Raw genomic sequence first — 281783 nt, forward strand, 5'->3', positions numbered from 1 at the left:
GTAATAGAGTAATTTATAGATATATGATATCTGGACAAAAAATAGGTTATAAAACACCTTGCCTTTTTATCTATGTTGCTAGTACTGTAGCTCCTGTTGCAAAAAAGGGGGTCAAGTAACAATTTTTTTCTAATTACTCCCTGAAACATCTTTTGAAAAAGTGAGTTAAAAACATGAATGTATTTTTCTGCCTCTGTTTTATTATTATTCTTTCTTTCTTAATCAAATGGTTTTATTATAATAAAATTGTTACTTATGAATTCATTAAATACATTCGTTTTGAATTAAGGCTGCAGGGTTCATCCCATAACATGTCTGAATTTGCCAAAAAAAAGTTTGATTATCAAATTAAATGTACAGGTTTTTTACAAATGCACTCGGACAGAGATCACCAATGGATTGCAAACAACCTGCCTGAATTCAATTGACTGAACACAAAGACTATTATTTTTTTATCTATTTAACTTTTTTTAAATTAATTTTCCAATTTTCTCCCAATTTTGGAATGTCCGATTATTATTCAACCTGGCTCACTGCTGAAACCCCCAAACTAACTCGGGAGAGACCAAGTCGAGCACCCGCGTCCTCCGAAAAGAGTGCCATCAGCCGTCTACTTTTTTCAGTCTGCAAGCCCGCTGTGCAGCCATATCCAGAACTTACAGCATTGGAGGACCACACAGTTCTGAATTGTGTACAGGCCAGCCTGCAGGCACCTGGACAGCCATAGGGGTCACTGGTGTGCGGTGAGCCAAAGACTCCTCTGCCTTTCCCAGGAAACTCCCATCCAAGGTCAGCAGTTGCATAGCTTGGATTCCAATCGGCGATCTCCAAGCTATAGGTCGCATCCTGTAATAGTAATAATCATAAAACATTGAACATCTGGACTTTAATGCATTTTAATTGGGCAATTATACTCAGGTTTCAAGCACTTGTTGTAATTCAAACTTTTAAAGGCAAAGTGAAATTATGGAGTGGTTGTTTTAAAGTTTGAAAACAACTTTGGTAATAGCCTGGAGTTTCAAGGTGAAACTTAATATAGATAAAGTGAGTCATATATAAGACTGACACTTTTCAAAACATCTTGCTCTCTAATATGTACACCTCCCACATAACACCTACATCCAATAGAGAATAATTTTGGGATTTGTATCCCTTCTCATGAACTCAGTAATGATCAGAACCACACTGTTAGTGTTCAGGCCATGCATAAAACACATTCGTGCTCAGTTGATGATCACAGACGTGATACACTGACCTCTTGGGGACCCTTCAGACACATCTTTCACAAGTCAGCATGTTTTCCTGGACATCAATTTAAAATAACGGAAAGCTCAGGAGAAATCGGAAAGGTGCAGTACAGATATGACCATTATATTTCTTCCTCACTTCTGCTGGAGTTGAAAACCAACAACACTGAATCTGCTATTCAAGTGAATTCAGTTACATTTCGTATTTATTACAAATTTTAAGGGTTGTTCCTAACCTTTGAGATCACAAATACTGTATAATCTCAAAAACATCATGTCCATGTTTCAAAGTGCTCATTTACAGAAAATGCATGGGATTATTACACCTTCCTTATCTTCATTTTGGAAATCTATTTAAACATCTAACAGTCTGTGCAGTATTCTTGGATATCCAATTAATAATTTTCCATTAAAACTTGCAACACCTGTTCATCTCTATAGCTTCACACAAAGTCTGGAACTGGTATGTGACTGTTTTCTTTTCATCATAGATATCTACAGTAATCTTGGCAAAGAACATCTTAAAGACCAACAGTAGGATTTGCATTTGGCAGTTCTGAATGGTGCCGTTTCATTGGAAAGAACAGCCTCTTGCTTTAATCGTACATTATCTTTATTGCATATTATTTTTATTCAGAGATATATTCAAGATATATATTTTTTCTTCTCCTTCTAGATTTACAGCTAACAGTAAAGTTGTCAAACCAGAAAAGCAATCCAAAGTGTGCTTTAATGTCTTGTCAAAAACATATTTCTAAACATTGAAATGGGATTTATTTTCTGGCCCAATGAATGAAGCGTGTCTACTCCAGACAGATGACATAAATCATTAAACCATATATGGATCATTAATATACACTACATACACTCTTCTGTCAATCATAGTCTATGTGTGATTTGAATGACTTCTTAGCCTTAGTTTTTAATTCTTAATTGGTTCTCTAAATTTGTTGTATTACACAATAACATTTATTGTAATGGGAATTCGTGATCCTTATACATTGTTGGTCAAGGAGTTCCTCATGGATAGATTATGTTATGTGTTACCTGCAAGAACCATCATGCTTTCAATTAATCACACTTGAAATTGTAATGCAGAAGAGCTGTTATATATTTTGTTCAGGTCACCGAAGTAGGGTAGTGTTATGAGGTGGTTGAAATAATTAAATAGATAAGTGTATAATCTGAACATTTTCATTTATCCCCTGTGATGGGCAGAAAAGGGTCTTGCCTGTAATTCTCCCGCCATACGCAAGGGACTGCTGAAACCAGACGAGACCTTTCCTTTACTAGGATTGGGGAGCAGTGAAAAAAAAAAAAAACTCAAACATTTTTGGCACAAAATCAAATTCCACTAACAATGCATGCTTCTTATATTGCAGCAGGTCGCCAACATTTCAGGAGCAAAGCAGGTTTTATTTTGGTTACAAATATTTATGGCTTTACAGTAATCTAAATAAACAAGAGTACATCTCTGTTTAAAAATGCTGCACTTTTCTCTCACATTCAAGGTAAACACTCCTAGTTTTCTGACCCAGGCATGACTTATTTTAGTATCTACAGCCTGCTTACAGTATTCATATGTAGCCTGTGGCTATATTTTAGCAGCCACGTATATTGCTGCAGCTGATTTTCCCCGCAGCACTAGTGATATAGTACAATTACTCCCTGTCTGAGCCAGATTTCTACAATAGTCAAATTACTTCACTGTATATAAAACTGAAATGCACTTTGCTTACTTTCTGTGTCACTAAACTACTGCAAATGTTCTATACAGTGCTTTCCCATGCAATTGTTTATAACTCCACAAAATAGAGCTCAGCTTTAGTATTGTTTTACAGCTTATTAAATGACATTTAAAAGATTTGCAAAAGACTATTATTGATCCAGTGACTCATTATATGTTTTCATGCGTTTCAGAAAGACAAATGCTAACCAACACCCAGATTATAGTGTGAGGTGCAAATCAACTGTGAACAAGTGAAAGCAACATCAGTCAATGTTGTTAGGGCACCATTGTTTACAAAGATATCATTAAACTGCGAGAATTAAACAGCGAGCAAATCGATTTCAGTATTCCTACAGCCTGTGTAGGAAAGCCCTGCTCCATTAACTGAGTGAGTTCCTTATCATTTTCTGTGAAAGCTGTGTGAGTTTTAATATATTGTTTCTTTTCTGATAAATTGCAATCACAAAGTATGAAATACCAGCAGGGAGCTACTTGTTGTGCAATCGCCTTGGTATATCCTAGGTAAGCAGGTCTTTTGAAGTATTCATGGAGTACTTTTCTCAGTCTTCAAACCATTGCTGAGCTGTTGGTATGATTTAATTGATTTCTTTCTAGTCTAACAGACACAGAAAATGAAATGAGGAAATATGGTTGGAATATCATCAGGCCTTTTTCATTCAATCACAAATTTGGGGGACAAAAACATCACGTCCGATACCATCAGAAGAACACTGGTGTCATCAAATTCTGAATATATATATATATATATATTTAGCTGAATGAACATAATGCAAATAGTAGTTCAGTATACCACGAAAAAGCACAAGAACAGTAGCCTTGGCTTACAGGAAGAAGATGAATGTGGTTTATTAAATACCTAACGACTCCAAAGAGATAGCTGCTCCTCCAGATACGGTCTAAGGTGCTTTGGAAGGTCAGCATGCTGGAAAGCTTAACACTGCAACAATCTTCTCTTTACCTGCAGATAAAAAAGGACCTTCAGTTATCAGGCAAGCCCATTCATCTCCCTACAAAATAGCAAAGTACAGTTAACTAATTATTTTTGTCTTTTATCCACTGCAGTAGTAACAGGTGTATCTGTGTGTATATATATAAGTATAAGTATATATATATATAAGTGTGTGTGTGTGTGTGTGGTATCTGAAACACAAGTAATGAAATGAGTAAACAGCTTTGTATTCCTGTTCTTGAAGATACAGTTGTGTACGCAGAAGATAATAATAATTTGTGTTTTTTCATTTTACACTAAGGAAGTGTCTTCCCAATGTGGATTGATTGAAGGCCTAAATGAACCAGCAGGGACCTGCATCTGACTCCAGTATGGATTTTTTTTCTCCCTATCCACGCCTCTAAGTCCCAGTTTAATAAGTGTCAGGGCAGATCAAGCCAGCTTTATTTTAATTGTCAGGTGTCCCATATTGCAGCCATTTTTAATAAAGGGGAAACAAAAAATCTTCCTGGTGCTTTCACAACAAAAAACTAAAAAATCTAGAGTTGTCAGCAACCTAATGGCTTCCAGTACCAGTAACAGTATCAATACCAAACACTTTTGCAAATACTGCAGAATGCCAAATGTTTTACATTTGACCTTTAGGACAGGTCAAAGGTCATGGCCAATAGCATTTTTTCATAAAGCATACATGGCTATGTTTTCCATTGTAACCATGGCTCAATCTGCACACTACAAGGAGTTATTAGGCAGTTTTGTAAGTTGATGATGTCATCCAACGTGGCCGCCATGTTTTTTTTATTGTTGCAACTTCCCTTGAACAATGTTTAAAGACTACCACATTAGAATGATGTGTGTGCCAATTTTTGTTTCAATCGGACTAGTGGTTTCAGAGACAAAGGTTTTTGAAAGCCAGTTTTGTATGTTGATGATGTCATCCAACATGGCCGCCATGTTTTTTTTTTTTTTTTTAATTGGTCAACTTCCCTTGACCAATTTTTGGTTCAATCGGACTAGCGGTTTGGGAGAAGAAGATTTTTGTAGTCTGTGATTATGACGTCTGTACTGTGTGAATATGACAAGATGCTTCATGGCTGCCTTACACACAACCTAGCAGCTTCTTACAAACACCAGTTTACCAACTTTCAGCACTGCAATAAGTGGTTTTTGAAAGACGAATTTTTATATTTAGCGAAAATGTTTATTTTTCAATCCAATAAGCAGCAGCCAAACCATGTGACCTACGACATATCTTCAATTAACGTCTACCAACATCCCATAAGCATCTACCATCTTATCAAATTTCATGACTTTTCAAACAACTTTTGGCGGAAAGAATAAGAAGAATAATCCCACCAATAACAATAGGCTTTCCAGCCCTATGGCCTGGAAGCCTAAAAAACAATCAAGAGAACATACTATTGGAAATTAATTTACTGCAAAGCAAAGTGTGAGAAGGTAATTTCACCTTCCACCTGATTAAGTCATGTAGCATCACAGGACTTAACTGATGTGTTGTAGAATGAACAGGATATCTGCTGAGTTAATGGACACGTTCCTCAAGCTTAGTGGTATGATTACTGGAACAGAAGGTTCACTCCCTGCTGCCCACACTTCCTTGGGAGATGTTCTTGTACACTAGTTTGTAATGCAAGTGTTTTTGTGTTGTATAGCAGTTCATGTATGTAAATTAATGTAGTTCGTGTGACAGCTTTCCACTGCTTTGCTTCAATTCTGTTTGTTTCTCAGAGCAAGGTACCAGTTACCAGGCATGAAAACAAATGTAAGACACAGATAAGATATACATTCAAACCTGTTTATTTTTTTCACAGTGGCTGGATATGTCAGAATCTTTGATGGTAATATAAGCAAAAGTCAACTCAAGCGCAGTGTTACTTCATTGTGTATTTTTTAAATTGGTCACTGCAGCATATCATGTAAGAAAACAAGCCACAGTCTTGATTCTCAAACAAACCATCATGAAATGCATCTTCTTCTTTCAAAGTTACTGCAGATGGGAAACTTGGTGTACATGAAACAAACAAAGCTGGCTTATTGAGTGAGTAACAGTTACCATTTAAAATAACCAAATTGCTTTCCAGATAGATTATTGAGTGATTATTCAGATAACTGTATATATACCTCTCCCATTTATCAACCACCATCAAAAAAAAAAAAAAAAAACGATTCTAATGGAATGAATGTAGAGCCTTGCAGGTGGTGCAGTTGTCCTGAAAGTGTATCACTTTTATAATATAGAAAAAACATTCGATAGCAATTGCATTAGCGTTATATTTATATGGCCTCCCCTGAGACTGAATTAGACCTGTCCGTGGCAAGCTGAATACAACCTTTAATTAGCAACTATGAAATAATCACTAGTCTATCTGGAGTCTTAATTAATGCATTAATGCCAGTTTACTGAGTCCCACAAATGTCTTTATTAGCTTGCAGAAATAAATAAGTACTTACCAGTATATTACTGAATACTTCTAAGGGATAACCACGTTCAGAGGTATGGGTGTGTGTAGGTAAGGTTTTCTTTTATCAGAAATAGATTGATAAAACCCTGTTTATCTTTCTTCTGATTCAGTGTTATTTCAAATATGGCACAAATAATCAATCTTATGATGTTGTGAAAACAAAAGTCACAGAAGGTTTCTTCAAACAAGAGGGTTTTTTTTTTTTGCAAATAAACACATACATTAACAAATGCATCTGTACAATTTATTGTGATGTAACAGTTTCACAAAGCTATATCTTTAAATGCAAAAAAAGCTAGTTAGACACTAGCCCTTGGGTAACACTTTCATATGGTGCTACTATTCTTTTAGTGGCTTTCAAAAAGTACCTAATAACATAAAACTACAGTGAGGAAGTTAATTGATGATTTTGGATTGAATTAGTTTTTGTTATTTGGAAGAAGTGCTTAGTTTTTTTATAATATTACTTTGACTAGATAACTAATGTGATACACCTTTGTGATCCTAATACTACCCTTTCTCTGAATTCCTCTGTTTATTGAAGTGTATCTGCTGTTTCTGTTATGTATTTCCCTTTTGTTTCTCTAGCATAGTTTACCAAGAAGAATACCTGTTGGAAGGCTCATTAACTTTGGTAAAGCCAAACTGTTGTTTATCTTTGTCAAGTCAACAATATAATTCTGTCAACTGGTCATATATGAACCTCTATTGCTATTGTACTGCATAACTGATATACTGCATACAGCGCTGAGTATCTGTATCTGGTCCACAATGAGGAACAGTAATATTTGATCTTGGATGTCAATTGCTTTTTTTATAGGCCATTATAGATTAAACTTTCCATATCTTTAATAGCAAGTTTTGAGATCGAAAACTATAAATAATACGCTTTAAAATATATGTGTTCCACTCAATAAAGAGAGGGGAAGATATTGAATAGCTTTGTTAACAGTTTGCAACAATCTTGTCTTAGACAGGCCATATGTTTTTATTATTATTATTATTATTATTATTATTATTATTATTATTATTATTATTATTATTATTATTATTATTCTTTCAGGCTTCATGATATCAACATCTATTTATTTATTCCTTTCTGACTTATAAAGATCTATTCAGCCCTGCACGAAATGAGTCTGATCTTAGGGTAGACATTTAATAATTGCTGGATGATATACTTCAACTAGTCTTAAACATGTACTTGGGTTTCTGATTGCTTCACTGAAAAATAATACATAACACTTTACATTCAGATTCTCTAACTACACTGTAATACAACTGTAATATCACAGTAATTACACAGATGGCTGTGTAGTTACAGTGCAACATCATGCCTAATTACAAAACAAAAAATATTGGCAGAAGCTAATGTCTTTTGTATTCACAGTGGTTATGTATTTAAAACGCAATAACTATGTAACCACACGTGCATTTATTATGTAATTAAAGACAGGTAATATAGCATGTCACAGAATTCATACTATATCACAATTGATGACAAACTGTATGACATGCTCTAAAATCTGTACGACAATTGTATAAAATTATTTTACTTATACGGTGGGTGAAGGACAATCAATAAGGTTTTTCTCCATTAGAGTTAGTCTTATTACATTTCAATCTGAGGTAGAATCAAGGATTTCAATCAGTAAAACTGGATGGTCTAACTAATCGTTCAAGATGACAATAGTCTAGTGGCCCAGCAGTGTTGCAGCCAAAGTTTCAATGGATTACATGTGTGTCCTGTACGTGGGGACACTACCACAAAGACTTCTACCGATATACAATGTATACTTCATTATTTCTAACAAATGCCAACAGTTGGTGCAGCACTGATGTCCATGTGAGCTTCTGTGGAAAATTCCCAAGACCTTTAAATAATTAATAAATACACAGCAGCAACACGATGTTGTAGGCAGAGGTTGTAGACATCAAACACTTTAGCCAGATGGTTCTACTGTATTTCAAAAGCAATCTATATAGCACAGACTGCACTGTTTCATGCAGTAAACCATGGAAGTGCCATAGAATCAAAGCAGAGGGAATACAAAGCCAGTTTTTCAGGAACAGTGTCTTGAAACCTGTTTCAGAAGACGGGGAGACCTATCTTGAGTCCCCTTGGTTTGATTATTTGAAGTTATCAGCACTTGCTAGGTATTTTAAAGAAGCGTTCTGAAAAGTGCATTTACTTGAGATCAACACAAGGTTAGTTGTTCTCATTTTAATTTCAAGGAGAAAAAAAAACCCACATGCATTTTTAAGTGCAGAAACATAATGGGAATAACAACCATTCTAGAATTGACATGTGTTTGCATCCTGTATTTTAATGGGTGGTGACTACAGGGAATCATTACAGAGATTTTGTAAATCAGAACTACAGTGGTTATTAATCTCTTGAATGATTTAGAGCTGTGGTTTAAAGCAATAATTAGTGTTTGATGTGTTTTCTGAGCAAATAAATTCTGCTACCTCTTTAACACATGATTCAGAGGTTATTGTGAATAGGGTGACTTTAAGAAAAGAAAACACTAGACATTACATTATCTCCTTCCAACCAAAGTAACAAATTAAACTGCCGCACTCTGTTTAGTTCTCTAGAAATAAAAACAAGAAGGAACCAGCAGTGGAAGATGAAAGATAAGCACTTCTCTTGAATACAGTGTTGCTTGTAACTTTCAGGTTTATCAAAAGCTACAGAAAAGAAATATATATATATTGTACTATTCATACAATATCAAAGAGAAATCGGCGGTTTCTTTGGCACGGATGTCAAAAGGTTGGGCGGTAGAAAGTGGAAAGATTTTAAGATGAGAACATAACAACATAAAGTGTGAGTGACCAGTATGATGTCAAACTGTAATTTTGGAAAATGATTGCTACAGGCCAAGCAGACAGATACACAAAAGCACACTTACAAAGGACTTGCACACCTTCACAGCCTGCAGTAAAGACAGAAACATTGCTAATGGCCATTATAACAGTAGTACTCTGAACAAACCCTAGCGGAACTGTGAGCAGACCATTACCTTTTTTAATGATACCAGTGCATTGCAGTAAGTAATATCTTACCAATTGCTTGTACTATTGTTGCTGCCACTGTTATTGTAGTGGCACTGCCAGTAGATAACACTTGATATGCGAATATACACCCATTCAACAAAACAAACTTGAGTTTAGCACCTCAATAATATAAGTGTTTTGTAGCTCTGACTAGTTACAAATACCCTATCCACCTAAGGAAAGCACAATCAACAGGCATTGAAACCACTGGATAGTCATTTGCTTCATTCGAAATATATATATTTTTTCCAGAACTTGTATAAATGCTAGCTAAATGGCTTTATTGCAATTCTGATTGCATCTTAACTTTGACTGGTCTCTAGAGGATAAACCCAGGGCACCAGTTAATACCACTGTTATTTTTTTCCTCCCAAGAATCTGATCTTACCATTGCCTGAAGATGTAGACAATTTAATTAGTGTTCAATTAGGATGCCTTGCATTAAAGTATGAGAGGAGATGAAGTGTTCATATGAAAGGATGTTTTTAAAGTGTAAAAATTGTGCGTGCCCAGTCATGTATCTTACCCTTGTGTTCTACCCCCTAGATGTCAGCTTAGTGGACACATTTTCTATTGTTTTAAACATACTGTTATTGTGATATTTCAGAATAGAGAAAAACTCTTTGGCTAATATAGGAGTGTTATATCAAGCAGCATTTGTTTAAAATTCAGAGCCATCCTTAGCTGTTAGTGGTAAACATTGGCTCTAATCTTTTTTAATAATTTGTTTAGTTTCTAAATCACAAAGTTTCTCTCTTACTCTGACCCCAATTTTCTGCAGACAGCACTATGCAGAGCCTTACTGTTGAGTAAGCTGATTACATGTGGCTGCAGTGCACACATCACATTCATTGAGGCATATGTTTTTTAAATGTCTTTTTAGACAGAATAATATTTTGCTGGGCTTGTATAACTTTTGATGGATTCACTAGCTATCCACTGATTTAGTGGCACTCAGAGGAGGTCAGTGTTTGCTTAGATGGTATTCACCCCTATACTGAACCTCATGCTTCAACATACGTTCATCATGCATTATTTAGGCAGTGTGGATGGGTAAACGTCCCTTCTGAAGATCAAATGTTTATAATTGCATGTTTTAATTGCGTTTGGTAGTAGCCTTTTGAATGAATATATTTTGCATCAGAAAAATGTGAATAAACAACTCAAAGTGTTGAATCAATGTTCAAATGACCTTGAAAACAATACATTGGTTCATGTTTGATTTTAACAGCACATTACAAACTGCAAAACTAATGGTGAATTAAAGAGCAGTGTTTCAATACTGTACATTTAGTCGGTCTTCTTTTACATTATATATATATATATATATATATATATATATATATATATATATATATATATATATATATATATATATATATGGATGCATTTTACCAATATATCTGGATTAATTTCTTCTACTTTTTAATATTATCCTTATTGAAGAAACAAATTGGGTATTTGTATTTCATTAACATGACAGCTTAAACATGACAAGAAAGTATTCCTGAGCCGATCGTGAGACGATTTCATAAGGTTTAATAATCGTCGTCAGCATTAATATTACTTTGGAAAAATTATTCTTACATAGTCGTACAATATGACAGAAACCTTCATTGAAGTCATGCCAAAGGTACTGTCTCCAGATAATAAAAATTAGTAGATTATTTAATGTTTTCGTCATGTCTAAATAAATTAAAGTTTTACATAACAAGAAAAAGGAATGTTCTTAACCAAATACAAGAATTGGTTTATATATATATATATATATATATATTAATATTATATATATATAATATATAATACGCAATTTAATATTTTATATACGCTAACAATTGCAATTTAAAATTATATGCGACATAACAATTGCATCACATCAACCATCATCAACATCAACCCTTGCTCAAACTAAGTTTATACTAAAACAATTTTTCAGTGCTAGTCTGTTTCAGATTAGCTGTTATGTACACTAGTTTTAAGGCAACAAAAGTCTCTTCTGCCAATGTAATTTTTTTTTTCTTTTGTAATTTACACTTACACCTGATTCAGAGATATTTTAGGTCTTAAAAACTAGGCTTTGTATAACAGCTATCTGATAAACAGTATCAGCACTTCAGAATAATTATGCCGTAGATTTAACCCTAACCTTTTCACACTTTAATGTATTAAAAGAGTTGTATTTTATACACTCATACATAGAGATTAATGCATTGAATACATGAACAAACGTAAGTGCATTGCTAAAAAACTGAATATTTTCTTTATTAACTGAATACCCATTAATAAAATGTGATAAATACAAAATAAAAATGTATTTAAAAAAATTGGTTAGCAATGAGACACACGTGTTGCATTCACAATAAAATCCATCTAACCCAAACATTACTACCTAGGAGGGGTGCCCTTTAAAAGTGCAAAAGAACAATACAATTAAAACAAAAAAAGCTTATCCATTTAATTTGATACTAATCAATATTTTCAGCAGTTTAAAACCATGTCACAAGGGTCAGCTGCTTCAATCTGTACTTTACCCTCATTTCATTATTCTAACATTGATTGCTCTAACATCAATACACATTTAAACAGATTAATCCAACCTGCATTAACAGCACTGCCTGGTCTTTCGAGCATTAAATAAACAACGTGCATCAGATAAACAAAAAAACAAAAAAAACAAAAACAACAACTAGAAAGTAGACTTTATTAATAGTTAATCCACATACTGAACTGGAGAGATGCTAAATATGTGTTCATTTCTGATGAAAGCATAGCTATAAGTGTGATTAATAGGACTGCAGCAAAGACGTGCTTTTAAGTCTGTGTTTGTCTTTAGAGTTCATTGTGTCCATTAAATAATAATAATAATAAAAAAACAGAAACAGAAAGGATTTTGAGTTGGATTCTCATTAATTTATACAATTGCATATCTCATTTAAAATCAGATGCAATTTTCTTTTCTCCAAAATAACCATGTTTTTAAATGAGAAAAAGATGGTGAAGATTTGAGTGTAAACTTATTTTTCAACAGAAGGAAGCTGCCACAAAGATAACATTGGTCATCTATTGAATTGGAGGATTAAGCATGCAGAGCTATCCTTGCAGGGAACCGAAAAAGAGCAAGGAAATGATGTAATACTGCTTTTATTGAAAGAACCCCTTTCTTGGCTGAAAGAACCCCTAAGAAGCCAGGTTTTTTAAATATACTGCCTTGATCCTTGTTCAAGCAAATCTTATTATTGATAATAATAAATCATTCGTATGTCACGTAGACTGTTTGCACCAAACTATATAATGATTATGATTTCCATTACACGAGTGTAGATGTTAAAACTTCATGCTGATTTGAACTTGGCTCTCGCCAAGATAAGCACCAACTAAGACATAGCTTTACAGTAAACTAATGTGATCCACCTGCATCTCCATCCATTTGCATTTCTTTTCGTCTGTTGATGTAGATATCCTTCTGCCTGGTGTTGACAGCTGAAGTGTAAGGCTGGCTTATGCAATTTATGAAATCCTTGATTCAGAGTGGAAAATTATAACGCAGCAATTAATAATGCTAATAGCATAGTTAGTCATTTATTTTAAGGACTTCACAAAAATGTTTCAGACAATAAATCAGTTGATGCCATTCCCAACAAAAAAAAAAAAAAGAATGTCTAAAAACATGAATTTACTGCTTACAGTATAAACAGCCAACCATATAACATGTTATTAAGGGTTACAATTAAGCATACGACTAAACCTACTTGTTATGTTTAGTTATACAGGAAAGTAGTTGCTTGTAATTTTCCATTCCAACACAATGATAATCAAGGTACTTTGTAACATTTACAAAGAAATCCACCTTCAATCAAAGTGTGTCTTCAATTGTAAGGTGACTCTTTATAACCCCTTAACATAATGATCTCAATATTCCTCTGCATTTATTTTAATAGAGCTGGGCTTTTCATGTTAAACAGAGGTTTCTCATATTTTGCATTGTTCCATAGTAGTCCTTTTTTTAATTAAACTTACACAAAAAAAAAAAAAAAAACATAATTACATGAGAACAAAACTACTGATCCGTCTGGTTCTGAATGATTTACTGAAATGCAAAGAAGGTTATATGGTGATGCTAATAGAACTTCTTTGACGTTTTTCAACCAGTAGTTGAAACATGTTTTCCAGAGATAAGAACCAAAAAAAAACCCGACTTGAAGCAAGAAAAAAACAAGCTTCCACATTTCTTGTGCCGTACTTCTTTCCTTGTTGCTGTTATTTCCGTAGCTACTGTACTGACAACTATACTTTGAGATGATAAATATTTCCAGCATTTTAAATGATGTTTTTTTCAGCTCTTATACCACGTGGTCTTCATGTATGTTGTCATTTTCTTGACAATCGTACAATTCTAAGGAAGGATGGTTTAATCCATAATTTATAAAGCTTCAGAATGGTGAGCAAAATGTTAGGAATGGGTTTAGAAAGATTCCCACATGTCTCTTCCAGTAAAGGTACTTCCACATGGAGCACATATGAGCCATATGGTCAGGAACACTGCTTCGAATCCTGGCCATGTTGAGTTGGCCTTTGTACTGTGGGTAAGGGAAAATAACTGGCTGTAGATAGTTCACCTCATGAGACCCCTACTGACCAAGTACCCGAAAAATCCAGACACCCAGGCTGGGCTCTTGCTAACATCTACAAGTTTAAAAGTTGGCTTGATAATTGGAACAATGGTTATCAGCTGATTAAATGAGTGTCTGTGGTGAGAAGACACCAAACATTTGTTATCATTATGTTTGTTTAATGAGCTAAGTCATGCAGGTGAGGTGCCTTGTGAGGCTTGAGGCCCAACAAGTGCCTTCAAATGCCTGGGAAGGAGATTGTTATCAGTATAAATATTATTGACATGATAAAATGGCTTGTTATTATTTTGATTTTACTGATTAGAATGAGGTGAGATTAGCTGTTCTCTTTTTAACCACATGGCATGGGAATGAACACTGTGGATTTGGAGTACATTTTAAAGGTATTGCATCATAAATTTAAACTAAGACCATTTTATTGTGTGTACAAAGTGCATTAAATGGCAAAATCATCATTTTGTGATTGCCAAAACACGAAAGATCAATATTGAGCTGTATCACAATGGACTAATAAATACCATCCACAATGTTGCACACTATCTGCATGCTTTTTGCTAAATCTTACAGTACTTTGAAATATATGTGGTGCCATTGTCCCATTCCAGAAAAGAAAAGGATGTACTGTTGGTACAGTGCCCTGTGTTACTTGTAAGATAGCAGTTTCGTTAACCACTGCCAAGTCTGCTTATGCAGAATACAAGAAATTGCTGACATTTTCTTCATAAAAAAATGTTGAAAAGTTTGAAGAACTGAAATGGAAAGAAAACCCTATTAGGCTTATTGCCTGAACTAATACATGCATCTATGTATTTACTTAAAATGTTTCAATAGATACTGTCCTTGAGATTTGCAGTTATATCTTTGAATGACAGCCAGGGAAACGCCAGCTTTGAAACCATCTTTGGAAAATTCATACTTGCTGTTCAATACCTGTAGATAATTTCAAAATGCAGAATAAATGTAGCTTTTTTTTATATATAATTTTTTTTTTGCTGTGGTCATGTTAGGTCTGGAACCTAGGAAAAGGGATTTGTCTTTATTGAAAATGTATTTATTTGTATTAAACCAGAGTCAATTGTAACTCTGTGTAACTAGACCAGAGTTGGCTGAATAATTACTGCTGTATAAAATATTAAGGGAGTGTACAAAGCTAAAGGTTTGTACATTTTCCTCTGGTATCACTTTCCAGATTCAGATCTAGTGGACTCCATGCGTGATGGATTAATCAGAAAATAATATAATAATATAATTAATTTCTAAAAATCTTACATGTGTCAGAAGAGTATAGTGGACAAATAATTAAAATCAGAGTCCATACTCCAATAAAGAGGTTTTTTTAATCCATGCAACAAATGCATACAGTAGAACACATAACACATGGAAATATTCTCTAACTAGCAAGCCATCCATTGGGGGTTTAGCCTCACACAGGGAGCAGACCTGAGACCTATGTGGGAGGGTAATAAACTGCTGTGTGACCCTTGACCTTTTTCCAAATCTACTCAAATTGAAAGTAAATTCATGCTGCATACTTGCCTTGCATGCCACTTTCCCAGCCAGTGGCACACTATTAAATATACAATCCTACTCCCTAGTCATACTCCCTAGTCGTATTTTGACAGCGGAATTGTAAGAAGATTTGAAGCACCCTCCTTTCTTAATTTACATAGAACATAAGAACATAACAAAGTTTACAAACTACAGGAGGCCATTCGGACCATCTTACTTGTTTGGTTGTTAGTAGCTTATTGATCCCAGAATCTCATCAAGCAGCTTCTTGAAGGATCCCAGGGTGTCGGCTTCAACAACATCACTGGGGATTTGGTTACAGACTCCCACAATTATATGAGTTAAAAAAATGCCTCCTAGTTTTTGTTCTGAATGCCCCTTAATCTAATCTCCATTTGTGACCCCTGGTCCTTGTTTCTTTTTTTTCAGGTCGAAAAAGTCCCTTGGGTCGACATTGTCAATACCTTTTAGAATTTTGAATGCTTGAATAAGATTGCCATGTAGTCTTCTTTGTTTAAGACTGAATAATCAAATTCTTTAAGCCTGTCTGCATATGACATACCTTTTAAACCCAGAATAATTCTGGTTGCTCTTTTTTGCACTCTTTCTAGAGCAGCAATATCCTTTTTGTCTAGAACTGAACTAGAACATTTTGTCACAATATTCTAGATGAGGTCTTATTAATGCATTGTAAAGTTTTAACATTACTTACCTTGATTTAGATTCAACATTTTCTCTATATATCCAAGCACTTTGTTGGCCTTTTTGTAGCTTCCTCACATTGTCTAGATGAAGACATGTCTGAGTCAACATAAACTCTTCGATCTTTTTCATCGATTCCTTCTTTAATTTCAGTATCTCCCATGTGATATTTATAATACACTGTGGAAAAGTGCTCACCCTGTTGTGTATAAATGTGTGTGCACTTATTATTATTATTATTATTATTATTATTATTATTATTATTATTATTATTATTATTATTATATTGTTACGGTGTATGTGTATTGTGTGTATTTTTTGTAAATGTATGAGCATCAAAAAGCTGGTATTATAATGTATTATTATTTACAGGGCGGACAAAAAGCTGTCCCTGTTATTTGTTATTGTTTTATTATTTAAAGAAACCGCATGACTGATCAGCAACTGAGTATTTAAATAGCTGACAGTCACATTATGGCTGAGGGGTAATAAATAAGATAAATACTAGCTAGTTAACCCCGCGGCCTGATTTATAAAAGACCTGCAATTTACCTGCATAGTTTGAAGTGTTCAGAATGGAGAACGGTAGTGGAGTGTGGAGGTTGATTTAAAACAAAGAATAACAATTGCTAAAACGTGCTGGCTTTAAATATGTTTATTTGTATGGCCAACAAGCCTTTTTCTTTTGTGTTTTGTTAAACATTGTGTTATTTTGTTTGTTTATTTATTGCTTCAGTTTCAACTCCAATTCTGCCTTTCTGTGTGTTCTTTCTGGGTCTGTGACGTCAACCAGCAGTCATCTCTGCCACATGCACATTTTTATTGCCTGCGTGCAGTACCTTACACTTTTCTATATTAAATGTGATTTGCCATGTGTCTGCCGAGTTCTGAATGCTGTCAATAATGTTACTGCAACAGTGTTTGCCACTCCTCTTATTTTTGTGTTGTCTGCAAATTTAACGCGTTTGCTTACTATACCAGAATCTAAGTCATTAATATAGATTAAGAAGAGCCGAGAGCCTATTACTGATCCCTATGGTACTTCACTGGTTATCTCGTACAATTCTGAGGTTTCTCCTCTAATCAGTACTTTCTGTTTTCTACATGTTAACCACTCCCTAATCCATGTGCATGCATTTCTTTGAATCCCTATTGTGTTCGGTTTGAGAATTAATCTTTTATGCAGGACTTTGTCAAAAGCTTTTTGAAAATCTAAATAAACCATGTCATATGCTTTGCAATGATCCATTCTCGATGTTGCATGCACAAAAAAAAAATCAAGCAGGTTAGTTAGACACGATCTCCCTTTCCTACAACCATGCTGACTGTCTCCCAGGATACTGTTACCATGTAGGCAATTTTCCATTTTGGACCTTATTATAGTTTCCATATGTTTACATATAATAGAAGTCAAACTTATTGGTCTGTAGTTACCTGGTTAGGTTTTGTCTCCCTGTTCGTGGATCGGTGTTAAGGCACAGCTAGTGCCTTATTAATGGTTTTGAATGCTTTGCATCACTGGACCCTTCAAGTTGATCTCAGTACCCTGGCTGCCCGTGCTGTTGCACATTGCTCCCCCATCAATTCGCTACAATGCCGCAACCCTCCAGGAAGTCCAGCGAATCATGGAAAATAAACTTCTCCCCATCCACCATCATCTCAACAACGTCTCTCTCCATCGCTTGAACTTCAACCCTGATGATACTTGGAAACCCTAATGGAGTTCACAAGAAGTCACAAACAAACACCTTGTGAAAGACCCGACGCAGAAAATCCCTGGCAGATGCAGATACTTGATGCACAAATGGAAAATTTAAAACTCTCCAGTGTGCAATTGTGATCACCCAGAGCAGACCGTGGAACATATAACGATTCAATGCCCGATTTACAAATGCATCACAGTGATACACTCCGCTACTCCTGATGCAATTATCTGGCTTAACCGCCTAAATGTAAAATTGTAATTGTTGCTCTACATCTACATCAGCCATACGAAGAAGAAGAATAATGCTTTGTATGTTTCTAGGTTAAGTGTTAAGCATTGATCATCAATGTGAACTTTCTGGTCACTGATACATCTCATGCTTACATGTCAGAAAATCCTTCAAGATGTGCTATTTCCCCAAACAATCAAAACACAGACAGCTATAATCTCAGTCTCTTTAGCAAAGGGATATCAAAACATATTTGATAAAGTTTACAGCTGCTTTCATATAAGCTACAGAGCTCTCACAGAAGCCAGAGGATTCTTCTCTTGCGAATGAGAACATTTCATTGGTATGCTTCATAGGAAGCACGCCCATGGCATATTGAGTGTCATTGATTTCATTCTTTGAAACTCAGGAGTCTAGTACCTATTATGTGTAGTGGTTCTTTAGTGCAAAAGCCTGTCATCCCATCATGGAAGCAAAGTTAGTTCTATCATTTTCTGGTGTGCCATCAGATGCAATTATTCATTTTGAAGTCCAAGAAGCAGCCAAGAGTTTCTTGCTCACCCACGCATTTGATGGTACTTCATAATCTGACATATTTAGTAGCAGAAATAAAGATTTCAGTGGTAATCTGTTGTTAGTTGTTAGATGTATCAGTGGTATGAGATCACTTCTTGAAAGTCTAAGCTTGTATCTGTCACATGCTTACCAGTGTGTTTTATTCAGGGGTGTTTTTAGTGTGGGGGTTTGAGTTACAAAGGCCCTACTGTAAAACATCCATATGCATTTAGATCTGGCACTGTTCAGAGCAACTGAATATACAGTATGCCCTCGCTATAATACCCTTCATTATAACAAACATTTGGCTAAACTTTTTTTTTTTTAAAGATAATATACACATTGTCAACATCCTGGTTTGTATGCACTGCATACTACCTCTGCAGTGAAGTCAACTCTTTTGTCTTAGGGGGCTGTGTGGTCCAGTGGTTAAAGAAACTAGTTTGTAACCAAGAGGTCCACTGTTTAAATCCCAGCTCAGCCCCTGACTCACTGTGTGACCCCGAGCAAGTGACTTAACCTCCTTGTGCTCCATCTTTTGGGTGAGACATTGTTCTTGTAAGTGACTCTGCAGCTGATGCATAGTTCACACATACCCTTGTCTTGTATCTTGTAAAGAGGTTTGTGATAGTGGTCCACTATGAAAGGTGCTATATAAAGATTATTATTAATAAAAAGCATGCACTGCCTCCAAAACAAAAATTATTTATATTGAAAATTAACTATATTGATTATTTGAAAGAAGCAGTAATGCAGGCATATCTCTGTCGTGAATGTAGGTTGTCAAAAAGCACTGTTTTTTTACTTGTCCATCAACCATGCGACAAAGCAAAATTGAGTAAAGAAAAACAAAACAACAGCAGCAAAAAACAAGGATCTGATGACCTTCATTTCGGGTTAATTTGGAATAAAAGCTCAGTTTGTGATTCTTGCATGTTGGATTCATATTTGGTGTATGATGATTTTGAATAAGAATTCAGCTTCAATTTGGAATTTGTGCTTTTTTTTGTACTGTGTTTTAATTATTCAATGGATAGTATAAAACAAAGCCATAATATTGTATACATGAGAAGAACAGGTACATGTAAATCACTTTTATTCACATCATCTCATGAACTTTCTCCAACAGTGTATCGTTCATTTTGATTGTTCTTTTTCTATAATAAAAAAAGGCTTGGACCCCAACAGGTTCTTTAAAGCGAGGGTGTGCTGTACCACATTTTCATAAGTGTTTTTGCCACTTAAGATAATATATAGTTGCTGGAAAGTAGCAGTCCCTTTATATTTAGTCTCAGTACTTATATAATTGCTTTCTAATTGCTTTTCATTAATTTTCACTTATAATGTTTTTTTTTTCATTATTATAATGTTTTTTTTTTTCATAAATGCATGCCTGGTGCTTTCAACTGACTAACACAGACTCTATTTAAAGTTAGCTGACAGACAGGCATGCCATTATAAACCTTAGCACCTTCCCTACAACCGCAGGACTCCTTGCAAATAACATCCATAACAATAGAATTCAATTTAAGCTTTTTGGCCATTTAAAAAAGTAAGTATTTTAAAATGGCTTCAGTCGTGAAGAGAAGATGATGGCTCTGATACCCTATTTTAATATATAGGCCATTTTAAGTAATGTGATGAGAAATGTCAGGGTTATAAACCTGCTTTATCATACCTAAACCCAAAGGTGACACACACACACACACACACACACACACATACAGAACATTTAAAGCTAGGTATTGTAGTCACATGCCTTCTTGTAAATGTTTCTACATAGTACCGGTGCTGTATTACAAAATTAATGTGCCATATTTTCATCCCCAGCAAACAGTTTTTATCTTTTTTAATCAATTCTGACTACGTAACTAATCAATCTTTGTATGAAGTCTTTGAAGTTTAACGTTCCACATACATTGATGCATTTATGGCTGTGACTTTGATGCAAGCAAGGGATGATAATTTACATTCAAAATGAATTGCACCTTTAATGAAACCGCATTTCTCTCCCGCCACCAGGTACATCGATTCTCCCTCTGAAATGTAAACTGCAGATTAAATAAGTTTTACAAAATGACTAACAATAATTATAATGTTCATTCTAATTGCACACCATAAAAATCAATGTTGCTTCATGCTGCCGTCACCTTGAAATTGACTAAAGTTCTAAACTACAGTACGCTTCATGCATAAAGCTTTTTTTTTTTTATGAACTGACAATAATATTTCAACATTATTTAATCTTTACAGTGTCACCTCCCCCAACAACATTTAAAACATGTATAATTTATCATATATATGTGGACTAAAACATTGATTTGTTATAAAACATGTTCTGTTTACATCTGTTTAAATCTCCAATCATTAATACATGTTTCTAATTAATGACCATGCTAAATTACACTTTTGTATTCAGTTTTTTGGCCATGGTGCCAAATATGTTATAAACTACTACCACTACAGCTACTACTACGACTAATAATAATAATAATTGTTAGACTTTTGCACTGAATAATAGTTGATAAATATGACATATCAAAAAAGCACTTTCAGGAAGCCTACCTACATGTCTGCTTTTCTAAATCTTCACTTGCAGAACAAGGCCTTAAAAATGATGACAGCACATAGTGTTTATACAGCAGCTGCAAACAGTACCTTAAGCGTTGCTTTGCATGGAACATTTTTACAGCCCTAGTGGGTCACATTGACTCTTATTTGTTGCATACAGCAACAAAGAGGGGCTTAGTGCAGCATACATTTAGTTGGTCTTTTTTTTTTTTTAGAATTAGATGCTGTAAGTCCATAATAGACGCCTACATTAGCCTACATATACATCTCTGAGCCTACGTATACATCTCTGTAAAACCTTAACATCTTATATGTGCAGCTAATGGGAATTATTGATTTAATTATTGATGACTTGAAAAGGCATATGAAGTGGTGAGGAGTGGGTTATTGCGCAAACCTTTCACCTCTGGGGTAAATTTTGAACAGTTCACAAGGGAAATTAATATATCACCCCATAGCCCCCAGCCCCCCCACCAACCACCACAATTTAGCATTTGAGGGGAGAGGGGATGGGGCTAACTCAGTGTCTATCATGAGCACCAAAATTATTCATTTTTGTATAGACTTTCCAATGGTTTTAAAACCAACCTGTCAACAACAGTGTTACTGTCCAGCCCTCTCGCTAAGGAGGATGGGTAAGAGAAAGAAACATGACAGAAAATACCTTGAGAGATATCATACTGCTTTGGAGAGATATGCAACCTGGTGAAGCACTAAAGTAGGCTGGTAGACACATTGGGAGCTAGGCTATTATCACTAAAGGGCTTTTCGGTTAGTAACAGATCTAATGATGGGTTCATGGATTTTCACTGTGATTTATTCTTGATGTAGCTAATCTTGTTCATAACAACCTTTATAACGTAATTATTAATTAGATATTAATTGTTTATAATGGACCCACTAAAGTGTTAACATTATCTGAAATGCCAGGGTTGAAAAATCTCATATGTCATGGCTACCAGCGACACATGTGTCTCCAAGATTAGCTTTTAAAAGTGTTATGAGAATGCAACCTCTACAGTGAAGTGAGCTCTTTTGTCTTATTAAAAAGCATGCGTTGTGTTACTATGCCTCTGAATCAAAAATCATTTTACGTTGCAACTGTATTGATCGTTTGAAACAAGCACTGTTTTTTGGCTTGTTCAGCAAGCATGCCACAAAGTAAAATTGATTAAAGAAAAAAAAAACAAAGGATCTGATGAACTTTTAATCTGACGAAGGGTTAATTTCGAATAAAATATCAGTTTGTTGCATGTTTGATTAATATTTGGTGCACTTTGAAACGATTCCTTTCAAATGGATTTTAAATAAATCAATTTCAATTTGGAATTTGTGCTTTTTATGTATTGTGTTTTAATTCTTCAACGAATAGGATAAAGCAAAGGCAGAATATTGCATACATGAGAAGAAAAGGTACATATAATTCTACTTGTATTCACAACCTCATCTCATTAACTTACTCCAACAGTTTATCGTTCATTTTGATTGTTCTTTTACTATAATAAACCCCTCGCTATAACGAACAAAAGGCTTGGACCCCAAAAGGAGCATTATAGCGAGGGTGTGCTATATAAATATGGACTGCCTTTGAGTCACATATCAGAAAATGATTGCCCCCCCCAAAGGGAAGCCAAAACTAACCGACAGGGCTTATATTGCCCCTGCAGCTCAGTATTACTTTTGCAAGGGGTAATCATTTTCTTATATATGACAAAAATAGCTGTCCATGTTTGCTTTATGAAACCTTTTGGAATTTTTGACTAAGAAAGAAACAAAACAAAAATGAAGTGAGGCAGGAGCTTTGCCTGCAGTAGAGATGGCAGGAAGCAAAAAATGAATTTATGAAAAGATGTGATTGGGAGGGCAATAAATATTGAAAATTGTGGTAGGAAGCAAAACGTTTTGAAAAAAAAAAAAAAACATTTGAAATATCTGAAAGGTTAAATTTATTCCATTTTTGGTTGTCATGTTACTTCTGCAGGAGGCATGTCGGTTGACAAGACACTTGCTCCACGATTGAGAAGAACAGAAACATTGATAATACCGGTGGGAACGGAAACTTTTTTTTTTTTTTTACACTTACATGGAACGTGTCCTTTTTTCGTTTTAATGTTATATCATAGACTTATTAATGAACCGGTAGAAGTAACTGCCTCTGCACAGATGAAGCAGGAAAGCACAGCGGGTGTTTTCTCTGTGTGAGGGCGCCTGCCGAGAACATTCTGGGGATTGGTTTAGGAGGCAGCGTGATGACGTCGTCTTAAACTGTGTGTATTTATTGCATAACCTACAGTACATTTAAACTGTTATTTATAATCAAAATCACTGTTATTATTTTTATAAGAATGTGTAATACGGTATTAGCTGCCAAATTCACTGAAAATCACAGATGAGGAACAATTATATTTTGTCTCCAGTAATTGCCTCAAGAGATGTGACTTTCTAATTGTAGTTTGCAATTTTAATGGCTTTGAAGATAATGTCAGTAAAAATGAATCTGATACATAGTATTTTAAGTCCCCAGTTTGGATATGCATTGCTGTTTTTTAACTTCACTAGTATATTTTATACTTCCAATCCATACAGATATCAGCTAATAGTATTAGTGATAATGGTATAGTTGAGCTGGTTTGCATGCATGTACTGTCGTTTTTTTGAATCAATGAAAGAGACGTTTTAAATGTCATTAATTAATGTAGTAAATTTTTAATGCTGAAATCCTATTATGGTGGGCTATGTAAAGAGATGAGGCACATCTCTGAGAAGGTGATATTTTGAGAGGGAGGAGTGTAACCATTATTTTTTTTAACCAAAAACAAGTGCAGGCTTCAGACAGCAAATCAAAAGGAACTGGTTATGGAAGATACACTTTACTGCAGATGCACCGTGTGATTGTGAAATATAACAAACAAGCTATTAACAATTTCATTTTATTAGCCAAGAAATACTGATGACTACATTACCACGATATGAACTATAAATCTATTAGCGGTCAATCTACAGGTAACCAGAGTCAGAGGCAGATAGGTAAGTGATCCTGCTTCAAGTAATTAACATTGGCTTTATTTAAGTAACATTATAAAGGTGTTCTTTTACCGTTTTTACTGATTTATTGTTTGTGAGCAGTACTGGGTGAGTGTGGTTAAATTCAATAGAGGTTGATTTGCAATTTGATTGGTTTCCACACAGCTTTTATCCATCTAGTTAGTATCCAGACAACCGAACAGACTCTCTACCAAAGAGCTGGGAGTCTAGCTGTGGGAGTCCAGCGAGGAGAGACTTGCGAGGAGAGGTTGTTGGAGAAAATCTGAACCTAGCAATGCTCTGGAAGACGTCAATTACTAGACAGGTCTGTACTCTCCCCCCACCGCTCCTGCCCCCAAAACTGCTGTACCTATCTGTTTCACATGTCCTGCTATGACTGTCTCTCACATCCCTGTTATTCTGTCCTCTCACTCCCGTCCTCTGTCCTCTCTCTGCCGCTGCACCCTTCAACTTCTCTCTCTCTCCCTACTCCACCTACCCCCAATGTCATCTCCTGCCTTAACCTCTGCTCTCTCACCTCCTCTGTCTTTGCCTCTACCACCTTATCTCACCTCCCTCCTATTGACTTAAATCATAATACAATCAAGTGGTTTAAGTTACACACAAGTCACATGGTCAAACAGGTGGTAAAGCCTGAAACCAATTTCTTTATACTAGTCTTGTAGTTCTTCATAAGGGAATATTCAGACCATCAATATTTCAGGAGCAAAATTCTGGCCTTATTGACCCCCATAAGACACATTAACCAGGCCGGTGTTTCTGGGGCACAGAATCAATTATAACATGCTTACAGCGAACACCGGGAACAATTTATTTCAGCCCCTTGTTGCACTCAGCAGTGGTTCCAGTAACCACAGGGGTTACTATTTTTTTTTTTTTTTTTTTTTAATAAAATGTTATTCTGCACCCACAACTTGAAGTAAGTAAAAACACACAGCTCTTATATTTTCCCCAGTGTTTTTGAGAAATTGTATAGAACTTGTGCTGCATACAAACATTACTAATACAACTTTGGATTGTTTGAGCAGATTTTGTATAATATATATTTGTGTGGATTTTTAAATGTAAGAGTTGGGGACTATGTATACTATCAGGCTTTAAAAAGGAGAGTCTCCTGTGCTTTGCTCTCCCTCAATCTATATATATATATATATATATATATATATATATATATATATATATATATATATATATATATATATATATATATATTGTGTTGCTTATATGAAGTGTTCTTCATTTTCTGTATTTATTTTTGAGGAGCACAAAATAATGCTGAAATATGTCACTGTAAAACATTGTTTTGAGCTGACTTCATTGCAACATATGTTGTGAAAACTTATAGGTTCTGCCACTTAATGCAATAATGGGCAAATATATCCAGATGAATAATAATAAAGTTTAATACCAATAAAGGGAACAGCTATGATTAGTGGTGTTTATATGCCATTTTTACCTGGGCATTACATTGCATGCACTGCACAAAACCAAATTATCATATAGGCTTTATAGAGCCTGGTCAAGATTAGGCCTAACCCTGATGCACTGTTTTAGATCGATGTTGTTCATCAAAGTTATGTCAAGTGCTGCTTAGTGTCTGTTATTCCATGAAGTGAACACATTCTCTTAGAATTTCTGTTTATTAAACATTAATACAAGAAATGGATTTGAGGACGGTCTAATTCATTTTAATGCAGACAATTCCTATATAAAATGATGAATAACTTGTTTCAAAATCTAACTGCAAAAACAGCAAGGGAATTTAAAAATAAGAGCAGCAGCCAATGTAGTCTAAAAAGCCCCCTTTGTTTATGAAAACTGCATTTTTCCCATGTCAACTGAGCTCTCCAGTGATCTGAGGGCAGTAGTCTTTTTTTAAAACTTTTTTTTTTAGTTTATATAAGTATTGATTTACAATATCAAAATATATTTTGAGTGCATTTTGAACACTGACAATATGAACTTTATATGTCAACAGACATAACTGAGTAGTCCTCTAAAGACCAACACATTGAGGGGTGGTGATTAAACTTGAGCACTGCTAATGAATTTAGACAGTAGAGCTGTTACAACCTTTTTTGACTCAGCTGAAATTCTTTTCAAAATTCTTGTCTTTTCAGAAAGAGAGAGAGAGCGGGGGAAAAGGACTAATGCATGTTTAGTGATCTAGATATCTCATGTATACATTGTATTACTGACTCAGCACATATTCAGGTACACATACTGTATTGTACAGGTTTTGAACTGCTTTGTAAATGGCGTCAAAATGTTTTGCTGCTGGAGGAATGTTGTCAAAGTATCTCAGGATATATAACACCCTAAAGGACCGAAGCGATATATCAGTACTGTTCATTCCCTCAGTTAAAATTCAGCCATTTACAGAGTGGAATCAGTTATAAGGTAATATGCTCTCTGCTTACATTTTTCACTGCTTCATTTTCACTGGCATCCCCAAGATAAGGCGGAACATTGTCATCATAAGCACGCTGCGTTAGACCTTGTTATAACCTGGGAACTCATTTTATAAATGTGAATGTGTACTAAAAATACATTTTAAACTTTGCAAATACTGATCAGAAAATGAACTACGATCTCTCTCTCTCTCTCTCTCTCTCTCTCTCTCTCTCTCTCTCTCTCTCTCTCTCTCTCTATATATATATATAGTATATATATATATATATATATATATATATATATATGACCAAAGATGGTTTCTACGAAACGTAAACGATTTATATATAAACTCAATACAACCCCCCCACCCCCCCCCCCCCCCAACTTTGGGGGGGGTGGGGGTTGAAATAATCTTCAATCCCAATACAAACATTCAGTAGTGTTTAATTTAGAAATACTAAAAAGAAAGTTCATGTCTGACAGTGAGGAAGTTTTGAAGCTTTTCAATTATTTAAAACATTTTAATATGAAACTTCAAAACTGTGACTTATCTAAATACTGAGCCCCATCCGCTTGCCTTTTAAATCTGCTTATTCTTAGGAACAATAATTCAATTGTGAGTGTTTTTTTTTTTTTGTTCACTTCTTAGCAGAATGGTAGAAAATATACAAGATTAGAGGATGACAATATACAAATGTTTAATTCTCATATATGCATTCTATTAACTGTTAACTGTTTTTTTTTTTTTTTACTAAAACAGTACGGTGCAGCCTTCAGTGGTAATCCTGATTGATTACAGTGAAAAAAAAGAAACCAGAAAAGTCAGTGTCAAAAAATCACATGTTAAAACTGGGTCATATTAAGGTAGACAGCATGTCGGGCATGACTGATTACATCCCAGTACTGACAAGACAAGTCTTTGATTGACTCGATGTAAAACTAACCAAACCATAAGATGATGACATATCATTTCTCTGTCAGGTCAATGTGCTGATGACAACCAGAATTACTAATGAATGAAAACAACCTATCACATGTCTCAAACCACGGTTAAAGTAAACAACTGAAGTATTTATTAAATGAGGATTTTACAGACAACGCTTTATTACAACACAGTCTTCATATCAACTGACACTTAACCTTTGAAGTACACAGATGTGATGTATTTATACAGAAGAAGAGTCACACATAGTTTTTACATTATTTAAAAAGTCATTAACAAGTTTCTTTTTTTATGTACATAGAGAAAAAAGGGGGCTAAAACCATGCTTATGAACATCTGCCATATGAAAACGTTTGTAAAAATAACAAATTTGGAGATGGAAGCTGATCACTTAATGGTTAACCCAAAACAGTTCTCTGCAATATTGTATTTTTATTACCAGCAAATAGATCAATTACCTTGATCTGCATGATGACATGTGCATGATGTGTATTTAATTACCACCGAGTAGTAGAAATCCACAGAAAAATGAGCAGGTTACCCAAAGGTAAATGATTGTGACTTCTCACAACACAGATGATGCATAAAATAACACACTTCATACACCAATAACAGTGCTGAGTGAACATAAGAACATAAGAAAGTTTACAAACAAGAGGAGGCAATTCGTCCCATCTTGCTCGTTTGGTTGTTAGTAGCTTATTGATCCCAGAATCTCATCAAGCAGCTTCTTGAAGGATCCCCAGGGTGTCAGCTTCAACAACATTAGTGGGGAGTTGGTTCCAGATTCCCACAATTCTGTGTGTAAATAAGTGCCACCTTTTTTCTGTTCTGAATGCCCCTTTATCAAATCTTCACTTGTGACCCCTGATCCTTGTTTCTTTTTTCAGGTCAAAAAAGTCCATTGGGTCAACATTGTCAATACCTTTTAGAATTTTGAATGCTTGAATCAGATCACAGCATAGTCTTCTTTGTTCAAGACTGAATAGATTAAAGTATTTTAGTCTGCATGCATATGACATGCCTTTAAACCTGAAATAATTTTGGCCGCTCTTCATTGCACTCTTTCTAGAACAGCAATATCCTTTTTGTAGTGAGGTGACCAGAACTGAACACAGTATTCAAGATTAGGTTTTACTGATGCATTGTAAACTTTTAACATTACTTCCTTTGATTTAAATTCAACACTTTTCACAATGTATCTGAGCATCTTGTTGGCCTTTTTTAAAGCTTCCCCACATTGTCTAGATGAAGACATTTCTGAGTCAACATAAACTCCTAGGTCTTTTTCATAGATTTCAGTACCCCCCATATGGTATTTATAATGCATAGTTTGAAGTGTTCAGAATGGAGAACGGAAGTGGAGCGTGGAGGTTGATTTAAAACAAAGAATAACAATTGCTAAAACATGCTGGCTTTAAATATGTTTATTTGTATGGCCAACAAGCCTTTTTCTTTTGTATTTTGTTAAACATTGTGTTATTTTGTTTGTTTATTTATTGCTTCAGTTTCAACTCCAATTCTGCCTGTCTATGTGTTCTTTCTGGGTCTGTGACGTCAACCAGCAGTCATCTCTGCCATATGCACATTTGTATTGCCTGCATGCAGTACCTTACATTTTTCTCTATTAAATGTCATTTGCTGTGTGTCTGCCCAGTTCTGAATGCTGTCTAGATAATTTTTAATGACCTTTGTTGCTGCAATGATGTTTGCCCCTCCCCTTATGTTTGTGTCATCTGCAAATTTAACAAGTTTGCTTACTATACCAGAATCTAAGTCAAAAATGTAGATTAGGAATAGCAGGGGACCTAAATCAACTCCATTGGTTACCTTGTTCTATGTTGAGGTTTCTCCTCTAATCAGTATTCTGTTTTCTTCATGTTAACTACTCCCTAATCAATGTGCATGCATTTCCTTGAATCCCTACTGCGTTCAGTTTGAGAATTAATCTTTTATGCAGGACTTTGTCAAAAGCTTTCTGAAAATTTAAAATAAACCATGTCATGTGCTTTGCAATTATCCATTGTCAATGTTACATCCTCAAAAAATTGAAACAGGTTAGTTAGGCACGATCTCCCTTTCCTAAAACCATGCTGTCTCCCAGGATACTGTTACCATGTAGGTAATTTTCCATTTTGGATCTTATTATAGTTTCCATAAATTTCCATGTAATAGAAGTCAGGCTTATTGGTCTGTAGTTACCTGGTTCGGTTTTGTTTCCCTTTTGTGGATCGGTATTACGTTTGCAATTCTCCAGTCCGTTGGTAAAACCCCGTCTCAAGAGACTGTTGCATTATCTTGGTTAGCGGTTTATAAATAACTTCTTTCATTTCTTTGAGTTCTATTGGGAGGATCAAGCAGAAGCAATTGCCAGATATGTCCATTTTAAGCAAAATAAAAATTGGATATGTGGATTTTCTTTTCAAATGAAATGTAAACCTACAGGTAACTCAGGTTAGTTGCATTTTGAAGGCCAAATTGTAATGTCTAACATAAGTCTAACAAGTGGTCCATTCTTAAAGAGTTAAGACACACATACACACACACATATATATATATATATATATTACTATATATATAATATATATATATATATATATTATATATATATATAACGTAAAATATTATTTTTTACAATACTGTGAAAAAAAGATTCCATTGTTAAGTGAAAATATAATGAATAAAATATGACTTAATTACTAACTGCATAAGGATAATCAGAACCTTATAACACGATTGCTTTTCCTTTAGCCCCCAGTTTTACATCGTATTTACATAAAACTAAATATTGCACCAAAATTCTAAGCACATAAAATCAAACCTCAACATGATTTGAAATATGTTACACTGAAATTTACATAGACATTTATAAAAAAAGGTTTTGTTTTACTGCAGACTAGTTGATAACACGATGACCAAGTATGCCCAAACTCTCTGAAGATTACATCTCTTCGGACCGTATTTTGGATTAGATCCTTGACCTCATTATAGGGGTAGAATTCAGAAGTATAGTCAATCAGTAATGCTAATGGATACATATGTGATTTAAGAATTGTGTTGTCCCTGTGGATGTAATCTTAACAAGACAGATGGATTCAATGACTTTAATCCACGTCTTCACTCTCGAATCCCTTCTTCTAAAGTGGAGCGATTTTTGTAGCATCATAGTTAACACTTTAGTCTAGGTATCTGTTATAAGTGATCATAAATAATAAAAAAAAAAAAAAAAAAAAAAAAAAAACAACAAAAAAACCCACTTTTCCAACTGCAACAATAAACTGTTGCCCAACGCGCCATAAGGTTATGTTTGCAGATTTGGTTGCTCTACAGTTTTGGTCAACAAAATCGACTCGGTATGGACTCGGTATGGTTTAGAAAAGACAGTGTTTTCTCAAGATACACATTTACAATTCACAGACTCTATTTCTTAAGTACCATTAATTAATGGAATGTATATTATATAATATATATATATATATAATATAATTATATATATGTATTATATGATATATAGAATATATATTAATTATTGTATATTTGGTTGTCATTTTCCACTAAACACATTAAACCAACAGTAAAGATTACAATGCTGATGTCACAGTCCCTTAAACTGCAAATTGCGTTCTACTTGTGTTTAGGTTCCTTCTTCATCTTCTACACACTACCACTTGCAGCATAGGTCACTTGCTCTGTCTTACAGTTTTCTGTTGCAAACAATCATTCAACCTTTACCTATGGCCAAAGGTTTTAATCACCCTATGGAATTAACTAATTTTGTTTTATGAAGTCGAATGAAACCTGCTGAATAATGTTACATTAACCTATTAAATGGCATACCGCTTTGTAATTGAAAAATGAGACATTTTGACATCTAACATGAAATACTGCACTACTATTATGGCTTCTGGTAGACTTCTGCAATATCTTGTTCCAGTTTATTTGATTACATGATGTTAAATACAATATATCTATTAAGTTCATATAGTTTTTTTTATGTCTCAATACTAAAGTTCTAGGTGATGCAAAACTTTTGGCCATAGATGTAGGTTTGGATTTGCATAATACAAGAATGCCACATTAAAATCTATTACAATATCCGCAATATAAGCAACATCAAGGGTTGAGGAGTGCCATAGTAATATCTACTGATGAAAGATGTGTACTCTAGGGGTACTGGAAAGGGCTGGACAAAGGTGGTACATTGTTCCTTAATAAGCATAGAAATACGCATATAAGACTTAACCTGCTGAACTAATGGCTTATAACTAGCCTACCTCAATAATAAACCTTAATTATTTTCCTCTTGTAACCTTGCAGGCAAAGTATTCTTTATTCTAGAATGACCAATCCTCCGAATATAATGCATTTTCTCACAAAGTGTCAGGCATCACCACAACAGTTATGGAAATCCTTATCATCACCATTCAATGGTGGAACGTTTTAAAGGAAATCAGAGAAAACAGGGGAAGAAGCCTTTTTTTAAATAGGTTTAGAAAATTAAAATTAATTTGTCAGCTTTCAAATTCACCACTGAAAGGTTTTGTTTCTACCATAATATAATGTACAGAAATATGTTTTTCTTCCTTAAATGTAATGAAAAAAAATAAATGTACAGGTTGCTGGATTCCTCAAGTCAGAAACCAAAACCAATTATGTTTTGTCTAGTTTTAATACATATACAAGACAGCCATTTAAAAAAAAAAAAAGTAAACACACATTTCAATGTGGTGCACGCATTTAAAATGTATAGTACTGTAAATCTGTTCTGTTTTTGAAAAATGTTCATACTAAGTCTTCTTGTGTGTTCCTGTATTTGAAGCCTGATTGTCTGCTCTCATTAATACAGAAAGACAGTTACAACAGTTACAAGTATTTTAGAGTGATTTATTACTATAGAGATAGTAATATTAAAATGTAGAAATTCATTCTCCCTCTCTCTCTACCTCTCTCTCTAGCATTTTTCTTATGTATAATTATAGCAACATGAGCTAAATAACTTTCCCCTTCGTGAATTCACTCTTCAAATATGTGACCCAAAAATACAATACGTTTAACAGATCTGGAATGAGAAAGAATGGAATCACGCATGGTTTCGACATTTAAGAATGACAACTGCTATCAAATTGGAAGTTCAAGTGTCTTTCAAGGACAACAGAACAGGGTATTACAACAGGTCCTTCGAAGCAGAATTTCCAGACAGCTTCCTCTATGGAGACTTTGGCAATTGTCATAGACGACCATTCAGTCTGTGAGTTTACGACCAAAGAGGCTGACTCAGTTATTCTGAAGACATTCTAAATCCATAGAGCAGCAGATACTCCCATTCTGCAATGACAGCAACACACATCTATATTAGTAATGCCAATGGGAAGGGAAAAAAAAAATGTATAAAAAAACACAACTCTTTGATATACAGTTTTTTCTTAGAAAAAAAAATTGTCTTAAAAGAATTTTAACTTACAGTAAATACATATGCAGATTACATATAACTTTATGTGTTTGTGCTACGCATTAAGTTTTATCCGTCAAAGATTATCACAAGTAATGCACATAATGTACATTATTTTTAATATAGATTAAGTACTATGTAAGTACATAACATGCACATGAAATTGCAATACGAATAACCATGTATTCAAATAGCAACTAATATGTAATTACCAAAAAAAAATCCCTATTTGATTTCTAGTTAAAATATTCATCAACAAAGTGACAAATAATACCAAGGTTTGTGGCAAAGAATCCAAGAAATAAAGAAAGCAAGTTTCATAAAGCAAAAGTACATTGGCCACAGCAACGCTGTTCACACCCTGTTAATTGTGGCTTATATTTAATATATATATTTCTCTGTACCTTGCACTTGCATGTAGTGCAGGGCGATCCAGCCATTGTCCATATTGACCCACTGAGCCTTGTGATTCCGTAGTTCTCCAAGCAGGTTTTTCTGATATCGTATGCAATGTTGTCAGCAAGGCACGGATCACTGACGCAGTGAGGACAGCATTCTCCCTCGGAGACAGCCGTGTACTCGCAGTCCACAACGGGGCAGGCAAGAGGCCAGCAATCCACTTCCCCCTCCTTTAGAAGGAAAAAAAGGAACATTTACAGCTGGTTTCACAGACCTAGATTAGCACTACCTAATGCTATTTGACATAATGCAAAGATTAGTACTAAATAGTGTCTGTGAAGAAATAAGATCTACAATAGTGACATACCAAACACCTGCAGTGCTGGCAGCTGTATGTCCAGTTGTCCCCACTGCGGTACACCTTGTGCCCACTCTGATGGAAGCACTGGCTTGTCACTCTGGAATCACACTCTGGACAGCAGAAAAGGTCAACATTGGGGTTCAGGCAGTCACATGCGGTTCTCCGACAGAAAATCTTCCCATCCTGGTATTAGGAAGAAGAAGAATAGCACCTTTAAAATAGCCTCTGGCAGGGTTTATACTTACTGAAATATGACTAAAGATGAAACATTATGTTTTCATGGCCTCTCTGTTGAGGTACTATATCAAGCTTGGCTCCAGGGCACTGTTCACTTCTTAACAAAGCGCAAGATAACTGTTCATGTTGCATTGATACTGTGTTTAGCAATGTTAGCACTTTATATGACAGGGCATGAATAGTCATGTATCGCGCTGTAATACCTAGGGACTTCCCAATGCTCCCTGCTCTTTCTGTACATTATAACTACTGTGCAATTACAAGCATTTAGTAAATTGGGCCCTCAACTGGAGCCATCAGGATAAGATGATGAGGTTTAAACTCTCCAACCATGGAATACAAGACAGTTTGACTGGATTTAAATTTCATTCATATCCTACCAGGATTCCCCACAGCTGGACAGCACAGCAGCAAAGATGGCATTCAAGACATTTTATTTATTTATTTATTTATTTATTTTAAGGTAAGCGTCGAATATAAAAAAAGAAGTACAACTGCAAATGTATTTGTTGCTTGTCCCTGTTTACGGAACACAAGTCATGTTTGTGAAAAGTTGTGTATATGCTGTAGGCTACTGAGTATTATATATAAACTATATTGACATTTCTTTACACTTTTGAAAAACAATAATGCAAGGATAAAACTAAAAGAGGGAAGCCTTCATGAGAAGAAAAATGCCATGCCAGAGATTGCTGCAAAGTGTCTTGTACAAGAAATGACAATACTTTTTACTACATGTCCGTCTTTTCTTGCAAATTATAATTTGACCTGACACATTATCCTTTTCCTTTACCAACACTCATCAGAACTTTGCCTTTTCCATTTCTGTACTGTTAAGCATGCGATATAACATCAGTCAAAAACATTTGAAAAAAAAAAAGTGAACCATGATAGCGATAAAGAATCTATAAAGCTATAAATAATGTACTGAGATGGGAACATTTATAATAATGAACTATAGCAATATCATATAAATGTTACAGATCAGTAAATGCAGTTATAATGAAAAAAAAAAAAGGGATTTTGGGGGTACACTGGTGATTTCGTTTGAATTTTGTAATATAATAAAGGCATGTTCCATCTTGTGACATAAGCATTTCATCAATAGTGCCAATGCATAAACCTGCAGTACACCTACACATCATGGAAGCCATCCTTTCACAGAATAACCTGCTTGATTTTGGAATGATGTTGAAATGTGTCCTGACTCAACTGGGTTCAAATCAGATGAAAAAACTGGTCAAGGCAGCAATTTGACTTCCCAGTGGGGAATCCTATACTTCATAATGAGAGAGCGTGGGCTGGCATTATAAAGTAGCAATCTGGTGACGGCATTCTAAGTTGCTCCCCCCCCAAAAAAACTGCACGATTATAGGCAGGGGACAGCAAGCAGGTTTGATGAAAATAAACTCCAAACCCAACACAAAAACTGTACCTTGCAAGAGCACACAGAGCATCTATCTTCCTTCAGAGTCCAGACCTGGCCGTTGCGTTTGAGCCCTCCTTCGTGAGGGCAGTCCCCAGAGCAGGAGGGTCCGGTGGGGCACAAGCAGTCAAAGCTGCCCTCCAAGTTAACGCAAGCAGAGTCATTCCAGCAGGTGTGTGTTCTTGTAGCGCATTCGTCAATATCTATGAGACAGTAAAACACACTCTGCAATCTTTATTCTTTGTTAAAGAGACACCTTGGACTGTCATCCAGGACAGTAGCTGTATAAGCATAGCCATTACCAGTGACACAGCTGCTCCAGGGAGAATTCTATACGTCGGCATTAGTATACTCAACTGACAGGGTCCAAAACATCTTACTAGATGTTACTTGCTCAGTATGCTTTTTTTTTTGGATTCCCTTTCTACTAAATTCCCTTTTCCCTGCATTACTAAATTGTGCAGCGGAAGAAAGCAAAATAAAATGCCTCATTGTTGTTTATGTTAGCTATACTAATCAATGTGCAATGCTTTTCTGAAAGGACCTTGAGGAAAGATTATGGGTTACAAATAATGAAGCTATACTGTCAGGGTTGTTTTAAGGTACCTTGTAGATCCAAAGCACAAACCGGTATCAATTCTACAGTAATGCATGTAGCAAACATGTGCCTTTTGCTTTCAGGCAAATGCAGACTGGCACCTGCTTAAAAACAAACTTCAAAAAAAATGGAGCATTCACTTATTTTTAAGTACGATCAGACCTATTTGCATAGCTTCATACCTGTCCATTCCATTACTGAACAGCCTTCCTTCAAGAGAATTGTTTTAAACCCTGTGACCCAGTTTAGGGGGAAGAAAAACTGGCATGGATTTTATGCAATTTATTCCAGAAATAGATGTTAGTAATTACTAAGACTGACTGAGGTATTAAAATATGTCAGCTGCATTTCATATTAATACCCTTAGGCAGTCTGTATGGACAGGTTATGTATAGTAAAATACAGGTGCATATAAAGTAATGTGTATTTCTGTCTTACTGACATACTTCTTATGTACCATATGTTTATGAATGTGCATGGCTTCTAAATCCTCCAATCTGCGGCTGCCACGACATTTCCCTTCAGTGTCGATAATTTAGTGTATTGTAGCTCTGCATCCTTTCTAGATGACCAACTTCCTTCAAACCCTGGGAATGAATTGTCTGGCCATCCAGTCCAGGGCACTCTATTCCCTTTACACAGTGCCCTCACAGGTCAGGAGAGAGATTTATCACCAAGAATCATTCTGTCTGAGATTAGAGATCGAATGATTCTTGGTGTTAGAGCTCCCTCCCGACCTGCAAGAACACTGCGTAAAGGGAACAGAATACCTTGGACTAAATGACACGACAGTTTATTCCCAGGGTTAGGTGGAAGTCGGCCATCTAGAAATGGGGCAAAGCTACGGTACACAAAACCAATGACCCGGACGGGAAACAGTGTGGTATCAGTGGACTGGAGGAGCGGGTGCGCTCGTTGAACAAGGGGTCATGGGTGACGTTATAAAAAGGGGATGTAGTGATGTGATCTGTTCCTTTGTGAATGGTTATGTCAAATGACCAGAAGGAGAACCTGTGCTGTGAAACGTGAGTGTTTTGTTTGTTTTTGTTTGTCATTAATAATACCATTTGTAATTATTTGGACGGCTAACATGATCCGGAGCTGTCGCCAAAGGCCAGCACTAAACCCGGATCAACAACACTGCATTTTTGTTGTCACTAAAGAACTGTTTTCACCACGAGCACTACAGCACACACTGTGGACTGCTGTTTGTGTTTGTATAAGTGTTAAGTGAGGGTGAACTGAAACAGGACTGTTATTATTTCGGGGTCAACTTGCACATTACAAATAAGCAATACTCGCCGTTATTGTTATTATTTGCCATCAGGTCATTGGATTTAAAAACCATTAAACAGCATTGCACCTGGATTATAATTGTCTGTCTGTTTATTGATCACCTGCACCTGCACACTGCTAAACACTTTGACACACTCTGTCACAGGAGTTAATAGCTGCGAGAATGTAGCCCAATGTGCATATAAATTACATAAATGTAAATAAATGTAAACGTACCATACGTGGAAGAAAGCCTTGCACATGTATGAGCTAATATAAAAGCAGATATATGACCAAGTGCTTGCCCCCCCCCCCCCCCACACACACACACAGTATATCATCGGGGGGGGGGGGTGTTAGGTGTCCCCCCACACACACACAGTAATCATCTACGGTTTAATATCCACTGCCTATTAACTTATAAGAATCAGTAGGAGTGTAGGGAGTTTTATCTTTTATGACACCTGGTGGAAGCAAAAACTGTTTCCAGAAATGCTTGGGAAAGTCAATAGAAATGCCATTGAACTTGATTATGAAAACATCTCTCACTCTCAACATAAACGATTTCTGTGATTACCATAGCCCTGCAGTATCTGATTATGATAAGCAAAACTCTACATCTTTGGTGATGACAGTACGTTTTTAATTTTTTCCTAATAATTGGATTTTTTCAAATATTGACACCACCAATTTTACATTTCAGAATGCTTTTTAACTTTACAAGATATTAAGTCATACAGCTGTAGGTTTGGGTAAACCAGGACAAATAATACTGTAGATACAGAACATTACAAATATTTAAAGCTGTACCCCCTGCAAGATAGGCTTTAAATGTACCCCTTTTGTAAATTGTTAAATTCCAGTACGTTTGAAATGCTGCCACCATAATACATCTTAAGTAATTATTTTAAATAACGTTAATAATGCTGTAAGTAGATTATTATAACTAATATTGGCTCTCTACAAATAAACTCATCTTACCATAATGAAACGGAAGGCAGAGCGAATTTCTTTTTTTCAAATATGACATAGATGAGCAGATAATCAAGCGACCATGATTAAGGAATGCGCATATAGAAGCAAATATTCATTAGGGTTAAGAACAGTGAATAAGGGCATTTCCCTGTATCTGGAGTATAATAATTATCACTATGAAATGACGGAATGCCTTCATGGTCTCTAGATAATTTGTCTTGGGATATACAACCATTAAAAAAAATAATAAAACACGTTGCTGGGAAAGTGGGGTGAAATTTTAGAAAACAAACACCCTATTGTATGTTTGTATATCAACAGTTTCATCTGGCAAGTAAACATTCTTCAGTGACTACTTCAAATTCCTTGAGGGGAAGTTGGTGGTTGAAATCTGCAGAGAAGTCTATTTTTCAGAATGGCCCCCTGGAGTCCTCTTCTGTTCATCATGAAACATCATTCATTTGTGGACTCTCGGACATGGAAGCAACTGCCAACTGAGCAGCCGAATCTGCTGGCTTGCATACTGAAACGGACTTGCAAAAGGGAGATGCTTTTATATATGAGATGTTTTTATATACAGCAACACTGACTACTGCACATGTCAGAGTTTCCATTTGCGTCACACATTAGTAAGTCATGTGAAGGAGGATCCCATTTAGTCCTGCGTATAGCCTAAGACATCCTGTGTGGGAACAGCTGAAGGCTTGTCTTTGCTGCCATTTGTCAAATCACTGCTTCTATCACCGCTTGCATTCGTCAGTGTTCTGCATGACTGGCAGTGAAGGATCTGTTTACATTTTTCTAATCTTTCCCTTTAGCAGCATCCTTTATAAGCCAACCTTGGGGGCTGCCTTATCTTATCCTAATGTCACACGGTTTAGATTCACTCTTTAAAATAATTCACAGAGGTGTTTACGCCTGTTTTATCAGTCTGAGAAGCCCAAATGCCATATCACAGCTGTAACCCACGAACCAGTTCTGGAGGCCTGGAGATCAACGCTGTCAAGTCAATCGCCTCTTTTCACCCAGTAAACCTATGCAGCGCATGTTGCCAAGCTACTGAATGTATGCCTGCTGCCTGATTATTATTGGTCACTGTGCTCTGGTGAGGCAAACCATCCCCAGCAGATTCTTCTTACCTGGCATATATGAGGGCAATGGCAAACGCAGCTGTCGCCCACGAGGTCCCCTGTCAAGATCGACAATTTGGCATGACCAGGATTGGAACATTTCAACCTCTCCTTGGAGCTTTTATTTATTTAGTCCTTCAACCAGCAGCTTCTCATAATCAATTGAGATTCAGCTTATCCATCTAGTTTTGTAGCTGAGAGAACTGCAGCACAAGGAAGTGATGTGACTTGCTCAAGCTTTGTGGCTAAGCAGATGTTTCAATACTGGACCTGGATGTGGTCACTGAATGCATTTCTTTTTTTAATGTGATAGATTGAATTAGTGGTGTGCTCTGCTCCAGATTTGGGAGAAAAAATTAATTTCTATCAAAATCGGTATGCCTACTTTATTCTTTTTTACTTTAAAAGAATGAATAAAAGACAGACATGTATTAATTTAAGATTTTTTTATTTAATTTTGTATCTAGACTTATGTATGCACAGCATGTGACATCACTATTAATATATGTGGCTATAATACAAATAACAGATTAAAGATCACTTAGAAGTTCTTATTGCAAAGCTTTATTGTTATTAATTGCTGCTGCTCTGATCTTTTAGGGCTAATGCTTTATGAGACTATGCAGAGAACACATATTATATAGAGTACAAAACACATTAATAATATTCCCCTCTCCTGTCTCTGAAATGCTCCTAAAGTAATTAATTTAAACCCATAAAAGCTTAAAGGCACTGCTCCAATCTAATATTGCAACCATCTTTTGATATTACCTTACAGAAATAAATATAAAGCACATCACTTTGAAATCTGTCTTTCACAATGTGGTTCCATCATTTGTATTCTGTAGCCTAAGTTGTCCTTTTAATGTAGTTTACTTCTAGCCTGAGAAACAGATCTATTATTACATTTATGGGAAGGTCATCCATCGCATCCATATTGATGCACAAATTTCCTCTTGTCATTTGCTCCTTACTATCTCAGGAGTCTCTATGGTCAACAGTACTTGGTTGATCTAAAGAGTAGTGAATCAAAATGCAGGCACTGTTTAGATAAAAAAAATAGAGCCCTTTTGTGTACCAAGATCAAGCAAGTCAAACGTCTAACAGTGCATGCAAGCCTCTTTCAGTACATATCTGTCTGTAAAAAAGAAAAATTAATCCAGCTATAATAGTTTAAATAACAGAGGTATTTCTTTCTTTCACCACCAAGAGAAGAGAGTTATGTGCCAGTGCAGTAAGCAAAATCAACAAGGTAGTACACTATAAAGACAGCTACTGTATGTGACAAGGTGAAAGAACTGAAATCACTGACTGCTTTTGTACACCAGTGAATAGAATTTCAAGGGTTAGGGTTAGATAATTCACTTTGATTAACCCTTTAACATGCTACGGACAAATTAACCCTATTGGTTTACTAGCAATACAGTTGTATTACTTCATGTACCATATTCTTTTTCTTTGCTATGTATGTCAATTTCAATATTCCATCTTCTCGTTCTAGAAATGGCTTTTCAGTAGGTATTAAAACACCTTGATGACACCACAGCTGGTCATCACATCTAGTGTATAAAATTAAGTTTGCCTCGCAGGCTGTTAAAGTGTCATGAGAATTTAATAAACACAAAACATCTTACTTGTATGACTGGTTAAGTGAAGGTGGATGAAACAGCATACAACTGTGCATTAAGCCAGTAGATCTGGAGTTTTCCATTACACTGATTGCAATGTTTGAGACACATCTCTATAAAGAGTGGTATTACAATAAAAGCAAGATAATCACTTATAAACATTTGTCTGCAGTATCATGCAAGAACATGCTAATTGGGTTTTAGAGTAAGTGCTATGGCTAAAAAAGTAAGAGCTGTTTGCTCTTAATTGCTTACCAATGCAAGACCCCCCATCAAGAGAGTAGGTGCCGTTGTCATGGAAACCATTTCGGCACTCACAGTGGTACCCGCCTGGAAGGTTGACGCAGCGCGAGCGATTGTGGCACCAAACGACCCCTTCAGCACATTCATCAATATCTGCCTCAGAAACAAAAGAATAATAAAAGAAAAAGAAAAAATATTACTTTCATTTTCATTCACTGGCTACTAAAAACAGCCACTGCATGCCTTTCTGGTTTGTCATTGTTGGCTTCCATAGTCTATGAACAGTATCCTTTAAAACATACAGTACAGTGTATAGTATATTTTCTCTTCCATGATAATGTATACAATGAAACTCTTTTTTTTATTTTCAAACGTTTAGTGTGAGTGACTCGCTCTAACCCCTTCATCGATAATACCAGTTGTCTGAGCAATCAATATGCCAAATTAATTCTAGGAGTATTTCGGGTTCACGTAAATGTTGAGATAGAAGCAGTGCAAGGACTGGAGGTGCAAAATCAAAATGGATCTCTTTAGGGAACGTTGGGAGGTACAGGGGAATTAGGCGATGATTCTCTGGAGGCCGACTGTGAAATAAAAAAGGTTCACCCGCTCTGAACAACAGGCTAGGCAATATGTTTCACAGGGGGGGAAATTCTACGTGATATTGGTGCTTCCAGACCATTATAGCAATTACACAACATCAACACACAGATTTACAGTATATAGCTTCTTTCATGGAAAAGAGTGTTACTGTAACTTACAAATTTACTGTGATTATGTATTCTTTTTTTCATTTTCTCTTAGTTGCTTACTCCTTATGATATCATATCTGATTTTCAAGAGCCTCCTTGGAAACAGACGAGTCAAAGCAACAGGAGCTTGTGCAACTTAATCATAATGAAGTATATTCCTGTGTTCTAGCTGACAGCAAAAACAACAGCAAAAAAAATTATTCAGAACAGAAAACATTGCAGCAGTGATGGAATACTTTCATGGCTGATGTAAAACAGCTGAAACGAAATCTCTGTAGTTGTCAGCATTACAATTTCAATGACTGCTACAATGCAGATTTGATGTACATTTATGGTAAGCGTTATAAAAAACAGTTTGCAAATTCTGTTTTGTAGAAAAGAAAAGAAAAAGCACCTATTTTGTATGCATTAAAATGATGAGAACATGTACCTGCTTGATAAACAAACAAAAAAAGACTAGTGTTGAGTTTTTCTTTTGTTGTTACCTGGTCTAAACAAGCGCTCTCCCCAAATGGGGAATGGATCCTGATATGATGGTGATATTAAACTGCAGTACCCAGATCGTGATTCGCGTGTAAAAGAGGAAGAAAGAATACTTTGTGATAGAAGCCATTTAAAGAGGCAATTAAAGCTGTGCAGTACCTCGACCATTTTAATGTTACACTAAAACATGACTCATTGATGTCCGCTGTAATACATTTTCGTTAAGTTGTCCTTCTGTGCAATGTTCTTTATAAGAAAGCACACTGCCCAATTATATTTTCCAAATGCTTCAGCTTTGGGAATACTCACTTCTACCCACTGAAAACATGCTACAAGCTCTGGTGTAACTCAAGTTATTCACCTGCAAATCTTTTCACCAAAAATTTTGTTTTAAAACCATACCGGGCATTGCACAATTCAGGACATTTCTAAAGATAGAAAAGGCACAATCTACAAAGAAGGTGGCCACATCAGTAAGTATTGTAGCATTGTATCTACTGTACTGTACAACCTAACAGTCCAAACTCTAGAGGATGGAAAAAAAAAGAATGGGAAAAATAGTATTCAACAAATAGCGATACAGAAGTGGTGTGACTTCAAATGAGGTACCTAGAATCCAGCCTACCCCCTTAATCAAAATGCTTCAGTGTATTGTAAATGACAAGCTCGCTTATTTTGCCAACACTCTATCCATAGCCCCACTGGTATGCTTTAAATCATGATCCATCTCCATGAGACTGGCTCTTCTCCAGTGATCTTTAATTTAGGCACATCACTGCTCAGGACTGAAGCTTCACAACATTTGCTATTGATCACCCATTCCGACATCCTTACAGAGCAAGCACACCCAGGGGATTATGGGAAATATAGTCCCTTGTACATGGAGCAGAAAAGAACATCCTACCATTTCATCAAATATGAATCAAAGGGAGACAAAGCAGGTGATTTGACTGATGCGGAAGTAGTAGAAACAGTACATCAAGCCTAAACCACGTAATATGGAAGTATTCACTCAAACAGCTTTCATCAATTTCTTCCTTGCATAACACTATGTAGCACAATTTTTGTTCCTGGGTAGTAAGTGTTATTTCTTAATTGCTTACGCCTCAAAAGTATAGAAAATGGCTATTATTCCCCACAAACTTTGCTTTTGTGACCAGGACAGTGATATTTCAAAATATCACTATTTCCAATGGGAAAACGGGCAAATGTGTGTCTTTTCGTTCACATAAAGTCAGAAAAAAACAACATATGAATCCAAATTAACATGTATTTATACTAAAGTAATACAAAAATGACTACAAAAGATTTAGAAGTGAGTAGTTTTTCGAGATTTATGATTATACTGTAAATACAGTATAATCGTAAATCTCAAAAAACTACTCACTTCTAAATCTTTTGTAGTATAGCCTGTTAAAGCTGGAATCTGATTGGCTGAAGGTACTAAATCGTTTTCTGCTAACACCTTTCAATACTTTTTGTTGAATAAATTGCTGGTACTAATGTAAATAAATGACAACAGCATTAAAAGACCAGGTTTTTATTTACCACACAGATGTTACAGTGTACACTGTTTTCTCAAACAAACATTTTCTAAGCGATATGAGGCAGCGACAGAACAAATACTCATCTTCTGGATGCAGCAACATTTTTTCCCCTTTCTCATTAGTCCAGTTCTACTTCCTACACTTTCAAAGATTTTAGATTAGATTCATGTCCGGGCCTTACAAATATATTTATAGAAGTGAACCTTCTGGAAACATTCGCCTTTTAAAGCAGCTAAAAGAAATGCACATAAATTACCACCATGTCATATTTTTCCTACTTCTAATCTTCTCACGTACGTACTGCCATTAGCTCACATCTTTAGTAACTGTGATCTTATTGCTATTTTCTTGAAAGCCATGCAATTTTCTTGTCACTGTAGCATAATTGCCTGCTTGTCCGCTATTCTTCATGTTTGGTGACCATTGTAGTGTAAGTGCCACTAGTGTCCATCTGTCTGTCTATCTTTTTTATGTGTTTTTTTCATACTTACCTGAATCTCTTATATCTTTTACTCCAGTGTGGCCCGTACTGGCGTAAATTCTAATTTAACCCTTTAATAGCCATTTCTTTATCGCCTATAATGCAATGCTTAGCTACCCCTCTATATTATTATTTTTGGAAATCCAGCCTCATAAGCCAGAATTGTTCATAAGCAGTAAATTTGTGTTAGATAAAGAAAGTAGCCTTTCTCATTTAAAGAATGCTTGGGCATTACAAGGTTAGAAATCTGTCAGTCAAAAAAAAAAAAAACTTCTACAGGTGTTGTCTAAGTTATTTACACTGCACTGAATGAAGTGTTCTTCATTGTTTTGGTAATCTCAAGAGAATATCTAATGGATTGTAGCAGGATATTTTGTTCATTGCAGATGAAAATCCAAAAGCTTACTCATAAACCACCCATGCCCCACGCCCTTTTAATATTTGCGCTTTTCCAGAGAGGATAATAGGCTCACTCTGTTTAAGAATTGATAACAATAATCATTCTATAACGGGGGAAAAAAACTGGGGGTGCACTATTTTGAGGTTGCAGAGTTCTCATCTTCTTTATGTAATAAAAGCTAATGTTTTTTTTTTTTTTTTTTTGGTTTCTTTTGGTTCCATCACTTTGTATCTTGTTTTCTTGCGCACGTTTCTTTTTTTCATATTGTCTTGTTAAGGGTCTCTGTGCACACTTTCTGACACAGCTCTAACAGCTTGAAAATCATTACATTTTGTGTATCCTATGCACAAAAGAAGCGCTGATTTTGTTACAATAGCTCTTCCTGTGAAGTGCTACAAATTCAGAGCTTACAGATCAATAGAAAGGCTTGCTGACTGGCTGCTAAAGCTGTACAGAAACTCATTATAAAAAGCGTTGGAACCTGGAAAACTGCTGAACCATTCATTACTAACACAACGTTTGAAGATTTTACATATTTAGTGCATCACGATTTAGCGGGTTATTTATCTTCCTAATACATCAAAGGTGCTGTTTTAATTGATGATGATATATATATATATATATATATATATATATATATATATATATATATATATATATATATATATATATATAAAGAGAGCATGCTCACTTTTCAGCAGCTAATGCTGTGATAATTCAGAATCTAGCATGACATACTGTACTACTATTATGGCTTCCGATAGACTTTTGTGATATAAGTTTGTAGTTTCTTTGATTACGTGATGTTAAATAAAAGATCAAAATAATGTTCATATAGTTTATATGGTGGATGCAAAACTGTCCATAGCTGGATTCACTTCAATCAACCTACAATCTTTCCCTTAATGAAACAATAAGGAAAATCATATTTGTTTCCAGTTAGAAACTTTCTGTCTGGCACAGATTCATTTTTCGTAAAGGTCAAATTAGCTTTACAATGGAATAGTGCACCCTGAATGAGCACATGCTGTTTTAAGTCACCTGGCATGCATCCCTTGGGTCTTACTTAATTTCCTTTTCAGCTAAATTGTAGTTTCCCACAATAATATAAATGTCTAACTGTTTGACAGCTGCCTTTTCCATTTTCCAACATCTTCAGTTCATTTGTGAAACTGGAATTAGAAATGTGGTCCTTTAATATGTAATTCTTGGCATAATATGATTAACCCTATTTGGCATGTGCTTGACTTTACCCTTAGAGTCCATTCGTAAATTGATTTTTTTTGCTGCTCTTTTTTATTCCCCTTGCTGGTAACCATTTTATTAGCTGATGTGAATCAAGTGAATGGCCTACAGTAGGCTTAGTTGGGATAATATAAAACGCAACCCACCATCTCTCACCTTTGTTGTTCAAAAAATCCATACCTGCAAACCATTGCCCGTTGGTTCTGCATTCTACATTAGAATAGCTCTTGAAAAGATGAACACATCCCTTTATAGATTGAGCTTTCTTCAATGGATTGTATGTATGTTTCCTTAAGGGGTTCTTACAATGTTTTGCTTTTCTGCATTTGAAAAGGGATCTGCCTGATAAAATGAGGCTGAAGCAAATACAGCATGCTATTCCTGGTGAAGCTCACAGTGGAGAGATCATATATTATACACCTCTGACAGTATGTTGTCCCAAAACAGTACTAAAGTTCCATCAGTACACAGCAACTACAGTTAAACATTACTCCTATAGTGAAATCAGGAAAGCCACCTTAAAATGCTTAGAAGTACCGGTACTTCCTTGCAACAGTCTTCTGGAATCTGTATGAATATATCACTGCAATAAAGCCTTCTGCTTACTAGTGAATGATGACATAATGTATCTCTAGTAACATAAAACACATAACGTTTTTTAAATTGTCATTGAGCATTGGTCTTCCACTAATAACTTCTCTGACTCATCTAACCTGTGTGTACAAATGCAACGCTGGAAATTATTAGATCACACGGAAATATTAAATATGTACATTTTTGCCTATTCCACATATAAAATATATAATCTTGCACTATCCCCTTGATCCCCTCGTAGGCTGTCGATAGATCCTCATTCATTCGAAAGCCGGCTAGGATCAAATCCAGATTGTCTCCCTAATGGATACTTCTAAAAAGTAGCATTAATCTATTAATATGTTTTAAAAAAATGCAAGGAGTGTAATCAATAGTCTTGATGTAAATATCTTTGCAATGCATACCAAAAGATAGCTCAGAATATTTCAATTACATTCATACACAATTGTTTTTTTTTTATTACTGTTTTCTTGTTTTTCTATTTTAAACTATCTTAAATATATGTCCTGAGAACACTGAATCTCAAAGCGACTGGGTGCTAATTTGTAAACTCTCAAGGATCAGAAGTACAGTAATGATAGTAATCTGCAGTCTGCAACAAATTGTTTAAAAGACAGATTGTGTGATTGTGGCAAAGTAATTTGTAGTGTGCATGTCTCGTGGTGATGTGATTATAAAATAGAAGACAGACAACAAAGTTCACAGTCCAAACAGGTTTTATTTTTATAATCCTGGTCTGGTGACCACAAAGAATAATCCCAGGCAATACACAGCAGTGTGCATTACATTGTTCCAAAACAACGGGTTGCAGTCCCAAAATAATAAGACCCAGTTTGTAAACAATAAACAGAGTAGAACACACATAAAGACACACACGTTCACAAGTCCAGAGTGAGTGCTATAGTGCTTGTGGTGTAATATAATTTATCCATATACAATGGTGCAGTGTTGTCCGGGTTTAGTGCTGGCCTTAATCGACAGCTCCAGATTATGTTAGCTATCTAATAATAACAAACAAGTAGATTTTTAGACAGGACAAAACAAACAAAACACTCACGGTAATTCACAGTACTCCTTCCGGTTCAGCTTAACCATAAACAAAGGAACAGATCATCTTGCTATGTCCCCTTATATACCGTCAGTCATGCCCCCTTGGTTAACGAATGCAACCGTTTCTCCTCCAGTCCGCGGTTGCCACATCGCTTCCCTTCTGGGGCGATGACTTGGTGTACCGTAGCTCCGCCCCCTTACTAAATGGCCAACTTCCACCTAACCCTGGGAATGAATTGTCAGGCCATCCAGTCCAATGCACTCTGCTACCTTTACACATCACCCTCACAGGTCGGGAGGGAGATTTATAACCAAGATTAATTCTTTCTCTATCACAGGGATTCATAAATTCATAAGCCCCATCTTATAGATTTAATTATTTCTGCTGCCTACACATATCAGTTAATCCTTTTATTACAGTAGAGTACTTTCTGTGATATGAGTGTTATTTATGTAGCTATTAATATTATCAACTTGATGTAGATAAAATGGTATAAATGTTTAGTTAAACTAAATTCTGATTTGAATAAAAATGTATATTGATTTATAGCATATTCACAATCAAATACTGCCTGTGCATGTTCAATTAAATGGTTAATTTAAGGATTCCTGCATTGAAAAACACTGTAACCATTCTGTAATATAGCAATCTGCTAAGTCAAGTGGTTCTGCTAACAATTACATGAAATGATACGAATCCAAATAGTCTAATGAAGTACCCCTATTGTATAACGCTATAGTGAGATGCCATTGTTAAAGCTTTTTGGAATACTAAATAACAATCATATTGTGTGTGTGTGTGTGTATATACATATATATATATTAATAATAGACTGTTCAACTTGGAATGGCTGAAATCCAGAATCCAGATAGTTCTTGAAGGTCCCTCCTAAGTTCTAGGACCTGGCAGATTAAAGGCCTGTAGTTACTCATAACATCTGGATGTATTTTTCTTTTCCATCACAGTGTTTTTATTTGTTTTTAAATGTTATGAATATTAGACAAGGCAATCCATTTCAAGAATTTAAGTATTTTGCTTGATAAAGTTATGGTAAACATACCAGAACATTGGGAAGTTGGCACTTTTGTTATAAATTTATATATATATATATATATATATAATAATATATATATATATATATATATATATATATAATATATATAGCTACTCTAGCTACTTAGTGTAAGAATGCATCAGGTCCCAGGAGTGCATTTGCTTGTCTCTCTTAACAAGTACTGTAATTCTTCTTACTCCTGCCTCCACAAACTGTTCAATAATGCAACTTGGGGTTAGATAAAGTTGAAGTCCTTGCTCCGAGTGACCCAACTAAAAAAGCCAAGCTCCTGGCTATATCATCCCCAAAGATCAGACCAAAAGCATCTGAAACCTGAATAAAACATGTCTTTTGGGTTAAAGTCATTTTTTTTTTGTTTTTGAACAGAAAGGTGACTAGGTACTGGTAAGTTCTTTAGTGTTTCTCACTGTATCCACAAGGACGGACAACATGCCATAGAGTGCTTTGATGATTTTAATGTTATCAGATAAATGCAGAGGGAATTAACCTGGAAATACTTCCCATTGAATCTGTTCTGTACTATTCCATTATCTGTATTTTTAGTAGCTTTTAACCTCTTATATCCTCCAGTTACACTACAGGAGAACTTTGGTAGGATGTATGAAGCCTAGGGAACACATCTGACTCAAATATTGTAGCTGTACTTGAAACATGCAGCCCCTTTGGTGTACAGTATTTAGACTCAGCAGAGCTTTATAAAAGCATTGCTTGTAAGCCCCTGGGTAATTTGAGTTGATTTCCCTTATAATAATTATTTTGAATACATACCTTTCGATTCCTGTTGAAATTCTGTTATGTGAAACACATAATCTTGGGCATCACATCCTATTTTTACGGTTTTTAATGTTTTGTGATGCCTGCGCTGTTACAATGTACTTATTCTCTTTTTTGTAACCCTAACTCTCAACCCTAACCCTTTTATGACACAATTGTGTACTTACATATATGCAAAACACAATAGGGTGCATGCTATAATCTATGAATTCTGCCAGAGACTAAATTCCAAGAAATACATGGGTCCCCTTTTGCTCATATTGGAAAGACATGCAGATGCTTGTTGGTCCTTCCATTTGAAGGTACCATATATGGCCTTATCTCTCTATTTGACAACTTTATCTAGTTCACTCAATTAAAATGGTATTTTGTTAGCATGTTTCATGTTGCCTATAGCTTGTCTGCTCTTGGCTATTGTCAAAATGACAAACGTAGGTTATCAGCTGTTCTAAGAATCTGTATGATCATGTAAACTGTACCGAGTTTGATATTTAATATAATCCAAGTATGGCTTTCAAGATTTAAAAAAAAAAAGGTTTCTAATCCCAGCAGGGGATAGTTTGATTACAAATTGTACTATGTTAGGGCTTTTATTTCAAAGTCACGGCGTTGGGAGTTTGATCTCTGATGGGTTCTTTGCACCATCAGTTTCTGTTCACAAACTGCATGTCACCTTGTCTGCAAAAGGTGAGCTGAGATATTCATGTGTATCTTGTCCTATTGCAAGAGAGCAACCAGTAGCAGTGTAGCTGGGGAGAGTAATCCTGTCATAGTCCATCACATTGTTGAGGTGAGTTCAGGTCCACAACAAAATCAACAACACTGGTGCTCTAATGCATTGCACCACAATAGCAGTATGATGATTCACTTTGTATGATGACATATTGAAACTGCATGAGACAAGTGGACAAAGATGTTTTAAGACCTGCTTAGTATTGGGCCTAAAACCAAAGGAACAAGCGATAATAAAACCTGCAAAATTGACTGGTTCTGTTACCCCGGTGAGCAAATTAAAATACGTTTTATCAGCAGATCTCCATCTGATTCCTTCATATTTATATGAGAAACGCAAATCAACCCATCTCGTGGATCATAGGCTTGCATTTGTCAATCTACGTAGCTCCAAGCTAACCGCCGTCTTCAAAAAGGAACAGAGTACAGTAATGGAAAGAGGAGCTAATTTTACTCAGACTGAAAGATGCTCTTCTTAAAATATTTCCCAGTCCATGTTTCATTTAGAATGCTAATCCGCTGTCCACACATTTCCCACAACGAGGCCTGAATAAGATAAGAGAAACTCACACCCAAGGGATGTTAGCTCAAATATTGAGCAGAACAGAATTCTGAAATGTGTCGATTTCAAAATATCCAAAATCATGTTTTAATCATATGGTACCATCAGCTTCTGCATTCCTCTTAGAAAATGTCTTGGACCTCGCTTCACAATATGGCCTACAGGAATACTACATCAATTAGTTTAGTGTTGAAAGAAGGATTTCACCTTTTCTTAGAAATAACGGGAAATATTCAGTTGCTTGTTATCCAGATAAAAATGAACAGGACAGCATGAAAGTGGTTATATTCTCTTATTCATACTGGCTAATATATTTCAATGTCAAGGCAGAAGATAAATACAATGTAGATATGTGCATTCAAAATTAATCTACTTTGCTATTTGTACACCATTAGTGAAGCAGTCAGTTATAATCCTGTATTAACCTTGTGCATTATAAACTGAGAAGTGTGTGTGTTTTACTGACATCTGTATCTTTTTCCTCACGATAAAGCTTGTATTATAAAACACAACCTTAATACTGAAAGCAACAAACCACAGTGAGAAAATCAGCATACACCTCCAGATTTGACTGTTCAAGACACATAACAGTAACACAACAAAGAATAGCGTATGCATGTTTTAAAAAAGAATACAGCACTTTAGATTATGGATCACAAACAATAACACATCCTTCGTCATTCTAACCTTCTTTTACTTTATGTGTCAGCTTATGTGATACGCCATCAGTTTAGCGACTAAGTGCAGAAAAGTCCTACCTTTTTCACAGTGACCTCCTGTGAACCCAGAAGGGCAGAGGCACATGTTCGGTGACACACATGCCCCCCCACTCCTGCAGCCTTCTTCGCAGAATGCTAAAAAGAACAACAATGCGTTAGTTAATATATTGGACACATGGAGAAAAATCTCTTTCATAAAAAAGTTTCATAAAATGGCAAATGAAATACACAGCAATATTAAGGTGGGCCTTCAATGGGCAAGAAAAGAAATATAATTTTTAGATACCGTAGCAAAACTTGAAGAAGGTTCATTTGAGACTGACCTCTTCTATAAACCTACTGACATGCACCAGTATTTACACATGTCCTCTGCACATCCAATACACACTAAAAGGGCAATCCCAAAGGGGCTAGAAATAAGAATACAAAGAATATGCTCTAAAGAAAGTGACTCTGTAAAACAAAGAAATGTATTAAAAACAAATCTTTAAAAAAAGAGGAAACAAAGAAAGAATTATACAGACAGAGTTAAGAAAACCAAAAAGAGATGATCTACTAGATTATAAAAATAGAGATAAAAACGTCAAAAGAGTTCCATTAGTAATGACGTACTCTAAACTTTTGCCCAATATTTCTAAGATAGTTTGGAAACACTTGCGGATTTTACATAATTCAGAAACATTTTTAAAAAGTATTTCTTAGAGAAGCTAATTTAGGTGATATTTTTATTCACATTAAACATAAAAGAATAACTGACAGAATAGGTTCTACAAATACTTGTACTGGTACATGTTAAATGTGTACATACTGTAAAAATTGAAATGCTATTTATGGAATAGCCAGTGAAAAATGTAATGAAATAAACTGTAACAACTTTATATAAAATAATTCAGAACCACCTTTCATTAATTAGAAATAAAAATATTAATGAACCAGTAGTACAGAACTTCACCAGTCAAGGACATGCCATAAATTATGTAAAGTTTGTAGTATTAGAACAGCTAAAATTAGACAATGCGACATATAGAAGAATAAAAGAAAGTAAATGCATAAATAGACTGAACACGACAGCGGGACTCAACAGAAACTAATCAACTAATTAACTCCAATAAATACAAATCGTTTAACTAAATAACTAACTAAATAAATAAATAAACAAAATTAATTCAAAAGTTGTGCATGCTGATGTGCTGGGGAAACCAAATCAAATGATCTTCACAGCCAGCACTGCATGATAATATAAATATGTTTATATAAAAAAAAAATTGTTAATTAGAATTAATGCAGATTTAAAGATAGAAGGAAAAATTATGTCACAACATATAGACTGCCATTACATAATGTAAGAATAAATCATGGATTTTAATATATACAATAACAAGTAGTTGTCATGTCGTTAAAAAACTATAAATACCTCCAATGTTTTGATTCACACACATGCTCCCTTGAGAAAGATATTTACAACATATTGGCAGCTGGCTCTTTGAGCTATATATATATATATATATATATATATATATATATATATATATATATATATATATATATATATATATATATATATGGCATATATATATATAATATATATATATATATATATATATATATATATATATATATATATATATATATATATATATATATTGTTAGCAATAGCTTTTAAACATATAATGCCTACACACAACACTGTTTGGAAAGAATGCAAGTTACATAAAAGCTACACAAATAACAACAAAGCAAAATAAAACACAGGTTTGGAATAGTACAATATAATACCTTCCACATCAGGAATTACAATATTCTCTGATCATTCCCTCTTAACTTTGTAACTTTCTTAGTAAATATTAATTTGCACATTTTTATTTGGGTGTGACTTGAACAAGTTTAAAAAACTGACAATGCATTAAGTAACTTCTTGAAGGAGGAATCTGTGCTTACCCTGTTTTTTTTATTTTTTATTATTTACTTTACAACAATGAAACATTAGTAAACATACATTTAAACAAATGATCATTTGATATGAAATCTACCAAATATAACAACCACTTACAGGAAAATAAACAATTAAATAGATAAATAAAAAAAGCATAGTGCTCTGCCAGAAGCTGTAATTCACTTTAATTTGACTTGTTCCCCCCAGTTTAAGCATTTTTATCATCAGATAATTAGAAGCCTGATTGGTTCTGCACTAATAATCTGCACACTTAAAATTAATTACAGTTATATTGACTCAAGGTATCTATTTCTATAATTATCATTTTACTTCCATCAGCAGAAACCCATGCATGTCACCCTAATGACATCAATTAAGTGAAGAGAGTTATATTCCCTCTTTGGCACTGGATAAATGTTAAATGGATGAATATGCTTTAATGTAGCCTCCAGGAACTGTGCACCTGCTGCAGTGAATGTTACAGTGTGACCGCTGGCCAGACCAGGACGTGACTCTGAATCCAGAGGTGTATAAGAAGAAACAAGTTATTTCTGACGGTGGGCGAAGCACCGAGCATGTGCAGTCTGGAAAGCTGTGCCACCCAATCCTGAAATCCACAGTAAATGGCATCCATCACCACTTTCACGTTTTGACAGTATTTTCTAATGGCCAACAGTCAATGGGTAGGTGGGTGGCAGTTTTAAAAGTCCCAACCCAAATATCTTAACAGGATTTGGACTGAATTCAGTAAAACTGCAATTAGCCTTAAGTGTGGACCTTCGATGGACAAGAAACACACCTTAAAGTACTGGTCATTGCTATAGAAATTAAAAAAAAATAATTAAAAGTGTATTAAACACTACATTTTGTCTGCATTCAGAATTTATATTCACTAATCACCTTTGGGAAGCTGGCTCAACAAATACTATCATTTCCTAAACCCACAGAAACAAGACTGCCATTAGTTATTCATCACAGTTTGTTTTTAATGTATGCATCTGTATATGATGCTGTCAGAAGTAGAGACAAGCAGCATAGACTAGCACCATTTGCTATAAAGAGACAAGCAGTGCTTGAAATGGGAAAAACAAAAGTTGCGGTACTCACAGAATCTCTCAGACTCCCTGTTCAGCTCTCTCTCTGTCTCCCTTTCCACCTCTACCTCTGTCTCCCTGTCCACCTTTATCTGTCTCCCTTTCCACCTCCATATCTGTCTCCCTGCCTAGCTCTCTCTCTGTCTCCCTGCCTAGCTCTCTCTCTGTCTCCCTTTCCATCTATATGTCTGTCTCCATGTCCAGTTCTTTAAGGCACACTGTCCAGCTGTCTCTATTTCCCTCTCTCCCTGACCAGCTCATCTCATCTAATCAGTACTACGTCTAATTGCGACTTGACCTGGACCTTTCAAAATAAAATCCCCCGCTCTGTTTTGCAATACACTCTGGGAGTTGCAGTTGTTTTGCAGTGCACTCTGGGAGCTGCAGTAGTTTTGCAGTGCGCTCTGGGAGTTGCTGTCTGTGCTCTGCTGTAATGTAAACCTTGCAGCTGCTGTTGGGACAACAAAGTAACAACTAGAAAGTAACATGAATGCAACTGACGGTTTGGAAATGAAAACAGGCAGACAGTCAAAGTGCTACTCAAATGTTTTAAATTCAGAAGTGGCAGGACTCAAATATTTGAAATTGAGAAGTGGCGGTACTCTCTACCGGTGAGTACCGCCCCATTTCAAGCACTGGAGACAGGCAGGGAACTAGGCAAGATAAATACTGGGAATTGTCTCTGAGCAGAATTAACAATATTATTCCTAGATCTAATTGACAGTCAATTAAATAATCAGGCAACTGTCAAATAATTACTTGGCACCTCATTAAAAGATCAATGCCTGATTATCTAATTCAGATACACCTTTCCAAATAGGATAGCATTTACAAGGAATACCAAAAGTACAAAAGTGTACCATACCATATTGGTTTTTTTTTGTTTTTTGTTGTTTTTTTTTTAGAAAAGTGATAATATCAAAACCAGCACACTGATGTAAAACTAATTTTTGTTGTGGCAGCTATTTAGTTTTTACAAGTGGTGCCAGTTGTGCCAATATCTGGGTGAACCCACAGCAAAACTAAAATGCTTATTAAGGTGAACTAATTAACTTTTTTTTTTAACAAACATTTTCATGTGGGATAATGGAATAATATCAGTGTTTCATTTAGATAATGGTTGCAAAGCTCTTCCACTGCATCCCACAGCCGTGCACATTAGACACTTCGGCAGAATTGCTGGCAAGGGATCACTATTTCTAAAGATAAGTTACTTTCTTCATATTTTTTTTTTCATTGAATTATGCCTTTCCAAGGACACTCAGTTTTATACACAAAAGTATGCAGTCATTGCCTGCATTAACTATATTTGCGCACTTCGAAGTGTCACAAAAGCATATATATTTCTCAATTCATTGTATGTGATAAAGCATCTTGCACATTCATAGCTTTATAGATTTTTATACAGAGTTTTGTTGGCGCTACATTATTTGTGTGATAAGCATTACTTAACACGAGACTACCGGGAAGATAAAGAAGTGTACTTCTGTCTCAGTAAGTAGTACTTAGTAAGTAAGTAGTACAGTAGTACTAAACTGGCACTGTATAGCTTTGTATGGAAAAAAAAAATAACTTATTAAAGAGCTTTCATTAACAAATAAAATGCACTCGGACTAATATACACCTGGGGCCTGTTTCACGAACGTGGTTTAATAAAGCCAGGCTTAACTTAAGTTATCTAGTTTGAGTTAACTCAATATAACTTAACCGGCTAACTTGGTTTCAAGAACGTAGATCGAATTTAACTTGATCTAGATAACTCAAGCAGGGTTAACTTTCTGTCAATGCGTGTGGAGCCTACCGTTAACATGCATTCTATTGCGGCGTCAAGTGTGTTGCCATGGTAATCTTTATTAAAACGGTCATCTAAAAATGGAGAAGTTAAGAAGAGCGACTTTCTTTACTGCCACTGAGCAACACATTTTAATAACGACGTATGATCAAGTAAAAGATATAATCATTAAAAAAAAAGTGTCAATAAAGCCAGGGAGGTAGCCTGGCAAACAACAGCTGATGCAGTCAGTGCCTATGTAGACTCACTTACACCTCAAGCACTGAACAATTTTGACTGAATGTAGTTAGGCCTATGCAATCTGTCATTTCCACACCTGCAAGTCGTGTGAGAGAAAGAGAGAGAGGGGAGGTTTTAATCATACTTAGACGGACTTGTTAAAAATAGAGACCACAACAGTACCTCTTTTATAAAGCTCAAACATAAAAATATAATTCAGACTAGTTTTTAAACATATTCATTAAACACAATGCTATGCTAACAATTTATTCTAAAAAGTAACTTTGTATAATGTAAGCTTATACATATACGTAGGGCCTACACATTCAGACATACTGAAATTTAGATTCACTTGAAGTAAACAAAATGTAGTGTCAGATGAGACAAACATACACACACACATTTTGCTCAAGGCTCAAAGGAGCCAACTTCCCAATATTTCGGTATGTTTAACATACAGGAATACTCTCTCCCAACAAAAAGCCCTTCTCACAATAACAGCGCCAACATATACAACTCCCGCTAGGAAAGGTGCTGCCATTTTACCTTTTTTTGTTTTTTTTTTCCAGATTTAAAACTCAGGATTATTCTTAGTTAACCTGCTCTGGTTATAAGCCTGAGTTATTATTATCTTGTTTTGTGAAACCGAATAAGCCTGAATTTCAAATCTAAACCTGGAAGTTAGCCAGATAACTCTTTAAACCACGTTAGTGAAACAGGCCCCTGTTTTGTTTTACTGAATGAAGAATTGAACCTTATAAATGTTTTTCTTTTACTATTACAGAACAAAATGTGTTAAATTGTTTGTACATTCAAAGTTTCCCGTTAGATACTATAATAGGCCTCGACCACCTCAAGAATAACTATGACCTTAAGATGAATCTTTTAACAGTTTTGGGAATGCTAAAACAATGCAAAAGTAACTTGGCATATCTATTCATGTTGCTTCTTTTGTTCCATGCTTTTCAGAAATATGCATACAATAATATAGGCTACATGAGAAATACTGCATATATTGCACTGTACTTATGCTACTTCAATAGAACATATAAACCTTCTTAAAGTAAGTTCTTTCCACATATAAAAATATAGTTTCTTTCTGAGCTGGTACTGAGATGCCAAAGCTGAGGCTGTATTCAGACATAAGTGAATCTCTTATCTGCAATTCCATACAATAGCACATGAGGGTACATTAAACCAATGACTTGCAAAGCAACCACAGGCTGACTCTGTATTTCAGATAAGGTGAAGTTTACAGCTTAGGACTATGAAGCATTTTGCAGGAATAATTGCAAATGCATATCCACTACAATCTAATTCGGTCAAATTCATAGACAGAATATTGCAATTTTAAATCTTTTGATGGTTTTGCAAACCTACATGTAGATACAAAACCATAAAAGTCATTTTGATTTTATTCAGATACTATCCATAATTTGTACTGCCCTAAATGTATTTCATCCAGAACAAACAGTTTTGCTGTTGAGTAAAATGAGAACAGTTTTGTAGTGTGGTTAGAATAACAAATCACAAATATCTTTGTTCCCATGTTTGGAGCTGCCCTTTTGTTACAAAGATATGCGATCCCTGAAGAGGGGGTGTGGGACAGGAGAGGAGAGGTAATGCAAAAATTAAGCAACGATGAAGAGTAAGCAAGGCGTGTTTAATTGGTTACTTTGTTAGAAATTTCATGTATATTTTAGTGTCGGGAAAGCAAAAAAACAGTCCTACATATGTTATATGTTTGTGCATTGTAATTCCATATCAAGATTACTTTTTATGTATAATGTACCTATTATCGAGAAGGATGTTATACCCAGAAGGTAGGATTTCATTTTAAAAAATGCATTGTGAATTCATACATTTATAATAGCTTAATATGAATTTAACATTCACATTCAAGTAATTACATTTAAGCTGCAGTGCATTACCAACACATTATGGTAATGAAGTGTTACTATAAATAAAGCATTACTGAATGTTGTTGCAAAACCACTGTCAGGCATTTTACATGTTCCAAATCTGTGTCTATGGAATTTATTATCTTGTGGAATGTAAGAAAAGGAGCAATAGTGTGGATGGGAATGTGATCCTGGATTCTGCTGAACAATCTTAGAACGCTTACTTCATTCCCATTAAGTAGATTGTCAAGACAAAAAAAACTTTATTTTCCACTTACCAGTAAGGCTTGGTAAATCATGTTAAGCATTTGAAGTTAAGATAAATCTGCCTTTGTCATCCCGGGACTGTAAATGAGACATAGATCTAGATTCTCAAAGCTACTCCAGATAGTTAAAATGCACCAGAGTAAATTTACCAAACCAGAAATAACCCAGCCCATCAATTTAAGGACTTTGTTTGTTTTTCTTGTTAGGATTGGAATTGGTATTTTTTTTTTTCTTTTAGAATGCAGAATGACAATTTCTAAATGATAAATAGCTTTGGAAAAAATGTATCTTTACTTTGTATCCCAGTAAACCAATTCTAAAATCAGTAAATCTATAGCCTCCATCAAAAGTGAATGAGTGTTAACAACTGTCCCAAACCAGACTCAAAAGCCATTTGATCAACCACATATTCAGCAATTCTCATTGCCATACACCAGTTGTCTGATTTACAGCGAGGACACCTAATGGGAGCAAATAGGAATGCAATACTCAGAAAGAGTATGGAATTAATCAGGCTTGGAAGGAGCGTTACCCTGGAGGAATGTGAGGCCTGAGACCCGAGGGAACTGAAAGGGATGGCCCTTGTCACGAACAAGCTGCAACTGGTGTTCCAGCTGCCAGAGAAAAAAGAATTGTCTTTTTCTTCCATTATCTAACCTAGCTCTACATTCACCCACAAGATGTACTGTAGCTAGGGAAAGAATGGGGAAATTAGGGAAGTAGAGCTATTGATCCATGTAACTTACTTAACCTTGACCAAAATGAAAGCTAATAAGAAGCCAAGACCAAAGCTCTAGAGATTGAACATTTATTGCACAGAGCTGCATCAACAGCAGTAAGGAACCTTACTGTGACCATGACATTTCCCATAAGAATCAAACTCATATCGCAGAATATTCATAATTCCAAATCACGTTGTAATGTCTATGTATTATTAATGCACTGGGTATTGAATAGCCACTGCTCCTTCAAAATCTGCATACAGTTTCAGTTAAAAAATCTGCACTGAATTTTAAATCTTAACATGAATAGTGCAGGACATTAAGACGCTGCAGACCCATGAGACGGTTTCATGCTCTTCCCATCAATTACAAATCAACATAATTAGTAATACATTTGGTCTAAGAATAAAGTGGTTATGCATTACAATAGGTCATTCACAGATAATTACCCAGGCACCGAGACCACCGCGCTACCCAAACAACAATAACTACAATAAAAATGATTCTATATACATGACCGTTGAAGACCGGCAGGTGGAGGCACAACATTGACCACCATTCTTCCCGGGGGGAACTTACATTCTTTGACTATAAGCAATACAAACAATAATTCAGCTGAGAATTCTGACTTTTTTTTTTTGATTAGCCATGTAAACAATAACAGAATCAATAACCTCTCTTATCCTGACACTGAACACTTCAACAGTCGCTGAACCCTCCCCCAAGTCAACTTTATAATGAAAGAGCTTTCAAAACTAACCTTCTACATTTGTCAATCGTTTGTTTGATTAAAGCATTCACCTTCGCTCTCACAGGCTTTGGCATTGGCACCACAGATACTAGGATTTGTGTGGTACCTCACTAAGCTATGTTGGGAAGCACGGTGCTGGTTTTAAACAGCCTTTATATAAGGATAAATGACAGGATCCAGCTTTTTATTGATCATGAGATGAAAAGGTAACTACAGTTACAGTTACAGCTATGGCCAAAAGTTTTGCATCACCTAGAATTTTATATATATATATATATATATATATATATATATATATATATATATATATATATATATATATATATGATATTTTATTTAACCTCATGTAATCAAATAAATTACAGAATGATATCGCAAAAGTCTACTGGAAGCCATAATAGTAGTACAGTATTTCATTTTAGATTTTCGAAATGTCACATTTTTCAATGTGTCAGTTTTTTGTTAAGTAGATGGAAAAACTACAAAGGGTACATAATTCAGCATGCTAACTTAACATTATTATGCAGGTTTCATTCAACGGGATGTTAATTCTATAGGGTGAGGCAACACTTTTGGCCATTGCGGTACAGTAGGGTTGAATATCCCCATTGATGTGTTAATCATATATTCCAGAGTGACCTTTGTCATGGTAGTCCAGTATTTAGATTCCCCTGCTTCCCCTCTCAACAGTTTTTCCTTTCCTTCAATATTTTCTATAGCAGTGAGTAATAGCCTATAATATTGTTTCACCCATTTCTCATGTTCTACTTCTCTGAACTACACAAAGTACCAGCTCTCTTTTCTAACTAAAAAACAGAGCTGGGATCATTTAATTCCAAGTGTGGAAAAGGGTTAAAAAAAAAAAAAGACAATAAAGTGAATGTGAAAGAAAGACAGACAGAAATGGAGGGAAAACAATTTTAAGAAACGGAGGGCATGCAGGCTGGTAAAGAAGGAAAGATACCTCTTACATGTAACTATTTCACCCTGGTTTAATCCATGTTACCCTTTCATTTAACAGCCATATGCTGTAGTCTACAGGATGCTCTTTAATAGACTGGTGGAGTGCCTGAGGCAGCTAATCTTACGCTCCTGTGTACATGATCATAGATCCAGGAGAAGTGAGTGTGCTTTTAATTATTAGGTTATGGATCAGTTTTAACTAGATTGCCCTTGACATTGCATAAGGTAAACTTACTAAGCAAAACCTCTGACCCTTCCTGATGCAATAAAAGCAATTATGTAATTCTTATTTTTTTATATCTATTTTTTTAAACAGCTGTAGTCATATTTATGTGTCTGCATTAATTTTCTGTTGTGGCGCTGGTTATTTTTATATATTAAAAAAACATCCTTTCAAATTGCAGGCAATAGGTGTTTTCTGTGTAACATCTTATTTTGTTATGTTAAATATTATGAAACAGTGTAACAACAATACTTAGCTGTCTTGTTGAAACTCTAATACAAGTTCTGGTTTGAGTTTGCAAGCAAAGTTTATTTTGAAATCAATCAGGTGTAAAATTGTTTGAATGTTCTACTGGCCTTACTGTGGCCTGTGGCTAATTTCCATGTCCAATTCTACCATACGGAGAAGGTATGCTTATTTTAAAATATATTGTTTTTTTAATCGAAGTCATCTGTTCACTGTGTATCAGGGACCATTGTGTATCTTCAGCAACCTGTTTTCTGAACCATTCACTTGTATAAGTTCAACTGTTTAGCTGGGCTCAAAATCGGACACCGTATTATAAATTAACACACATGTATAATTACTAGTAAGAGCATTATACAGACTGGGTACCTAATTTAAAAAGTTGAATGTACTCTACTGAATCAAAACATGCTTAGGATTCCAGACTTATTAATGAGAAATATAATTAAAATAAAGCAGGGCTTTAGAATTGAAAAGCTGATAGACGTCTGCTCACTGAACGCCTTCCCATTATTTGTTAGTTTGTTAAAGCAATATCCAATTAGTTGCCACTTAAACCATTTAATTGGTTTTCTCAGCCAGATTTGTTTAGGAGGAATATTTAAACAGGCGGATGGTTATACTTTGTTTAGTAACGTGTTCTCCAGGTCTCTTAATATGTATTCTAATGAAATGTGATGGGAACCAATCATTGAGCAAAAACACCAGAAATATACTGTTTATTATTTACTTTGTTTTCTATTTCATTGTTGTTATTATTTGTTTATTTAGCAGATGCCTTTATCCAATGACTTACAGAGACTAGGGTGTGTAAACTTTGAATCAGCTGTAGAGTCACTTACAACAATGTCTCACCCGGAAGATGGAGCACAAGGAGGTTAAGTGTCTATCAAATACCCCATCAAATACAAACTAGATAATTATGACAATAATCAGGTTGCATTTAGAAATTCTACTTGAAACACTTTCTGGTAACCTCAAGTGTAAAATCAGAAACAACCAGAAACGAGACAAAGACCCAGAGAGATGGCTGTCTTAACATGCAATGTCACTACTACATTTAACATCAGCTAAGTTTGTTCTTTTCTTGCAAATGTTCTATGCCTTGGAGTGCCTTCCATTAATGATGCTGACTGTCTTTTATAAATCACAGTAGAATCCAGTGGCTCTTTGTCTGTCAAATTAGTCACCGGAGTGATAAGACAATAGATAATGTTTTTTTGTCTCTGAATGGATTTCAACCACTGAAGATCTCATTGTCTTATGAATAAATTAGAGGCAGTGGGACTATTTCTGTGCCTATGACATTAACATGAAGGTGAAGATATTATTCTCCACTGAAGGAGATGTAATTGGCATGATCAAATCTGTCATAGTTAGTCAAACTTAGGCCGATGTGGAGTGTGATTCTCTCCTTTCAGGAATATCTTTGTAATACTGCAAATGGGATGTGTAACACAGGAAACATTAAATGGTGCTAGAAGTGTTCCAGGGGATCTGACATAGTGAGTCTTCAGGAGGCTGAATCTTGAGTGAAAGAAGGCTTGTTCCACAATTGGACCTACACTAGGTGGAATCAATCAAGAGACATGTGACCAGCAAGGCAATATCTACGTGATAAATGAAAAATGTTTCCTTCTGAGACATAATGCACAGGATGTGAGCTTACTTAAACAGCAGGTCCTTATGTAATGCTCCTCAAATACAGACATTAGCAGATCCCTAGCCTCCAAGGACATCAGTGTGTGTAGTTTGACTGTAGACTTGACTGGTCTGCATATTCACACCGGGGTCTGAGAAAGCTGCCTGAAAAGTGTACTTATTAGACTTATCAAGTGTACAGTCTCAGTATTAGCAATCTGGTTATGGCTAGATGAGAGACCTGTCTGTGGTTTGGCTGAATTAGCTGTTCAGAGCTGTAGTTTGTGCTGTAGTTTGTTTAATAGCTTTTGCTCTGTCTGGCAATGGTGGCTCCTGACAATAAAGCTTGCATTTTCTTCATTCAATTCCAGGCATCATCTACATGGCTCACCTTTCCTTCATCGTTGCACTATTTACACCTCCAGTACGATGTCCATTGACACAGTTTCGATTTTTCTGGTACTCTCAATTTTTGTAATACGTTGTTTTATTATTTTTACCTACGTAATCACTAAATTAACCTTAACAGGTCGCATACTGTACAGTCTAAGGCCTATGGAACAGTCTCAGAAGAATCCACAATGTTACTATGGCAACAGTCAAAGTATGCAAGTATAAGGCTCATTTGCATAGCCATGGTAATATGGTCTATAGACATACAGTACACAAAACAAGAAAGATTTGCATGTTGCTTTTAGGGTGCACTGTAGCAGCCATCTATATATATAGAACATTTTTATTGCCTAGGAGGCCTGATATTAATCAGCAGTTTATACCTGCACAGCCAAGGAAAATGGCAGGTTGTGATGTGCTAATTTCTGCCAATGCAGCATGATGAAATTGATGAAGTGAGCAACAGCAGGGGTGAGATTATAACAGCTTTCTCCAGAATAGAAGCCAGGCATCATGTTGTCTCTGTCAAACTGCTATCTGAGAGTCTCTTATCATACCTGAAAAGAGAACCTTGTCTTTCCAGTCGAGTTTTCTCCCTCATTGCTTTTATTTTGCTAATTTAGAGCTCATGACCTAAAAACCACATCTTTTATCTCTCTCTATGTCTGTGAAAGTGCAAAGCCGCAGTATGCAAAATAATTCAAAGCTTACTAAAAGGCATACAGTCTTTGTATCTCTCTTTATGTCTGTGAAAGTGCAAAGCCACAGTATGCAAAATAATTTAAAGCTTACTAAAAGGCATACAGTCAGCGATAATCACCTACAGGTTTAGCTTTAGGTAGGGTGGCTGTTGACTGCTTACAAATTCGAAACACCCTTTTTGTTTTGTGTATTTTAATACATAAATAAGCAATGTTTGTTGTACTCACTGTATGGCAAAACTAGTTTTTGCTGTAGTTCAGAGTTTTAAGTGACTAATGTGTGTATGATTCTGGCTACCCAATGATGCAGTTGACTGTAGAAGGCAAGTAAAACATTATAATGGGGGGGGGTTAAAATATAACATGACTGTAGTTCGGTACTGTGATGTCAGTGAAAAAAAAGATTTTATCAAATCCAGGTCATCAAAAACCAATGATCCAGCCTGGTAACTATTGCAGGATTTTAATTGGCTTAGGATGACATATTTGTGATAGGAATGGTATTGCTTTTTTAGGACAATAAGCTATTTTGTATCCACTCATCCATGGCAATTTCCCATTTCTGTGTGGCAAATCAAGAGGAGACAATTGCATATAGAAACGATAAAAAATACTAAAGACTATGAACCCTGAAAATGTATAAAGGTAACACTCAGGGCTGATGATTACTATTAAACTTTAAACATTTTTTGGTTCCAGGCAAATATCTTGATTTAACGGAAACATTACTGCATTAACGATTTTCAGCATCATACATCATGCTGTGGCCAAAGATGAAAAATGTCAAGGGGCTGGTCTGAATCAGGAGGCACCTGATGAGCTGAACTTGGGTGACAACACTGTCACCTTCCTTTTAGAAATTTAGAGGGAGTCTGGAATGTCCTGAAATGCATTTCAATGAAGACATATTAATCTGGCAGACTTTTAACATTGCTGGCTAATGGCTAGGTGAATGTATTTTATATACCTAAAGGTTCAGGAATTGCATCGGGCCAGATCAGTGGATGAGTTTTTAAAGCTCAGAGAAGTTAGACGCAGTAAGGAGAAATTAAACCTGGAATTGCTTTCATCAGAAAATACATTAATTGGGAAATGAATGCAGATTAAATTCTAACAGCTGTTTGTCTTTTTCTGATCACAAACTGAAACTGATTCAAATTCAGCAACGTTCTGAGACAAAGGGAAGGGGCGGAGCTACCTGCACAACGGAACACAACAAAGTGAGGCAGATTTTCCAGGGACAGCGCGGGAGCGACATCGTGTGAGAACGGTTTGAAAAGTGCAGAGCAGTCAGAAGCCGTTTGAAAGCAGATTGACAGCTGCAGAAACTAAACTTAAACTTGCAAAAAAATAAAAATAAATAATAATAATAATAACACGGCCTTCAAAGCCAGTAGTCTGTGACACCTGCATGATGTGGGAAATTCGAGAAAACCCAGCAGAGCTAATCCAAGTGTGTGTAAAGTGCCGCACAATCCGGGACTTGCTTAAACGAATAAGTATGCTAGAAATGGAGCTGCAGGAAATGAGATAGCAACAGGAGCTTGAGGAGCTGGCACACCCACAATTCTTGGAAGTCTGCACCCCTAACAGACTGAAAGCCACCACAGAGATAGAAAAGTGTTAAAACAGCTGGGTTCCGGTAGGTAGAAGCAGGGAAAATAGGAAACTTCGTCAAACACCATCATAAATCAAAACATCCAACAAATCTGAGCCACTTCAAAATTTATATGATCAAAACCAATATCAAGAGAACGAAAGTAACAACATCCAGGACCCTATTAACAGTGGTGGCCAGCCAGCAAAAAGAAGGGAGGTACTGTATGAATGTTGGGGACTCCATATTGAGAAACACAGCAAGTTCAGTTTGCAGTTTGGACCCCCTTACTACAACAGTATGCTGCCTTCCAGGAGCCTTTGTCACACACATCACTGAGAACGCAGACACAATGAACAGGAGATGACCCGGTAGAAGTCGTCCACATCAGTACAAACAACATTGGAAGATAAAGACCAAAATCCCTGCAAAACAAATTCAGAGAGCTAGGAAGAAAATTAAAAGACAAGATCAAAACTGGTATTTTCCGGGATATTGCCGGCATCTTGCAAAGGAGCATACGGACAGCTGGAAATAAATAATCAAAATATATGGCTAAAACATGGTGCATACAGGAATGCTTCACCTTCCTTGAACATTGGACCACATTCTACAACAAGGACTATCTACATAGGTGGGACAGACTGCACTTAAATAACTGAGTCTTGAACAAAGAAGAAGGTGGTCTCTACTTCATATTAGCTTCTAAAAAAGAAAAAATATTCCCCACCTGTTTATTACAAGAGTTACCCCATATCCTGATCCCAAGATGCAGTGACAGGGCACTGGTATTCTGGGTATCATCACATCAGAGTTTTCTTCAAGCTACCCTGTGTTCCAAATACTATCATGGTCCTGTCCTTACTTACACATCAGCAGAGAATTGAATACCCTGCCCACTTTGTCTGAAGAATGCACAATCGACAACATGCATTAAAAACGCCTGACTACCATTCACTTTATTCTCAATCTCATTTAACGCTATGAAATTGTTTTATGAAAATAATATTGCACAGCTGCCTGACAGTGATTTGCACATCAGAAAACAACTGAAGTAAATCAACCAGTGTGCAATCCACAACCACAACGGGTACCAGAGAGCAGATGCAGTAGTTGTAATGCTGGTAATCAGAAAGGTATATAGGGTTCATTTTTTATTGCATTTTGTTATCCAGAAAGATTTAACTGAGAATTTCAACATTTTAAACTATTTCCTCTTGCCTGGGATATCATGCAATAAGGCTCTATTTAGTAGCCTCTGCTTTCCAGCCCTTCAGAAGTGATCCAGCCACACGCTGATAGCTGTACTGCATGATATTGATTTTTTGTTACCCTCTGGCAAAGTGCATAGCAGAGTGACAGAATCCATCCACATATGGCCACAGCTTTCAGACTTCCATCACCCATCACCTCAACAACCTACAAATTGTTGCCAAAGGAATCCACTAAACTCTTGTGTTCTTCCTTGGAAGGTTTGAGGCAATGAAGTCCTATTAAATATAAACTCTGTGCCGAAACAAGGAATGTTGCACTGATCCCAGAGTTTATGCAATGCTTGTAAAACACATACACACTAAAAAGCAAGCTCTACCTTTATCTTACATCTATTGACACAGTATTGTTTATTACTAGTATATTGGAAGGAACCAAGTAAAAATGGTTTGAAGACCTGGTCCGAATACAGGTCTGAAATACCAGTTATCTTAAGTAATGTTTGCTTTTTATTGTTTAGAATCACTTTGTAGCTCACTTATCGGTACCACTTTTAAAAAATGACTGCTAACATGTAATTAAATGCACATGAATTAACATGAATTATTTCAGAACTCAGAGGAAGTGCAGAAGACATTCGGCTGTTTTTTCTGTGGTATTGAGCCACTATCCTAAGCCACTGCATCAGCCTATACATTTTTCTTTAAACAAAACCCCATACTGAAATAGACCATTATAAAGATGGACCCTCTTATTGTCTCCCTGACAGAGGGATGTAGTGTTCAAGTTAATCATAGTGACCGCACTAATCTATAATCTACTTCCATGTTTTAATCGAACTCCCTTTGCTGGTTCGTTGCTTGTAGCTCAGAACATGTTTATGTAATTGCCTTATCGTCCTCACTGGATCAAAAGCAAACTGCCTAAATTGGAAAGAGGAAAGAGTGATTGATATACGCCAACCCTATTTCTCAACAAGCGTCACCATCTCACCTAACAGTGACTCTTATTTGACTTTATATTAATCCAGAGTTAATTTAAGTTTTAGCTCCCTACAACTCCCCTCCAGTTGGTTGGATGGTATTGACAAGATCATTTCCTTATCACAATGGCTTGCAAATCCTTAACGAATCAGCCAAGGCTGTAGAATTTCTGAGTTAATATCGCAACTGATAGAGAACTCAAAAGTTGAAAACTGACAAACGAAATGAGAAGAATATTACTTGACTGCATTCTGACCAACCTCTTAAATTAAAACCATAGCACAGCAATTACCAGAGCACAGCTACAGCATTAGTTCAGGATTGATGAAGAATATTAATTCTAGGAATGTAATGTAAATGCATCATGAAAAATAAGGTGTTTTGTTTGTGGTAAAAAATAACAAGTCAAAGAAGTCAAATTCCTCCTCTGCAATCTAATTTAAATAAATCTTTCCACAACATGTTTTTTTTTTTTCTGCAGGCAAAATAACAATGGATTTAATTACTTCCTAGAAGCCAGGAACATGCTGGCTGCAATATAACTGGAAACATTGATTCTGTTTTTTATTTTGATAGATTTATATTTTATGCATGACTCATGAAGCTAAAATGCAAGACACCAATAATAGGATTCTCACATTTACCATATGACTACCTCTATGCTTTTAAACCAACAGGCTCATCAATATGGATCCTGCCACCAATTTGGAAGGTATTAAACATAAATTAGCCATGTTCTGGATGCTGCAGGGGATAACAACATAAATAGGTGGGGGGTGTGGGTGGTGGGGGGTGGGGGCGGAGACGCAAGTTCTCAAGACTAAATCTCCTGATTATTTTAAATAGCTAAGAAATACTTCAGAACACAGCTCAGAGTTACTCCATTCTGTTTGATTTACAGGGCAGTTGTGTTACCCTTCAACATACAGTATTAATTATCTCCCTAGTGCCTGGGTTCAGAAGATTAATGTGAATATACAGCATGGCTATTTGTGGGTAATTCTCCTTTTCTATCAGTCCCATTGGGCTTTAGGCACTGTCTGACTACCTCTGAGTGGTTTTATTCTCAATATAGGGGTGGTGGCCATAGACTCCAGAAATATGAGAATATATACGTATGTATAAAACTGGAGAAAGGAGGCACTGCTAAATTATTTGGTGATTGCACAGACTGACATCTCACTTTATGTATACCAGTCTGCATATAGCAAGTGGTCCAGGTCACTTATTCATACCCCTCAACTCACATTGGTGGTCATATTTTACTTTTCAAAACCCATAAGATTCATTCTTAAGAAAAAACAAAACTACTGGATTTTCAATTCATCTATTTCTGCTGTAACTAATTAACAAACTGCTTAGAAAATTAACTTTAAAACTATTAATAATTAATATTCAAACCTATTTTTGCTTTTTATTGAAAAACTAAATGCACTAAACTGAATACTTCCACTACCAAAAATTAATACAAATGGACGCACTTGACTAAATATTCCAAATGCATTTGTAATACTTTTCCATATAACACACATTAATGTACTGATTAATCAAAACCAATATTAGTGCACATTATTATTATCATTATTAATGTATCTGCCTGATGCCTTAATACAATGCAAAACATATGCAAAAAGTAACAGGGCTTAAAAAAAAATAAAACATAAGTTACATTTAATTTAACATACTTTGTAGCCTTCTAAAATCTGTGCTAGTTTAGTTTATTCAACCTGCAAATTGTGAGACAGGCACTTTTCACAATGCACAGCTCTCTCAGAAGACCCAATATACACCTGCAACTAATCTGAACTTGTGTCTCTATTAAATGTTCCCAGTTATTCAACACTGTTTTACAAAATGGTTTAATTGGCTTGCAGTGAAGATTTTCAATAAGGTTCTTCAAGTAGCACACCTACCTAGGCAGATGGTTCCATTTCCCACGTATCCTGGCTTGCAGGTGCAGCTGTGTCCTCTGATGGTATTGGTGCAGATTGCATTTTCATCACAGTTGTGCCGTCCGCTTCCACATTCATCATGTTCTGTGAGGGAAGAAGTAGTAAAAGGTGATTGGTCTAAACTGCTGATCTTCAAGTTTAATAAGAATGTAAATACATAAAGTTCATAAATAACACACAGCCCCATATCAATCATCTATGAACAGTAGTAATATTGAACACCCCTGACCTGAATTAAAATAACCCACATGGCAGTACCAATAATGGTACAGCACAGGCAGTCATATAGCAAGTGTAGCACAGAAAGGCAAAACAAAACACTGTTACAAAACAAAGCCAGAAAAGTTGACGAAGAGTGGTCAAGCCCTGCATCCACTATAAGGAAGGTCCTGCTCCAGGAACATTCTCCCTAACACACATTCAAATATATTTCTGTGGTATTAAAACCCCCTTATGCTAAACACTAGGATCCCAGTTTACATACACTGCGATCCTGGTTCCAATGATCCCATTATACACACAGTGATGAGGAGCTGGTCGGTTGGTTGATTGCCTTGAGGATTCCCAGCCGATTCACCTCCAGCTTGTTGAGAACAAAAAGCTGGCTTTCCAGCAACTCTTCTGTTGTCTTGTCAGAAAGGGGATGCTAATACCAACCCTTCCATATCTTGCCCAAACTTAAATTTGACCAAAATTTACTTAAAAAGAAACAAACGCACTATATACATGTGCATGGCTTCAGCCCTGCCACAATCCCCATGTAAACACAGCCCAGAACAGACTAAATCCAAGATAGATAAAGAGAACCTTGGCCCTTTACTTCAACGCACAGTGCACAGTGGTGACTGACATTAGAAAAAGTCATATGGCTTCATGCAAGATCACCACCTGGTATTAACAGAGGTGGGAAAAATAAACAATAGGGATTGTTTTCAACGTTCATAGCAATATCTGATAAAATGCTTTTGGTTTTACTTTTTCTACTGTCATAAATACTGCATACGAACATTCATACTATACGAATATGAATCCAGTACTAACACCTCCGTTGTACTGGTCTAAAAGAGATCCAATAAAACCCAGTTTACAAACAATAAAATGACAACCGTATTTTATTCTTACTTTAAAACACCTGTAATCCAGTACAAAGCCTTCCAGTCCCCTCTTATTCAGGATTCACCATAGAAGCATGCTTTTGGTGCCGCTTTGCCTCCTTTGTTAATGCAGTCTACAGAGGTAACTAATTAGAAGGGTGCAGTGCATGCAAGGTGACCTCTTTACTACTTCACATCAAAAACGAGTCTGCATACATTACAAAACAAAAATTCAACGGCCAAATTAGACAGTGCTATAATTTTTGTATTCTGGAACTATAATCTTCGCCCAATTAGAAAGACTTCTCTCCTGATAAAAATTAAGCATGCATCCCAATTACTGCAATAGATGTGAGGCAGTGTTTGGGACATTCTTTCCTTAAGACAGTCAAATCACACTTCTTCTGTCTGAAAGCGCTAACGCTTGCAGGTCTTTGACCAGGACTGAGCAGGGCTGTGCCAGGAAACTGTATCAACTTCCTGATCCAATGATCCTTATACGACCTCACGCTTTCAATTTATTATTATTTCAAACCGATTGACAGTCTATAATTATTTGTTCCGCATTTAAATGTCAGGATGTTTGATGCAACTTTTTGCAACCAGCTGCCTAATAGGCCCTTCTGGAAGAAGACCAAGCTTGTCAGAGATGTGAGTTGTGAGGGTCATTTTAGTCCATGAAGGCTATTTCTGTCCAGTCTCTCATTATACTGATAGATTTATTTTCCTGTACCTTGTCTAATTGCTCGTCAATGTCATTCACAAAATAAGAGGTTTTTACTAAATAAGGTGTCAATTTACCGGCCAGGTAAAGCCATCTACTCTTTCCTATTCCACTGACAAAAAAAGTTATCAAATTACATGTTCATGCACTATATGATTTAAGGCAATATTCAACTACTGTAATTTTATGCATAAGACACAAACAAGCTTTCTAATTGTATTTGAAGACTACACTCAATTGGATACACTGGATTGTAATGATTAAAAAAATAAAATAAAAAAAAATAGTGGTATTAATTACAAAAATTTCACGTACTATGTAAAATTTTATGATATATAGTATCACAAATATATATATATATATATAATATATATATAATATATTGATATATTATTTATATTTTACAAATAAGACCCATTCAAGACATGAAACTACCTAGAGTTTCAGTCTGCTATAGTGTACAAAAGAGTAATTATTATATCAGCCAGCGGAATAAACAAAGCAACAGAAACAAGTAACACATTTACATAAAATTAAATTTAATTACATTCAATTATATTCATCATTTTAAAGCAAGCATTAGCAAATCTACCTTCCACAGGCTACTATAACTCAAGATTTCAGGTGACAAGATTTTTTTATCTGTGAAACTAGTTGTGGTTCTGGCGGTTTTAAAAAAAGTTTTCTGCGGCACAATGTAAGCAAGTGAAAGAACGGTATGTTGTGAACTTTCATGAGGAAAGATTTCAAATTTTGGTTAACAGTAACATTTTTGGGGAATTTTTCATAAAATGTTTAAATCTGGTAAAGTATTGCGTGTAATGGTTAGCAAAAAACCATGAGCCAGTCAAAACGTTATTTTTTGTGTAGCATTGTGAATAGCCTTTTGGTTTTTTTATCATGAATATTTTCTGAGCATTATTTATTTTTTACTCCCTCTTTACCTGTCTTCTAAATCCTAAAATTATATATTTTTAAATTGTGTCTCATTAGAAAGAGACCTATGTTGACATCAAACAGCAAAAAATAATAGTAAATATAATAGTCACTGACAAGCCTTTTATAGTTTCTTAAGGCATGAAGTAATCTCAGCATTGTGCATACAATCACAAGATTAGAAAGAATATGTTGTCTGAGCCTGCATCTTTATCCTTACCTTGCTACTGTTAAATGTGCTAAATTTGGGTCCAGGATTACTGAATCGATGCAAACTCAAAATGACGGGTAAAAAAAAAAAAAGTTCCATATCCCAGTGAGGCCAAACTCATGATCCAGCTTTCACTTCTAAAAGGGCTCCATACAAACACAACGGGTTTGTTACGCTGAATAATTTTCAACAAGGACACATGTCTACAGAATGACTGAGTAGGTATTGACGTTTTCGGTTGGCTGTATTAACCTCTGGTATTGTAAAAGAAATAAGCACACAATGAAAGTCACAATGACACAAAGTCTCAAAACACCAGCTCAGAATTTTCATTTAAATACTCCTACACCTTCATAGCAGCACATACTTAGTAAGTCTATCTGACAAGGATCTGCAAGGGCAAGTTTAAAATTAAATAAGTACAAAATATATATATATATATATATATATATATATATATATATATATATATATATATATATATATATAGACAAAACACACACACACACACACAGTACTTTTTACTGTACATTATGTGTAAACTGATATACTTTTTCCTTTAAAGTAATCGGTGTTCCAATGGCAGGCAATACAAATGTTTTTTTTAGGGATAATATCTTTTCATATTACTGAAGATATTATTATAAAACGTTTATTTAAATGTCCTAATCCATCAGTTTAACATTCTCATCCACATTCCCACTGCCCTTGTTTCTCTTGACTGGGTAATGGTCAGTGCCTGACTGGAATTGCTTTGGGATGTTGAGAATCTGTTGTGGACTGGACTGAGACCGCCACAACTAATTGAATTCATAAAATTGAAGTCATTATATTTTTTAGTCACTAAAACTAAATTAGGGTTAAATTAAGCATGCTTGTGTTCATTCAGTAGCTGTTACTGAACTTCCCCCTGCACCTTTTGTACACTGTATTTCTAAAAAGCAAAAATCCAAAATGTATTAATATTCTAGAAAGCCACCTGCAACCAGTTTTGGGCCACAATTAGCCGGAGGGACTGCAGTCAGTTGAAATATTCATAATCTGTATTGAGCAGCCTTTCGAAGACTTTGAAGTACAAAAAAAAAGTTGGGCCAAATATTCAAACGCCTTGCGTGTGTCACAAGGGGAGTTGTAGAGATTTTTTTTTTTCCCTGCAAGTTCTTTTTCTAAATATATGATGCGTTGGAAAAACAATTGGTTTGTGAGTTGTTCTCTCGCAAGTGCTTTTGCCTCAAATTTGGGGCGTGAATAATCCCGCAAGTTCACCACCACGAGCGAATCAGTATGTTGCACTGAAATCACTTAAGGCTGGTTACACTCCTCTTAATTATTTCGAAGGAAGTATTTCAGGACAAATCACTGTTTCTAGGTAGACAACTATGTATTTTGCACTTTTTTTGCTCCGTGTATATGCACTATTATTCTATGTTTTGTTATGGTTTAAACAGTTTAAAATGAAATAAAAAGTGGAAAGGCGTTCAGATGACTCCAGAAGGCTGACACTGAAAAAAAAAAAAAACAACAATACACACCCCCTACAAAAACATTGGTTTGACCCATGGTCCGTGCTGTAGTAATGTCTAGCTATATCTAACATTATCAGTGCTGTGAATGTTCCTGTTATTAAGCAGTAGTATAATCAGAAGCAGCGGTATTTAAAATTAACAGAAGCCAGTTTTCACTTTAGTGAAGTAGGCTACAATATTTGGTTTCATTAAAAACTTGTTGTTTATTGAAATTAATGTTCAGCTTTCATATTGAAGCTTGTTGTGTACTACTCATTCAATCAAACCAAGTAGTGAAGGAATTTGCTTGTATCGTTCAAGACGTTTTTCAAATCAAGTAAGCTTATTTCATGTGTGTATGAAAAACAATAGAGTCACAGTACTCTTTCGCAGCCAGTGTCACCTTTATGGCAAGTAAATGGTAAAGTAATTAAATGTCCCTGGCAGTAGACTATCTCTGTTTAGCATATGCAAGAACTTGCAGAATGGATAAAACTGTGTTGAAAATTGTAAGAAAATGCATTTGAGAGCAAAACATTTAATGACATTTTTTTTTTTACTTTTATAGCTGAAGAGGTGCTGGGGCTATGCCTCGTCAAGCCCAAATAATGCATCTTCATTTTGCAATGGTTGCGATGGTTACATATCTCGAGAGAGAGAGTTGCAGTTGATTTCCTGTGTTACTTCTTGTTAATTTATTAGATTTTCTTTTTAAATCTTTTAGATTTCACTCACTTGTGATTTTAAGTAAAATATTCGCAAGACAAGCAGAGTTTCCTTACCTTGCCACTGTTAAATGTGCTAAATTTGGGTCCAGGATTACTGAATCGATGTAAACTCATCTCAGCGAGGCCAAACTCATGATCCAGCTTTCACTTCTAAAAGGACTCCACATAAACACAATGGGTTTGTTATGCTGAAATTTTTGTTGCTGTTTCAACAAGGACACATGTCTGCAGAATGATTGAACAAGTATTAACTTTTTCGATTGGCTGTATAATAGGAGTGTAGTCCAGCGTTTAAAGAAATACGCTTATAGCCAGCAGGTACCTGGTTCAAATCCCAGCTCAGCCTTTGATTCATTGTGTGACCCTGAGCACTATGAATGGTGCTATATACAACTAAAGATTATTATTAACTTCTGGTATTGTAAAAGAAATAAGCACACACTGAAAGTCTCAAAACACCAGCTCAGAACCTTTATTTAAATACTCCTACACCTTCATAGGAGCACATTGTTAGTAAGTATATCTGTCAAGGATCTGCAAGGGCAAGTTTAAAATTAAATAAGTACAAATTAATAATAATAATAATAATTAAAAATAAAAAAAATAAAAATAAAACTAGGGTCCAGTCTCGGTGAAAAAGGCAATTGATTATCCAGAGAAGGTGCAGAGTTTCTTGCAAGATACAACCTCAAAGAAGAAACTCTTTCCTATGACAGGTATAAAAGCCTTTCTTTTTTGGAGGATTGATTTTCTTTACCATCTTTACAGCTAATTTTCTTCAGCCACAGCAGGATGCCTGGTTTTTGATTAGCAAAGTTAAGTGGAATCACTCAGAGACACATAGACTTGCCTGTTCTTGCCTTCTGACTCATTTTAAAGTCAATGTCACTGGTGAGCTTTTAAGACGCTGTCTTTCTTTTAAGAGTGAAATAAACCTGTCAATGTTGTTTACAAGACATTTCCCTTTCTGAGATAGGCTAGATTAAGGAAAACACAGGTAAGGGGATTGCACTTACACCATAAATTGAAGGAGAACTTTAGCCATTCAAATTGCTGTGGTGAAAAAAAAAAAAATCACTTAATATCAGAAAGCAGGAGGCAGCAGGTTATGGGCAATGAAATTCTGGGACTACCACCATGGGAGCACTAAATCTACAGTGTTATTAAATAACTGATCAATGTAGGCATATTTACATCATGCAGAGCTAGCAAAACAATTCCAGTAAACCTAACCTAGTTTGAATTACCATCACTTTGCAGGCCTCGTGTTTTCCTCTAAGAAAGACAGAAGTTGGTGATGCAAGGTTGTTTGATTTATTTTCTACATATCTACTTATTTTCAGTACCTCAGTGTTGGCAACTTGGAGTAGGAAGGCTGAGAGCATATATATATATATATATATATATATATATATATATATATATATATATATATATATTATATAGATAGATAGATAGATACACACACACACACTCAGAGACACACACCCCTTGTTATGTGGCCCCTTGCTATACTGCGGATTCAGATACATCGCGGTCCTGGAGTTGGTTCCCCATTTTTTCTGTCTAACTGTGCATGCCTTAGCTGCAATATACATAGGCACTTAGAATTACTGTTCGTTTTATTTCGTACTGCACATCACAAACAACAACATACAAAACAATTAAAAACAAAGCAATAATATCGTACAGTTACCATAGACACACGTATTGCACAATAACACAGAGCAAATTACATATCTACTGGCTGAATTGGTTTTTATTTTAGACAACGAGGTGTTCACATGTGGCAGCAATGCACTAGCAAAAGCCACAAGGCAGTGACGTCAGCTCCCTAGCAACAAGCCTCCTATGTTGTTGTTGGGAATGGGTTATTTCAATGCAGCAGGTTTGTGCATTTGAGAAAAGAGAGGAAGACTCATGAAATTATTTGGAAACTGGAGTTGATAAGAAGCAGTTACATTCCACTGTACAAATTAAAACGGTGCGCTGCTTTTTATATGAAAAATGAGAAAAAGCAGGTTGCATAGAGGATTTATACTGGACCCTGGCGCCCTGATAAAACAAAGGAGTGGTTGTACAGTATTTGTTATTAGCCTATTTGTTTTTGTATGAGTCTCTCGCTATATCGCGGCCTTCGATATATAGCGGATTTATTTTTAAACCGACACCCCCGACATATATATATATATATATATATATATATATATATATATATATATATATATATATATATATATATATAAAAAAAAGAAATATATATATATATATATATATATATATATATATATATATATATATATATATATAATATTATATACATACGTCACACAAAATTTGAAGGCATATGAAAGAAGTTTTTTTTTTCTTTAAATTGTACAAAAAGTTACAAGTTTAAAAATATTTTTATTTTCAGGATTTTTCGGGCAAAAGCCCTTCTTCATGTGCCTGTTTAAAAGAAAAGTAGCAAACAGCTTTTTCACAGCTGAAGTCGAAAAAGTTTTCGACTTCACTTCGTCCAAAATCGGACATTCAGGAATTAGAAAAGTTGAAAAACACATGTTAAATTTTAATTTTTTATTATTAAGAAACATATGCCTAATATATATATATATATATATATATATATATATATATATATATATATATATATATATATATATACAGTGAGCAGGGAGAGGGTTAAATTCCTCTCTGCTGAATAAAAAATGTGCAAATGCAAGTTTATTATAAGGTGTTTTGTTAATTTTCACCCGCACCTGGTAATTACTGAAAATTAGTACCAGGTGCTGGGTTTAAATGGCGTGCTGCCAGTCTGTTTTGGGCTGATGTGTGTGAAGAAGCCTGATTGTGCGCATATGTACAGCCATAGAAAAAAAAGTAGAGGGAAAAGCCTTTTTGTGTAGTTAAAAACTGTGTGTTTTTGTTTTGTTTGTTTGGTGTTGTTAACAGGTAAATAGGTTAGCTGTCCTGTTTATTATTTACGTTCCTGTCCTGTGTTTAGTTAGTAGTCCGAACAGGGTTAGGTTTTGTTTTCGTTTTTGTTTATTTTTGGTTTTTAAAAAATAGAGCGTCTGCGCTTAAAAAGCCATTTCTGTGTACAAGGACATAACTTAAAGGGGCTACGAACGTGAGTGAGTCTCAGCTCATTCACAATATATATTATATACATACATACACACATGGATGAAGGCTCTATTTGCATCCTGAGGCATAATACCACAGTAGTGACGTCAAAAAGTGAAAATTCCTCTAGAGGAAAATTTGGCCCATTCAACTCCGAGCCTGTGACTTTCAATTCAAACACGAAATGTCTCGTTTTCAATCACTCGACACCACCCACAGTACAGAAAAGTTCATTAATGATCAACAAAATGAGAATACGTATAAAAAAAATTTAAAAAAAAGATGTAAAGCTGGTATATTCGTATCTCAGAGAAACATAGAACTTATGTACAGCACTGAAACACTACGTTTTAAAAAACCAAAACTGTACAGCTGAACCTCGTTTTCTTTAATATTAGCATCACAATGTTATCCCTGTATTATAAAAACTAACAGATGGGCCTCTTTATTTTCCTGTGACTCACTGAACCATCTATTTATGAGTGTGTGTGTGTGTGTGTATGTGTGTGTATGTGTGTGTGTGTATATATATATATATATATATATATATATATATATATATATATATATATATATATATATATATATATATATATAATGTGCATGCTAACTTCACTATAACAAACCCCCATGGTACCTAGATTAAGGTTTTTTATATCAGGGTGTTCACTGTAATAGGGTTTGGCATTTTTCTGTATCAGAATATTTTATCAATACATAGTACTTTATGAAGAGCCCTTCACATTGATAAATATTAAAACAATCATGTCACATATGTGGGTAACCACACTGCAAGACAGAGAAACGCCGGCACAGGCGCGCAGGATTTATTAACCACAAAACAGAAAGTAAACGAATGGGCCATGTAATGCTACCAACGATGGAAATGCACAGGGGACACATACAGAAGAGAGGCAGGCAAACAATCTGTAAACAATCATTCAATCACACAAATCAGTTTCCACATCACACCAACACTAATTTCCCTTGTGCAGGGTAATCACCCTGCTACAGGTATGTTTAAAAGAAAACAGTAAACAAATGAAAAAGGAAAGAATGTACACTTACATGCTGAATACAGTAATTACATGACCTTTCTCTTGAAATAAAACTATCCAGCGTAGATTGCTCCTCACGCCCGTTGCCTGGTTGCAGTTTTGCGTGAAGGTGACTGACAGGCAACGATTGCATTCGTCATGCATGATTCGTGGTCATCTTTGAATTAGCGTTATCTTTGAATTAGTCAACCATGGTCTTTGTTTTCACTGAGTGAATAATACAGTTGACACTGGAGAAAGTTCAGTGTCAGTCAGTACTGAGATCGTTGTATCCGGGTTGATCCTGTAGGTGATCATTCTAATAGGGCTAATTTTCGTTGAAAAAAAATCGGTTCTTGATGTTAGGATCGTTAAAAACGGGTGTTTGTTAAAAGAAAAATGAATACATGTTTACATGTTTACATTAAAATATGTCTTACAGGAAAATACAGTATGAGATCCACAAAAACGACAGTAATTTATATTAAAGATTACAAAAACGACAGTAATTTATATTAAAGATCTATGTGCTTTGAGGTAAACTTCTATCCTAATATCACTTTGTAGACACAGTAATCACAGTTCTTTTTAGGAGAATAAAAGTATTTCTGATCTGACCTTTACAGGAGCGTGAATCTAAACAGAAGTGGAAATTCATGTAAACATAAGATAATTACGTTACACAGGTTTTAAAAGCAAATCCACAGATCAAATATAGCAGAAAAGACCATTTTAAAATAAAACCCAATGTAAACTGCAATTAACCTTTGACTACCCTTATAAAGTGTAACCATCCAGAGGAACCACAACTAATTTGCAATAAAAACAGTCAAGAGAAAGGAAGGTGAGAGCATCTAATAAGGATATACACAGTCCTGGAGTACAGAACTACTGTGAGAATAATGTGCTATTGCCATGTGTGAGTTTTAAATGCTTCTTGATTGCAAGAGTTTAGTTAAACTACAAGCTGAAGTCTGAAGCAACACTAGTAAATAACTGAATGTAAGTGTGCCTATTGAAGATGCAGATCCTGATGAAAAAAAATCCTTTTCTTTCAGTACCATCAAACTATCTTTTTTAGTCTTCATATGAGCAGCAGACTCTTGCTAATCTGAAACATTTGGGACTGGACCCTGATAAGATTAGTGATTTGTTCAGCATACAGATCAGAATATGTACCGTGATAAAAAAAAAAAAAAAAAAAAAAAAGCATTTGTCTAGTCAAATGTCCATGCTAAGTCTGATCAAATTCAGACGAACTATTCCCAAGAGCTATTGTACATTAGCATACCCAATCAATGTCAGACATTATGCATAATTAGTTCACCAGAGCTATATTCTGACAACGTGCTAGGGAATGCCTATCTGAAGTTTTATCATAACTGGATAACCAGAAAAAACTGGCATATGTTCCCACGCAGGGAATAATTAGAGATTGCACAGTACCATATTGTTTAATGAACCAAATCTAGAAACATGCTACCATTCTGTACATGCTCTGCAAATCACTGAAAAACATGAACCTAACTACAATCAAGGCAAATAATTTAACATGATTAAGATGTTGCTGCTGCAAGACCACAGACATGTACTGAGAAGTACAAAAACAAACTTAATATTGCAAGGCTGGATCTACTTTATTGGGAAATGCATTTGACAAGACAGCGACATAGTTTCCTCTATTTTTCCAAAACCTCTGCTCAATTTCTTAAGCCAGCCTGAAAAGTAGCATTTGAATTAGTCTCAACACTAATGGATGAACACAGTGCAGGTAAGTTCATTATTCAGCAGCAATGCACAGCTTATTTTGTATCGCAATCTACTTAGAAGTCTCTGCACTTACCTGAGCAGGAGAAGTCATCCACTCTTATATATCCTGGGATGCACTCACAGTGGTGAGATCCAGGGAGGTTAACACAGACAGTGTTAGCATGGCAATAATGCATCTCTGTTGCACACTCATCAATATCTGGGGAAACAAAAGTAACACTGTAAATAAAACACCATTTGACTGCAACTTCAATTATTAATGGCCTGAACAACTGAGATAGCTATTCAATATTAAATGTTTATTGATGTAGAGGGAAGTACTGGTGGGCTGTGTGTGTGTGTGTGTGTCTCTCTCTCTCTCTCTCTATATATATATATATATATATATATATATATATATATATATATATATATATATATATGGTTGTTAGTTAATCAGTTAACATCTGCAATTAACGTGTTAATTTTTGGGGAGTTTAATTTTTTTAACGCTCGTTAATCACACCCCTGTCTTGTCCCTCTTAGCATACCATAATTAATTTCCTGCGGCATCATTTTAGTGCATGCCAGGATTTAATGCATAAAACATCTGAATAAAATATTAGTCATGGAAACGTATTATGTAGCAAAGCACTCAAACTGAAGGACTTGTGAAAGGGATGTTTATTTTTTTTAAACTTTCTGACGGTTCATTGGATAGAAAGAGGGTTACTTGTATCTAGTGTCAAAGTGGATTCCAGTATCACAGAAGTGTATCTAGTCTGTTGTACCACCTGCGTGCTAAACATGCTTTCACTTCTCAAAATCAATTTTCTAGTAGTTTTTCTGCTACAGATAACAACAATACAACAAAAACACAACAAATGAAACCCATCAGTTTCGACAGGGTTGCTGTAAACCCATGAATAAAGCTATGCACGAGACTATAACCAGTGCTGTTGGATAGCTACTGACTGCAGACTGACTTAACAGTGTAGCGTTTGTTATATTTCAAATCACCAGATTCTTTTTAAACAACATTATTTACAGTTATGGTGTATATAACCGTTACTCAGTGAATGTTTTGTTTTTTTAGGCAATTTCAAGCTGTTAGTAAAAGATAATTAAAATGTTATCTATCCGTGCCAACCTGTAAAATATATATATATATATATATATATATATATATATATATATATATATATATAGATTGGAGGAAGTTTTACTAAGTTCTAGTTTCTCAAATATGTAAAACATTACGTGTCATACGTAATAATTTCGTTTCATTCTCTGTTATTTATTATAAGAGAGTGTCCTTAGAGTAATTTAGATTTCAATCTATAATAGACCTTTTTACATATCTGAAAATGTTTAACTGCATACGCCGCAATTTTTCAACATGCAGCTGTTTCATCTTGCCCTGCACAGTTTCATTATGATACATCTAGGCAACTATATCATGAAGAGAGTCATGTATTTCCCATTCAAACACAGAACAAAAGATGCAGGGAAAATGACAACATCTTACTGCCCTTCTGTATTGCGGTTTAGAAAGCTTCAGATTTCGAACTATCCTTCATTCATTACTGGAATAGCAAAGTGTTTTATGATAGTTATTGTACAGAATCACAGCAAAATCAATGCAGTTTCAAGTACATGTGCGGCTATGGCCAAAGGCTTGTATCATCTCGAATTGTAGGATTAAGATATCATCTTTTTTTCTGATTTTATGCCCAATCTGCTTTTTTTTCACCCTGCAAGCCCACCATGGAGTCATCACAGAACTACAGCATCGTTGGACCACGCAGGTTTGAATTGCACACAAGCAGGCTTGCAGGAGCCCAGCCAGCCACAGGGGTTGTAAACCCTCCACACCCAGGTAGCGCTTGGCCAATTGTGCACCGCCCCCTGGGAACTCTCGTCCACGGTTGGCAGTGGCATAGCCTTGCGTTCTACAAGCTATAGGCCACATCCTGCACTCCAGGCGGAGCGCCTTTACTGGATGGGACTGAGACATAATTTAAAAAAAAAAAAAAAAAACTATATCAACATCATTTAGATATTTTATTTAACATTGTGTAATCAAAGAAACTCCAAAATGATATCACAAAAGTCTACCTAAAGCCATAACAGTAGTACAGTATTTCATGTTAGTATTCTGAAATGTCACATTTTTAAATTTTTGTCAAGGTTTTCAGCAGTTTCATTTGACTTTATGAAGCAAAATTTGTTAATTATATAGGGTGAAACAAAATGTTTGGCTGTAGCTGTAGATGGAACAAACCAACCTTCAGACAGATAAAATTTCACAGATAATACATACCAGAGCTATAAAAAAATTACACTATTATTACACTACGGAGCGCAAAATAGGATGCCCAGAACAAAAGCCAGGAAGCACCTGTGAATAATACATATTCAAAATAACAGTGGGAGATGCAGTACATGAAACACGGGTCATTCAATAAGCATTTAGATACTGCCCTAGAGGTCAAATTTCCATGTGTCCGATATTTAGAAAAAAGAAATGCATGCTGCTCTTGGCAAATTATTTAGTAACATAGTGTCAGTAAGTACAATTAAACTGATATTCTTCACACACATCCAGTCTCTATTAAAGTCCAGATAGACGCCTATAATTATGCACCAGTTACTGCTCTATATTTGTGAATTCAAGATTAAGCTGATTTCAAAAGAGCAGACAGTGGCTGAAATGAACATGTTGTCCCTAGTACAAAGAAATGCAAATAATCATCTTAATTTTTTTAATGTAGATTGAAGAGGCCCTTTGTACTTTTAACAATTACAGAAAAATATTCCAGATGCAGGAAGCACTTTCAGACAAGGCTATTTTTATCCATTCCAGTTCAGTTCCCATTTCTACTCTACTTTAGGGGCACACTTTACTGAAACTGACCTTTTGAATTTTCCATAACATTGAGGTTAGGATTTCAGATGATAGTTAAGAAATGTCATTTCACAATGCTTGAATTCTACTAAAACTATATAGGCATTACAAGCTTTAAAGACCCTCTTGACCCCTTTATTTAGGTAATAATAAATCAATTAAGAGAGAAATGCTATAGGACGAATATATTTCGGCGTAATGTACAAACTGCACAAAAGGTAATCCAAGCTATGCTCCCAAAATCCTGGGTCACACTGACCAACACTAAGTTGGTACTGTACGTTAGTTTACCATGATAAATTTACACTGTAAATGTGCACTTTTCCCATGGTTATACTATGCATTTACCATACCTCTCTTGGCTTTACAATGCTTCCTATCCTTTACAATGCTTTTACTGTGCTCTATTATACTTAGCTACGGTTTTATTGTGGTAAGCTTTTATAAGGGAACACCCAGTTGTTTCATTAAGCAGAGAAATACCTAATACTTCATTTTGGGTTTGGAAGACATACTGAATATGTTGTTAAACTGTGTTTTTTATTTGTGTTACTCACGTGTAAATCAGTATTGCAGATCAAGCGTGCCTTTAAGGACCACTGTTACTTTCTTGCAAACGATATCCAAACTTTTTGCTGTGACTGGTATCTGTGTGTCTAATGAAACACACAGTTAGAGCAAGCCGACCTTTTATAACTTTCACTAATCCGGTCAACTGCTTAGCAAGTAGGTTATAGCAAATAGCTCAATAACGTGGAAGTTTAGGAATCTAGAAATGTTATGGCAACATGTTTGAAAGAAAATTGACTGCATATGTTCTGCTTTGGCAATACCTCTGAAGTGGCAGCAAGAAGCATAGAACAGACTGGGCAGAATGAAGCAAAGAGGCATGTTGCTTTCCTTCACATCTACTTGATCAATACGATTAATTTCGTCCTCTGCAGCAAGTGGCCAACCATCGGTGACTCTTCCTTGCATTGAAAAGCCTTCTACAAAAATACAAATATTGCTGTTACTGTTATAAGGACCTGTTGAATCTAATGCACTTTTGGCTAGCCACCAACCAACATCGTCTCTTTGATTGTAACTAACCTTTTAATAGCATAACTGTTTGTTTGTTTTCATCAAAAGCTGTTTTATGAATACAGTGTAACAATACATGAAGTACAAGTAGTGCCCTAGCCAATCTGAAATGCGTATATGTATCTTACCATCATATAAGAATTGCATGTGAATAGTAGAGACTGACTAAATGTTACAGATTTTGAAATCTGTGTTAAAAACTGGTAGACTGGTACAAGTCGTCAATAGACGCCTAAATATGACAAAGCCCGAATAAGACTTATTTCTATCTCTCCTCAGGGAGGAGAAAAAAACATTCTCAAAACAATGTTCTCTGACAGTGTTCATCTATCAATAAATAATGAGGAAAATGAATGCACTATTAACTAGAAACTTTTAAACTGGTTTGCTGTTAAAATAGTTTTTTTTTTTTTTTTTTTTTTTTTACAATTAAATCAGGTTTATTAATAAGCAATCATTCTGAAACAAGCTTTTCAAATAGCCCTGTGGTGAAGGTATATGAATATTACTATATGCATGTATTAGCTTTTGGGCCATCCCCTAACTTTTCATGTCTACGTTACTAGCAGATCTTTATAGTAGACATGCTCTTTGTTTGGCATGTTTGGCTTATTTAAAAAAAAATTTTTGCATTTCAGAATAAAAAAAAAATCTTAAGTATTGCCCAAAGTACTCTCCAGCTACGCTAGAAATTGGATTATACCTGCCAACCTCCAGTAGGGGGCGTACCACTTGCAGCGTGCTCAGCACTATGATCCCAGCAGGGGCAGTGTTTAATAGTGTAATTATTTAGCCCTACAGCATGAAGCTGGCCGGCGTAATGAATCAAAACCGCCTGCAGCCTCTGCCACCTCTGGAGCCCAGAAAGCTTAGGCAGGGTGTAGGAGGTGAATTGAGTAATGGAAATAATGGGAAATTAAATCAAGGAGACAGGTGTACTGTTAAAATAGTTCAATAATATTCCATCAACAGTAAATGGTAGGTAAATGTACAGGTAAACAAAAAGAAAATGCAGGGGTTTTAAATGGCCATTAAAATGGCAATCTTTTGTAAATTACTGTTCTAAAAACGTTGGGTTCAGGGGCCATTTCCTAAACAGTGGGATAACCCCAGAGTTTACTAAAGGTATGAATATGGATTTTTCTTGGGTGTTATGTAAGTGTTTGACTGACAGGTATTTAGACAACTGCTTAGCAAATAATGAATTCAAGACTGCCCTCAGCCAACAAGTTCTGCTTATCTTCTGGAAAAAAATGTTTTGGAATAACAACACTGCAAGGAAACTTATACAATGAATAGCTATCCTTTCTGCTTCATTAGCAGAAGAGACTGTAGTAACCAGAGCACAGAGAATGAATTTAATTTAGCAGTAATATCCAACGCAGCAGGCATTAGCTTCCAGATAATCACCACAGCAACATTTAAGAGTCACAAGTGCACTAAACTATCCTTGGGGGAAAATGATCTAGTAGGCAGTGGCCACAGCGCAGAATAAGAATGCCATTAGGATTAAGCTGCTTGAATCTAAATCACTATGTTCAAATTTCAAGATCCTTGAGCCTTAGACAAATCAGACAGAAAAAAAATGCATTATTGACTTTTTATCAACATTATTGTACTGTTTTCAATGCAGCATGTGACTTATACATAAGTGGGTTTACACATCCCATCTATCAGTATAAAAAACTCCCTCTGTAAGACAAGTCTGACCTGATTGTAAAGCAGAAACTTTAGATGTGGTTTACATTAACATTTTTCAGTACCAAGGACCTATAGGCAATCCTGGGATAACCCAGGAAGGGTGGTTGACGCAAACCAGAGAGGATCCCCAGTGACGTAAAATTTCCCATAAAATCCAGCTGTGGTTTATTCCCGCTTGGTGTAAGATGATCAAATCAACCCCATATTGTTTAATAAAGCTACTGTAAGCTTTCATCTTTGACGATTCCTGAAGAAGTTAATTTAGATGCTGCTTATGTTGGTAATCTCACACAGTAAATGTGTTGCTTATTAGTGGTTTTCTTTTTAAGACACATCTTCAAGCCACACAACTAATATTAGCTTTTTTCTTTTTCTTTTACCTAGACAATGCTTTCATTCTTACTTATAGGACTAGATCCAGTGCAACTACATTTGCCTTTGCAAAGATGAAGGAACATCTGATCAAGAAACTGCCAACCAACTGTCTGCAGCAAGAAAACAGCTGGTGATCAGTGGAGAAAGCCACTTGACCTAGCATTACTATCTCTTCATGAAAACACATATTAGATGTCATATATAATGTAATTCTCTTTGGGATGAATGGAGTACAGCTACTATTCATTAAAAACGAGGCCAAGATACAATTTCACGAGCCGATCCTTTGTTTTAATATTGTCTGATCATAAAACTGATTTGCTGTTTTAATATTTTCTAATCGTATGAACGTAATCACAACACACACACATACATAATGCAAACTGCCAGGGGGCTTCAGTAACCAGCTTTTCAAAAGGATTAGTCCAAGCAACCATAGGACGCTCTGCTCCCCCCAGCTGTCCCCCTCTCCTGAAAACCCTAGAGTTGCATTACACTTGACTGACTTTCTGACAGCAATTGCATTTTCTTATTAGAAATCTATGCTCTGTTTAATAATCAAAATGTTCTTGCCATGGATACAATGGGATATTCTAACTTGTATACAAATTGGAATTACACATCTCAAGGTTTGATTTATAGACATAGACTACATGTCACCTTTGAGATATTACAGATCACCTTAGGGTGTTCCCTTGGGTGATAAAAATACATGATTGATGCCTCCACTTTCAAGGATTAAATAATTTGATGGAAAATTATATGCAGTACCAATCTTTAAAAATTGTATGCAAATTCTTCTAGTTTGGGAAAATAAAGGAACTATGTGTATTCAAGTTGACTAAGTTTGTCTGAATTTTTGTTCACAGAGAGCATCAGACATATTAAAATTCAATGAAAAAGGTCAACAGAAAGATATTAAAAATTATGTGTAAGTAGAGACGTTAAACTTGATAAAAACAGACTGAAAATTAGAAAATCAAACAGTCCTTTTTTCGAAAACCTCAACCCATCAAAAGTGTTATTTTTTGTTTATTTACGAAGCAATTAAAGTTGGACTTCCCTCTGGACCACACCCAACCAAAGTTATCAAGTGGCATCATTAATTCAGCTAGTTACTAACCTGACCTATGGGGTCACTCAAAATTAAAATAAGGCAGGTGTGCCTTCTCAGGAGAACCCGCCCCTTGGGATAGATCAGTTTTTACTACCTGTCTTGCGCCATCAAAATCAATTTTGTTGTGTGTCTGTCTGTCCAATCCCCCCCACTCCATCATACACACATTAATGCCATTAAAAAAAGCAACAGGTGACTTGGCATGGATTGAATTTCACTGTGTAACAAGTAATATATAATAATATTTTTATTTTTATACAGCGCCTTTCATAGTGGACCACTTTACAGAGGTAGGCTGTGAACTGTGCATTATATGCAGAGTCACTTACATAGGACACAGTACTGTATGTGCAGAGCACAGTAGTCTAATTAAAGTCCAGCTTCAGTTAGAAGGTCCAAATTTGAAACGGTTTTTTTGGCTTACTGTCCTTTTTGTAAAGACTGTTAGGAAACAGGGTCATTCCTCTTTGTTTCTAGTTTCAAGAGCTTTAAGGTTGTGAGATTTCGCTGCCTTGCTGTGTGACAGAGCTGAAAGACTATAAAAACAGCATAACATGGGGCCACGAGTCATTAAGAACCAAGGGAAAGCATATAAACTCCACTTTCACTGAGCTTGCCACCATATGACAGTTATGTTCAAAAGCACACTGCATTCATGAAACTTATATCTTTAAAGTAAGGTTACTTCTAACCAGTACCTACTGGCTGTGAGACAATTAGGGCAGTGGAAGAAGAACTGAACTCGCCCAACATACTGTAACTGACAGTTTTACTTGAGGGACACATATTTATATAAAATAACCAACCATTAGAGCACTTTTACTTCATTCTGCCTCAATCCACCCTTGCAATGAAAACAGTACAAGCAATCTGTGGTGCCATTTGGAACTGGGAGCCGAATATTCCCTGAACAGTAAAATTGTCAACTTAAATTCCCCTTACCTTAGACACATTAAACAGTTTACATTGTATCCAGTTGAAAACAGCATGTTCTCTTATTTTATTCAATTATTTCTCATTGGCACATAAACATTCATATCTTGCCTCACATTCACCTCAGATATTGCATTTGTTGGTGAGTTCAAAATCAAGGGCTCCTGACAACTTCACCCAAAGGTTTATATAACAAAAATCAACCAACAGTACACTTTTATGCTGGGCGATACAAAAACCTCACAATATGTGTAATAACAGCTGATGGCTGACAGTTAGCTCTCACAGAAGATTTCAGAAAGCAAGATCTAATTTCAGGCAAGATGCACCTTTATCAGCTCTACATAAGAACTGAACGTTGCAATAGGCACCTGCCAGTTGTTGATACTGTATGCATCAGGGATGTATTTTTAGCTTGTATAAAGCACTTTGCCATTGAGAATACATAGTGAAAATGTACAGGGTGATTAGAAAGTAAGTTTACCACATAAATGATATGGTCCGTTGATGCGGTAAACGTACTTGCTAATCACTCTGTATAGATAGATAGATAGATAGATAGATAGATAGATAGATAGATAGATAGATAGATAGATAGATAGATATTGTTTATATATATAGATGAGCCACTGGGGAACCCTGCATATACTATGCACCATATTTACCGTATTTCTTAGAACATAAAGTACATCCTGTGTATAACACGCATAACAAACAAATCTTTAGTTCCAATCATGTTTACAACAAGCACCTCATTTTTAACATGCAACCCTCAAATACAACCCTAGCAAAATGTTCTACCATAATACCTCCTATAAAACACACACATGCTATATCGAACAAATATAAACTATTTAAAACAGTTCATTATAAAAAAAAAAAGTATGTTAAAAAATGTATTTAAATAGCATCACTCTGGTCTAAAACAGTTATTACATAACATTTATAATACGATCATTGTTCTTAAGGTTTATACTCATTCCTGACCTCAGTATAAACAAAATCCATGGCAGACTGTTCTGAAAAAATTATCCACAACTGTATGGTATGGCAATAAAATACCAAACAATATGGGCAGAGCTTCCTATAAAGTTAAAACAATATCAGTTTTCAAATTACTGTGCATTATGCAATTATATGATACTTATGCTATTTTAAGTATATGGCACATTATATATCTTTAGACAACCTGTGATTAAATATTTACTTGGGTGCTCTATGGGAATTAAATAGTTTTTTTTTTTTTTTCTTAAAATAATGAATCACCACAGTAGCCTGACAGTTCTAAAACACCTGACTGTCGCTATTCATCTCTTCCCTTCCCCCACGATTTTTGCTCTGTTAGTCTATTTTTATATGTAGCACTCAGTGTTCTGTCTTGCAGTGTCCTTCTACCACTGGCTCTGTGATGCTGACTGGCTTAATCTTTCAGATCCACACAGATGCTATCTTCAGATGATAAATTCTAGTAAGCTAACCATATAACTGGAGCTTCTGTGCCCCTGAAACATTTTTAGAGAACAGAGATGCTGTTGAAAATTATATTTTTAATAGTTTAAAAATGGTCCAAAAAAAGCAATTTACAAACGGTATAATCATTTTAATAATTACAGCTAAATATCATATTTTCACAAATGCTTTAGGTTTTATAAACGGATACATTCACATACTTAGTAATACAGTATATATTATTGATAAACCTGGTGGCTATCTTGGACTGATGTTGCTATTAATGTCACATTCCCTACCAATTTAAATCATTCTGCGCTGCATGCTCACATGCACCTGATACTTAAATAAAAGTCTTCAATCATGCCCACTGACCCCAGGATGCAAGGGCCAAAAATACAGCAGGCGAAGAGTATCCATTAATCTTACGAACCGCCGAGTAAGTGAATTTTTCTTTAATATATCTGCTGAAAGTCTACAGTAAAGTGCTATACAAAAGGTTGATGCAGACTGACTCATTGTGTCAATGTAGTGCTGAGATGCTCTCGATTACTGGCAAGGACAAAGGACCTACAAGCAGGATGCAACAAGGACATGCACAGATAGATGACTGTCTGCTGACAGGTTTCTCCACCGGGCGCAGGGCAGCATCTGGCAAGGTGAATAGCAATCACCAGAGGCTTAACAGAGCAAGGTGCTTGCCACCTGGAACAGGGCATCATCCAAAACACTTGGACCGAAACACAGCACAGAGAGTTTCCAACAGAACTGTATAGCTTGGTATTTCTATTTAATACATACACGTGTAGGGTTTTCAGTCTGTCTGGGTTTTTCTGTGTCCGTATCTCTGTTTAAGTGATGGTCACCACGGCTGGCCTTCATATGAGCTTTAGAACTTAATTTAAAAATTTAGATTTGGCGCAGCATTCAAAGTTGTTTGAGGTAGAAGACTTGTATTTTGTTTTGTGCTTCTGTGAGGGCGTTTACATCAGAGAAACGATTTATACAACACGTACATCAGAGAAGGGGCAGGGAAAGAGAGCTGGTGGGATTGTGCTGCTTTATAACTCTAGCCTGCAGAATCCAGATCAGCTCAAATGTAATGAGATTGGCGGTCTCAGCTCAGTGGCTGCAGGGCAGTTTTTGGCATAACAAATCGGCCACTCAATCTTGAACCACTGGAAGTCATTGCTCAGAGAAGTGTAATAAATGCTAACCTCAGATGTCAGTGTGGAAGCAGACTGGCTGAGCAATGTGTTTGTAAGTGGAGCCTTGCTGCTGTTAATCGCGTTTTGAATATCGAAAGAACCACCAACCATGCAATTGTCACACATTAAATAATACAATTATAAACACAAAAGATAAACTGCAAACTAACAGTAAAAATAAAAAAAAAACTGCCTTACCGCTTTGATTAGCAACACATGCATGGCAGGATTCAGTCGTCTCACATGTCCCCTGAGGGCGACCATATAACTCAGCTACGACCAGGAGAATACAGCTGTCTGGGAATACACAGCATTTGCCAAGGTGACCAGTGATCACCAGAGGCTACTAACAGATCGAGCTGCTTGTCATCTGCAGCTGGGCATCATCCAAAACACGCAGACCATTCTAAAAGCAATCAACTAGAATATCAGCACAAACACAACACTAGGCGGTATGCAGCAGCACCACCATGCACAATTAAGAAGCACCACATACTAGCTTTGTTGTTCAATACATTGTGATACCTGTGAAGAAGGGGCAAAATGTTCTACCAACATGCAACAAGTAGCTTTATTTGATGTTAAATTGTGGTGTTTGAAATTAAACTAACTGTACTCGTCAAGCAAAACATTTTTAATCAGGGATATAATTAATATTTAGATTACAAAAATAAGGTTCTTTGTTCGTCCTCAGTAATGTCTCCTGGTCTCTGGACTTTCTATTCCCCACCTTCCAGCCAATTACTTTTTTTTTTAACACATCCCTCAAAGGAATTTTTGGATGGTTCTGTGCCTTCAACGTATTGTAACATTGACAGACTGTCCCACTGCATTATTGATCAGACATAGATCTCACATCTAGCTTTAACCTATTTCTTTGTTTTAAAATGTAACGCCTCTGGAACGTATTTCTCTGGCCTCATGTGGATTGAAACTGGGACACATTGCTTCTTCATTTAAAATATACCTTTTGGCACTCCTATTTTTTCATTTAGCCGTAAGCTGCTTGAGCCTTTGAGACAGTAACTTCGTAAAGCTATGATGCACTTAATCTTTGGTTCAAAACTGCTTTGTTAACCCTAAAGACAAGGCTGCAAATTAGCCTATGTATCAAACAGTGACACTTAACTTCACCTCAAAAGCAACTCAGGTACAATAACATACATTACACTTAAGTTATGTGTTACACAACTCCAAGAACAGTGGTAAGTATATTTATCACACAGACACTCAAAAATTAAACCCATTAGGCTGAAAAGATAGTAGCCTTCAACAGATACACATTAAAACATTTTACTTAGCATTCATGTCCTTAATATCGACAAAGAAAAGAAATGATTTTCAATGTTAAGTTCTTGGGAACATTTTATTGTTGTATTTTTCTGGAAGGGATAGCTATTGATAATTTTGTTAATTAATTTGATGAATTGACACAAAACAGCTTCCATAAACACCACCACCCGACAACAAAAACACCGAACAAGCCATATAAAACCATTTACTTAAAACCGTTTAGGATATGCCATTACAAATACTGCAGCATCAAAAATTACAGATACAGCTGAAGAAGGATTTCAGTGACATTTTGGGATTTCCATGGTAGTTCTGGTGGTTTTATTACTGGATGTATATCTGTTTTAGAAAATGGCAACAGAAGTGTTATTCTGCATAGTTTCCAATATTCAATGACTATCAGTGTTTAAATAGGGTACATAACAATATGGGTTATGTTAGTAAAACACTGCAAAGGGCCCATAAATGGTATGCAAATAATGTAACGCAATTATGTGACTCAAGAGAAATGCAGTCCACACACTATTCAAAACACTGCTTTCACTGAAAAATACGACAGTGGGCAGGCTATGGGTATATAAGGGTCAGTTGAAAGCTGATTGGGACTATGCACATAACTCTGAGCCTTGTTTTTCAAGTATTAAACAAAACATTTTTTATTCGTATGTAGTGTCTCTAGCACAGCTTTGATTTTGTAAGATGTTTTATATCTGCCTTTTGTTCACAGACACTGCTCTCGCCTCTCATGTAGGAACACTCCCTGTCAGCTTTAAAACATGCCATATCCCTACAGATCTAATTTACCTGGCATTACTGCTGCTAGGCAGGAGATCCACACAGCCAGGTCATGCTGTATTTACTGTAAGTGGATTTCTCAAACCACTATAGAAACACAATGTATGAAAATTCAGTGTGCATATAATTTGTAAACAGAGGATCTTCTAACATAATTACATTAGCCTCAGTATAAGCAACAGTTATGCTATGTTTCTTGCATACATCATTTCACTTCTTTATGTAGTTGTTGGAAGACGGGCTGCTCGCTGTGATAATAAAGCAAACGTACTTAACCACTGCTTTGCATCTGAAATAACTCTTCCATCTAATTCATAACATATGGGATACGGTACCCTTGCCACAAAATGAAGGGATAAGTATCAGCTGAAGGATTGGTAATGCTGCCGAATAAAAACAAATTTAAAGCTGTATGTTACCAGGCAACCCAGTGGTCGTATTTTATTTAACCCACATTGTTTCTTTATCAAATGTTTGTTGAGAAGAGGTGAGAGCATGCTAGCTTGCTCTTTATACAATTACCTTAAAGTACAAAAGGCATCTTTGTGTCTTGTTACGTGTACAGATTATTGTACAATTCATATCATAAATAATGCCTCTCGTTTGCATTTCCCTATAGGTTTCAAGGTGAAGCAATAAAGCACTGAAAATAAAACATTTACAATGATTTCCACAGAGGCACTAAAAAATGTTCTGTTGAATATCTTATAAACTCTTCTTTAAATGTCTTTGTTCAGATAGTCGCTCTGTCTAAAGCATGTTGACAAGGCAAACAGGAGTGACATCCTATTCACCCCCTGCTTTTACACAGACATTTAAAGAAGAGTTTATAAGATATTCAATAGAACATTTATTTTTTATTTTTTAACAGGCAGAACCACAAAAAGTTAGTTCATGAGGTTATACTATATTTTTGAAATGATGATGTATTTGTGAGGGTTTTATGTTGTGGATCACTTAAGCAGTATGCAAAGACATGATCCAGAGGTGAAAGCAACCTTATGAATGGAAATGCAGCCAGCTGCAGTCAAGGACCTACAGGTACGAGGAACTGTGCACATTATGTTTATATAAGTGTTCGGTTAACATCTCTAAATACATCTGTATTTCTCGTGCACGCTCTGCTTGGTTAAGGCTTCCCAGCAAAGTGATTGCAGGGAGCCAGCGAAACACTTATAAACGTAAGTCACTAAATTTAAATGAATAAAAAAAAAAACAGATGAATCCTGATACAGTAATCCTCAGCAACCGCGGAATTCATGTATACACGGTTTTCCTTTTGTATACGAATTTGCCAATCGCAGCACACAGATTTGTGCATACGCGGTTTTGCACGGTAACACATGATGCATCCGCATTTGCTTCCGCAGCATCTTGTGTATTCTTCCGCACTCCCATCTCGCATCTCCCTCTACCAGCATCATCTCTCGCTTTGTCTCCTGTACTAGTCATAGTAGTGTGCGCATACGTTCTTGTTTCTCCATGTTAACTTAGTGTAATTGTCACCAGTCAACAACACCCTGGCCTTCAACTCTAAGGATTCAAGGTAGATAAAACATTACTTTTTATGATGTTAGAATTGTATTAATTTGTATGTGTTACATTACCCAGTATGTTATAGTATTTGCATTGTTTTTATGTTACTGTGTTTTCATTTGTGTTTAGTGAAGGAAAATGCAATAGGCTTTGATAAGTGTAACCAAGGCCAAGGAGAACCTAACCCCCTATTTCCCATAAGCTGTAGTATTTACCAACCGCTGTTTTCATGAACGTAACCCCCGCGGTTGGCGAGGGATTACTGTATTAACATATTTAATGCTTTATCATTGAGTTAAATTATACAGTCAGAAGCTCCTGTTGATTCACCAGAAGCCAGTGCAATGAGGCCAGAATTGTGGTAGTAAATTCACATTTGTTCAAATGCAACCAACAGAAAGGCAGGCATGCCAACAAACAATAGTTGCTAAATGTTTGTAATGAACTGCAGTCATAATAAAAGCACATTCTTCAACTGCAGCTATAATTTGTATTCTTGTTCTTTATAATTACAGCTCATCTCTTTCAATGAATGACAGTAAAGTATGTAATTTACCCAAAACTGTGAATAACACTGTAATATCTCTCTCTCTCTCTCTCTCTCTCTCTCTCTCTCTCTCTCTCTCTCTCTCTCTCTCTCTCTCATATATATTTAATTCTGTGGATACTCTATAATCAAGCATAGCTATGGTCAAATGTTTTGCATTACCTATAAATTTAAAAGAGCATATGGTTTATTCTGGCATTTGGCAGATTGATGTGTTTACTACTGAAAATGAACTGCAGGATCCTCAACGGCCGAACTGCCTTCTTCATTCATTAGGAGATACTGTGGGACTTGTCAAGATATTTGAGTACAGAATACAGAACGGTGGTTTCTGGATTAGCATTGGAAATGCTTAAACAGGTTACTTTTATTGTCAACAAAAGTGCATTTATAGACTTCAGGCTCAGCTGCTGTTCTGCTAGAGATACAGTCACCTGCCTCCTTTGAAAGACACTGTAAATGAACACTGGAATATGTTTTGGATAAAAAGTAATACAGAATGCATTGATCATGTTTTAAAAAAATAAACAAATACCTACATAATACAGCACATGTAATAAGTGAAATTTTTAATAAGTGAAAAGCCTGTTTATTTCTATTTTGTTTTTACAGTTTTAGGATCTGCAGTTTCAGAGATAAAAAAACGGATACTGAATGGAGTTTCTCACTTTCTTATGCTTTGCAGATGAAACCATATAGGTTAAAATGATTACAATCGCTTTAACTGAGTACATCCGCTACAACCAGGTCCTTGATTACAGCACAGCACAAGTGCACAGAGGTAAGCAATTTCATTGAAATGTAAAGAAATTACAGCATTCACATGAACAACTCCAATTCATTTGCTGCAAGCTCCAGGCGCAGAGTTTTGGTTTTTGAAATAAGTGCCAGGATACCTCATACCGTTCTTTAGGAATATTATTAAAGAAAAAAAATCATTAAACAAGGAAAACCTTTTATTCAGTACAGAGAATCCACAATGTGGATGATTTAAATTGCAACTGAACAGATGAATTACTAATGATAATGAATTTGGCCGGAGACCTTGTCCGTGGGTGCTGACATCTATCCACAATGTTGGCCGACAAGCGAAAACATGATGACATCGTGTAGTCTAGTACCGCGGATAGGAAGAGGCTCACAGGGCCCCCTCCCCCCAAAAGACAAAGCTGCTGAACCATGACAGGAAAAATGAAAATGATGAATGGTTATTGCAACAATTGCATTGGTGCAATGTCACCTACCTTCAAAAAAGGACAATGATGAATGAAAAGTAAACAGCTGAAACAAAGGCCCGCCCTCCGAGCATGGAATACACTGACGGAGAACCCGGCCTCATCGGCCTGCCACACACCCTGCAGAAACTAAATACGAACTGCTCGGCACTCGGGTAAGGAAAAACCCCTACTCGCTGGTAGGAAGAAACCTTGGGGAATCTGAGCTGAGGGTAGCCCTTCCTCCAGGCTCCTGGCCTTGCCGCTTGTGATTAAGACGCCAAACAAAAAGAAGCGACATGAATGCAAGCCTCACAGAGTTTTTATAACGCTTGGATATTACATGTTGATTAGTGAACGCATTCTCCTTCCAGAAATACAGCCAAGTTTTCCAAGAAAAAATGCAACATTGGATGTGTGGTTCATTATCTTGGCAAAACTCAAACTCAGTTAGTGCTACTGCATAAAAGTTATACACTGCACAAATTCTTCCTGGCTATACCATTCATAAGATCTTATTTTACCACCATGCATGCATTAAAACTCTAAGACACAGGACCTCTGTCATGTTTTACTGTTTGCAGAGTGTTATGATAATGATATGGTAATGTTCCCTCACTATCACCTTATAACTGATACCTGCTGACAGATTAGCTCTAAACCCTTATCACAACCGTACATTACAACCAGTGTCAACACTACTCACTTTAACTGATTGATTTCATTTTTTCAGCATAAATCTGATGACGTCACCAAGGGTTCAATAATTGGTCTTCATCTGCAGAAGACTTTTATAGAGCTTACCTTGTTAAGACCCCTGTGCATCAGCCAGCAAATATATGAAATCTCCATGCTTCCAAGCATTAAGAATTTTTTTTCTTCTTCAAATTATAGCATAGTATTGGCTTTTTATTATTAATTTATAACTGTAAGCATTTTTCTTCTCATTTGTGTGTACTCATGTACCTTCAGTATATATACATATATTGTTTTTTGTTTTACATTTTAAAATCCCCTAAGTCAAATATTTGACATCAGTCATCAGAATAATCTGAATGTTGCCAAAATGCACCCTGCTGAATACCAGGTAATGAAAAACCATCAGCAGCAATATATGCTGCATGTTAAACAGCCCGGTACTCTTTGAATTGCAGTCCTTGAGGTCTTCTCTATTCTCTATACATTCTTCATTATCTTCAGTCATGTCTTCCTATTATGATTTACTGTTGAATAACCGTGCTAAAGGTATGTTATGGGCATTGCAATGTCTTCTGTACTATGCAGAGAAACTGATTACTATTTAAAGAGTATTTATATTAGTGGCTTAGACTTTGGTTAAGTTTCAGAACAAAAAAATATATATTAGAACATAAGAACATAAGAAAGTTTACAAACGAGAGGAGGCCATTCGGCCCATCTTGCTCGTTTGGTTGTTAGTAGCTTATTGATCCCAAAATCTCATCAAGCAGCTTCTCAATCATGTAGACACAAATGACTAATCCTCCTATGACTTTATTTCACAGTTTTTATCTATTCAAACTTTTAGTATTTAACAACATGACAACATGTTAAGTCATCATAACCTACGCTAGGCTAGGCTGCTACTGTACAGCAAGTAATCCCATGTGCAATACCTTCCACTTTCAATAGGAATTTCAAACCAAAAATAGGGCACAGCTAGTATATTTTAAAAAGCTTTATTTTAAAGAAATCTTCATGAAAATCTTGTCATCCTGAGCCAATCTATGCCAAAGTTTGGCATTCAGAACGCTGCACTGCCTTTGTGCAAACAGAACTGATTGGCAGAGCTGTTCTATTTTGATCGAGGCAGTGATTTCGTGACAACACTATAGTAACAGAGCAACCAACTACCAGTATTCACTTTCGAGCAGGATTAACAGAAAACATGATGGTTCTGAGTAACTTGTTTTTTTTGTGTTTTCCCGCTTAGAACCATTATTTATCCTGCATGTAAATAATGATGCACCTTTAAAACAGATTGTAAACTAATGCTTTGTTGATGTTGTAACAAATTCTGAATAGAATCATCAATGATGCGTCCTACTCACATTACAACAACAAAAAGAAAAAATGGAGATAATGCTAAGCGTAAACAATACCTTCTGCATTGTCACAGTAATAAATTATGTTTTGCCACAAAAAGATAATTCCTGATGTATAATTTGATAGCATAGAAAAACACAGGCTGATTTCCTTCTACTTTTACTGTGTTTCTGTGTTTCATATTTAAAGTTTCTATACACTTTTTTATATGTGTTCATATTGTGTGCCATTTCAGGTGTAAATGTATTCAAGATACTCTAAGGCTAGATGGCAGATTTAATAAAGAGTTCTCACTGTGAAACTGTATATTTGCCCTCAAGCAGGTATTCCAACAAGCCAATTAACTTATTAAAACATTTGCATAAAGGGCATAGTGGTCTTCTCTATGTCTTATGAAATATTTACCAAACACAGTTTTAGGACATAACATATCCTCTCATCTATTTAAATTTATAGAACACTAATCCCCCGACCCCCAAAAAAAAAAAAAATATTACAAATAATACAACTGAAGATGTGCTGCTGTTTCTGGGTGATCCACACTTGAGATAAAACGTGTTTGTGCCTAAAGAACAGAGAAAGGAGACGAGGGCTGAATTTAGAATTGCAATTCCCCATTGTAAGCTTTGTTGGTATCAATGCATCAGTGAAGCAAGGTGCAATTTGCATGCATAATGTATCTATGCTTTCAAACTACACTTTCTTCATGTTCAGAGCTCAAATCCTTGTCTAACGTTACAGGTCCCACCAGCCTGGGAGAGCTTATTCTCTGGACATTGTTTGATCCACTTGTGATCTCCAAACCTTGCAAAAGAGCTGGCAGTTTTGTTTTTATTCAATGCTGCAGTTGTTTGCATTTTGCAAGCAACATGTTTCAATTGCCTGAAGGTAACTGGTGTGAATTTAAGTTAAAAAGCAATATGCATTCTCTTCTTTCCAGTCCCCTAAATAAATAGTCGCAACCCTCTGCTGAACAAAGTTTTTAGAGCATCACTGTAGTAGAAAACTCTTAAATTTTCCTCTTGCATTAATTAGGAACCATACACATGAAAACAATATGAAGTTATATTCAAATTGTCAAATACATTCAGCTGTTTTCAAGTATCAAGAGTCCCAAGCTTTCGTGCAGTAGAAACAAAGCTTACAATAACTATGTTCATAGTGTTGCAGAAGTCCCACCTGCAGTCCTAAAGCAGAGTTTGGGCAATGGGAACGCAGTTTAAAAGAAATCTTTTAAACCCACATGTTGCAAGCAACTACATGTGTCATGCATTGACAAGAATCTTTTGGAGATCTTTGTAAGAACTGTAACTCATTTGCCAGCTGATTAAATACTGACAGTAGCCAAATGCATAGGAAAGTGTACATACATTGTGCATTTCCTTTAAGGTATCATATCCATCGTCACCACTGCTCAGCACAATGCACACACAAATGAAGCAAAAATCTAGTCTTATTGACCTTTAGCATTATTGTAATGCCTCACTTTCTAAATAAGACTCAGTTGAATGCTTGTTATTTTTAACGTATTACCTTCCAAAAGAATGAGAAAAAGTGTTTCTGCCACAAACAAATGTAAAGCTGTAATACTATAATACAATATAATGTGGAACAGCTGTGGTAAGCAAAAAGTACCAACACTAAAACTAATGCTTTCAAGCCCATTGTGCAGTATAGTGTTTTTAATCATGGATTTTCTTGTGACTACAAACACTCAATTACAGATTCTGAGGTACACTAAAAGGTAGACAATTGTTTCAGCCAGTGCCTTCAAAAGCCGGAAATGTTTGTCTATTTAACTTTCTTAAAATAATGACTTTACTGTACTGATTCACAGATGTAGAAAGCAAAGTTCAACTCTGTTGTTTCCATTGAGTGGCTGCTAAATTAACAACACTATGCATGCTCAAAATATCATTAAACGTACACCCCTGGTTAATTAAAAATAATGTTTTTTTGCAACCTAACCAAGATTGTAAAGCATTCTGACAAATTGTCACAAAATTAACAGGGAAACACATGTTTTGATCAAGAAGTTGATCAGCTGCAGATAAATCTTCCACTGCAATGCTTTGTTCTTTCACAATACAAGTCTGGGGTAAAATAATAACTGGAAAGTTTCTAATTAAGATATTTTTTTCCTGACATTTAAAGCAGTAAATTACACTGAGCTTCCATAAAGCACTCTCTAACAATGGCATTTCACAATTTCATGGCCGGTTATCTCAGCAAGCTGCAGGATTGCTAATGAGCAGACAGTACTGATTCAGGGTACACTTTGATTTACTGATACCTAATCCTTTTACATTTACCAGTTAAAAGATCCAGCAAAATGTATTCAAGACCATTACAACCTCATTTTATAAGACATTACAGCATATGATTCATTTTCAACAGCAGAAACGTAGGCATATCTTTTCTTGACAGATGCTATTCATTTCACTATATAGTACATGTGCTGGATAAAATACATTTTGATTTATTAATATAATATATTCAAATCATAAAAAAGACACACGTATGCATTCTTGAACAATACATTTTTTATTTTGTCTGTCAGTAACCCCCCTCATTTAAATCCAATTGTCTTATAAAGTGCTTTCATCATCTTCTCACATATGTGTCTGTGTGTTTGTGTGTGTGTGTGTGTGTGTGTGTCTTTCAGATTGTAACTATTGTTAGGGGTCTTTAGTTTCAATTTACAACTTCAGAGGTTCCCTCACATTTAAAATGGCTAAGTAATGTTTATTTAGCACTTGTTTCCATTGCTTCCTCAGGATGATTCCTCATCAATAGGGGATCAGCAAGCAAAGCATTGAAAAGATTTGGACAATCCTGGCATTTAAAACTGCAAGACGTGGGTAGTGACTCCATCACAAGAATCTTTAGCTAAGCTTTTTCAAAGCTGTTTACTTCAAACCATTAGAAAAGACATTTTTTTTCAGAAAAGAAAAAATGCCCACCATAAAATGAACAATCCACAACTCAGAGATGCAATTTAAGGGCTTGTGAATAATCTTAATCTGTTTTTTATTTTACAATTGATTGATGTCCCTGTCCCCTCATCCCCACCATGCAAGAAAAAAAAGCGCTAATGAAATTTGGAGTGTCTAGCTTTGAGCTAACCCGCTGTATCCTCTTTTGCCTCATCGGAAATCATTACAAGATGCAATAAAAGAACCTCAGTGTGTTATCAAACAAAAAGTCCACTTGCCCACTTGTTTAGAAATACTACACAAGTGAAAATCCCAATTCATAAGTCTGGAGAAAATAGCAATGGTCTAATTAAACACTTAACTATCATCTTTTGTATAATACAGTTTTTGTATTCCATATCATATGAAGTGGTATAGTGTGTACTGTGCATCTCATCTTTCACACCACACGTTTGTACTATTAACAGGCAAGCCACCCGAGACCCTAATGTTTTTTTTTTTCTTTTAAAACAAAATACCTTGTGGAGTAGAATTGTGTCACGTGCCAATTTTTGCTGATTTTGTCTGCAGTTTCCCCGACAATTTATTTTTCCAATTGCATACTATATTAATGCACTTGGGCCCAGTCAGAACCAACATGACATAAAACTCAGCAGGGGCATCATGCATCTACTTTCGCTCTGCCCACTCACCATAAACACAAAAAAACAATTAATGGCATGTACTGGAATGAATCCGGGCAAGGTGGCCCCTGGCGACGATTTGCTTTGTACATGCCAGTAAACTACTTAAAGTAGCAGTAGAAGAAGGATGGTTTGAAAGCAGATTTAAAGGGAAGGAGGACAGAGATAGCAACACACTGCAATAGAATCTCAACAATTATTCTTTAATGCAAAATGTCACTTGATTGCAGCTCTAACAGGTTCATAATTGAAATACAGCACAAGCAACAGCTGTTTGTTGTTTTTTTCTATCCTCGTTTTACTCAAAAAGCTTTTGAATTAGATTTATGACTGTGCTCTAGAAAGGTCAGAGGGTTACCTGCAAGATTCATTTTCTTTTCTTTTCTCACACTTAAGCTTTACAGCATGAATATCTTAAATCAAATTGAATTCTGCTGCAGCAAATAATCAGTAAAGAGAAGGAATAGTCTGACCGATGCATGAGGTTAAATGTCTTTTCCCAACATACTGTAAACTAACACTAATAAATACATACATATATGCACACTACATGGAATAATTTAGCTTAGCACCTGCCTTTTTCTTTTTTCCTTAGTTTATGTGCTGAATGATCTGTGAGTTAATGGGACTCGAGTCATTATTTTTCTCTCTGCATGGTTTTAATGCAGTTCCTAATACCACAGATCACAATCTGCATGCAATAACGTGTGAATGCTGTATAAACTGATGTTATCAATGCTGTTTATTTAGTGTGTTTTATATACGCTAATACGTGGAATGTAGGATGTCTCTCTTATTATGTCTCTTGTGCAGTTTGCACGAGAAATCCTGAACAGTGACTGGTTGAGTTCTCATACATGATTTATTATTTGTATAATGAGCCAACAATTATGTGAAAGTGAGGAAATCGGAATTAAAGGTAAGCACTATCTTTGGTATGTTAAAATAAACACGCTGTTCTGAGTATATTTAATACAAAACAGTTTAATAGCGTGTGATGCTGCAGTAGTTTTACATGCATTTTAATAGAATACAGTACAGTAGAATACCGCTACCGCTACAGTAGTTCTAGGTATGTACGCCCGGTAGTTCTAGTGTTAAGGGAGGAGGTTATGTCTACATCATAGCGGTCACTAACTATATGAATACAATTGCAACCTGCTGGTCTCTCTTTGATTATTTTGCAAAGGTGTTTTTGTCGTAAGTCTCTAAAAGTAGAGGCATTCAGAGTTTGAGATCTCTGGGCAAAAGCTATTGCATCAATGAGATACACTGCTAATGACGGGCATTCTTGTAAAGAATCTTGTTCCCACAGAATATCAGTGGCATTGTGAAGTGGAATAAAAATAAAAATAAATCACTTTTTTGGCACTTCCACATAACAGTCACCATTGTTTGATCTTCTTCAAAGAGGGAAGGTGGACATGCTGCCCATGCATCTTGAAATGCGTCAAGCTTACCCTTCTCATCCATATTTTGTGCAAAATAGAGAGCCCTTATAACATTACTTTCATCTGCATGCATCTGTTTGACTTGCTTGTCGGTTGTGACTTTTTTCATTTTGGAGAAGAATAGCATTATCTTTATATTCTTAACCGTGACACTCCTGTTTCTTTTACGTTTCTCAATGCTCCTATCCCTTTTTGCTTTGAATCAAGCACATATTGTGAATCTGCTCTTTGTCCAGTAGCAATATTCACTGTGAATGGACACTCGCTTGAATTCCATGGATTTATATATGTACCAGTACTTACTAGTTACTCAACAGCAGACTTGTGTTTCTCTGTTTTGGTACGTTATCATGGTTACCTTCCTGTGAATCCTGGTGTAAATTGATCATTCCTTTCACCTGTTCTGAAATTTCAGTCATGACAGGAGATATCTTTATGTATTTTTCCATTGCAGAATGATTATGTGTGACACCTTTAAACAGGGCGGTTTTATCTTCCCGATTTTAAGTTTGTTCCAAGGCTAGGTCACTTCAATTACCATTAAACCTACCTACAGCTCTGTGAATAGTGAAATCTCCATTTTTAAACTGTGCATTGACTTCTGGTGCTGATTGAGGGAGATTTTTCATTTCATCAAGACGGGTAGGTGATTTGCTTATATGTAATGATCTGACGCAGCAATGTAAGGCAGCATTTGTTCAACAGCATTGTGATGTTCTTCCCAATTTCCAGCTCTTTCAGCAAATATATCAATGCAAAATGGCCATCACTTCTTGTTACATCATCCAAATTGTACTTGTTGGTGTTGAGCTAAAATCATCAAACTCCTGCAGCATAGGCTTTATTGTTTCCAATACTGTGACAGCATGTACCTTCTTTCTGTCTTCTGCTTTGACTGCTTTTTTCAAGTCATCAAGAACATGGTTTAATTCAGAAAGTAATTCAATATCTTTGTCTTCATTCAAGAGCCAATTTTCAAATCTTTCCAGTGTGTCTTAAACAGAAATATCAAACAAGGTGAAGGCCTGGTTCATCAAATAGTAATCTTTGCCTGACATGATTTTGTTGATGGTACCTTAGAAACAATTTACCTTCAACCAAAATATCTTCTATTCCAGAGTCCTTTGTCAGGTGATCAATGCAGCCCATTAAGTTCTCAGCGATGTGGAAACCTCACATTCTAAGTATAAGCTAGGGAAATAAATATGCCTTCTTTTTTCTGACAGCAAAAGCAATGTCATATATTTCTTGGTCACATGTCACAATTGTGTATTCTCCTCCCATTTTGCTGACTATTAGATGGCAGTAGAGGAGGGCTTCCTACACAGCCAATGGGTCTGTGGGAGAATTTGGAATCAATGGACCATCTGCAATTTTTACAACAGGTCATTATGGGAATTCCAGCTAGATTTTTCGAAATCTTGTTCACTGTTTAAAAACTGTATCTCTTTGATAGGATTCCATACCTCATTGCTGTCTGCTTTCAATAAATCTGCTAAAGAACGAGACCTTTGACCATCTCTCAGTGATACATCTGATTGTTGAAGCAATGTGGTTATATAGACTATTTGGAATCAACTTTGATGCACAATTGTAAGTCAATTCCAGTGACTGAAGTTCACTTACAATGGGTTCACAATCACCAGGGTTAAGCATAATCTGTAAAGACTTCCTTTTCTCCTTCAGATCACCTCGGAAGTTTTTGGCTGAGTGATAGGGCATTCGACCCATCTCTTTTATTCTGCCGTCTTCAGTATTGCTCTCTTCCATACCATTGGGATCAAAATCTTCCTTAAGTCTACTCAATTCAACAAACAACATTGATACTGCTATATCTGAGGCACAGACCAAACTGCCAGACTGTCCTTTCTGTTGTATTATTTATAAGGATCAGCCACTCGTCAAACTCTTAACAACCCTGCAGGACAACAATATCAACACCCCAGCTATCTGGTTGTTGGGTAGAGGCTTGAGCTTCCATTGGAGAAATTATGAGATAGAGAAATTAATGCGATATTTTGAGGCGATCCGGCAGGGAGGGAGAACGGGTCGCAGCATATGCAAAAAAGCAAAACGCAAGAGAAAGAGCTGAGCTGTGACTGGGTTTAAATAAGGAGTCAATGATGATAGACAGGTGAAATTAGGAAGGAGCAAAGCCTTGGCTCACACTCCCTGAACTCCACTATAGTTAACATTTAAATATTTATTTAGATGCTAAAATGTTATTTTGCAAAACCCACAATTAGGGTTTAAATATTTATTTAAAAGTTAGTTGTTAAATATTTTCAGATTTATAAATTATATCTGAAAGTATGCATTATTCACACATTGGGAAAAACAGTCTAAACGGCTAAATCTTGGAATAAAGACAGGTAAAAATATTTCTGCAATTTCTTACATTTGACACCCTATATGCTGACTTGCACACTAATATTCTAGTGAAGAACCAGCACTGAAGTAGGTCATCACAAGGGGTACCCCAAAGCCACTGGTCTTCATTGATATATCATTTATATTTATGTAATAAACACACCCGAAAGAGCCCAGATGGTCTGTCAATGAATCATTACACATGTTTTAAGTGACATTAGGAATTTGTAAATGCAAATTAAACCTGGAAGAACTGCAAAAACAGTTTTGGGGAGTTTTTTTTGGAAAGCAATCATCCTTACACGTTTGTGCAATTTTAAGGACTTTTGCAATACATATTTTGGAGCAGCCCAGTTATTTATTTCTCTCTCAGACCTGTAGTTTACAAAAATAGACATTCAAATTCTAGTACTTTCAGGGACTAATGTCAATTTTTAGAGTATTTATGCAATGTTGGATCCTGGACTACAGGCTTAAATGCTGTTATAGCAATTGATGAAGGAGGCATGTGCCTTTTAAAATTACCCAAAGCGTCATTTCCATTTTTCAAAAATGCTACTCAAGTCAAGACAGACTTGGATGATGATAATCCTTATGAGATGTGGGACATGCCATTTGCCATTACGCCACATTTAATCAAACTATAAGTAACAGTACAATGATGCTTTGTGATGGGTAGTCTGTCCACTTTACTTAGCCAGTACGCTGAGGGAATATACAGTATATGTACATTATAATTGACCTCCCTGGCTGATTTTCACGTGTATACGATAAACAAACACAAAAGTCCTGGAAACCAATTCTGTTAGCCTTAGATAAACTCAAAAATGCCTGGGAAGAGCTCTAACACAATCCACATCTCTTTCCCAAAGCAGCTGTTGATAATACTGTAGGTACTTGCTGTAAAATTTTAACAGGAACAAAAAAAATCCCCAAAGCGATTACATACATTTTTGGTTTACTTACTAAGCTATAACAGCACTTTGTACATTTACAGTACATCAATAAGTTTTGGGTGCTTGAAGGGGGGGGGGGGGAGTAAGTCTCAAGGTTGACCATTAAATGCATCTCCTGACTGCAACCCGCTTACAAATCAGGAGCTATACAAATCTCAACTCAACTACTGCAACTCTCTTTATGGTGGTCTCCCGGCATGCACCATAAAGCAACTGCAGCTAGTTCAGAATGCCGCTGCCAGGATCCTTACCAGATGTTAAAAAACGTGATCACATCACCTTCCGTCTTGTCCAGCTGCACTGGCTGTCTGTAAAGATCAGGATCACTTTCAAAACTCTCCTGCTCACCTACAATGCCCTTCATCACACAGGTCCCAAGTACCTCCTCAACCTGCTGACCCGCTATGTCCCTGCCCGCAATCTGAGGTCCTCCGACTCTGGCCTGCTTGTTATACCCAAGCAAAAGTGCACCACACTTGGAAAACGCTCGTTTAGCTTCATGGCTCCGACTCTTTGGAACTCTCTCCCAGTTTTGGTGTGTGACTCTCCCACCATCGCTCGCTTTAAATCAACTCTCAAGACTCACTTGTTCTCTCTTGCTTTCCATGCTATTTAAGCCTGCTATTAGCTGTTGTCTTGTTGCTACTATTTCATGTATTATGCTACTATATCATGTATTATGCACTTTTCACTGTATTGTATTAGGCATTGTTTTTTTACTGTATATCATGTGTTATGCACTTCTCTGTATTTAAAGTATTACATCTTGTAAAGTGCTTTATAATGGTGGTTCACTATGAAAGGCGCTATATAAAATAAAGATTGATTGATTCATTGATTGAGGATGAAATATATTGCCCCCTTCCACCTGCGAACCTAAGTAATGGATGTCACCAGGGTACTGAATCCTGGTGGCAAAGCCAAGCCAAGGAAGGCACTGTTTGGACCTGACCTCTAAGATGGCGTTTTGTTTACAGGGAATTCCTGATCTTGGAAGAGGCATCATTGGTTTAGTGTTAAGTCCCCTTGTAATACACCTCCAGCTACACTTTATAGCATCTGTCATCTGGTGCTTCTTGGAGGTCTGCCATCTAAGTTGTGACATATTTTAACCCGGCGTTGCTGTTGGAGGGTGAACTTAGCCCATTGGCGTTAACACCAGCAACGGCACAAAATGTGCCCAATTTACATCACTTTGTGAGAAAGAGCTAGGAATACAGTTCAATGTGAGCCAATTAGCACACTTTTATATGAGCCTAATTAACAGATGACAGTGAAGCATAAACCATTTTGTCCATAACTTATGAACAGTAATTTTTTATATTAATACAATGAATCGGTTTTAAATATCAATATCTTTTTAATTAGAGGGAGAAACCAATTACTCTTAGATTGAAATATAAGAACATGTTGAGATAATTCAGCTAAGACTATTATCTAAAGTAATAGTGCATCATTTTTGTAAACCTATGCTTATTAATTTCCAGAAACATGCGACACATAATGCCACCTCATTGTAGAGGATATTGTAGTCTTCAGTCTTATGAATAAAGGATATATTTGTAATTTGTAAGTTTGTAATCAGTTACTGCATACGCTGCCTGAGGGAAGCAAAGGTCATTTCCAAATCTATGATCGGCAAAGGGGCAAGTTTAAAATTATGATCCCATAGTGTTGCAATGTGATGGAATACATACGGTACAAGTCTTATATTCAATGTATCTTGATACACCCGTCCTGTCTGTCTGACAGCTTACTGACACCTCAAATCAAATGTCTTGTTGGAATCCTTTGCACCACTGACAGTTGACATTACCAATCAATCTAACCAACACATATTTTCTCACCAAAACACTGTTTCAGATTGGAAAATACAACACTAAAATCTGAACTATGCCTAAGGATTACGTTCCTGCTTTACATTTTAAATTGTTGAAGTGTATGCATCTGAGTTAACACCCTTTCATACACATATTGAATATAAACCCATCCATATGCATATGTGAGCATTTACATACATAGATACATACAGAGATATAGACATACAAACATACATACAAGTGATCCATTCTACCGTTAATGACAGGGTTACAAATGAGATTTATTTTAGCCATACACAAAGGAAAATTGTGAAAAATTGAAAAACAATTTTAAGCAATGGGAGCCAACTGAAAGGATTGATTTGCCAACATAGTGGTAGTACACCTAAAGGGTAAATTATAGATCCAATGGGCCATACGTGTTTGTGATTCTGTTATCTAGTATATAAGGTGACCTTAGAGCTTGTCAGTGTTTTGTAAGCCAAATCTGATAAATGACCTTGTTTGACAGCCCAGAGATTCACCGTTTTGTCACTTCTTTATGTAACGACGTTGAAACGAAAATCTATACATGTGTTTCAGTAAACAAAGACCAAACAAGTCAAAAACAAACAAAAAAAAAAGAAAGAAATTGTACTAGTTACGGTGTTAAGAAACTGAAGTCGACAGCTGTGTTTAAACGTCAAAGTCAAACCTATCACCACAATAAATTGATATTAAAAGCGGGTGACTGAATAAGGACCTTGTTCACTAGCTAAGACATGGGGATATTTCAAGAGACGAACATTTGTGCTGGTTAAGTGATACCACCACCCACAGTGTTGGAAATGTCACTTATACATTTCATTGCCACGCAACAGATAATTCTTATCCTTACGATCACTCCCAAAGCAAATTTTAGCATGAAAGAATTGCGCTATTGAATTGATTTACAAATTAAAATTGGTGGTTGAAAGAACTAAGGTTTACATATCTAGGAAATCAAACAGCATGCTTCTATATAGTTTATTATTTATGTAACATGACTTCTGAGTGACCTCTATCAAGACAGGCTGCCAATCTAGACCTTTCGTGGTCTAGAGGCAATATATAACTGTCCATTACATTTTTTTTTTTTTAATACGACAGAAAGACCTGTAGTTTTACTGAGGAACATTAACGACCAGTCAATTTCTTGTCTCAAATGTCTTGTCTTTTGTTCTAAATGTTTTTTAAAAAAATGCTTCCTAGATTTTCCTGTCTTTGGTTCGACAAACATTCTGTACTTTACATTCCATAAAACCCTTGCTTTCTGACAAGGCACCCAATGCCTTTCAGTACTGGCTTCCTAATTGAGCTATAAAGACACCCCCATTGTTCCACTTTGCAACCTAGCCTTGGTGCTTTAATATAGAGCAGTGAATGAATTGCAAGCTGACTCTACTGCAGTGATGTTGTGGATGTCAATAGTCCTACCTTCACAGTATGCCGAGTCTCCAGGTGTTGAAAAGAAGCCACTCTTGCACTCACAAACAGCCTTGGTATTCCAGTTTTTGCATACTGAGTTTTCGCCACAGTTATGTCCTTCAGCACAGAAATCATAGCCTGCAGTAAAATTAGATACAGCTGTGTGATTATTCCTTTCATAGCATACAATATCTATCCACTTAGATGCATTATTTCAATTTCTTTGCACAATCATAACTAACTGAAAGACACACCTATTCAGGCAGGATCTGTAAACCTCACAACTCTTTGACTATACTGGACTATGTAGCACCCCATTGTACCAGTACTTGCATCAGCTTGTATTCGTATTGAACTGCTCCATACCTTGCTGTACTCTACTACTGCTCTTAAATATAACTATTCACTGTATCTTGTACTTGATTCTACTCTTAGATATCCATATTCACGTTTTTGGTAACTGCTCTGATTTGAAATTGTTCTTATCCATTTATTGCACGCACTTTGTGCTCTTAATGGACTTTACTTGTATAAGCAAATATTTTTACTATAAGTTAACTTCTGTTAGTCGAACTCACTCTTATTTTCTACTGATTTTATTCTACTTTGTAACTGATCTTAACTGTAATGTGATATTCTGTACTGTGATATTTTGTAAGGTGATACTTTGTATTGTGATATTTTATAATAACTGTAAGTCACGCTCGATAAGAGTATCTGCTAAGAAATTAATAATAATAATAATAATAATAATAAATAATAATAGTAGAGAGATAAATCTTCTAAGTACTGACCGGTTTTTGAGATCTGGATCCACAGTTGTACACTGTACAGAAGCTGGATCATTTCAATATTATGCTACTAAACCATACTAAGTTTAGAAAAAGACAAACCCATACCTAGCTAACACATTTTGGACTTCACACAAGCTTTAAGGCAGCAGCCATTATTGTTTCTGGTTTTTATTCATGTTGTTTTGTTCTTAAGAATGCTACTTCAGGTGCTAAAAGGTGTGCTTTGAACAACTTCGCCTAAAGGAAAAAGAATAGCAAACCAATCTTGAAAGAAACATACCATTCAATTCCAGATGATTATACATTATTTTAACAGCTTGTAAGGTTTTTTTTTTTTTTTTTTTTTTTTTTTTAATTTCAGGTTAATCCAAGGTTTGTGTAGGTTTAATAACTTGTCAGAAATAACTAGTTCCCATTCAAACTTTGAAATGCCTTTGAAATGCTGATTTAAATTAACATTCCAGTCCAGACATGATTAAATCAATGCTAATTATGCTCTGATTATTCTGTTTAATTGTATATGTTTCATACTCAATAATATGGGCCACCCCCCTCCGTCCCCCATATAGTTTTAAAGATTCCACTTAGATTCATATGGTTACATTAGCAGCCACCCCTGTCATAGGCGAAAATATCTTAGAATTCCGTAGGATGTGAAACATACTATCCTATACATCTGGTAAAATCTGAACCAAGGTGCACTGGTTCTATGTTCTCAGGGAAGGAGGGTCAAACTGATACTAAATAGCGCATATGTTGTCCTTTCCTAGTTACAGGATTTTGTGAATATAACAATAAATATATATATATATATATATATATATATATATATATATATATATATATATATATATATATATATATATATATATATATATATATATATACACACTACTACCACCAAGGTGAACCATTCAAAATAAATACCATTACACTATACCTTCCTTTGTTTGGAGAATTGTAGGTAAAGGTGGCTTGTTCTACAAATACAATTTGATAACAAACAAACAAATCCAAACTATACAGTACCACCAACAAACAACTTTTTAAAACAATTTCCAAAATTCTGTATGAAACTCAATCTGTTCAGTACTCCACTGCCACAGACAGATACATCCCAAGGCAAAGCGACCATAAATGGATGGCTGAATTCTACAAAGTAACCAACCTCTGCAAACATTACAGCATCTGTTTTCCGGCAGAATCTGTTCACTTTCTGTACAGTTAACAGCTGGGCAGTTCTCTGTCACTTTCACCATCATCCCGTTCTGCAACCGAAAACAGATTTCATATAATCATTTGTGAATTGTTACACTTGTTAACGAGAGCCTTTATACTGCACTTTGTGAAAGAAAGCATTTACCAGGGCACATGTATGTACAGGATTAAAACGTCATAGTACAACATTGCTATAATCTTGCAATTTTTTTTTGTCTCCTCCAATTGTATTTCAAAATATAGTGTGCTGGTGTATTTTTATTTGAGATAATTTATTTTTTTTTATCTCTGATGTTGCCCCCAAAGATGCACAGATAATTCCTTTTGGTATTCGTCACAGCTCTTTGGCCTTTACACACATTTCTATTGCAGTAATTTCATAAACTTTGTTCTACTGTTTCAAAAGCACAAAGTGTGTGATGATTATAAGCCTGTTGCTCAGGCTATAAAAACAATAAGATGTCCCAGTAGAGTGGATTTAAAGAAGTTGTGCACGTTTTAAAAGTTCTCGCATCGAGGACTCTGAAGTCTATTAAAAACAGTTTACACAAATCAAACAAATAGAAATAGGTCAGGAAATATAACTGAAACCAACAAATACAAAAAATGGTGTCTTACAGCCACAAAATCTTTTATGGCATCTTATAACATCAGCTGTGAAACTTTATTATGTAGACACTGAGAACGACCGACTAATCTAAATATAGGCTTTTTATCCTGTTATGAATCAGAGCTGTGTCACATTCCATTAGAAAATAATTAATGTAATACCTAATAACTAAATATAACAGCACAAGATTCCTCCACTCCACTTTCAAGGTCACACAGTGAGATGTTGTCTGAAGCTTTGCAAATATTCCAATTTTAAATGACCTCATTTCTTTCCAATTAAATCCCGACAAATAACGTCAGCATCATTTCAAAAATTTTTGTAGGGAATTTCTATCACAAAAAATAATTACTAGACACATGACATTGACACAAGGGGCAGAGTCACCTTTGAAATGACCCAAATGTATTTATTTAATGATTTCATTATGAAAAATCTCTCAGACCACGGTCCTTTAAAAGTGATGTCATTGGAACAAAAAAATACAAAACAACTCAATTGTATTTGACAATTCTCAACTGTCTACTGACCTCAAATGTATACTTGTAGTTCTGCAATTAGATACTGAACATTTCATATGAGTTCATTGTACAAGTGTACTGTAGAAACAGAACGTAAGCTGGTGGCAACAGTAATTGGAGTTTTTCAAGTGGAAATTGTAGTGTTGCCATACAAGCCATTTCTCACTTTCCATTTTCTCTCGATAGGAAAAGTTTTAAACATTGAATTCAAGGGAGTTTTAAAAAAATTAATAGGTTGTAAAATAACAAATGACTTTAATGCTGTTTTATGAACAGCAGCCTTAGTCCTTTATGACATGCTGGTTTATTTTCCACTGAACCACAAATGTAAGGTTACAGCAAACGCTTGAGGGTTAACATAAATGCGATATTCAACAATTAAGCCTCTGAGCCTTTTTAATAGCATACATGAGGAGGAAACCCCAGTAAATTGATGTTTATTGCTTGCTCAAGAATTGCAGACAAGAACCGCAGAATTAATGTGAAGCCATTAAATCCAGCATTGAAAGCAATCGAAAATGCATTACGCACAGTACAGATAGGAATGCAGACTGTCAAAAGTGAAGAAAATGATGAACACATCAAGACAGCTGAACAAAAACAATATGGTCCCCCATGCAACTAAAGAAGACAGATTGTGTATGTCACTGAAAGATATTCACACACTGTTCATCTGCTAGGGAACTAGTATAACCGCACTGACATGATAATTTTGCTTTATTTGATTAAGAATACCCCAGTATAACACACAATTTGAAAATCAAACAATTACCTTGCATTCTCTGCAACTTTTAGTTAAGGCTCGCTGTCCCTCAGACAAGACTTTTCCCATGTAGATACAACTGGCTGTAGAAAAAAAAAAAAAAAAAAATATATATATATATATATATATATATATATATATATATATATATATATATATATATATATATATATATATATATATATATATATATAGCCTTGAGGATCTTGATTTCCTGGTTTAATAACTTGCACCAAATCTTTCTATATCTCTAACGGGCAACAACAGTGCACACATAATATGACAAACACAATATCCTATCTGAAGATTACAAGCTTATCTTCCACATGGCAGATAATCATATAAACATTCAAATCTTGGCTGGCTTGCCCTCTTGCCATCCAACTAACCTTGTTTTTTTTTGTTTTTTTTTTCTAAAACAGGATTAGAATTTGAATTATAGTGTAGAATTAGTTTAACATATTCCAGGACTGCAGAGCTTTAGTATGAATATTTGTCGACCCTCCGTTGACAAATTGGAGGTATATCCTTAATAGACATGTACAACAAAATATCACCAGAACTTAAACACCAGCAAAAATTCATATGATTTTAGTTTTACAATAATATCAACTGTAGCATGCAGCTTTTAGCAATGTATGCAGAATAATCTGTATCGTCATAAAATGCGTGCATTATAGAGATTTAGTAAAACATTTAAACAAAGTTAAAGGCCAAAGATAGTTTGCTTCAAGAAGACATCCTAACAATGTATAAAAAAACAGTGATTTAAAGGAATAAGTACTAATACCCAACATGCTATGCTATTTAATGTAAACTGATAATTGCATATTCGTACACATTTTGACTTCACAATACTTGTTAATTATCTTTGATACTTTGATCTAAATCCAACAAGCAATGATTAAAGTAGTACTCCACAGATTATGTAAAACCCCTTTTTGTAAGCAAGGTAATACTACAAGGTATGAAGAGCACCTTTCTAAAGAGCAGCTCCATACGAGCGTAATTAAGTGTATTTGACTTACGCCTGCATTCTCTGCAGCATTTGCCTTCAACGTGTACTGGAAGCGAGCCTGCAGAACAGTTAGCAGGAGGACAGAGGATTCTCCTGCACTCCACCACACCATTCTGCATGTAAAACATTCAAAATACAACACTGTTAGTAATAAGGAAACGTCACCTAATAAAAAAACAACTGGCATTCAAGAAGGCTCCTTGCATTTTAAAAGACACAACGAACAGTTTACCAGTATCTAAAATTAAAAGAATCTATTCAAACAGATAAGTGTTTTGACTAATGCTTTCAGCAGTGTTACAAATTCAGCTGTTTTTGTTTTTAGTTGGTGCCTCCCCCCTGATTGACATCTTAAATGACGTTAATTATTTCCATAGCAAGTATTCTAAACATACCTTACAAGCACAGTTTCTGCAGTTTTTGGGTTCTACCCATGACTCTTCATCTCTGAAGCCTACTCCGTTCACCTTGCATGATTTTTCACAGTGGCAACTCTCCAGCTGGCTGAGTCTTGTCTCTGCATAATTCAACTGAAAAATAAAATTGCAAAGCGTCACGCTTTATTTGTATATATTTTTTTTTAATTTAACAACACCATTAAACCCTGGGCAAACTGAGCAGTTGTATTGTTATTGGTATTGTACAGGGTTGATTAAAAAGAAAGTTTACCACATCAATGATATGGTGCATTGATCTGGTAAACTTACTTTATAATCACCCTGTACATTCCTTCCCTGTGAAAGGAACATATAGGAACAAACATGATGATTCTGGCGATGTACCTCTTCTCTAATTGAAAATAATGTAGGTTTGTGAGAAGTGTTCTAAAGCTTACAGTAGTGGCACTGACTTTAAAACATTCCATCTGGATGATGCTTTTTATTGATTAGAAAAAAAAAATGTATCACTGCACACAAAGGTGATTGGCAAAGTAACATCATATATATGTGTGTTATGAAGCTTAAGGTTACAAATCTTCAGACATGATATAACTGGAGACGTGGTTAATAAAACTTGGAAGATGCAGTAAGAAACAAGCCACTAATGCAGAAGGGGAAAAGGTCTGCAGTTAAAAAATGCTACAAAAATGCAGTGCAATAATATTGAGGAGAAGCTGGACTGCAATATGGTCATTCCAGTAATCTCAAACTGAAGTTCTAATTTAAAGACTGTATGAAACTGATAGACATTTACTCCAACTTAAGTTCATACACATTTCAGATCATTAATTGCTACGGACAACACAAAGCCTTCCTGGGTTACACATCACAGACTGAATCAGTAACTTTGAACTGTTTTCCTAAGGTTCTACTTCAGGGTACAAGTTGAAGCACTAAGCCTTTAAGATGTTGGATTATTGCTGGTGGACAAATGCCAATGGGGAGAACTTTTTTTTCTTTGCAGGCTAGCAAACAGAACTGCTTGCCATGCTTGAAAATTAGATGATACACTACACGGTATCAGGACTTTTTCAAATGGGAGGATACTCACACTATCAGCACTTTTTCAAATGGGAGGATACTCACACTATCAGCACTTTTTCAAATGGGAGGATACTCACACTATCAGCACTTTTTCAAATGGGAGGATATTCACACTATCAGCACTTTTTCAAATGGGAGGATACTCACACTATCAGCACTTTTTCAAATGGGAGGATACTCACACTATCAGCACTTTTTCAAATGGGAGAATACTCACACTATCAGCACTTTTTCAAATGGGAGGATACTCACACTATCAGCACTTTTTCAAATGGGAGGATACTCACACTATCAGCACTTTTTCAAATGGGAGGATACTCACACTATCAGCACTTTTTCAAATGGGATGATACTCACACTATCAGCACTTTTTCATTTTCACTGTTTAGGTACAGGTGCCTTACATTGCTGGAAATGGCTGACAAGTCTTTGTGTGGATTTATTGTATTGACTACTGGAACTTTTATTTCATGCCGGCTCGAGGGCATTGGATGTCATGCATGTTTGAGACTATCTAGTATTTCTGCAACTTACAGTATTAAATCCCCAGCAAGGATATTAATAACACAACACCATAAAAAAATTATAACCTAGCATTTAAAACAGCCAAGGCAAATAAAACAGCATCTCATGGAATACACACTATAGACACTTTTCCCTGCAAGGGCAGAACAGCAGTGAACATGAGACAGTATCATTGACTCCTGCTGGGACTCTTCTCTCCATCATGAATTAATAATGCATCAATCACCAATGTAGGCTGTCTGACACCTCAAGTGTGTTAGTGGCATCTGTACAAGCATTCAGTCATTTTCATCAAAGTAACAAAACTTTGTTTAAAACCAAGTATGTTTAAAAAAAAAAAAAAAAACTACAAAACACTGTAATAACAATATAACAATAAACTAAAATAAACTGGTATTTTACTGTTTTATGTATTTAAAAAAAGTAAACAGACATCTATCAATTTACTATACAATGCATTTATAAGGAGCTTCCATGCAGCGCTCCCTGCAGAGCATACAACTTAAAAAAAGAGGCCACATTATAGTAATCACTGTCTCCTATTGTGCCAGCTCCACATTGATTTACTGTTTTGTAAGCACCCTGTGCTTTATATGGCAATAATGGGTCTCTACCACTTTACTGACAGACTCCTCATTCAAGAGAACCCGTGAAACAGAAAAGGTTATCTAGGTGTACTCACTTTTATAGTCATTTTAGCCAAAAGCTCCTGCAAATCCATGATGCCTTGTACAAGACTCAAGAAATCACTGCATGTTGGACAGGCTCCATAAGAGAAAGAAAATACAAAACAAACATGTGAAGCACCTGCAGGAGTTCTGATGTTAAGAAAACAAAATTATATATAATTTAAACAAATTACAACTACAGGTGTTGGGCAGCAGGGTTATTACAGCCCAACAATAATAATTTAGTATTGAAAAATAACAATACAGCAGAATTATTCCCCCATGATGCCTCATCTCTGTATTTATGCTTTAACATGAAAAGAAGAAAAACAGAAAAGCCACTGAAATAGAATTATAACTGTATTTTTAAGTATGTTAAAACAATTGCACACAGCTGTGACATGACATCAACATGAACAGTGAAAATAAACATCCTGATTTGATCACAAATGCATTACTTTCTCATTTCGACAGATTTAAAGTGATTTAAAACCCGTCGCCATAGAATCAAAAAAATCATTTTTTTCTCCTTCAGAGGGTATGTGAAGAGTGTAATGATGTCTTTGAAGATTTTACACAGCTAATGATTTGTAAAAAACCTAAAATTAATATACTGGCAACCTCACTACAGCTGCACAATCCTTTTTTATTGCATATTATACATACTATATTATATCAGAGGTGCAGAAACCTTAGCCAGATTTAGGTATAAATTAAAGGCTTTCAATGTTCTGGCAAACACTCAATATGTTCGTCGACATTTCTGCAAGATTAGGCAGTAAAAAACTGTAACTGTTTACAGGGACCAACATCTGTCGAGGAAAGAGCGTGGGTAATCAAGTAACGTTAACTGGTGTTTGGGGATGTGTGGCATTGATAGCTGATTATAATGCACTGAGGGGAAAGGTTCTGTTTAATCACTCATCAGCTTGCAGATTATAGTATATGTTGTATGCAGCAATACGCACATACTTCTGTATATAAAGTTTACAGAACCGCAAATGACAGGTGCATATCACTTCACTACACAGAGCATATGTTTTAGTGCTGAATATTATTTGCTCTTGCACTGAACATGACTAATGCAGGCAGATGAAGACTATCTAAATGGATGTGTTCAAATATTTTAAGAGCAGATTTACTGAATTAAAAGAAAGTGAGTTGTTTTTTTGTTATTTCACCCACCTATTTCTGTGGACCCATTAACCCTTAACAGTTAGTATTCTAAGCCTGGCACCACAGGGAGCTTCCATAAACCAGAAATGAAGCAAAGTGGTGGTTCAGGCAGGGAACTCCCTTTCAATCAGTCAGTCAAATCAAGTCATCAAGCGTCAATAGCCAGACATTGTCAATCGAAATAGCAGTGCCTATCGCTAACAACGTAATTACTTGTCCAATGCTTATCAAGGAAAGGATTTCAATCTTGCCTGATCCATTACCTCCCTGCTGTGAGTTAGAGTTTGCCTCCTCATCCCCATCCTCCACCTGCTTTTTGGTTTGTCTACGGGAGAGGGGAGCTATCCTGCCCCATGCCCATGGCTTTCCTACAATCAGCCTCTCCACTTATCAGTGGGAACATTTATAGGCAGGGGTTCCCCGAGACAAGACCAAAGTATAAAGTCGTATTATACTTTAACCATTTCATCCATGAACATATAATATGCATACATGTGTTATTGTGTTTAATTTGTAATAAATATTTTATCTAACGCATGAGTTCCCTGACTGAATTAAATTACTTGCTTCTTTTCAATCTCAGTACAATTGTTTGCATAACTGGTTTGAATTAGAGTTACAATACTGTAGGCATACAATACTGTGCTATTGTTCCAATAATTGGTTAGCTTTATACTTAATGTTTAAACTTTCTAAAAAGTAAAAGCACTAGGGTTAACTAGCAGTGCCAAAGTGAATCAAAGACATCTAGGTTTAAAAAAACTGGAAGCTCTTTAATGTCTTAAATAAAGATTTCACAATCTGAAACAGAAATCCAAAGTTGGAAATCCTCAAAATAAAAAACTTAGACTAAATTTACAGCAGGCTAATTTCGGCATTGTACTTACTGCGATTAAGGTTTGGGCACTGTGTAATATATCCATTCGGCACAAAAATGATTTTGACATCTTGAATAGTACCCTATAAAAAAAAATACAAATACATTAAAAGGCTTCATCTTGTATTGTTCAGGAAATAAATACCAAGCAGTATGCAATGTCATATTACAACAAATCCAATTGCTTGTTTAAGCAATATTGTCAACATGTATCAAAACACTGTTCATCACAAACAAAACAAAAAAAACACCAGCAACCATTCAAAGGTATACAAGAAACATCACCACATGTGTATCAGTCACATTTTACAGCATGTTAAATCTCCATTACACCTCATGTTGTTAGATATATGATTATGTAATTTAAATGATTTGTACCTAACATTAGCCTAACGTTCTTACCCACTGTATTGCTCTGTGTGAAGTAATACATTTAACAGATAAATATTTCTATACAAACTTTTTTTTGTTTTTGCTTGTGACAATTAACATGTAACCCACCTATAGACTCAAGGGGGGCGCAGGAAAAAACAGATAGGTATCACAATTGTATGTACTTTCAATGGCACCTGAGCCTACAGGTGTGAGAATTACAGCATACAGTACACAGAGTATGCTTAAGGGTCAATGCTGCCCTTATACCAATGTTACAAATTCCAAGAATGGCCAGCATCAGTTTTTAAACTGGTACAAAAGATTCTTAGACTGCTTCAAGAGCTAGCCTGGTATGCTGGATGAGGAAAAGAAAGATATCAGTGAATTTATGTATACATTTAAAATGTAACTGTCAATTAATAACAATACAATGTATGTGTAATGTATTTTTTATATTGGTAACTAGCTGCGCAGTAATACACAGCCATTTTAACAAGGGTTGAGTTTACAGATGTTGTCATGTAATTATCATATAATTTTATTCCTGGGTATGTTTGTTCTTGTACTGGCTTGTTAATAATGAATTACTAGAAAGCAAGCATGCTCCATCCCTAAAGTACACATATCCAAGATAAGAGATTTATTTTTCAGCTTGACTGAAATTATTCTCCGTCAGACTTAAACCACTTTGGGGACATAAGTAAATTTAATTAGAAAAAATACAAAAATATATTTCACTATGATATATATATATTAAAATGATATTTTTCTATGACATAATTTTTTAACTAAAAAGAACAAATATTAATACTGTGATATCCATCAAAGAAAAAACAATGATGTAATCCAAAATGAAAACACTCTTTCTTTATTGTTTTATTCATGGTGACTTTACACACAATAAGCTCTTATTCGTGCATCTAAGTTGCATCAAAGCTTGTTTAGAAAATATGACACAAAGTAAACACTTTACTCTGAGGGCGTTCTGCCATTTAAACAAATATTAGCCGTTATCATACATATGAAACAATAAGAACATCTGTTACGAACCCTCTAAAGTCAGTTACAGGCTAAGCTCTGTAGACGCAGCCTAAACATTTTTCATCTATTTCCATTGATCACCTAACCCTAAACTGAACTCTTCTTTCAGCCTTGTCTAAACACTTTAAAGCCACAGCCTCTGAGGGAGTTTACTGAGACAATGCAGTATATAGCAGTACTACATAGGTTTTACATCGATAACTCCAGCACGCTAATCTCCTTTCTCTGATTCTGGAGTTAAATGCAATCCGGTTTTCAATTCAGTTCATAGGATGAGCCAGGTTAAAAACAGAGATTATATATGTCATATATAATATAGGTATATATCATATAATTATAGATATATATATCGTATATATCATTGCTGGCTCGCCACACAGGCTCACTCAGGTTCTGTTTCCCTTCCAAATCACGACCAGACACACAGGATTGAAAGAAATAGTGCCGTCGTGCACTTTTAATTACAAAAATAAACAAAAAAGAAAACAAACCCCTAGTTCCTTCGGAGCTCTTACTAAACAATTATGCAGGACCCTGACTAGCTCGCAGGATGGCCAAGCCATTTACCTGGCATAAACACAAACAAACCATGCAGGTTAATTCTGCACTTACAATCTGACTGCTCGGAAAGAGCGCACCTTCTGCTTCCTTCTGCTCAGCAGCTACGAGTAGACTGGCTGCTGACTATTTATACCGGTCACCGTGGCTTTAAATGTATAAATGTTATTATTGTATTATATATATATATATACATATATATATATATATATATATATATATATATATATATATATTATATATATATATATATATATATATATATATATATATATATATATATATATATATATATATATATATATATATATATATATATATTATATTTGACGGACGGATTGCCTTCTGGTCACACGTTTTCCTTCTTCAAATAAACACTTTTAGACACAGGATACCAGGAAATGCCGTAGCATGTGTTTATTATTTACAGTAAAAATAAAATAAACAAAACAAAACCTAACCCGATCTCGGGCCCTATCTACACAAATGTTTCCCTAACTAATAACAAGGCAGGCTAAGCCTATTACCTCGTCACCAAAACCAAATCGTAATCCTAACACCCAGCTCTCTCTTTCTCTCCTTCCAAACTCCTACCATTATCCACACCAAACAAACACGCACGCACGCACGCACGCACGCACGCACGCACACACACACACACACACACACCCTTTTAAACCTAACTAATTAATCTGCTAATTACTCCATTGACTAAACCTGACATCGGTTCCTGACTCCAGTAACCTATACTGGGTCCTAATGCCCCCCATGTATAGTCTCTGCACAATAAGAACTATTTATTTTAAACCCGATTTAATTATTTGAACTCTCATTTATTTATCATACCATTATCATTTAGTAGTTAATCAATTATCCCATCTTTAGTTTTAACTTCAAGCACATTACAGTATTTAATTTATTTGTTTACCCAACAGTTAGTTTATGTTATATTTATATATATATATATAATATATATTGGAATAAAGAGGATATATATGCTACTATATATATATATTATATATATATATATATATATATATATTATATATACGTAGCTCACTGCACATAACTGTAAAAATGCAGCACTGACTCCAGAATAAAGAAAATTCTGTGGCTTGGGTAGATTGATGCTTAACAAGATAGTTTGCAGGTAATGCTCAGGAACAATGTTCAAGTAATCATTTTTCATTTTAGCATAGAGACTGTGAGCAAAATCATTAGCATGGAAGGTCTGGAGGAGAGGCGTAGGAAGCTGGAGAGATGTGTTCTGCTGCAGCATGACAGTGTGCCAGATCACATAGCCAAGGAGCCAAGGTTAAGAGTGCTGAAGACATACCCCACCCACTATCCTATACTCTAGACAATGCCTCAAGTGCACAGAATTTAAATTCTCAAATGGACTGCAGTCAGTGAGATCAAAACAAAAAAGGAGCACTGAATGAAATGCTGCATTTATTCGCTGAGAAACCGCTATTCACTGCTGGGAATGGACCAGTCTTCAATAACTGAAAACAGAAATACTGTATACAGTAAAACGATATAGATTACATACACTGTTATACCTAAGTTAATTTCAGTCTTTTTTAACCATTAAATTACAATGCCGGGACTTTATTGTCATCAGTAAGTTTTATTTATAGCAATAATCCCCTCAAAAGTGGACCTACCTAAGACCTTTCTAACACAACAAATAGTCTTTTACTTTTTCTAATGATATTAACCAACATAACATGTATTAGCTACTGGGAAGGGACCTTGAATAATCTTTCTTGTTCCCTAGCTGCCTGCATGTCTGCATTTACTTCCTGGTTCTATGTAAATCATGTGACAACTTGTGAAAGACCCCACCTTCTCTACTACACAGCAAGAGGAGCTAGCGAGTTTAAAAGTCATATTCTCACATGATTAGTAGGGAATGAGGTAGTAGAGAAAATTGCAGGAAACAAGGCAGCTACAGCTGAAGGGAGATACATGTTAGCTCAAAGCCAGATTAAGACGGATATACAATAGATAATCCAGGGTACTCAGAATGATTTAAAACCTAATAAAAAGGTAATTCTTAAGATGACATCTGAAGCTGTTTAACCTTTATAGAGCCTTGTGAATAGGGTGAATATCTCAAATGGTTTCTGGTATAAGAGATGTTGAAAGATCTGCAGCGGCAAGGTCAATAATAAAGGTGTCCAATGTCATAAACATATGATTCTGTAATTGTTTAAATTGGCAGGCACAGAATGAGAAGAAAAAGTATAATAACTGGCGTTCTTTGTGGCAAATCATACTGACATTATTAAGACACAAACAACACAATTCGGTACCGTAAGTAAGTGCGTAGTCTTCAGATTTGAGAATACAGAGAGCAAAATGGATCTTTTAAATCACTGTCTTGTTTTGAAGAATATTAAAATAATGTTGCACAGCAAGACATTTTTTTCTGAGTCAAGGTTCATCTCTCCTCTACAAAAACAATTATAAAAGAAAATGTCATTATTTTTTTAACGGAGCTTTTAACTCAGGGAGTCTAATTAATCATTATGTTATGTTATTCTGACTGTCTGCTCTATATCCAGCTTCACAACCCTGTGGGTGGCTATTAGTTTTAATTTTGAAAGTTGTTTTCTAGAAATGGAACTAATCAACCCATCTACTTAGAGACTCCTTGTTTTACACATGTTATTCTCATCCATTAAGCTTGCATGTGCAAACTGGAAGCATAATAACTTAGCATAATGTATCCAAACTTTTAATTACTTGTCCAAAAAGAAGCTCATTGTTGCTTTCTACTGTATTACGAATCTCACCTCCTCTGCATAAAAAGCACAATAGCATATTCATTGTTACTTCGATACATTCTAACGGACTGCAATATTTTCGTATTGTAAGTGTAGATTGGCTTATCTAAGCCACTGCAGGTACTTACCTTAAATAGGCCATGTTTTCTGTTGTGCTGGCCAAGCCACAGAGAGCTCCCTGGCATAATATGTATATATATATATATATATATATATATATATATATATATATATATATATATATATATATATATATATATATATATATATCAATGACGGATTGCCTTCTGGTCACACGTTTTCCTTCTTGAAATAAACACTTTTAGACACAGGATACCGGGAAATGCCGTAGCATGTGTTTATTATTTACAGTAAAAATAAAATAAACAAAACAAAACCTAACCCGATCTCGGGCCCTATCTACACAAATGTTTCCCTAACTAATAACAAGGCAGGCTAAGCCTATTACCTCGTCACCAAAACCAAATCGTAATCCTAACACCCAGCTCTCTCTTTCTCTCCTTCCAAACTCCTACCATTATCCACACCAAACAAACACACAAACACGCACGCACGCACGCACGCACGCACGCACGCACACACACACACACACCCTTTTAAACCTAACTAATTAATCCACTAATTACTCCACTGACTAAACCTGACATTGGTTCCTGACTCCAGCGGTTAACCTCTACTGGGTCCTAATGCCCCCCATGTATAGTCTCTGCACAATAAGAACTATTTATTTTAAACCCGATTTAATTATTTTAACTCTCATTTATTTATCACACCATTATCATTTAGTAGTTAATCAATTATCCCATCTTTAGTTTTAACTTCAAGCACATTACAGTATTTAATTTATTTGTTTACCCAACAGTTAGTTTATGTTCTATATCTATATATATATATATATATATATATATATATATATATATATATATATATATATATGGCGTAGCTCACTGCACATAACTGTAAAAATGCAGCACTGACTCCAGAATAAAGAAAATTCTGTGGCTTGGGTAGATTGATGCTTAACAAGATAGTTTGCAGGTAATGCTCAGGAACAATGTTCAAGTAATCATTTTTCATTTTAGCATAGAGACTGTGAGCAAAATCATTAGCATGGAAGGTCTGGAGGAGAGGCGTAGGAAGCTGGAGAGATGTGTTCTGCTGCAGCATGACAGTGTGCCAGATCACATAGCCAAGGAGCCAAGGTTAAGAGTGCTGAAGACATACCCCACCCACTATCCTATACTCTAGACAATGCCTCAAGTGCACAGAATTTAAATTCTCAAATGGACTGCAGTCAGTGAGATCAAAACAAAAAAGGAGCACTGAATGAAATGCTGCATTTATTCGCTGAGAAACCGCTATTCACTGCTGGGAATGGACCAGTCTTCAATAACTGAAAACAGAAATACTGTATACAGTAAAACGATATAGATTACATACACTGTTATACCTAAGTTAATTTCAGTCTTTTTTAACCATTAAATTACAATGCCGGGACTTTATTGTCATCAGTAAGTTTTATTTATAGCAATAATCCCCTCAAAAGTGGACCTACCTAAGACCTTTCTAACACAACAAATAGTCTTTTACTTTTTCTAATGATATTAACCAACATAACATGTATTAGCTACTGGGAAGGGACCTTGAATAATCTTTCTTGTTCCCTAGCTGCCTGCATGTCTGCATTTACTTCCTGGTTCTATGTAAATCATGTGACAACTTGTGAAAGACCCCACCTTCTCTACTACACAGCAAGAGGAGCTAGCGAGTTTAAAAGTCATATTCTCACATGATTAGTAGGGAATGAGGTAGTAGAGAAAATTGCAGGAAACAAGGCAGCTACAGCTGAAGGGAGATACATGTTAGCTCAAAGCCAGATTAAGACGGATATACAATAGATAATCCAGGGTACTCAGAATGATTTAAAACCTAATAAAAAGGTAATTCTTAAGATGACATCTGAAGCTGTTTAACCTTTATAGAGCCTTGTGAATAGGGTGAATATCTCAAATGGTTTCTGGTATAAGAGATGTTGAAAGATCTGCAGCGGCAAGGTCAATAATAAAGGTGTCCAATGTCATAAACATATGATTCTGTAATTGTTTAAATTGGCAGGCACAGAATGAGAAGAAAAAGTATAATAACTGGCGTTCTTTGTGGCAAATCATACTGACATTATTAAGACACAAACAACACAATTCGGTACCGTAAGTAAGTGCGTAGTCTTCAGATTTGAGAATACAGAGAGCAAAATGGATCTTTTAAATCACTGTCTTGTTTTGAAGAATATTAAAATAATGTTGCACAGCAAGACATTTTTTTCTGAGTCAAGGTTCATCTCTCCTCTACAAAAACAATTATAAAAGAAAATGTCATTATTTTTTTAACGGAGCTTTTAACTCAGGGAGTCTAATTAATCATTATGTTATGTTATTCTGACTGTCTGCTCTATATCCAGCTTCACAACCCTGTGGGTGGCTATTAGTTTTAATTTTGAAAGTTGTTTTCTAGAAATGGAACTAATCAACCCATCTACTTAGAGACTCCTTGTTTTACACATGTTATTCTCATCCATTAAGCTTGCATGTGCAAACTGGAAGCATAATAACTTAGCATAATGTATCCAAACTTTTAATTACTTGTCCAAAAAGAAGCTCATTGTTGCTTTCTACTGTATTACGAATCTCACCTCCTCTGCATAAAAAGCACAATAGCATATTCATTGTTACTTCGATACATTCTAACGGACTGCAATATTTTCGTATTGTAAGTGTAGATTGGCTTATCTAAGCCACTGCAGGTACTTACCTTAAATAGGCCATGTTTTCTGTTGTGCTGGCCAAGCCACAGAGAGCTCCCTGGCATAAAATCAGTTTGTGGAGGATCTATAACACGCTCATAAATCCTGCAAATGAAAACAAACATACTTACAAGTTAAAGGTCTCCCAAGGGTATGAATAATCCAAGGAACTATCTTGCCAATATGAAGCCAACAATCTTTGAAAAGTGTCTTAAGAAAATTATCTGTAATAAGTTTCTAGTGAATCAGTGTTGAGACTGGCAAGAGCAAGGATGAGAATTTCTTTTCAAATTAGTTTTCTGTATCATTTAAATTACCTAAACGATCTACTGCATATACCACCATCTTTAAATGTGTTACCCCAGTAAGGAGTGTCATTTTATTGTATGATATTAATAATCTGGTAAAAAAAAAAAAAAAAAAAAAAAAAACACGCTCCTGGGGAAACCACCTAAAGGATCAATAAAGAGTGTCAGTATTTAGATGAATACTGTTAAAACAGAGCCCCTGGCATCTCTATCCGAGAGCAACCTTTTACTTAACCTGACAGTTAAAGGAGCATGGTTGAAGTAATTGTTTTGGTATTGAAGCAGGGAGATTAAGGATGCACGAAGAGCACGGCACAACTCATGATATGAACTCATTATACTTATTATTGAATATTTTCTTTTATTGCAGTGGTTCTATAGGAGGGTATGTCAAACTTTCTAGGAGTGGGGCGCATGAGCATAATTAGGGGTGTGCTTGTATATATTTTTTTACCGTACGATTATTGATACATTATTAACACGTTTTAATAAAGTGCAAGGAGGACGGTGTGACAGAGCAGAGCTCTGCCCTGTATAGATTGGCAGGGATGGGGTTAAATTCCCCTACCTGCCTGGGTTTATTGTGCTCAGGTGGCTGGGGATTGATTGGAGTAACTAACACTCAATCAGCACCCAGCCACCTGACATAAAAGGAGGCCTCAGCTTCCCATTAGGAAGCTAAGGAAGCAAAGGAAGCAAGCGAAGCAAGCAAAGCAAGCAAAGCAAGCGCTTGCTCTTGCTGGTTTTTTGGTTTGCTATTTTGTTTTTGTATTGTTTGGTCCAGTGGAGGCCTTGTCCAGCCTAGAAACCTTTATTTTGTAAGTTTTGCTTTGTGTTTTTTTTTTTTTGTGTGTGTTTAAATACTTTTGTTTTGGCCATTGTGCCCTTTTAATTTGTGTTCATTTGTTAATAAAAGTATTATTTTTTTGAACTGCAGTCTGTCTCCAGGCCTCTATCCACTCACAAGCCTGTCACAGACGGTAACAAATACACTTGTACTATTAATAATTTCATCGACTACAAATGCTTCTAAGCACAGATAGGTTTATTTTTATAGATTACTAATACAAGCAGAGTATGGTAATCGCAGTGTCATGCAACAGTGACCAAATGTGTTCGAGTGTAACATGGAATCATAAGAGCTGTCTGTATTACATGCTGTCAAATCAGGACTGACACAGAGCATTGGGAAATAGCTTGCTGCATCTCCATGTTACCTGTACACAATTAGAGGTGCTGTCACCAATTCCACACACAACACCTAAAATATTTTAAATATAAACATGCTAAGTTCATTGCAGTCATCAGCTGCATAGATTAACCACTCAGCAGAATGTGGGAACAAACAAGTGAGTACAGACATTAAGTTACTGTTTCTAGTATCTTTAGTGTCTTAAGAAGTTGTTGTATTTTAAGCAGCTGAATATGGTAGCAACCAACTTGCTCCTGAAGTTGCACTAGCAATTGGATTTGACCGAGCAGCCATTGGCTCCTGAGGCAACAACTGTGTATGGAGCCCTGATTTGTAATTTTATTTTAAAGAAATGTATTTTAAAGAATAAACTGGAAACAAAAGCAAGACAGTTCATGAAGCTCATTTGACTGAAAGTGCTTTACCAGTGTGACTGCAAACACTTGCACAAACAATTGTGCGATTTTTATGATTCATGATTAATTTACTCTACACGTCGTATCGCGATACATATCGTTCCGTGAAGAAACTGCCGATATCCAGCCCCACTAATAATAAAATAAAATTAAAATTAAAAATAGGAAATTGCTGAGGTGTGGTTTGACTCAAACAAGCTTACGGGCCTCAGCTCAATCACAATATGATGCATCACGTAACAAAAAAATCTACCAACAAAAAAGATACCTCTCTGCCTTCTGCTAAAAAATAAAAGACTACAGGCTGCTAAATTTAAAGTCTCTCAGCCTGGGTCTGAGAATCGAAATACTGCAGACCCAATTTCTATTTATGACTTGACCTAGCTGATCAAAAGTCCTTTTATTTTTATGGTTAATTTGTATAGATTTTATGTTTTAATCAGCTCAGCATTATAAGAATTGCCTCGTTCTGGTGTATTGAATATATTCACTATATTCCTTTCAGATTGGCCAAGAAGGCAACTGCCTGCACATAACTTAGCACTTAGTGTTCTCAAGGTCAGAGACAGAAAAAGGACCCCTCTGCACTGCATGCCTAGGGTTTACATACTAACCCTCAGCACTGTGTCTCTTTACTCTGGCCTCTGTGATTTGAGACCGCGGAATCACATGTCAATTAGGGTTGGTAATTTTTGTAATGGCAACATGCATGCACTAAGAAATGAGGTGAGACTATCGGAGCTCATTTTGCAAATTGCCACAGACTGAAAATGTTTGCGGTTAATTCAGTCCGGGCTGGATACCAACACAGGTCATAGAAATTACAAATCAGAAATAAACTTGGGTCATCATGAGTCCTCAGAGAAAACCATGCTGATGACACAGAGGATAAATACAAATTAGATTTTCTTTTTTCTTTATGCTGGCTTTGTTCATTGGGAATGTCAAAGGTACGCATTGTTTTAAGCTCAGTTTCAAGAATGAAATACAGATTAACAGCTATTAACTGTAATAAAACAAATACATTAGTCTAATATATTACAGTATAAATGAAAGTATTCCATATACAGTACATTTTGTATGGGTCCTCAATAGATAGCCTGGGTACTTGCTGTGCTCAGTTGATATCCAAAATAATTTCCTCACAGAATTTAGCTAAATTGTGGAGTTTAATAGCCAATTTTGCAGTCACATAAAACTTCCCCCACAGTTTTTATTGTGCTTTACCATACTGTTATGTTCTTCAATATGCTTTACTACATTTCTGTGCTTTTATCATGGTTCCATGGCACGCTGCCAAAAACCCACTTTAGGGAGACTGAGGAAAGACCCCTTAAAGTTTTATTTACTTTTCTAAATCAGCTTAAGCGTGGCATTGCTGGCTAAGAGCAGCACTCTGAGATTACATTACTGCCATTTCATACTGAGTTGAGTTGCTTTAACTGACAAATGCCAAAATCCCTGCATGTCTATCTCATATTTCATTTCATTTTTCATCCCTTCAATTTATGGTGTTTGATATTTCTGACACCACTGTACACAGCACATTGCTTTATTTATTTATTTAGTTGACAGACACCTTTCTGAATTGCTGTCCAAGCAGTGTATAAGCATAATGTATAAGCATAATTGCATGTTCCATTAGATAATGCATAATTAAAAGTTTATAAGCATAATTAGATCTATTTAGGCATCATACTCATAGTCCACTTGTCCAGGCTGACACTACAGATAAGTAAGGGTGAATATATTTTCCTGTTTATCCACTATATCAAGCAGCAATTGTTGGTTCCAGCAAACAACTTTACTGATAAAATTGGTTATCTTCTATAAAATACTTTTAAATTGTCAACTCCAGTAATACTTTTCAATGTTGTTTGACTTGCTGCTATGCTTAGCAAGTAGCCTAACAAACGTTAAGTGGTTGTCAACCTCATTTCTTAGAATTACAATTTTCCCATTCTATATTTAAAAGAAAGCATGTGGCCTATTCTGATAAGTCAGTGAAACGCCCGTAAAGACAGCATTATCCTTGGGGAAAAAAAACCAACAACAACAAAAAAAAAAAAACCCACTTGTGTCAGCTGTATTTCCCACAGAAATAAATTGCAGTCTTTCAAATCATGCACTGTTCCCCAGCTAACTCTATGGCATCTTGCACAGAACTCCCTCGGCCAGCATACCTTAACACTTAATTACATTATAAAGACGTTACGCAGTGTGCACTTGAAAACCATCACCCTGTTTAAAACGAAACGCAAGATGTCCTTTGAGGCTGTTAAATGTCAATGATAAATGAATGGATTCTGCCACGAAACTAAAAGACCTGAGACTTAAAATGGTGAAATATGGAGAGGGTGACTGTTGTGTGTGGCTATGAACGTAGATAAGAGCAGGTCACTGAGATATAGACATACTGAGATATAGACATACTGAGATATGTACAGTATCACATTTTTAAAACAGGGTGATTAGAAAGTAAGTTTACCACATCAACGCATAACTAAAAATATGTGTTACACCCAGACCTCAGCCTACATTACAATGCAGGAGAGTGTGCTTCAACCTGCAACCCACGTAACGTGGAATGGGCCTCATATGCTAGAAATGCATATATCAATGGTCTGAGGTTGTTTGAGGTCCGTGAACAAATACAGAATTTCCTTTTGAAAACATTGGGAGACACTGATAGAGGTAAAATATTTTGAAAATATTCTTGCATGTATTCTCTACATCTTTTCTTGTCACATTATACTGACAGATCCATCCTTGTTATTTCTTGTTTCTTATCTCTAGGTTTTTTTAGCATGTGACTTTGTTAGTTTTATTTATTTATTTATTTATTTTCAGACAGTGTTAATTATTTTTAATGAAGACTGCAATAAAACAGCGGAACAGAAACTCAATCCACTGGATTTAAAATTTTTTCACTGGTGAAGTTACTAACTCACTTGCCTTTAAAAAAAAGTATGTCTACATAGTCACACATTCTATTTTAATTTAATACTACTATGCATTTATTTGCTTAATTATTAAGAATGTTTATCAAGATTACCAAATCTACAGATATCAATATACAGTATGTTTGGTATTGTGACCCAGATTCACATACTCTCAATAACTTGCGCTTATGAAAGCCCATGCCAAGATTCATCACAATGGGAAGGGCAGTTCTGAAGGCACAGTGAAACAAGGGTTTCCAGATGGAAAATGAACAGGGATCACAGGACACGCTTCCAAAATATTCTTTTTGTTGGGTCTTATGTGATTGATTAACAAAATCACAGCAAATATTACAGTTTTTTTTTTCAAAGCAGCTGGCAAGCTAGTTCACTGTTCACAAGGTTTGAGTTTCCTTTAGACTGTCCTCTTTCTTCCTAACATGACTGCTAGCACAGTGCCCAGCGAGCGAGACACGAGGGAATGTGCGCGCAGGTCTGGTGGCACAAGCCTGAAGTTACATGCTTATCAGGATGGGAAGTAGGGCATTCTCTGCTCCACCAAGTGCCCAGTCCCTCAGGCAGGATCTCCTTCAGTGTCATGGGAACAACTGCCAGTCGCTTATTTTTAGAAAGTTGCTGAACTTGGTATATATTATCAGTTCTGAATATGCGCATATGGTTTAGATGTCAAGACTAGAATTATTAGCTGACTGATGCAACACTGTTATTTGCTTAAATTAAAAAACAGTGTTAAACCTGTTCTTTCAAGATGCCAAACAAATGTAAGAAGACATAAAAGCAATTCCGCAGATCTTTGATACTCTACTGCGTGTCAGACAAACCAATAATTTGGCCTGATGAGAAGATGCTGAGCATTGACCTACATCCCTGTGTGTTAACCATTATAGGAGCAAAATCAATGAGGGAAAGACTTTCAATTTAGCATACCGCTATATTGACATTTTAACTTCTCTTTCATTAGGCTGCATAATATAGAAGATAATTATCTTTAAAAGATGGGTAGTATATAATCAGCATAAAGCAGTGGTGTGACATGTTTTCTGAGTGAATACTTAAGAGAGCAACAACAAAATATATTATAGTCACTTTCTGTAGGTATTTTAAAAGTTGTTAATTGGGGGGGGGGGCATATATTCTTGTTGGCTAAAAAAGCAGACAAAAAATAAGTACACATATATTTTAGATATAAAGAGAATTAGAGTTAAACCATTTTTGGATGAATTATCTTTCTGGTTCAAAAACAAGAATATATAGTTATCAGCGTTTACAATTGAACAAATAATCAGATGTTATTGTTAATTATTGCTAACTAGTTGGCTCATAATACCCACATTTACTCATGTGGTAAATTCTGGTAACAATTTCATCACAATATCTTGGTTTCCTCCCCACTACATTATTATGTACTTCTGGTTCACTTCAAAAACAGATCCATTATTGTTGAAAAAGGTTAGATTAAGTGTCAGCTGCAAAATGTTTCCTCTGGATATTTTGTATTTACTTCTGCATAATTCACTTCCTCCATCATCCATCACACTCATCATTCTAATTACCTGCATTATTTCTACCTAAAAAGATTACGCCATCTGACTTTTCCCCCTGGAGGGCTGATGCAGATTTCTACAACTCTAACCCACATCGTCTTTTAAACAACCCCCATTTCTTTAAATTCTGATGAAATCCTTTAGTCACCCACTCTCTCCACAAAGTCACCCACTTAATCTGCTTTACTTATTTTCTATCTCCCCTTAACAGCCTGTGCAGAATTTTGATGTTTCATTATGTGGCTTTTATCAAGTCCTTTCTACCCTAATTCGGTCTTTCTCCATCATTCATTTCACCCTAATTCAGTCATATTTCCCTCTCCATTTTATGAACCATAGTAAATAATTTTAGTTTTTATGTCGCCAACTTTTTACTTCTTTGTAAGTTGGAGACACTGGCAATTATTTTCTGCCATCTATTCATACCCTCCTCTTTCTTAGAATGAGCCTCCTAGTGTAGGGAGGAAAAGGTTCTGTAGTGCAGTAAGAAGCTTGGAATGATCTCCTAGCCTTGTTATACTATTTATAAAATATATGATTTGATATTTAATATGCCATTGTACACTCATAATGACACAGGATAACCAAAGCTTTCTTGTTGGTTTTTCCTTATTTCCTAGGGCCAGCAATATATTTAATACTGCAATTAAACTTTTAGTAGTTATGAAGTTCAAAGAGACACTGCTTTTTTAGATACGGGAGAGTTAACTTATACAGTATGTCTTCTTGTGTGGTTCCAATTCCCCTCTGAATGCTAGAATGTCACTGCTTAAAAAAAACATCACATTTAATTTGCATAGTCTTGCCCTTCAAAATACCTTGCAACACAGAATTCTTATTACACAGGCTGGGTATATCAAGAGAAGCCAAATGGGTAAATGCTAATTGATAAATCTTATTCAGCTTAGTGGAAATAATACATACACTTCAGTCAAATGTAATCAAATTCCATTGTGCTTTTTTTAAAGAAGAATGAAAATATGAAATGTAAATGAAAAAGAAATCCATACTCACATCTATCTATAAAGGTTTTATTAACAGTGTGAAAGTACTAAACCCTTTATGCATGCCTTGTCATCATGGTATATGAACGCAAATAAATGTGCGTCTCTCTATTTGGCAATGATATCTTGGCTTAGCCCATCAAATTGTTCTGCGCTTTAGAAACTCCAAAGATAGCTGTATCGGTTGACCTCCCATGTCTCGCTCGGTGATAATGAATCTCTCTTTCACACAGTTTTCACACGGCTTTAATAGGGCAGATAGAGAACACAAGGAACGGACAATGAGAGCGTTCACCTAACTTCCAAATCAGCTAAGCCTACCCCCAGAGGTAGTTTTGTTAGTTGGAGTAAAATAATAATGAAAGTCACAAAGCTGAGTGTGAAGGCACTTCCTATATAGACATCCAGGGTGTTCATACTCATGCAGATCACATGGTGTTTAAAGCACTGTCTAATACAGCTCAATGTGTAAGCAATTTTGTTTTTTTTACTGCATTATGACTTTTGGATTAGTTTCTTGTTGTCGAGGTTATGAGCTGTGATTACTTAACAAGTAGAGAAGTGAATACCGAATTACAACTTCTGGAGTCAAAGGTTTGTGTGTTAAAACAGTTCCCTTTCAATTCAGAGACGACTACCAAACATACTTATGGGATATGCCTTCCTATTGGTAGGTATTCACCGAGCTCTTTATATCAGAGCTGCCGATAGGCCCCTTCCTGGGGTGATGTCCTCGGTCACGCCTACCGAGGGGTCAAAACAGTCAACCCATTTCTCTTTTTGCCTCTCATGTCGGTAAGGTAAGACCTCTGTGTTAGGCTCCAAAATATGGTCTCTTTTTCTTCTCCTTTCTTCAGTAGCCTGCCTCGCTTGCATTGCAAGCTGTCTTTTCTTACTGCCTGTCGTATGTGTGTGACTGTCTGTGCAGTATTGATTTAAAGGAGTGAGTGTGTGGTCTTTTCAAGCCTACACTCTTGGGGACAATGCAGTTCCTCCGTGGCTAGGCTCTGCTGTACCCCCGCCGTTGAGTGATTCCACTGGCTGCTGTGCGTGCAGTTGCGCAAAATTTAAAAATAAACAAATAAATAAATAAATAATTTTACTGTTGTTGTTGTTGCGTGTCCACCTGTATGTTGACCCAATCGCACAACCTCGCTTTGTCTGTGTTGTGCTGTGGATTAGCTGCAGTGCAGTTAAATAAAAAACAACAGCCAGTCAGCCATGTTTTTCCTCCACCGGGGCTGCGTTTTTACCTGCCCCACTGTAGGGTAGACCTCGCCGGCTTCCTTGGCCCCCAATGTGCCAGGCCTTCAAAAAAAAAAACATGTACGCTGTAAGCTGCACGCTGACCAGGTGTGTGACTACATGCAGTCAGGGTAGGCACTGCTGCTGCTTGAGCTGCCACCTGGTGCTTCGGTATCTCGGTGCATCCTCAGCCTGGTGCCTTGGTGCCCACGGTGCTTGATGCACAAGGTGCCTGGTGCACATGGTGTTTAGTATCTTAGTGCGCATATTGCCCTCAGTGCTTGGTACACCCGGTGTATGCTGTGCTCGGTGCATGCTGTGTTTGGTGCCAGGCGGCATTAGTTCAGAACTGGTGTCTGACTAAGGGTCATGACCCAGTCTCTTGCCCTATACCAGTTATCTTGCAGTTACTGCAAGAACTGCTCGATGCTGGTAGGTCACGATCTCTACACTGAAGGTGTATTTGGTGGCCATCTCTGTGTGTCATGGCCCCGTTGATTCTGTATTTCCAGGTGAGTATTTCTTGGCAACTCATTTACTTAAGGGTGCTCGTCGATTACGCCCCCCAAAGAGGGTTGTTCTCCCCGAATGGAGCCTCGATATTGTGCTGGAGGCTCTTACGAAGGCCTCGTTTTAGCCCATACACTCCATAGAGTTTAAGATCTGTCTATGAAGTAGTTCTCAGCAGGTATCTTCCTCTGCACATATCCAACTAGACATAAATGTGTCTGTTACCAAATCATTATTTAATCAACATTTAAAGCATCTGAAATATAGCATATGTCAACTAAATTATATGTATACCTTCATTACGGACATTTATTGGCAGGTTGTTTTTAGAAGGGATTGCAGTCTCTTTTCACCTTTGATCCCTTGAGAAATGCGGCTTTCACGTAAACTGTCTTTCTCCAAATGCTTTCATGGGTTTTTAGGAAAGGAAAAGCCCTTTTCTCCTAGAAGAATGTTTTTATTTTTTTAATGAAGTACCAGAATTCCTCAAATTTCTTTTAGTTTCATTGTTAATGTGATGTTTAGACAGCTAAATGTTCACAGCATTTCAGTTTCAATCGAAGGCCTTTAGGACAGGAACACGTTTTTGTTCAAGTAAACCCAACTAGGTAATGAAGTACACCTGTCACTTTTCATGAAACATTGTGCATTTCTGGGAATCAATTACCCTGAACCACTTTCAGACTGTGTTCACATAATCTAATACACTACGTAAGAATAAGAACCTAAACCAAATTGCTATAGCCTCTTATTATTAACAACGGTCTAACACTGTTTGCAACATCATCTACACTATATTTATAGATGTGTATTCACAATGGATACTTACATTAATAATATGCAGTTTATTCATAACTGGCTCAACACATATGCAAAAGAATGTATTTATATATAAACATTACTGCTGATGTTTATACGTTGCAAAATAGGTGGTGCTGAAAATCAAAAGGGTTCAGAAAGAAAACTGAAAAAGTTAAGGTACATAGTGGAACAGTCTGATTCATGGACAGCCCAGGTTCACCGCAAAAGTACGATTAACAGTTAAAATCTCTACCCAAGAGATATGAAAAGAAAACAATACAAGGGTCTATAGGGATTGAGTAATGGGATATTGTTAACTGCAACTTTCCAACCGGGATAGATGCCAGAATACAGCAGATACAGATCTATCAATTCAATCTGTAGGTCACTCCGCCCAGAGCAATGAAAAGAAAAAAAAAGGCTTTCTGAAAAGACTACTTGAATAGGAAGTCACAAGCTGGAATTTCATTGTGATGGTGTGGACGCGCATTTTGCAGGAAACTAAGGGGATATAATGTGACACTTTTCTCAACAGATTAATTTAAAATGCTTGATATCTGAAGGCTGTCTTCGATCCACCAATGCTTGATTGGATTCAGACCTGGCTGGCTGTAGACCAGACTAGGGAACAGAAACCCTGATCTTTGACTCCAGTGTTAAAAGAATGAATATATTGCATGCTACTCATGGGAATGGCACTGAGGGTGCCAATAATTGTGAGCATCACTTCATTGTGTGTGTCTGTGCATGTATTTGAGTAAAATGCCAAGTAAGGTTAAGAGCACAGGATTGTAATGCATTAACAAGCAACAGTCCTATTTGAAGGGGAATGTATTGATGTTTTGTTTTTTTTTCTCAATGATGTATTACACGTCAAAATTAATTATCCACTTCATTAACAATTCCATTCATGGTCCGAGTTTCACGTAGGCTTTTTTCAGATTTTCAAAAGAAGTTTAGCACAGCTTTGAGGTTTTAATGGTGTGACAGTACATATACTTACAGGATAATGGCCAAGGCAATAAAGCAAACCACAGACAGCATAATTCACCTTGTGTTTGACAAAGTTTCCTGCCACAAGCCGTAGAGTGACCAAAGCCATTACCAGCTTCTTCATTGCTCCTCATTAATTATGTGTTTTAAGCCGGACCAGCACATCATTACACAGGCTTTATGCTTTACACAAATGTGAGGGTAGATAAAGATCTGCTTATAAATGAATGTGCGAGTTAGCAATTCAGAATGCACTCTGTCTAGATCTAGCACACAGTCCTGCATATCGATTGATTTATTAGAAATAACTAATAAGTATGGGTGCTACTAAGTATGGGTGTTATTAAAAGAATAGCAACAAGAAGAGGTGCATCATATTGTTCTTTCCTACCGATTGCAGTCCACGTGGAGTAGCAGATGAGAAGCGCTGATTGAAAGCGCAATCTTATGCCACTGTCCATCTGCCAAGTGATAAGGGAATGCTTCTGTTCTGGGTTTCCCATGAAAGCGGTAGTGGTATCTGATTTCATCTCGTAACCCGCTGCTCTCCAGTTCAAAATAACTGTGAACAAAAATAACAGAGAGATATTTATAGTAGATAGATATTTAGCAGCAGGTCATCACACAGTCACACATCAAGACACTTAGTTTCGATTGGTACATTCCAAGTCATTATAAGAAACTACTGCTATTTCTTGTGCAAAAGTAGATATGGTGGCTAAACTACCCTTTATTGCTTACCTTAGATTCAAATGGGATGTGATTCTCTCTAGTATTGTGTCATTTGACCAATGAATCTTGTAGCTCTGTATTGTAGCATTATTGTTTTGAAAATGTCAGTGTTTCTTTTAAAAGTAAAATCAAATTATACAGATGTAGAAAATGTACACAGAGAAAGCTTCCACATGATGTTATGAAGTAGACAGCGGAGATTGTTCTCGCAGTAATTCATAGCAGGCTTTTAAAATAGCACACATACACAAAGTGCAAGAAAACAAATCATTTAAAAGCTATAGAGCAGAATGTGAGGTAAGGTCAGCAACTACTTTCACCCTTTTTGTGTCTGTGATTGAGAGGCCAACTCAATAAAGGTTTCAGTAAGGCAGTGTGGAGACAGATCAAATATTGACCCGGAGGGGTTTTTTTCTGTTCAAGTATACGGTAAGAGCATGGTTATTTATTTAAAAAAAAAAGAGTCTCAGTCTTAGTGACTACCAACTTGAATACTTATGCTATATTTTAACCCCCCCCCCCCCCCCCCCCTCCCCCCAACTGCCACTGTTTCCATCCAGCCTGAATGGCAGTTGGAGATATTAACAGCAAGGACAGCATGCTGAGCAAATCTGAATATAGTGCTACAGCTTAAGCGATCCATTAAAAGAGAAACATCAAAGGATAAAAATGAGGTCAACAGCTAATTCATTTATTCCAAAGCAAGAGTCATATCCCGAGTATGTGGTGAGAATTATTATTATTATTTGTTTATTTAGCCTTTATCGAAGGTGACTTACAGAGACTAGGGTGTGTGAGCTATGCATTAGCTGCAGAGCCACTTACAACAATGTCTCACCCGAAAGACGGAGCACAAGGAGGTTGAGCAAAATGACTTGCTCAAGGTCACACAGTGAGTGAGCCAGAACTTGAACCGGGGACATCCTGGTCACAAGCCCTTTTCATTAACCATTGGACCATACAGCCTTAAAAAAAACAAAATGAATGTAGCCCTAATCAAAAATTTAAATCCCTGTTTTGTGTATTATTATGTCGTGACCCTGTGCAGCGCCGGTGCACATCATACATTCAAGATCTGGTAAATAATGGCGTCAGAAGACTGTTGTCGGGCTGAAGTACCAGTGGCACACTCATTATTAGGATATACAGCGTTAGGCCATTGGCCCTTTGAGAAACGAGAAAACAACCAAACCTAACTCCAATGGAATCTCAGTATAAATATTTGGGATATTCCACTTTTATCCCAGTTCACTAATACACAGTCAGAGCAAAGCTCAGCTCATGCACAGACAACAGAACAAATATATAATAAGTTTCATTCTGTTTGCACAAAAAAGGGCCAGTCTTCTCGCCACACATTGCAGCCGTTGCGTGTACTGATGTGCCAGGGAGGCAAAATAGGCTGATCCCTGGAGCCAGCATTAAACTTCAGACATCAACACCAGGCAGAAGGATATCTACATCATCAGATGGAAGGAAACACTGATGAATCACATTAGTTTACAGTAAAAGAAGCTATGTCTTAGTTGGTGCTTATCTTGTCCAATATCAGCATGAAGTTTTAACATCTACTGGAAATCACATATCTACGTATATTGGTTGGAATTTATTTTCTTATGTTGACATCTACTTATGTATGTATTTTACTGAGTACAATTGTAAGCTATAAATAAATACATAAATATACATAAATACAAAGTGTCATTTGTGTTTGTAGTTATTATACATGTATACTGTGTATGTAACACTTAATTATATATTTAATAAACTTTTAACATTACGATAGAACTCCCTTACCCATATACAATTTCTTTATAGTTAATTGGTTGATGAATTCCTTTAATTGTGCATTTTCCCTGATACGGTTTGCTTGCCTCCGTGATAAATAAACTCAACATGATTAGAAGTAGCGACCGAACACTTACAGTAAAGAAGATGTTATAACATATGCATACAAATGTATGAAGGTGAAAGTGTATACTGTGCATAAAGTGTGGAGGGGAGTCTGACAACATTACAAATACGTCAGTGATCTCGATCACATTGGTACTCTACTGGTTTGTATACAATCATGTCCGTGGCGATATCTATTGAAAACAATTCCTAAAAATACACTTTATAAGCATTTGGGTGAAACAGAATAGGTTCCCTTCATTGTAAATAAAAACGTGATTTGGTATAATTTAATGATAATGCTATTAATAATAAATGAATCATGGTTATAGCTGCAGTTTTTATTCCATAAATATTTTGTCTAATAGTTAAAAAGTGCAATGTGGGGCTGTGAGGACTTGTTTTCAGAAAATATCAGCACGGACATTACATACAAACCAATGGAATACCATGTGTGTATGTATGTATGTATGTGTGTGTGTGTGTGTGTGTGTGTGTGTGTGTGTGTGTGTGTGTGTGTGTGTGTGTGTGTGTGTGTGTGTGTGTTTTATTTAAGTTCACTGCGTTCGGGCTTAAGGTTACAAAACAAGTGAATAAATCTCATTCATAACCACAAGTACATATGAGTCTAAAATATTTTCATAACTACAAATACTGAACTAGAACTGCCAGGCAGTTTTCCGACTCCCAAGCCCCAGTATCAGTACCCATCTAAGCGTGTTTAGTTCTCAATGTGCCAAGTTTAAAATCAGCAACTTCAACTGTTCCACAGAAGGAGATTTAGAATTATTATTTTTTTTTTTCAAAAATGCTTCAGGCAGCCATCTTATTTAACGTGAGTTTCTTAAAAGTCAGTTTTATTGCTACAGTGTCAGGGAAGATGCTTGAGAAGTTTGGAGTTAGTCAAGTAAATCGTTTGTCAACTGACGCAGGTTTAAATTTCAAATGTAAACGTATAAGTCGCGGCCATCTTGTTTTATAAAACATCATCATTTTCACATATTTGTATCCCATTGTTACTGGGACGATAACTACCAAGTTTGGAGATTGCTGGACAAACGGTTTTCAATAAAATTTATCACAGCAATTTCTACTTCGCAAACTTGTTGCAGGTCTGGATGCTGACGACATATGCCACGTTTCAGATCAATCGCTTCACCGGTTCCCAAGAAGATGATTTCGAAAGGTTTTATCGAAAAATGCGTCACGGCGCCAATTGCAGTGACGCAGCAGCAAAAAATGTTCAGCGTCTGACAGCCAATGTATCCAGCTTGTTACCTGCCAAGTCAGAACCTGATCAGTCACACAGCTTCGAAGCAGCAGCAGTTTAAAGTTTTGGGAAGGAAAAAAAAAAAAAAACTTTAACAATAGGCCTAATTATCTGTGTCTGTATCATCAGCATCACAGCCGCGGTCTGTTAAATTTCTGTTTCAAGGTGCGTTATATAGTCTTTCATTAATTAAAACCCTCCTTTTCCAAGTGCAAATTAACTCCTGATAAATTATGACAATTAACACAGATTTGTTTTAAAATTCCCACGCAAACAAATGAGTCAAAAGAATGTTAAGATATTAACATTATTTCGTAATTCAACATAAATCACCATAATTATTTAATAACGAGATAGACCACTGCTTGATCAATGTAGCAAAATTAATGCTACATACTAATCTGGTGAGTAACACTGAAGTTAGCATTTACAACCTTTTGAAAATCCTGCCCATAATGTCACAAAAATAAATGCATTTTATTATGGACAACATCAAATAAAATCCAAATTCACCACTTTACACTAACTTATCAAACCTTTCCAAAAAAAAGGTCAGACTTTGACATACTCATCATAACTACAATAGTTACCATTACTAAGCTTTCCAAGGTGAATTATGAATGCGAGATAATTGAGAGCAGGCAGAGTAAGCAGTATCGAGATTTGGCACAGCAAATCTCTTTTAAATCTCAAACTCCCAGCTTTGCCTTGACACACTGGCTGCTCACACACAAAATGCTGCTTTCCCCAGTGGCTGACACGCTAAGCAACCATTCACTAATCCCCTCTGCTATCCTAGCTACGCCACAGAGTCTTTTTATCACGATCAGTTACCATAGCAATGCACCCCTGCTCACTAAACAGTGCAAAGCTAACATCTGATTGATTTGAATGTATATTAACCCTTTGAGTAGTGAGTTCTAAAATGCGCTGTCGGTCCTACGGGAGGGAGTTTTTTGTTTTTTCTGTCTACTGCGTGCGCTTGAGTACAGCATACAAATAAGCTGAAAGCTATATGTTTGTAATGAACACTGATGAAATATAGACAAATAATTTTTACCGTAAATAAATAAAACAAATAAATATAATGTTTTACTTTGTCATAGGGAAAAGTTTTGACTAAAAAAAATAACAGGTACACAATAAACAACAGGTTGGAACAACCACAAAAACACGTCCTAACCAAAAAAAAATGGCTGAACTAGAGGGAGAGAGCGAGAGATCAAGCGAGAGGGAGAGAAGAGAGAGCGAGAGAGAGAGAGAGAGAGACGAATAAATCATATCCGATGGTGGGGGCAGAGAGAGTGAGAGTGTCTAATGCTTCAGAGTATGATACTCCTTGATGCATGGAGCAACGCACAGCTTGATGCCGCCTCTTCACTGGACACCTGTCACTTGATGTTGATGGTAAATATTCTTCACTGACTTGCTGACATCCAAATCAGTTGAAAAATTGTACGCATTTGAATTTAAATTGGAATCTGAATTCAGTATTATTTCTAATACTTCTTTCTCACTGAGCAATTTTCACCAGTTTACAGACATTGCTGACATTTTTGTGATGGTTTATTGTAGAAATTCAGTAAATATATCTAGCAGAGGGCGCAACAGACCAATAAAAAGTGTTACAGAAACCTAACGTTACAATATCTGAGTATTAATCCTTTATAAATGTTTTATAAATTTATAATAGATGCTTAATAACTATATTATAAAGTGTTAATAAAGCATTATAAATGGTTTATAACCATGCAATAGCTATAGACAGAATTACCGTTTTATAAAGGGGACAGTTTTTAGACACCTATTCTACTTTGAGATGTTTAATCGTAATTCCGTCTATGGCTGTTGCATGGTTATAAACCATCTATAATGATTTATTCACACTCTATAACATAATTATTAAGCATATATTATAAATTTATAAAACATTAATAAGCAGCACCTTAATGTAAAATGTTATCAGTAGGAAGCAATGTCTGCTAATCAGTGCTCTATTGCGTAAATATCGGTTTCAATTTTAAAAGTGATTGAACTATTCAGGTAATGTTTGCCAATATATGTTAAATTACCATTTTTGATATACCAAAGCAAATGTTGCTGATGCCATTGCTTTGTTGACAATCATCCTTTTGAACCAATCAGGAATTATCCTTCAATAAAATGATTTTCAGTTATTTTTCTTTGGCCCCAGAAAGAAAGACCAGTTTCAGACTAAAAAAATGCATTCTTGTAAATCTCTAGTAAATCCTATAAATGAGAGCTCATGTCAATCAAACGGGAAATGTTTGACATAAATGTCATGTGAAATAATCAGTATGTTATTGCTGACAGCTGAAATTGTATAGATTAAGGTCTGGGTAGATGCTTTACACTCAAATGAGCTTGTGTGGACAGACAAGGGTAGTTTTAAACATCCTATGACAGGAAAAAGGTTTGAAATGCTGACAAGTTAAATTAAAATAAAAGTCAATAAAACTATCATGAAGCCAAGAATACAGAACCCGGTGAAAAACCAAGGCATTTCTTAAAGTCCTTCTGGGAATAAACGGCTGCTTCTGAATTTAATGCTTTCCAATTTGTAATGCCCACTAGCATACCACTAACAGGAGAATAATCATGAGGACAAGGGCTTCAAACTAAGCTGGAAGTGAGAAGCAAGAAATGTAATCAGAACAAACAGAATGGCCTTAATGAAAAAAAAACAAATTAAAAAGAAACACCCTGCTGATACCTGAATGAAAAAAAAAAAAAATAATAATAATACTAACACAGAAATATGACATATTTTAATGCATTGTAAAACAACTGTTGCAACTGTGTTTCATTTTGGGCAATAACAGGAAAAAGATTGATACCTTTACCTTGGGTTTGTTCTAAGGATGCAGGAAGCGTGGGGAAGGTATATTTGTTTTTATGTGTTTTTAAGTTTGAAGTTGCAGGTCCTTATGAATCACAAAACCACATTATAATTTAGTGCTACATTTTAGTGCTCATTAAAGTACAGGAAATATTAGTGCAGACCTTTGGAATCTGGACTCCTTTTGTGTATATACCACTTTTCAACTGTTCTGGCAGCTCAGAAAAAAAATAAATAAAAAATTGTGAACGCATGCCTGTGTGTCAGTACATTTCTACTGGAAATGCATAGTAAATTATAATTAAACACTATAATATTAAAATGGATGCATTTAGCATGACTGACTGACATTTGTTTCACTTGCTGAGTTCAGCAGTGGCAGCGGTGGTAATTAACTAAATGATCCGACTGTGCTTGGTGAACTTATGAGTGCTGCAGGAGCAGGGGGTAAACACAAAATCAATTTATTCAACACTTGTATCCCTCATTCCATCAAGGACTTTAAAGATGAATGCAGAATTGGTTTCTTGGTGGTTTGTTTGCTGTAGTCACCGTTTACGACAAGACAATATTGCAGCATGCCAATTACCCTGTGCATTTGGACAAAATTTCATCTACAGTATATAAGTATAAAAGTTTACCTGTGTTCTGACTCATGGATGGAGAATATAACCCCCGATGTTGATGATTTCTGCTGGATGGCTGCCAGGAATGTGAATTCACTTTTATTCCTAAACAGCTGAAGCACTTTCTCAGCTACGTGTGGTGAGACGTGGATTTCTCTCTCTTTATCTGGGAAATTAAATGTGCAAGAATAGTGCATTTAGTACACATTTGTAAAGAAAAATTCATCCAGCAAGGAGGGGATTACATCTGAAAAAAGTGTTCTGATATATGGAAATGAAATTATTTCTCCTAAGGCAAACACTGGTCATGATAAGGGCATGCAGCCTTTTGGTTTGACTTAGAACTTCACATGTTTTTTTTTTTTCTCATCTAACATGTTAACATATTCATCCCTGGAGGGCTTCCATTATTCCATACAAGCACCACCCAATCTGGAAGACTGGCCCTCTAAAAGAAACGTACTGCCATAACAGAAAGCATGTTTGAAACTATTTGTAATGTGATGCCTTTGAGGCAGGACACCGCTGGAAGCAAGATGTTAAACCTCACATTTCTGATCAAACGCTAATGCATACATGGGTCTCAGACCTGGTCTTTTGTTGTTTTCATGACCTGTTCCATTGATCTGAACCATGGCCATAAAAACCGCAGCCGCTAAAATCATTAAAACAGGGTCACAAAAAACGATTTGTCTTTACAAATAAAAACACACTGAAGAGAGCTGCATGTATTGTTAGGGATGTTGATTTCCATAGCTTTGGTACACTTAATACCTCATTTTAATGATGTTAACGGCAAGCAATCTCAAACTGGACAGTCGTGATACTATAAACATATGCTTCCTACGGATTATTTTCTAGAAACAACATACCCGTCTAATCAATTATTACTCCATTAACGAAATGATCATCCTCCCACAATTGCACTAATAGTGACCTAATTATAAAATGATACTGTTCATCATCTTTTTCTTTTGCAGAGCCTAATCAATCCATATACAGCAGAATCTGTTAACCACCAGGAAATATCTGCGGCAACTTAATTTTGCAGATATGGACAAATGGACTATGGACAAATATTTACAGCAACAAATGTTTCTGCAGGTAAACTATACATATACTGCATGTAAACTGAATTGAGTAATTATGTTAATTTTGTGGCATGTATCGTTTGCAGATTTTTAATAAAAGTGAAATTAATGAATATTTCTTGCCAGCAAACATCTATTCACGTTTTTGTAATTGCTCATTTGTCGTAATTACTACATGCCCTTAACAGAATTTACTTGGTCGTAATCACTCTCAAACATAATTATTTTCTGCATTTTTTTATTTTTATTTTTTCTCAAATAACTGCTCTTGTCTGTAATGTGATATTTTGTAACAACTGTAAGTCACCCTGGATAATGGCATCTGCTAAGAAATATAATAATAATAATAATAATAATAATAATAAATAATAATAATAATATCGAGCACATCACCTGAATTCTTTCTACACTCTATTCTCATCTATAATAAATATAATAATAATAATACTTTGGATTGACACTTTCTAAAGAGATCTTTCTAGAAAGATCTATATATATATATATACTTGTGTATCGGATATATTATATATATATATATCTATATTATATATATATATATATATATAATATATATAATATATATATATATGTTCAATAGTTATCAATAGAGAAACAGTTAAGCTGTTATTGTACACTATTGATTTCAGCCTATGGCTTTCAACTATTTACATAACTATTTTATGGTTTAATGAAAGATCATCAAACAAGTTCAGAAAAAAATATGAACAAATAGAACTCATCATTGGATTGGATTTTTTTTTTTTTTTTTTTTTTTTTTTTTTTACGTATCATGCAGGGTTCTTAAAAAGAAAAAAATAACTATCCAGCTCAGTTTTTTTTCCAGTGGGGAAAACTATTTGATAAATGATATTTTCCACTAGCCAGTGGTGACATCAGTTCTCGAGCACACCCTGAAGCCCTCTCCACCTCATCTTCATGAGAGAGTCGCTTTATGAAATACACTCTGGGGAGCTGCTCTAATTTTCAGAGAAATGAACAACCTCCAGAGTAGCTGAGCATCAACATGAAGAAAGAAAGAAAGAAAGAAAGAAAGAAAGAAAGAAAGAGAGGCACTACTCGTCTGTTGACTTTTGTGGCGAAGATGCTGTTGACAGCAGTGTTGTCTAAGACAGAAGCAGACCTATAATTGGCCACAGGTCCCTTCTGTATTAGAAGACAGTAACTACCCATGGGATTGATATATCTAGTAGAAATCACATGCAATAGACTGAAAGTAAAAAAAAAAAAACAGCATGCGATGTATTTAAAAACTAAAGCTATATCGTATAATGGTAAAATTCTTATTGCCTTTATCTTTTTCCAAATTGTAAAAAATAAAAAAACACTTCAACTGTATATGCAAAGAGCTTAACCCAATGGTATGATTTCAGTTCTATTTTCAAACACCCAATTCGTTCATATTATGCATAAAGCAGATTTCCATTTCTGCTCTAGTTGACACTATAACACAGCTTAACTGAATCAATGGAAGACCAAAGAGACCTGAGATATTGGAATGTCAGTTTATAGCCCATTTCATCTGGGTTTTTGTTTTCATTTATACAAACATTTATTGCAATTCTTAACAGAAAGCAGTGAGGCAATCAACTAAATGCATACGTGAACAGTAATCCAAGACCTGCCTTGCTTAAACCCCTAACGTGGCCCACTCTGATTTTACTCAGGCAATTCAATCTGGGGCTTGCAGTATTTCCAGCATGAATACGGAATCACCACGTGCTTATATCCAGTGCATTGTGCACATATTTTATTGTTGAGTTTTGAGCTCCTGGGATTGCATTTTCAGGTTTGAATTATGCTAATTTGCTTCAAGTTCTTCTTGTAGCTTTGACATTTTCTTCAGATGCAGCTGCTTATAAGATCATCCTGCCATGCTCAGATGACTCACAATGATGTCTCATTTTAATTATTGTTTCAGTTTAACAAGTTTTTTGTTAAATTAGAAGTTGTAGTAATAACCAGGACAAGAGCGTGACGATTCGCTATGAACTCTCACAACTATTAAAATAAAACAGTGGGGCTTATTTAAATACAATTGCATACCATCTTAAGAAATTGTAGAATGAGATTATACTGTAAAAACATTCGGAAACAACTTGATGACATAAATAATACATCGCTAGATATAATGTCAATGTAGATATTATATTATTCAGCTGTAAAATATTACAATTCTCTTTGTAACCATATACCAAGTTCCAATATTGTAATTACATGTTGTGAGCTGCAAACGTTTCCTGAGTCTCAATCAATGCACCACGTTTCCATACATTATAGGCACAGTTATATGCTTATTAATCATTTGCAAATAAAGTTGTTTTTTTTTTTAAATCTTTCTTTTATCACTCTTAAAATCCAGGAAATTCTATATGCTTTAGAAAAAATAATCCTCATCCTTCTTTTTTTCATATTTTTTAAAGTGTCTTTGAGTAACACTATGAAATGTTGACTCTGAAGATTCAAAGACTGCCAATTTTTCTTTGTGAATTTTCGTGTTCCTTTCAATTAATTCCAAGGTCTGTGTTCTTTGGTCTTAATGTTACGAAGAGCTTTCTCAACCAAAATAGTTACAAATGCACCCTTGTTATCTTATTTAACAAATTAATTAACTGTATTATCATTTACCTTAAACATGTAATACAATCAATTAAGCAATGATTTAACACTTTTTGTAGCTGACATTTTGCAAGTTTACTGTAAAAGAAAAACTGATTAATAAAAAAAAACAATTTCGAAAATCAATAGTGGGATGGTTGAATAAAACATTCACATTGCTTGAATTGAAAACAGAATTACAAACGGACAGACCATTTCAATTTCAGGCTACAGACTGAATTCTTTTTTTTTTTTTTTTGAGTTAGCGTGCATTGCAAGTAGACTGATTAGTATTGGCCTTTTGGGAAAGTCTGTTATTGCTCAGAGGTGTACATGAGAAAGAGCTTGATTTCCCAGTTATAGTCTTGGAGACAGATTCTCTTACTAACAGGGCACCCACTTTCACGGCTATTTCAAACTGATAAATCTTTGAGAGAAAGAGAAACTACAATATAAAAAGGAGAACAGATATCCATCAGCCTCCAAAATCTGATCAGCTCACCTACAGTATATGAATGTGCTTTGCAAAATCTAATTTGATGGCAATTCATTCATCTGTTTATATGAAATCGTAGCACCGAGACAAATAAACCTCTGAGGTGGTTTCCAGACAGTCGTATGGGATTGGTGGTTATCGTACCCTTCGTGTTTCAAAACAATACAAAAAGTTACAAGGACAACCAGTACATCTTGCTTCAATGAGATGCTATCTGGACTGTTCCCCTGGAAACCTTTCTTTTCTGGCACCTTACTTGCATTCATCGTTGCTTCCCTATGTCTGTCTCTCCTTCAGTACCAAGTCTCCTTTTAGTTAATGGAAACTTATTGGACAATTGCAAGTGGGTTCATAATGCCATACCATACTGTATAAAAAAGTAATTTGTTCATGCATCTGCAAACAGATTCTAGAAAGAAGAGAATTACAGCAGAAGACATAGAAATTCTGCAACCTACAAGGGTGTTGTATGCAGCAGAATATATTCTGACATGCAGGAATACATCTATATATAATGCATAACATTCTTTGCCTCTATGGTTACTGCATGTCATGTGATTCCCTTTAGAATTGTCTCTTTATGTTTTTTTGCAGACATTATGTTATTGTCCCAACACAGGTACTAAACATAACTGCAATGCAGCTGCCACTTACAGGTCACTTTAGTTTTTATATGCAGTTCAGCAGCAACATACGTCAGTAGCAAAGCAACCCGAATTATACAGAGTTTCACATACAGTCTCATTTCACCATCAAAACATGTCTAACTGAAGGAAATAGTCTGAGCTAATAAAAAAAACATATTACTACAGCAACCACGGAGACTACAGCAAAGGGTTTTAAATTGATTTTGCAGTTTGAATGGAATTCTGAGTGATGCCTCATGTAAGAATTTTAAAGGATGTACTGACAAAATTGCCAGTATTGAGAATACAGAATGGTAAAAATGCAAAATGGTAAGGTTGATGTCACAACGTGCACTCTGACTGGCTGAGAGATCCTGAGCAGTCCATAATTCAAGACACAAAAGAGCAAAACATGTCCGTGATTTTTTTTTTTTTATAGCGTAATGGTGTGCAATAGCTATGCTTTGCTTTCAAGTGTAGAGAACTCAAGAGTTAAACATTACAAACACGTAAATCTTGTAATTCTGGAATACACTAAACTGAAGGTTCACAAAGTTTTGACAACCACGGACCACTTTCAAACCTACATCCTAGTAAACACACTAAACACACCACAAAAACCACACAAATTAAAATAGACTGTGAAAGCAAAATGTGTGACTTACTGTACATTTCATGAAGGTATATTAGTGAGATGGATGTTGCTGTTTCAGTGAAGACAACACTTCAATATCCGGTTGAATTGACGTAAGATTAAGTCTCAAATCTGGTTCCACACCTAGCTTATTGCGGTACTTCGTTTTCACAAATGTATGTGGTTGAAAATGGCACTGAATATGTAACTTTTTTCTCAGAAAATTCTGGGTACTCAGACCAAACATGTAAGCAAAACCAAATCATCTTTTTGTGTGAAAACACAAGGTTTTTCTCTTCTTTTGATGTCAAATTCGTTGACAATTCACCATCCAGATTCAGAAATGGGTTTCTTATCCAACCATTTCTGCAGTCAATTGCAGAAAAATAGTCACGTAGCTGTGTTCCTAGGTTTTGAAAATGTTCTTTGATGAGATCATACACGTCACTGGGAAGCTGTTCTTCATTTTCACCAAGGAAATCGCTCAGTGTAGGAAAAGATTCAGAGTTTGAACTATCAAGATGACAGACCCATAGCTCCAGATTCTTTATACTTGCACCCACCTTGTCTTGTACTTGAAAGATAGCTACTCCCTTTCCTTGTAAGCTTAAGTGAGTCCATTTAGCTGACTGAAAATATCTGCTAAACAAGCCAAAGCAGACAACCATGAGAAATCACTGTAGTGATCAGACAAATCAAAAGTACAGTCAAGCAAGAACTCTCTGAATTCTTCACGTAACTCAAACAAACGTGTCAGCACTTTTCCTCGAGATCTAGCCTTGGTATGTAGGATAAGCTGCTGGTGTTCCCATTTCGTCACACAGAGCAGTGTATATATGGGAATTCATTGGCAGGGGCTTGATGAAGTTGACTGTTTTGACAGACTCGTCCAGAACCTTCTTTAGATTAACTGGCATCTTTTTCGTAGCCAGGGCCTCCCTATGTATCCTAGGTCCATTTCACTGAAGGTGCCGCACCACGAATATGTGCTACTAAACCACTGTGCCTACCCGTCATAGCACATGCGCAATCGGTACAAATTCCAACACATGTCCAAACAATACTATTGCATTGTATGAATTAATTCAAAGCTTCAAGCATAGCTTCTCCTGTAGTACGTGTTGGTAACGATCTCCATTAAATTCACACCAGGTGAATGTCAAAAGCTGGGCATTGTTGACAATGTCAGTTTATTCATCAATTTGAAGCGAAAAGCGGATTGTTTTCTTACTCTTAAAGCTCTTTCAGTTTGTTACTAAAAAAAACTCCACAGGTTTATCAGCAGTTCTTTGTGCTTGCTTTATAAGTGGCGCCAAAGATTTGCAGGTTTTAAACTTTCATTAGCTAACACTTTGTAATAAACAACACATTGAGGCTTCGGTTCATCTTCAACTACCAGCACATGTGAATCCCATTTCTAAATACTTCTCACAGTATCTTCGGACAACTTTCCGTTTCTTTGAACTTGGTAACTCATTGTTTTCTTCATTTTCTGTCACATTCTGCTTTAATGAGTCTATTTTTTAATCGCAAATCAATTTTCTTACCACAGGAATATTTACAGTCTCGCAAAAATCATTTAACATTTTGTGATTGCAGTGCGTATAAAAAAATGTACTTAATTGAGTTTTAATATATCCAAAAACAAAGTGGGCAGGACAGTCGCCAATGATGCAATGCGTGGATGGACACATTAAGTATATCCTTTTATATGTACTGCAAAAAATCTACATTTAATTTTGTCTGCATATTTTTTGAGAACTTGGAAAAAGCAAAACCCTAGCCAGTTCCCAGGACTGAGATTGGGAAACAATATTAACTGGAGAAATAAAGAAAGGCTGAATGAACAATCACGCTGGCACTGTAAACACTAGCAGACCACTTACAACAGGCTCATGGACCACCATTTCACTAAACTATCTCTTCAATTTACTTCCCTGTTATTTGATTCCAATACTGAAATGTATACTGGATCATTTGAAGTTTGAGTTAGTGTATATCATCCTGAATTTGTATTTTCTGTACTATTATTTGTCATTGTTACATCCCAGATGTTCAGCCCTAGCTCAGAAAAATGCTGTGCAACACACACACACACACACACACACACACACACACTTTGATTCTCAATTATTCACAGAGATGAAGTATGATAGACAGCGACCGACTGTAGAGATGGCATGAATCGTGTAATTAGTCATTTTTTCTATCTTCACATGAGACTTCAATCCAAAAAGTTGGTGAAAGGCCTTCAAACGGCAATCTGTGTATTTTAAAATCCACTAATTGATTCTAAATGCTATATGTTAATAAATGACATGCATCGGTAGGTAATTAGTTGATGAGTTATTAAATATGAGCAAAGCATTCAGCCATCTGGACTTTCCATGTTGTTTACTGGTTTAGCAACCAAGCATGAAAAAACATACACACCAAGGTAATAAATAAGTTGCTGTTTCCCAGTGATTATTTAGCTTGTCTTTCTTGAAAAAACCACAATACAACTAGGAGATTCATTTTAAAAGATTTTTTTGTTTGTTTATTTGTTTGTTTTTTTTTTAGCAATCCCGAAGTTCTAATCAGAGGTTGCGCTAGCTTTTCTTTTCATGCGTTCCTGAAATGCACATGCCCAAAATTTTGCATCCCATCCATCAAATACACATTTTAACACAAAGGCTACCGTAATAAACTCCAGGGATGTGCATTTTGGTACATTTGTATGAACGTTTAAACCCTATGGCATGTACTAGTTTAAAAAATCTCTGTCTGTGTATAGATACATATATAAACAGACAAATATTTTTCTTTGTTATGTACACTAACAGTAGACCGTTCGCATAACGAGATGGGATTCTATGCACTGTTTGTTGCCGTCATCTACGTGTGTTTTAAAATGTTTCTGCATTCAATAACAGCAACAGCATCGCTGTGTCTTTTAAGTAAAGATTCTTGAAAAACTATACATCCATTTTTTTTTTTGCCCAGCAGCTCTTTCATAAATTATAAGAACTTATTTTTCGTTTGGGTTTTTGTGCATTACTTCTGCTTGCTGTAGTACTTGTAGTCGTAAGTAGATGGCTGAGATGCAGATGAGCAATCTTCTTCATGAGAATCCCCTGAAGATTTTGACTACTTCGCAAAAGACACTTCGATTGACAACTGACTTGCTGTCAGCGTACACTCTGCACTGGGTATTCATTTTTATGCTTAAAAAAAAAATCTAAGGTGCATCCCTATTAAACTAGTGCAGAAAATAATAAAAGCACAATGTTAAATTAGGCGACAGCAGAAATGAAATGCAAGTTAAAAGTAGGACTGGTGATGAACAATTCATGTAATTTGTCAGCTCTGTTTGAAATAAAATTAAAGGGACCAGAATTAGGCTCAGGCAAGACATAAAGGTAAAAGCAAAGATTGTTTTGCAATTAACAGCTTTTTCGGAGTTTAATTATGAAACAGAATCAGCAAAATTTGTCACCTGATCAAAAATAAAACCCCAAAACTTCAAGTCCTACTTGTGTGTGTATTTGCATATGCTTTTTTTTCCAAAATACTTGTTTTATTTCTTAGCAATATGAATCTCTGTTAATATGGGGAATAACACATTATTTTAAAATAAAATACAGTGCATGGTGAGATACTCTCATATTAACTTCCAATGTTCATTGTGCTGCTATAATCAGTTATCTGTCAGCCAGTGTTGCGAGTGTTAAATAAGATCTGACTGAATGTACTTTGCACTATATTGGTGTCTGCCCCTTGCCATTATGTCATATATACTGTATCTGTGTGAGACAGTCGGCTATATGACAATAGACTGGAGCGGTGCTTGTTGGATCCTTTCCAAGCTGAGTATGTGCATGCAAATACTGGTCTCTGTCATGACTGCATTGTTTTGCTATTTTTGCTACCCATTTTAATCAACTTGTTTTCAAAAACCCATAAAAAAACTCATATCATCTTTCTTAATTCCTCTTAAATATACTGAAACATGCTTTCTGCATTCCACTGGTATAGAGCTCTTTTGATCAAGTTGGTGACGTTAAATATATAGTCCTTCTTTGTATCTAAAATTCAATTTGCAGCTAAATATAACTAAATGTAATCATCTATTACATCTGAACACAACAACAGGCATATGTTAAGGGCCTCTCTATGGCTATATGAATATGGTCATACTTTTTATTGTTACATCATAACATGAAGTGTCCTTGATTACAAACCCTGCAGCAGGCTGTTGTCTTAGTAAGAGTTTATATAACAGATCCTGTAGTGATGACAAAATCTAATTTATGCTGCTACTTATATCAGTCTACACAGTGAGTCTCTTGTACTGTAAATGTGTTCAGAAGTAGTCTTATTATTAACAGTGTGTGTCATAGGCGGAGGTCTGTTCCACTTCTGTCTATTTTTTTTTTATTTTAAGAAGCAGTGTACTAGTTATTTAGATTGTGCTATCCATTACTGGTAAATAGAACAGCTGACTGTAAGTGGTATCAGTCAAATTTTCTGACAAGATCTTCTTAACAACATAAAATTGACCACCCCAGAGGCTGATTCCATCTAACTTTACCAGGGTGTACAACATGACTGGCATTATCTCCCTCTTTTAAAAATACAATCAGTCAGTCTTTTAAGGGTGGCTGGTATAAATCTGTTTAGCCTGTCAGTTTTCCATTTTTGAGGGATTTTTGTTTCACCTATGCATTCAATGACAGTGATGGCATTCCCTGCTAATGTATCACAACATGTGGCTCTATTGCTCCCAATGAACTTGGATTTTAAAAAATATTTGCTAATCACGGTTAGTCTACACCAGGTTATTCATTTCCCATTAAAATAATTTTGCAGTAAAGTAGGTGCATGCTTGAGAAAATGAAGTAGGTCATGAAACTAAAGGGATTTCAATAGCTGTTTTAGAATATGTTTAAAAAGTGGTTAGCAATGTATGATTGCTGCACTATTTGAAATGCACTGAGGCTATTGCTATTAAGCACTCATTTAATTACAACTGCATTAATGCCTGGTTCACTACTCTCTTTTTAATCAACATTACAGGTTGAAGGAGAAAATATGACTTTTTCCAAGATGTTGAAATTAACAGCGAAGCAAATGTAACTTTATTTGGAGTTAGCAGTTACCCTGCCCATTACAAGAAGGAACATGGCTTGCAGACAGAATCTGTTAAGAATTAAAGTGTCAATATTTTTTATGATTACTGCACATCCAGGTAATGCTTACGAGTTCTGCTTCACATGCTTCACCAAAGCTGCCCACAACTCATGAATAAAATATGAAAAGTCTGATAGCATCCCTTGCAGAGGGTATAGTGACAGCCAACGTGCCTGGGATGCTAATACCCTTCTCCCTCTCCCTCCTGAACTGTCGGTTTTTGGATCTGAAATGGGCTTTCATTTGAAAATATGTGCCACATGTGTTCCCATTGAATTGTTCTGTTGGCTGAAGCAATAACGCTAATGTTTATGATACATTATTACCTCACAGAAACAGCAAGTGGCAATGTGGTAAGAGGACACTCTTTAAGATGGTAATATCTGTGTCTTAATAAAAACCATAAACAGTACAAAACCACTGTAGGAGCTTCCAGTGATAGCTGGCACAGATGTTTAATATTATTCTGAATAGATCTGGTAAACATGATTCCAGTTGCAGTGCCGAACAACAAAGAAAGACTATAATCTTAAATTGTGTATTGTTGAATCAGCATTTTGGTATAGCGGTTTTGTATAATGAATCTAAATTTTAAAGTGTACATTTCAAACTGTCATAGTTTTTATCATCATCATCATCATCATTATTATTTATTTATTATTATTATTATTATATTATTATTATTATTATTATTATTATTATTATTATTAAGAATAAGAACAATAGTGTAGATAAATGCTAAATAAACCAGCTGCATCCACTAACTTTTATTCCCAACTCTTTAAATAAATAAATAAATAAATAAAAGCTAAAATCTTAAAAAAACTTGGCAATTTTAAGCAAATACAAAAGAGCTATGGTTAATAAGCTAGCAGATTGATATGGGAAATGATAACACTGGAGTAGTGTTCTCCAGTTTTACCACAGCGCTGCCAGACCAAGTTCCACAAGCTTTGGTTAACAGCTCTGGGTAATACTGAGATTGGATTAAAAGACGAGGGTTTTAAATAGTAGCTGCACATCATACTTCAAGGACCTTCAAAACTGCCTTTTTTAAATCATCAAGCAGAGCAGTTGATATTGTAGCATGTCTGGTGGTAGTTTGGGGCAGGACAGTATGCTGAAGTTGAGATTTGCTGGGAGAAGAAACTCGCTGCTACACCTTTGCTGGGTATTTCAGGGTGAATAAAGACCTCCTACTATACTGGGACTCATGCAGACCCCCATTCCAACGCAGCATATAAGGCATTCTGTTAAAAATGTATCTGTTGAGCATGTAACTTAAAGTAAAAGAATACTTTATATCATGTAAAATTTCCAATTTGCTGCATGTTTAATATTGTATTATGTGGGCTATCTTACCATTCTTATTGTCATTTCTGCATTGGTTATTACTTTGCCATGCTTACTATTCTAGCAAACAATTGAATGTGAACACCTCCCTCAAGGCTTATTTGCCTGAAGTGAGATGGGGAAGCATATCAGGGTTGTGGACTAAAGCCCATAGCTGAAGCACTGTGTAACATTAATATGCATCTTTTCCAAACCAATCTGTGCTGAAATAGGTACTAAGCATGGAAAAATTATGACCTGAGCAGAAACACACATCATAGGAATGGTTAACGCTGAACAAGTAGATTGCATAAATCATCTCTTTAAACATGCAAGTTATAGTAAATGTACATATATCACCTCAATCACAATACTATCATATGTAACCATTTAAAGACCAACACTTGCTTTTTAAATAACCAAGACTGTAACACGTTGCCACACATACAGTGCACCATATAGTCACTGACTGCCAGGACAGACATTTAAAAGTCAATTCAATGCCAGTAAAGTACTTTCCCAAGTAAATGAAAAATGGAACACAAAACTGTTAGAGCCTTTGGGGCTTGGGATTCACAGGAGAAGAATCTGGAATCATTTCAATGCTGATGTGAGTGTAAATCCTACTGTTGTTCTTTACAAATTGTGGTTTTGATCCCAGCGTGCATAGCAGTGTCAAGGCAGCACAGAGAGTTTTATGTAATGTGAGAACTGAATTCCACAACAAAGGAAATGCCACTTACTTCAGGCTTACTATTTCAGGTTTCAATATGAGGGTGTTTAAAAAGCTGAAATACATTTTTTAAAGGGTGCTAAATAATTTACAGTAGGGAAAATGTATTTGGAATTCAAATTAAAATGAGCATTTCACTTGGTTTCTGCTTCATAATTTGCATAGAAGAGTAAAACATATAGGTCTTAGCCTACGGTACTGAAATTTGGCATTGGTTTTGGTGCTAGGATCCTCAATAATATGAAAAACACTAAAACTGAAGAGCTAATAATATTATATCTGGATCAAGCGCCTACACTTAAAAAAAAAAAGTAATAACCATCCACAATTCCAGGAGGTTAAGCACTAATTTCTACATGAAATATTCATGAAGTTATAATATCAGTAATACATTTTAAGTATATGTGAAGCGGAAAAACTGAAAGCAGCTGCTGCAAGGGACAAATTAAATGTGAAGTAATTATCAGATAGCACTCATGGGAGTTTCTTGGTTTGCGACCAAAAATAACACCACCTTGTGCAGGATTGGTTGCTTTATCTCTCCTGCAGGCTACAGCAAGCAGAACTAAAAGGATTTCTAACCACAGATATCATGAACGACACACCATCTTTTTTTGGTGTGTATATATATGTGTGTGTGTGTGTGTGTGTGTGTGTGTGTGTGTGTGTGTGTGTGTGTGTGTGTATATAGGTATATATAGATATATATATATATATATATATATGGATAGATAAAGCACTGACCCCAGCCTGTCCTTGGCAAGTCGATTGTGCATACAGTACATCAGAGTCAGTTAAACATAAATCACCATTTACAAACTTGCCAACTCACATTTATAAGACTGTTTCTTCTCCTTAGTTTTCTTCTTCATGCCATATTTCATTTGGAGACGCAGATATCATATCTCACTTAGCTATATTGTATACAGTTGTTTTACGTGGTAAATGAATGTCATAAATCAAACCTTCCAAGCAGAATCACTTTTCCCTGAGTGTACAAACCTGGCTTTACCCAAATCAGTGTCTGATTCCTCATTGGAACACATGAAACATGCTGTGGTTACAATGTGCTGTTTTAAAGTGAGGTGTACGCTTATAAATAAATAAACAAATAAATAACCACTTCATTTTTTATTTATGTTCTACCATCCAGACAGCTGTAATACACATTTCAAACCTAGTGTTCATTGCCCTGGAGATCAGGGAATTAGGTTAATTTTAAAAGAAACAGTTACAACAACAGCAAAAACTGCTTCGAGCTGCCTCAGTGCAAATGCAAATGTAAAGAAGTAAGGGCGATTACCTTGAAACAAAAACGCTTTGCTATTGTTATGCAGCCCCGCCACTTGAGTTACTCCAACGGTTGCATTCACCAAGTCCAGTTCGCTGATAATATCAATTTGTAACTCGGGATCCATTCCAAACCCTAAAACTATAGAATAATAAAAGTTGTTGTTAGCATTTAAAAATGAATAAATAAATAAATCTGAAGTATAAACGTATGCCACGTTTCACTGCATTGGAATAACAGGTCCAGTAATTGTGCAACCTGCTTGTCGTCGTAATCGGTTTCATTTCCCTGGGAAGATGCAACAACAAAAAAACAACCTCAGTGCCTTTTCTAAAAAGTCGTTCGGAAATGATGTTAACATGGGTCACTATATTTCAGTACACTTTAGCATCAACCCAGTAAACAAGAATTCTCCAACACACACACACACACACACACAGAAAACAATGCCGGACAGATTTATATTGTGTTAAATGTTATCTGTAATTGCATTCATTCATTACCTTGTAGAAAAATGCAAATAATACTAATTTTAAAAAGTTCGGAGGTGAATTGCAGCATCAAGCATTGCTAATATGTGTAGAGTCACAATAAGGTTTGCGTACACTACATCGTTATGAACAAATACAGTGTACAATTTAAATGTATTCTCTATTTCATTTCAGACGCATTATTCTGTCAAGACTGTATATATTGCACCGATAATCTATACAACAACGGCACTGAGTCCCAGAAGGACTTCTGTAAATCTTGCAATGCTTTATATGTATATAGATATGTATTATACACGATGCTCTTGTGCCGTAGCATAGGAAACTCTAACGATGTGCGGATGCTTTCTAATTTTGTATAGGCGCATCTTGACTTCTCTATTCGTGTTCATGTAATTTTAAAGGCTGATGCAGCAGTGATATTTGTAGCATTATTTATTTAAACTTACGGTATCTGTTATTTGGTAACATAAGCAAAGTTTTGCACACACTTATAATAAGACACACAATAACAAACAAGCGCATGTTTTTGGCGACCGCGATGGTCTGACAGAGTCAAAAATATTGTTTTTCCATGTAGCAGCAATATATATATATATATATATACATACATATATACACACACACACAACTAACATAAAAAAATGCGCAAATAAACTATTTTACGCTGATGCTGATGCAGGTGTATAAAGAAGTCAAGGTTGTTGTTTTTTTTTTTTGTTTGTTTTTTTAATGCCTACCTGGTTTTGAAACGAGCAGGACTGCTAAAATCATCAGAAACACATCCATTTGTATTTACTGGTTGTAACTCTGTACAGTTTCCACAAATGAAAAAAAAAAGACCCAGCGCGGTGGATTTCACTGAAATCCAAACTTGCTCTCAGGCTGCCTTGAAAATTGTGGCAGCTCCACTTGTGCAGTACGCTGCTGTGTGGAACAGCCCACCCCCATCAGAAAAGGGACACTCCAACCTTTGAGTTATTAAGCAGTAATTGGCCAATGCAACGCTTACGCTTATTTCCAATTGTACTTGTGGTTATAGCGTCTGAGACACACGCGTTTGTGCATCAACTAGCTTTCTTCTTACTAAAGCGTATTTTTGTTATTAAAAAATTTGTTTCAATTTTAAAACCTACCCCTACAAATGTAATAGACAGACCCCGGTTTAGACACACAGTGATACTAGCAGTTAGTTGAAAATAATAGTGCTGGAATATTGGAGTGAGGACTTTAAAGAAAGGCTGTGAAGGAAAATAGAGGTTATTATTATTATTATTATTATTATTATTATTATTATTATTATTATTATTAGTAGTAGTAGTAGTAGTAGTAGTAGTAGTAGTAGTAGTAGTAGTAGTATTTTGTATTAAAATATTTACTTGGTGGTATTTATAAAAGCTGATTTAAATAATATAGCATTAGTGTTTAGGTGTTACCTGTTCCCTTTTTAAATAACGAGTGAAGGTTTGTCAGTCAACAATATTATGCTCTGTATTTTATAGTTACCCTCTATATGCTAGCATGTTTACCTGTAATACATACATGGCCATGTGTAAAATGTTTGAGTTCGTGTAGTAGATTGTGCTGTGACCAAAAAAAAACAAAAAAAGTGCTTAATCTGTGTTGCTATTTTTCGTTTTTTACCCACCCTAGTGTACAAACCTCCTAAAACCGTTCCGTTTGTGATGTACACTGGTCTGGGGCGTGAGCTTTCACGGCAAAGGAACAGATACACACAAATGACGTTTAAAACACTGACATTTATTTAGTGATTTTATAAGTTATACAGTATAGGATAAACTATAGTCCGTAACATTGTAATATAGGCAAATATATGTATATTATGTATATAGGCAAAATATACATAAATTGCATTTGTATACATAAATACAAAATCTGAGGTAGGGCCTCAAGAATAATGACTTTTTTTTTTTTAAATAAATAATGCATTTCACATGTAATATACCATGATACATCTGGCACAATATTCAAAACATAATATTTATATCTTTATATTTTACATGTATGGCAAATAAGTGTTTTAGGACCTGACTGGGGTACATATCTATATCCATAGGTAGCAGTACCCCAGGGAGAACACACACAAATATATGACATTACGCAAGTAATTAGGAATTAAACCTATACTGTGATAGGTCCACAATAAAGTGCCAAAAAGACACAACATACACTACATAAGAGATATAATATATATGGCAGACTATAGGCTACTCTGTTTATTTTATTTTTTATTTAAATACATTTAATATATTTCTAAAGTTAGAACACATCTATAAGGCCAATGGCTACCTGAAGATGTATTTTTGTAGTATGTTGCAAATATAATGAACACAAATGAAACATGATTGGCAGTTTCTCAGTCTCTCACATTTACCCTTCATAAATCTCTCTTCCCTCTTTGGTTATCTACTGCCTAAAGTTGACTTGTAGGCAAAAAAAATAATAATAATAATAATAATAATAATTGAACTCATACTCTATATACTGTGTAATCAGAGTGATCTAGTTAAAAAATAACCTTCTCCTTCACGTCAATGAGAAAGTGACGGTGAATTAACTCTGTACCACGTTGGGATGGGTGAGCTGGGTGAGGCTAAATGTACCTGTTGAAGTGGAAGATGAGTTACAAAACAAACTATGAAAGGACAGACATCACGCAAAATGTGCAACAACAGGAAGCACATTTAATACACTTTTGCTCTAGTGTAAAATTGGATTTTACTGTTGATGGATGCAGAACTACACCTTCGATGCACGTGGGGTGTCAGGTACTAACCTTCTCAACTATTAAAGAGTTTGAAATACTACAAAACATTGCCGCGCCTTTGCTGTGGTTCAAAAGGTAGCCCTGTGTGTTTTGTTAACATTTAATGGACTTCCACAAAACATGCTGTTTGAATACAAATATACAGTGCTTTTTATTGCCCTAAACAGTAGCATATCTATAACGCCCTTCATTTAAAGCTGTCTTCATAGCAGCGTTTTTAGGAAAAGGTATTGAATTTGTTGACAACTGAATGACTACAATCATGTTATGGCAAGAGCCATAGAAGTACACAAATACAGAGCTACAATGCATTTACTGAGTAATGGGTTACGAGTATGGCCCAAAGTATGGCAGGGTGACGAATTTACAGTTTCAAACCTACATACAATTAAAGTATATATACATAACGAGGGACAGTATCTTGTACATGAGATGCTGTTATAAAAGCCATGGTTCATAACAACTACAAAACGGGGAAAAAATTGTGAAGAAAAAAAAAGGATTTTCAATCCCTGCTTTGTATACACAGCGTGTAATGACTGCTCAAATGTAATGGTTCATATCCCTCACATGTTGTTTGCTCTATGATTATATCACGCTGTTACAGTACTGTAAAATGGCTTTTGTTCTATTTGCTCTATTAGCTAAACACCAATGCTATTTCAGCTAAAGATTTGTTGCTTCTAAACAATAAGTCTGATGAACAAAAAGCCTTTAAATCAAACAGTGTATTTTTCCATTACCAACAGAAGTGCAAATCTGTGCTTTAGTCTTATGTTAGAATTGTCTAAGGCAGCTCTGAAGAGTCATGAGTATGGTAATGAGCTGCTTCAAATGAAAACGAACTTGAGACGCAGTTCTGCCTGTCTGTAAGTGGCTTCAACTGGACAGGCCTAAATGTAACAGGAAACAGGAAGCTACCGCAGAATATTCAACAGCAGCATGGAGAATCTTCCTGTTGTTGTTGTTGTTGAGTTTTTTTTTTTTATTTAAAGTTTTTTTTTTTTTTTTTTCCAGAAATCCTTTAAAAGTAACACATGGCTTTAAAATACGAGGAGCTAAATATCATTAGTCATCTACAATGGAGATCTTTGAACTACATCTTGAATTTATGAACGTAAGTTTACCTGAGACCCTGTAACATGAAGACAAACAGACAAGTTAATGGAGAAACGGTCCCTGGAAGTCAACTAGAGGATTTCCAACTATAATAGTTTCAGAAAAAAATGTTTCTAAACTATTCTATTCTCACCATCTCTACATCATAACATACGAAGAGGGACATGACGACACTAGTACGCACTACATGGACACAAATCACTTTGTAAAAAGTGTAAATTTGTACAAGTAACAATTAGACAATTTGCCAGTTATAGCTATACAGATTCTCTCTTATTAGCTTACTTTTAATTCTACTTGACAAACCACTATTATGTCAGGGGAAATGACTCACAAGTCCTTTAACTAGATCACAACATGTACTGTTAATCAATAAACACACTGCACTGCGTATATGGCCATCAGATATATCTGCAAATTGTAAAACATAGATCAATATTTTCTGATGGCGTTTTCTTCTAAAAAGGAGGCAAACAGATCATCATAAACATACATGGTACAAACTATCAATAATCATTCATCTATATTAAATTTCTATAAGAGAGAATATGTATTGAAGCTTTTATAGATCTGATGCACAATTAATTTCCTCTTTAGTCAAAAGAGAATGGTATATCTAGTTTATACAATGCAGAACTATACAACAGCAGGGTAGTTCTAATTAAAATGTCAGAGTAAAACCAGCAATATTGTGTAAAACTGAGCATACAGATAAACTACTGCGAGAATATAGAATTAGGCACCAATCACATATTTGTTATTTACCTTAGGATAAAGCAATGGTAGCCACGAGTACCAATTTATTTCACATATCCAACAGTTTTTTATACAAATTTATAGCCTATAAACAGTTACTGGTAAATGGCAACCTTTTATAGTTACCATTTTTATAGAAGTCGTTGAATTTATAGGGGGCACAGATGTTTACTGTCTGTACCAGTTTTGTAATAAATTAGAGTTAAGCAGAAAAATGGCATGAAGGACATTCAGCCTGGCATTGCAGCGCTGGAACAGTATTACCCACATAGCTTTTCTAGACAATATATGTAGTTTTTATTTTATTCGTATTATTTGAATTGACTGCCCCAAATATGCGACTGTAACAAGCTTCAACTACTTATAGAAACCACGTAATAAAACAAATTTCCCAAAATAAGCAAATATCTAGATCTGATGATGCTACGATCCTGTGGATTTTACCAAATAAATAACTACATGAATAAGGTGACAGAGAACAGACAGTGCCACTAAAACTGAGTTCCTAATTCAAAATCCTTCGGTGGTAGTTTGAGCCCCAGAGAGTTGGTTCCCAGGGGGTCGGTCATGTTCTTGTAGCGTTCTCCGCGATGCTTCATCAAGAACGGACCCCAGTCTGGTTGTGGGGAACAGACCAGCTTAAGCCTCTGTAAAGCAATATAAACACAAATCCATTTTAACAGAGAGAAAGAGAGAGAGAGAGAGAGAGAGAGAGAGAGAGAGAGAGAGAGAGAGAGAGAGAGAGAGAGAATGGCAAACATCATTTGAACTTTAACATTGTCTTACCTGTATTATTAATCCAATTTTAACTCACAGGTCACCTAGTGGCCAACTGCATAACGATGTCTTTTAGAATTGATCATGTGCCACCTGGTGGATTACTGCTGTAATTGCAGATTTTACAGTAATGTTATTTTGATGTACACTGTTTTTCAGACACTGTCTATGCCAGTGGATCTCTGGCTATGGTTTTCCATTCACAGAATGGGACCGTGACTTATTTCTAAAGATCCCTTATATCTGACATGTGTCACATGCAGCCTCTAACAGCTGTTTACTAGACAGGTAGGCTTTTACAACTTAAAATAACCTTGTGTATTTTACAACTTACGACTATTGTCTTTGCTGCTTATTCATTTCATCCTTTTCCTGCATGGTTTTAACTTACTTAGAAAATGAAATGTGACCCTTCCCCCAGTGAAACAGACAGGAGGGTGGAGAATACAAAGCATGAGGAGGTCACTGTATCACACATCTATCTCAAAATCTCCCTTTGCATTACTAATATCAATAAAAATCAGACTACAGTACTGTATGTGCGTTTTAGATAATTAACTGTTTTTCTCTCTCTGTAGCCCACATGTATTGATCAAACTGGGCTTCCAGGCTTCCTTAATGCATTACTCAAGTTAAATGATTTCTGCATATCAGCTGAATCTCTGTTGTCCTTTAAATATATCACAGTATTAACTCTCTCTAGTACTTGAAATATATCACAGTATTCAGTATTTCCTTACAGAGTCAAGTACTGTATATCTGATTGGATTTCTGCACAGTGAATTACAAGCCTGTTTATTGACAGATCTTGGGGTTTTGGTATTTTAAGCTAGTAGACTGTGGAATTTACACAAACACACACACACACACACAGACCGCATTAATAGATGAATGCATGTATTCTTAAAATTGTCCAATTGGTTTTATGCCACTCTATTTAAATGAATGTATTCCCAGGGCCCTCTACTTCAGTTAATTAAGAGAGATTTAGACACTGATATAATGAATTGCAGAACCAGAAGATTAATTAGTTTTTTCTTCTATGTAAAGCTTATACCGACAAACACTCTCAATATACTTACCTCAATGAAACTACCAGGGGCCAGATGCATTTTAATCACAAACATAATAGGAATCCAAATGACAGAACACACTACCATCAACCATCCAAGCACCATTGACCAAGTGGGGTAGACATAGTCCTCATAGGTCATAACCTTCCATTGGTACAAACTCAAGAACAGGATGAACTAGAAGGAAACATGAATAGATGTTTAGACTAAACTATGCCAGGATACCATGTTACCAGGTGTTCAGACACAATTTGTACCGCTTGCTTTGCTGATAACGTGGCCAGCTGCAATAACCCTGAAGGATGACATGTCATGCATTGTTTAGACAGTAATTCAGCACCTGTACTTATCCATTACGATACTTCCCCAATGCATAACTACACAACAATGGATACATCATAGAGAGTTACCGATACATGTATTTTTATATTTATTTAATGTAAAGTTATATAAACATTATGTATTTTTCCATAATATGACCAGATTATTAAGAATTTTATAACATAGTGATGCATGATGTATTATATATATATATATATATATATATATATATATATATATATATATATATATATGTGTGTGTGTGTGTGTGTGTGTGTGTGTGTGTGTGTGTGTGTGTGTGTGTGTGTGTGTGTGTACACATACTGTGAGATGATAGTTGGCACTTGGCGTGACAAAAGCCCAGCAAACTCTCCAGAATCTGTTTGGCTGGAATCCAATCATCATTTCAATATCTTCACAAAATCTCTGCAACCCTGTGACAACACATACAAGATATTGCCAAGAACATCAGTCCCCCATATTTGTAAATGCATAAGTTATGTATTAAAACAGCGTGGTGTTGTTAAAATCAATCAATACTATATGGAAGTACGTGTGATGAAAGAAACCCAGCATGGACTTGAACCATCTCCTAACTGCTAATCAAACCAGGTTTACAATAACAAACATTGACACATATCCTGTTTACAACATTCATCCCACAATCTTTTTTTAAAGAGAACATCATGTAATTTAATGATACTATGTTGCTCCTATTTTAGATTAATAGAATAATGAGAAATATATTGCATGTAGTTAATATTAAATTTACAGTTCATGAGCACATTATATGATATACATTCTGGTACTTGGAATGTCCAAAGGATTTTATGGAGAAGGCAGACTTCATGAAAAATAGTTTTACAGCCATCTAGTGGTTAAGATTTGTATTGCATGCCTAATTTTATTTTGTTCAGTGTTTTTCAGTAACACTTTACTGTATTTTTGAATGCAAAATATCAGTATCATTCCAAAACATACATACAGGCAACATCGTAGATAATTAGGAAGCCTAACACAAGCACTCCTATTACACATGTATTGGTGGTTTATTAACATGTAAAATGTGTGTAAATGAGTTATTGCACAGCAATTTTTTTTTTTTTTTATGGTATGCAAAATAAAGTGTTGCTAGTTCTTAGTGGGTATAGATACCTATTACAACATAATAATCAATATCATACATCAGTCATTCTGAATCCCAATGAACAGTGTAAGAGCAGTATAACAACAAACACTGTAAATAAATAACAATGCAAAAAAAAAAAGAACAAACTACATAATCCTAATTTAAATAACCAGATGATAAATGGGTAGGCCTATATGGAAAATGCCATATGGTTTGGATCATGAATTAAGCAGCGGGTAACACATGATTTATAAGAAAACACAAGGTGGACCTATGGGAATTGAGAAAGTAATACCCATGTTTAAACCACACTGTAAGTTATTCCAATAATTCCTAATATTCCTTACCATATATATATGAAATTCCAACTAGTTCAAAAATTGCAATGATGACCAGGGAGTATGAGGCAGCGTATGTATCCACAAGCTGCAACATATACATTCCATTCTGTAAGTGAACAAATAGAAAAAAAAAAAACATACATGTAAGTATAACATACATCCTGCTCTATGCAAATTTAACACATGCTTCCTCTATGTACTAAATGCATATTTATTTATTTATTATACTTACAATACTGCAATTCAAATATGTTCAAATCCCTCACAGGTGTTCATTATTAAACATGCTTGCTACTGGCACACTCTGTCTTTGTATATAATTCAGAATGTGATGGCTTTTTCTTATTGGGAAATTAATTGCAATGGAAAACATCTACGCTGCCCAGACAGAAAAGCAAATGTTGGTTTATCTAACTAAACAAGCCGCTTCAGGGGGGCATTCTATTGAAAAATGCAGCGCTTCTGGAGCATACAATGCCTACCTCCGTTATCATGGGGAATCCCAGAACGAAAAATGACACGCAGCAGACCAGCGTGAAAATGGGTTTGTGTTTACGCAGGTACTTGGGAAACTCATCAGAAATAGATGTTACTATTGTCTCAATGGTAGCAAACTGCCGGAAAAAGAACAGAAAGAAAGTACAATGAATAAACAGAACACAGAGGATTTCAACTGCACCCCCTACTCAACACAATTCTTCGACAGATATGATTCATTTGTTTTCTGCCGAAGGAGTATTGCATTGCTAATGCAGATATTGTACACGCCGGTTGTTTAACACAAACCTGATACAGCATGTAAATATCACTCAAATACACGCCTATACATTTTTAGCAATTGACAGTTCAGGTTGTGCATAAAGTCTTTGCATAAACATACAAGTTGCCCTTGTCATCCAGTGAAAGAGAAAATGTTCTCATGACCAGTCATTCAATGTCAAGTTAACGCCACAGTAAGTGACGCGCATTTAAATGACAGCGGGGTGCTTTACTACAAAATCACCCAATTTAATAATGTGTGAAGCATCAATCCGCACATTCTGTTAATTAAAAGCATTAGCAGCTTGGGAGGCATTGGGAGGCACAGAGAATATTCAATTGGAACAGTGTCATCTACCTTGGAAGGACCCAAGGGATGCCCTCCACCTGCCACACTCTAAACTTCTCCTGTATTACCACAACAACCCACCAGACAGAGGATTATTGATTAGTATTTAAAAAAAAAATAATAAAAAAAACACGTTTCTGTCAAATATGTTCTACTGCACAGACCATCAGTGGCATTGAATTTACATGAAGTTGTTTGCCATTGATAATCATCAATCATCAGTGGAGAAGTGGAGAATTCCTGGATATATCGCCTCTAAGCTAAATTGAAATGTGCAGCATAACACATCTCCCTGAGACAGTTTCTGCCTTGCTAAGAGACACTGTTAATGATCGTAACTGTATTTATACCACTAACAACATATTTGAATTGTTTTTAAAGATCTCAATAAGGGGGGGTGAGTAAGCCACCCCTAAGGAAAACACCAGCAGAATGACTATGGAGTTAAAGGACAGCTCTATTTATATCTAGCGTTTACATAAGATGCATACAAAGAGGCATAGAAATGTGTTTCCTTGTAGATAACAAGATAGTAATAAAATAGTTACCATTGTGTCTAACCCAAGAGTCAACAGCATTAAAAAAAATATCAGAGCCCAGAATGGAGAGAGAGGAAGCCTGGTTAATGCTTCTGGGTAAACTACAAAGGCAATGCCAGGCCCTGAAAAAGTAAACAAAGGAGCATTATAGTTACTTGCTTTAATAAATGCCCATAGCCTGATAACAATTACAGATTAACTGCAAGTGTTCACTACAGTGCATGCGCTTAAACAGAGTTAACTCGTATAATATGTGATATTAATGCACTGATTCAGTATAATAAATATGAGTTATAATTAGTCTGATAAACAGAACCAGCGCACTGACTAACTTATGTCATGGCATAAAGACTAAAGCATGTTCTTATCATATAAGGACAAATAACTACTGTCATTATCAAGCAGATTTTCTCTAATAATGGCTATTGTACTATTGCAAGCTGCTTTGTGAAAATGAATAGCTTTGTGAATGTTTTATACATGAGGTTTGGCAGACTTGAATGCTTATCTGCCTGCAAGGTCCCATTATGAGTTAATGCAGTGTCCTAATTTTAAAACTCTGTAGATATATTTAGTGCGCCCTCTTTATTTTGCTGCCTGACTTACATTAAAAAAAAAGAAAAAACCCTGAGAGCCTAGTAACCCTGACCACTGTAAAATCCCTTCCTGCGTGCAGCTCTATCACATTACCTTCATCAGCAACTTTTTCAATAGGTACTTGAAGTTCATGCGCCATGAACCCGATGACTGAGAAGATGACAAATCCTGCGAAGATGCTGGTAGCGCTATTAGTACACGACACTATGAGCGTATCCCTGAAGAAGAGAAGATTGCTCTGTGAGTCTAACAAAAGAAGCCTCATAAAGGTGCAAAGTTTCCCTGCTTGTGCGGTGTTGGAAACTGTGTGTAATAAGATAAAAGACAGGGACAGCTGTGTGTAATAAGATATCTGTAATTGAGTGTTCATGTTTACCTGTAAATGTTATTGTGGAATTTGTTGTACGATGAGAGAGTAATTAGTCCACCCCAGGCTGCAGACAGGGAGAAGAAAATTTGAGTAGCAGCATCCTTCCACACCTATTAATGAAACACAAGTTTAGGAAGTCTGTAAAGAGCACTGTGGAAAATTATATATATATATATATATATATATATATATATATATATATATATATATATATATATATATATATATATATACATATACAGAGAGAGAGAGAGAGAGAGAGAGAGAGAGAGAGAGAGAGAGACAGACAGACTGATATAATCACTGAGTTTCTCACATCCCTGGTCAGAATCAAGCCAATGTTCCAGTGTTGAAATGCAAGTTTGTATCAGTAAGTAAACTGCTTGCATTATTTACACTGCTGTTCTATATAAAAGCTTGAGGAAATCACACCCATTTACTTAATGAAATAACAAATAACACTAAAACAAGGCTACAATAATCACTAGATTTTAATAGTTTTTAAATAATGTATTATGCCTATGGAATGCATTTTATTTTGTCCTGCATAATACAAACCCACATAATTAAACCCTTCCTGCATGAACACACATATTTTTTGCCTAGATTTTTAAGATCAGACTATTAGCTGTGTGTATACTGCTCTTATTGAAATATTAAGCACTCTTATGTAATTTTAGACAGCAGCAGAACTAATATTAATAATAAACCCTACCTTAGCATCGTTGAGCTTTTCCCACTTTGGTGTTATAAAGTATAGGATTCCAGCTCCAGCCCCTGGCAATGTGACTCCTCTGATCAACAGAATGACCAACACCACATAGGGGAATGTAGCTGTAAAATATACTACCTGCAATGAAGAGAATCCAGGTTCAAGAAGATTATGAACAATACAGAAGAATAAATGAAAAGAAATAGATAAATAAACTTAATACCATGATGCCTGAAGGTATAAATAGAAAAATAGAACACTATATATATATATAATGCAAGCTATTGCAAGTTGTAAAGATTTTTTTTTTTTTTTTTTTTAAGTTGGAGCTGCAGTGTAGCTTGTTCTATTCTCCACTAGTGGGCCTCGTTGGATCATGTAGAGAGGAAGGCAACAAACTCCACCCTCTAGTGGCCACATTAAGCACAGCACAACAGAGGCCAATTCCTGTTGGTGAGGGGAACTGTTTCCAACGTTTTAGATTTTTTTGAAGAACATTTTGGATTATCAAAGATTATTAAAAGTTCATATGAAACTCATTAATTTATCAGAAATCAATAATCATATAATAATATGTTATTATAACACCTATATAAAAAGAATGACTGCATTATTATGAACATCTGGAATATTTTTATGAACAAACATAACATCAAGAAAAAAAAAACAAAAAAAAAACACCATGGCAATGCTCCGTACAGTTATTCAGCACTGTAGTTTATAAAATGCCAACCATACAATTACACACATAGAAACACTGCAAAGGCTTTCTTTGGTACAGAGTGCTAATCTCATAAATATCCAGAATATTTTACTTTACTAAGAGACCATTCTGTAATCTTATGAAATTGGTTGATACAAGCTTACTGAAGGTATTAACTTGTGCCGTGCTATCAGTCAGAAAAAAAAAAAACTAAAAAAACTTACTTTTCCTGATGACTTTATTCCTTTAGCCAATGATACATAGACAATGAGCCAGGCCAAAAACAAGCACAGGGCTAGTGGCCACCTGATGTCCCCTGGGTATTCAATGCCTTTAGAGATGTGCAATACATTGTACCTGCCAAATAAAAGGGAATTATTGTGAATACAGGACACCTGTAAATATACATTCATTTTAAATAGAATTCTTAGTTTTACATTTTGAAGCATGTTGTGTACATACATAGATTTAAAAAAGAAGAAGAATCATTTTAACAGGCCCATTAAATAAATAGAATATATAATTTCTTATTGCTCTTATGTATCTCTTCTTTGTGTGTGTGTGTATATGAACTAGATCTGACCAAAAAGACATTTGGATTTGTATCTATATTTAAACATTCTGCAGTGTAACTGTGTAGCTGAAAGAGTTTATGATGGAAATATAAAGACGGTCTGTATTTTAATGATCTAAATCGGGGATGGGCAACACTTACAGATCAATGGATTAAATTGATCTAGATTGTGGCAGATGCAAATATCACCATTGTTTAAACCATTAAAAAAATCAAATTGTTAAACATATCTAATTCTCACTTGGTTTATGCACTATTTATGTGCTGGAAAAGGGGCTTACAGGCGTGGAAGAAGCCCTTCTTCCAGTGTATAAATAACGTGTAAGCCAAGTGAGAATAGGGTCCTAAGAGCATGCATGAGACTCTTGTGTGTTTTTGTCCTCAAAGTCCTATGATCGTGATTGTTTAATTGAACCAATTAAACTGCCAGGCTGACCCCAAAGCAGTGATCTGTGACATTGTTCTACCTGTCAAGCCTGGTGCGGAATGGAGCTGCCCATGGCTGGTGAAACAGCAGTCAATTAAACATCACCATCATAACTCAAATGCCATGTGTGATTTCTTCCAGCGGACAGTTATTGACCTTCTTATTAACATTGCCAAATAAAATAAAAAATACTGTGGAAAGATGTTCGCAAAAGAGCCGGTTTACAAGTTTGAGATCAGCTTTCTGCCATGGTTTAGATTAGGGGATGAACCAAGTAGGCTCTTCCAGTCCTGGTCTTCTTTCCAGCCCTGTTCTACATTGTTTAATTGAAACAATTAAATTTCCATCCAGACCCTGATTCTAATTTTACCTGTTAAACCTGGAGTGGAATGGCCCTCCAAGACTATGATTCGACACACCTGGTTTAGATCTTTGATAAAACCCAGTGCACATACAGACACACTGAATGACAAGAACATGTATAAATGTTTTTGAGGAGCAGTCAGGGTGAATAAAAGTGATGAGTTGCTGGCTTGTATGGAACACTGGAAACAATAAAAAGAGATCCCACGTTACTTTAAAGGTATCCTCTTACTTGAAATACTCCTCACTAGGGCTGACAAAAGTTTTGTTTTCCAATGTGATGTTAGTGAGCCTGGTCAGGTTACTGGTGACACTGGCAGACATACAAACGGTAGTGTTTTTAATAGATGTGATGTTTTTATCACGCAATATACAGGAATCTGTAAAAACAAAAAGCACATCATAATTACTTATGAATTTTCAGATGGAAATAAGACTCATATAGCATAGCAGTTTGATCTATTCCTGGTTTTACTATGGTTCTAATAAGACACCCCTGAGCTTGTTGCCTATACACTGTGGCTAATCAAGCTCATTATAAAAAGTGGCATATGTGAAACTGCTATGCAAAGGAGTCTTATTTCTATCCATGTATGTTCATAAATGCACTTTCAATGAATTTGTATTACCTCTGCATTAACCCTCATATGAATATTAAATATCTCTCCAAAAAAAGCTAAAAGGTGCTCTGTATAATATGAAACCACTTTTTTTCTGCAATGAAATAAATTCATGGCTCCTAAACATATGTAAAGAAATGTGTATTTAAATTACCGTGAAGCAACTGTGGTGCGCTATCTGAACCAGCTGCGTAGGAGAAACTAAACGAATGCATTTATTCGCACATTGATGCCACTGGAGCGCATCTTGCATTACGCAATAATAGTATTTGGGGGTTAGAAAAACCGTCAGCATTTATGGAGAGACCATGTCAAACTAAAAGTCGTGGAAATCTGAAATTTTAAAAAAGGTTGTGTATAAGAAGAATTGTCTTCATGCCTGCTTATTAAACAAAGTCAAGCCTGCATGTGTTCATAGATGTTATGGAATCCATTATAGATAAAGGATATTGGCTGCTTTAGACGAGAAATCATAGCGGTTACCAACATAAGCATTGCGGTGTTAAGTATATGAATACTAAACAGATTTGACTCTATGTTACTGTTGCGTATTTAATACATAGTTCAATCAAACCAGTTGGCTCTAAAACTAGACGTTGTTACAATAAAATGAAACTGAAACGATTATTTTACATGGGGTAATCAGGTGGATCGTCTGGGCAACGTGCATCGCAGTGTCAATTTCCTTTTAAGATGACATAAATTCGAAATTTAAACGAAATAAATTCAGCTCGAAAGAAATGTTTATTCAAATGAGTGTCTTACATAAGGAGTAGAATGATTTGTCATGAGTAATTTGCGCAAATCAATAGAGAACTACATTCCTTCAATTGGTATTTTTAAACCAGAACAATTTGTTTAAGGGTTGTATGTTTGAAGCGTTGAAACTGCACACTTTAGTACGATCTTACCTAACAAAAGCATATCCTTGTCTTTGCAATCTGGTGTGTTCCACGGGTTTCTACAATTTGCCCACGGCAGATATCCGGACATGGAGGAAAACAAGTAGTAGATAGTCCAGCACATGATAATATTGTAATATATGGCTATTAGAACAGAGATAATCAACATGGCAATCCCGCAGCCTACAGGGAGAAAATAAAGCAGTAGAGAATTCCGGTTTACACAAATGAAATACCTATATAAAAAAGAAATTGGGTCATACAACAAAAATGAAATGCTGGATGTATTTTTAACGTCTTTCCACCGTTTACATAGTGTACAGGATATAGACCATAAAACTTCAACTTTCAGGTACAGCTAAACGTATTAGGATCTTAGATATAACATTAAACCACTAAGGGATTGTGTTGTTTAGAACATGTTTAGCTAAAAGCTATATTGTGTGTGTTTATAGTAGTTTAAAAAGAAAACAAACCTGTATTATAATATAAAGAATTTACCTTGGAGCGCAGGAATAGCTTTCCATACAGAAACAGGTCCCTGACTGGCAAACTGTCCCAGTGATACCTCCAGTAAAAATATAGGGACACCAGCGAGAGCCAGCATTATCAGGTAGGGGATTAAAAACGCACCTGTGGAAACCGGTATAGAAATTAAGAATTACACATTCAAACGAGTTAAGAATACATCGACATCACAAGATTAACGATTTAATGCACGAGACAACAACTCCATTAAAAAATAATCTGGCAATATGTGTTTCTGTTCGAACACGTTGTGGGCGCAGAAGAAAAAATAAAATTGATTCTATCAAGCGTTTAAAGAAGCTTCGTTTTAAATTATGTAATGCATCAAATATATATATATATATATATATATATATATATATATATATATATATATATATATATATAATATATATATATTGCTATAATCATTAGAATGTAATGTTATAATTCTTACATACAATATAAAATTGTATTTAATTCCTGAAAGGAATATTTTGTAAATTCTAAATCAAAGGATAGACTCCAGCCAAATGGTTAACAATTATCCTACATATGTTGAATAACATTGTAGTATTTATACCTTGCACGGGAATGTTTATCTTGGAATCATTCGCGTTTCTTTGTGAATGTAAAAGTGTGTTCTTAAGCAATTAAAATAAACAGTAAGATTAGTTTAAAATGAATGACTTAACATGTGGTTTTACGGTGTAATGCTTGTTCTGTCGGTAGACTACATGTTTGGCAAAGTAACTATAATTGTCGATGTTATTGTATTTTAACATCCCTGAACTTCTGTTTGTATTTATTCTCAAATGTGATTATAACATCGTAAAGTGCAGCATGCATTTCCAACATTAGAAATGTGCTTTAGTACGTTTGCTATTTCACTGATTGGTTTTAATTTTAACATAACATTAAGATACATTAAAGGTCCTACTAACTACAATTTGGTATGATATCTAGTATTGGACTTGTTAGTAGCAAAATAGTTTCATTTATATGTTTCATATAATAATAATAATAATAATAATAATAATAATAATAATAATAATAATAATAATAATAAAACGCAAACCTCTCACGTTGGGAATGAAAGGAACATGTTTACATATAAAGTTTTAATTCATTCAATTTTATGGTAACACAATTTACAAATGTTGATTCATGTGTGAAATAATTGATATAGCCATCCACGACTATATACTCATAGTCGCCTCTTTTGAACAGTTTTGAAAAAATGCCAATCACGCCTTTAGTTTTTTTCACCCACTTTGATGCACGCCCAAAGGCAAATGTACAATTTGTGAGAGGATAAAACAAACAAACAAAAAAAAAACCCACATACTGGTAATGGTACAAAATTAGCAAGAATGTTCTTAGTTACAGGAAGTAGCCCTAAATGATTGTTGATAGTATTGCTACCCTTGCCTTTGCACAGTCTCTTGTGCATTTCATCCTACAGCCACAAATTAAATTATTAACAATGTACTCACACAAAAAGTGCTGTTAACTGTACAGCTCGTTACAATTGTACCCTAGACTGGAGAAATCTCAGCCCGATGAGAATTAACCTCCTCTAAAGTTCAGATGGATGAGAATAGCCTAGGCTAAAATTCACGGGAGTTAGAATTAGCCTATTCTACAATGTACTGGAGTGAAAGTTAGCCCCGAGTGAGTATTGGGGTGTTACACCTGTCGTGTTAGGATTCGGCATTGTTTACAAACCCCGAAGTAACGGAATCTACCAGTTTAAAGCAACTTTATCTGTTTACATATCTGAATATAAATTGAGACCTTGAAATGTTTTTTTTTTGTTTTGTTTTTTTTTTGTTTGTTTTTTTTAGGTTCTTACCTCCTCCATTTTGAAAAGCTAGGTAGGGAAATCGCCACACGTTTCCCAAACCCACAGCGTAACCAACCATAGAGAGGATGAAATCCAGTTTATTTGACCAGTTTCCTCTGACTTTGTTTTCATCCCCATCTTCGTCATCATCAGCAGCATCATCACCCTGAAGGAAATACCTGATATTTAATATTTCTCAGCTCTCCAAGATATGATTCAATTTCTTTTCTGTGCTTGATTACATCTATTTTTCATATGCATATTATAATTAATCCCATACTGCACATTTTGTGACACGACTAACCCAAATACGTGATACAGAATGCTTTATTGGGAACAACATCGTTTCTTATCATATAAAAGTTTATTTTAAAAGGTGGGAAAATGACAGCAAAGTATAGTGAAGCATAGTAAAAAAAAAATGTTATAATGGTGCTTTTTCCAGATCATTTCTCTCTTTATGTCCTAAGAAGAATTTGTGTAGGCCTACTAGAGAGAGGGTTTGTCCAATTTTAAATAAAATAAAGATTCGGGCTAGGTCCTTGAACCCGCTGTTCGGCGCTAGTTCATGATAAAAGCTAAAGACTGTCTCCACTGGCAGCTAGTTATATCGTACTATGACAGGACTAATGTAGACGTCTAGCTTAGATTTAATCTAAGGGATTTGAATTCAATTTCAGTTAGCCACTATCAACAAGAACTAACATGACTTTTAAAAAGACAATGGATGCACCATTACAAATATGACGGATCTAATCGCTAGAATAGGCTAGGAACAATATTCTGGTCCATATGTGACCACAGGACAAAAATAACGTGGGCGCGGGCACACACACACACACACTAATGCAGCTTATAGAATTATGGTATTGAAATATAGAAAGCACTCGTGTGCAATTTCTACAACATTTCATAACATCACAATACCCCTAAATTCTATGTTATTTTACTAAAAGGCTTACTAATAAATCGGTTTATAGCTGATTTGTTACTATGGTTTTGTGTTACAATCCCTGCGGCGCTACTAATTGATTTTTTTTTTTTTCTGCTGTTGGGTTTATTAAAGCCAACAAAGAAGGAAATAGATTTTACATCTGAAAATAATTTGTCAGCTAAGCACCATGGCTTAGTTAAAACCCCACATCAGTGTGTGTACTCCTGAATATCTGAACCTTCCTGGAGCAAAACAATGATTTGGAACTACTTACCCCGTTGCCGGTGCCAGGCAGAACAGATGTGTTACCATCTGTGCCTAATACCACGGTGGTCTGGCTCATAACTGTCCAGTTGCCTGTGGCATTATTTTGCTCCACTGTGCTCTTCATAATACTTTGATTGGGTACCGCTTCGGTGCAGTGGGGAGACACAATTTTGCTATAAACAGTTGTAGATGTGTCCTTGTGCGGTACGGACTCTATAGAATCCTTGCGAGTGACAGAATTGACTTGAGCGGGACTGGTGTTCTTTAACGCCCCAGCTATTGTGATCCCCTCTGGTGCGTGTGGTTTGGCTTCAACTGCCGACAATGTTTTCCGTTCAATGGATGGAGATTTTGAAACCTTGGCTTGTTGTGCTGGTGGATGGACTTCAGAAGGTAGGTTTTGGTCCTGTTCAGGCTTGTTAATTATAGCTCCAGCAGTACTGTCAGGCTGTCCTCCAGGGTTCAGGGGAGCAGGGTTCTTCGTAGGCTGCTTGGCCATGTCTCTCTGCTCAGAATAGTCCTGTGGAAAAAAATATATATATTACTCAACAAAAGGCGAGCACCGTTATTTGAAAGACTCAACGGTTATACAAACTTGTTTTAAATTCATGCTTATGTAGTCCATGAACATTGTACAAATCTGTACTGTGTTCACAACCAAGGGAAGTAAAACGTAAAACTAATTTGAACGGTGTTTACCAAACACGACTAGATATAGATAGGTGCTTATAGATACATGAACAATAGTCATTCCATCGGGTGAGTTTTTGGTGTGCTTTGAGGAAACGGTTTGGTATAATCTGTAACTGTGCATTTTTCGTTCCCCTACCATTAAGAAGATGTGTTAATATTTACGAGCGAATCTAACAAGGCGTTTAGAATTAATACACCTCACATGCACTTCACAGAAACAAACACCCTCACATCCAGAGAAGAACACGTTTAAAAGTGGGTGAGCAGCGTCTGGTGCTCGCGCACCTAACTTGTACACATTAATTAAATGACAGCATGTTTTCGGTAAAGAAGTTCCAACTTAGTCCTGATATTTTAAATACTGTATAATATGCAAGCTTTTTTTTTTTCCCCTCGGGCTCTTCGGGTTTCAGATCACGATTTACATGTCGCTTGGGTCTCCCTTTTACCATTCGAAAAAGACTCTTTAATTTTACGCCCCATTTCCTCCCTGTCATTCAGAAAAGCACATTTACTGATTTTATAGGCAACAGACAAGTTGCTGGGCTATGTATGTGTGGGATAAATACAATATCTGATCCCTCTGGTCGCGTATTATTCACAATTGAATTACAAGTAAGACACCATAAGACAGTTTTATAATTTAAATCGTATAACTCAAAAACTTTTTTTTTTTTTTTTTTAATGTATGCTATAGGATCACTTTAAACAAATTTAGTTTCTTCAAAATAAATGTATTTTGCATCAGAATTAGTTCACCACACTGGGGAATATACATGCTAATTGACAATATATGTAACTTATACATTAGAAATGATTTCTGCACATGCAAATGTTATACATGCATGCATAAAAACCCATATAAACCTTTAAAAAACTACTTAGAGTAGTTGAGCAACTTTCTAAGCTGTTATCGCTGTTTCAAAATAAGTAAACGTTGCAAAAAACAGAGCAATACATCAATAAATAAATAGATATTAAATATAAAACAGTAGTTAAGAAATAAAATTAAACTGTTTAAATAATCTTGGCTATAGTGCAGCTAAAAAAAATATCACAAGTCAAAATGTAGGAAGATCTGCATTCATTTCAGTACCATGGCCAGCAACCACGCGTCATATAGTAACGCATGGCATTAAAGCTCAACGACTTAACGTTCCTGGTAAAATGCAATATATTTATATAAGAAGCCGTTGTGCTCTCTTGTAATCAACACAGCAGTTAAAAACATGAGTAAAAATATGCTCACCATGTTTGCAGCAGCAACAGATAGGATAAGAAAACAGCAGTAAAGGCTTTAGATGGACTGAATTTAGCTCTTGAAACTGCAAAGCTTTCTATACCTCCATGGGAAAGATTTGGTTTGCGTCAGTGCATAGCAAGGTGCCCTTCGCCTGACATTTTCTTGATAATAAGAGTTTGATAAATCATTAGCCTTGGATTCAGATTTTTAAAGGGACAGCAAGCGCAAGCGCCGGCAATAGCTGTCACTCATCCTCGTCGAGCTTGCGTGTTTGGAGTGACTCATTTGGAGCTGAATAATACACTCGAGGAATTAAAAGTATGCGGTAATATTCCACTGTTGGTTATTAAGTTCTGTTGGAATGTGGCTGTTGAAGTTCATACAGAAAGGCAGCATCGATTTCAATAAAATGACATTATAATTAGCAAAAACAAATGTTCTTAGGAAATGGTGCTGTTTTACACTGCATAAGTGTATTTTGTAACTTGGTGTAGACCAATTAATTTCGAAGAACACTTTTTTTAACGAATGTCTAATTTATTTAAACCATGCAAAACACTGGACATTTTGAACATTAGGATTCGGGCTGCGTTCAAACACATTTTTGTTTAAGATCAGTAATTCATGCTTTAAAAAGTTTAACATCGAATGGATATACATTTAACTTCATACTTTTCAGTACATTCATTGAGAAAGAGAATTTATGGAATGCAGGTGATGCAGAATTTTCCAATAAGAAGCCAAAGCTATCCATACGGACTACGAGCGTCGTCTAACTTAAGATGTTGTTATGTACATGTTATTAAAATTATATTATCCTAAAGACATATTTGGAGGACAGAGATACATAGTATGTTATGTAAAAATGCATTTGCACTTCATAAAGATTTTTAGGCTGTTCTTTAAAAGAATAAAGTCGTGAAATAAAAAAACAGCATGCCATTTTCACATGATAGTTTCAGATTATAAAAGATAAACCCACCCCAGTTTATTTGAGTGAGAGAGAGATTGACGTAGTGTTATTAATTGTTTTAGGCTTGTTGGAAATCAGAAGATCGTGTAGAAACGCTTTTTATGCTTTTCAAAAATAAGAAATGAGTTAGAACTCGCATCCCTTTGTCACAGACTGTTGAGCAAGTGTAACCCTTTTGAGAGGGGAAACTGTCGTTTGACAGTAACACAGTAAGTCTAAAAATAAATGCTAACGTAAACCTCGAAGCATGCTTGATGCCAGCAAAGGCGTTGCATTTTAATTATATTGAGGAAACGCTGGCATGTACAGATAGACACAGATTCGGCACAAAACTGCTCTTGTTTTATATCCAAACAGCCGCGTGAAGAATATTACTGTAAATGGCGTCTGCAAAATATTATGATGAAGAAAAAAAATCAATTATTTTGTAAATTATTTCCATTTTATGATGTACTGTTTTAATCCATATACGCTCGATATCACTTATTTGACTTTTCCTGTTTTCGTTTTAGACTGAATTTTAATCGAGCTTAGAGAGATTACAGTATATATATATATATATATATATATATATATATATATATATATATATATATATATATTGCTTTATTTACTGTAACTAGCAGCAGTATTATACTTCTTGTCCCTTTACATGCTAATCTGTGGTTTGCCCATAATTTTCGGTTCTTGCATTACTTATCACTTCAACAATGAACACCGAAGCACTGGCCATAAATCTGCATCCATCGCTGATCAGTCGTTCAGGAGTAAATTAACAAGCCAATCTAGTCTTAATTATTTTGTCAAAGATGAAGAATTGTAATTGATTTTTGTTCTCCATTACTTCGTCCTTTTCTGATCTAGTTGTATTCCAATGCTAAAGGAGACAATGTAGGCTAACAGTGCGGTGATTGTAATAAATTGAAACACACACACACACACACACACACACACACACACACACACACACATATATATATATATATATATATATATATATATATATATATATATATATATATATATTATATATATAATATATATATAGGCACGGTAGCTGTAATAAAGAAAACGTAAGGTTACATTCATTTTTACACTGATTTTAAACTTTCATTTCTACATAGTGGGTTAAGACAAATGCAACAGTTTAATAATTGTAATACTATACTGAGGATTAGTATTAGTTATAATATATGTTTTTTAGAATATACTGTACTCATCCATCGAAGTCTAATTATAATAACACTTATTTTTCTTCAAGCTTTGAAAGAAAAAAAACTCACGAAATAACCATTGGAGAAGTTAAAATCAGAACCAATGCTAATGCTATTATTATTATTGTAAGCGTATTCTTTAGTTGAAAATACAGGTGACCTTGCATACATCTACCAACTGTGTGCATTGAAACAAATGATCAATATAGTGGAATAGGCCTATGCTATACTGTATGCAACTCTGTATTTTCAAAGACCACGAAAGGGTTTATGTATTTTCCAAATTGTATTATTCTATTACAAAGTCACTTGAGTTCTTTTCCCCAAAGCGAAAGGCGTTTAATTGAAATAAGCTTTCAAAGCAATGACGTGTGATACTGAAATGCCGCAGACATTCTATATCCTGCCAGCAGCAATTGCCAGTACATTACCTGTGATAAACACATTCTAAGCACGATATTGGGTTGATCGTTCCTTTCTGCTTGTATGGGTTACTTGAAACAGATTTTTCAGATTGTCAGTTTTAATTGAAAACGATAATAGAAAAAAAGCACCCCAAAAAAAAGCAGTGTACTGCATATCAAAAAACCCACCAGATTTCTGCAGATATCTGCAGTGGCTGTAAATGAAACTTCCAAGAATAGCTGGCAGATCAGCAGATATTGTATCTCCTCCTATGGAATTCAGTAGTTTGGGGATCAGGTGTTAACAAAAAGAAACCATCTGGGTAGAAGTTCTGCTCCATTTGATGAAACCTTGACTGTCTAAACAATTAACTCCTTATTGTTTTGTCTTAGGCGTTTGTGTGCTTATAAGCGTATGCTGGTTGAAGAGACTATTACATTTTGCAGTAGGTTGTACCTACGCATTAAAATGATTTCCAATATATACAATGTTGAGGGTAAACACACGCACTAAAATGGAGCCTTTATCTTTCAACATGTGTTCTTGCGGTAAATTGTGTAAATTGATTGAATTGTTACACACAGATTGCATTATATGTTGGATATTTACCTTAAACTGTCCCATTGCATCTCCACGCTGACGGGAGGAAAAATATCCCTTCTTGACCCACCTTGACCCGAGTTAATAGTGCTACTGATCAGATAACATTTAATTACACGACACGTAATTAATTCACCACTTCACCCCTTTCCTGGCAGAGCGAAGATGAGATGAATGGTTTACCTCAAGCGGAGTTGTTGAATTTTAGAATCAAGGCTATTCATTGAAGGTCAGGTAGCTGGATGCCTTCCAGTCCGCTGTAAGGGTTTACATGGACAAACCAACAACAACCATTGTAGTAAAAAAAAAAAGTTAAAAATAATGTTTGATAAATAGAAAAAAAATTTAAAAGAAAATCAGAAAAAAATGTCTGCCTATATATAAAAAGTTCAAGGGGTTGTAGATTTTCTATAGGCACTATGTGTGTGTGTGTGTAAATATATATATACACACACACACACACACACAGTGCCTATAGAAAGTCTACAACCCCTTGAACTTTTTCACAATTTGTTGTGCTCAGTGCCTCAATTTAATGCATTTAAATGATGATTTTTTTCTCCACCTATCTACATACTATACTCCACACTGCTAAGGGGAAAAAAGGTTTTATTGAGAAAAAATATATATATATTAAAAAAAACAAAACTGATAGATCATAATTGGATAAGTCTCCACCCCCCTGAGTTAATACTTGGTGGAAGCAATTACAGCTGTGAGTTTGTTGGGACAAGTCTCTACCAACTTTGCGCACCCAGATTTGGCAATATTTGACCATTCTTCTTTACAAAACCATTCAAGCTCTGTCAAGTTCCTTGGGCAGTGTTGATGGACAGCAAATTTTTGATTAGATTTAGGTCGGGGTTCTGACTGAGCCACTCAAGGACATTTACCTTTTTGTTCCTTAGTAACTCCAGTGTAGCTTTGGCTGTGTGTTTTGGGTCATTGGCATGCTGAAAGGTGAACTTCCATTCGAGTTTCAGCTTTCTTGTAGAGGGCAGCAGGTTTTCCTCAAAGACTTCTCTGTACTTTTCTCCATTCATTTTCCCTTCTATCCTGACAAGTGCCCTAGTCCCTGCCGATGAGAAACATCCCCATAACATGATGCTGCCACCACCATGCTTTACAGTAGGGATGGTGTCCCTTGGGTGATGCGTTGTGTTGGGTTTGTGCCAAACAACGCTCTGCATTTAGGCCAAAACGTTCTATTTTAGTTTCATCAAACCACAAAACTTTTTGCCACATGGCTATAGAATCTCTTGACTGTTTTTTTTTTTTTTTTTTGCATACTTCAAACAGGATTCAAGGTGGGATTTCTTGAGTAATGGCTTCTTTCTTGCCACCCTACCATACAGGCCAGATTTGTGGAGTGCTTGGGATATTGTTGTCACATGCACATTTTGACCAGTCTTTGCCATAAAAGCCTGTATCTCTTGCAAAGTTGCCATTGGCCTCTTGGTAGCCTCTCTGATCAGTCTCCTTCTTGGTCGGTCATCCAGTTTGGTGGGACAACCTAATCTAGGCAGGGTCTTGGCGGTGTCATATACCTTCCACTTCTTAAAAACCGTCGACTATGCTCCAATTATCATATATATATATATATATTTAACTATCCCATTACCAGCCTTCTGAAACTTGTTAGCAAAGGAAAAGTTTTTGTTGTTTGCTAGAATTCTAGTCCCCATCAACCAATCAATTCACGAAGTTCATATTTATATATTTGTACTATTGCTGATCAGTAAAAATCAATAACTTAAAAAAAGGGCTATAAAGGGTTCAATAGTGATAGCCACAGAGCAAGTATTAACCCGGCATCAGAGGTAGAGTAAGGGGAAGTCAATACTTAGCAACTCCGAGACAGCCTGTAGATGTCATTTTAAATATTGGTAAGTAGGTTGACACCATGAATACTACAGCCCCACCTTATTAAGTCTCTAATTTGATACTTTGTTTGACTCTAGGGAGATGATGAAAGACAGTGGCCAGCAATTCTCCATTGTCACGGCCTGTTCAATTATGTTGTCTGCAGCAAGTGCCATTTTTCTCATTATCAAGAGGGCAGTGGAACCATGAATGAGTTTTACAACAGTATATTGTTTATAAAACATTATATTCAGGTTACCAGTGTCTTGTACAATACTATCCACATGCACTGCACGCAGAACTTCAAAAAAATGTGATTCAGTTGCATTGTTACAGGAGTTATTCTACCAGTTTTAAGTCTTACCCACATCTAGGTTCGCTGGAAGTTTCAGAAAACCATGGAGGGATAAAAGTTCTCAGCATATTAAGCACAGATTGTTCACATTGCTCTCACTTCCATTTCAGTAGCACATGTCTATAGAACAAGTGGATTTGTCCAGGCCAGACTAGGGGTACTAATGTCAAGTCTTTGTCCAAGTTCCCCAAAAACATCACAATTGTGCTGATGCAATAAAAATGTGTTTATGTGGGGCAAGTATACCTAATATTTCCTTGCAAGGGTCACCTGTAATGTATTCCTCAAAGACAAATGATACACAACTCTGCTCAAATCACCAACAAGGTCTTTGTGAGATTGATGTAATGTGCTGCTATAGAGAACCAAACAAAACAAGAAATATGACAAGAGATTACTCAGATCTTAAGTTAATGTACACATGGGTAAATGCCTGTTTTTCTCCATCAACATTATGGATCCTGATTTTGAGTTTAAAAAATAAAAAAGGAAAAAAAACAAACAAACCTTAAATGCTTAGGTAAGCATGATCTGAATCACCATTATTCAAATGCCCATACATCACGCAGCTTTAACATTTTTGGCTTGAAATTAAAACATGATTTATCATTTTCAAGGAATATTGTGCAGTTAAACCGTTTTTAAAAAGTCAGCAGTCTGGTCAACGATGTGTACATTTATTGTCAGCATTTTTTTGTTTAAATCCCATTGTCGGCTATTTCCTGCAACACATGGGACTACAGACATTTCTGCTTGCTCCCCTGAATATAAGCGGCAGCAGTCCCATTGTACATGGACAATTTGTATGCAAATTCTCACAGAAGTAGCATTCAATTTTCTTAAGCTTTGGTTCTAATCATAATTAAACCCAATGCTGAATTTGAAGTTTTATAATTTCCAAACAATCTGTTCAAATACCACAAGTTAGGGGGTTTTGTACATGCAAAGATAGATGGATAGACAGACAGATCTTCTATTGTTATATAATGCATGCTAAACTCCTTCCCAATCCCCATGCCTTTCAAAAGCAATTTATTATGATCTGTTTCAGCACCAACTCCTAGTGAAATTAACTAGAAACTTTCACATTTACTGATATTTTCTCATTCCAGTGGATTTTCAATGGCACCCATCCCTTGGTTTATTTCTTGTGTCAGTCAAATATAATATGAGAGAGAGAGAGAGAGAGAGAGAGAGAGAGAGAGAGAGAGAGAGAGAGAGAGAGAGAGACGGGGTGAATAAAATAAATCAGCACTTAAATATATTACAATATGTATCAGGCCTTGTAAAAAAAAAAAAAAAAAAAAAAAAAAAAAAAATGATTTTTTTTTTTAGGTTAAATATTAAAATTTGGAGAGGGAGCCAATTCCAGACCTGAATCATAGTATATCGAGTCCGAATTTACAGTGAGCTGGCTGTGTAATGCACTCAATCTGGTGGGGTGAAAACAAGAACAAGTGAGTATTGGAAGGGTTTAGCAGATTTTTATTTTCCCAGTTACACAGGTATTAAAACAAACAAACAGAAACTGTGTAGAAAGCAGAAAGCTTCTACTGTAGACTGTAAGTCTGCTTGGTGTTGTTCATGGAGATGGTGATGATGAGAGAGCGGGGATCTTTCCTATTCTTGCAAACATTTATCTTCCCCTGCAAGGTCCCGTCTGTAAAGAAATAAAATAATAATTAGTAAACCAATGCAAAGAACAATATCTGCTTCCAGATGGAACTTTCCGCTGACTTTCCCTTGCCCTTGTTGCTACTGTAGATAAGAATGTGTATGTCAGTGGCTGGTATTCATTTATAACCTGCCTGAGACCTGGGGACATCATCACCAGAAGCTGGAAGTGATATCCCTATGAACTGAAATAAGTTTTACTCTTATGGAACCAATAATTTAGGATTGTGACGACTATATGTGTGTGTGTGTGTGTATATATATATATATATGACACACACACACACACACACACACAGTGGCTTTCAAAAGTATTCACCCCCCCTTGGACTTTTCCACATTTTACTGTGTTACAACATGGAATTAAAATGGATTTAATTAGGAGTTTTTGCCACTGATCAACACAAAAAAGTCCATAATGTCAAAGTGAAAAATAAAATCTACAAATTGTTCTAAATTAATTACAAAAACAGAAAATTGATGGCATAAGTATTCACTCCTTGAATCAATATTTGGTAGAGGCACCTTTGGCAGCAATTAGTCTTACAGTCTATTTGGATAAGTCTACCAGCTTTGCACATCTGGACCCTGCAATTTTTGCCCATTCTTCTTTGCAAAATTGCTCAAGCACCGTCAAGTTGGATGGCGACCTTTGGTGAACAGCAATTTTCAACTATTTCCACATATTCTCAATTGGATTGAGGTCCAGGCTTTGACTGGGCCACTCCAGGACATTGACCATTTTGTTTTTAAGCCACTCCAGCGTGGCTTTGGCTGTATGTTTGGGGTCATTGTCCTGCAGGAAGATTAATCTTCTCCCAAGTCCCAGGTCTCTTGCGACTTCAGCAGGTTTTCCTCCTGGATTTCTCTGTACTTTGCTTCATCCATTTTGCCCTCTATCTTCACAAGCTTTCCAGGCCCTGACACAGAGAAGCATCCCCATAGCATGATGCTGCCATCACCATGCTTCTTAGTAGGGATGGTGTTCTCAGGATGATGTGTGGTGTTAGGCTTGTACCAAACATAGCGCTTAAGGTTGAGGCCAAAAAGCTCTATTTTGGTCTCAAACCATAGAATCTTCTTCCACTTGGTCTCAGAGTCTCCCACATGCCTTCTGGCAAACTCTAGCCAAGATCTGATGCGAGTTTTTTTCAACAATGGCTTTCTTTTTGCCACTCCCATAAAGATCAGTTTTGTGAAGCACCCGGGCTATTGTTGCCGTATGCACAGTGTCTCCCAGCTCAGCCATGGAAGACTAACTCCTTTAGAGTTGCCATAGGCCTCTTGGTGGCCTCCCCGACTAGTGTCCTTCTCGCCCGGATACTCAGTTTTTGAGGACGGCCTGTTTTAGACAGATTCACAGTTGTGCCATATTATCCATTTCTTAATAATGGACTTTACTGTGGTCCAGGGGATATTCAATGCCTTGGAAATGTTCTTATATCCTACCCGATTGGTGCTTTTGAAGAACCTTATTCTGGATTTGCTTTGAATGTTCCTTCATCTTCATGATGTAGTTTTTGTTAGAAAATGTGCTAACCAACTGTGGGACCTCCCAGAGACAGGTGTATTTAACCTGAAATCATGTGAAGGCACCTTAATTGGACACAGTTGGACTCCATTCAACTAATTATGTGACTTCTAAAGACAACTGGAATCATAGAAATACGTTGGATTTCGTTCAACAATAAGAAGTGCTTTTGATCTTAATGTTTTTTTGGGGGTTTTTTTGTTCACTTTTCTAAAGTGTGTTACAAAAATCTTACTACTGATGCGAGAAAATACATTAAAATGTGCTTTAGCATTTTATGACCAGATGGAAATCCAAGCACATTCATTAAAAGTACACATTGGCTAAGAGATAATTCAGCAGAGATAATTACTTTGATTAACAACACATTTCACTGCCATGTAAATCACTGTTTACTCATTACACCCGAGCCTTTTCCATTACTTTCATTTTTACTGCTTTAGGCATACACACATTGCTGAATTCTCAATGCTGTAAGATGTGATTTGTACAATTGAGAGTATCTTGGTGGTGAATAACTGTAGTGAACCTAAGACAGTTATATACTTTTTTGAACTTTAAAATGGTAAAAGAAATATTTTACAGAAAAAAAAGACATCGCATATGATTCCTATTTACAGAATTAGAAAGAAAATGATAGAAAAAAATAAATAAAAACAAGAAATACATTTGAGAACATTTGTGTAATACTTATGAGATGACCAGATTATTAATCCTACAGGTTTAATGTGCTCAGATTCCAGGTAGCCAGGTTGGCATTGGACTAAATCAGGGAGGCCGAGGTGCTACTCTGAGTTCCGTTTCAACACATATACCAAATACAACAAAGGAAACATCAAATCAAGCACATACCACCTGCATTTCATAAACATACTTGCAAACTATTACGGGAAAGGGCAGATAAGGTTGAAATAATATTCCCAAATGTATTTACTATTTAGGTATTATTATTTTTACACTTCAGCGATTTCTGATTTATGTCTGGAATTGTGGCAGTACACTAATCATTAGCACTGGAACAGTAAGCGCTTAGCATTTCCTAATTATTAAATATAAATATCAAAAACCAAAATAAACCAACCTTAACTTGGGAAATGGATTGTAAGTTACACTTCATATAGACCATTAAATATTCTGCAGCTGACACATTTGCAAGTGCAACTGTGTGACTGTACTGGATGAAATGCGTTTATCAAAAAACGACCCCTGGACTAATTCTAAAGATGTACAGGCAATTCAGGTCCTCCCTATTCTGCATACAACATGGCAGGGCAGGGAGCTTTACAGATCGCTGCCACTTTGCTGTCAGTTTGTTTCAGTGAAACATAAAACCTTTAGTGGTCATTACCAAAAATAAATAAATAAATAAAAAATATGGGATCAGTACTTTTTCATTAATTTGAATCCAATTAATTAAAAAAATGTAGTAAAAAGACTTCCAGTTCCCGGTAATGATGCAAGACAAGCTGGCACATTTATAATTGGAATTCGTTATCTGGTCTTACACGCCTCAAGTCATATAGCAAAAGGTGTACTTTGACAAGCAATTTGTGTATTTAAATGAAATGCAGCTACATTTTTTTAAAGGATGGGGACTTCATTATGGAAGGAAATCTTCAAATTACACACTGGGTGTGTCAATACATTGCGGTTTTTGCTGTACAGTACTAAGGGCTAGAGGCAAATCCGTTTCTGCTGCGGTTGCCTTTAGCATGTTGCTTTAAAAACAGTTACCCCACTAGGAGCGTATTTAAAAAATAAAAAATAAGCTGGATTCACACGATTGATTTTCAATTGTTTTAGAATGCCAATGGATTTGACAGCCTTAAGAACAAACCAACCAGGTGCAGAAATGAAGATAAGTAGATGATCCTTTTAAGAAGGCAACAAATACAGCAGGTCATCATTTACATTTAATGTGGGTGCACCGTTTCATGGGACTTCAGTATCATTGCACAGCGATGTGGGGCTTGCAAGACCTCGGACCACAACTAATTCAACTCTACAAACGTCAAATACCTTGCAGAAAAATGGCACACATAAAAAAATAAAATCCACTCAAATTGCTTTTTTTTTTTTTTTTTTTAATTGGTTTTGGTCTTTAAATTAGACACATTATTTGAATTTAGCTTAATTTTAAATAGTGTAGTGTAACCTGTATCCCAAGAATGGAACCCTTCAAGACAAATGGCGACTAGCATTGCATTTGTCAAGATATTGCAAAAACAGGCCTCAAGTTAGAAGACTCATGGTTCTTGGTTGTTTTGCACTATGCCCCTTTCAACTTCAGTGCTCAAGATCAATACCAGGACAGAAAATCACCTTTAAAAGAGCACAATGCACAATATACAGTACAGATGACCATACTGTTGGCTTAAAGGGTTGTAATTCTTAGTGGTGGGGATGACAGTCGCCCCCTGGGGGAACGATGATCACCCATCATGTATTCACCAGAGCAAAGACAGTTGGCTTATTTTTACTGCTAGCTGGTGACAGATGATAAATGTAGATCATTTGTAGCACTTTTGCAAATGACAATGCACAACAAACCTTTTAACAATGCACTGCAGGAAATTACAAACATAAAAATAACAGGATGCACCATACAAAATAAACTTTTAAAAAAGCAGACCCTAGACTTGATACTGCTGAAGATTCCCTATTCCCTAGTTTCCTTAGCTACTGTGTTTGACCTACCTAAACAATCAGGAGAGAATTAGCAGTCTAGAAAACAAATCTCTGTCCTCTTAATCTTCTCACTATACCCACATCCTACTAGCTGGACTGAACAAAGGGCTAAGTAGCACAAAGGCTGACCAGAGCCATTCATCACTGTCACGCTTGTGTAAAACGACTGATGTTTTAAAGGATCCACTGCCCGTATAACCACGAGAGAAGATTCTCACCAGAGCGGAGCTGCCTTACTCCACTCTCATCACACCCCTTCAACTGTAAGTGTACTGCATTGCTCCAGTCTGATTAGAAGGGAAACTGAATTAATTAAAAAAATCAATTATTGTGAAAGATTTCTTTCTTCCTCCTGCTTTTTCCCTACTCCCAATGTGCTAGTGGATTGATCTCTCACCCCCGTTGAACCGTGTGAAGAACACTAGACCTTCACAGAGAGTACTTCACACACACATTTCTGCAATAAGCTTCACTTCATCTACTGACCCAAATAAATGGTTTCCGGCTTTTTTTTTTTCCCCCCCTCTAAAAAACGCGTCATATTTCATTTACATTGCATTTCACTTAGGACCAGGATCTTAAGCCTGTCCTTGAGTTCATGACCCATTAAATGTGCTTAGCATGAGAATCAGTAATTTTCCTGCCCTGATCCATCAACACCTCCAATTCCTGCTTCCATTTTCATGCAACATGTCTAGCTAATACACTGACTGACCAAAAAAAAAAAACCAAAAACAGACCAGTAAGTAAAATTAGAAATTCACTTTTAATGTATGCAACTCTATGTTGTCATGTGGCACGTCATAAGATTCACAACACAAGCTGTGTTAAGAGTTTTGTGCAAATATTCAGCAACAATCATGAATGGTGAAAGGTGTCCAGGACTTCACAAGGGGCCCTAAACGCTGTGGCAGCAAATCTGTCCATCAAGACAATCTCCCAAGTGTTCCTGGAAAGGTAATGCTTGCAGAAAACTACCACGTGAAAGCACAACTCGGCTCGCAAGCAGGTCAGGATGAATCAAGCACACAGATGTGTGAGATTTATTGTGGCAAGCAACGGACTTGCTACAATATCCAAAATAAAAGAAATAAATAGTCCTCCAGGGACTGAGTTTAATTTGAGCAAACACAGATGCAATTACACCATAATGCCAGTGTTAACACAAGTGTTACTTATTTAATTGTCATCAACCAGGTTTTAGAACAAAATCTGGAAAAAGCAATAAGGTAGTTGAATAAACTTATAAATTAATTCATCAGAGGCGAAAAAGATTAACTACTACTTTTTGACACACTTGATCCAAACACAACTGTGAGTTTCCAACTAATATGCACTGGCCGGTTGGATGCAAGTGTAATTCATTTTCTCAAATTATGTATTTTAATGAGGCTTTAAAAAAGTCCAATTGCAGTTCTTACTACAAGCCATCTGGTTCAATTTGTTCCAAAGAGTTTTTAAACAAAGTTTAACAAAGCACTGAATCAACTTGTACCGAGTGTACTGTCCGTCACAGGTTTATGTAACAGTGCTCAAGCTGATGTACTGAACATAAACGCTAAACATCTGGAAAATATAAGATAAAATGGGAAAGCTACAAATAAGCGATCATTGAAAAAAAAAGTTTCACTTGTTAATGTAAAGGTTGTCATTACTCAAGGACGGCACTATCCTTGCTGTGCTGTAGGATTTGAGAGAGGGAGCAGTCAGGCTGCAAGCCAACGGAGGGTGCAAAATGTTAATTTCATTTTAACGCCCCCAGAGAGAGCAGTGCTTCAGAGTAGAAAATTAACTGATTATGTGTAATCATCACTTCTTAACTATTTCAAATGGCTGTAATGAGCATTTCCACAAGTCCATGACTCATCTTGGGGGGGGGGGACAACATTCCAAAGCAGGAGGCAAGACTGCACATGTGGCAAATGCTTTCCCTCACACATGCACCAAGTATGGATTATCTTGTTTGTTATCTTGTAAAGCGATTTGTGATGGTGGTCCTTTAAGAAAGGCACTATATAAAATAAAGATTGACTGATTGATGATTGTGAGATCAAGTACGCACAGTATTAGTGCATGCTTTTTTGAAATGTATCTGTGCTGGCTTTAGTGGGCACAAAGTGAACACAATGAAACTTCCTAACTATGGTAGTAAATGTCTAGAATATGTTTTTGCATGCACCTACTGTACATATGTAGTTGTCCGTGTCTCATATTTTGCTGAGATGCATTATAAAACACTCAAAAGTGGCTTAGATTATAAACAGCTGGTACAGAAATCTGTTTCTTGTCATTACAACAGCCATTACCATATGCTAGGGAATTACAAACCCTATATGAACTGCCACCCTGAGAGCATTCATTCAACACATCTTTAGTACTGCTGCAGGATTGCTTTTTTTGTGCTAAAATTAACCTTCTTCAGATTATATCTGTAAGTACGAGTGGTTCCTGTAAAAAGTTGTCTTTAAATGGCAGATTTCACTGCATTTGGTATTGAACAAAATAATAGAATATATTGCGAAAAAAAAATTAAAACAATTGTGGATGGACGATCTGTGCAGTCTGTGGCGAAAAAAGACATTATCCCAAACTGTGTGAAAATGGTTAAAATATTCACACATCAAACCCCTATATTAACTTCAATGTTATTCTTTTGAATAGCACATTGTAAATGATGTTTGAATACTGGAGGTAGCAAGACTCCTTATTGTATAACAGTTTCACCCTTTCCAATATTTAATAGGTAATTGATTAGCTCCAGCGTATAGGTAACAAGCTCAGGTGCGGCTTATTAAACTCATATTAAAACCAAGAACGTCAAAGTTCTTGCTTCAGAATATAGTAGTTCCAGTTCTGTACCGCGACACGGAAAAAAGAACACAGTTTAAATCAGCAGTTTGAGAAGAGAAGCACAATGCATTTTCCAGATTTGTGCAAAACGCTTGTACATGTGATGATGTTTTACATTGCATCACAATTACTTTCTGGATTTAAAATTGACTATTCTCTCCACTTAATAGTGGCTGTACAAACCTGATTTCACTGGAATGGGGTGTTCCAGGAGAAACACAGTTTGCTTCCAATGAGTCTTGGTGCTTTGGGGCCCTGTTGAGAACATGACCTGCAATGTCAAAAGAAGAGAAACATTACTTCTAATACTGGGTTCAATTAATTGCATGGTGTTTTCTTAGTTGTTAGATCTTAATTTCTGAAATATCCTCAGGCAAACCCGTGTAAATGTGATACCAATAAAAATTTGAAGTAATTTCCTATTCAAAACCCTGTTATCCCTGTAAGAGGTTTGATTTTGCCTTAAAAATAATTAGTCTTCTTCAATTAAATCAGAAAGCTTTTATTTAAAAATATTTTTAAAAAAAGGAACAAGAACAAAGAGTACATACAGCACACGGTAGGCCTCAGAAGGTATAATGTCTGAGCCAGCATTAGTGTAGATGTTAGTTTCTGAGCAAAGAAATTTCTTCATACAGCACAGACAGAGCTAGCTTACGTAATTTCCTTGACCAAATTTGGTCTTATTTCCCTAGCATGAGACAAAGCACTTAAGTTACATTTGCATTTCTTCTTCACTTTACCAATGTCAGCAGAAACCCAGACAACAAGAAGTTACATTTAAGAACAATGCTATTTTTGCTCAATTCTCATACTCAGCATAGCGCTATACCCACGCATCACAAGGTCGAACAACAAGGATTGGCGATTGCAAACTGCTGATGTACACCAGCTATGTTTATTAACTCTGTGTTGATTCAGAGCTTACATCAAACAGAGGAAAAAGCCACAATGTTTACAGTTTCAATGATTTCTCACTTCTTCCACATAAGTAACAGGCTGTATAATGCAAAAGAACAGATGACTGATGAAACAATAAGAGCTTGTGCAATTTAACTGGAATAACGTGAACACTGCCCCACGCAAGGTGCGTGTTTACCAGAAAGTGTTCCAATTGGTTTGTACACAGGCTCAAAACAGTTTATTAAGCAGAAACCATTTATGTGAACACAAACGTTAGCATCTGACCCGAGGTCACAGCCGCTCTCAGAGTTATGAGCCACTCCGACATGGGTGTATTTCGGGCCATGTGCCCAGCTACAAAGCTACAAGGTCAGGTTAGCAAGAGTTTTAAAAGCCTTACACCACTTACCTTGTTGTTGCAGTTTTTGTTAAAGAATATGTCAAAATATCCAACGATTGCCTGTAACAAAGTAAAGGGTGAATTATAATACTGAAAGGAGAGACTATGTATTTCTTTAGGCAGATGATAAAAAAAATCCCTGGAACAATTCTGATGATAAAAAAAAATTCTCCTCAACTTAAAGGTATATTTACACAGCTAAAATTAACTACTTAATTTACAAATAATTCGTAAAATCCTGAATAAACGATCAATACATATTACTGTAATCTTTGTAATTTTGAATTTAGTGCCGGTAGATGTTTTTGTGTTTTCAGTGTGCTGTACTGTCCACAATTAAAGTATGCCTGCTGGACAGATATACTATTAACAATATATAACCAATAAAAAAAAAACAAAAAAAAAACACAACTATAGTCCTCAAAGTAACACAGTTGTTCATTTGCATTAAGAAATGACAAGAGGTAGAAGATATCATCCTGAAAAAAAAAAAAAAGTAACATTTCCACCAAGAAAAAGGAGTCCATCAATCTAGGATTCATGCTTGTAAATGCAGCCATATGGAACTAATAGCTTTTAATCCTGACATAGCTGAAAACACAGAGAGGTTCGGTAGACAGAGAGAACAATAATCAATAAAGAGATGATGTTGGAGAAGAGTCAAAATTCTGCAACGCTTAGCAAGAAAAATATAAAAAACTTTTTGATTCAGTAAAGAGCAAGAAATGTTACTATAGTATTGCAGTTTACACATGAGTTTGTTAACTTCATTTGAACACTAGCTTAGTATTAACTATTATTAACCTCCCCACTGCAAGTTGGTAAGCTACTGAACACAATAGGATTGTTTTGTTCCTGGTATAACTAAGGAATAATACTACTACTAATTATTATTATTATGTACTATTACTCTATGAGATCCAACACATAGTTTTGAAACCATTCACTTTCAATACAGTAAAGTATGTATCACTTCATTTTTAGCATGATAGGATTCTTTTTTGCTTGCCCTACCCAACATTCCTGTCTCTATACGACACCTGCTTATCTTCACTTTGCTGACCTAAGCTTGAGTATTGCAGATAACCATTTTCTGTTCAAACTGAATGCTTTTTCAGCAAGACAAACTACAACAAAATTTGAGAATGTTACACACACACACACACTATGTAATTGTATTTGCTAATAAACTGCTTAAAAATTGTATTATTCCTATTGCAATATTACCAAGAAATACAAAAAAAAATTATATTTTACAGTTGCAAAATTCCTTTAGTCTACACACAGATGTCAACCATTATCAAGCAAAACAGTAAAAAGTATAAACAAATTAAGCCTACAAAAGCTAGAAAATATTGCAAATTAGTTTCTTTTTTCAAATAAAATGTTCCTGCATATAAGGAAATATAAATGAGGTTCAAAGAAAATCCATAAAAAAATAAAAAATAAAAAACAGAACTATTTACAACTGCATTTTTAAATTATTTTATCAGTAAGCTACACAACTGTGGACTCACTAAAAATAAATGCACAATCAGCAAATCTTAAGAATATATGTCTCAACAAAGCAGAGCATGTTCCACAGGGGTTGTACTTTATAATTACTGTGTCAGAACAGCTTGTTCATCTCACAACAGAATCAGGACACATCGCTTTTTATTGACAGACAGGTGACACTGAAAAAAAAGCTGTGATGTGCAAAATGAAAATCCATGTCAATCGACAGAAATGGTCAATTTTAATAACCCCACTCTTTGTTAATTACATTTACCAGATCTACAATTCCAATTTAGATTAAATCATTCACTGTGTTGGTGTGGTTTTCCAAATCCAGTCTAAACCCAGCCTTGGAAACAGCTTAAAATGACAACCCAGGGTTCAACGGAAATCCTGTGAACTGCTCCTTATCACAAACAGTATACTTTTCCTTTTATTTATTGATTAGACAATTGCCCCATCAATGCTGTATTTATCCTGCAATAAAACCAAAGGCTTGTTCATTTGCCATGCAATTGATTTTTGCAGCCAATGCCAATGAACTGGCGGAGCACAGCAAAGGGAAGAGGTCATGCACAGGTCATCACTTCCTGTTACCGACAATGCAGCGCCCTAAAGAGAACCAATACAGGCTCACATATTGCCCCACACACCTTGCTGATGAATTGTACCAACACAAGAGATTTCAAAACATAACAGACAGATACATTCATTGCTGAGCAAACCACTTTGAACAAGGAGTCGCCTGAATGTGCAAGCTCTTGCGAACAAAACAGAAAACACACACATATATATATATATATATATATAACATATATATATTGTAATATGGAACATCTTATATGCAATATATATATATATCAGATATCTTATATATTATAATTATATATATATATAAGCTATTATATATGTGGTTCTTCTTCAGAAGAGTGCCATTGGACCTTTTAGGTAGACAGGACCTTGTTTAAGTGTCTCATTCCTGGTTAGGCTCTGGTCTCTTGCTGAGCATCAAGCACAATTTTTGCTGCTCCTGAAGCTACCCATCCAAGGTGTATAGCTACTAGTTTATGATATGTCTGGAACCATGGGCACGATTTACAAATAAAAAGTTCTATGGAGTTCTGAGTATCTTTTGTCCCTCAAGACCGTGTGTTTGTCCAAGACTACAAGCCAAAGGCATAAAAATTCACACAGTTAACTGAACTCTGCACACTTGCAGTGGAAGCTCTTTCTTTAACTTATCCCTGAGGAGTCTGTAGTAATGGACTTGGGTATCTGACCCCAGGAGTCATTTCAACTACAGTCCATGAAACGGCACAGGCTGGAAAATTGAAAAGGATAAATAACTGAAACCAGCCCCCTCTTTTTAAAGAATATGATATTGGTTAGGAGGCACTGTAGCAGCATCATAATTCATTCTTTTGTTCCCCCAAATATCTTGACAAGAAGAAAATAACTGGAAGAAAACACAGAAGTCATCTAAACAGAAGCAGCACTTTGGATAAACAAACTTTCAAGACACAGTGTCCTTACCAATGAAGCATTGTTCTTTCAAAAGACACATCGCAGTACATCCTTGGAAATTCCACAGGACTAGATGTACATATTTTAAACACTTCTTTTTGTTTGCGTTTTTAAAATATTTCAAAATACCAGGGAAGGTCTTATTTTTTATTATTTAAAATGAGATTATACACACACTTATATGAGAGAGAGAGAGAGAGAGAGAGAGAGAGAGAGAGAGAGAGAGAGAGAGATCACAGACACTACAATATACAGAAGCACATTTAATTTCCTTCTCCATGAGGCAAATATTTCCATTATACATTATCACCACTAGTACTCAAATACTGTACCATTAACAGACATGTTTTTTTGTTTTGTTTTTTTTTTTTCCAACCAGTACCCTTTTTATCATTATGTAAAAGATGGACCTTGTCTACTTCCACAGCCTCCTACTGTGTTTTGTGAATGAGACGGTGTCTTTAATGGTGTCTGTGAAAACATTACTAGCCTTCCACATTTATCAAACACTGCATTACTAATGCGGACAATCTTATTATTGCGTTACCATGATACTATGTAAACCTCAAAACCAGAATACACTTAGCTGCTACATAATTAGAAATGCAGATACTATAATGGGCAGCTCCTGACAAGAGAGAACAGGATGCCGCTCTGATTAAAAGTACAGCTGTCCAGCAACCCAAATCCCTGCTATCATGTTTAAAACCAAAACGCAATCCAGGAGAAAGGGGTGTTTTTTAATGATATTAGCATTTTAGCCTTGACACTGTCTTTTTTTATAGACTATCTTGGATAAATAATGAACACAAATTCCAGAGATTTACAAAGGAAATAAAAATAATAAAAACAGATGAGGACACTTCCGAGGGAAGAAAAACATTTAATAATTATTATCACCACCAACATCAACAGGGAGTCATTTATCATTTTTCCTTTACTGGTATCATGTTCAAGCAGCGTGTGGCGGAGCCAGATACAATTATGCAGCTGGCCGTGGAAGGAAGCGGATAATGTGCTTTTGATGGAGTTCATCCAAGCGTGGAGCCTGAATGCTCTCCAGCCTTGCAGGAGGGTTAGAGGCTTTTTAGAAAAATGGAAAGTAACCACTTATATAGGGATTTTACTGAGTTTAATTTTTTTAATACTATGTATGAAACATTCACAAATGTATCTCAAACTTTGCTATGTTACACCTCTAGTAAGAATTTTTAAGTGATCTCATATGATTAATTAGGTACTCCGCAAAATTCCTACTACAGTATTGTGATGAATATTATTCTTTAATCTCTATTTTTACCTGCAACTTTATATGTTTTTTTTACACTCCAAATAAATACTTACATTATTTGAAGGAATTTTGAAGATTTTCAATTTCACCACAGTTCCAGTGCAATAATTATTAAATTATAAATTGTTCACTGATTCACTGTGGAGCCAGCTTTGCCGAGGTCTGACATCCAGTGACCTTGACCATGATGACCATCCCTGAGCTAGAAATAAAGAGGATAACCTCCTTTGTAGATAATGAAGGCTTAATGAAAGAACATGAACATCAATGCAAATATAAAACTTTAAAAAGCGCAGTGTAAATCAAACATCCGACTATTCGATTAAAATCACCTGACCATGTGTTGGTCAAGTGAAAGCAGACAAAGGGAAGACGTTCAACTCGAAGGTGACCTTTATAAGCTCTAGATTTGAAGAAAATACGACGTTTACTATTTAGGCACTAGTTTCATATCTAGGAGAATAAAAACGAAGGGTTGACTGTTCATTTAATGCAAGGTTAGGCAGACCGATATGATGAATGGACTGTCAGCCACAAACTAAAAGCACGCAGTCAATCACAGCAGTGGTAGCGATTTCACTCATTGAACGTCAATAACCCCCATGATGTACTGCTAAATACCTGATAGAATTCTATTCATTTTCTTTACCTGCATTCATCAACAAAATCTTTCAGGCACAAACAGGCAAGCAAGAGAATTGCGTTTTCTGACTGACTTTCATATATCATACATCCTCCGGTAAAAAAAAACAAAACAAAAAAAAAACAGTACAACTGAAATGAGGCTTTATAGAATTACAAAGACAAAATCAAAAGCACAGTGTTGTACACGGTTATCCTGTTAAAAACAGGAAGTGGCTAAGAATAGGTCTAATCCAATTAAAGTACGTTAGTGTAACAACCTCAAGGGCAAGCTAGACAAGAACTTTGTATTGATCAACGCATGAAATTGTGGCTTTAAAAAGACGTGGGGGCTATGATTTAAAAAACATAAAACTGTACTGTATATTATCTCTGAACCACTGTGCATAAATATTTCATTTTTGTTTGGCAGCTCAAAAGGTTAGTATATTGTAGTTTCAAACGGTTGTGACAAATTATACATTAAATAAAACAGGACAACAAAAATGTGTTAATCTGATTATTCTGCCTTTTAACTGTGGTACCATTCACCTGAGCGAAAATTGTAAAGGGGTACTTGAGCTGAAACCTTCAGACAGAAGGGGTACAGTTAAAAAAAAAAATATATATATACAGGTTGAAGACCACTGCTATATGCTATTTGTACATGCATGGGTTGAATTATAATAATTTTATTAGCCTCATAACAAATCAGTAAATTATTGTTCTTCATTCACCTATTTAACTCTTTACAGGTTGCATCATTTGTAAAAAGACAACCCACTACCTGTGTATTAAACAGTTTGTGTCACGATTAGAAATAAGTCACACAAAATGATAAAGGGACACCCCTAAGACTGAGCCGAGTCTGATCTTTTTCCGAGCCCCTTTATAAGTCTGCTGCGTTGAGGCTGAAGAACCTGTTTTTCATACAGTTTTCCTTTTAACCACGCATTAGTCATCAGCTGCTTAGTTCCTGATGTACTGTCTAAGAAAATTATTTTACTGCAGTTATTTTATAACTGTATTTCTAATGCGTTTTTTATTACAAGTATAAACAATCACTTTTTTAGAGCATTACCAACTATAAAAGGCATTCATTTTAAATCGGTTTATGGCAATGAATGCAGGAGCTGCAGAGTGTAACTGCATGAAAATGAAACCAGCTCAGTCTGCTGCTTTCACCACCCAGCGGCATGCAAAATCTACTATCAGGCAGTTGTTCCAATACTTGTGAACTTTGAAGTGGACCATCCGAGGTAATCTACTTTTCAATTTATCTGCACTCCTGTAATTAATCTTCTAGTGTGCCAATCATGATTAGCCTTTGCAGTCAAAGAGATACAGTTGTAACCTAAACCAACTTACCGTGCACAGAGTACTGTCAGTTATCTTTAAACAGAAATCCGCAGAAAACTCCAGCTCAGAAATCAGTGCTGCATTACAATTAAAATTCTGTGTGAGAGGAGAAAAAAAAAAAAAAATGCATGAGTCTAAACAATGTGAACAAAAAAATAAATAAAATAAAATAGCCATTTCATTTTCAATGACGTGGAGTGAAATACTATTATGCACATTTCTGGCTACATTGTAAGTTACATGGATGCTGAACACCTGTACAATTTGACAGCGCAAGTCTTTATCAATGTCCTTAGACTGTATAATACGTCTTGCCAAAATCTTGCTACTAAACTTATTTTGTAGCACTAAAAATCGAACTAACCCAATTATTGAAAAACTGGCAACTTGTTTGGCACGTTGAGCAATACTGTGAATAAACCAAGCTAAATACAAGTCTCCTTTTTTAATCTAACAAATTACAAAGCTATCTAGATAACAGTGCCAATAGAATAAAAATCAGTACTCCACAAAGTTAAGCTGGACTTTCAGTTATATATAAAACACTTCTAATTTACTGCAGGCTTCACAATATAAATGCAATATTGCTGAATTCTATTCTGTGATGTATGAATAGCCTTGTAATTTAACAAAGCTGTCCATTTTTCACAGTAACAAGTTATTGATTAAAAATTCAAATCTCATTATTTCCAGTGTTTAAGTCATTTATCATGAATGAGTGCTATTTATTTATGGGAACATGCAGTTACGGATCATATGTGTGGGAAAAAAAAGAAAAGGTGAAATCCACGAATATTTAATGACAAAGTCATAAAATACTCGTTTACAATAAAACGCTAGAAAAATTGTGACCGATAATTTGGGAATGTGGTATTGCATTAACTTTATAGTATTGCACTGGATTCATTTGAAGGTTTAAGACTGAATGTATTTCAGAATTTATATATGTTGCTTGTGTTATTTCGGGTTATCCCAGGATATATCCCAAACCGGAGATGAATGCAGATTAAATAAAGTGCCACCCATGAGAAAATGGTAGCATTAGACTTGACTTGAAGGAAATGGATTCCTTTAGTTTGACTGAACACTGAAATAAACAAATACCCCACTTATCACAGGGAGGAGAGATGACAACAAGCAATTTGAATCCCAAACTGTTATGTTTGGGATGTAGGAGATATGTTGGAGTTTCTCACCATGTTTTTGGAATTGAATGGTTTAACACTGTATTTCTCAACTTAAAACCAGACAGATTAATCATTAGTCATTTGTGTCTGAGAAGGGTAAGGCCACGTACATTTCTTAACAGGTAGAGCTGAATGGTTAAGGGCTGTTTTATTCTGTTCGTGGTTACCTTTCACTCCTGGTTTTGATTGAACTTCATCTCCCTAAAGACAAACTAGGTGTAGAGTTTTCTTATCATCAGCACATATCCCAATACATTTCCTGTTCAGCACTTGCAATATTAGTTTGTCCACAATTCGTAGTGTATCACGAAAAAGCACAACACAAATTGAAATTGTTATGGACAGTCCAAGAAAATGTTTTTTGGCATCTCTTCGGAGCTACCCTGGATTCCTACCCTGTCCAGAATACAACGGCAATTATTACTGCATGGTTTCCAGACATATTGACACTGGTGTTGTGCTCTCTGCCTAATTAGACTGCACCTGGATAAGACTGTGATAATAAAATGGGATACTAAGATAGAGATTAAAGCATCAGTTTCTGGAAGAATCAGAATTTGAACCATGCTGTGTAATACTTTGAATGAAAGGCACTATATGAGATAGGCATTGTAATGCATAGATGGTAGATTTTTTTATTTTTCCGCGGTCTTAATAAATCAATGTTGATTTTTTTGAATTGCTTAGTGTCTTGAGGTGCTGGAACATATTCACGCACACAAAACATATTTCACATTAACCTACGGCAACGGTGAGAGTGAAGGTTACCGAAAACAAATTTGTGTCAATTTGGGGTTTATGGCTTAACAACATCTCTACTGAGAGACTTGGAAAACATATACTTCAGGTGTATACTTCAGCTGAAGTATTACCAGAAAACTCAGCAGTAATATAAAAACAGATTAATAAAACACACATTTACTGCCAGTACTAAAAAGTTATCTTTGCTTTGGTGTACAGTACCTGGATTACACAGGGCTCTGAGATTAGTCTCTCAGGTTTCAACACCTCTACAATAGCCTCAGGAACCACTACTTTCTTCATGCAGGACATCTGGAAACCATACACATCGTCCCAGAATGCTACCCGGCAATCATGCTTCGGTGTATCACCCACAGCTGCCAGGCTGATGTTACACAGATCAGGATACACTGCAATGGTAAGAGTAAAAGTTAGGAGCTTCGTGTATTTCCATTTCCATATCCATGGACTTTTTCAGCCTTAAATCTTTCGCCAAAAAAAAAACAATTCAGGCTTGCTCCTTGTCAAACGTCATGCTTGACTACAAGATAAAGCTGGGGTTGCTGCAAGGGCATGCAACAAAAACAGAATTTGATATTTTACTACATATAAACCAACAACTGCTGTTATTTAAATTTCTCCATTTGGTATATCATAGACGTTTTGCGACATTTCAGTATTCAGGGTTACTGGAAGACTGTTATTCAGATACATCTTTTTTTTTGTTCTTTACTTGTCCTTCAAGACCAGTTGACCACATTACTAGTTAATTGGTTCTCCTAATGACAAAGTCACTCTTTTCAAAACACCCGCTTTTCCAACATCCATTTTGGTGCGTTTCCAGTCGATGTGCACGCCATTCATTTTGTTCTCATCAGATCATCTTCAAACTGTTTGATGACCTTCCTTATAATTTACTGCTAGTGGTGTACAGAGATTCATTAACATGAAAACATTCATGAACCTTTCAGCCCGTACACAACCTAGGCCTTGACTAAAGAAAAGAAAGATCCATTTCCTTTTCAACACTCCATCCATGCATGCGCCCATTATTCAGCACACTCTCGTCTACTTGATGCACCTTCCAATCACCATTTGTATTATTTTCTTTAAAGGTTTGACAGCACAAGAGACTAATCCTCGAATCTGTCCAGAGAGTAGAGATACACAAGCAGTGGCATCAAGGGCTTCCTCACATTGTCCCACGAGCCTGCCTCAGCCCTGTCCTGGAGGGATCACACCTGGGGTGCAGGATCACTTTATATCTGCATATCTAATTCCTGGTCTCACTTTCCTAGACACTGCTTTAAAGACGTCTAGTTGTGTTGTGCCTAGTAATGGGTAAGTTGCCCAGTGAAGTCTACCAAATGCATTGCACTTGAAGACTCCAGAAGTAAAAGGCTTCGGCAATGTGTTTGCATCATGTTTGTATTCATTGGTAAACAGAGGCGTTCAATGCACTAAAGGCAGAATATGATACGTATCACCTAACAGTACAATACATGCGATGGTCCCAATGGGCTGCTGTCTGACCAAGGTCTGATGCAGGATCAGCAAAAACACACTAGTTTAGCTAGCCAGCCCGTGTGGAAATGGCAAGAGTGACTGGCTCCACTCCTTTAGGCTGCTGGTTCAAATCCAGTTCTCTCATTAGATATTCAATTTGACTTTATTAATGTTTTTATTTTTTTGGACACAGCCACCCTTGACAGACAAAAAAGGCTGTGGTTATCCCATTTTGCTACATAACAGGTGTCTTCTTATTTCTGGTGCCAAACAGTATTTTTTTCCCCCTTCTTACAGCTGTAAGCCCCTGTAATTAATTATGTGGGTCTATTGGTACAGATAGAAGGTAACCCTATCTGGCATATTCTTAAATCTTCATCGAAACAACACCCGTAAAGCATTTATCAAACATGCCAAGAACTACCAACAGGGCGTGCATTCTAAATGCGACAGTGAGAACAACAGTTGCAACATTAATTTCAGCATAGGACACATTTCCACCTCCTGACAGGGATGGACACATTTTTTATCTGCAGTAACCCAAGACTTAGAAGCACAGAATGCTAACTATACAGAAAACGCAGAGAGGATCACAATGGTACCATTCAGGTCCTTGAAAAGGTGTATGTGTCCTTAGGATTCCAGATCAAGTTTGCCTTACAAAGACTTGTCTTTGGTAGCACTGAACAAATCCACCTACCATTATAATTTGGTGCACTACATCATATTAACATGCCTTTTGCATTTGAATGCATCTTTCGAAATCCATTACGCAGAGAGCTCAAAATAACTGCCAACCATTACGATTTTCCTGAGTGACGTCACTTTTATAAAATCTTTGCTTCAAGCATAAAAAAAAAAACTTAAAAACTAAACCCTGACACAAGTTGATTTACACCATTTTTAGCACTACTATTATTACAACACTTCAGATGACTATAGAGAAATGTACTATAGTACTGACAGGGCCCACTGTAGAATGTAATGTTCATGCAAAGCACAACACATACTCCTCTAAGGACTACTACTACTAATATCTTTATTTTTTAAATACCGCCTTTCACAAGAACCTACCCATGTCAATTCTCAACCTACATTGAAAGGTAACAGAAACCGAGATTGATTTATTCAAACTAATAACTAAGGATTTAGCACACGAAAAACTTCTGCATCATAAGTTATTTCACCATAAAATTCAGCCCATGTAGTAAGAGTTTTTTATGTACTGCAGGTAACCCTTGTGTCTTTGACAGTGTAACAATACCAATCATTAATGTTATTCACAAAGACACTAACCGAATGGATGAACACTACCCCTCCCAACGACAAAGTATGACAAGTGGAATCACATACTGCAAAAATACAGCTGAGCCAGCTCTCTGTGCAGGGTAAACTAGAATCAAGATCTCGTTGGTGCATTGGGTTAATGCAATAGGACTAGGCTCACATTAGTCTTAGATCACATCCGAAATGCATCCTGTGGTCTCAATGCAGTCCTCATCCAGTGGTACTGTAGTCTGTATTAGAAAACCACAACATAATAATGCAGTGGTTTACTGGGTAGGCCAATAAACAAATGGGCAAGCAACACAAACTGTTCTTTAAGAGCAGACCTGACGCACACTCTTTGGGCAAAGTACAGAAGCTTACATTGACAACAATGTTTCACCTTATTTATGACAAAGTCCATGCATCCCACCACAGTGGACCTCTTATTGCAGAAAAAAAAAATGTATTTACTAGGAAAGTGTTCAGATAACCAAGTTACATTTCTGAAGGGATCAATGGAAACATAATTAACAACTATAACTAAGTATGAATGAATGCCTGCGATATGCAAGCAGTACGATAGCCAATGCAATCGGTCAAGGCTCGGTTCCTTCCTCCCAGTGCCAAGCACCTGCTTTAACAGCAGGCAGCCTTTCACCCTCTCTACATGACATATTTGTCACTTCATTTTTCTCAGATTAGCGTAGTAAATGAATAATTATTTCCCAGCACAGGCAAAATTATAAAAGTGCTGATTGGGCAGTGCAGGAAGGCCCAGTGCGATGCTCTTCACAAAGATTCATGGCTTTGACATCTGTGTCCTTCTCGATTCACTGCCCAGAACCCGTTAGTCATTTCAAGAAGCTCACGTGGTCACAGCCCAAAGAGGGAAAATCCTTCAACTCTCAGTAATGCCTCACAAACTCTAAGACACTTAAGGATAAAGGGAGGTTAAATGTTATGAGGAATGCGAAAACCGTTTCAAAATGTAAACTAAAAACATTTGTTTTAACAAAAACAACACTAACAGCTTATGAGTACTACTGTAGAATTCTATAGGGTAGAAAATTGGATACAATCTTCTCTGTCTAAAAACTCCAGCAGATATCAAAATGGAATTAGATTAGGCTTTTCTTCTTTCGTCCAATTGTCAGCCTAGGTGTATTTCCAAGACAGATCAGTTGTGGTAAGGAATGTTCCTGCTGGCTGGACAACAACCACTCGCTGTCACGTTCCAAATTGCTATCATTAACAACTTTAGGTTCTTCAGTGCTGCATAGCATGGCACACGTGTCGATTTAGTACCCATGATGCTTCAGTGGGACGATAATCTCCAGGGAGGGCACTGGCACTGGGCCAGTGTTCCTAATTTAGAGTTGTCTCTCCATACAGAGCTTGAAATATGTTCTACCATCGACGCCTTCAGCATCCAAAACCTGGGGTTCCTACTGCTATGGAACAGATATGATAACCAGGAATCGGGCTGAATATTCCCCATGCAGGAAAGTACAGATTCACATCAATAGGTTCAATAAACATGTTTTGTTTTTTTCTGTTAAATGATACTGCTGTCATTTTTAATGCACTAACCATATACTTACAGCCTTATGATCTTATCAGTGAATACCCATTGTGTTTAAGCCAGGACCTCTACCATTATGTGCAACCATATATCATTTTTTACCATCAGTATGCATTTGAATGTTGTGTGTCCTGTTTAGTTTTGGCCATCATGTTCTGCCCTATCTGAAGTATTAGCAAAAAAAAAAAAGTCTCTCAGTCAAGCACAGCTCACTGTAGGCAAGGCCTCATGTTGGAGTCCAGGTGACCTTTTCATGTCACCGTCCCTAAGAGCCTATTAAAAACTAGCGTCTCAGAACAACTTTACTGCCAGGCCATGGTTTGTTATAAATCATTAAGCTGGGTCAATGACAGACACTGAGCACTATTTGTGTGGGAACGAGATATGAATACATAACACTAGAAGATTTTTACATTTTTTTTATTTATTTTTTTAAATAATTTATAAAAAAAATGAAAAAAGAAAAAAATACACTTTAGTATCAAGTTAATAAGCAAAATACAAAACATAAAATGTAAGAATTTAAAAGGAAAATATCTGTTATAAACATAAGGTAGCAGTGGCTCAATGTTTTATTAATTTAAATCACACTGCAACAGCACCTGAGTTAGGCTTTGGTGTTAATGCATTGTAATAGACTAAACGAATATATCTTGAAATGGGGTCATACTTTATCTGTGGTGGAATATCACAGATCAGTCAAGAATAGTGCTGCTTAAGATTTTAAAACGAATTGAATAGTACAAATGTGACATATTTCATTATTAATACACACCTGATCCACCATCTGCCAAGTACTTGTCCCTCGCATACAGAACAGAGTCCAGCATGGATTCGAAGAGAAGAAAGTAACCCTGTGTGAAAGAAAGATAGAAAAATGAGCAAGTGTACCATTCATTTGTATGTATTCCGAGCAGAACAACTGAAGAACTGGTTTGGTGCAGACCCGGTGAAAAGAGATCAATGTTACCCATTTGAACAATGGCTAAATAATTGATAATCAAAGAGAATTCTTCCAAGTTCCCCAAAAGTCTAACTAAAAACTGGGATTTTAATTTTATGTTCGGTTAACATGGTACAAGTCCCATTGGTTAACCCACTACAATATAATAAACTCTCTTTAAAAACGAACAAAGATTAACACAACCTAATCCTTGTGTTCTAAAGTACAGTCTCGCAAATACTCAGACAGGCCCTGCCCCAGAGGCCCTACATTAAACAATCAAGCATGCTGAACTAGCCAATAAATAGCAATCTCAAAGGGAATGTTTAAAGGCTCAACAGTAAAAGATATGAACGGCTTCCAGATGAACGATCATTCTCATCTTCAGCTGGGCCATCAATCAACCTCTGGCATTGTTTTCAGTTGTTACAGAGCTCCAGCAGTAACTGCCATTAAAAGGATAGACAGTTTGGTTAGTGTGAACAATGAAAGTTCTGGCAAGATTACCCTGGTAAGATTTCTGATACTGGAAGAAAATGAAGAGAACCCCCCGCTTCACTATATCAAAAGACAAGCCTTAGATAAATTAATAATTTACTTCGCAACAACACAGCTTAGAACAAGAAGCAGTGTTTAAGGTTGTATCTATATATACAGTACACACACAACTGTAGTAACACAGTCACAAAAGATATGCAATAAAAATCAACAGCACTGGATATTTTTTTATTTTTACTATGGTAGTAAATGTTCATGGGCTATAGAATTGATTCTGTGTCCTCAAACTCCCTAGAAACTTCACAAGCACAATTTCTGCTGACCGTGTAACGATTCCCCCACTAATGCCTACATCCAGCCTCTGTTACACTACTCAGGACCCCCAGGTGAACATTGTTTCACACGGGCAAATATAACAAGATACCCACTAGGGATGGGACAGTATAAAATTTGCATGATACGATAACCGTTAAAAAAAAACTACTTTGGTAACCTTAATATCACGGTTACACAATTTGTAATTCACAAAAATAAAACAATCACACTTCCTTTCACAGAATTATTTAAACATTCAGTATCTTGAATTTTACTACGCCAAATGACTTGGTACTCATTTTTTATAAAGACAATCAGAATTGTTAAAAGAACCCTAACGCTGTACAATCTGTGTTATACTACAACAGTATATAGATTATTACTTGCTCAAAATGACATGGTGCTTAGGTTTTAATGTATAAAATTAAATAAATAAATAAATAAATACTTTGTTCAGCTGATAGTAAACAGAATTAGGAAAAGAAAAAAGACAGTCATGTACCAATACAGGTTATTATTTAAGATCAGAGAAAGTGGTTTGAATTTTTACACCGGATAATAAAATATGTATAGCAACACCATTAAAAAGGCATTTTAATACTAAAATGTGTTATTGGATTTATGGCTACACGTGACGACATCGCACAAGGAAGATTCCAATGCTGTTACTAATGACTATGTGCAGTTTGTACGCAAAAAAACATTTCTTCACTTACCTAAGAAAATATGAATACTGTAAATAATTTGTTTAAACTAAACTATTTTTATAAATACGTATGCTAAACATTGGTAGTGTTTTTTATAGCACAGCCTTGTCAAAGCTATATTAAATAAATCAATTATTTAAAACAAACACAATGTACTAAATATGTGATAAGTGATGTATAATGTTACAATAAAGTGAATGTTAATCAATTACATCAAACTGAGTCTGGATAGGTTGATAATCCAGACAAATGCAAATATAGGACGTTGAAAACGTGCGCTGCAAGGTTTGGAGAAAGAGTTTCTCTAAAAGCTGTGTGTGAGGTCAGAAAGACAGCAGCCAAGAGCAGCCGGTGCAGCAAGCTCTGGGTAACAGAACACAACCATTAAAACATGTATTCTGTGTCGACAGTTTCCTTCAAAACAATTATCAAAATACAATCAGTTCATAAAAAGATCTTCCTCAGACACTTTGCTAAGGCTGCAAGTATCATCGCCTGATTTAGAAGAACAATGCTTGCAGTTAAAAATGTGTTAACCACTGTATAAAGGAATTATGACAGTTGCGCTGTACAATAAAAGGAATGTTATCAGTACAATAATAAACACACACAATACCAAATTTCTATTAATAGTGTGCATTATTTTTAACAACCCCCCTGGTGCCAGGGTCATTGGCAAATAAATCTTCAATTTAATAATCCTTATTTTAAAACCTGTGGAAGAAGCCTCATTAGAAACGTCTAATTACCGGACCTATAATGTAGAAAATCACAATTTTCTACTCTAAATAATGACATAAATCACACTTTGGCCTTGAAGGAACATATTAAGGTACAAATGCCCTTTTTCATGAAACAAAAGTCTACCACACAAGCAGTAACTCCCCCATTCATAATGTTTACAATACTGAGATGTTCTTGCTTGTATCTATAGGGTTAGAGGCTATATAGTGGGTTCCAAAAGTGGCCCATCTATTGTAGTGGAGGTGTAATTGTTATGTTCACTTCAGTTTTTTTTTTTGTTTTTTTTTTCTGGCACGTTTGTTAGCACATATTCTAAGCATGTGTTAATCAACAGACACACACACACATCCTTACGCAATTCCCACAAGAACAGAAACTATTCATTGGTTGGCTGCTATGGTGTGAACCACTCACTGAAACATTGCCGCATTCCTAGGATGATGATTGTATACGGATTAAACATTAGAACTGGCAGTGGAATCAATCCCAAAAAAATGCAATGGTTGTGTTTACTAGACTAAGAAAATGAACAGTTAATTAGAAATACAGGCAGTTCATTTGATAATTACTGTGAACAATCCCTTTGAGATGCAAATGAAGACTAAAAGAAAAATGACAGTCCTAGCTAGGCTTTCCCAATGGTCAATGTCCTTCGTTTGAACTTTTACACTAGCTCTCACCTCCTCTCAAACCCTTGTCTCCTATATCTCCTCTGCACTGGAGTAGTTTACTGCTGTCCTTGGTCCTGAAACATACCATTTATAACCAATATCAGAAATATCGTCTCTGTGCGGCTTGTGTGACCTGCTCATCTGCAGTGTAATTCAGAATGCAATTTCACAGGCTGCTGCCTCACCTGTAGGGGTGCCTTGTGGAAGGAGAATTATACCTGACATGGTCTCCCATGATGCACCAGGAGCCACTGCCTCTGCACTGCTCACATTTCCCAGCATTAGCACCTTCACAATTAATTACCGGAAAGGGAGCTGTACTGCACAATCCTGTGAGCAGAATATTAATGCCAAAGCCACTAGCAGGTTACCGATAAAGCACAGCCCTGATGGAAAGTTACTGGAAACTGCCGCTGCTACAGCTCAGACTGCTTTTGAAAAAAAGATACAGTATTATATGCCAAGCCCAAGAGATACAAAAAACAGGCGTGACCGAGATAAAAGCAGTCGACAAGAAAACAAATGGTCCAAAAATGGAAATAAAGAAGGTTTCTCATTCAAGAGGTGTACTTCATGCCTTTCAAGTATTTCTGTATGCCGTATCTTGGACAGCTGCCTAGGCAAAAGAAGTCATCAAATCAAGTTACCCTCTAATCTGTTTTTTGCTCACTTTTTGGTACCACTTTAAATCTTGAATATTTCCTGATAAATTGACCATCTTGGAAATCTTTTTACACCTGCCAGCATTGCTTCTAACCGTTTCTCAACTCGAGTTAGGCAGGAGTTGTAAAATGAACTCCAATTAATCAATAATAATACAAAAGCTCCATCTTGGGTGCAGCTACTGATCTGAATACATGAAGTAAAACTAAGTAACAATGAATGTTTTATTGTTCTTAACTAAATAAATAAAATAGTAACAACCAGTGCAGGCACATAGAGGGTGCTCATAATCACGTGTGTATGCAATAGTTTATCAGATTATAGCCAAATGCAATCGGAGACGTCTATAGGAGGCTGGAAGTATAGAATACTGGTGTAAAATCAAGGCCGTTATTATGTTCAACATGTAGAATGTAACAGTCAGACACAACCAGCACAAAAATAAACACAAAATATAATAACAATAGTTTGCATACAAATGTCTAACCTCAGAGGTGTATCACTGAAGCAGTGCATTTATAACTGTTACCAAGAAAGCCCCAATTGTATCAAAGGCCCCTGTGGATAGGTTTCTTGAGCAGCATTTTGAAAGGGAGACTGGCTATCCACCCAACAACTATGAAAAAGTGATTATTTTTTGGGATGCTTGGATAGCCTGGCCTTCACACTGCTCAGATTCATTGATTGTACGACTAGGAGGTTAATGTGAAAAGCACACGGGGAATAATTACATAAAGCAGTTTCGTGCACGTGTACAAAAACAAAAAAAGAAAAGATAGTGTGGAAAATATTAGGTCTCATGCTGTGACCCTAAATAAATGCATTACTGAGATGCTGGAGAAAATGACAACAACAGGGAGCCAATAGGTATAATTCAATTTGAATTTCACTAAAATCTAACACACCTTTTGGCTATTTGAATAAACTGAATGCAGTGTAGCTCTTGCGGACCATAAAAAAACAAAGAGGACCGAAAATCTTTCATAGAGAGAGTACATTTGGTCACAAAACACTTGGTATAAAAAGTATATTATATTATGATGAACAGGCTAAACAGTGGAATAATAAAATGCCCAATGACAAGATATCTAGCCTGTAGTCTGTTGGTTTCAATGAGACAAATCGCCCAATTGCTGAATTAGGATGATCATAGACCCAACCTATGAGTCTAGGGCAGGGTTAAAGGTGGAGAATGGGGAGAGGTCTTTGTCAGCCTACTATTGGTATGATTAGACACCAGGAAGAAACCATCTGATTTGCTTTGGTTTACAGTATTGTACGGTACCAACAGTTATTACATACAACTATATTCATTATTAAATGCTATTAATGATAATATATCATCAATTTTAATATTTCCAGTTTGGTAAGTATGTTAAGACATATTTTACAGGTTTTTCTTGTTTTTTATAATAACGTATATTAAATATTTACATCTGATCTGCAATACTTTCACACCAAGCAGGACCGACTTTAACAATGCGACCCTTTTTTCTCTACTACCACTATCCTGTATTATACAAAAGTAGATGATATACAGCATCTGAGCTGCATTCTTTTTAATCAAAAGGGTCGTTAAACTCACTGATAGCTTCAATGAAAGACAAATCCCACTCACCCCTTTTACAAGGAGAAGGGACTCCATGGTGGTGAATACTTAGTACTTGAAACTAGCACTGTGCTGAATCATTAGATATCTGCATTGCGTGTCATTCTGCTAATATAAATAAAGCATACCTGTCAATACCAGGAGAAAGTAGGCAACCTGGAACAGCACGAGGAAAAAGCCGACAACCATGTTTCACAACAGAGAAAAGCAGGATCTATGAACAGAATTCAGAGCAGGTGGAATAACTGCTTGTAACTAAATACAGAATTAGACTATTTAAAAAAATCATTGAATATAGCTGGGTATCAACTTTGGAGGCAATACCTAAAAGCATTTGGGAAGATATCTTATGTTTCTTTTGTAAAATTACATATTGTTATTTTTACCTTTGGTACACAGATAAAATGTATTGAAACTCCAATGTCGAATATATGTCAAAGAATCTGTTAATAAAAGCTGAATAATTCTACAGAACAAAGAGCGGTGACAATAAGAAACTGTCACAGTAAATAGAAATCTACCAATAACTTGAATCAGATTGTTTTAATAGACTTATCCAATATGACCACCTGGCATCTATTTCTACAGAAGCCTGCACTTATCAAGCACTTTTATAATTATTGCGAAAGAGAAAGAGAGAAAATGTGATTACGTGGTTATGCTTGTGAACAAGCCCAAGTAACAGTCACAAACCAAAAGAATTGTATCAGACGCTGCTACAGATGCTGTTGTTTTTGGCCATTCAGCAGAAAGCAATATGTTGGACATGACAGTCGCATCTGGACAATATAACAAAATATCACTGTAATGAGTCTCATAATGGAAAATGTTGATTTTCTGTAAACACCATTTGTGCCACGCTTTAATTTAAGAACACTGTGAGGAAAACGAATTGCTCTCTGCGACAAGACCCCTTGGTAATGCCTCAGAAGCTGCTAGACACAAAATGGATAAAAAAGGGTTGCTGTGCAAAACTGCTTCAAATGGAAACTGGAGGCATTGTCCTGTGAAAACCAATCTGTGGAAAATGGTCAACACAAGCAAATGAAAATGATTTAACATGAAGCACAAATTGCTGGGTATCTCTGTTGAAGCCAATATCTAAAAACATTCAATCTTTGACACCCAGAAGTCAAAAAGTCTGTGGAAGCCTTATTAGGACAAAGGTCAAGGGTCAAATACATATAGATTTTTTGCCCCAGAAATTTCTATAACCGTTGAATTTTGTTTCTCAGGTGGTTGAGATATGAAAGGTGTTTAAAGGACACCATTGAGTTAGGAAGAAAAATATACTTTTTTAAAGTGAGTTTGAATATGGCACCCAATGTATAATAATAATAATAATAATGCCACCCTCACCAGTTAAAATTGTAAATTATTTGCACAGAAAAAATGCAAAAAATGGCACTGCAAGTAATTATGTTCTACAAGACAACAGAAATTCAGAAAAAGCAATGTTATACGCATGAGTTACAATGCCGCAAGTAGAAACACGCTGAAGGCAATGTATCTGGGATCTTACTTTTTTTTAATGAAAAATTTCACAAGAGCAAGTAGCTAAACAATCAGGCAATCTACAGTAGAATTCACAGGAAAATTACCCAAAATAGTCTGTTATAATATAAATTATGTATATGCATTTTATTCTTTTTTAATGTGTATTTACGAGTCAATAAACCTTCAATCAGGAAATAATCCCTAATTCAGTTCCCCTGCCTCTGTCCTGCACATGTTTGCAAAGAAACAAAACAGATGTCCAAACCCGAACTGCTGTGCACGGTCGATTTCAGAATGAATCAAAATCAGCAATGTTTCCAGACAAACAGAATTAATGATACAGCAACCCCCCTGGATGACAGGCTATCCAGTGACAGGAGATAATAAAGAATAGTCATTAATTTAAATCAAATCTGCCATCACAAACACACATTGCTCCTAGAAGGGGCAGAAGAAACAGAATGAGACTGCAGTACATAGGCTAATTAGTTTGACAAACCTGCCATCTGAGCATTTTCAGGTGTGCAGAGAGCTGGGAGCTTGTGGCCACTGAACTTCAACAAAAGGCTATAACTTGTTTCACTTAGTGAAAAATACTAACTGAAGTGGCAATAGCTTCCTTTACCTAACCCAGGTCCTAGGTCCAATCCTAGCCTGTCCCACATTTAAGAACACTCAGACATGTTTACAGTCTTGGTAAAGGGTGAACGTTTTGTGTTAATTCGTGTATATTGGCATGTAGTGTTGCGTAATTTAATTATTTACATCAATGACTGGAAAAAAAACCACTGGTTCTGTATCAGAAAGCCATTGCACAGGTACAGTTAATAAAAGAGGGTTTGTGTTGAAAATAACTTTGTAACTTTCCCTTGGGGATTAATTTGAGCGAGTCGTAACTGCCATATAAATCAGATAGAATAAAACAACATCTATGACAAATCCTAGCAGAGAATTCAAGTAGCCACCCTATCCTCAGACACTGCTGTATACACATTGTTAAAAGCAGATTTCTAAAATGATCCTTTTTTGGTGTTATTCACTGTCGTGTAGATTGAGGTCATTTTTCAAATCTCCACGTCATATTCCATCAGTTTCCACAAGAAACATGTATTTTTTTTGTTCAATCCATTGTGCAAGTAGTGGTAAAGCAAACACATATTGAACCTATTAATCAATATTTTTGAAGTTAAACAACAGTACAATGATTGCAATCTGGTTCATCTCATCAGTCAATAGTGGGTACACTGGTATTTTTCAATGTTTTCACATCAAGTTCTTTGAACAAAAAGAGAGAGGCTATTACAGAAAAAAGTCAGTCTATAATGAGTTTGAATTTACTAACCCGCAAATCCATCAAACCACTGCACTTAATTCAGAAGGTACTTTAACCAAGATGGACAAAGAATCTAAAACAGATTTAGGCAACTCCAGTCCTGAAATGTAATTACATTCCAGGTTTAACAGCTGTAATTAAAGCATCAAGTGCTTAAGGCCCTGACCAGGGGTTAAATTGGGTCAATTCAATAATTAAGGGCAAGGCTAGAACAAAGACCTGGACGGGAAGTTCCGGATTCTTTTGAGAGCAGAGGTCTTATGGTGAAAAGACATCCAACAACCTGAGGAAGAAATAGGATCCCTCTCGGCTAGGGGTTCACAGTGGATAGTTTTAATTGACTAACCCTATCCCTAACCTTACTGTAACATAATTCAATGACATGAACCTTAACTCAAGCAACCAAATTCACAACCCAAATAGAAGAAACTGGATCAAGTATTAATAAATCATTAAAGTAGACCCTGAAAATGTACATGTTGCACAAACTGTGCTGAAACACATCCACTGGATAAATGACAATTGTCACTTTTCAAAAATACAATTTATTCATCCTATTTAAATTGTATGTAAATAATTAGAAGCCTAACTCTTTGAGCTTATGAATACATGTACTGTAAGTGACCTGGAAACATTGAACAGAAAATGATTTTAACTAAGATGGGAAATGGCCAGAAGGACAACAGTCCCACCACCCTTCCCAAATCAGAGCTGTACCGACTGTATATTACTGCATGCTTGGGCTTTAGCCCATGTTGTAAAATATCTGTAACAGAAGAGGAATCAAAGGTACGCAGCTTTCTTCCGACTGTTTTTTCACAGGACACCACAAAACCTAATAAAAAATAAACACATCCAAAAAAAGACTGAGCAATCAATTAACTCTCTACTTTGCACTAAGGGATTCACCCACAAACTAGCGCCTTTTACTTCCACCAATTATGAATTTGAAAGGTCTCATCTCAGGCATCACAATTCCTTGCTTCAACAAGCCTGAACATTAGAGCTGCGTAAAGATATCTAATTAAATGTTCAGTAATTGCATTTTAATATGGAAATTTCCAATCCCTTGAAAAATCTGCCGCAGCTTTAAAAGAAGACAGAACTCTCATCTACCTTCGCAAAACTGAAAACAACCTGCATCTCCTAAAAAAAAAATCACAAGTGACACGGATTTAAGACTTATTAAATGCTCATTGACTTTTAATGCCACAAACTATTACTCTCCCCATCACTCACTGTCTGAAGCACAGCCACAAAATAATTTCAACATATTAAACTAATCTAGCTTTGGACCCCAATGCAAAAGACATCATTCAAGCTAGCCTTGATGAAAGTAACAGGCTATCATCAAAACCCTTCACAGCGGCCAGCGGATGTCATGTTTATTGTATCCGTAACAAAGCGTCTCAAACGCTGGCAATTTCACACTGGACTTACCATCCACTCTGAAATTATGATGTCCACTTTTTCAACTGGGAGGTCCACTTCTTCAATCCTTCCTTTGATTAATGTAATTGTGCCATCAAGATTATTTGATCTGTCGAGGGGAAAACAAACACCAATCTTTTGAGATGTCTGGCCACCGCACCCTCACGTTTTATTGGTTTACATAATTAGCATGTCCTTTAAATTGTAATCTACATCCCAAGCCCTACGCAAAACCATACCCCATGAGTGTTTCTACTGCTGTATAGCTTATATTTTTTACTTATCTTCCGCCTCGTCAATGGTGATTGGGTTCTTAAATGAAAAATACTTTAACACTGTGGGTCAGATTTACCAGCATTAAACCTATTAATCTTCGAAATTAAGCACCAACAAAAAACAAACTTTGTCTTCATCTATATACCTTAATTTCTAAGACCCACATAAGATTTAATTTCAATGAACATGAAAAGGAAGATCGAATTGACCAAACAAAAAAAAAAAAAAATGGTTTCCTTTAACCGAATAACTATGTGAGAGGTAATGCTTGGTCCCAAGTTGAGTCGCGTTTTTTTAAATGCGTTTTTAATGAAGTGCAGACTTACTTTATCAATTATTAGACATTATCTAAAAAGGCGACCAAATGACAATTTAGGGTAACAAAATATTCCTTAAAACGTGTAATGCTAGCGAGTTCAATTTAGTGCTGAGGAGGCACTAAAACCAGGCCTCTAATTAGTATTCTTGTTCAGGTAGACTGCCAGCCCATTGGGAGCAATCCTACTCTATTAGAAATAATGGTTCCACAGGGACCGGCACTGGCCATTCACTTGCAGTTCTCCCACAAGAGAAAAGATTGCCATCTGCAATAAAACCCAGGAAAATCTGCTTGCAGAGATGGAATCAATGCCCCCAATGTAGAAATGCACTTGCACTATCTTGCTGCCATGCTAGGGGCTTGAAGCAGGGTAGTTAAAAGCAGACACTAGGAGAAGAGACAAACATTCTTGGAAAACTAAAATGAGTTTGGTGGTTATTCTGGTCTCTGTGCTGGAAGTGATTTTAATATTTTGATTGAATCCACTTTATTAAATTACTTCAAAACATGTCAGTATTTTGTTGATCCTACAGCATTATTTCATTTAGTTTATTATTAACAAATGCATGCAAAAAGGAAACTAAAATGAAATAACCCTCTACTGTACTAAGAACAGCAGTAACACCTCTATCAGTGTCAGCAGTAACACCTCTATCTGCAGACTTTACCATAATCAAAATATTCATGTTCAACTGATGGCAGGACCATAGGAGAGACCAGTTTGCATGTACCATGGAAACTAATAGGAGTCATGTTTAATTTCGATTCAAACACAGCACACAAACTAATGGTATAACAGTCAACGCAGCTAATGGAAAGAATAGAATTTTGAACTGCAGAACACAGCTTTCAAAGTATATATATATATATATATATATATATATTATATATACACACACACACTATATATTGTCTTGAACTATTTATTGATGACATCTACACAAACAAATTAAAATCATCATTAAAATTCTGGCATTTTAATGATGATGTTTCATTTTTCAAATGCTATTTAAAGGCTGTATGTATACTCGCATCTCCTAATATAGAAATCGAAAAGTGTGTCGCAAACTTCTACATCACAGCTGTCCTGATCACAGACGCCGGCGAACACAAACACTGAATCCAAATCAACAAACAATGTGAGTGCCCAAGTTTTAATGATTGCTCCCTTCTCCCAGGCACACAGTATCAATCTTTCTGAATAGTCCATTATCATGACAGCTAATGTTACTGCGGACAGAATAATTACTCACACCACCACAATGTATTTCTACAGAGAGATCCTTATCTCGGTCCCTTCTTGCTATCTCATTCTCCCAGCACCTCACAATCACTCTGCCTGACTCTCAAGGAAACACTGTAATCTCATTAAAAGTGTAATTTAGAGAACAATGCCCGAGACAACAGCAATGAGAAGTGGGAGGACGGAGGAGCAGCCGAGTGAAGAGCCTGTGTGCACTTCTGAACTTGCTTTATTATTTCATACTGAGTCACATTTTACACTACAGAGGTCATGTAATCACGTCTCTGATTGAACTGGATTTACAGTATGGTGCAATGCGTGCGAGTTTCGTTGCTCTGCACTTTGCATGAAGTGCATTTTAATATTAAACGTTTTCTGTCTTCTCAAAAAGCCTAATCCTATTCACCACAAAAACCTTTTAAATTTACTCTACTTGGATATCGGTCTTGCTTGCAGTATATCAGTATACCACTTTGAAAATGGGGAGGCCAGCAAAACAAATTTCAAATAACAGCCCTGTATATTTATGATGGTACTGTGCTGAAATGCGGCACTGCTTCGTCACACTGAAATAATCACACACAGCAAAAAATGACCGATACACATACATGTAGCTATTCGCAGTGTGTTAGAATTGTTCTTTAAGTAACACACCTTACAGTTGACCACCACAGAACAGAACATCAGCTATATAAAAGTGGACACAGATAATGTTCTAAATGTTCTGTATTATGTTTACTGTTGGACCATACTTTGCGCAAGAATGGAGAAACAACATAAGTACATGTTAATAATATAACAAATAGCATGATTTCAGTACCGCCCACAAAACAAACAGCTTATTATTATTATTATTATTATTATAATAATAGTAATATTCATAAATACTTATTTTCATACTGGCACTGTTCATTAGTCAGGCATGCAGATTTATGATTTCATAAATAACTGACCAACATAATGTCATACCTAAGAGGGAAAGCATACATTATATGATAAAAATATCTAGTACCAAAATGTATATACTCAGAAAAAACAAACAGACCAACAAATGTTTTTTGCAATTAAAAACATGCTCAGAATATTCCTGCAAGGAAGGGAGGTTTCAGTCCAGTTGTGGAATAACCTCAATATGTCATGATGGCAGGTGTCAATTTGGTATTGGATATGGGTATTACACTGGGGAAGTTTACTGGTAAAAACAGCTCAGTGAGACAGGCCAGTACACCAATACCAGGGTTGCAGACAGTAAACGGCAGCTGGACAGAGAAGGCGTGAAGTGTTTGGTAATCATCTACTGAAAAAGAGTAAATGTATTTGACTGGGTCTACGGAAACAAACTTATTAGTCTAATGACAGTTATGGAGTTATTAATTTTACAGTTCATTATAGGGATTTTTTTTTTTAAAACTTTGTCTAATATAGTCAGCTTCTCGGATTCAGACACATTAATCCCCCCCCCCCCGTTAGCAATATTGGTGTTAAAAAAAGATATCAATTCAGCTAAATATGATCGTATAAAATATCCAACTAGCCAGACTTAACCTAGTCAGACTTGACTCAGACGATCAACTTTATTGCAATTGGCTACTGAAACTCAGGAGCTTGCTTTTAAATTCCAGCACCATCTAAACTGACAGGCATGCATTCCAGTCACCCATCTGTAAGAAATATAAAGGTGGGAAGGTCAGCAGGACTGGAATGCATGATAAAGTGGACCTCAAAGCATTAATGCTGTTTGGTTACAAAGCAGTGATGAAGATGAAGAGCATGAAACGTATATATGACATCACAAAGGGGGATTTCAACTGCAGCAATCCTAATATTTGGAGTAATCACATTCCGCAATACATGGTAGACTCAAAGGGCGTTAGTGAATTGTGTCGCGACAGTGTCATGTAACTAGCATATTGCTTCAATATAGCTCACACCCTGGTTTAGCACATCCTCTTCAGCACAGCTCATGGGCCTGGGAAAAGGCAGATAGAACATGTCTTCCTTAATACTACATGTACTTTGTGAGGATTGCATGCAAGATTAATTCTTCTATCATACCTAATCATTCTTGTCACTATTTTCAGATCATCCCTGAAAGCTCGAGGCAGACTCAAGCTTTACTCTGGTCTCGCTGCATCATCTTGAGAAAATGCTATTGGAGTCCTAACGTATGGTTAATCTCTGTATGTCTCTACATTTCATTTCAGTGCAATACATATATTTCTTATACTGGCTTTACTTTCGCCGCTGTCAGTGGGCAATACATTGCTTTTATTATCAAGACAATAGTTTAATGCATGTACCTTACGATGTCCATGGCTTGATAGATGATCTCAGACTGGTCAACTCCAATGACCTTTTTGGCTCCAGCTTTGGCAGCAAACATTGAGAGAATTCCAGTTCCACAGCCCACATCCAGAACTATCTGCAGGCCAGTCAAATCAATCATTACAGTATTTTAATGCAAAATCTTGACTATTTGAATTAGGGGTTTCAAATAAACACAAAATTATAGGAAACATAAGAGTTCTACAAAACCTGGAAGCAGAAATTACCAAAGCACACTAATATGGACAATCAATATTAATACAATTATCAATATCACAATAATCCACTATTATGCCCAAATCCTATGAATAATAACATTAAAAAGTCACTCATTTTGTTCTAACTTTTTTGCTGCCTCTATGATTCACATACAATTTAAAAATCAATGTATTATATTTTAGGTCACATTTTTCTTATCTGTGAAGAAGCTGGCTTAAAAATCGATCCTTCTGAATCTGAGGGTTTTTTTTTTTTTTTAAAGCATTTGTTAAAAATCATATTATTTTCTTGTCAGAAGACAACAGCAATCTCTTTCTATCAAGTGATAAATAGACAGATGGATGGCCTATTTCTGATCTTAAACTCAAATTTTGTTTCCTCCTTGACTTTTCAGATTATTTTTACACCCTCTCTTCAGCTTGGGGCTAGGATAGTTCAAACCAGCCACCTAAAAAAACTGATACTATTCTAAATTATTGAAAGAACTTCTCCCTCTGATAACGAAGAAGCACAATATTAAATGAGATTTTTACTTGCTGACACGCAAAGAATAATTCTGTTCGGCACTTGGTCCAGAACATGTGACCAGATTCACCATTTGTATTAATAGTTAATTACTAGCAAATTTTCCTCAGCACACTTTATTCAGCACAAAGAGAGTGCTAGCATGACAATAAAATATGAATATTTCATTTTTTATTATGTTGTTTTATTTATGTAGTTACATGAACTTAACATAAATTCCAAGTTTTCTTTAGACTGTTTCAGTGTACAAAATGAATGAATTACCCTAATATGGGTGTAAGTTAAGTCAACTGGGGGAAGGCACTGGGCATGTGTGTGAGCCCGGGCGCCGCTACGCTACTCTCCACACTGTAGACTACTCAAGTATAACACATGGGAACAACCCTTACAATTCCTTTCTGCTCATTAAAAGCATCTATACTTTTCGTCAAACTCCTTATAATAATTGTTGTTGTTTCTAATCTACTGACCAAAAGCAGTAGCAATATAGTCAATGGAAAAGTAACTCAGATGATTTTTCTTCCAATGTGCTCAACATCAGGTTTACAATCATAAAAGGGTTAACTAGGCAATGTCACTATATAACTAATGACCATGATGCAGGATGCTACCAAGTGCAATGGCAAAACTATCTGGATTCCTGTTATCAGTGCTCTGCAGTCTCCACCAACTAAATAACACTCTCTTGCGTAATAAAGCCAAGGTATATTAAATCAAATGCTGTCAGTAATCCTCAGCTCTCAGAGATAGCTAACCCAAGAGGACTCTCACTGTTTAACAATGCTGCAAAGCCTCTGTGAAGTTCAGCCTGTCCCAGTTACCTTGTCCTTGAAGACATCTGGATTGAGGTACATGAAATCCCTGTAGCTCTCTGTCCGAACTTTGTCCTGGACATTTTAATAGAAAAAAAACAAAATTGCCTTTTAGGCTTTTTTTTTTTTAAGTAGAAAATACATTTTAACATGTACAACACTGTCAAATTAAGATCAAATCATTTATATAAGCAAACAAAAAGGTACAAAATAAAAAATAAATACATATTAAAAGTGTAGAAAAAGTAACCTTTGTTGTAATATCTTGGACTACTAACAGTATCATTATTGAAAACTGCTTGTATTTAAGTTGTGTCCTTGATTTGCTACTTTTATTTTACACATTTTTTAAATGTTTTAGGACAGTATATTTCAATTACTTTTTTAAACCGAATGCTTGTAATAATAGCTATATAATTAAAAAAAAAAAAAACTTTACTTGGAAAGAGGGATTTTTTAATTCTGAAGTGATGTATATTCAGCAAAGCCAACTACAGTTAGTGATTCTTGGTTTGAATCAGTCATGTATTGGGCCCATGGCTGAACAAACCAGTCCAACATTAGAACATAGGAACACATATATATATATATATATATATATATATATATATATATATATATATATATAATAAAAAAAAAAAACGAGCTGCTGTAAGTTGATAAAGATGATGATCAATACTAACTGGGGAAGCTGCAGTCATTTCATTTAAAACAGAAACAGATGCACTGTATTTCATTATGTACCTTTTTTTTTCCCCCACTGGGCAACTACTGCATAAAGAAAAGCATTCATAAATACTGTTTCTAGCCTAAGGCAATGTTTTAACTGGTACCAGTGAAACTGCAAGCACACATTTACTGCAATTCAGCACTTTTAAGAAAAGAAACAAAAGGGAGTCCGTTCAACTGAAGTGAACAGTGACAGTTCTATATAACGGGTCATATCATTAAAACAGGTCTCTTTGTTAAAAACAAAATGTTGTATTTGTATACATTAACCTCCAACTAATTTAGCACCATCTAGAAAGAGTTTCAAATTCCTGCTCAATTAAACTACAGAAGTGTATTGAAATAACACCTATGAGTTTATGTATTCACTATTATACTTTCTCTATCTTGGAGGGGGAAAAAGCGCCTTTTTTGTTGTTTTTGATTTTTAATAAATTGGTAGCCTACATTAATAGCTCACAAAGGCATACATTATATTTTAAATGCAATTGAGTTACTGGGACTTTTCAGTGATAAAACAGGTGTGCCTGCTAATAATAAAAAAAAAAATTTAAAAAAAGAATTGTGATAAATCATAAGAAACCTGGTCAAATCAGCAGGATCAGGCTATTGACAACAAAACAAAAATAAAACCGGAAATGTACAATCAACGTGAAATGTCATTTTCCAGTTTATAATCTGCATTTACTCCATTTCTACGGTTATGGGTTTTTTTAACCAAACATTTTAATTTTAGATATGGTTTAGATACCAGTATATCAAATCTATGCTTTGTATCGGTCTGTAATTGATCCTACAAAACAGACCTGACCATCCTTTGGCTTTTGGAGTGCCGACAGTCCTTTTTAAACACTGTCCCTAGGGACATGGACTCAGCAGCTGCATATTCAGAACTGTCCCTAACAGCCAGGTTCAGTGTCACTCTGCAGAGCACTGGGCTGGAAAGACATGCAGCATCACAAATTTGAGTGGCTTTCCTCTACCTCAGCTTAATCAATTGCATTCCAAGTATACGGACATGATTGCATACACCGATGCTTGACTAGGCTAATGCATTTTCACGTTCCTTACAGCTTTTTTTTTTTTTTTTTTTTTTTTTTTTTTTTTTTTTAAAAGGGGAGAGGAAACAGCCTATTTTTCCCTGACAGTGAAGTGTGCTTTCTGCAAAATATTGATTTTTCTAAAACCGTTTAAAAAAAACGATGCAGAACTTGCAATTAAAGACGTGCAAGGTTTTTAAACCCCATTTTTTTATACTTTGATTTGGGGAGCATAGTTTTCAAAAGACATATAAGTTGCAGCTCATTTGATTTGAAAATATGCATATTCTGATATAAAAGAAACAAGCGCAAAGCCAAAAGATTGTGAGCGCAATAAAGTGAAGAATATTAATAAAAGCTGGTAAGAGTTAAGCCAATGGTTTTAAAATGTAATTGAGGACAAGTTATTAACATTACTCCCCCACAAAAAGGGTGTTTTTTATGGGTTTATTTTTGGTTATTGTTTTAAGCATGTAGAATGCATTCATATTCCTATACATAAATGTTTACTATTATTAGTATTATTAAACAAAAACAGGCAAACATAGCACACACACAAAATTTAAAAAGGGAATGAAAAAAATCTAATAAATATATTTCAATGAAACAAAAATCGCACACGTTGCTCTTTTGATTCTATTTGTGATTGTCAGCAATGTTTTTATACTGACGCACACAACAAATTCTGCATAGGTTTTTATTTCCATGATGCTAAGATGGTATAATACGCTGTTACAAAGACTACTGTGGTGCTGATGGCCTGAAATTAAATTTGGGCTTTAATGATAACCACTGTTGTATTTCGTGGGGTAATGGTGCATTATTCAACCTGGTAAAAGTCAACCTTGGAAAATAATAATATAATAATAATAATAATATATAATAATAATAATAATAATAATAGTGTGTGTATATAAGTAAAATAAAAAAATAAATAAAACTGAAGCATGTTTGGTACTTTTAAATATACAAAGAAAAAGTCCTTGGAAGACAAGGGTTAAAAATGCAGCATTTCTCACATACAGCACAGTGTCACGGGACACTGCTTTATAGGAGCCTGCAACACATTGACGTTTCACTTTCCGCATTCGGATGTAATAATGCGCCTTGCGTGCAACTACTTTCATGCAGCACAGGGCACAAGAAGACATGATTAATTCCAAAGTCATAAAGACCGGGAAACACAAATGGGCATTTTGGTAAAGTGTCAAAATACAGGGTCTTCATTTTGGAACCCAAGTCAAAATGACAACCCACCCCCCCCCTAAAAAGAAAAACATTCTTTATTATAGCAGTTTGCGGACAGTCCCACCTTCAGCATTTCCTCGTGGATTCCGTAGTGCCCGTACGAGCTAAAGTAAACATCGTCCTCATCGGCTCGCAGCCCTGCTACAGCACCGCCAGCTGAAGCACCCGTCCCCACATCTGCGTTCATCACCAGATTCTGGGCAAATTGTCTGTAATCAATTTCAAACACACCCTTGAGGCAGAATAACTGGACCATGAAGAGGAACAACTGTGCTGCAGTGGAATTTTCCTATCATGAACAAGCTCAGACTCCCTCTGCTGGTAGTGATGATAAAGACGGTAGAACTGAAACAAAACAGATAAACTATACAAATTATTGAGGCTCACAGCCTGCTGCTAAAATAGCTAAACTGATAATAAATCATGCTGAAGGCTTTAACTTTTTACCTTCACCTACACTATATTTATTTCCGATAAGACTATGCATCCATTGAATTAGCATTAGCCTAAAGGTTGCCTAATGTTAAGTAAGTCCAAGATTAGTGTAATTCTGGGACTGTGAAACCACACCTGTGATTTAAAATATTGAAATTATAGTTCTTTTTTTTATACTCTTTATGCATAATAAATAAGGTGCTGTATGCACATGCAAATAGAAAAATGTCTCAGATTATACAGTTTTTCAAAAGAACATGATCTAAGAAAATGCTGTACAATAAAACCTATTGAATCCAGACTCTGTATTGATCCAGACCACATCCCTACTACAATGATTGGTGTAATCCCTCTACAAATCTGTAACAATCAAACCTGGTATTTGGCATGATGTGTTAATTTAATTTAAACTTTTAAAATGTTTAATTTAAACTCAACTTTAAACTCAGGCATTCTGGTTATGCTATCTTAAGCCATGGTGTTATAACACAAACGATTTTTTAAAGGAGTCCACAGTGGAAATATACCGACAGTAGAAGTCCTATTTACATATTGGGGGCAATAAATAAATAAAATCAGTGCAACCACTATTTTTTTGATCGATTTTAGTATTACATTATACCCTGCACACGTCTGATCCAGGACAATAGCCAAGTGATTCTGAATGAAACAGGTTTTACTGTAATACATTGCATCGTTAGTGAATCACTGGCAGTTTACAGTAATGGGGAGGGGGGGGGGTTAGTCCACTGACTTTATTTTGTGCAGATCTTCCAAAGCTCTGGCAAGAGCTTCCTCAGCCTTCTGCGCTTTGTCTTCAGCGTTCTGTACCCTCTGTAGCAGAGCTGCCTGTGCCGGGCTTCCATTACCTGACTGATCACAAGCCTGGTCTTCCCGTGACTGTGAATCCCACAGCTCCTCGACGTCTGAATTTAAAAAGAAAAGCAGTGTTTTGTTTTGTTTTTTTCTCTCAACTATACAGGTATCAAAGTGCGTCTCTGGATCCCGAAGGACTGTCAGACAAATTCACATGAAATGCGAATAAATGAAGACAAGATGTTGTATCACAGGGATCTTTATGAAATAGAATAAATAAACTTTAGGAAGAGCATTTAATCAAGTCTCTGTGACTCCAGCTAATCGTGTACCTGAACTCCATAGTTTTGGGTTAAATTCTGACCACCTCCATAGGATATCGGTTATTAGATAATGAATGCATCACATACCAAACTGAAGCAGTGGGTCATCGTGTGAAGATGGTCTCATGTATTCGTCATTCTCCCATAGAACTGGGCTTGACATTGACAACAGAGTCTCAGCACTGCATTTCTGGACAATAAATAAAACAAGTTAAACAGCTGCAACATCTTAAAATGATGTGTACCGTTCAAAAAGCACAGGACTTCATTCTTGAGTAGAAAGCCGCTCCAGTAATTAAAATAAATGCTAGTTTTGGTGCACTTCAGCGGAACATTTTCTTTCACTGTGTTTAAAAAGTATTAGTCAAATAAACAGCATCATAATCCTCAAAGTTTCAAGTTTCATCCCTAAAATATGACATGATTCCCCCATTGTTAATAGACTTCATATTATAGAGCACTCTGCCAGTCAAACAAGATCTAGATTTAAAATATTTTAAAGACACCAAAAAGCAGTCAGTCACTTACTGTGGTTCTAATGAAGTTGATAAGTTTAATGTAGCCAAAGTCATCAAGTCCTGAAACCAAAAATATCGTCATTTTATTTCTGTCACTGGAATTCTCGTTGACACATCAATTGCACGCACCCAATTAAGGTAAATTAAAAAAAAAAAACAGTACAAATTAAAGTGGCAAAGGTGGCTAAGCTTTAAAATAATAATAATAATAATAATAATAATAATAATAATTTCTTACGATGTTTACGGACCACAGTGCCAATGTCGACACCATGTTCAGAATTAAAGTGGGAAAAGGCATCTGGAATGGAAATCAACAACCTGTATTGGTAAAGAAAAGAAAAAATAAATCTTTGAAAAATAAGACACAACAGCGCTATATTTTTTTTTTTTTTTTTTTAAATCGGTAGTCCTAATCATTAGTCTGTAGCTATGCTATTCTACATTGTTTCCTCCAGGTAGAGAAACACGAACCCTAATGTGTGTTTGGTATTAAAGATACAGTGTTCAAGTTAGCAATAATTGAATCGAATTACATGGCATGCATGCTCCACCTCCACACCTCGTTTACACTGCCCCTGAAATACTGTATTGCACGGTACCTGTCACAAAATAAGCAGCATACTTTCTGTTCTTCTTGTTCATTTTCCTCGTCCTCCCAAAGATCCTCTCCCTCGCTCTCTGACAGCTCAGGCATGTCATCGGCAGCAGCATCTCCTTCACCTTGCGAACACATTGAATACATAAGCATCTGTTGCAATGGCAATGCACTTCTTGTTGTCACTAATAAGTCTGGCTGTTTAATTATACGGCAATTGAAAGTAACTTCATTGTAAATAACGAATGGGAACTGATTAAGGAGATAAACGATGTTATAAAATGTATCGATTACATTTTACCAAACAATAATCATAATATTTTATTTATTTACAAAAATTAAAATACCGCAGGAAAAAAAAAAGCAAAACAAAACAAACAGAAATTACCCCGGATAACAAAATATATCGGATCCAGACAAATAAAACTAATCTACATACTTTATATCACATTACTGTCTTAGAATTAATCGTTAATTTTAAAATAAATTCATTTCACGTGCACACCTGTGTATTTCGCCATTTTGGATCTCTGAGCAATGAAAGCCGCGTTTTGCTTCCGGTTCACTCAGAAATCCTGAAGTGTCTTGTGTATTAATTTTTTTCTGCCACCGTGTGGAGCTTGTGAGGCCAGCAAAGTCTTTCCAAACTTGGCTGAATCATGAGAAGACGTTACTTATCTCACGATGTTTGCTAATTGTGATTGAATGTAGATAGCTGTTTTCATGGGGTCATGGCAGAAAACATGAATAGTGCTTCATCTGGCTGATGATAAAGTGCTTTCAGGGATGACACGGAACCCTTTAAATTCCATGTCATCGTCTAGTGTAGGTTATTTGTCTGCCTTTAGATCGTAGTCCTAAATAAATAAAAAGGCTTTAACCTATATAATGTATTCAGTACCTGTATACCAAGAGACAATTATTTCATTGTATTGGTGCTCTCTAATAAATAGTTGCATATGTAACGTTTCAATGTGCTTATTTTATTTCTCAAAATCTAAATCTAAATTTAAGTCTCTCTAAAAACAATTAATAACAGCCCCCTATAATCACAAAGATTGAAAATATGAACAAGTCGTAATACTATGCTTCTGTGTATAGCTGGCTTTGTGATTTCTCCTGATGAAGGGCCATATGTAGTCTCAAAAGCCTGTGTACACTGTACACTATGCGACACACAAGTTGGTCTAATAACAAGGTATTCAAAATAAACTTTTCACACAAAATAAAACAAAAACCTAATAAATACACAATTGGCGTATAGTTTATTTAGATAAGTCAACATAAGGCACAAAATACATTTCTCCATTATATTTAGAACTCTCTCTCTCTCTCTCTATATATATATATATATAGAGAGAGAGAGAGAGAGACATCATTCACTTTAAAAAAAAAAACATCAGTCACCTTTTTTTTTTTTAACTAATTTATTATGTAATGTATTACCCCAAGATTAACCTGAGCATTTCACCACAAAAACACACTTCTTTCTATTTTTCTGTTTTTTCTGCAAGTTTTCCAAGGCTGTAGATCCGTTTATTTTCTAATATTTCTACTTTCTTGCCCCCTTTCATGACTGTGTTGATAACCATGACTTTGACCAGCGATGAAACAACAAAAATAAATAAATCAAATCAACCATCTACCTCATACTGATCATGGATGAAGGAAAAAAGAATACAGATGTTTCTCAGCTCCCATGTAAACTAAATTCAGAAAGTCTCTATCAGTGTTACTGACTAGGTAAGTTAATGAGTACTCAGTAACTGATTTATTCAGTAACAATTACTAGATTTACAACTACTCGACATTTCTTAACATCCTACCCATGCAGTAGAGAGCAAAAATTGTAATAAAGGCTTTTGAAAATGGTGTCCTGCACAATTAAAGAACCATTCATTTTAGTACATGTGAAAACACAAGCACATTTCTACTTTGCATACCTTCACATTTAAATATAGAAAGCTGCTTGTTTTATCTGCTCCTTTAGACGACTCCAGGTTGAAATGCGAGCACCCTCCAGCTTTTGCAAGCTTGGCTGAATTTAAAACAATCGTTATCCACATGTATGAAGCCTTGCTGCACGAAAGAAAGTGCACAGTAAAAATTTCAAGCTGAAATATTTCTGGCAGATAATTATATGCAGAAATAACACAACAAAATCATGACTACTAATAAATAAAAGGAAAACAGATAATGTTATGCAAAATGAGGGGGAAAATAAATACTTTAAAACAAATTAGCCATTACATAAATGTTAGCCTACAAACATAACTTTACTCAATATAGTGAATTGAATTGTGCTTTAAACCCATTGTACATCTCTTATAAATCTATATCCGTATATGAGAGATAGATAGTGTAGATAGGATAGAGTCAGTTTTCAAGTTGTATGCATAATATAAATCCACAAGAGCTGAGAAAGCACTACACGAAGCTTCATTGGTGCATTTAAAATTGTGAACGTTGGCCTTCGAAAGAAAGCATGGCCTCATCCTAATGTTATTCAAGGCCTGTATAATGACTGAGTGGATTAAAATGAGGCCCTAATTATTTTGTCTTTAGTTCTGGATTAGCCCTCTGTACGGTCGACTCCAATTCACTGTGGCCATTTGATGAAATGTGAACTGACATAAATGCTGCAGCTCACTTTCAATCCCATTATGCAGTTGAACCACATCAATACTAACCCAAGCATAGGACGCTGGCGGGCCTTTTCCACCACTCCTCCTAACAACTGAAAACCTCTCTCATATACAAGCACCCACGCTGCCACCCCCCCAGCCCTACGCTAGACCCATCATCCTCCCTCAATGGGGTCTATTCAACAAGGTGACACACACTCAGCTCCAGATCAACCTAAATATTGTTTTATAAGCAACAAGTGGACTCTGAAGCATAAAGAAATTTCAGATCTTCAGAGTTCAGGAATTTCATTGGCTTTCAAAGTGTCTGAATGCCACAATGATCGTGTTGTGTTGCGAGAATCCCCTAAGGTAATGAGTGTGTTTGCGAAACTGTTTTCAGGAGTTTTAAATGCGCCAGCAACAATACGCCTCACAAAACTCACAATGCCTGATCACAGCGCATTCCACACTTGACACTGCATCTTTTTTTTATCAAGAGAATGTATAACCTACTATTCAAGGTTCAGCACTCAGAAACAACAGTGCTGAGGCAAAAAAAGGTCAAGTTTTGTACCAGTTTTTACTACATTTTATATACACAAAAAAACCCTGAATTTTATGTAGATTCTCAGCAGTTTATAAAACCCTTTTATGGACTCCAATTCAAAAAGCGTGCAAAGGGCCCCAGCATTTTAATGCACCTTATTTTCATCTAAATCCTAGCTGCAAAAAAAAAGGGATTTCAACTGCAATGTGTAATCTACACTGTACTGCTGAATGGTTTATAAACCACCGGTCAAGAACTAATAAAAGGCACTTGTAAATCAGTCTTTGGGAACCTAATAATTTTTTTTTTAGAAGCAATGATACCAGTATTTATTTTTTATTTGACAAAAATTGGCAGGTCTTCTCTTCAGCTAAACAACATTTTAAAAATACCTTTCAGTGCACTTACATCTCCTGTTTTGGCTTTTGTTGTTCCCAGGCAGCAGTAACCCACATCATGTCTTTAAAATGCAGCTGTATAGTTATCCAGCTTTTCAAAATCTACAACCTCATGAAACTAACAACAGCATACAGTATCAGTGTTTGCTTTCATTGTTACAGCTGCACACATCACAACCTGTTACTGAAATGTGCAATGGTTATCTTTAATCAAACACCTTTAATTGCTTAATACTGTATATAAATATAACCCATGATAAAGCTGTGATGTGGATTTTGCAAAATGTTTTTTTCCTGTGTGTAACCTTGGCTTACCACATTTTCATAAGCTTCATTTTCAAACGGCAGTCTGCTGCCCATAAGAGTGATCTTTGAGAAGATCTGGCGCTTTACTATCTCTTTGAATAGCAGTTTGTCAGTCTCGCCCTATGCCCGGAGAATGAAACAGGTCTTATTTTTCTGCCTGTAGTTCTCCTGCAGGGTTTTTTTTTTTTATATCTGCTGTCATTCTGGAATGAGAACAAAAAGCAAAATTACTTTTAAAATATAAACACAGTTTTTTTTTTTTTCTTTTTTCTTTTCCTGTTTAAATGTTTTATAGTTGTCAAATATTGTCTTTAAACGTGTAATATGTGGAAAATCATGAGGCGGGATTACTTTTGTTTACCTTTTCACAAATCTTTTGTAATTTCTAAATTGAGAATAGTTTGTGTTTTGGATTTCTAATCTTTTTTTTTTTTTTTTAAATCTATTGTTCACTTTAAATTGTTGCATTCTCATGTAAAAATATTGAACGCCCACATAAATGCTTACCCGTTTTTTGCCCATATGCTTTTTACATATGTAGAAAGAAGATTTATTGAGCCTGAACAATAAACTCGCATTTACTCTTAAGAAAATTGCAAAGTACCACACCTTGAACGTTATCTCGGTCTCAGCAAGACAATGGGAATGTCACGTGTCACAGAGATCAGAGTTCAAGTTAATCTAGCGCAGGGGTAGGCAAGCTTGGCTCTTCCAATCAATTCCACTGCGGGACTTTGTTCCCACCAGACCTTTAATTGTTTAATTGACCCTGTTGGAGGTTAATTACATCATTAAATGTCTGGTTGGAACAAAGTCCTGCAGTGGAATAGATTGGAAGAACCAAGGTTGCCTATCCCTGATCTAGCACCATAGTACAAAATATTACACCCCTGCCTAGATTAAGTAGTTTTCTAGTGTGACTTACCTGGATAATGTGGTAGTTTCAGAATTCTCTAAATGATTTAAAACAACAGAGAAATATACAACTAAAACACTGACAATGCCAACTACAATTCTAGGACAGTCGTGTTCAGGTAGTACTTTCACAATTCTTTAACACATGAGATGTTTAAGACAGTAAAGTAACAGGTCTGCTGTTTAAGTTCTCCTCTTCGAATCCCTCCTGGTTGCCACGTCACGGTTGATCATGTGCACAGGTAGGTGTAATACACACCTTCGAACTGCACTCCCTTTTTAGTTGTAATTTTTAAATTGTCCAGCAGAGGGCCCTTTGAGTTTCGAAGGAGCTGTACAGTTCCAGTAGATTGCCGATTATGTTTAAAGCATGCAGTGGAGTTCTGTATATTGGTTTGAAGTTTTTCAATAAGTGGGCCAATTTCCTGCTGTCTTCATAAAATAAAGTTGTTATACTTAACTTGCTAGATCTTATATAAAAGTGGCGATACCATAATACAACTCTGACAAAATATTTGATTCCTTCTACAATTTAAATGCTAAAAAGTTTCCCCTTATTAACATTTGAATTGATTTTCACTGTTGATTTCCAACACCTGTTTCTCAATTTCCTGAACTCATGCTGTAACAGTATCCTGATTTACAAATCTTTATTTTTTTATTTTTTATTGGTGTTCCTGCTGTGTTATCTAACTAATATGTGAAACAGTAAAGGTGTTCTAATATGTATGTTTATACAGTCATAGTATTTAAATGATTTAATATTTGCAGAGTTCTTGAACAATTAATTTATTGTCACTGCATTTCAGTATTATGTTCTCTAGTTAAGGCTTATATTTATAATGTAATATCTAGATGCAGAATATTAAAACTAATATTACATTGGGAAAACAATTAATATTGTATAAAATGTACAATTCAAAAGTGAAATTTGACGTGAAGTTACATATGATTATGAAAAGGATATTTTGTATCTATTTCTGCATGACTATCTCACAGTATTCTAATCCTACGCTTCTCTTTATTGCCAGTGCACAGCACATGACCTTATTATTATTGTGTTGCGATTCTGTTGCTTTCCTGTAGGTGGCGCCAAAGTCACTACTTTGGGTTTAAAAGCACACTACAGCGGCAATACCCCAGAAAACTTTAAACTGTGATTTTATCCCTGTCTGAACATTGTATGTACTAGTACAGATTATACAGTAGTTCTTCTATACTTTTACGCTATATTAGATATTTCTACCCCTGATAAATTAATACCAGTAACTACCCGCTTTGCTCAGCTAGGGACATTTATGAAAATATTTTATGAACAAAGCTTTAACTAACCAATTAATAAGCCAATTTTAATTAATTAAAAGTTTCAAAACTTTAATAGATAAACCAGTATTAATGAATAAAAGCAGAGTTAAAAAAAAAAAAAAAACTGTAACCCTAACTCTAACCCGAACTCTAGTTTTGATTACAGAATTTTAGATTTGACCAAAGTATATTTAGTAAAATAGCGTATTTTTCGTTTCACTAAGTAGATTTACTCAATATGTGCTTATTTTAAAGCTCCATATCACAAGTAAATGTTACTATGTGTGACCAAGAATAAACGTGATTGATGACATCACCTGCTGTTGACGTCATCTAAACTTTACCTCCAGCCACTTAAAATCTAGAACCGTGATCTTTAGAACTGAGAGGATGGCAGCAGCACTGCTTGCTTTGTTATGAAAAGGGAAATGAGGAGTCATTGTTCTCTTACCACTAGGTATTAATTGCAACCAGCAGCAGGGAAGAGACTTGAGTTGAATTTCTGTCATTTGCACATGTTGATTCGTTCATTGATTTGGGCCAGAATAAGGTATTTTATTCTTGGGGGAAAAAATGGTTTAATGTGTAATAAATAATCGGACCTCTGTAAATGCAGTAAATAAAAAAAAAATATTTTTACCGTTTAAAATGTTCAATGATGTATTGTTAGATTATTACATGTCAAGCACAGTAATCAGACGCATTATACTGCTACTACACTATCTACAGTCAGCACAGTAAAATAATGTCCTTTGGAAGTCAACGCTTCCTCGGCTGAAACTCAGCTTTCCGATACTGACTTTAAAAAACGTTAGAAGCTTAGAAAAGTGTTACTGATTCAAAACGGCAATGCCGATTATTGTCATTAAGCCTGACAGTACAATCTGTTTGTTATTGTGCCCTGAATGCAGCATACTGGTCACATTCGCTCTCGCTTTCGCTGATCGGGGCAGATTGTTACAAATTGGCCCCTCTGGTGAGGTGGCCTGTGCACAGCTGATCCTATTGCAAGGATTAGATTAATTAGAGTCACTCTTTGTCATCAAAAAGAAACTGTCAAAAGGATTTTATTGTTGAATAATATGTAATTAATATGAGCTTTATTCTGGTCATCTGGCACCCAGGCACCTGAAAAGAAGAAAAGAATACATAATTTGACTTACTTGTTTCACGGGATGTCATGCTTGCCTGCTTGATTTTGACACTATGAAACGCTATCCTTTTATTGGTAAATTGCATTTCATATTTCACTGCCTGTCTTTCAAATAAAGCAACCGTATACACAGATTGCAATAATAATAATAATAATAATAAAATAATAATAATAATAAAATAATAATAATAAAATGTGATAGGAAGATTTAGATCTTTGTAGCATGCAACTTTTAAAAGAATCAATGTTTCTTGATCTCAAGTCATGAACATGGGAAAGACGTGATGTGGATAATCATATACAATAGGTAGAACTGGCACAAGCAATGTTTGTTTAGCATAGTATGCAGAATACAAATAATATTGTTTCAGTTCTTTGCTTATATTAATGGCTATATAGACTTACCAAGCTTTCTCTTAAGATCATTTAAAAAGGTTATATTATTGGGAGTATGAAGTTTCATATATATTATTCCTTACTGGCGTGGATAGTATATACATTTATTATTATTATTATTATTATTATTATTATTATTATTATTATTATTTATTATTATTACTATATCAAATATACCACAATATTTCATCCCTTTCAAAAATATAAGGCTGTGTATTACAGTCAGCTATATACTGTACTCGTGCATCTTGGAATATACAGACTATGAAGCAAAACTTTCAGACAGTAATATAAGCATTGCAACACAGTAATTCCTCAAAAGCATTTTCAGATTAACTGGATTTTGGAGTATCTAACATCAAAATGCTTCACTTCTGTTTTGATTAGATTTTTTTTATAAATAATCAAGAAGCCACTGAACAGTAGGAAGCTCTCTCTAGGTGGTCACCTGACAGTTCCCACAAGGTTATTATTGTGGGCCTTATGGCTTCCGCCAGGTCTTTCCCTTGTCTTTATATAACAAGTCCTGTCTGAGTCTTTAAGCCAGGAAAGGGTTATGCAACAGGAAAGATCATGCAAGAAACCTGGGGGGGAGCCTGGTTTAAAGAATGCCAATACACAGTCAGACCCAGCTTTAGGAAATCTCAATCTGCATCTAATGCTAGCAATTAAGCACAATTGAGTCTTCACTGTGGGTTTAATACATGTTTAGAACAATCCTCTCAGTAAGCGAGCAAATAGATTATTAGCGCTTCAGGATACAAAGTTGCAAGTAAACTTTTTTTCTAACTGCAGGTACATCAGAAACAATGAAGTAAATAGTTTTGTAATTAAAGTAGATACAGCACAGTAAGAAAACTACACCGGGAATCCTCAACTTTGCCTAATTTTGTTTTATAGGGTTGTCTGGGCCACATATGAGCCACTTTGAGTAATATATGTGGATCTCACCAGATAATGCATTACATGATTGAATTATATATTTGTCTCTGTTGTGCGTTGATGAAACAATGAATACTCTTACTTAAAGTAAAGTGAAATTCTCAAGGTCAAAATTATCTTCTGGGGGAAGGTGAAACATGAAAATCTCTCTTTTTTTTCCTTTGGTCAAAGCTGTGTTTGATTATAACTGGAAATCTGTTTGCCGCTTCAGATCTTCTCTGTGTCCTAATGTTTGGAAACCTCAATGAGTTTTTAGGGTTGCAATGCATTCTGTAAGCCCTGTGTTGTATATTACAAATAGTCTTTATAGATTTGTGTGCTACTGGGTTATAACCTTTATTGTCACCCTTTAAAAGCTTATGTTAACAGTAAATCTCACTAGATGTCACAGAATGCATCCAAACTATATCTGAATTTAATCCATCTGTTATTCATTTATGTATGAAAGTTGCATACAATCAACACACTTACATATGAAAAACATTAATAAATATAAAAAACATTAACATATTAGAAAAACTATTCTCTGTCTGTGTATAAAAATAATATAATAATCAATATTTCTTGGTTAAAATCTAGTGCTAAAATGTAAAGTACTGCATACGCACAATTTATTTTCAAAATGTATGGAAAATATAGTGAGAGCTTTTTATTTCTATCTTCTAATAAAATATTAGAACTGTTTTGGTTTAATTAAAACTGCAGGACAATGAATTGCCTGCATATTTAAAGAAACTGATATCTTCCATAGGGATGAAGTCAACTCCAATAAAATTAGCACACTCAAAATAATTAGCCTGCTCTATTTTCGTCAAGAAGGCAGCTGTACAGTGAAAAGGACTGTGAATTTAAAACACAACTTTAATTAACCTAATTATTTATTTATTTACTTATTTATTGATTGATTTATTTATTCTTACAGGTTGTTTACTTAAAGTAGCTGAAATAAATTAACTCATAATATGTCATAGAAATGAGTTAAGTTTTGAAATGTTGTTTTTCTGAACTTTAAGTGTTTGTTTTCCAAAACAACTCTGAAAAGTAGATTGTTATACTTCAGAGATCAATTGAATCTTATTTAAAATAGTTTTCCTAAGAAATATTTAGTCATCTTTTCCTTATTCCAAAACAACCCTAAAAGAACCTTTGTAATATTCAGTAATACATGTTTTGACTATATGATTCTTATTTTCTCTTTCTGTTGGTATTTTGAATCATAATTTGCATGCTTCTTTTATCCCTGGCATGGTGTAAATCGACCCCATCTGAAACTTTCCCAGGCAAGATCTTGTGAGAAAAAGAAAAGCAGTAATGCCTCATGTTTTTGATTGAGATTAAGCAATAACAGAAAGCCTGTAAGATGTTATGTGTATTTGCCTCTCTCTCTCAGGACAACTGTTTGCTATTTAAAATCTTCCTATTGTTATGCTGTTTGGGCAGGCTAATGTTTCTTTTGATTGCTAACATTTACTACCAAACTATTTTAAGCATGGAATTGTAAGTCACATTTACCAGTCTTAGTTGTAGATTTGTTAAATCTGAACCTTTAACCTTTTTCCTCAGATAGACTATCCTACAAAACGTTCACCAACACTGAATGTAGCAGTGACGTAACCTTTCTTGTAAAATAATCCTCCAAAGTATTCCATTGGATGCATATCTAACAATCTGGTGTATTGAAGTTTCTCAATCTTAAAATTGGCAAAATAGGTGCGCTAACAGGCTCTTCCTTACCATCTGCTCATATTAACCAAGCAGACTCAGGCAAAATACCCATTTTAGAAATGTTGGCAAATGTTCACTAATGTGGACAAGCAGAAAGTATGGACTGCTTTAATATGTAATCTATAGTTTGCAGCATTATAAAAAAAAATAACTATTAACAAGATCCTTTGCCATTTATTTCTAAACATATTCAAATAAATACATTTCAGTGTATACACATTAAACAACCAACCAATGTAGAATTGATGGCATTGTCCCAATTTTTTTTTTTCTTCTTCTCAAGCTGACTTTAAAATTGTCTAAAATGTTTGAAACATTTATAAAGGGACCATTTTAATAAGGAGATTTGTTAACTGTTGTACAGCTACTGCATGCGCCAATTGTTTTAGAAATGTTTTGCTAGATCAAGTAACAAATAGTTCAATATATAATGCTAACTATTAGCCAAGTGATTAGGCAGGTATTACCTGTTTTACATGTTCAATCAGTTGCTCCCTGTGCAACTAATCACTCAATGTGTAGCAGTAGTAGACAATGAAAGTCATTTTTACATGCAGATCTTTTTTAGCCTCTGTGCAAATGACATGACAAATGCAATACAGGTACCCAACATGTATGGTTTCTTACACAAAGTCTCTCTCTCTCTCTCTCTCTCTCTCTCTCTCTCTCTCTCTCTCTCTCTCTCTCTCTCTCTCTCTCTCTCTCTATCTATATATATATATATATCTATATATATATATATATATATATATATATATATAGTTGTTTATTTCAATAACAGACAAATAGAAAAAGGTGTAGCATAAACTGCAGTCTTTGTAGTGGTAGTAGTTCTCTCTGATACCTGGCACCAATCCAACAAAAACCCTCAAGAGCTTCATTAAAATGTATCTAAGCAGACTTGGGTCTGGAGTAACTGTAAGGGGTCGTGCCAGGCCCACCATAGTACAAAACAGGTCCCCTGCTGGGGCACAAACACTACTACAAATGGCAGAGCTGCGAGTACAATCACAGTATGAATGGGTCTAAATTAGCCATCTCCTAATACCAGTTTACTAACACCTGTATTAGTGTTATAGCACTGTGAGGTGGGCTACTGTTAGGCAAGTATTAATCCTATAAGCTTTGCATTTGCATATCCCTCATTAGCTGATTAAAACCTGAAGGAGGCTGGTCTCCGCAGCTGGTGGTTCCATTCCAGCACTCACACAGCCTGGGTGGCTATGCAATGAAGTAATGTTGGTGAATGTGAGGTTTATATGTATGGAAGGGATTAAGAGTGTTAGAATTTGTGTGAACCAATGTGGCCATATTCTCTCCACTGGATCTCAGTAATTGGATGGGAGGAGAAATGGCCGATCCATTAGTTTTGTCTGTTTACTCAGGAATTGGGTACCAGAGTTCTAATTTTGCTTTCTATTTGGCTCCTTGCTTTTGTAAAGCAGGGCTGCTTTGTCCAGACCAGCCCTTAGCACCTCCGTATACTTACCAAACTAAGCAGATTCCACTACAAAGAAAATGCCTTGAAGATTTAGGCGACAGTGTTGTAAAAAAAAAAAAAAAAAAAAAAAAAAATACAGCCTAAGTTTCAAGTGCTACTTGAGGGCAACCCAGTCAGGCCTAGCTCAATCCTAGGATAGAAACCAGGATATAATTGAAAGCTGTAAACACCTCTGAAGTCTCTTTCTTATATTATTAGTTCTCTATTTTAGGTTCCCAACAAACCTAGCATCAAAAACACCGCAAGCTACTTACAAGAAAATTAAAATGTTTAGAATTCAGAATAAGGAGAATAGAATTATTGTAAGGATTTGCATAATTTTAATACCAATCCGAAACCTATTAATTTTATTATTTGTACAGCTGGTGTAACCACTAGGGTGTAATTATAGATTACTTTTACTGAATGCTTTATTTCTAGTTGTAAGTAATGTAACAAGTCCAGCTTTTTTCACACAGATAGTGGGGTCTGGTTGAGTAAACCAAGCTGAACGATTTGTCTAGTATGGCAGAGAGGTATGATAAAAAGTGTCCTTATGTTCCAACAGCTACATTGAGATCGTGGATATGAACAATCTCACTGTACAAAAAAGCACAGTGTTTATTTAAAATATTAATGTTGCTCTAAAACATTTCCCCCCCCACATTTAAAAATGAAATAGCAATTTTAAAACCTTTTTTAAAATAGGAAATGGAGCACAGTCAGTTGCACATAGCGTTTGTTTATCAAATGCATGCACAACATGCTAGGTTTCTATGAACGTGTAAAAACACATATTTGAAATGCCAGGGAGATTACATTAGGACACAAGTACCCGCATACCTACAGTACCTACGCACAGTGCTGTCATTGAGTGCTTCATTGGAGGTAAATACCTGTGTAAATCATGTCAGGTTAGAATTTATATAACCGTACAAAATATGCAGTAAAGTACTGGCAATTTTGTGCATGTTCAGTTCACGATCAATATCTGTGCCTGGATTTCCTAGTATATATATATATATATATATCATCTAGTGGACTGTATGATACAATCTGATATCCACTCCACGACAGTGCAGTTACCAGCTAGTTTCTAACGATGAGGTGACCCTGAGTAGATGAAAAATAGCCATATATTATGGTTTTACCATATAATATGTAGTTAATCAAGAATAATTCAATAGTATAGATCATTTTAATGTAATGCCATTTACATCTCATACAAACTCATGCAAGCCTTTGCATACAAAGACATTTCCTATAGCTGTATCACATAAATACAGGATATCTATCATTATGCAGGCTGCAAAATCCCCAATTCTGATCATAGACACCCTTTAATTATTTTGAACGCAACATTAATTACAATAACATTAACTCTCATTCTTGTCTTTCTGAACAACTTCCAATAAGTCCCCAAGGATGCTCATGCTAGCTGGTAAATAAAACAAAATGATTGGCAGCCCAAATGTCGTCTGTGTGTCCCCTTCTTGAAGAGCTTAGAAGTAAGAGTGAGGTAACAATGCCCACCCTTTGTTCAAGGCTATTGAGGAAGATTGGAAATCTGTTCAGAATTGCCATATGCCGGTATGTGTGTTCTGCTGTTCAGCCAACATGAGGTTGACCTGTGCCACCTCTCAATTCAGGTGTGCAAACAAGATTAAGATAACTACTAGAATACTCAAATGTATTCGTTAAAGATGACACAGGTGGGCCAGAGTGTTGGGAACATTCTAATTCCCTGTAATACCTGTGTTATTGGTACCGTACAATCCAGAGGGACAATGGAGATAATAAGCCAGGATGAACTGAGCTTAAGGGTTCATTGGGATTCTTAAGCAGATTTAAACACCATGTGCTATTTATAATGTTTCAAAATCTTACAGTCTGCTTATTCTGCTCAATAACGTTTCACATGCATTCCCATAGTGCTGTTTGCAGTCTGAAAAAAACCTGCTGGGTATTACTGTTCCGCAAACAGCGGAGCCACAGTTTCATCACAGCTTTGCATCAGTCAGCATAGCTTGTAATGGCTTCCATAACCCTCAAATTGAGTGATATTTGTCATAGCCAGGAAGAACGTAAACACAAGCCTGAAGGTTGCAACACCTTGACTCCAGCATACTAAACAGCTTTCATTGTTCTGTGCAAAATGTGAAAATGCTCCCAAAGGTGTCTTCTAGCACCCCACATTGACAAGATCTTGAAGAAAGGGATACTGTAACTAGCATTATTTTTAGCTTACAATGCCATTGCTTTTAAGCTTAAACAGATCATTTTGATTCAGGAATATTCATAGTTAAAATCATATGCATTCATATTATATATATATATATATATATATATATATATATATATATATATATATATATATATATATATATATATATATGTGTGTGTGTGTGTGTGTATATATATATATATATATCGCTATTAAGCAGTTAATCTAATTAATTAATCTAGTGGTTTTTTTGCTAGTTTTATATCCGATGATATAATATTGTTTTGCTTAACATTTGCCCATACTGTTGACTTTTGCTAAAATGATAAAGTTAGCCTTGTTTAAATGTGTACACGAAGAATAATGATGTCAAATGTTTCTTAAGAATTAGCACTTAAAATTATGAAGGGTTACATGATGCTGGATCTGCTTTTCTGGAATAGGAATAAACACCTAACTAGCTGTGATAACATCTCCTGCTCTGTGGACAACATTGACGAGTTCCCTGTGATCTTCACTGTATTGATCACTTCATTTTGCCTTTCTTAACTCATCTTGCACCGTCTGGTGCTGAGTGTCTGAGGTATTGAAGCTGACGGTCCGTCTGTTTATACTGTCATGATCAGTTATTTGTGTGAAGAACAGAGGAAGCAGGTGGTGTGACTAAGCAAGGCCTGATTAGAATAGAGGCTCTGCTGTTCTGTCCCGTCCCACACTGCCTGCAATCCCCACCCTCCCAACTGTTCCAACTTAAAAACCAGCACCCCAAGGCTTTACAAGCCATTCTTAACTAAAGAGTTTTACAAACCAAAAGAGATGCATTATCTCTCACCCGTTTCCTGAAAGATTTATCTTTTACAGAAGATTCATTAAAAAAAAAAAAAAAAAAAATCATTCTTTTCAATAAAATGCATTCCCCCACGGTGCTAAAAAAATAATAAAATAAATAAATGCATCTGTAATAACAGAATATATGTTTTAATATGAAATAAAAGGTAAGATTGACGTAGAATTAGATTCAAAAATGAGTGTGAATGATGAAGAATTGACAAGGGCAGAACACTGGAGAAAAAAAAAAGATTTCATAAAAAAAATGTATTTGCTCAAACAGTCTAGGATTTTCCTGTTCTAGCAATTAATAATAGCCATACCACAGATTATTTGCAAATGTTTACTATTTTTTTCTGCAGTAAATTTGCAAACAAAAAGTGAAAAACAAAACACACACAAATGATATTTGTTTACAATCTACGATTGTAGATCGTTTTGTCCAGTTCTTGTACTAAAAAAAATCTTTAAAAAATAGTATATCCTTTTCTTAAAATTAGCAGTTGTCAGAAAATGTTTTAGCTTGAAATTATAATGTAAAAAAAAAATAATAATTCTGAAAGAATAAAGAATTATGTACTATTAATTCTTTGTATCTGAAATGCAGATTAGGTTGCCAATCCAAATCATATCATTTAGTATTATCATTTTTATATTTTGATTTTATCTTGTGCTTTTTCACTCTCAAAAACTCATACAGCGATTCAATCTTGACAAAAGATGCTTTCATGAAGAAGCAGCCTAGTGACGGCCAAAGGTTAAACAGGTCTTCCCATCATGATAAATCACTGGTTAATGAGATGGCTATTGTCCAGCATTGTTGCTGCTCACTTTTCGACTGTTACCTTCTGGTTGTAAAGCTGACACAGCTAATGAACTGTCCTCTTTGAACTTCTTCACAATATTGACTGGTTGCACACAGCAGATGTTCCTGACTGAACAACTACCCAATGTACATTAGGTTAACAATGAGGGAGCAAAAACACATCAGAGAGCATTGAGAACTCTCTTTAAAAAGAGTAAACATTTCAGTTACCCTTAAAGCCAGACACCTCACCTCAATGGAAAAATGTTTAAATAAATGATGGAGCGTAACAAAAAATGTGTAATGCAGGGCATAAATAGTGTAATTGATATGCAGTTACAAGTTTAATTCAGTTACATGTTATTCAACAATCAGTAGGTATGAAACCACATAGCAGTTCTAAATATCTTCTAAATAAAGCATTATTAATGTGCAGTCCTATTAAAGAAATCAATCTTACTGGGGTTGCATTTTACTGAAGGAATTTAAAATTGAGTTATAGCATAGGTTTATTATTATTACAGGATTTGGGGTCAGGGGGTTGTTTGTCAGAGGTTATAGACAATGGCTTTTTGTAAGAGTACTTCTTCTTTTTATGAAGGAGGCTGAATTAAGGTCAAGTGCAAACAATATTTTCTCAAGCTCTATCACATGATGCTTTCGGACCAGTCCATGCATGCTCTCAACAAAACTCAACGTCCCATAAAATCCACACACAGGGGAGCTAGTGCAAACAAGCGAACTGACTGAGGCGAATGCACATCCTGGCTGCTTTCCTGGGTAATCCTTGAACACTAAGGAAATACAGGTGGCTTTTTGGATGGTTGTGTGTTATCACAGTACAAACTGTATCCATACATATCTTTAATGGAATAATTTACTGTTATTGATCAGGAAATAAAGAAAATACTGTACATCTAAAATAATCTATTTCCAATAATACAATAAAAAATAATCATCAATTCTACAGTACCTTTCACAATGGGACATCCCAATTCTTTCCAAAACAAGCATAGCCCCCAAGGATAATATTGTATTTTACCTTTTAAGTTAATGGAAGCAAAGATAGAAAAAATTCACCTGGGAGAAAAGCTTTGGAACCCAAGACATTGACTGCTATATGAATACAACAGTAATCTGAGAATTCCCTGAAAAGATATCCATAATTTCATTGTACAGGACCTAGTATCCAGTACAGTAAATGGTATATAATGTATTATTGATTGGATAAATTGTTTCTTATTAAAGATCACTTCCAAAGGGAAGTCAGGTTTGATTATGCCATGGCCAAATGTTTTCAGTTGAATCATTTGTATTCTAGCATTCATTAAAATACAGAGAGAAAAATGGGCTTCATCACACAGACAAATGACTAATCTTTTAACCTTCCAATATCACTTCTTTCCACAGGTTGAAGCAAACATACAGTACCTAGAAACCATCACTATTCTTACACGAGTGAAGGCCCCTTCTCTTCTCATAAGCTTCTAAATCTCATCATGACGACTTGGCTTCACCTATTTATTTCTTCACTTCACAAGCCCAGTTTTTATCTGAATAATGCCAGTGCAAGTTCGTTGGAGATAACAGGCTTGCACCACATTATTGGGATTAAAATAGAGCCCCATGACTTTTCTCAATTACAATTGCATGGAGTTTTATTTCCCACTCTTTCACTGTCACTGTGTTGCTTTGCAGCTTTGGGGTCAGTAGCATGCTGAGTTTTTAAGGGCTTAGACGGATGGTGGCAACCATCTGAGTAGCTAACTCTTGTCCACATGACTGAGCAACTAACTCTTGTCTCCATCACTATTGCTGTTCAACCCTATAAGTATCAGGTACTCCTCAAAAGGGAGGCTGGTAGCAGTGGTAGTAGATTTCAATATACGTTTTCATTTTATCTCTAACAGCTTAAAAGAAGATGAAAGTCTCATCAGTTTGCTAGAGTCCAGTGGACTCATCCTGTGGTTGCCAACGATGTCCGCCATCTTGACAAAAAATGATCTTGCCTGTGAAACTCAAAACTGGTGTAGTGGTTTATCATCCAATTACTTTCTATAGTTTTTTTTTTATTTGTTTGTTAGAAACACAGCATTCTGAGTTGTTCAACACTGGATTTGCAGTCCAGAACCAAACTGCAGACTTGACAATCTCCAGCTGGGTGGCAGACCAACAATGATCAGCCTATGATTATTCATTTTTAAAAAATGCAGGTTCCTTCCTAAGAACATATCCACAAGTGCCAGAAGAAAATGAAAAGGTGTTGCCTTGGTCTAGTTTTTATAAGGGGACTTAAAGTGTTGGGTCGCAGCTGCATCATCATAATAAAACCAGAATGTGGACTATGATCTTAAGAGCATTGTAAAATGTAGCTTTCATGAAGGAAAATTGGGAGTGATTTTATGAAATATTTTGTTTTTAGTGCACATACAGCTCTGACAGCACAATGTGTTTATTTTTTCCCTCACTTTGCTAGCACTGTCATTAGGGTGCATATAATCTGATTAGAGGGATAAAAAGAAGCCAGGATACCTAATTAAGCAGTGACTAGAAAATTGGTCTTCTCAGTTTAGTGTTATTTGAATTCAAAAGTAATGACTTAATAGGAATGCATGACTAAATGACATTCACTAATCAGACTTGTAGTGACAGAGAGAAGAGGGCAAAAAGGTTTGTGTTAGATACACTGATTAGCATATAATTGCTGCTATTGTATTAGCCTGGGAGATGGACAAGGAATTAGGGGCTTGTTTGGTGGCTAGCTTCCTATTCTTCCTGTCTCTGAATACAATCTTGTTCTATTAAAATTGAAATTCCTTGAAGTCTAAGTTTTGAATTGATTTTAAAGAGATTTCTTAACATGAAATTGTCACTTCCTGACCATGAAGAACAGGAAAGAATTGTGTGAAATTGACTAAGATTTCTCTCTAGTGAAAAGTTCAACATATTACTTTACTATCTACAGTTCTACCATCTTCAGAACAGTAAAGTTGACCCAGAAAAAATATGTTTAAAAACAGACCCCTTGGGATTGAAAGACCTGCAGATAATACATAAGGTCAGACTTTAGTTATCATGTATGACAAAAGGGTTATCAATAGAGTATTTTCCTTAGGATATGATGGTATATGTTTAACCACCACCCAGGACCAACAGTAAATCAATTTAAATATATTGATATACTGTATGAAGAAAACCTTACAGAATATATGGTATATATTTGGCAGTGCTACATTATACAGAAGGAATTATTTAGAGTGAGATGTAAAAACATACTAATATATATATATATATATATATATTATATATATATATATATATATATATATATATATATATATATATATATATATATTTCGTAAATAGGTTTCCAGAATCAGGGGTTGGCGGTGGAAAGAAAATATATAAACGATTGTATATCTGCCAGAATACGTGTGATTAACAAAACCTACATAAAGAAATGTGTGCTGGTGGTCTAATACCAGCTCTCAGTGAGAATTGACCCAAATCACAAAACAACTGTAACCTAATTTAGAAATATCAGAAAAGCCAAAATGACAGAGTGTGGAGAATGAGCGCATATAAGAGCAGAGCTGCAAAGGAAATACAATAGCTGTGAGTTTTCATATGTCTTGATGGGGTGGGTCAGGGGCCCTGGTTTGTCATTGATTGAATTCCAATCTCTTCTTAACCACACAGTCCTGCCACCTGACAGCTTTGTGGCTGCTGAAATAACAGGATTTCTTAAAGGAAAATGTATACTTTAATATTAGCATCTGCACATCATTGGTAGATGATCACTACAGATTTTTTTTTTTTTGTACTGATTTCCCATGGATGTATTTTATTAAATATTTTACACACACACACACACACACACACACACACACACACACACACACACACACACACACACACACACACACACTTATCTTTTAGGGAATAAACATAGCATATAGTAATTAGCCTTTTGAAAACTGATAATACATTATAACACTTTGGAACGAAATCTGTTTAAGAAAATTAAAAAGCAGGCCTTTTTTTAATGCTTTTTTGCTGGACTAGAAAAAAAAATCTTAAGAAAAAGTGTCAACAAAAGTAAAATAACATTTAACTAGCGTGTATGTGTGTATATCTCTGATGTATACTGATCATATTTCCATTCTCTTTATCAGCACTGCGGGTGTACGGCCACCATTTGTCGCTATATTGACACAGCCATTTCCATGGTAACCCTGTTGTAAATGTGTTGTTACATGGTGCGTCTGCCACGGTACACATACATTTTTGTGTGTGCCGTCGCTGGCATGGGAGGGGGTACCATGGGTTTGAATGGAGCGTGTGATGTGGCTCCTGCTGGAGTTCTAACCCTGATAAATTGTTTACTTGTTAGCAAGGGAGCTCATGAACGGGTCTGGGGCTGCCAGCTCAGCGGGACAGTAGTATGAGGTGGACCTACGCCAATTATGGGCCTTTGTCATGGCCGGCCCTCTGATTGACATCAGTGTCCCCCTCTCACCATGGGTCCTTTAGTAACACTGACCCAACACAGACTCACTGTGCAAAAGGCAGCACTTTTACATCTTCTGCTCCTATTTTCTTGTGCTTTTAACAAAAGTTAATCAAGTCTGGAGAGACGGCACAAGCTAAGACCTTTACTGTATGATCCATTTCAATTTAGTTTGCAACAAAAATCAAAGCCTGTTTTAAAAAAAACAATAAAAAAAAAGAAAAGCAAATGAACAATTTTCCACACAGAATGGTGCCCTTGGGTAGTCAATAAGTTATTTGATTTTCTATAAAAGAAGCACCTCTTTTATCCACTACCTCCTCCTGTTTGTTTCTTTGTAGCTAAATTATAATTTCGGTTTACGGTGCTCGTTTTCAGCCCGGATTTTTATTTATTTATTTCCTAGCCAAGCTGATTCAAAAAGAGAGATTTCTCCCCTTCATTTTTCCTCAAGTGACGGCTGAATAACTATGCAAAAAAATGAAGGCATAATGACCCGGCAATGGTGACAAAACCTAATTAGTCACGGAGGCCACTGGCTAATGAGCCGCAAAAACGGCCCCCTGAGTGTGTAATAACTGTATTTTACTTCGTTTCTTCCCCTTTAGTCACAGCCTTGTGTGGCATTTTAACAAACTAAAATGGCACCAGATGCAACAGGGTTCAGACATTTTAACTTGAAATAAGAAACCATATGTTCTGATAAGTCATGGCTTCCTCTTTCCCACAGACTGGGCTCTACATCTGTGAGGTAACACACTGGTGGCCAGGAAGCTGTCATTTACACCAATTCATTTAAAATGTAGAGATTCAAACCAAAACCATCTTCGCAAGGTAGAAGCGTGATTATTAATTTTAAATGTAAAAAATGTAATTTCTAAATATACATATTATCTATTAAATGACTAGTATCATATTATATATATATATATATATTATCTGGTATATGGTATGGTACATGGACATATAATTATTATATATAAATTTTATTTTTAGTTCAGTCTTAATTTGGACCTCGTGTACATTTTTGTATTTGAACACCATTTAAAATGTGGTTGTTTTTAAATTTGTATGTTTTTGGAATCAATTGCTTCACCTCAGGTTTTAATTGGGATTAATCAAACGAAACACAATGCTGTCATGTATTTGTAATACGATAACACACTTTTTCTTCACGTTGTACCAGCAGCGACATGTTTTCAGACTTGCTATATATATATATATATATAGCTGTAAAAAACCTAGTTTAGTGTTTTCTTTTTTGGTCTGGCAAACAAATACCCTTCTATCTATTCTGCAAGCTTGGCTGCTCAGTTCATGGGGCCTTTGCCTGCAGTCAAGTGAAGCTATTATCCTTTTTTTATATACTGCACTTCGTGCCCTTGTGAACCTGTTGAAAAGTTCTGAAAGAGAGCTGAAGGGTACCACTGGCTCCTGAAAATAGTTCGGACTATGAGGCAGAAAGGGGGAACTCCGGTTTTATTCAGTACTAAAGATAACACCATACAGAATGATAGACTCCTCTGAATTGTGTGTCCCCTTCAGCCATTGTTCTTCCTTTGAATGAATGAGACTCTTAGCTGCACTTGAGGGGCTGTCACAGGTAGGCAACCAACAGAGATAATTCCCAGCCCATGCTTGATTGCCCCCTTATAGACACTCACTCATGGCTCTGAAAGGCCTCAGACGCTGTGAATAAACTCCTACTCGCTTCCATAAACTTTTTCTCCTACTGATTTTTCCGGGGATGTGAGCAGCTCCCAGCCAGGCCTAAGGATGCTTCTGAATGCATCCCTGTTCTGAATCAAAGCCTGACAACTCCACCCCTCTTCACAAAAAAAAAAAAAAAAAAAAAAAAAAAACTTGCAGATTTGGGGCCTAACCTAAAAGACACATTTCCCCAACCAGGTACATATATAGCTTTACTATGATTAGTAATAGGCTAGCACTGATACGAGAGGGCAATATGAGGTTTCTAGGGTACAAAAACATAAAGGAACAATTAATGTATAGGTTTATTTTACCTCTATCTATATTATGTATTTCAGTTGCAATTTAAGATTTTAAAGGTCAATTTCAAATTATAATATATTATAGCAAAACGTTCACTGTTGTTTTATTTTTTATTATCAGATTTTTTAAAATTTTATTTTTATTATTATTTTTTGTTATATATATATAATATATCATAATAAGCCTTTAACTTACGAACTGCAAAAAGATTAAAATATTTCCAAAGAAAATACAATCCTCCCTTTGTAATCCCTAAATTGCAATGACAGATTTCGAAACGGAATAAAAAGATAATAGCAAGGTGAAATGTGTGTACATGAAAGATAATGCAAACAAGTGACAAGGGTGTTGTTTTTGATGGCTTTCTGACCTTCTTCAGGAAGCAAGTGGGGGCATTGCAAACAACTAGAAAGTGAACATTTGTTCCTCAAAAATCGCAAAAACACAGCTTTTGAACCAAAGAAAGCTCCCCCCGCCCCACCCCCCCAGAGTGGCTCTGCATTGCTGTCTTCATTCTATAACACAGATAGGGTCTGAAGTCTGCTGAACAAGCAGATGAGTTCACTCTGCCATTGTTAAACGACCAGGCATTAACTATTAGCCTTGCTGCTAAAGGGATATTTCTGCTTTGGTTGCATTACCACAGCTGGTTTGTGACCAGAACTGATTTTGACACGGAGGAAGAATTATATCACCACATCTCAGAAGGCACATCCTGTGATGTACTGCATGTCATGTTGTCTGAAAAAGCTAGATTCTCATAGCTATTTACTCCAAATTGTCAATTGCACATTTTCTTTTCAAAAAACACCCAATAAAAACAGGAAAAAAAAAACCTAAAAAACATTTAATTCCATTTAGGGGCTTGTAAACAGCCTGGTGTTTTTTTCTGTTTTCTTTAGAATTGAATTGAGTTTGGTTTTTCCCTCCAGAAAAAAAAATAAAATGTGCTAATGATGTTTTGGTGAAAATTGCTTTGAGAATCAGGCCCATAGAGTTCTATAGAAAGGATCATGTGTAAAGTTGTTGGAATTGCTAGCAGAGTTTTGGTTCTACACTCCCGGTATCTTCTCCTTGGTTACTTTGTTACTTTCCTACATTTACTAAAATGAATTTATAAAATCGTAGTACAAAAGTAACTGTAAATTAAACTAAAAAGATGTCATCGACCCTGACATCTACAATGTGGGTCATCACTGATAGCAGCTGACTGGATGGGCACCTCCTCCATCACAAGCTGATAGCCAAATTAACTTTTGTTTGTTGTGTTGAAAAAAAATCAAACACTGATTCAAAATGTGTGTATATTTCTGACTTCCTGTAGCATGTTGGGAGAGGCACCATTAGACTCTTCCAGAATAGTAGCATTCTTATCAGATGCTACAGTTCTCTGTTGGATTAAATTCCATTCCACATGGAGGTATCTTTCCTCCAAGGATTCATCTCGAGTTGTAGGCATGATCCACATCTCAACCTTTTGGAACTCAAGGACAATGAGTTTAGCAGTCACAACTAGCACAACAAATAGACACACACATGCTAAAAGTAATTCTATTTGTGTTTATGCTGCTATTTACTCTTTAATAATGTACATTTATATCTATTAAACAGCAGTAACTGTGAAAGTACACGTTATTAAGTGGTCAAGCTGGAATCATTAAAGTCTATACTGCACATTCTTCAGGGCGGAGTACAAAAAGGACAACGTTTTTATACCATGATGCTTTCAAGTCTCTTTAGAACCAAAAAACCATGCAAGAACCTGAAGCCTTCAGCATTCACAGATGAGAATAGATTCATGCCTCTAGATCCAGTTAGTCCATCATGCATCTTTGATTATTAATCTGTGTTTGCAATCAAAACAGAATTAATTAACATTCACTAACACACATTAGAAGAAATCTGTGCCATGATATTCAATATGTAAATGACAGATCAGGTCAGAAGGTATAAAAAGCTCATTGTGCTTCTTTTGGCCTACTCACTGAAGACTTTCATAATGGATTAGCTGACGTCATCAGAAATCTATTCCTACATTGAAAAGACACACTTCACAAAAACATTTCTGCACCGTGGCAAGCTGGCTTGTGGGGTGATGTCAGACCAGGAAGAAGTACGCAAACAAAAGGTATTGCCGGGCAAAACTGCGCTGCTGCGCTAATATTTTAAAAAGTAACAAATAATAAATACACTTTTCAAACAGAAAATAAAAAGGCACAAGGACCAAAGTAAAGGTTTCCACAGAATACAAAATAAACACAACAAGTACTTTTGTTGAAAAATAGGTAGCATTTGTTTTCCTTGCTGTTCTCTGTCTGTCAATTACCCAATAAAGGCTCCAGCTACATTTTCAGATGTATTTCAAAACAAACAATGGCAAAATAATAATAATAATAATAAAAACAAAAACAAAGCTATATATATATATATATATATATATATATATATATATATATATATATATATATATATATATACACAAAGCTTTATTTAGATATAACCTTTGATTCTAGGCCACTACAACTGTATGTATTAGTATATTTATACTTCAGTCAGGAAAACTCATGGGATAAAAATAACAATGTTTATTAAAGCTTAGACAAGACAATACCACGTTAAACATATATTTGGCCATTGGCCTTGCCCTTCGAGGTACCCCTGCCCATCATTAGTTTGCTGGTAGTGGAGAGGCTGACTGTAGGGAAGCCATGGGCAGTCGGACAAGATAGCTGCTCTCCCCCTTTGAAAAAGCCAAAAAGTAGGTGGAGGCTTGGGAGGAGGCGGTGAACTCTGACGCCCAACAGGGATGAATGGATTGAGGTAAGATATTTTCTAGCTGATCATTGGATGTGTTGCTTATCGAATGACGAATGAGATATGAGCTTTTTGATTGACGAACGTTCTGGTCATGGAGGCGCTTGTTATGCTTGATATTTACCACCGCTTTGTTGAATTCTTTATTAACTGTGTATGTGGGGCAGGTACAGTATTCCATTTGAATAATGTTGGTTTCTTCATATGCACATCAAGCATACTCAGCAAGTATTTTAAGGACTTATATGATTGTATTATCAACACGAGCACATACAAATTAAACAATCACAGCTATGCATTCAAAAACTGAGCATTTCTTATCATCCTCAATGTTTTTAATTGTTGTCACACACACAACACAAAAAAATCTATTAGAAAGAATGAATGAATGCTCACAAATCCACACAACAAAACACTGACTATTAAATAGTGCAATCTGTTGTGCTCATTGCCAAGTTAAGTTACTTTCTATGTAATTTATGCCTTGACAGAGACCAGATAGACTTCTGTCAATGCAGCACAATACCTTTTTTTCCCCCCATTTAGTCTTTTAAAGGGACAGGCTACCAGTTAGCTGAGGGAAGCCCTGTTTGATTGTTTGATTGACAGTATCTGTCAGAGGCAATGAACTCCACTTAAACATTGTCTTTATGCTCCTGTGTAAAGTTGTTCTACTGTGACCCCTCCATCTGTTCCAGCTAATCTGAAAGTCATTTAGGCCTGCGTCCCTCATTCATCCCCAACACAGAACTCTCTCTTGTTAACACATATATGCAAAGGTGTCAGACTGTCAACAATTTAAGCTTTTTAAGAAAAAGTTTAATTTGCAACATCTGTTCAAATGAGACTTTAAAAAAAAGGGTCATGACAATTTTATTGTCTTGGAAGGATTAAATGATGGCTTGAAAGTCTTTTCTGCTGACCTCTATAGGATACCGTAACAAGTACTTGTTACTGTCTCTTAAAAGTATTGTTTTCAGGTACTGTAATATTATTAGCTTCCTTTCAGTGTATTTTATATACCAATGTTTCAAATCACAATAATGTACTTGTTTTGTATGCCATTGTTGTTTATTGTTTTTAGATAGAAAAGTTAAACAACAAGTAATATAAGCAATAACAAGCCAGAAGCACACTCAATACAATGTTGCTTTATTCTTCAGCTAGATATTAGAGTCTTTATGATTAAACAGGGAGCTGCCCATTATATCCAATTTTCTAATGAAATGTGTGCCGATGAATTTGAGGTGTACTTCAGCTTTGGTCTTGACCCTGGGTGAGTCTAAGATTGTGCTAAGCCTCAAAAGATCTAAAAGCATCTATCGAAGAAACCTACTGTTTTTAATCTTTATAATTACTAACGAATTTTGTGGCAATGTGGGAGCTTATGGTGTATTCCAAAGAAATATGAGAAAAGGCAGATTTTCACACCTTTTGTTATTGGCCTTGACCCCAAAAGTCCTTCGCCTTCAGGGGAATTTAAGCAAGCTTAGATCAAGGAAGGATTTAAAAACTGAATGTATTCAGATCAACAGAACCTTCTGTGAGGGGATTTAGTCCCCCAGAAGCTGTTGTCAAGATGAAGTCTCCTTAATGTTCCAGCCATTTTCATGGGTTGATATAAATATTTCTGTTAAACTATTATTTGAAATTTGAAACAGTTGCATCAGGGCACATCTTCATATTTTCAAAGGAGGAAAATCCATAAAAAAAAATATTACAAAATGAGAAACAAACACCTTATGAGTGTAAAAGTGGGTAGTTAGTTGTTTGTTAGCTGTTTCGCAAAATGAAAAGAAAAACAAAATCTCCTTTAAAAACGTCTAGAGCATTCGTCCTGGCATTTCAATTTCAAAACTAGAAACACTGAACATGGTGATGACTCCTGTTTTGGTAGTGAAGAAATCTACTTTATTTTCTTTGTTTCTGTTAAATTGCATTTTGGATTCAGTTTATTTCAGTAGTCTTTTTTCTTCTTTCTTTTTTTTGACACGTTCACCCACTTTTTAGAAAGCAGCCTGTGCGCAGAATTTTAAACCGCATTATGCTTTGTTCTAAAGTGATGATTCGACTTGAGAGATTTATAACATTCTTATCTAAAATAGCTTTTACCCTTCTACTAAATTGACTCTATCAACTCCCCTTAAACTACGGAACGAAGTCCAAATTAAAATCCAAAGTTTCCAATCGCTTTTTCTCACATCTTGAGAATCTTTTTAATGGGAGATTGAGAGAAGCAGAAGTGTTGATAAGCATTTTAGTACTCATGGGTCTGCTGGTGCCAGCAGACTGTCTCGTTAGATACAATGAATATGTCTATTAAACTGGGTTTCAAATTAAAGCTGAAAAACTCCTCCTCTCACAATGTCATCCCCTCTCATTATTTAGAATGAAGAACTCTGAATAGAGATGAATGTAGCTTCTTCAAAGTTCTCTTCAAGTCAACACTTCTTGTTAATTAACTCAAGCTCTTTGTTGCAACCCCATATATAAGGTTTTAGGCTTGTAGAAAACTTTAAAGTAATTGTATACCAGTTTCTGTCCAACTGCTCTTCCTTTTTCCCAGCTGATGAACCGAGAAGCTGATGAAACTGCTAGAATTAGCAATCTGTTACTACTAAATACTGGTTTTATTACGCTACTAACCCAATGCAGTATATTTTTTAAAGTATAGCATTATTCCTATAGTGGCTAAGGCATGGTATTTATCTTCTGGAAATGTTATGCTATGCTTGACTTTAATTCACATGAATCATAATTTGAAGAATCGAAAAGCCATTAAAATTAAGCCATATAATAAAGAAAAAAATCATTAAACTTATATCAAGTACGCATTGTGACATTCAGATTTTGCTAGTATAACCTATAAGGCTTTGCTTACTATCTTCTTGTGGATTTATACTTTTTAAATTAGTTACTACTGGGACTATCAGTGTTCACTTGATCAGTAAATGTGAACGCCCAGCTTGACAGCAGCATTGCTTTCAGGCTGGGCATTCAGCTTCACTGATCAAGTTCTCCAAAACCACAACACAGTGTAAACTCACCTACACACCAACTAACACCATCCTTACATGCCATGTGGCTGGAGCCTAATTAAGAATCAATTATTCAATTAAGGTCCCAGCCACATCCTTACACCCCCCCCCCCCCCCCCCCCCCCCCCCCCCCCACCCCCCCCCCCCCCCCCCCCCCCCCCCCCCCCCCCCCCCCCCCCCCCCCCCCCCCCCCCCCCCCCCCCCCCCCCCCCCCCCCCCCCCCCCCCCCCCCCCCCCCCCCCCCCCCCCCCCCTCCCCCCCCCCCCCCCCCCCCCCCCCCCCCCCCCCCCCCCCCCCCCCCCCCCCCAACCCCCCCCCCCCCCCCCCCCCCCCCTGAGGAAACACACTGTTTACACAAAGGGATTTCACCCTGCCACATGCCCATACTGTAATTCTTCTTCATAAAAACAAATAATTGAACTTTAAAACAATTTAAAACCTGGATCCAAGTTATTCTACAGAATATTTTATAGGGCACTAATGCTTAAGACTGTTAAATTGGTCATCTCAATAGAACCAATTCTAGTTCACAAGGACACAGGTCTGATTCACTCAAAACCAATAACCAATAAGAAGAATATACTGAATGAGAAATCCGTACAAATGAAAAGTGTGCGTTTGTATCCTATCCATGTGCATCCCCTTCACTGAGACACAGATGTGTCACAATCATTGGGCAATTAAGACCTTTAGCAAGGCAAACTAATGTTTGTTTTGCAATAATAGTGTACATTATTAACTAGATCTAAACCTACTGTATGTGCTTATGGTTAACAAAATACTCGAAAATTGGCCTTTTAATCATTCAGTATGACATCCTATAGACCTCGAGACAACCTTATGCTTTTCACTGGAGAAAAGTTGCTTCCCAATATCAAGCAAACAGTGATAAACTAATACTAAAATATAAATGAACAAGTTTAGATTAAAAAAATCTGATATTCGTTAATGTAGTGTGGCTTGTACAACTGTGCAAAACAATATTAAAAAGTGAGCTGGACTTCTCAGACTCTGAAAATCTTTTTTTTTTTTTTTTTTTTTTTTTAATACTCCCAAATACCCCTTGTTATCATAAGAGTTCTAATGTATGCAATTAAATATGATTTGCTGTTTTACAGTTTCAATAATACTGAATCAAGTTTTTAAAAGTTTGATAATCAGCTGGTTTGTGATTCATTGTATTTCTTTTACAAGAGTGTTTTTAAAAAATGTAAGTGAAAGAAATATATAATGAATACTTAAAAATTCCCCACCATTGCAAAGCTACTGTTTTATCTTATCATTTTGCCACCATTACACAAACAACATTTTACACAGACAGGGCCAGTTCCAAGGCTGACAGACTGCTATGCTTCTTACTTCTACATGACTTGGTAGAAGTCTATTATACATGACATTAGTTGTCTTTTCATGACCACAACGTACCCCCTCAAACAAACCAAGCACTTTTTGATGAAAGATGGGAGAAACTCTCAATATGTAAATTGTCAATGTGTGTGTGGTGCGCACACACAGCCTCGTTTGTTACTTTTTTTTTAAAGAAACGCTCAAAAAGAAACAATTATTGGCACTACAATGGGGTAAAATCCACTAAGCAAATGCAAGAAAAGATATTTTGGGGAGAATTACAGAATAATTACACATATGCTTAGATCACGGGCATTCATTGAGGCTGACAATATTTTAAGGATTTAAGATGTTGGTGCTGCAGCCGTCTCTAAGAAACCGAGATAATTCACACATTCAAATGCAAAAGTGTACCATTTGGAGAGTGTAATGCAGTCTGTTCTGGTCACTGTTACAAATTTGGGAAAGGATTCCCTGGGCCCAGACATTAGGCACTTAATACCTAAATCTGTTTCCAAATGTAAAGCAGTTAACAAAGGCATGGTGCATTAATGAAATGTGCTGCTGCACTGGTGTAAAAATAATTACCACAGGTCTGCTTCATAGAATGTGTAAGCCTCCCTTCTGACAGTCGCATTGTGCCTATGGCTACAGAAAAAAAAAAATCAGCCAGGTTCAATATATCCAATAATGTCTTCTTTTTTACCATCCCATATGAGTCATACAAACAGCTGTGCTTTAGTTCATAGACACATTCTGGGCACAAATAATGTAAGTTTTTATAAATACAAAAAAATAAATACAAATGCTTGGATAGCTTAAAGTAGTATAAAAACTTTTTGAAATTCATCTATGGAACTGTGATATATTTTAAAAAGTTATTGCCAAGTCTTATGGAATATGCCCTTCATTCACAATTCAAAATTTTTATTTATAGAAATTGTAAACAGTCTGTGTGAACTCTTTGGAGTTTGAAAACTTGCCCTGTCATAACTTTCAAAAAACATACATGTGTTATAAAGTAGATATGTAGATAGGAAACTTAACATATTACAATTATGCACACAGTGACTGGAGGGTCAATACAGTTTAAACTCAACTTGAGATCAGTTCTGAAACATAACAGTGTGAAGCAGCTTCAGGGCACACAAGAGGTGTAAAAAAAAAGGAGCACAAGCTGGGAACAGTGAGGGAAAAATATCTAGCCAGATGTATTCTATTATCAATAACCTTAGAGAAATGAATGGGGTTTACTTGCTGGAAACATTTAGGTATCAATAGCGATGTCATTTTTAAAAAACATGGTCTGAAATTTTATGAAAAACGCAAACAGTGCAAAATGTGGCGATTCTGTTGTGTGGGCGAAACCTTTTGGTGAAATGAGAAAAAAATTGCAAAACCATTGTTTTAGGCTTTCCAAAAAAATTATCTTGAAATACAGATTGGGATTTAATTTTAAATACGCCACAGCAATCCATATAGGTCCCAGATACAGTAAGGACAACTGATTAAGATGATTGCAATTCAGCAACACTGCTACAGCTATATGTATAATAATACAGTGTTCAATCAAAATGTAATAGCAATGGTTTATTTTTCTGACCCTATTTTAATATCAGATCATCCTGTGGTATCTCATACAGTCTATGGCAAGCCAAATTATCATTTAGAGATATCTCTAAATATTTGAAGATATATTTAAATATTTAAAGATATCTCTAAATAATTTTGAGATATCTAAAATGCATTTATAGATATCTTAAATTGATTTACAGATAATTCCAAATATAACTTTAAATGATATATCTAAAATGCATTTTGCGACATCTTGAAATCATTTTGCGATATCTGAAATTTAATTGAAGATATCTTAATTACTTCCTGTTCATTTAAAGATATCTCTAAATAATTTAAGGTATATAAAAATAACTTCCTGTTTATTAGATATGTCTCTAAATCATTTATAGAAATCTCAAAATACCTTCCTGTTCATTTAGAAATATCTGTAAATCATTTTAAGATATCTTGAAATAACTTCCTGTTCATTTAAGATATCACCAAATGGACAGGAAGTCCATTCAAAACACAGAGCATTTTCACAGGAAGTCATTCTGAGATATCTTGAAATGGCTTCCTGTTCATTTGAAGATATCTTCAAATGATTTAGAGATATCTCTAAATGAACAGGGAGTTATTTAGAGATATCTTCAAGTGATTTAGAGCTATCTTTAAAATGTTTTCACAGTTTGGTGAACCATGCTAGCAAAATCCATGTGGTTTCCATAGTATTTAAAGATATCTTTGTCATTTTTGGATATCTCTAATTGATTTACAGATATCTTAAAATGAATTTTATATAACTTAAACTGCACAACTAAAGATATCTGTAATTCAGTTTGAGCTATCTCTAAATGATTTAGAGAGATCTTTAAATATTTCACAATATCTTAAAATGCAATTAGAGATATCTCTAAATGATGATTTGGCTTGCCATATACAGTCATGGTCTGGGCTCTGAGTTTAGGCATCTGACCACTTTAAAAACAATGCCTCTATGGAACTACCATGAAGCTTTGTCACAGATTATAACGTGTAATCAAGGAATGTTTTATAAATAAAAACTCTTCCTTGCTTGTAGCTAATTTGAAGTCAGCACAAGCTTTTTTTTTTATGATCTAACCTCTCAGGAGATAGCCGAGGTGGTGACTGCATTGCAATACTGGCAAGGTGCGTCTTAAAGGTAAGTAAGGATTGTTGCCCACATTGTCAAACAGGTAACACCACAATAACAATCCATGATGTGATATGGAACAGAAAAGCCAGAGCACTTATGTTATGTTCTTTTTTATTTTTTGATCTGTTCCTGCAGTGATTTAGAGGACAGATCTCAAACCCCTGTGCACTAGAGCAGATATTTTAGAAAGAGCTTTGAAACAAACTTTAAAGTTGTAAATGTAAAAAGTTGTCAAGATGCCAACAATGAAAAGAAAAAATATAGGTATGTTATTTAAACATATAACGCTATATTATTTTGAAACCCAGCTATTTACTCTTTAATGTCCACTTAGCATCAATAAACATCAAAAGAAACCTACTATTAACTAGTAAAGTGCTTCAGATTCAGCACAGCAGGGCTATATGTTTCTCTGATGTCACGTGAACAGAAATTAGTAAAAACCAACACATATAGAAATGCTCTATGATGACATTTTATGCTAATGGAAGACCATTTAACCCTCCTTGCAGGCCAAAATATGTTAAATAGGTACACCACTGAATAATATCAGTCTTCAGATAAATTACAGAACTTTATATAGTATTTATTGCTAATAAAAAAAAGAAAAAAGAAAAAAATGAAGCCCATTGGAACTAAGTTTTTTTTTGTTTTTTTTAGTAATTTAAATGGGAAATTATCTAAATTAATAATAAAAAAGACCCCAATTGTTCTCTCCAAACTGTAACACAAGTCCTGCTTTTGGCAATGTATATGTTTTCTTTCTCCTCCTGCCAGTAGCTCTTCCTTAGATAAATTCAAGCCATGAAATTTCTTTTTTGTTGATGTTTAGACATGGAAATGTAAAGTATTCATGGCAACTATAGGCATGAAAAATTGATGAAATTACAGTCTGTTTGGGAATATAAAAGCGAGCCGAAACAAAGGGTGTTTGCTTCTGTCAGCAATCTGGTGGTGCCTTTCAACAGGTGAAAGTCTTGTGTGTGGGACTGGCTCGTGAATGCAGCAAAACAAGGGCACCCCTGCTGAGGGGGATACAAAGAAGCACAACCCAAAACCAGAACGATACAGATATTGATTAAAACAAGACTCTGCCTTCTTTTCAAAGCTCTGAAGCTCTTTAATGTTACAGATATGGCACATTTCACCCCCAGCTTAGGCATGAGGCAGTTTGAAATGAATGATAGGAGCTGGTGGCTATTTTGCAATTCAAAGTTATTTATTCTAGGTTACACTTTGAACAGAGCCAGCCTGCAAACTGTAAGTTTTAATAACTGCAAAACTGTGTAAAAATGATTTTGTCAGGTTTTGTTAGTGTGTTGTTAGTAGTATAAGAATGTTTTTTTTTTTTTTAGATAATTCAGAGCAACACGTACTTATCAGTGTTTGATACTGTTATTTTCACAATTGTGTAGTTCTGTTTTATAGTAGGAATTTGCATTTATTTTGTGTAATTATGTGAATTTCCATGTCATTGTTGTATGCAAGCAGTGACTATGTTTCATTTGTTTTTTAATTGTATTTTAATAACACAAAATTGTACTGAAAGTGTGTTGATATTTTGGTCATTTAATTATTGTACTTCTATATCAATCATCTTCTGGACATTCAAAAACTGAGGCTGATTCAGACTGGTGTCACCATGCTATATACAGCTGCATTTCATCTTAACATTCAACTTTTTAATGCAAAAATGTTTTTTAAAATATATTTTACTGTAGTGATGTTTTGCCTGTAATGTGCCTTGTGGGGTTTCATTAACTTAAAGGTGTTGCATAGCTTAAGTCTGACTTGTTTAAATATTGTGGATTATCTGATCATTTTAGTTCTTATTGAATTGCTGTTTCTTATTAATTTCATCTTGCGTTTAAATTACAGACTAAGTTCTAGCAAAAAGTAAAATGTATGCATATGTCACATAAGAGTATTAAAAATGCCCACCGTGTCTTTTTTATGAGAAATTGACTAAACACTATCAGAAGTTATCCAGAGACACACAAATTAACAGGTGTGGAATATGGATGATGGGTCCCTGCTCTTGAAAAACATCACCTATTGCTTTAAAACAGATGCTTAATAACTATACTATATTTTAATAGCCATCAACAGATTGTAAGGTAACATTTCAAGAAAATAGATGAAATAATTGGCATTGTATAAAATAGATAGTTAAAGGTGACATGAAATTTCAATTCTTTGGCCCTGTGTCCAAAATTCACAGAAGTCTGACCACCTGATGGAAGCTCAGGGTTAATTAGAAAATCCTTAACAAGGGCTCAGAGTCCAATATCAGCTGTCAAAATCCCACGTTCTCTCTCTCACCTCTTTCAAGTGCAAAACAACCTGTGTCTCAAAATGTGCCAGAGAATAAAAGGGCACGCCACCACTGTGGGCTTTGACTCTGGTCTATTCAAGTCTGCGGTGCTATGAATACAGCAAAATCTCAAATGAAAGTTTTAATCTCTGCATCGCATTCAGCCCAAAGAAAAAAGGGCTTCCTTTTTAACAACTTCCCCCACAAACCTTTTGTATAGCCTTGGTCCTAAAAGTCTTACATTTTGCTCTGACCCTGCAAGAGTTATTTGACACAGAAAACCCGGCGACTAACCCTTTTGTCCTGACGAACCTAAAAAAAAAAAAAAAAGCCTCTGAAGCCAAAAGTAACTCATGCAAAATAAAAAATGGTTTCAGGATGTGAGCTATGAGGATTTAAAAAAAGAAGCGGCAACTGCATTGAGTAACCTGTCCATACCTTGCCTAATTTGCATAATTGCAAAGGACTTCTCCAACCTCAGCTGCTAAGCTATTAATATACTAAACTGTTACAACAGTTGGTAGATTAAAAAAAAAAAAAACATAAAGAAAGTACATGTTTTATTCAGAATAAAATTTGGTATAAAGTTTCAAAAGGGCGCTGTAAAACATCTAAAGTGCCATTCAGAGCTTTGCCTGCTTTTGTCCACGTTCCTCTCGTCATCAGAAGGAGGCATGATTTCATGACTGAGTGAGAATGAAAAAAACCCTTAAGATTGCGCTCTAGCTTTTCGAGTGAGTATTCTTGTTATTTTCTCTCAGAGCAGTAACACCTACATTGTATGCAGAGAAACAGAGTGCATTCAACGCCTTCAGAAAAAGAAAAAAAAAAAATTCTCTTCAAGGCAGCTGGGGAGGCCTAGTGCCTAGGCCTCTTCACTCTTGGGTGGGTTTTGTGCAAAGGCCAAATTTGAGGCCTTTCCTTTACACAGTCTGGCAGAAAATGACTATAAATTCACTTTAGGACATTTATAGTTCTGAAACACTGGTTTATTTCAAACCTTTTAACAAGTTAACCTTGTTTTAATGTTTTCTATATCTTATATGTTTTGTAATCCGATATCGTTTTTTTACAGTAGAAAAGGAGGTGCATAAATGACAAAGAAAAGAGTAAAGGAGTAAAATGGGAGGTCACTAAAAAACAGCTATTCCGTAGGGTTTCTACTCAAGTGCTTTGGAACTTTAAAGCTGCTTGCAGTTTTGAAAGGTTATACAAGGTGCTTTTGGACACTCACAAGTTTTACAGCCTTGGTTTCAGAACCCCGCTCATTTTGACAGACTGGTGAATAAAGTGCTTCTTTCAAAGGCTCTCTTTGCAGAGTGGTCAGAGTTCAAAAGGTCCTGACTGAATGTTTAGGACCTTTCTGCCCTGAGTCTTCACCAATTGTGGACAGGAGCAAATACCACAGAGCTAGTGTAGCTGTTGACTTCATGAAAAAAAAGATGAACTGGAGCCTTTCTCTGCTCTTTCTCTTTCTCCTCATTATACATACACCTTCTCATCTATTGTCCCCTCTCTGGCTACTGATCGCTCTCAGTTTACTTAGCTCCAGAACACTTAGTAAAGACATTTTCAGAGCGTGCTGCCACGTATACCGATATTCGCATTTTGTCCTTTTCTTTTGTGTTTTGTTTCATGTTTTTTATAGTGAAAAAATTCTAAAATAAGTCTTGCTAATTGTGCTGATTCAATTAAAGATTTTGGAGTGGTTTTTACTCCAAAGAAACCATCATCAGCTTTCTTTGCCAATTATGGAATTCTTTCCCTGGTAAAAAAAAAAGCACTTTTTTTATTGGCTTGCATACGATATTTTCCATGGTTTGAGAGCAGGCAGTACGAAATTAACAGGTGTTTTGTCTCTAAATCAGACTGGTTTGATTAGATTCATTTTTAAGCTGTTCAAGTGAAAATAAATAATGAAAATACACTTATATCAGTATGATGCTTTATGAATAAAGGTGTTTTCACTAGTGTAACTATTAATAGGCCACTAACAACAACAAAAAACAAGATAAATACTTATTTAGTATTCCTAGCGTAACTTTTTTTTTTTTTTAAATAACGTCAATAGCTTTACCTACCTTCTGAAAATAAGCGGGTAATGGCAAGTATCCTTGAACAAACTTAAAAATGTTCAAATCAAAAGAGATCGGGTTGCTTTTCATAACCACAAAAGGTCAGCGGGCATCCTGGCTTGTCTAATCCCCAGTGTCAATCAGGCACAGGCAGTAAAACCCATTCTGGTGCTTCCTAATGCCTTTTCAACCTTTGAAATAGGCAAAGATAAAAAAAGATAAAGGTCCTATATCTCAAATCAAACGTGTTAATATTAAGCACTGGAATTTGCCCAGCTGCTTTTGATTGCCACTGATTTTAAAATGTGCTCCAAGGATTAGTGAAGTCAAAGGTTCAAAAGAGCATATGCTCTTTTTATCTGCGCCAAATCATAAAAGTACACACAGTTGCTTGACCAGATTTGCTGCTGCACTTGACAATCTTTTTATATTAGAGCACCATTGCAGAAATTATGTTGCAATCAAATTTGTTGTAGGTATATATGGGCTTGGTTATATACATTATTTTACTGGAAAGGTTACATTTACCTCTAATTAAGCAGGTGCAATATTATCTAGTTAGAGTTTAGAGAAAAGTGACATTTACATGATGTATAATGTAATAACGTGTAGATTGCATTGCAGCAGGAAGAAGATTTGTCTGCTTCAGTTTTTAATATGTTACATCTCATATTTTTCATTGAGTGTTTTGAAATTATGAATAAGTTGCTGGCATTACTATAAAGCTGAGGGAACACAAAGTCGCTTTGTGGCTTGAGATTTGGGTTTCGAGAGGTTAGGTTTCAGGCCACTGCATGGCACACCGGAGGAGACTTGCTGTTTGATGCAGCAATGTTGCCTCAAACTAGGTCCCCCGTCTCCTAGAACCAAATTTAAAGCCAGTGTTCCTGAAAAAATGAGTTTGTTTTCCTTCAACTTTAATACTCAAATCTCTAGAAAACCGCAAGGTTCCCAATTATCCAAGCAGTGTCAGACAGCTGCTAAGAAGATGTTGTGAACTAAAGTTAACAGACAGCGATAGGAGGCGGCTGAACCACACTGTGACCACAGGCAGCTGCTCCTTTCTGGCCAGTGTCACACACATATATACTATTTAACAAACAGTTGTCCTGCATTCCCTGCTATAATGCAAATGTTTTTTTTTTTGTTTTGTTTTGTCTAGTTAAATATTATGGCTCATCGTCAACATTTAGAAAGCCATTTGTCTCTATACCACACACTGAAGTGTAAAAGTCCAGTTTTTTTGTTTCATTCAGTTCCCATGTTTTTGGATTTCTAGTGTGGTTTGATGTGCATAGAGCAATCACGATAATCTTTTCTGTGCCCTGTTAAATGAATACCACAGGTATTAAATAATAGCAGGAGATTTATCTACAAATTCGAAAGGACTGTTAGAGAGTGGTCTTAATGGAGAGCTAGTACATATACCGAGCTGTGAAGCACTTGTGTAGAGACTGCCCAGGGAGGTGTACAAATTCCACTGTGAAAGGGGGGGTGTGGGGCCTAGGGGTCTTTTTTTTACCTGGAAAAGAGCTGAGAACACCACTGCCTGCACATTGATCTTGGTAGAACACTGGGGGACAAAGTATTCCAATATAAGACAACATTCCAGACAGCAAGGGTGATAACACTCCGTTTGTAGTTACAAACATGCTCGTTCTTGGTTAAAATATCTGCATTATCCAGTATGTCTAAATTCCCTAACATAAACATGGTAGTGGTATTAGGTTATAGTGTAAGTTCCTGTTTCATTAAATTTTTTAACTGAATTGTTTTTAAATGCTGTGATCATAAAAAAATAAATAATAAATGATCCTATTACAAATTATCGAATTCCTGTTAAAAATAAAAGCATCCTTTAGTAATTAATAAAAGACTGTTTTAAATAGTACTGGTATGTAACTTCTTTATTAAAAAGCAAAACTCTTCATACCAACTATGAATTACATTTATCCATCCCTCAACAGCTATGTGGTGAGTTTGGTCATGTATCAAGATGCACATGACATACTGTACATGATAAATACTTTACCACATGATGCATCATGTAAAGGATGAATCAACACACAATGAATCGTTACACCACTATGCTTTAGGGAAGATTTTTCTTTTAACATGATTCTGTACTCATAAGTGTCAGGAAACCAACTTACATTAAAGTATCAAATGACACTAATAAATATGTCCCCTACCGTGTAAACAGTTACAACCAAAAGGTAACACCATGTCTACTTAAACCGGTCTGAGCTATGCAGATCGCTCCCTGTGAAACCCATGTAGGGTATTAGGCTGTTGCAATAGTAATTACATTTCACGCATTCACTTGGGTAAAGCCTTTTTCTAATCTTGAGCATCTTAGTTAGTGTCTCTCCTAGAGAATACCCAGTTCAGCAAATCTGCAACGTTGCCCCCCTCTGTTGGCAGCAATCACAGCACTAAACACCAACTGTCACCCCAGTAAAAGACTTAATTAGCTAAATCTTAAAACAAACAAGGGCAAAACACACGGTCTACCACTGTTGCATCTCTATAACAGAACCCCCTCTCCTCTGTTTTAATGTACCGGTATAAGAGGCACCACAATCAGGTTTAATCCACAGAGCAGAGATAGCCGTGCTGATTTTATATTGCCCAACAAGCAGCAGGCCTCAGATCTGCCCTGGCAGGCCACTTAACACTGACCAGAATACCACCTTGTACCCAGGACAGAGTGCCAGCGGAGACTGCCTCATACATCATAAACAGATTTCAGAGTGGGCAAAACAGGTGTACTTGCATTTTGTTTCGGCTAAATAAAATGTTTGGGATCTAAAATGATAGAACTGTAGTGGGTTTGTCCTCAATGTCCCAAAACAACTTTCGAGAGCCTGTTTTTTTGCCAGATGCAATCATTTAAATATTTTTATTGTCATACACTACATTTTCTCAATTCCGTTTTTAGTACTGAACAGCAGCCAATTCTTTTTCATGAAAATGATTTAAGAACTTTTGTTTTCTGTGATTTATTTGTATTAGAGGTATGCCTTTGTTGTCCAAGGACTTAAAAAAGCAATACATCCTGGCAATAAATATATGAGCATTAGTGCTTTGCTGATAGGCCTGCAAGGTTGCAAGCAAAGAACTGCAAAGAAACTAGAAGAAAATGTGTACACCAGCAAAAATAAAAAAGTATTTTACTATCATGGTTCAGGCAAACTAGTAATAACAAAGTATACAAAAGTGATCCTTAATTGCTTTTACCAAGTTTACTGCTCCTTCAAAGCGAGAAGAGTTAAATGTCACCGTTTTTTTTTTTTTTTTTTTTTATATATATATAAATATATATATAAAAAGCAAGTTTTTCCCTCATCTTTAGAACGCTTTTGCGAAGAACCTTTTATTCTCTACAAAATAAGATTTTTATGTGAATATGCGTATATTCTATTATATTAATATAGCTATATTATTATGTATATATATATATATATATATATATATATATATATATATATATATATATATATATATATATATATATATATATATATATACCATAATATACCAAAATGAAAAGCCCCAGTGCAAAGGCTGGTATGCAAATTGATCAATCAGTAAACAATTCAGTGAGAATTATATTTGAATTAAATGAGGCTTTGGGGTCTTTATGACTGAACTGCAGGCCCAGGTCTCAATACAGAAACTTTACTCCACGGCTAACCATATTATTCATTTGACGAAATGTGAACTGACACGAATACCATGGCTCGCTTTCAATCCCATTACTTGGCTACATCACATCAATACCGACTCAGCCAACAGACGCTAGCGTCCCTCATTCATAGGCTCAGCTAACAACCGACAGCTCCTCCCTGATAAACAAGCACCCACGCTGCCACCCCGTACCCCCGCACTCAACCCATCATCCGTTCTCAATGGAGCCTATTCGACAAGGTGCTTTACTGTGGGCCTTACAACTCGGCGGTAAAGCAAAGCGAAATATTGTGTTGATGCGTTGAAATTCCTAAACAGCATCATGGTTCCATAGAGCCCTGGGCAACCTATTAGATTTAAAGAGCCTTACTTCTAATAGAAAATGCTTTCACTTTCTTTTTTTTTTTTTTTTTTGTGGTGCCATTTGAATGTTAGCGAGTTCAGTTTTGATTCCTCCCCTTCTATAACCCATCCACAAGAATAATGATGCCGGTTTGCATGACCAAGGGTCAATTTGGGCTGCAATCATTGTTATTATCCCACTAGCCTTAATTTAAACTCACGTTGACAGGCACACAGATTCTCTTTTTTTATTTATCACACCTCTGAGCTTGGGTTTCAGGGGACCGTATTTAAACCGAAGGAATTTACAAGGCAAAACTCTGTACCAGGTGCAGAGAAGTCTTTCACGAGGGTTACTGTGTCTGTGAAGCTATATGATTTATAACGAGATTAAAATTTGAATGAAATATTTTGACTGTGTTGATTCGCAAATAAGCTGCATGACCGATTTAGAACTAATGAGAGTGGTCTGTATTTTTTTTGTTTTGTTTTGTTTTTTTGTTTTGACATCCAATCTTGTTCCTATAGCAGTATGCATGCAAAACAATTTGAATGGGAAAAATATAGTTTCAATAGAAAAGGTTCAACCCAGTGCAAAAGATTTATACAGCTACTTTCATGTTTATATTAATGAGAGAAAAGCTCAGAAATACTTCTGAATGAATGCATTAAATAACCAGAAGATTGCACAGTCACATCAACACGTAATATTATTTTGTGTAGTAAATCACCTGTGTTTAATTGTCTAGACTTTAAATTGCTCACGTTTGAGAACGAGCTTCTGGAAAATATGTAAGGACTTTGAGTGCTGTAACTTACTTCTTTTCTACAGTTTGTTTTGTATTAATTAGCTATTAACTTTGTGTACAAGCTGGTGAACAATATCTTTAAATGTCAGATTATGCAAATTAGCATACATACCATTCACCAGCACAGAGGTTCATGAATAAATATGATAATTCCTGTTTCCTAAACACCTAGACTATGTGTACACTGTCAGCAGATTTTTTGAAAGTTTTTTTTTTTTTGTTTCAGATAAATAGGAGTATATAAAATAAAAAAAAAGAAAATAGATTATCAGTAAAATTATGACTAAAGTAGAAAAACAAATGATGTATTTTATTTTTGTTTTGATTGGCTCCAGCATCGCATATCAGCTACAGAGATACTTTTCAAATCTAATTAATTGTACACTCTGTCTTTTGTTCATACACTTTAGTAGATGATACAGATGGTACGTCAATTAATCAGATAGTTATGTTGAATGTTAATAATATATGCTGATTGAACTATTGGTTGCTTAGATAACTAAATTATTGTGAGATGTACTTTTTAGATTATTGTTGTTCACTGATGATTCGTTTTCAAGATTAATGCAGAAAAGTACCACTTAAATGCACAGTTATTTTATTTGACTTACTAAGTAAACTGTTTGTTTATAACCCTGGTACCCATCGAAACATGAAAAAAAATAAAGTTTATGTCACTGCCATACATTTAATTTAAGAATTAAACATGCATATTTTGCAAGAGATGATATGTATGTACTTTATTACACTGTAATGCGTATTTTAGTATTCTACTTTTCTCAACAAGCAAACACAAAATAAACGTTAAGATGTGTTCAAGATCTATTGCATACTATTAATGAATACATGTAATTCTGCCCGCTCTATATAGAATGCCTGAGAACAATCTATTGTAAGTGTATAGACCAGTATGATTAATACTGTATTGAGCAAAATCGGCCTTCTTTTAGTTAAGTCTAGTTTACCCTAATCCCGGGGATACGAGTTGTCAGACACATAATAGAACTGGGTTTTGCTGTTTGTTTAATTGTTCGTCAGATCCGTAGGTTTACTAATATGCTTAAATTAACATCTCACACAACCCGTTACACGCGGGTTCACGTCGTTTGTCTAATGTAAAGGTTAAAAAAATAATTATAATAACTGGGGGGGGGATCATCGGTGCATTGTAAATCAGATGTTTAAGAATTAAACATAAATCTAATGCAAAACAGGTAACAAATTGTAGTATTTATATACTTTACAATTACACTACGATGTGTATTTTTGGTTCAGGTTTATTTGGGGCTAAAATATATTATCAAGTGATTCCAATAAACCCTAAAATGTACGTATTGTAGTGCGTGTAACACATAATAAATAATACAGCCGACTACCCTAACAAGTTAAACACTTCAGGCGGCATTCAAGAGAACGTTCTTAATGGAGCCTGGTTTGAGCTTAGCGAGGAAATCAAAGAACAGGTGCTTTCAAACCAAGACAGACTGAAACGATTTGTACAAAAAGAGATATGACTGTTTCACTGAAAAGGAGCTCTATGTGTAATGCAAAGTTAATATCGATTTAATGCTTGTCATAGATTTTTTTTTTTACATTTGTTTTTTTTTTTTTTTTTTTTTAAATCTTACTGCATTGTTAATCCGTTTAATGTTCCACAGTTCTCGGATTTAACTCTAAAACAGATGCAGCTGGTCTTGAGACATTAACCATCAGAAAGAAAAAACAGAAAGGAGGAACAGACTCCCTGAACCCTCAACCAGGATGTTAGGACACAGGTGGTGGTTTTCTGGTCCAGAAGTCTGTGCAGTAACAACCCAAGACTCAAGCAAAGGGAGAGTTGTTTGGTATGCTATACACAATCATTTGGATGAAGACATTTTGTTAAACAACAGAGTATTCTTTACAATTTATGGAGCAGCATAGTGATATACTACATACAAAAACAAAAAGACAGAATATAATCCATTGTACTGCATACTATTTGTAACAGGTAAGGACCCCTGAACCCACCTTTATCTCCTCCTGAGGAAAAAAACAAAAACACTGAACACTTATATAATCGCAGAAATACTAATTAACAACCCTATTCAAAACCATCAAAAGGGAATCAAGTAAAACGGTTGGTTAGAAGGGTTCTCATCGACTTGTTAACAATTAAGTGAAGCACACCGCTAGGTATAAAGCAACAAATCAGTAAATTTCATCTTAAAGTTTATTGTGCACATTAAAACACGTGTGTGTGTGTGTGTGTGTGTGTGTGTGTGTGTGTGTGTGTGTGTGTGTGTGTGTGTATAATATATATGAGACTAATAAATTAAGGTAATGAGTAGGCCTCTGTGTTGCCTTGGAATCTATACCAAACATGCTGTGCGCTATATGTAACTCCTTTCTTGCACGATCAACGAAAAATAAAAAAAAAACAGTTAACCACCTGTCAGGCTCTGAGCACAATAAAGCTGCCCAAAAAGAGCTTTTCATGCATGGGTGATATATTTGTTCAGCCATTCACTTAATGAAGCTGATAAATGTGATGCAAAACAATGGTCAAGTTAATCTATTTAGTAAAATGTTTGGAGACGTAGAGGCTGTATTAAGGACTGCAGTGTTTTCGTACATTTTCATTTAAATGCACCCATCTCCCCTCTTAGGTGCACAAGGGGCTGCGATATTTAATGTGGATATAATTTCTTATAAATGTGCCTTTAATAGGTTTAATTCACCATTGCCAGCTGTTTTGCGCTATTTGGTAAAGGGAAAACAAACGTAGCAAGATTGCAAAGCTAGTTGAAATTAGTTTCGGTCACTGGGGCTAAGCTATATTTCCTGCAAACCATCTGCTTTATTGGCACAAAAGAAGGATTTTCGGGCAAAATAAAGGAATAAAAAGCTTTGAACGTTCTAACTGTTACTTTTTATGCAGCGAATTGTGAAGGTGTTGTGTAAGGTGTTAATATGACTGTCACGGCTTTAGAGGCAATGATCCAGTCAAAATAGGCTAGCTGGTACTTAAATCCAACACAGGCTATTGCAGCTTAATAGCACATAATACAGCTGGGATTGGAATACTTTACAAACGCTTAAGTAAAGGCTATGTTTTGTTTTGTATTTGGTTGGTTGGTTCTTGAATGCTAGATATATGCTAGTCATTGCAAAATGCGTTGGTCATTAATTAGAGGCGAATAAAACACAAGCAAGACATTCATTATATAAGCTTGTTTGATGTAGCCTATTGTCAACTTCGTCTTATCGTGCAAATTGTGTCTTGCAAAAGTACAACTGACAATTTCATGATGCGTAAAACCAAATGCCATGCATTAGTATGTATTTTAATAGTTGTAGAATCTATGCAGCAGATTTGGTTTCCCACAGCATATCAATTAGTAAATACAGTATGGCATAGCTTTAGGTCTACTAATTAAAATAAAATGGAAATAGATAATTTAAATTGATTCTTAATTATAAGGTAGCTAGAAGGTCCTGTTGCATTCCAATTTAAAGCCACCATCATAACTTTCATTTAGTGTTGGCCTTTGAGAAGTGATTTAATAAAATAACTGACTAGTCAGATCATAAGGGGGCTCCTGCTGAAAAATGATATAAGAATGGGCCATATTTTCCAATCTAAAGGCATGGCTTACTTGATTTAGTAACGTCAAGACATAAACTCACACTTTGTGTAATAAACCTGTAACAAATGTTCTTTGGACTACATATATTTTACTATTGTCACTCAGGCATCGTAACAATTATAGTATGGCGAAGAAATAATAATAATAATAATAATATACCATTTACCTTTTTCAGAATGAACGCGAACATCTTACCTGTAAAAACTTAACTTTTGGGTCTAAAGGGAAGATATTTACAAAATACAGTAAAGATTCACAGAATCTGGACTATTAAATGTATTAATTTTATTTTAATATATGTATAATTTCCAGCTAGAGTGGACTGTTGAATTTGATTGAAAAGAAGTGTAGGGAGCACTAAACTATGCTTTTTAGGCGCAAAATAACTAAATGCGATTGGGATAACGGAGGCTATACTTCAACTGAATATAGAAACTGCTGGGGGGAATTGTCTTTGTGCAGCTTGTATGATTTTTGTACAACTAAATACATTTTTAAAATATGCCAAATCCCTAATCAGTCAGTTAGACTACTTTAGTATTGCATATTTCATCCATTTATTGAAATGAAAACAAATAAAACAGGCATTTTCTGGGCAAATAAGTTCAAAATTCTATTCCCCGTTTCTCCCAGGCCGCTGTAAAGATGCCTATTTGATTCCGAGCGCCTGCCAGACAATTTCATGGAGATTTATCTTGACTGGCTTTACTTGTGACACACGCAGGGCTAAAAAACATTTCTCTTCTCTCAACGTTTTTTTTTTTTTTTTTTTAACTAGACACAAAGAAGATGAGTTGACTTTTAAGAAATAAGATAACCACTTTCAAATGAATGGTCATGAGAACAAAACTGAACGATCACTGGTCAAACACCGTTAGTCACAGGTCTTAGCCCATAGGCTTCGGATCACAGCGGACTAAAAAGAAAAATTCCAAGGAAATCATCAAAAATAAAACCTTCTGTCAAGTTTTCTTGCTTACTATTTATTTTCTTCTTTATATATGCCCATCTTTTTTTTTCTTTCTTTGGTTCTTTGATAAATGGCACATCACAAGAAACCGTGCCCACGTGTTTCTCAACGTGAATCCGACCCAGCCTTGCACATACGGAATTCTTTAAACCAGAGAAATTAGCAGCAGTGGGTCCAAAAACATGCCCAATTTCTAAGTATAAAGAGAGTAAATCATCCTAACAGAGATCACAATGACTAACCCTAAAAAAAAACCAAATTAGCATGTTGTTAAAGCCACGCTGAACCCAATCAAGCATGCCTTATTTCCTTTTGCATTCTATTTTTGTATCTGGTACACAACTAACTTAAATCAAAGGCAGTGGATTTTAAGGTGTATATATATATATATATATATATATATATATATATATATATATATATATATATATATATATATAGATATATGTGTGTGTGTGTGTGTGTGTGTGTGTGTGTGTGTGTGTGTGTGTGTGTGTGTGTGTGTGTGCTTCTGATGGGGGAGGGGGGGGCATAACAGGAACTCTGAACCTTTCGCAAGGCTTGTAATGTTAGTAAATGTGCATTCAGCGAATTCCTAATTTGAGTTTAATATGAGGTTTACCAGACTTTTTTTTTTTTTTTTTTTTTTTTTTTTTTTTACACAAATGTAATATAAATCACAGATGCACTTTTATTCAATGGTTAAAGCAGCGACGTGGGGATAATGAACAAAACCCGTCCACGGAAATAAAGCTGGCTAATAAGATTTTTCAGAAAGCTTTGTGTTGAATAAAAAGAAAGTAAAACAGCTGAAGGTGACAGTTAGTTCATGGTTAACAGGATAAGAACTGCATGGTTAGGACTGCACACTTCTCATTGCAAGTGTTCAGCGGAGCCAGGGAAATGAATGGAAACTTTTCAAACCTAGAATATTTAACACATCTGTTAAAGCATTCTGTGGCGAGCGATCCGTTTAATATTCCAGAACCGGGAAAAGATCCATAGTCAGAAAAATGTTTGTCTCAAAACAACTTTGTTCCGGCTAGCTAGACCGTTTCTTTAAACAAACGAAAAAAAAAAACGAAAAAAAAAAAAACAACAACACGTTTTATTTATCTATCTATAGATAGATAGATATCTATATATATACATATATAATATATATATATATATATATATATATATATATATATATATAATATATATATATATATATATATATCGTACTTTTTATTCAAATTCGTCAAAGCAGTCTTTCACTTGGTCGATAATAATATGCAGACAGTGAAAATGATGAGTTTAAATTTGGATAATTTTCCTAAAACATTATCGTCCAGATATGTTCAGGTCTTCACACAAAAAGCACTTGTTACCATGTTCGTAAAAAAATTAATGTATTATTTATTTATTATTATAAATAAATAATTGTTGATGTTACAATTATTACCAAGAAGCGTAGATACAATTTGTAACCCTTAAATTAAATGTACGCATTTTTACATTATTTCTTATTTTAAGATTAACTTTACTTATTTTTTTTTTAAACGGTCCAAATTGCATTCTTAATAATATTGCCTAACATGTTGTAGTTTGTTTTACAATTTTTAAATGTATTCAATTAGTTTAATAAGTTACTAATCAAACACATGTGATAAGTAATTATTAAATCTAAGTAAAACTGTTTTTTTTTTAAAAAACACATGTTTGTTTAGTTTTTAACCGAAATAGTTGTGCCACCTAGATACATCATTTGGACCCACCACCTTTTCAATAGCCTGCAGCTTTTTATATGAATACTTATTGATCTATTTTGTAAACACAACGGGGGGCTCAAATACATTTAGAAGATTCTTTTAATAATTCCCTTTATCAGCAGGCAAAATAACATTTGAAACTTTTAAAATAGGCTTTTAATGACCCTGTATGAGCTGCGTCCAAACAAAACCCCGCTGAGATTCTTTACAGCGACGTATTCCAAAGAGGCGGTCAATATGCAAAATTGATGACTACGCCGTCTTTGTTAAAGGGACATTGTCTATTGCTTGCTTATGAAGTCTAATCCAATCATAAATTGCACCCTTAGACCAATCAGAGAGCACAGATCCGGGGCTGAAAGAAACTCATGTGGAGAACTTTGCTGAACCTTATTGTTCGAGCTGTCACTTTTGAAAGGGCTTAGCTAAGCAGTCCACTATAAAACCCTTCATCCAGTAGGAAGGGCCAGTACAGAACTCGTTTCCAGTTGGATCCTAACCGAAGAAACATATTTAAATACATTTTTTAAAAGGTTTATTACGGACTTTGACTACCCCGGAAGGTGCAATGATGTTCCCCAATGTTATTGCGCCTTCGGCGATGTATCCAAGCCTCCTGCGGCCAGCACCAACTCTGACACTGCCTCAGTCTTTGCAATCTGCGTTTGGCAGCCATTCCAGCTTTTTAGTAGAAGATCTACTAAGGGTCAGCCGGCCTGCCAGCTATCTCCACCGGACTGTCCATTCGCCAAGCATGTCTCCGCCAACCACAGGAGCCACCACGCTAAACACAGCGTCAGCTGAGCACGTCATCACCTCCACCACCGTGTCACGAGGAACATGCTCTACACAGACATCACTCTCCACGAATAACAATCCCAATTACCTGAAGTTTGGAGTTAATGCCATACTGGCGCCATCTACGAGAAACGGTAAGATGTCCACGAAGTCATGTACTTACAATTAGTGTACGCATTATCAAAACATGTTAGCGTTCTAGCAGAGTTGTTTAAGATCTATTAAATACGTGTACAAGTGATCTGAGTGCAATCGTCATTTTGTGTTTCTTGTGCCTTAACCTGCTTCTCCTTTTATTTACAGAGTCCTCCCTTCCTTTGTTTCACAGCATTCACCCAAAGGCTTTCCCGTTCCCGTATTTTGACGGATCATTCCACCCTTTCATCAGATCTTCCTATTTCCCAGGTAGGTCTCTTGCCTCTTTCCACTGTTTCTTTGGTCGTAGATCTCCAGGGGTTTCAGTTCTTTCACGCTTATTCTAGTACTGCTTAGCCAATCCAGGGGGTGGATAGGCTCTCAGAGGTTGGAAGCACTACAACACTCGGGAATCAGTCTCGCCAATTTGATGCCCTATTTAGCACAAGCACTGACTGCTGACATTTTGCACCGTTTCCCTAATCTACAAATTAGCAGGAATTGACATGGTCCAAATTTGAGGCGGATCCCTTCTCACAGAAAAAAACTGTTGGCTTCTCTTCACGGCCCCGTTTTTCCCACAGTGCAACTGCACTTAGCCACTGATTGCTAACAAAAGTTTCAGCACCATGACCAATTGGTCAGCTCCTTGTGGGCAGCCACACACAGACCTTGCACTGACTTTACCGAGCCGCTGATAGGCATTTACCAGTCATGGACTAATTTCCCATTAAGGGCTATTCAGTGTTTCAGTATTTTCACAAGACCACATAGAGTGCCGTGCGTGTGTATGTGGGAAGTCCAGGTCTTTTCTCGGTCGAATTTGAATCTTGTGTAAAACGGTTGCATTATTTCAAATAGAAAAATATCGAATACATTTTTATAACGCCAACATAAATATACATTAGAAAATCACAACAAATAGGATAAATCGGGGCATTGAAATAATGTAGTTACATGTGTTTTTAATGCATATATTAGGAACGCTATAAAAAGATTGTGGT

At 35.7% G+C, this 281783-nt stretch overlaps 4 protein-coding genes across 7 annotated transcripts in view; 1 reads left to right on the plus strand and 3 right to left on the minus strand.

The window, feature by feature from the left end:
- Window positions 1-31776: 31776 nt before the first annotated feature.
- LOC121295042 (protein kinase C-binding protein NELL1-like) lies at window positions 31777-162455 on the minus strand. The gene is made up of 20 exons (XM_041219333.1): window positions 162318-162455; window positions 161099-161227; window positions 147111-147261; window positions 140106-140276; window positions 128747-128843; window positions 121162-121234; window positions 119113-119195; window positions 116817-116951; window positions 116432-116534; window positions 115413-115486; window positions 113460-113559; window positions 111507-111635; window positions 81707-81832; window positions 70464-70586; window positions 51952-52047; window positions 41510-41650; window positions 35658-35851; window positions 33992-34168; window positions 33630-33854; window positions 31777-33101 (listed from the first exon to the last, which is right to left on the minus strand). The coding sequence occupies exons 1-20, from the start codon at window positions 162364-162366 to the stop codon at window positions 33051-33053; spliced, it is 2427 nt and encodes an 808-aa protein (XP_041075267.1). The 5' UTR covers window positions 162367-162455; the 3' UTR covers window positions 31777-33050.
- A 1030-nt stretch (window positions 162456-163485) lies between these two features.
- LOC121295043 (sodium- and chloride-dependent glycine transporter 2-like) lies at window positions 163486-182456 on the minus strand. The gene is made up of 16 exons (XM_041219334.1): window positions 182293-182456; window positions 180358-180870; window positions 179159-179315; window positions 177298-177429; window positions 176806-176979; window positions 175507-175654; window positions 174135-174267; window positions 173211-173345; window positions 172502-172605; window positions 172219-172343; window positions 171538-171650; window positions 170364-170495; window positions 169888-169987; window positions 168736-168845; window positions 168100-168267; window positions 163486-166887 (listed from the first exon to the last, which is right to left on the minus strand). The coding sequence occupies exons 1-16, from the start codon at window positions 182293-182295 to the stop codon at window positions 166732-166734; spliced, it is 2403 nt and encodes an 800-aa protein (XP_041075268.1). The 5' UTR covers window positions 182296-182456; the 3' UTR covers window positions 163486-166731.
- Window positions 182457-189164: 6708 nt separating this feature from the next.
- Window positions 189165-232716, minus strand: LOC121295090 (protein arginine N-methyltransferase 3-like). 4 transcript variants are annotated; one of them, XM_041219418.1, is made up of 16 exons: window positions 232662-232716; window positions 232184-232281; window positions 231797-231879; window positions 231569-231618; window positions 231128-231230; window positions 230656-230827; window positions 229531-229675; window positions 226459-226524; window positions 224869-224990; window positions 220740-220839; window positions 211095-211173; window positions 206185-206372; window positions 204044-204130; window positions 197752-197802; window positions 196623-196710; window positions 189165-189356 (listed from the first exon to the last, which is right to left on the minus strand). In XM_041219418.1, exons 2-16 carry the CDS (start codon window positions 232270-232272, stop codon window positions 189247-189249), a joined length of 1533 nt encoding a protein of 510 aa, XP_041075352.1. In that variant the 5' UTR covers window positions 232273-232281; window positions 232662-232716; the 3' UTR covers window positions 189165-189246. The 4 variants fall into 4 exon arrangements, with proteins under 4 accessions (XP_041075352.1, XP_041075350.1, XP_041075353.1 ...); XM_041219416.1 differs by having other exon boundaries at window positions 232161-232281; XM_041219419.1 differs by lacking the exon at window positions 232662-232716 and adding an exon at window positions 232545-232607.
- A 47698-nt stretch (window positions 232717-280414) lies between these two features.
- Window positions 280415-281783, plus strand: part of dbx1b (developing brain homeobox 1b) — a 2907-nt gene continuing 1538 nt past the window's right edge. The window contains exons 1-2 of the mRNA XM_041218130.1: window positions 280415-280778; window positions 280948-281049. Of these exons, the coding sequence (XP_041074064.1) occupies window positions 280415-280778; window positions 280948-281049 (466 nt within the window). The remainder of the gene's footprint in view (window positions 280779-280947; window positions 281050-281783) is intronic.

This window comes from Polyodon spathula, chromosome 19 (assembly GCF_017654505.1).
Source record: "Polyodon spathula isolate WHYD16114869_AA chromosome 19, ASM1765450v1, whole genome shotgun sequence".
NCBI classification, from domain to species: domain Eukaryota; kingdom Metazoa; phylum Chordata; class Actinopteri; order Acipenseriformes; family Polyodontidae; genus Polyodon; species Polyodon spathula.

Excerpts from the sequence above, each read along its gene's own strand:
- LOC121295042 (XM_041219333.1), bottom strand. The coding sequence starts at position 162,366 with ATGGATGTGTTTCTGATGATTTTAGCAGTCCTGCTCGTTTCAAAACCA. Across the intron at positions 116,952-119,112 it reads TGGCTAAAATGACTATAAAA|TTGAATTATGCAGAGACAAG; the intron begins GTGAGTACACCT and ends TTTATTTTTCAG. Across the intron at positions 35,852-41,509 it reads TGATGGGGGGTCTTGCATTG|ATATTGACGAATGCGCTACA; the intron begins GTAAGCAATTAA and ends ACTGTCTCATAG.
- LOC121295090 (XM_041219416.1), bottom strand. Across the intron at positions 220,840-224,868 it reads CAAGCCATGGACATCGTAAG|ATCAAATAATCTTGATGGCA; the intron begins GTACATGCATTA and ends TCCCCTCGACAG. Across the intron at positions 206,373-211,094 it reads CTTGGCAGATGGTGGATCAG|TGTATCCTGATCTGTGTAAC; the intron begins GTGTGTATTAAT and ends TTACCATTGCAG.
- LOC121295043 (XM_041219334.1), bottom strand. Across the intron at positions 172,606-173,210 it reads AAAAGCTCAACGATGCTAAG|GTGTGGAAGGATGCTGCTAC; the intron begins GTAGGGTTTATT and ends TTTCATTAATAG. Across the intron at positions 172,344-172,501 it reads TTCCACAATAACATTTACAG|GGATACGCTCATAGTGTCGT; the intron begins GTAAACATGAAC and ends TCTCTTCTTCAG.